Source organism: Aphelocoma coerulescens, chromosome 1A (assembly GCF_041296385.1).
Source record: "Aphelocoma coerulescens isolate FSJ_1873_10779 chromosome 1A, UR_Acoe_1.0, whole genome shotgun sequence".
In the NCBI taxonomy this organism is placed as follows: Eukaryota; Metazoa; Chordata; class Aves; order Passeriformes; family Corvidae; genus Aphelocoma; species Aphelocoma coerulescens.
Window position 1 is genome coordinate 48,173,682 of NC_091014.1, and position 285,432 is coordinate 48,459,113.

Consider the following 285,432-nt stretch of genomic DNA (forward strand, 5'->3'; position numbering starts at 1 on the left):
GGGTTTGAGAAATCCATAAAACCAGGAGCTCCAGGGATACTCAGCATGCGAAAGGCAGGCCAAGCTTATCGCAGCACAGCCAAAACCTTGCTCCCACTTCTTCATTCTTCTTGGAAGTCGCCACAACCCAATGCCTGATTTCTGGCTCAATCTAGGGTTAGGGTTAGGGTTAGGGTTATGCCTAGGGTTAGGCTTGAGAAAACCACAAAGCCAGGAGCTCCAGGGACACTCACCATGTGAAAGGCAGGCCAAGTTGAGCACGATACAGTTAAAACCTTGCTCCCTCTTCCTCTTTCTGCTTGGAACTCACCGCCACCCAATGCCCCATTTCTGGCCCAAACTTCGGTTATGTTTATGGTTACACCTAGTGTTAGGATTTGAGAAATCCACAAAGCCAGGAGCTCCAGGGATACTCAGCATGCGAAAGGCAGGCCAAGCTTATCGCAGCACAGCCAAAACCTTGCTCCCTCTTCTTCATTCTTCTTGGAATTTGATACAGCCCAATGCCCGATTTCTGGCTCAAACTAGGGTTACGGTTAGGGTTAGGGTTACGCCTAGGTTAAGGTTTGAGAAAACCACAAAGCCAGGAGCTCCAGGGACACTCACCATGTGAAAGGCAGGCCAAGTTGAGCACGATACAGTTAAAACCTTGCTCCCTCTTCTTCTTTCTGCTTGGAACTCGCCGCCGCCCAATGCCCCATTTCTGGCTCCAACTAGGGTTATGGTCGTGGTTACACCTAGTGTTAGGGTTTGAGAAATCCACAAAGCCAGGAGCTCCGGGGATACTCAGCATGTGAAAGGCAGGCCAAGCTTATCGCAGCACAAGCAAAACCTTGCTCCCTCTTCTTCTTTCTGCTTGGAACTTGCCACAACCCAATGCCTGATTTCTGGCTCAATCTAGGGTTAGGGTTAGGGTTAGGGTTACGCCTAGGGTTAGGCTTGAGAAAACCACAAAGCCAGGAGCTCCAGGGATACTCCCCATGCGAAAGGCAGGCCAAGCTTATCGCAGCACAGCCAAAACCTTGCTCCCACTTCTTCATTCTTATTGGAATTCACCACAGCCCAATGCCTGATTTCTGGCTCAAACTAGGCTTAGGGTTACGCCTAGGGTTAGGCTTGAGAAAACCACAAAGCCAGGAGCTCCAGGGACACTCCCCATGCGAAAGGCAGGCCAAGCTTATCGCAGCACAAGCAAAACCTTGCTCTCACTTCTTCATTCTTCTTGGGATTCACCACAGCCCAATGCCCGATTTCTGGCTCAAACTAGGGTTAGGGTTACGCCTAGGGTTAGGCTTGAGAAAACCACAAAGCCAGGAGCTCCAGGGACACTCACCATGTGAAAGGCAGGCCAAGTTGAGCACGATACAGTTAAAACCTTGCTCCCTCTTCCTCTTTCTGCTTGGAACTCACCGCCACCCAATGCCCCATTTCTGGCCCAAACTTCGGTTATGTTTATGGTTACACCTAGTGTTAGGATTTGAGAAATCCACAAAGCCAGGAGCTCCAGGGATACTCAGCATGCGAAAGGCAGGCCAAGCTTATCGCAGCACAGCCAAAACCTTGCTCCCTCTTCTTCATTCTTCTTGGAAGTCGCCACAACCCAATGCCTGATTTCTGGCTCAAACTAGGGTTAGGGTTAGGGTTAGGGTTACGCCTAGGTTAAGGTTTGAGAAAACCACAAAGCCAGGAGCTCCAGGGACACTCACCATGTGAAAGGCAGGCCAAGTTGAGCACGATACAGTTAAAACCTTGCTCCCTCTTCTTCTTTCTGCTTGGAACTCGCCGCCGCCCAATGCCCCATTTCTGGCTCCAACTAGGGTTATGGTCGTGGTTACACCTAGTGTTAGGGTTTGAGAAATCCACAAAGCCAGGAGCTCCGGGGATACTCAGCATGTGAAAGGCAGGCCAAGCTTATCGCAGCACAAGCAAAACCTTGCTCCCTCTTCTTCTTTCTGCTTGGAACTTGCAGCCGCCCAATGCCTGATTTCTGGCTCAATCTAGGGTTAGGGTTAGGGTTAGGGTTACGCCTAGGGTTAGGCTTGAGAAAACCACAAAGCCAGGAGCTCCAGGGACACTCACCATGCGAAAGGCAGGCCAAGTTGAGCACGATACAGTTAAAACCTTGCTCCCTCTTCTTCTTTCTGCTTGGAACTCACCGCCGCCCAATGCCCCATTTCTGGCTCAAACTAGGTTATGGTTATGGTTACACCTAGTGTTAGGATTTGAGAAATCCACAAAGCCAGGAGCTCCAGGGATACTCAGCATGCGAAAGGCAGGCCAAGCTTATCGCAGCACAGCCAAAACCTTGCTCCCACTTCTTCATTCTTCTTGGAAGTCGCCACAACCCAATGCCTGATTTCTGGCTCAATCTAGGGTTAGGGTTAGGGTTAGGGTTACGCCTAGGGTTAGGCTTGAGAAAACCACAAAGCCAGGAGCTCCAGGGACACTCACCATGCGAAAGGCAGGCCAAGTTGAGCACGATACAGTTAAAACCTTGCTCCCTCTTCTTCTTTCTGCTTGGAACTCACCGCCGCCCAATGCCCCATTTCTGGCTCAAACTAGGTTATGGTTATGGTTACACCTAGTGTTAGGGTTTGAGAAATCCACAAACCCAGGAGCTCCAGGGATACTCAGCATGCGAAAGGCAGGCCAAGCTTATCGCAGCACAGCCAAAACCTTGCTCCCACTTCTTCATTCTTCTTGGAAGTCGCCACAACCCAATGCCTGATTTCTGGCTCAATCTAGGGTTAGGGTTAGGGTTAGGGTTACGCCTAGGGTTAGGCTTGAGAAAACCACAAAGCCAGGAGCTCCAGGGATACTCCCCATGCGAAAGGCAGGCCAAGCTTATCGCAGCACAGCCAAAACCTTGCTCCCACTTCTTCATTCTTCTTGGAATTCACCACAGCCCAATGCCCGATTTCTGGCTCAAACTAGGGTTAGGGTTACGCCTAGGGTTAGGCTTGAGAAAACCACAAAGCCAGGAGCTCCAGGGACACTCACCATGCGAAAGGCAGGCCAAGTTGAGCACGATACAGTTAAAACCTTGCTCCCTCTTCCTCTTTCTGCTTGGAACTCACCGCCGCCCAATGCCCCATTTCTGGCTCAAACTAGGTTATGGTTATGGTTACACCTAGTGTTAGGATTTCAGAAAACCACAAAGCCAGGAGCTCCAGGGATACTCAGCATGCGAAAGGCAGGCCAAGCTTATCGCAGCACAGCCAAAACCTTGCTCCCACTTCTTCATTCTTCTTGGAATTTGATACAGCCCAATGCCCGATTTCTGGCTCAAACTAGGGTTAGGGTTAGGGTTAGGGTAAGGTTTGAGAAAACCACAAAGCCAGGAGCTCCAGGGACACTCACCATGCGAAAGGCAGGCCAAGTTGAGCACGATACAGTTAAAACCTTGCTCCCTCTTCCTCTTTCTGCTTGGAACTCACCGCCACCCAATGCCCCATTTCTGGCCCAAACTTCGGTTATGTTTATGGTTACAACTAGTGTTAGGATTTGAGAAATCCACAAAGCCAGGAGCTCCAGGGATACTCAGCATGCGAAAGGCAGGCCAAGCTTATCGCAGCACAGCCAAAACCTTGCTCCCTCTTCTTCATTCTTCTTGGAAGTCGCCACAACCCAATGCCTGATTTCTGGCTCAATCTAGGGTTAGGGTTAGGGTTAGGGTTACGCCTAGGGTTAGGCTTGAGAAAACCACAAAGCCAGGAGCTCCAGGGATACTCCCCATGCGAAAGGCAGGCCAAGCTTATCGCAGCACAGCCAAAACCTTGCTCCCACTTCTTCATTCTTATTGGAATTCACCACAGCCCAATGCCTGATTTCTGGCTCAAACTAGGCTTAGGGTTACGCCTAGGGTTAGGCTTGAGAAAACCACAAAGCCAGGAGCTCCAGGGACACTCCCCATGCGAAAGGCAGGCCAAGCTTATCGCAGCACAGCCAAAACCTTGCTCTCACTTCTTCATTCTTCTTGGGATTCACCACAGCCCAATGCCCGATTTCTGGCTCAAACTAGGGTTAGGGTTACGCCTAGGGTTAGGCTTGAGAAAACCACAAAGCCAGGAGCTCCAGGGACACTCACCATGTGAAAGGCAGGCCAAGTTGAGCACGATACAGTTAAAACCTTGCTCCCTCTTCCTCTTTCTGCTTGGAACTCACCGCCACCCAATGCCCCATTTCTGGCCCAAACTTCGGTTATGTTTATGGTTACACCTAGTGTTAGGATTTGAGAAATCCACAAAGCCAGGAGCTCCAGGGATACTCAGCATGCGAAAGGCAGGCCAAGCTTATCGCAGCACAGCCAAAACCTTGCTCCCTCTTCTTCATTCTTCTTGGAAGTCGCCACAACCCAATGCCTGATTTCTGGCTCAAACTAGGGTTAGGGTTAGGGTTAGGGTTACGCCTAGGTTAAGGTTTGAGAAAACCACAAAGCCAGGAGCTCCAGGGACACTCACCATGTGAAAGGCAGGCCAAGTTGAGCACGATACAGTTAAAACCTTGCTCCCTCTTCTTCTTTCTGCTTGGAACTCGCCGCCGCCCAATGCCCCATTTCTGGCTCCAACTAGGGTTATGGTCGTGGTTACACCTAGTGTTAGGGTTTGAGAAATCCACAAAGCCAGGAGCTCCGGGGATACTCAGCATGTGAAAGGCAGGCCAAGCTTATCGCAGCACAAGCAAAACCTTGCTCCCTCTTCTTCTTTCTGCTTGGAACTTGCAGCCGCCCAATGCCTGATTTCTGGCTCAATCTAGGGTTAGGGTTAGGGTTAGGGTTACGCCTAGGGTTAGGCTTGAGAAAACCACAAAGCCAGGAGCTCCAGGGACACTCACCATGCGAAAGGCAGGCCAAGTTGAGCACGATACAGTTAAAACCTTGCTCCCTCTTCCTCTTTCTGCTTGGAACTCACCGCCGCCCAATGCCCCATTTCTGGCTCAAACTAGGTTATGGTTATGGTTACACCTAGTGTTAGGATTTCAGAAATCCACAAAGCCAGGAGCTCCAGGGATACTCAGCATGCGAAAGGCAGGCCAAGCTTATCGCAGCACAGCCAAAACCTTGCTCCCACTTCTTCATTCTTCTTGGAAGTCGCCACAACCCAATGCCTGATTTCTGGCTCAATCTAGGGTTAGGGTTAGGGTTAGGGTTACGCCTAGGGTTAGGCTTGAGAAAACCACAAAGCCAGGAGCTCCAGGGACACTCACCATGCGAAAGGCAGGCCAAGTTGAGCACGATACAGTTAAAACCTTGCTCCCTCTTCTTCTTTCTGCTTGGAACTCACCGCCGCCCAATGCCCCATTTCTGGCTCAAACTAGGTTATGGTTATGGTTACACCTAGTGTTAGGGTTTGAGAAATCCACAAACCCAGGAGCTCCAGGGATACTCAGCATGCGAAAGGCAGGCCAAGCTTATCGCAGCACAGCCAAAACCTTGCTCCCACTTCTTCATTCTTCTTGGAAGTCGCCACAACCCAATGCCTGATTTCTGGCTCAATCTAGGGTTAGGGTTAGGGTTAGGGTTACGCCTAGGGTTAGGCTTGAGAAAACCACAAAGCCAGGAGCTCCAGGGATACTCCCCATGCGAAAGGCAGGCCAAGCTTATCGCAGCACAGCCAAAACCTTGCTCCCACTTCTTCATTCTTCTTGGAATTCACCACAGCCCAATGCCCGATTTCTGGCTCAAACTAGGGTTAGGGTTACGCCTAGGGTTAGGCTTGAGAAAACCACAAAGCCAGGAGCTCCAGGGACACTCACCATGCGAAAGGCAGGCCAAGTTGAGCACGATACAGTTAAAACCTTGCTCCCTCTTCCTCTTTCTGCTTGGAACTCACCGCCGCCCAATGCCCCATTTCTGGCTCAAACTAGGTTATGGTTATGGTTACACCTAGTGTTAGGATTTCAGAAATCCACAAAGCCAGGAGCTCCAGGGATACTCAGCATGCGAAAGGCAGGCCAAGCTTATCGCAGCACAGCCAAAACCTTGCTCCCACTTCTTCATTCTTCTTGGAATTTGATACAGCCCAATGCCCGATTTCTGGCTCAAACTAGGGTTAGGGTTAGGGTTAGGGTAAGGTTTGAGAAAACCACAAAGCCAGGAGCTCCAGGGACACTCACCATGCGAAAGGCAGGCCAAGTTGAGCACGATACAGTTAAAACCTTGCTCCCTCTTCCTCTTTCTGCTTGGAACTCACCGCCACCCAATGCCCCATTTCTGGCCCAAACTTCGGTTATGTTTATGGTTACAACTAGTGTTAGGATTTGAGAAATCCACAAAGCCAGGAGCTCCAGGGATACTCAGCATGCGAAAGGCAGGCCAAGCTTATCGCAGCACAGCCAAAACCTTGCTCCCTCTTCTTCATTCTTCTTGGAAGTCGCCACAACCCAATGCCTGATTTCTGGCTCAATCTAGGGTTAGGGTTAGGGTTAGGGTTACGCCTAGGGTTAGGCTTGAGAAAACCACAAAGCCAGGAGCTCCAGGGATACTCCCCATGCGAAAGGCAGGCCAAGCTTATCGCAGCACAGCCAAAACCTTGCTCCCACTTCTTCATTCTTCTTGGGATTCACCACAGCCCAATGCCCGATTTCTGGCTCAAACTAGGCTTAGGGTTACGCCTAGGGTTAGGCTTGAGAAAACCACAAAGCCAGGAGCTCCAGGGACACTCCCCATGCGAAAGGCAGGCCAAGCTTATCGCAGCACAGCCAAAACCTTGCTCTCACTTCTTCATTCTTCTTGGGATTCACCACAGCCCAATGCCCGATTTCTGGCTCAAACTAGGGTTAGGGTTACGCCTAGGGTTAGGCTTGAGAAAACCACAAAGCCAGGAGCTCCAGGGACACTCACCATGTGAAAGGCAGGCCAAGTTGAGCACGATACAGTTAAAACCTTGCTCCCTCTTCCTCTTTCTGCTTGGAACTCACCGCCACCCAATGCCCCATTTCTGGCCCAAACTTCGGTTATGTTTATGGTTACACCTAGTGTTAGGATTTGAGAAATCCACAAAGCCAGGAGCTCCAGGGATACTCAGCATGCGAAAGGCAGGCCAAGCTTATCGCAGCACAGCCAAAACCTTGCTCCCTCTTCTTCATTCTTCTTGGAAGTCGCCACAACCCAATGCCTGATTTCTGGCTCAAACTAGGGTTAGGGTTAGGGTTAGGGTTACGCCTAGGTTAAGGTTTGAGAAAACCACAAAGCCAGGAGCTCCAGGGACACTCACCATGTGAAAGGCAGGCCAAGTTGAGCACGATACAGTTAAAACCTTGCTCCCTCTTCTTCTTTCTGCTTGGAACTCGCCGCCGCCCAATGCCCCATTTCTGGCTCCAACTAGGGTTATGGTCGTGGTTACACCTAGTGTTAGGGTTTGAGAAATCCACAAAGCCAGGAGCTCCGGGGATACTCAGCATGCGAAAGGCAGGCCAAGCTTATCGCAGCACAGCCAAAACCTTGCTCCCACTTCTTCATTCTTCTTGGAAGTCGCCACAACCCAATGCCTGATTTCTGGCTCAATCTAGGGTTAGGGTTAGGGTTAGGGTTACGCCTAGGGTTAGGCTTGAGAAAACCACAAAGCCAGGAGCTCCAGGGATACTCCCCATGCGAAAGGCAGGCCAAGCTTATCGCAGCACAGCCAAAACCTTGCTCCCACTTCTTCATTCTTATTGGAATTCACCACAGCCCAATGCCCGATTTCTGGCTCAAACTAGGGTTAGGGTTACGCCTAGGGTTAGGCTTGAGAAAACCACAAAGCCAGGAGCTCCAGGGACACTCACCATGCGAAAGGCAGGCCAAGTTGAGCACGATACAGTTAAAACCTTGCTCCCTCTTCCTCTTTCTGCTTGGAACTCACCGCCGCCCAATGCCCCATTTCTGGCTCAAACTAGGTTATGGTTATGGTTACACCTAGTGTTAGGATTTGAGAAATCCACAAAGCCAGGAGCTCCAGGGATACTCCCCATGCGAAAGGCAGGCCAAGCTTATCGCAGCACAGCCAAAACCTTGCTCCCACTTCTTCATTCTTCTTGGAATTTGATACAGCCCAATGCCCGATTTCTGGCTCAAACTAGGGTTAGGGTTAGGGTTAGGGTAAGGTTTGAGAAAACCACAAAGCCAGGAGCTCCAGGGACACTCACCATGCGAAAGGCAGGCCAAGTTGAGCACGATACAGTTAAAACCTTGCTCCCTCTTCTTCTTTCTGCTTGGAACTCGCCGCCGCCCAATACCCCATTTCTGGCTCAAAATAGGGTTATGGTCGTGGTTACACCTAGTGTTAGGATTTGAGAAATCCACAAAGCCAGGAGCTCCAGGGATACTCAGCATGCGAAAGGCAGGCCAAGCTTATCGCAGCACAGCCAAAACCTTGCTCCCTCTTCTTCATTCTTCTTGGAACTTGCCACAGCCCAATGCCCGATTTCTGTCTCAATCTAGGGTTAGGGTTACGCCTAGGGTTAGGCTTGAGAAAACCACAAAGCCAGGAGCTCCAGGGACACTCACCATGCGAAAGGCAGGCCAAGTTGAGCACGATACAGTTAAAACCTTGCTCCCTCTTCTTCTTTCTGCTTGGAACTCGCCGTCGCCCAATGCCCCATTTCTGGCTCAAACTAGGTTATGGTTATGGTTACACCTAGTGTTAGGATTTGAGAAATCCACAAAGCCAGGAGCTCCAGGGATACTCAGCATGCGAAAGGCAGGCCAAGCTTATCGCAGCACAGCCAAAACCTTGCTCCCACTTCTTCATTCTTCTTGGAAGTCGCCACAACCCAATGCCTGATTTCTGGCTCAATCTAGGGTTAGGGTTAGGGTTAGGGTTACGCCTAGGGTTAGGCATGAGAAAACCACAAAGCCAGGAGCTCCAGGGATACTCCCCATGCGAAAGGCAGGCCAAGCTTATCGCAGCACAGCCAAAACCTTGCTCCCACTTCTTCATTCTTATTGGAATTCACCACAGCCCAATGCCCGATTTCTGGCTCAAACTAGGGTTAGGGTTACGCCTAGGGTTAGGCTTGAGAAAACCACAAAGCCAGGAGCTCCAGGGACACTCACCATGCGAAAGGCAGGCCAAGTTGAGCACGATACAGTTAAAACCTTGCTCCCTCTTCTTCTTTCTGCTTGGAACTCGCCGCCGCCCAATGCCCCATTTCTGGCTCAAACTAGGTTATGGTTATGGTTACACCTAGTGTTAGGGTTTGAGAAATCCATAAAACCAGGAGCTCCAGGGATACTCAGCATGCGAAAGGCAGGCCAAGCTTATCGCAGCACAGCCAAAACCTTGCTCCCACTACTTCATTCTTCTTGGAAGTCGCCACAACCCAATGCCTGATTTCTGGCTCAATCTAGGGTTAGGGTTAGGGTTAGGGTTATGCCTAGGGTTAGGCTTGAGAAAACCACAAAGCCAGGAGCTCCAGGGATACTCCCCATGCGAAAGGCAGGCCAAGCTTATCGCAGCACAGCCAAAACCTTGCTCTCACTTCTTCATTCTTCTTGGGATTCACCACAGCCCAATGCCCGATTTCTGGCTCAAACTAGGGTTAGGGTTACGCCTAGGGTTAGGCTTGAGAAAACCACAAAGCCAGGAGCTCCAGGGACACTCACCATGTGAAAGGCAGGCCAAGTTGAGCACGATACAGTTAAAACCTTGCTCCCTCTTCCTCTTTCTGCTTGGAACTCACCGCCACCCAATGCCCCATTTCTGGCTCAAACTAGGTTATGGTTATGGTTACACCTAGTGTTAGGATTTGAGAAATCCACAAAGCCAGGAGCTCCAGGGATACTCCCCATGCGAAAGGCAGGCCAAGCTTATCGCAGCACAGCCAAAACCTTGCTCCCTCTTCTTCATTCTTCTTGGAATTTGATACAGCCCAATGCCCGATTTCTGGCTCAAACTAGGGTTAGGGTTACGCCTAGGGTTAGGCTTGAGAAAACCACAAAGCCAGGAGCTCCAGGGACACTCACCATGCGAAAGGCAGGCCAAGTTGAGCACGATACAGTTAAAACCTTGCTCCCTCTTCTTCTTTCTGCTTGGAACTCACCGCCGCCCAATACCCCATTTCTGGCTCAAAATAGGGTTATGGTCGTGGTTACACCTAGTGTTAGGATTTGAGAAATCCACAAAGCCAGGAGCTCCAGGGATACTCAGCATGCGAAAGGCAGGCCAAGCTTATCGCAGCACAGCCAAAACCTTGCTCCCTCTTCTTCATTCTTCTTGGAACTTGCCACAGCCCAATGCCCGATTTCTGTCTCAATCTAGGGTTAGGGTTACGCCTAGGGTTAGGCTTGAGAAAACCACAAAGCCAGGAGCTCCAGGGACACTCACCATGCGAAAGGCAGGCCAAGTTGAGCACGATACAGTTAAAACCTTGCTCCCTATTCTTCTTTCTGCTTGGAACTCGCCGTCGCCCAATGCCCCATTTCTGGCTCAAACTAGGTTATGGTTATGGTTACACCTAGTGTTAGGATTTGAGAAATCCACAAAGCCAGGAGCTCCAGGGATACTCAGCATGCGAAAGGCAGGCCAAGCTTATCGCAGCACAGCCAAAACCTTGCTCCCACTACTTCATTCTTCTTGGAAGTCGCCACAACCCAATGCCTGATTTCTGGCTCAATCTAGGGTTAGGGTTAGGGTTAGGGTTATGCCTAGGGTTAGGCTTGAGAAAACCACAAAGCCAGGAGCTCCAGGGATACTCCCCATGCGAAAGGCAGGCCAAGCTTATCGCAGCACAGCCAAAACCTTGCTCTCACTTCTTCATTCTTCTTGGGATTCACCACAGCCCAATGCCCGATTTCTGGCTCAAACTAGGGTTAGGGTTACGCCTAGGGTTAGGCTTGAGAAAACCACAAAGCCAGGAGCTCCAGGGACACTCACCATGTGAAAGGCAGGCCAAGTTGAGCACGATACAGTTAAAACCTTGCTCCCTCTTCCTCTTTCTGCTTGGAACTCACCGCCACCCAATGCCCCATTTCTGGTCCAAACTTCGGTTATGTTTATGGTTACACCTAGTGTTAGGATTTGAGAAATCCACAAAGCCAGGAGCTCCAGGGATACTCAGCATGCGAAAGGCAGGCCAAGCTTATCGCAGCACAGCCAAAACCTTGCTCCCTCTTCTTCATTCTTCTTGGAAGTCGCCACAACCCAATGCCTGATTTCTGGCTCAAACTAGGGTTAGGGTTAGGGTTAGGGTTACGCCTAGGTTAAGGTTTGAGAAAACCACAAAGCCAGGAGCTCCAGGGACACTCACCATGTGAAAGGCAGGCCAAGTTGAGCACGATACAGTTAAAACCTTGCTCCCTCTTCTTCTTTCTGCTTGGAACTCACCGCCGCCCAATGCCCCATTTCTGGCTCCAACTAGGGTTATGGTCGTGGTTACACCTTGTGTTAGGGTTTGAGAAATCCACAAAGCCAGGAGCTCCAGGGATACCCAGCATGTGAAAGCCAGGCCAAGCTTATCGCAGCACAAGCAAAACCTTGCTCCTTCTTCTTCTTTCTGCTTGGAACTTGCCACAGCCCAATGCCCGATTTCTGGCTCAAACTAGGGTTAGGGTTAGGGTTAGGGTTACGCCTAGGGTTAGGCTTGAGAAAACCACAAAGCCAGGAGCTCCAGGGACGCTCACCATGCGAAAGGCAGGCCAAGTTGAGCACGATACAGTTAAAACCTTGCTCCCTCTTCTTCTTTCTGCTTGGAACTCGCCGCCGCCCAATGCCCCATTTCTGGCTCAAACTAGGTTATGGTTATGGTTACACCTAGTGTTAGGGTTTTAGAAATCCACAAAACCAGGAGCTCCAGGGATACTCAGAATGCGAAAGGCAGGCCAAGCTTATCGCAGCACAGCCAAAACCTTGCTCCCACTTCTTCATTCTTCTTGGAAGTCGCCACAACCCAATGCCTGATTTCTGGCTCAACCTAGGGTTAGGGTTAGGGTTAGGGTTACGCCTAGGGTTAGGCTTGAGAAAACCACAAAGCCAGGAGCTCCAGGGATACTCCCCATGCGAAAGGCAGGCCAAGCTTATCGCAGCACAGCCAAAACCTTGCTCCCACTTCTTCATTCTTATTGGAATTCACCACAGCCCAATGCCCGATTTCTGGCTCAAACTAGGGTTAGGGTTACGCCTAGGGTTAGGCTTGAGAAAACCACAAAGCCAGGAGCTCCAGGGACACTCGCCACGCGAAAGGCAGGCCAAGTGGAGCACGATACAGTTAAAACCTTGCTCCCTCTTCTTCTTTCTGCTTGGAACTCGCCGCCGCCCAATGCCCCATTTCTGGCTCCAACTAGGGTTATGGTCGTGGTTACACCTAGTGTTAGGATTTGAGAAATCCACAAAGCCAGGAGCTCCGGGGATACTCAGCATGTGAAAGGCAGGCCAAGCTTATCGCAGCACAAGCAAAACCTTGCTCCCTCTTCTTCTTTCTGCTTGGAACTTGCAGCCGCCCAATGCCTGATTTCTGGCTCAATCTAGGGTTAGGGTTAGGGTTAGGGTTACGCCTAGGGTTAGGCTTGAGAAAACCACAAAGCCAGGAGCTCCAGGGACACTCACCATGCGAAAGGCAGGCCAAGTTGAGCACGATACAGTTAAAACCTTGCTCCCTCTTCCTCTTTCTGCTTGGAACTCACCGCCGCCCAATGCCCCATTTCTGGCTCAAACTAGGTTATGGTTATGGTTACACCTAGTGTTAGGATTTCAGAAATCCACAAAGCCAGGAGCTCCAGGGATACTCAGCATGCGAAAGGCAGGCCAAGCTTATCGCAGCACAGCCAAAACCTTGCTCCCACTTCTTCATTCTTCTTGGAATTTGATACAGCCCAATGCCCGATTTCTGGCTCAAACTAGGGTTAGGGTTAGGGTTAGGGTAAGGTTTGAGAAAACCACAAAGCCAGGAGCTCCAGGGACACTCACCATGCGAAAGGCAGGCCAAGTTGAGCACGATACAGTTAAAACCTTGCTCCCTCTTCCTCTTTCTGCTTGGAACTCACCGCCACCCAATGCCCCATTTCTGGCCCAAACTTCGGTTATGTTTATGGTTACAACTAGTGTTAGGATTTGAGAAATCCACAAAGCCAGGAGCTCCAGGGATACTCAGCATGCGAAAGGCAGGCCAAGCTTATCGCAGCACAGCCAAAACCTTGCTCCCTCTTCTTCATTCTTCTTGGAAGTCGCCACAACCCAATGCCTGATTTCTGGCTCAATCTAGGGTTAGGGTTAGGGTTAGGGTTACGCCTAGGGTTAGGCTTGAGAAAACCACAAAGCCAGGAGCTCCAGGGATACTCCCCATGCGAAAGGCAGGCCAAGCTGATCGCAGCACAGCCAAAACCTTGCTCCCACTTCTTCATTCTTCTTGGGATTCACCACAGCCCAATGCCCGATTTCTGGCTCAAACTAGGCTTAGGGTTACGCCTAGGGTTAGGCTTGAGAAAACCACAAAGCCAGGAGCTCCAGGGACACTCCCCATGCGAAAGGCAGGCCAAGCTTATCGCAGCACAGCCAAAACCTTGCTCTCACTTCTTCATTCTTCTTGGGATTCACCACAGCCCAATGCCCGATTTCTGGCTCAAACTAGGGTTAGGGTTACGCCTAGGGTTAGGCTTGAGAAAACCACAAAGCCAGGAGCTCCAGGGACACTCACCATGTGAAAGGCAGGCCAAGTTGAGCACGATACAGTTAAAACCTTGCTCCCTCTTCCTCTTTCTGCTTGGAACTCACCGCCACCCAATGCCCCATTTCTGGCCCAAACTTCGGTTATGTTTATGGTTACACCTAGTGTTAGGATTTGAGAAATCCACAAAGCCAGGAGCTCCAGGGATACTCAGCATGCGAAAGGCAGGCCAAGCTTATCGCAGCACAGCCAAAACCTTGCTCCCTCTTCTTCATTCTTCTTGGAAGTCGCCACAACCCAATGCCTGATTTCTGGCTCAAACTAGGGTTAGGGTTAGGGTTAGGGTTACGCCTAGGTTAAGGTTTGAGAAAACCACAAAGCCAGGAGCTCCAGGGACACTCACCATGTGAAAGGCAGGCCAAGTTGAGCACGATACAGTTAAAACCTTGCTCCCTCTTCTTCTTTCTGCTTGGAACTCGCCGCCGCCCAATGCCCCATTTCTGGCTCCAACTAGGGTTATGGTCGTGGTTACACCTAGTGTTAGGGTTTGAGAAATCCACAAAGCCAGGAGCTCCGGGGATACTCAGCATGTGAAAGGCAGGCCAAGCTTATCGCAGCACAAGCAAAACCTTGCTCCCTCTTCTTCTTTCTGCTTGGAACTTGCAGCCGCCCAATGCCCCATTTCTGGCTCAATCTAGGGTTAGGGTTAGGGTTAGGGTTACGCCTAGGGTTAGGCTTGAGAAAACCACAAAGCCAGGAGCTCCAGGGACACTCACCATGCGAAAGGCAGGCCAAGTTGAGCACGATACAGTTAAAACCTTGCTCCCTCTTCTTCTTTCTGCTTGGAACTCACCGCCGCCCAATGCCCCATTTCTGGCTCAAACTAGGTTATGGTTATGGTTACACCTAGTGTTAGGATTTGAGAAATCCACAAAGCCAGGAGCTCCAGGGATACTCAGCATGCGAAAGGCAGGCCAAGCTTATCGCAGCACAGCCAAAACCTTGCTCCCACTTCTTCATTCTTCTTGGAAGTCGCCACAACCCAATGCCTGATTTCTGGCTCAATCTAGGGTTAGGGTTAGGGTTAGGGTTACGCCTAGGGTTAGGCTTGAGAAAACCACAAAGCCAGGAGCTCCAGGGACACTCACCATGCGAAAGGCAGGCCAAGTTGAGCACGATACAGTTAAAACCTTGCTCCCTCTTCTTCTTTCTGCTTGGAACTCACCGCCGCCCAATGCCCCATTTCTGGCTCAAACTAGGTTATGGTTATGGTTACACCTAGTGTTAGGGTTTGAGAAATCCACAAAGCCAGGAGCTCCAGGGATACTCAGCATGCGAAAGGCAGGCCAAGCTTATCGCAGCACAGCCAAAACCTTGCTCCCACTTCTTCATTCTTCTTGGAAGTCGCCACAACCCAATGCCTGATTTCTGGCTCAATCTAGGGTTAGGGTTAGGGTTAGGGTTACGCCTAGGGTTAGGCTTGAGAAAACCACAAAGCCAGGAGCTCCAGGGATACTCCCCATGCGAAAGGCAGGCCAAGCTTATCGCAGCACAGCCAAAACCTTGCTCCCACTTCTTCATTCTTCTTGGAATTCACCACAGCCCAATGCCCGATTTCTGGCTCAAACTAGGGTTAGGGTTACGCCTAGGGTTAGGCTTGAGAAAACCACAAAGCCAGGAGCTCCAGGGACACTCACCATGCGAAAGGCAGGCCAAGTTGAGCACGATACAGTTAAAACCTTGCTCCCTCTTCCTCTTTCTGCTTGGAACTCACCGCCGCCCAATGCCCCATTTCTGGCTCAAACTAGGTTATGGTTATGGTTACACCTAGTGTTAGGATTTGAGAAATCCACAAAGCCAGGAGCTCCAGGGATACTCCCCATGCGAAAGGCAGGCCAAGCTTATCGCAGCACAGCCAAAACCTTGCTCCCACTTCTTCATTCTTCTTGGAATTTGATACAGCCCAATGCCCGATTTCTGGCTCAAACTAGGGTTAGGGTTAGGGTTAGGGTAAGGTTTGAGAAAACCACAAAGCCAGGAGCTCCAGGGACACTCACCATGCGAAAGGCAGGCCAAGTTGAGCACGATACAGTTAAAACCTTGCTCCCTCTTCTTCTTTCTGCTTGGAACTCGCCGCCGCCCAATACCCCATTTCTGGCTCAAAATAGGGTTATGGTCGTGGTTACACCTAGTGTTAGGATTTGAGAAATCCACAAAGCCAGGAGCTCCAGGGATACTCAGCATGCGAAAGGCAGGCCAAGCTTATCGCAGCACAGCCAAAACCTTGCTCCCTCTTCTTCATTCTTCTTGGAACTTGCCACAGCCCAATGCCCGATTTCTGTCTCAATCTAGGGTTAGGGTTACGCCTAGGGTTAGGCTTGAGAAAACCACAAAGCCAGGAGCTCCAGGGACACTCACCATGCGAAAGGCAGGCCAAGTTGAGCACGATACAGTTAAAACCTTGCTCCCTCTTCTTCTTTCTGCTTGGAACTCGCCGTCGCCCAATGCCCCATTTCTGGCTCAAACTAGGTTATGGTTATGGTTACACCTAGTGTTAGGATTTGAGAAATCCACAAAGCCAGGAGCTCCAGGGATACTCAGCATGCGAAAGGCAGGCCAAGCTTATCGCAGCACAGCCAAAACCTTGCTCCCACTTCTTCATTCTTCTTGGAAGTCGCCACAACCCAATGCCTGATTTCTGGCTCAATCTAGGGTTAGGGTTAGGGTTAGGGTTACGCCTAGGGTTAGGCTTGAGAAAACCACAAAGCCAGGAGCTCCAGGGATACTCCCCATGCGAAAGGCAGGCCAAGCTTATCGCAGCACAGCCAAAACCTTGCTCCCACTTCTTCATTCTTATTGGAATTCACCACAGCCCAATGCCCGATTTCTGGCTCAAACTAGGGTTAGGGTTACGCCTAGGGTTAGGCTTGAGAAAACCACAAAGCCAGGAGCTCCAGGGACACTCACCATGCGAAAGGCAGGCCAAGTTGAGCACGATACAGTTAAAACCTTGCTCCCTCTTCTTCTTTCTGCTTGGAACTCGCCGCCGCCCAATGCCCCATTTCTGGCTCAAACTAGGTTATGGTTATGGTTACACCTAGTGTTAGGGTTTGAGAAATCCATAAAACCAGGAGCTCCAGGGATACTCAGCATGCGAAAGGCAGGCCAAGCTTATCGCAGCACAGCCAAAACCTTGCTCCCACTACTTCATTCTTCTTGGAAGTCGCCACAACCCAATGCCTGATTTCTGGCTCAATCTAGGGTTAGGGTTAGGGTTAGGGTTATGCCTAGGGTTAGGCTTGAGAAAACCACAAAGCCAGGAGCTCCAGGGATACTCCCCATGCGAAAGGCAGGCCAAGCTTATCGCAGCACAGCCAAAACCTTGCTCTCACTTCTTCATTCTTCTTGGGATTCACCACAGCCCAATGCCCGATTTCTGGCTCAAACTAGGGTTAGGGTTACGCCTAGGGTTAGGCTTGAGAAAACCACAAAGCCAGGAGCTCCAGGGACACTCACCATGTGAAAGGCAGGCCAAGTTGAGCACGATACAGTTAAAACCTTGCTCCCTCTTCCTCTTTCTGCTTGGAACTCACCGCCACCCAATGCCCCATTTCTGGCTCCAACTAGGTTATGGTTATGGTTACACCTAGTGTTAGGATTTGAGAAATCCACAAAGCCAGGAGCTCCAGGGATACTCCCCATGCGAAAGGCAGGCCAAGCTTATCGCAGCACAGCCAAAACCTTGCTCCCTCTTCTTCATTCTTCTTGGAATTTGATACAGCCCAATGCCCGATTTCTGGCTCAAACTAGGGTTAGTGTTACGCCTAGGGTTAGGCTTGAGAAAACCACAAAGCCAGGAGCTCCAGGGACACTCACCATGCGAAAGGCAGGCCAAGTTGAGCACGATACAGTTAAAACCTTGCTCCCTCTTCTTCTTTCTGCTTGGAACTCACCGCCGCCCAATACCCCATTTCTGGCTCAAAATAGGGTTATGGTCGTGGTTACACCTAGTGTTAGGATTTGAGAAATCCACAAAGCCAGGAGCTCCAGGGATACTCAGCATGCGAAAGGCAGGCCAAGCTTATCGCAGCACAGCCAAAACCTTGCTCCCTCTTCTTCATTCTTCTTGGAACTTGCCACAGCCCAATGCCCGATTTCTGTCTCAATCTAGGGTTAGGGTTACGCCTAGGGTTAGGCTTGAGAAAACCACAAAGCCAGGAGCTCCAGGGACACTCACCATGCGAAAGGCAGGCCAAGTTGAGCACGATACAGTTAAAACCTTGCTCCCTATTCTTCTTTCTGCTTGGAACTCGCCGTCGCCCAATGCCCCATTTCTGGCTCAAACTAGGTTATGGTTATGGTTACACCTAGTGTTAGGATTTGAGAAATCCACAAAGCCAGGAGCTCCAGGGATACTCAGCATGCGAAAGGCAGGCCAAGCTTATCGCAGCACAGCCAAAACCTTGCTCCCACTACTTCATTCTTCTTGGAAGTCGCCACAACCCAATGCCTGATTTCTGGCTCAATCTAGGGTTAGGGTTAGGGTTAGGGTTATGCCTAGGGTTAGGCTTGAGAAAACCACAAAGCCAGGAGCTCCAGGGATACTCCCCATGCGAAAGGCAGGCCAAGCTTATCGCAGCACAGCCAAAACCTTGCTCTCACTTCTTCATTCTTCTTGGGATTCACCACAGCCCAATGCCCGATTTCTGGCTCAAACTAGGGTTAGGGTTACGCCTAGGGTTAGGCTTGAGAAAACCACAAAGCCAGGAGCTCCAGGGACACTCACCATGTGAAAGGCAGGCCAAGTTGAGCACGATACAGTTAAAACCTTGCTCCCTCTTCCTCTTTCTGCTTGGAACTCACCGCCACCCAATGCCCCATTTCTGGCCCAAACTTCGGTTATGTTTATGGTTACACCTAGTGTTAGGATTTGAGAAATCCACAAAGCCAGGAGCTCCAGGGATACTCAGCATGCGAAAGGCAGGCCAAGCTTATCGCAGCACAGCCAAAACCTTGCTCCCTCTTCTTCATTCTTCTTGGAAGTCGCCACAACCCAATGCCTGATTTCTGGCTCAAACTAGGGTTAGGGTTAGGGTTAGGGTTACGCCTAGGTTAAGGTTTGAGAAAACCACAAAGCCAGGAGCTCCAGGGACACTCACCATGTGAAAGGCAGGCCAAGTTGAGCACGATACAGTTAAAACCTTGCTCCCTCTTCTTCTTTCTGCTTGGAACTCACCGCCGCCCAATGCCCCATTTCTGGCTCCAACTAGGGTTATGGTCGTGGTTACACCTTGTGTTAGGGTTTGAGAAATCCACAAAGCCAGGAGCTCCAGGGATACCCAGCATGTGAAAGGCAGGCCAAGCTTATCGCAGCACAAGCAAAACCTTGCTCCTTCTTCTTCTTTCTGCTTGGAACTTGCCACAGCCCAATGCCCGATTTCTGGCTCAAACTAGGGTTAGGGTTAGGGTTAGGGTTACGCCTAGGGTTAGGCTTGAGAAAACCACAAAGCCAGGAGCTCCAGGGACGCTCACCATGCGAAAGGCAGGCCAAGTTGAGCACGATACAGTTAAAACCTTGCTCCCTCTTCTTCTTTCTGCTTGGAACTCGCCGCCGCCCAATGCCCCATTTCTGGCTCAAACTAGGTTATGGTTATGGTTACACCTAGTGTTAGGGTTTTAGAAATCCACAAAACCAGGAGCTCCAGGGATACTCAGCATGCGAAAGGCAGGCCAAGCTTATCGCAGCACAGCCAAAACCTTGCTCCCACTTCTTCATTCTTCTTGGAAGTCGCCACAACCCAATGCCTGATTTCTGGCTCAACCTAGGGTTAGGGTTAGGGTTAGGGTTACGCCTAGGGTTAGGCTTGAGAAAACCACAAAGCCAGGAGCTCCAGGGATACTCCCCATGCGAAAGGCAGGCCAAGCTTATCGCAGCACAGCCAAAACCTTGCTCCCACTTCTTCATTCTTATTGGAATTCACCACAGCCCAATGCCCGATTTCTGGCTCAAACTAGGGTTAGGGTTACGCCTAGGGTTAGGCTTGAGAAAACCACAAAGCCAGGAGCTCCAGGGACACTCGCCACGCGAAAGGCAGGCCAAGTGGAGCACGATACAGTTAAAACCTTGCTCCCTCTTCTTCTTTCTGCTTGGAACTCGCCGCCGCCCAATGCCCCATTTCTGGCTCCAACTAGGGTTATGGTCGTGGTTACACCTAGTGTTAGGATTTGAGAAATCCACAAAGCCAGGAGCTCCGGGGATACTCAGCATGTGAAAGGCAGGCCAAGCTTATCGCAGCACAAGCAAAACCTTGCTCCCTCTTCTTCTTTCTGCTTGGAACTTGCAGCCGCCCAATGCCTGATTTCTGGCTCAATCTAGGGTTAGGGTTAGGGTTAGGGTTACGCCTAGGGTTAGGCTTGAGAAAACCACAAAGCCAGGAGCTCCAGGGACACTCACCATGCGAAAGGCAGGCCAAGTTGAGCACGATACAGTTAAAACCTTGCTCCCTCTTCTTCTTTCTGCTTGGAACTCACCGCCGCCCAATGCCCCATTTCTGGCTCAAACTAGGTTATGGTTATGGTTACACCTAGTGTTAGGATTTGAGAAATCCACAAAGCCAGGAGCTCCAGGGATACTCAGCATGCGAAAGGCAGGCCAAGCTTATCGCAGCACAGCCAAAACCTTGCTCCCACTTCTTCATTCTTCTTGGAAGTCGCCACAACCCAATGCCTGATTTCTGGCTCAATCTAGGGTTAGGGTTAGGGTTAGGGTTACGCCTAGGGTTAGGCTTGAGAAAACCACAAAGCCAGGAGCTCCAGGGACACTCACCATGCGAAAGGCAGGCCAAGTTGAGCACGATACAGTTAAAACCTTGCTCCCTCTTCTTCTTTCTGCTTGGAACTCACCGCCGCCCAATGCCCCATTTCTGGCTCAAACTAGGTTATGGTTATGGTTACACCTAGTGTTAGGGTTTGAGAAATCCACAAAGCCAGGAGCTCCAGGGATACTCAGCATGCGAAAGGCAGGCCAAGCTTATCGCAGCACAGCCAAAACCTTGCTCCCACTTCTTCATTCTTCTTGGAAGTCGCCACAACCCAATGCCTGATTTCTGGCTCAATCTAGGGTTAGGGTTAGGGTTAGGGTTACGCCTAGGGTTAGGCTTGAGAAAACCACAAAGCCAGGAGCTCCAGGGATACTCCCCATGCGAAAGGCAGGCCAAGCTTATCGCAGCACAGCCAAAACCTTGCTCCCACTTCTTCATTCTTATTGGAATTCACCACAGCCCAATGCCCGATTTCTGGCTCAAACTAGGGTTAGGGTTACGCCTAGGGTTAGGCTTGAGAAAACCACAAAGCCAGGAGCTCCAGGGACACTCACCATGCGAAAGGCAGGCCAAGTTGAGCACGATACAGTTAAAACCTTGCTCCCTCTTCTTCTTTCTGCTTGGAACTCACCGCCACCCAATGCCCCATTTCTGGCTCAAACTAGGTTATGGTTATGGTTACACCTAGTGTTAGGATTTCAGAAATCCACAAAGCCAGGAGCTCCAGGGATACTCCCCATGCGAAAGGCAGGCCAAGCTTATCGCAGCACAGCCAAAACCTTGCTCCCACTTCTTCATTCTTCTTGGAATTTGATACAGCCCAATGCCCGATTTCTGGCTCAAACTAGGGTTAGGGTTAGGGTTAGGGTAAGGTTTGAGAAAACCACAAAGCCAGGAGCTCCAGGGACACTCACCATGCGAAAGGCAGGCCAAGTTGAGCACGATACAGTTAAAACCTTGCTCCCTCTTCTTCTTTCTGCTTGGAACTCACCGCCGCCCAATACCCCATTTCTGGCTCAAAATAGGGTTATGGTCGTGGTTACACCTAGTGTTAGGGTTTGAGAAATCCACAAAGCCAGGAGCTCCAGGGATACTCAGCATGCGAAAGGCAGGCCAAGCTTATCGCAGCACAGCCAAAACCTTGCTCCCTCTTCTTCATTCTTCTTGGAACTTGCCACAGCCCAATGCCCGATTTCTGTCTCAATCTAGGGTTAGGGTTACGCCTAGGGTTAGGCTTGAGAAAACCACAAAGCCAGGAGCTCCAGGGACACTCACCATGCGAAAGGCAGGCCAAGTTGAGCACGATACAGTTAAAACCTTGCTCCCTCTTCCTCTTTCTGCTTGGAACTCACCGCCACCCAATGCCCCATTTCTGGCCCAAACTTCGGTTATGTTTATGGTTACAACTAGTGTTAGGATTTGAGAAATCCACAAAGCCAGGAGCTCCAGGGATACTCAGCATGCGAAAGGCAGGCCAAGCTTATCGCAGCACAGCCAAAACCTTGCTCCCTCTTCTTCATTCTTCTTGGAAGTCGCCACAACCCAATGCCTGATTTCTGGCTCAATCTAGGGTTAGGGTTAGGGTTAGGGTTATGCCTAGGGTTAGGCTTGAGAAAACCACAAAGCCAGGAGCTCCAGGGATACTCCCCATGCGAAAGGCAGGCCAAGCTTATCGCAGCACAGCCAAAACCTTGCTCCCACTTCTTCATTCTTATTGGAATTCACCACAGCCCAATGCCTGATTTCTGGCTCAAACTAGGCTTAGGGTTACGCCTAGGGTTAGGCTTGAGAAAACCACAAAGCCAGGAGCTCCAGGGACACTCCCCATGCGAAAGGCAGGCCAAGCTTATCGCAGCACAGCCAAAACCTTGCTCTCACTTCTTCATTCTTCTTGGGATTCACCACAGCCCAATGCCCGATTTCTGGCTCAAACTAGGGTTAGGGTTACGCCTAGGGTTAGGCTTGAGAAAACCACAAAGCCAGGAGCTCCAGGGACACTCACCATGTGAAAGGCAGGCCAAGTTGAGCACGATACAGTTAAAACCTTGCTCCCTCTTCCTCTTTCTGCTTGGAACTCACCGCCACCCAATGCCCCATTTCTGGCCCAAACTTCGGTTATGTTTATGGTTACACCTAGTGTTAGGATTTGAGAAATCCACAAAGCCAGGAGCTCCAGGGATACTCAGCATGCGAAAGGCAGGCCAAGCTTATCGCAGCACAGCCAAAACCTTGCTCCCTCTTCTTCATTCTTCTTGGAAGTCGCCACAACCCAATGCCTGATTTCTGGCTCAAACTAGGGTTAGGGTTAGGGTTAGGGTTACGCCTAGGTTAAGGTTTGAGAAAACCACAAAGCCAGGAGCTCCAGGGACACTCACCATGTGAAAGGCAGGCCAAGTTGAGCACGATACAGTTAAAACCTTGCTCCCTCTTCTTCTTTCTGCTCTGAACTCGCCGCCGCCCAATGCCCCATTTCTGGCTCCAACTAGGGTTATGGTCGTGGTTACACCTAGTGTTAGGGTTTGAGAAATCCACAAAGCCAGGAGCTCCGGGGATACTCAGCATGTGAAAGGCAGGCCAAGCTTATCGCAGCACAAGCAAAACCTTGCTCCCTCTTCTTCTTTCTGCTTGGAACTTGCAGCCGCCCAATGCCTGATTTCTGGCTCAATCTAGGGTTAGGGTTAGGGTTAGGGTTACGCCTAGGGTTAGGCTTGAGAAAACCACAAAGCCAGGAGCTCCAGGGACACTCACCATGCGAAAGGCAGGCCAAGTTGAGCACGATACAGTTAAAACCTTGCTCCCTCTTCTTCTTTCTGCTTGGAACTCACCGCCGCCCAATGCCCCATTTCTGGCTCAAACTAGGTTATGGTTATGGTTACACCTAGTGTTAGGATTTGAGAAATCCACAAAGCCAGGAGCTCCAGGGATACTCAGCATGCGAAAGGCAGGCCAAGCTTATCGCAGCACAGCCAAAACCTTGCTCCCACTTCTTCATTCTTCTTGGAAGTCGCCACAACCCAATGCCTGATTTCTGGCTCAATCTAGGGTTAGGGTTAGGGTTAGGGTTACGCCTAGGGTTAGGCTTGAGAAAACCACAAAGCCAGGAGCTCCAGGGACACTCACCATGCGAAAGGCAGGCCAAGTTGAGCACGATACAGTTAAAACCTTGCTCCCTCTTCTTCTTTCTGCTTGGAACTCACCGCCGCCCAATGCCCCATTTCTGGCTCAAACTAGGTTATGGTTATGGTTACACCTAGTGTTAGGGTTTGAGAAATCCACAAAGCCAGGAGCTCCAGGGATACTCAGCATGCGAAAGGCAGGCCAAGCTTATCGCAGCACAGCCAAAACCTTGCTCCCACTTCTTCATTCTTCTTGGAAGTCGCCACAACCCAATGCCTGATTTCTGGCTCAATCTAGGGTTAGGGTTAGGGTTAGGGTTACGCCTAGGGTTAGGCTTGAGAAAACCACAAAGCCAGGAGCTCCAGGGATACTCCCCATGCGAAAGGCAGGCCAAGCTTATCGCAGCACAGCCAAAACCTTGCTCCCACTTCTTCATTCTTCTTGGAATTCACCACAGCCCAATGCCCGATTTCTGGCTCAAACTAGGGTTAGGGTTACGCCTAGGGTTAGGCTTGAGAAAACCACAAAGCCAGGAGCTCCAGGGACACTCACCATGCGAAAGGCAGGCCAAGTTGAGCACGATACAGTTAAAACCTTGCTCCCTCTTCCTCTTTCTGCTTGGAACTCACCGCCGCCCAATGCCCCATTTCTGGCTCAAACTAGGTTATGGTTATGGTTACACCTAGTGTTAGGATTTCAGAAATCCACAAAGCCAGGAGCTCCAGGGATACTCAGCATGCGAAAGGCAGGCCAAGCTTATCGCAGCACAGCCAAAACCTTGCTCCCACTTCTTCATTCTTCTTGGAATTTGATACAGCCCAATGCCCGATTTCTGGCTCAAACTAGGGTTAGGGTTAGGGTTAGGGTAAGGTTTGAGAAAACCACAAAGCCAGGAGCTCCAGGGACACTCACCATGCGAAAGGCAGGCCAAGTTGAGCACGATACAGTTAAAACCTTGCTCCCTCTTCCTCTTTCTGCTTGGAACTCACCGCCACCCAATGCCCCATTTCTGGCCCAAACTTCGGTTATGTTTATGGTTACACCTAGTGTTAGGATTTGAGAAATCCACAAAGCCAGGAGCTCCAGGGATACTCAGCATGCGAAAGGCAGGCCAAGCTTATCGCAGCACAGCCAAAACCTTGCTCCCTCTTCTTCATTCTTCTTGGAAGTCGCCACAACCCAATGCCTGATTTCTGGCTCAATCTAGGGTTAGGGTTAGGGTTAGGGTTACGCCTAGGGTTAGGCTTGAGAAAACCACAAAGCCAGGAGCTCCAGGGATACTCCCCATGCGAAAGGCAGGCCAAGCTTATCGCAGCACAGCCAAAACCTTGCTCCCACTTCTTCATTCTTCTTGGGATTCACCACAGCCCAATGCCCGATTTCTGGCTCAAACTAGGCTTAGGGTTACGCCTAGGGTTAGGCTTGAGAAAACCACAAAGCCAGGAGCTCCAGGGACACTCCCCATGCGAAAGGCAGGCCAAGCTTATCGCAGCACAGCCAAAACCTTGCTCTCACTTCTTCATTCTTCTTGGGATTCACCACAGCCCAATGCCCGATTTCTGGCTCAAACTAGGGTTAGGGTTACGCCTAGGGTTAGGCTTGAGAAAACCACAAAGCCAGGAGCTCCAGGGACACTCACCATGTGAAAGGCAGGCCAAGTTGAGCACGATACAGTTAAAACCTTGCTCCCTCTTCCTCTTTCTGCTTGGAACTCACCGCCACCCAATGCCCCATTTCTGGCCCAAACTTCGGTTATGTTTATGGTTACACCTAGTGTTAGGATTTGAGAAATCCACAAAGCCAGGAGCTCCAGGGATACTCAGCATGCGAAAGGCAGGCCAAGCTTATCGCAGCACAGCCAAAACCTTGCTCCCTCTTCTTCATTCTTCTTGGAAGTCGCCACAACCCAATGCCTGATTTCTGGCTCAAACTAGGGTTAGGGTTAGGGTTAGGGTTACGCCTAGGTTAAGGTTTGAGAAAACCACAAAGCCAGGAGCTCCAGGGACACTCACCATGTGAAAGGCAGGCCAAGTTGAGCACGATACAGTTAAAACCTTGCTCCCTCTTCTTCTTTCTGCTTGGAACTCGCCGCCGCCCAATGCCCCATTTCTGGCTCCAACTAGGGTTATGGTCGTGGTTACACCTAGTGTTAGGGTTTGAGAAATCCACAAAGCCAGGAGCTCCGGGGATACTCAGCATGCGAAAGGCAGGCCAAGCTTATCGCAGCACAGCCAAAACCTTGCTCCCACTTCTTCATTCTTCTTGGAAGTCGCCACAACCCAATGCCTGATTTCTGGCTCAATCTAGGGTTAGGGTTAGGGTTAGGGTTACGCCTAGGGTTAGGCTTGAGAAAACCACAAAGCCAGGAGCTCCAGGGATACTCCCCATGCGAAAGGCAGGCCAAGCTTATCGCAGCACAGCCAAAACCTTGCTCCCACTTCTTCATTCTTATTGGAATTCACCACAGCCCAATGCCCGATTTCTGGCTCAAACTAGGGTTAGGGTTACGCCTAGGGTTAGGCTTGAGAAAACCACAAAGCCAGGAGCTCCAGGGACACTCACCATGCGAAAGGCAGGCCAAGTTGAGCACGATACAGTTAAAACCTTGCTCCCTCTTCCTCTTTCTGCTTGGAACTCACCGCCGCCCAATGCCCCATTTCTGGCTCAAACTAGGTTATGGTTATGGTTACACCTAGTGTTAGGATTTGAGAAATCCACAAAGCCAGGAGCTCCAGGGATACTCCCCATGCGAAAGGCAGGCCAAGCTTATCGCAGCACAGCCAAAACCTTGCTCCCACTTCTTCATTCTTCTTGGAATTTGATACAGCCCAATGCCCGATTTCTGGCTCAAACTAGGGTTAGGGTTAGGGTTAGGGTAAGGTTTGAGAAAACCACAAAGCCAGGAGCTCCAGGGACACTCACCATGCGAAAGGCAGGCCAAGTTGAGCACGATACAGTTAAAACCTTGCTCCCTCTTCTTCTTTCTGCTTGGAACTCGCCGCCGCCCAATACCCCATTTCTGGCTCAAAATAGGGTTATGGTCGTGGTTACACCTAGTGTTAGGATTTGAGAAATCCACAAAGCCAGGAGCTCCAGGGATACTCAGCATGCGAAAGGCAGGCCAAGCTTATCGCAGCACAGCCAAAACCTTGCTCCCTCTTCTTCATTCTTCTTGGAACTTGCCACAGCCCAATGCCCGATTTCTGTCTCAATCTAGGGTTAGGGTTACGCCTAGGGTTAGGCTTGAGAAAACCACAAAGCCAGGAGCTCCAGGGACACTCACCATGCGAAAGGCAGGCCAAGTTGAGCACGATACAGTTAAAACCTTGCTCCCTCTTCTTCTTTCTGCTTGGAACTCGCCGTCGCCCAATGCCCCATTTCTGGCTCAAACTAGGTTATGGTTATGGTTACACCTAGTGTTAGGATTTGAGAAATCCACAAAGCCAGGAGCTCCAGGGATACTCAGCATGCGAAAGGCAGGCCAAGCTTATCGCAGCACAGCCAAAACCTTGCTCCCACTTCTTCATTCTTCTTGGAAGTCGCCACAACCCAATGCCTGATTTCTGGCTCAATCTAGGGTTAGGGTTAGGGTTAGGGTTACGCCTAGGGTTAGGCATGAGAAAACCACAAAGCCAGGAGCTCCAGGGATACTCCCCATGCGAAAGGCAGGCCAAGCTTATCGCAGCACAGCCAAAACCTTGCTCCCACTTCTTCATTCTTCTTGGAATTCACCACAGCCCAATGCCCGATTTCTGGCTCAAACTAGGGTTAGGGTTACGCCTAGGGTTAGGCTTGAGAAAACCACAAAGCCAGGAGCTCCAGGGACACTCACCATGCGAAAGGCAGGCCAAGTTGAGCACGATACAGTTAAAACCTTGCTCCCTCTTCTTCTTTCTGCTTGGAACTCGCCGCCGCCCAATGCCCCATTTCTGGCTCAAACTAGGTTATGGTTATGGTTACACCTAGTGTTAGGGTTTGAGAAATCCATAAAACCAGGAGCTCCAGGGATACTCAGCATGCGAAAGGCAGGCCAAGCTTATCGCAGCACAGCCAAAACCTTGCTCCCACTACTTCATTCTTCTTGGAAGTCGCCACAACCCAATGCCTGATTTCTGGCTCAATCTAGGGTTAGGGTTAGGGTTAGGGTTATGCCTAGGGTTAGGCTTGAGAAAACCACAAAGCCAGGAGCTCCAGGGATACTCCCCATGCGAAAGGCAGGCCAAGCTTATCGCAGCACAGCCAAAACCTTGCTCTCACTTCTTCATTCTTCTTGGGATTCACCACAGCCCAATGCCCGATTTCTGGCTCAAACTAGGGTTAGGGTTACGCCTAGGGTTAGGCTTGAGAAAACCACAAAGCCAGGAGCTCCAGGGACACTCACCATGTGAAAGGCAGGCCAAGTTGAGCACGATACAGTTAAAACCTTGCTCCCTCTTCCTCTTTCTGCTTGGAACTCACCGCCACCCAATGCCCCATTTCTGGCCCAAACTTCGGTTATGTTTATGGTTACACCTAGTGTTAGGATTTGAGAAATCCACAAAGCCAGGAGCTCCAGGGATACTCAGCATGCGAAAGGCAGGCCAAGCTTATCGCAGCACAGCCAAAACCTTGCTCCCTCTTCTTCATTCTTCTTGGAAGTCGCCACAACCCAATGCCTGATTTCTGGCTCAAACTAGGGTTAGGGTTAGGGTTAGGGTTACGCCTAGGTTAAGGTTTGAGAAAACCACAAAGCCAGGAGCTCCAGGGACACTCACCATGTGAAAGGCAGGCCAAGTTGAGCACGATACAGTTAAAACCTTGCTCCCTCTTCTTCTTTCTGCTTGGAACTCACCGCCGCCCAATGCCCCATTTCTGGCTCCAACTAGGGTTATGGTCGTGGTTACACCTTGTGTTAGGGTTTGAGAAATCCACAAAGCCAGGAGCTCCAGGGATACCCAGCATGTGAAAGCCAGGCCAAGCTTATCGCAGCACAAGCAAAACCTTGCTCCTTCTTCTTCTTTCTGCTTGGAACTTGCCACAGCCCAATGCCCGATTTCTGGCTCAAACTAGGGTTAGGGTTAGGGTTAGGGTTACGCCTAGGGTTAGGCTTGAGAAAACCACAAAGCCAGGAGCTCCAGGGACGCTCACCATGCGAAAGGCAGGCCAAGTTGAGCACGATACAGTTAAAACCTTGCTCCCTCTTCTTCTTTCTGCTTGGAACTCGCCGCCGCCCAATGCCCCATTTCTGGCTCAAACTAGGTTATGGTTATGGTTACACCTAGTGTTAGGGTTTTAGAAATCCACAAAACCAGGAGCTCCAGGGATACTCAGAATGCGAAAGGCAGGCCAAGCTTATCGCAGCACAGCCAAAACCTTGCTCCCACTTCTTCATTCTTCTTGGAAGTCGCCACAACCCAATGCCTGATTTCTGGCTCAACCTAGGGTTAGGGTTAGGGTTAGGGTTACGCCTAGGGTTAGGCTTGAGAAAACCACAAAGCCAGGAGCTCCAGGGATACTCCCCATGCGAAAGGCAGGCCAAGCTTATCGCAGCACAGCCAAAACCTTGCTCCCACTTCTTCATTCTTATTGGAATTCACCACAGCCCAATGCCCGATTTCTGGCTCAAACTAGGGTTAGGGTTACGCCTAGGGTTAGGCTTGAGAAAACCACAAAGCCAGGAGCTCCAGGGACACTCGCCACGCGAAAGGCAGGCCAAGTGGAGCACGATACAGTTAAAACCTTGCTCCCTCTTCTTCTTTCTGCTTGGAACTCGCCGCCGCCCAATGCCCCATTTCTGGCTCCAACTAGGGTTATGGTCGTGGTTACACCTAGTGTTAGGATTTGAGAAATCCACAAAGCCAGGAGCTCCGGGGATACTCAGCATGTGAAAGGCAGGCCAAGCTTATCGCAGCACAAGCAAAACCTTGCTCCCTCTTCTTCTTTCTGCTTGGAACTTGCAGCCGCCCAATGCCTGATTTCTGGCTCAATCTAGGGTTAGGGTTAGGGTTAGGGTTACGCCTAGGGTTAGGCTTGAGAAAACCACAAAGCCAGGAGCTCCAGGGACACTCACCATGCGAAAGGCAGGCCAAGTTGAGCACGATACAGTTAAAACCTTGCTCCCTCTTCCTCTTTCTGCTTGGAACTCACCGCCGCCCAATGCCCCATTTCTGGCTCAAACTAGGTTATGGTTATGGTTACACCTAGTGTTAGGATTTCAGAAATCCACAAAGCCAGGAGCTCCAGGGATACTCAGCATGCGAAAGGCAGGCCAAGCTTATCGCAGCACAGCCAAAACCTTGCTCCCACTTCTTCATTCTTCTTGGAATTTGATACAGCCCAATGCCCGATTTCTGGCTCAAACTAGGGTTAGGGTTAGGGTTAGGGTAAGGTTTGAGAAAACCACAAAGCCAGGAGCTCCAGGGACACTCACCATGCGAAAGGCAGGCCAAGTTGAGCACGATACAGTTAGAACCTTGCTCCCTCTTCCTCTTTCTGCTTGGAACTCACCGCCACCCAATGCCCCATTTCTGGCCCAAACTTCGGTTATGTTTATGGTTACAACTAGTGTTAGGATTTGAGAAATCCACAAAGCCAGGAGCTCCAGGGATACTCAGCATGCGAAAGGCAGGCCAAGCTTATCGCAGCACAGCCAAAACCTTGCTCCCTCTTCTTCATTCTTCTTGGAAGTCGCCACAACCCAATGCCTGATTTCTGGCTCAATCTAGGGTTAGGGTTAGGGTTAGGGTTACGCCTAGGGTTAGGCTTGAGAAAACCACAAAGCCAGGAGCTCCAGGGATACTCCCCATGCGAAAGGCAGGCCAAGCTGATCGCAGCACAGCCAAAACCTTGCTCCCACTTCTTCATTCTTCTTGGGATTCACCACAGCCCAATGCCCGATTTCTGGCTCAAACTAGGCTTAGGGTTACGCCTAGGGTTAGGCTTGAGAAAACCACAAAGCCAGGAGCTCCAGGGACACTCCCCATGCGAAAGGCAGGCCAAGCTTATCGCAGCACAGCCAAAACCTTGCTCTCACTTCTTCATTCTTCTTGGGATTCACCACAGCCCAATGCCTGATTTCTGGCTCAAACTAGGCTTAGGGTTACGCCTAGGGTTAGGCTTGAGAAAACCACAAAGCCAGGAGCTCCAGGGACACTCACCATGTGAAAGGCAGGCCAAGTTGAGCACGATACAGTTAAAACCTTGCTCCCTCTTCCTCTTTCTGCTTGGAACTCACCGCCACCCAATGCCCCATTTCTGGCCCAAACTTCGGTTATGTTTATGGTTACACCTAGTGTTAGGATTTGAGAAATCCACAAAGCCAGGAGCTCCAGGGATACTCAGCATGCGAAAGGCAGGCCAAGCTTATCGCAGCACAGCCAAAACCTTGCTCCCTCTTCTTCATTCTTCTTGGAAGTCGCCACAACCCAATGCCTGATTTCTGGCTCAAACTAGGGTTAGGGTTAGGGTTAGGGTTACGCCTAGGTTAAGGTTTGAGAAAACCACAAAGCCAGGAGCTCCAGGGACACTCACCATGTGAAAGGCAGGCCAAGTTGAGCACGATACAGTTAAAACCTTGCTCCCTCTTCTTCTTTCTGCTTGGAACTCGCCGCCGCCCAATGCCCCATTTCTGGCTCCAACTAGGGTTATGGTCGTGGTTACACCTAGTGTTAGGGTTTGAGAAATCCACAAAGCCAGGAGCTCCGGGGATACTCAGCATGTGAAAGGCAGGCCAAGCTTATCGCAGCACAAGCAAAACCTTGCTCCCTCTTCTTCTTTCTGCTTGGAACTTGCAGCCGCCCAATGCCCCATTTCTGGCTCAATCTAGGGTTAGGGTTAGGGTTAGGGTTACGCCTAGGGTTAGGCTTGAGAAAACCACAAAGCCAGGAGCTCCAGGGACACTCACCATGCGAAAGGCAGGCCAAGTTGAGCACGATACAGTTAAAACCTTGCTCCCTCTTCTTCTTTCTGCTTGGAACTCACCGCCGCCCAATGCCCCATTTCTGGCTCAAACTAGGTTATGGTTATGGTTACACCTAGTGTTAGGATTTGAGAAATCCACAAAGCCAGGAGCTCCAGGGATACTCAGCATGCGAAAGGCAGGCCAAGCTTATCGCAGCACAGCCAAAACCTTGCTCCCACTTCTTCATTCTTCTTGGAAGTCGCCACAACCCAATGCCTGATTTCTGGCTCAATCTAGGGTTAGGGTTAGGGTTAGGGTTACGCCTAGGGTTAGGCTTGAGAAAACCACAAAGCCAGGAGCTCCAGGGACACTCACCATGCGAAAGGCAGGCCAAGTTGAGCACGATACAGTTAAAACCTTGCTCCCTCTTCTTCTTTCTGCTTGGAACTCACCGCCGCCCAATGCCCCATTTCTGGCTCAAACTAGGTTATGGTTATGGTTACACCTAGTGTTAGGGTTTGAGAAATCCACAAAGCCAGGAGCTCCAGGGATACTCAGCATGCGAAAGGCAGGCCAAGCTTATCGCAGCACAGCCAAAACCTTGCTCCCACTTCTTCATTCTTCTTGGAAGTCGCCACAACCCAATGCCTGATTTCTGGCTCAATCTAGGGTTAGGGTTAGGGTTAGGGTTACGCCTAGGGTTAGGCTTGAGAAAACCACAAAGCCAGGAGCTCCAGGGATACTCCCCATGCGAAAGGCAGGCCAAGCTTATCGCAGCACAGCCAAAACCTTGCTCCCACTTCTTCATTCTTCTTGGAATTCACCACAGCCCAATGCCCGATTTCTGGCTCAAACTAGGGTTAGGGTTACGCCTAGGGTTAGGCTTGAGAAAACCACAAAGCCAGGAGCTCCAGGGACACTCACCATGCGAAAGGCAGGCCAAGTTGAGCACGATACAGTTAAAACCTTGCTCCCTCTTCCTCTTTCTGCTTGGAACTCACCGCCGCCCAATGCCCCATTTCTGGCTCAAACTAGGTTATGGTTATGGTTACACCTAGTGTTAGGATTTGAGAAATCCACAAAGCCAGGAGCTCCAGGGATACTCCCCATGCGAAAGGCAGGCCAAGCTTATCGCAGCACAGCCAAAACCTTGCTCCCACTTCTTCATTCTTCTTGGAATTTGATACAGCCCAATGCCCGATTTCTGGCTCAAACTAGGGTTAGGGTTAGGGTTAGGGTAAGGTTTGAGAAAACCACAAAGCCAGGAGCTCCAGGGACACTCACCATGCGAAAGGCAGGCCAAGTTGAGCACGATACAGTTAAAACCTTGCTCCCTCTTCTTCTTTCTGCTTGGAACTCGCCGCCGCCCAATACCCCATTTCTGGCTCAAAATAGGGTTATGGTCGTGGTTACACCTAGTGTTAGGATTTGAGAAATCCACAAAGCCAGGAGCTCCAGGGATACTCAGCATGCGAAAGGCAGGCCAAGCTTATCGCAGCACAGCCAAAACCTTGCTCCCTCTTCTTCATTCTTCTTGGAACTTGCCACAGCCCAATGCCCGATTTCTGTCTCAATCTAGGGTTAGGGTTACGCCTAGGGTTAGGCTTGAGAAAACCACAAAGCCAGGAGCTCCAGGGACACTCACCATGCGAAAGGCAGGCCAAGTTGAGCACGATACAGTTAAAACCTTGCTCCCTCTTCTTCTTTCTGCTTGGAACTCGCCGTCGCCCAATGCCCCATTTCTGGCTCAAACTAGGTTATGGTTATGGTTACACCTAGTGTTAGGATTTGAGAAATCCACAAAGCCAGGAGCTCCAGGGATACTCCCCATGCGAAAGGCAGGCCAAGCTTATCGCAGCACAGCCAAAACCTTGCTCCCACTTCTTCATTCTTATTGGAATTCACCACAGCCCAATGCCCGATTTCTGGCTCAAACTAGGGTTAGGGTTACGCCTAGGGTTAGGCTTGAGAAAACCACAAAGCCAGGAGCTCCAGGGACACTCACCATGCGAAAGGCAGGCCAAGTTGAGCACGATACAGTTAAAACCTTGCTCCCTCTTCTTCTTTCTGCTTGGAACTCGCCGCCGCCCAATGCCCCATTTCTGGCTCAAACTAGGTTATGGTTATGGTTACACCTAGTGTTAGGGTTTGAGAAATCCATAAAACCAGGAGCTCCAGGGATACTCAGCATGCGAAAGGCAGGCCAAGCTTATCGCAGCACAGCCAAAACCTTGCTCCCACTACTTCATTCTTCTTGGAAGTCGCCACAACCCAATGCCTGATTTCTGGCTCAATCTAGGGTTAGGGTTAGGGTTAGGGTTATGCCTAGGGTTAGGCTTGAGAAAACCACAAAGCCAGGAGCTCCAGGGATACTCCCCATGCGAAAGGCAGGCCAAGCTTATCGCAGCACAGCCAAAACCTTGCTCTCACTTCTTCATTCTTCTTGGGATTCACCGCCGCCCAATGCCCGATTTCTGGCTCAAACTAGGGTTAGGGTTACGCCTAGGGTTAGGCTTGAGAAAACCACAAAGCCAGGAGCTCCAGGGACACTCACCATGTGAAAGGCAGGCCAAGTTGAGCACGATACAGTTAAAACCTTGCTCCCTCTTCCTCTTTCTGCTTGGAACTCACCGCCACCCAATGCCCCATTTCTGGCTCAAACTAGGTTATGGTTATGGTTACACCTAGTGTTAGGATTTGAGAAATCCACAAAGCCAGGAGCTCCAGGGATACTCCCCATGCGAAAGGCAGGCCAAGCTTATCGCAGCACAGCCAAAACCTTGCTCCCTCTTCTTCATTCTTCTTGGAATTTGATACAGCCCAATGCCCGATTTCTGGCTCAAACTAGGGTTAGGGTTACGCCTAGGGTTAGGCTTGAGAAAACCACAAAGCCAGGAGCTCCAGGGACACTCACCATGCGAAAGGCAGGCCAAGTTGAGCACGATACAGTTAAAACCTTGCTCCCTCTTCTTCTTTCTGCTTGGAACTCACCGCCGCCCAATACCCCATTTCTGGCTCAAAATAGGGTTATGGTCGTGGTTACACCTAGTGTTAGGATTTGAGAAATCCACAAAGCCAGGAGCTCCAGGGATACTCAGCATGCGAAAGGCAGGCCAAGCTTATCGCAGCACAGCCAAAACCTTGCTCCCTCTTCTTCATTCTTCTTGGAACTTGCCACAGCCCAATGCCCGATTTCTGTCTCAATCTAGGGTTAGGGTTACGCCTAGGGTTAGGCTTGAGAAAACCACAAAGCCAGGAGCTCCAGGGACACTCACCATGCGAAAGGCAGGCCAAGTTGAGCACGATACAGTTAAAACCTTGCTCCCTATTCTTCTTTCTGCTTGGAACTCGCCGTCGCCCAATGCCCCATTTCTGGCTCAAACTAGGTTATGGTTATGGTTACACCTAGTGTTAGGATTTGAGAAATCCACAAAGCCAGGAGCTCCAGGGATACTCAGCATGCGAAAGGCAGGCCAAGCTTATCGCAGCACAGCCAAAACCTTGCTCCCACTACTTCATTCTTCTTGGAAGTCGCCACAACCCAATGCCTGATTTCTGGCTCAATCTAGGGTTAGGGTTAGGGTTAGGGTTATGCCTAGGGTTAGGCTTGAGAAAACCACAAAGCCAGGAGCTCCAGGGATACTCCCCATGCGAAAGGCAGGCCAAGCTTATCGCAGCACAGCCAAAACCTTGCTCTCACTTCTTCATTCTTCTTGGGATTCACCACAGCCCAATGCCCGATTTCTGGCTCAAACTAGGGTTAGGGTTACGCCTAGGGTTAGGCTTGAGAAAACCACAAAGCCAGGAGCTCCAGGGACACTCACCATGTGAAAGGCAGGCCAAGTTGAGCACGATACAGTTAAAACCTTGCTCCCTCTTCCTCTTTCTGCTTGGAACTCACCGCCACCCAATGCCCCATTTCTGGCCCAAACTTCGGTTATGTTTATGGTTACACCTAGTGTTAGGATTTGAGAAATCCACAAAGCCAGGAGCTCCAGGGATACTCAGCATGCGAAAGGCAGGCCAAGCTTATCGCAGCACAGCCAAAACCTTGCTCCCTCTTCTTCATTCTTCTTGGAAGTCGCCACAACCCAATGCCTGATTTCTGGCTCAAACTAGGGTTAGGGTTAGGGTTAGGGTTACGCCTAGGTTAAGGTTTGAGAAAACCACAAAGCCAGGAGCTCCAGGGACACTCACCATGTGAAAGGCAGGCCAAGTTGAGCACGATACAGTTAAAACCTTGCTCCCTCTTCTTCTTTCTGCTTGGAACTCACCGCCGCCCAATGCCCCATTTCTGGCTCCAACTAGGGTTATGGTCGTGGTTACACCTTGTGTTAGGGTTTGAGAAATCCACAAAGCCAGGAGCTCCAGGGATACCCAGCATGTGAAAGGCAGGCCAAGCTTATCGCAGCACAAGCAAAACCTTGCTCCTTCTTCTTCTTTCTGCTTGGAACTTGCCACAGCCCAATGCCCGATTTCTGGCTCAAACTAGGGTTAGGGTTAGGGTTAGGGTTACGCCTAGGGTTAGGCTTGAGAAAACCACAAAGCCAGGAGCTCCAGGGACGCTCACCATGCGAAAGGCAGGCCAAGTTGAGCACGATACAGTTAAAACCTTGCTCCCTCTTCTTCTTTCTGCTTGGAACTCGCCGCCGCCCAATGCCCCATTTCTGGCTCAAACTAGGTTATGGTTATGGTTACACCTAGTGTTAGGGTTTTAGAAATCCACAAAACCAGGAGCTCCAGGGATACTCAGCATGCGAAAGGCAGGCCAAGCTTATCGCAGCACAGCCAAAACCTTGCTCCCACTTCTTCATTCTTCTTGGAAGTCGCCACAACCCAATGCCTGATTTCTGGCTCAACCTAGGGTTAGGGTTAGGGTTAGGGTTACGCCTAGGGTTAGGCTTGAGAAAACCACAAAGCCAGGAGCTCCAGGGATACTCCCCATGCGAAAGGCAGGCCAAGCTTATCGCAGCACAGCCAAAACCTTGCTCCCACTTCTTCATTCTTATTGGAATTCACCACAGCCCAATGCCCGATTTCTGGCTCAAACTAGGGTTAGGGTTACGCCTAGGGTTAGGCTTGAGAAAACCACAAAGCCAGGAGCTCCAGGGACACTCGCCACGCGAAAGGCAGGCCAAGTGGAGCACGATACAGTTAAAACCTTGCTCCCTCTTCTTCTTTCTGCTTGGAACTCGCCGCCGCCCAATGCCCCATTTCTGGCTCCAACTAGGGTTATGGTCGTGGTTACACCTAGTGTTAGGATTTGAGAAATCCACAAAGCCAGGAGCTCCGGGGATACTCAGCATGTGAAAGGCAGGCCAAGCTTATCGCAGCACAAGCAAAACCTTGCTCCCTCTTCTTCTTTCTGCTTGGAACTTGCAGCCGCCCAATGCCTGATTTCTGGCTCAATCTAGGGTTAGGGTTAGGGTTAGGGTTACGCCTAGGGTTAGGCTTGAGAAAACCACAAAGCCAGGAGCTCCAGGGACACTCACCATGCGAAAGGCAGGCCAAGTTGAGCACGATACAGTTAAAACCTTGCTCCCTCTTCTTCTTTCTGCTTGGAACTCACCGCCGCCCAATGCCCCATTTCTGGCTCAAACTAGGTTATGGTTATGGTTACACCTAGTGTTAGGATTTGAGAAATCCACAAAGCCAGGAGCTCCAGGGATACTCAGCATGCGAAAGGCAGGCCAAGCTTATCGCAGCACAGCCAAAACCTTGCTCCCACTTCTTCATTCTTCTTGGAAGTCGCCACAACCCAATGCCTGATTTCTGGCTCAATCTAGGGTTAGGGTTAGGGTTAGGGTTACGCCTAGGGTTAGGCTTGAGAAAACCACAAAGCCAGGAGCTCCAGGGACACTCACCATGCGAAAGGCAGGCCAAGTTGAGCACGATACAGTTAAAACCTTGCTCCCTCTTCTTCTTTCTGCTTGGAACTCACCGCCGCCCAATGCCCCATTTCTGGCTCAAACTAGGTTATGGTTATGGTTACACCTAGTGTTAGGGTTTGAGAAATCCACAAAGCCAGGAGCTCCAGGGATACTCAGCATGCGAAAGGCAGGCCAAGCTTATCGCAGCACAGCCAAAACCTTGCTCCCACTTCTTCATTCTTCTTGGAAGTCGCCACAACCCAATGCCTGATTTCTGGCTCAATCTAGGGTTAGGGTTAGGGTTAGGGTTACGCCTAGGGTTAGGCTTGAGAAAACCACAAAGCCAGGAGCTCCAGGGATACTCCCCATGCGAAAGGCAGGCCAAGCTTATCGCAGCACAGCCAAAACCTTGCTCCCACTTCTTCATTCTTATTGGAATTCACCACAGCCCAATGCCCGATTTCTGGCTCAAACTAGGGTTAGGGTTACGCCTAGGGTTAGGCTTGAGAAAACCACAAAGCCAGGAGCTCCAGGGACACTCACCATGCGAAAGGCAGGCCAAGTTGAGCACGATACAGTTAAAACCTTGCTCCCTCTTCTTCTTTCTGCTTGGAACTCACCGCCGCCCAATGCCCCATTTCTGGCTCAAACTAGGTTATGGTTATGGTTACACCTAGTGTTAGGATTTCAGAAATCCACAAAGCCAGGAGCTCCAGGGATACTCCCCATGCGAAAGGCAGGCCAAGCTTATCGCAGCACAGCCAAAACCTTGCTCCCACTTCTTCATTCTTCTTGGAATTTGATACAGCCCAATGCCCGATTTCTGGCTCAAACTAGGGTTAGGGTTAGGGTTAGGGTAAGGTTTGAGAAAACCACAAAGCCAGGAGCTCCAGGGACACTCACCATGCGAAAGGCAGGCCAAGTTGAGCACGATACAGTTAAAACCTTGCTCCCTCTTCTTCTTTCTGCTTGGAACTCACCGCCGCCCAATACCCCATTTCTGGCTCAAAATAGGGTTATGGTCGTGGTTACACCTAGTGTTAGGGTTTGAGAAATCCACAAAGCCAGGAGCTCCAGGGATACTCAGCATGCGAAAGGCAGGCCAAGCTTATCGCAGCACAGCCAAAACCTTGCTCCCTCTTCTTCATTCTTCTTGGAACTTGCCACAGCCCAATGCCCGATTTCTGTCTCAATCTAGGGTTAGGGTTACGCCTAGGGTTAGGCTTGAGAAAACCACAAAGCCAGGAGCTCCAGGGACACTCACCATGCGAAAGGCAGGCCAAGTTGAGCACGATACAGTTAAAACCTTGCTCCCTATTCTTCTTTCTGCTTGGAACTCGCCGTCGCCCAATGCCCCATTTCTGGCTCAAACTAGGTTATGGTTATGGTTACACCTAGTGTTAGGATTTGAGAAATCCACAAAGCCAGGAGCTCCAGGGATACTCAGCATGCGAAAGGCAGGCCAAGCTTATCGCAGCACAGCCAAAACCTTGCTCCCACTTCTTCATTCTTCTTGGAAGTCGCCACAACCCAATGCCTGATTTCTGGCTCAATCTAGGGTTAGGGTTAGGGTTAGGGTTACGCCTAGGGTTAGGCTTGAGAAAACCACAAAGCCAGGAGCTCCAGGGATACTCCCCATGCGAAAGGCAGGCCAAGCTTATCGCAGCACAGCCAAAACCTTGCTCCCACTTCTTCATTCTTATTGGAATTCACCACAGCCCAATGCCCGATTTCTGGCTCAAACTAGGGTTAGGGTTACGCCTAGGGTTAGGCTTGAGAAAACCACAAAGCCAGGAGCTCCAGGGACACTCACCATGCGAAAGGCAGGCCAAGTTGAGCACGATACAGTTAAAACCTTGCTCCCTCTTCTTCTTTCTGCTTGGAACTCGCCGCCGCCCAATGCCCCATTTCTGGCTCAAACTAGGTTATGGTTATGGTTACACCTAGTGTTAGGGTTTGAGAAATCCATAAAACCAGGAGCTCCAGGGATACTCAGCATGCGAAAGGCAGGCCAAGCTTATCGCAGCACAGCCAAAACCTTGCTCCCACTACTTCATTCTTCTTGGAAGTCGCCACAACCCAATGCCTGATTTCTGGCTCAATCTAGGGTTAGGGTTAGGGTTAGGGTTATGCCTAGGGTTAGGCTTGAGAAAACCACAAAGCCAGGAGCTCCAGGGATACTCCCCATGCGAAAGGCAGGCCAAGCTTATCGCAGCACAGCCAAAACCTTGCTCTCACTTCTTCATTCTTCTTGGGATTCACCACAGCCCAATGCCCGATTTCTGGCTCAAACTAGGGTTAGGGTTACGCCTAGGGTTAGGCTTGAGAAAACCACAAAGCCAGGAGCTCCAGGGACACTCACCATGTGAAAGGCAGGCCAAGTTGAGCACGATACAGTTAAAACCTTGCTCCCTCTTCTTCTTTCTGCTTGGAACTCGCCGCCGCCCAATGCCCCATTTCTGGCTCCAACTAGGGTTATGGTCGTGGTTACACCTAGTGTTAGGGTTTGAGAAATCCACAAAGCCAGGAGCTCCAGGGATACCCAGCATGTGAAAGGCAGGCCAAGCTTATCGCAGCACAAGCAAAACCTTGCTCCTTCTTCTTCTTTCTGCTTGGAACTTGCCACAGCCCAATGCCCGATTTCTGGCTCAAACTAGGGTTAGGGTTAGGGTTAGGGTTACGCCTAGGGTTAGGCTTGAGAAAACCACAAAGCCAGGAGCTCCAGGGACGCTCACCATGCGAAAGGCAGGCCAAGTTGAGCACGATACAGTTAAAACCTTGCTCCCTCTTCTTCTTTCTGCTTGGAACTCACCGCCGCCCAATGCCCCATTTCTGGCTCAAACTAGGTTATGGTTATGGTTACACCTAGTGTTAGGGTTTGAGAAATCCACAAAACCAGGAGCTCCAGGGATACTCAGCATGCGAAAGGCAGGCCAAGCTTATCGCAGCACAGCCAAAACCTTGCTCCCACTTCTTCATTCTTCTTGGAAGTCGCCACAACCCAATGCCTGATTTCTGGCTCAAACTAGGGTTAGGGTTAGGGTTAGGGTTACGCCTAGGGTTAGGCTTGAGAAAACCACAAAGCCAGGAGCTCCAGGGATACTCCCCATGCGAAAGGCAGGCCAAGCTTATCGCAGCACAGCCAAAACCTTGCTCCCACTTCTTCATTCTTCTTGGAATTCACCACAGCCCAATGCCCGATTTCTGGCTCAAACTAGGGTTAGGGTTACGCCTAGGGTTAGGCTTGAGAAAACCACAAAGCCAGGAGCTCCAGGGACACTCGCCACGCGAAAGGCAGGCCAAGTGGAGCACGATACAGTTAAAACCTTGCTCCCTCTTCTTCTTTCTGCTTGGAACTCGCTGCCGCCCAATGCCCCATTTCTGGCTCAAACTAGGTTATGGTTATGGTTACACCTAGTGTTAGGGTTTGAGAAATCCATAAAACCAGGAGCTCCAGGGATACTCAGCATGCGAAAGGCAGGCCAAGCTTATCGCAGCACAGCCAAAACCTTGCTCCCTCTTCTTCATTCTTCTTGGAAGTCGCCACAACCCAATGCCTGATTTCTGGCTCAAACTAGGGTTAGGGTTAGGGTTAGGGTTACGCCTAGGGTTAGGCTTGAGAAAACCACAAAGCCAGGAGCTCCAGGGACACTCACCATGCGAAAGGCAGGCCAAGTTGAGCACGATACAGTTAAAACCTTGCTCCCTCTTCTTCATTCTGCTTGGAACTCGCCGCCGCCCAATGCCCCATTTCTGGCTCAAACTAGGTTATGGTTATGGTTACACCTAGTGTTAGAGTTTGAGAAATCCACAAACCCAGGAGCTCCAGGGATACTCAGCATGCGAAAGGCAGGCCAAGCTTATCGCAGCACAGCCAAAACCTTGCTCCCACTTCTTCATTCTTCTTGGAAGTCGCCACAACCCAATGCCTGATTTCTGGCTCAATCTAGGGTTAGGGTTAGGGTTAGGGTTACGCCTAGGGTTAGGCTTGAGAAAACCACAAAGCCAGGAGCTCCAGGGATACTCCCCATGCGAAAGGCAGGCCAAGCTTATCGCAGCACAGCCAAAACCTTGCTCTCACTTCTTCATTCTTCTTGGGATTCACCACAGCCCAATGCCCGATTTCTGGCTCAAACTAGGGTTAGGGTTACGCCTAGGGTTAGGCTTGAGAAAACCACAAAGCCAGGAGCTCCAGGGACACTCACCATGTGAAAGGCAGGCCAAGTTGAGCACGATACAGTTAAAACCTTGCTCCCTCTTCCTCTTTCTGCTTGGAACTCACCGCCACCCAATGCCCCATTTCTGGCCCAAACTTCGGTTATGTTTATGGTTACACCTAGTGTTAGGATTTGAGAAATCCACAAAGCCAGGAGCTCCAGGGATACTCAGCATGCGAAAGGCAGGCCAAGCTTATCGCAGCACAGCCAAAACCTTGCTCCCTCTTCTTCATTCTTCTTGGAAGTCGCCACAACCCAATGCCTGATTTCTGGCTCAAACTAGGGTTAGGGTTAGGGTTAGGGTTACGCCTAGGTTAAGGTTTGAGAAAACCACAAAGCCAGGAGCTCCAGGGACACTCACCATGTGAAAGGCAGGCCAAGTTGAGCACGATACAGTTAAAACCTTGCTCCCTCTTCTTCTTTCTGCTTGGAACTCGCCGCCGCCCAATGCCCCATTTCTGGCTCCAACTAGGGTTATGGTCGTGGTTACACCTAGTGTTAGAGTTTGAGAAATCCACAAAGCCAGGAGCTCCGGGGATACTCCCCATGCGAAAGGCAGGCCAAGCTTATCGCAGCACAAGCAAAACCTTGCTCCCTCTTCTTCTTTCTGCTTGGAACTTGCCACAGCCCAATGCCCGATTTCTGGCTCAAACTAGGGTTAGGGTTAGGGTTAGGGTTACGCCTAGGGTTAGGCTTGAGAAAACCACAAAGCCAGGAGCTCCAGGGACACTCACCATGCGAAAGGCAGGCCAAGTTGAGCACGATACAGTTAAAACCTTGCTCCCTCTTCTTCTTTCTGCTTGGAACTCACCGCCGCCCAATGCCCCATTTCTGGCTCAAACTAGGTTATGGTTATGGTTACACCTAGTGTTAGGGTTTGAGAAATCCACAAAACCAGGAGCTCCAGGGATACTCAGAATGCGAAAGGCAGGCCAAGCTTATCGCAGCACAGCCAAAACCTTGCTCCCACTTCTTCATTCTTCTTGGAAGTCGCCACAACCCAATGCCTGATTTCTGGCTCAATCTAGGGTTAGGGTTAGGGTTAGGGTTACGCCTAGGGTTAGGCTTGAGAAAACCACAAAGCCAGGAGCTCCAGGGATACTCCCCATGCGAAAGGCAGGCCAAGCTTATCGCAGCACAGCCAAAACCTTGCTCCCACTTCTTCATTCTTATTGGAATTCACCACAGCCCAATGCCCGATTTCTGGCTCAAACTAGGGTTAGGGTTACGCCTAGGGTTAGGCTTGAGAAAACCACAAAGCCAGGAGCTCCAGGGACACTCGCCACGCGAAAGGCAGGCCAAGTGGAGCACGATACAGTTAAAACCTTGCTCCCTCTTCTTCTTTCTGCTTGGAACTCGCCGTCGCCCAATGCCCCATTTCTGGCTCCAACTAGGGTTATGGTCGTGGTTACACCTAGTGTTAGGATTTGAGAAATCCACAAAGCCAGGAGCTCCGGGGATACTCAGCATGTGAAAGGCAGGCCAAGCTTATCGCAGCACAAGCAAAACCTTGCTCCCTCTTCTTCTTTCTGCTTGGAACTTGCAGCCGCCCAATGCCCCATTTCTGGCTCAATCTAGGGTTAGGGTTAGGGTTAGGGTTACGCCTAGGGTTAGGCTTGAGAAAACCACAAAGCCAGGAGCTCCAGGGACACTCACCATGCGAAAGGCAGGCCAAGTTGAGCACGATACAGTTAAAACCTTGCTCCCTCTTCTTCTTTCTGCTTGGAACTCACCGCCGCCCAATGCCCCATTTCTGGCTCAAACTAGGTTATGGTTATGGTTACACCTAGTGTTAGGATTTGAGAAATCCACAAAGCCAGGAGCTCCAGGGATACTCAGCATGCGAAAGGCAGGCCAAGCTTATCGCAGCACAGCCAAAACCTTGCTCCCACTTCTTCATTCTTCTTGGAAGTCGCCACAACCCAATGCCTGATTTCTGGCTCAATCTAGGGTTAGGGTTAGGGTTAGGGTTACGCCTAGGGTTAGGCTTGAGAAAACCACAAAGCCAGGAGCTCCAGGGACACTCACCATGCGAAAGGCAGGCCAAGTTGAGCACGATACAGTTAAAACCTTGCTCCCTCTTCTTCTTTCTGCTTGGAACTCACCGCCGCCCAATGCCCCATTTCTGGCTCAAACTAGGTTATGGTTATGGTTACACCTAGTGTTAGGGTTTGAGAAATCCACAAAGCCAGGAGCTCCAGGGATACTCAGCATGCGAAAGGCAGGCCAAGCTTATCGCAGCACAGCCAAAACCTTGCTCCCACTTCTTCATTCTTCTTGGAAGTCGCCACAACCCAATGCCTGATTTCTGGCTCAATCTAGGGTTAGGGTTAGGGTTAGGGTTACGCCTAGGGTTAGGCTTGAGAAAACCACAAAGCCAGGAGCTCCAGGGATACTCCCCATGCGAAAGGCAGGCCAAGCTTATCGCAGCACAGCCAAAACCTTGCTCCCACTTCTTCATTCTTATTGGAATTCACCACAGCCCAATGCCCGATTTCTGGCTCAAACTAGGGTTAGGGTTACGCCTAGGGTTAGGCTTGAGAAAACCACAAAGCCAGGAGCTCCAGGGACACTCACCATGCGAAAGGCAGGCCAAGTTGAGCACGATACAGTTAAAACCTTGCTCCCTCTTCTTCTTTCTGCTTGGAACTCACCGCCGCCCAATGCCCCATTTCTGGCTCAAACTAGGTTATGGTTATGGTTACACCTAGTGTTAGGATTTCAGAAATCCACAAAGCCAGGAGCTCCAGGGATACTCCCCATGCGAAAGGCAGGCCAAGCTTATCGCAGCACAGCCAAAACCTTGCTCCCACTTCTTCATTCTTCTTGGAATTTGATACAGCCCAATGCCCGATTTCTGGCTCAAACTAGGGTTAGGGTTAGGGTTAGGGTAAGGTTTGAGAAAACCACAAAGCCAGGAGCTCCAGGGACACTCACCATGCGAAAGGCAGGCCAAGTTGAGCACGATACAGTTAAAACCTTGCTCCCTCTTCTTCTTTCTGCTTGGAACTCACCGCCGCCCAATACCCCATTTCTGGCTCAAAATAGGGTTATGGTCGTGGTTACACCTAGTGTTAGGGTTTGAGAAATCCACAAAGCCAGGAGCTCCAGGGATACTCAGCATGCGAAAGGCAGGCCAAGCTTATCGCAGCACAGCCAAAACCTTGCTCCCTCTTCTTCATTCTTCTTGGAACTTGCCACAGCCCAATGCCCGATTTCTGTCTCAATCTAGGGTTAGGGTTACGCCTAGGGTTAGGCTTGAGAAAACCACAAAGCCAGGAGCTCCAGGGACACTCACCATGCGAAAGGCAGGCCAAGTTGAGCACGATACAGTTAAAACCTTGCTCCCTCTTCTTCTTTCTGCTTGGAACTCGCCGTCGCCCAATGCCCCATTTCTGGCTCAAACTAGGTTATGGTTATGGTTACACCTAGTGTTAGGATTTGAGAAATCCACAAAGCCAGGAGCTCCAGGGATACTCAGCATGCGAAAGGCAGGCCAAGCTTATCGCAGCACAGCCAAAACCTTGCTCCCACTTCTTCATTCTTCTTGGAAGTCGCCACAACCCAATGCCTGATTTCTGGCTCAATCTAGGGTTAGGGTTAGGGTTAGGGTTATGCCTAGGGTTAGGCTTGAGAAAACCACAAAGCCAGGAGCTCCAGGGATACTCCCCATGCGAAAGGCAGGCCAAGCTTATCGCAGCACAGCCAAAACCTTGCTCCCACTTCTTCATTCTTATTGGAATTCACCACAGCCCAATGCCCGATTTCTGGCTCAAACTAGGGTTAGGGTTACGCCTAGGGTTAGGCTTGAGAAAACCACAAAGCCAGGAGCTCCAGGGACACTCACCATGCGAAAGGCAGGCCAAGTTGAGCACGATACAGTTAAAACCTTGCTCCCTCTTCTTCTTTCTGCTTGGAACTCGCCGCCGCCCAATGCCCCATTTCTGGCTCAAACTAGGTTATGGTTATGGTTACACCTAGTGTTAGGGTTTGAGAAATCCATAAAACCAGGAGCTCCAGGGATACTCAGCATGCGAAAGGCAGGCCAAGCTTATCGCAGCACAGCCAAAACCTTGCTCCCACTACTTCATTCTTCTTGGAAGTCGCCACAACCCAATGCCTGATTTCTGGCTCAATCTAGGGTTAGGGTTAGGGTTAGGGTTATGCCTAGGGTTAGGCTTGAGAAAACCACAAAGCCAGGAGCTCCAGGGATACTCCCCATGCGAAAGGCAGGCCAAGCTTATCGCAGCACAGCCAAAACCTTGCTCTCACTTCTTCATTCTTCTTGGGATTCACCACAGCCCAATGCCCGATTTCTGGCTCAAACTAGGGTTAGGGTTACGCCTAGGGTTAGGCTTGAGAAAACCACAAAGCCAGGAGCTCCAGGGACACTCACCATGTGAAAGGCAGGCCAAGTTGAGCACGATACAGTTAAAACCTTGCTCCCTCTTCCTCTTTCTGCTTGGAACTCACCGCCACCCAATGCCCCATTTCTGGCCCAAACTTCGGTTATGTTTATGGTTACACCTAGTGTTAGGATTTGAGAAATCCACAAAGCCAGGAGCTCCAGGGATACTCAGCATGCGAAAGGCAGGCCAAGCTTATCGCAGCACAGCCAAAACCTTGCTCCCTCTTCTTCATTCTTCTTGGAAGTCGCCACAACCCAATGCCTGATTTCTGGCTCAAACTAGGGTTAGGGTTAGGGTTAGGGTTACGCCTAGGTTAAGGTTTGAGAAAACCACAAAGCCAGGAGCTCCAGGGACACTCACCATGTGAAAGGCAGGCCAAGTTGAGCACGATACAGTTAAAACCTTGCTCCCTCTTCTTCTTTCTGCTTGGAACTCGCTGCCGCCCAATGCCCCATTTCTGGCTCCAACTAGGGTTATGGTCGTGGTTACACCTAGTGTTAGGGTTTGAGAAATCCACAAAGCCAGGAGCTCCAGGGATACCCAGCATGTGAAAGGCAGGCCAAGCTTATCGCAGCACAAGCAAAACCTTGCTCCTTCTTCTTCTTTCTGCTTGGAACTTGCCACAACCCAATGCCCGATTTCTGGCTCAAACTAGGGTTAGGGTTAGGGTTAGGGTTACGCCTAGGGTTAGGCTTGAGAAAACCACAAAGCCAGGAGCTCCAGGGACGCTCACCATGCGAAAGGCAGGCCAAGTTGAGCACGATACAGTTAAAACCTTGCTCCCTCTTCTTCTTTCTGCTTGGAACTCACCGCCGCCCAATGCCCCATTTCTGGCTCAAACTAGGTTATGGTTATGGTTACACCTAGTGTTAGGGTTTGAGAAATCCACAAAACCAGGAGCTCCAGGGATACTCAGAATGCGAAAGGCAGGCCAAGCTTATCGCAGCACAGCCAAAACCTTGCTCCCACTTCTTCATTCTTCTTGGAAGTCGCCACAACCCAATGCCTGATTTCTGGCTCAAACTAGGGTTAGGGTTAGGGTTAGGGTTACGCCTAGGGTTAGGCTTGAGAAAACCACAAAGCCAGGAGCTCCAGGGATACTCCCCATGCGAAAGGCAGGCCAAGCTTATCGCAGCACAGCCAAAACCTTGCTCCCACTTCTTCATTCTTCTTGGAATTCACCACAGCCCAATGCCTGATTTCTGGCTCAAACTAGGGTTAGGGTTACGCCTAGGGTTAGGCTTGAGAAAACCACAAAGCCAGGAGCTCCAGGGACACTCGCCACGCGAAAGGCAGGCCAAGTGGAGCACGATACAGTTAAAACCTTGCTCCCTCTTCTTCTTTCTGCTTGGAACTCGCCGCCGCCCAATGCCCCATTTCTGGCTCAAACTAGGTTATGGTTATGGTTACACCTAGTGTTAGGGTTTGAGAAATCCATAAAACCAGGAGCTCCAGGGATACTCAGCATGCGAAAGGCAGGCCAAGCTTATCGCAGCACAGCCAAAACCTTGCTCCCTCTTCTTCATTCTTCTTGGAAGTCGCCACAACCCAATGCCTGATTTCTGGCTCAAACTAGGGTTAGGGTTAGGGTTAGGGTTACGCCTAGGGTTAGGCTTGAGAAAACCACAAAGCCAGGAGCTCCAGGGACACTCACCATGCGAAAGGCAGGCCAAGTTGAGCACGATACAGTTAAAACCTTGCTCCCTCTTCTTCATTCTGCTTGGAACTCGCCGCCGCCCAATGCCCCATTTCTGGCTCAAACTAGGTTATGGTTATGGTTACACCTAGTGTTAGAGTTTGAGAAATCCACAAACCCAGGAGCTCCAGGGATACTCAGCATGCGAAAGGCAGGCCAAGCTTATCGCAGCACAGCCAAAACCTTGCTCCCACTTCTTCATTCTTCTTGGAAGTCGCCACAACCCAATGCCTGATTTCTGGCTCAATCTAGGGTTAGGGTTAGGGTTAGGGTTACGCCTAGGGTTAGGCTTGAGAAAACCACAAAGCCAGGAGCTCCAGGGATACTCCCCATGCGAAAGGCAGGCCAAGCTTATCGCAGCACAGCCAAAACCTTGCTCTCACTTCTTCATTCTTCTTGGGATTCACCACAGCCCAATGCCCGATTTCTGGCTCAAACTAGGGTTAGGGTTACGCCTAGGGTTAGGCTTGAGAAAACCACAAAGCCAGGAGCTCCAGGGACACTCACCATGTGAAAGGCAGGCCAAGTTGAGCACGATACAGTTAAAACCTTGCTCCCTCTTCCTCTTTCTGCTTGGAACTCACCGCCACCCAATGCCCCATTTCTGGCCCAAACTTCGGTTATGTTTATGGTTACACCTAGTGTTAGGATTTGAGAAATCCACAAAGCCAGGAGCTCCAGGGATACTCAGCATGCGAAAGGCAGGCCAAGCTTATCGCAGCACAGCCAAAACCTTGCTCCCTCTTCTTCATTCTTCTTGGAAGTCGCCACAACCCAATGCCTGATTTCTGGCTCAAACTAGGGTTAGGGTTAGGGTTAGGGTTACGCCTAGGTTAAGGTTTGAGAAAACCACAAAGCCAGGAGCTCCAGGGACACTCACCATGTGAAAGGCAGGCCAAGTTGAGCACGATACAGTTAAAACCTTGCTCCCTCTTCTTCTTTCTGCTTGGAACTCGCCGCCGCCCAATGCCCCATTTCTGGCTCCAACTAGGGTTATGGTCGTGGTTACACCTAGTGTTAGAGTTTGAGAAATCCACAAAGCCAGGAGCTCCGGGGATACTCAGCATGTGAAAGGCAGGCCAAGCTTATCGCAGCACAAGCAAAACCTTGCTCCCTCTTCTTCTTTCTGCTTGGAACTTGCCACAGCCCAATGCCCGATTTCTGGCTCAATCTAGGGTTAGGGTTAGGGTTAGGGTTACGCCTAGGGTTAGGCTTGAGAAAACCACAAAGCCAGGAGCTCCAGGGACACTCACCATGCGAAAGGCAGGCCAAGTTGAGCACGATACAGTTAAAACCTTGCTCCCTCTTCTTCTTTCTGCTTGGAACTCACCGCCGCCCAATGCCCCATTTCTGGCTCAAACTAGGTTATGGTTATGGTTACACCTAGTGTTAGGGTTTGAGAAATCCACAAAACCAGGAGCTCCAGGGATACTCAGAATGCGAAAGGCAGGCCAAGCTTATCGCAGCACAGCCAAAACCTTGCTCCCACTTCTTCATTCTTCTTGGAAGTCGCCACAACCCAATGCCTGATTTCTGGCTCAATCTAGGGTTAGGGTTAGGGTTAGGGTTACGCCTAGGGTTAGGCTTGAGAAAACCACAAAGCCAGGAGCTCCAGGGATACTCCCCATGCGAAAGGCAGGCCAAGCTTATCGCAGCACAGCCAAAACCTTGCTCCCACTTCTTCATTCTTATTGGAATTCACCACAGCCCAATGCCCGATTTCTGGCTCAAACTAGGGTTAGGGTTACGCCTAGGGTTAGGCTTGAGAAAACCACAAAGCCAGGAGCTCCAGGGACACTCACCATGCGAAAGGCAGGCCAAGTTGAGCACGATACAGTTAAAACCTTGCTCCCTCTTCTTCTTTCTGCTTGGAACTCGCCGCCGCCCAATGCCCCATTTCTGGCTCAAACTAGGGTTATGGTCGTGGTTACACCTAGTGTTAGGGTTTGAGAAATCCACAAAGCCAGGAGCTCCAGGGATACTCACCATGTGAAAGGCAGGCCAAGTTGAGCAGGATACAGTTAAAACCTTGCTCCCTCTTCTTCTTTCTGCTTGGAACTCACCGCCGCCCAATGCCCCATTTCTGGCTCAAACTAGGGTTATGGTCGTGGTTACACCGAGTGTTAGGGTTTGAGAAATCCACAAAGCCAGGAGCTCCAGGGACACTCACCATGCGAAAGGCAGGCCAAGCTTATCGCAGCACAGCCAAAACCTTGCTCCCTCTTCTTCATTCTTATTGGAATTCACCACAGCCCAATGCCCGATTTCTGGCTCAAACTAGGGTTAGGGTTAGGGTTAGGGTTACGCCTAGGGTTAGGCTTGAGAAAACCACAAAGCCAGGAGCTCCAGAGATACTCCCCATGCGAAAGGAAGGCCAAACTTATCGCAGCACAGCCAAAACCTTGCTCCCACTTCTTCATTCTTCTTGGAATTTGATACAGCCCAATGCCCGATTTCTGGCTCAATCTAGGGTTAGGATTACGCCTTGGGTGAGGCTTGAGAAACCACAAAGCCAGGAGCTCCAGGGACACTCACCATGCAAAAGGCAGGCCAAGTTGAGCACGATACAGTTAAAAGCTTGCTCCCTCTTCTTCTTTCTGCTTGGAACTTACCGCCGCCCAATGCCCCATTTCTGGCTCAAACTAGGTTATGGTTATGGTTACACCTAGTGTTAGGGTTTGAGAAATCCACAAAACCAGGAGCTCCAGGGATACTCAGCATGCGAAAGGCAGGCCAAGCTTATCGCAGCACAGCCAAAACCTTGCTCCCTCTTCTTCTTTCTGCTTGAAGCTTGCCACAGCCCAATGCCCGATTTCTGGCTCAAACTAGGGTTATGGTCGTGGTTACACCGAGTGTTAGGGTTTGAGAAATCCACAAAGCCAGGAGCTCCAGGGACACTCACCATGCGAAAGGCAGGCCAAGCTTATCGCAGCACAGCCAAAACCTTGCTCCCACTTCTTCATTCTTATTGGAATTCACCACAGCCCAATGCCCGATTTCTGGCTCAAACTAGGGTTAGGGTTAGGGTTAGGGTTACGCCTAGGGTTAGGCTTGAGAAAACCACAAAGCCAGGAGCTCCAGAGATACTCCCCATGCGAAAGGAAGGCCAAACTTATCGCAGCACAGCCAAAACCTTGCTCCCACTTCTTCATTCTTCTTGGAATTTGATACAGCCCAATGCCCGATTTCTGGCTCAATCTAGGGTTAGGGTTACGCCTAGGGTTAGGCTTGAGAAAACCACAAAGCCAGGAGCTCCAGGGACACTCACCATGCGAAAGGCAGGCCAAGTTGAGCACGATACAGTTAAAACCTTGCTCCCTCTTCTTCTTTCTGCTTGGAACTCACCGCCGCCCAATGCCCCATTTCTGGCTCAAACTAGGTTATGGTTATGGTTACACCTAGTGTTAGGGTTTGAGAAATCCACAAAGCCAGGAGCTCCAGGGATACTCAGCATGCGAAAGGCAGGCCAAGCTTATCGCAGCACAGCCAAAACCTTGCTCCCACTTCTTCATTCTTCTTGGAAGTCGCCACAACCCAATGCCTGATTTCTGGCTCAACCTAGGGTTAGGGTTAGGGTTAGGGTTACGCCTAGGGTTAGGCTTGAGAAAACCACAAAGCCAGGAGCTCCAGGGATACTCCCCATGCGAAAGGCAGGCCAAGCTTATCGCTGCACAGCCAAAACCTTGCTCTCACTTCTTCATTCTTATTGGAATTCACCACAGCCCAATGCCCGATTTCTGGCTCAAACTAGGGTTAGGGTTACGCCTAGGTTAAGGTTTGAGAAAACCACAAAGCCAGGAGCTCCAGGGACACTCACCATGCGAAAGGCAGGCCAAGTTGAGCACGATACAGTTAAAACCTTGCTCCCTCTTCTTCTTTCTGCTTGGAACTCGCTGCCGCCCAATGCCCCATTTCTGGCTCCAACTAGGGTTATGGTCGTGGTTACACCTAGTGTTAGGGTTTGAGAAATCCACAAAGCCAGGAGCTCCGGGGATACTCAGCATGTGAAAGGCAGGCCAAGCTTATCGCAGCACAAGCAAAACCTTGCTTCCTCTTCTTCTTTCTGCTTGGAACTTGCCACAGCCCAATGCCCGATTTCTGGCTCAAACTAGGGTTAGGGTTAGGGTTAGGGTTACGCCTAGGGTTAGGCTTGAGAAAACCACAAAGCCAGGAGCTCCAGGGATACTCCCCATGCGAAAGGCAGGCCAAGCTTATCGCAGCACAGCCAAAACCTTGCTCCCTCTTCTTCATTCTTCTTGGAACTTGCCACAGCCCAATGCCCGATTTCTGGCTCAAACTAGGGTTAGGGTTAGGGTTAGGGTTACGCCTAGGGTTAGGCTTGAGAAAACCACAAAGCCAGGAGCTCCAGGGACACTCACCATGCGAAAGGCAGGCCAAGTTGAGCACGATACAGTTAAAACCTTGCTCCCTCTTCCTCTTTCTGCTTGGAACTCACCGCCACCCAATGCCCCATTTCTGGCCCAAACTTCGGTTATGTTTATGGTTACAACTAGTGTTAGGATTTGAGAAATCCACAAAGCCAGGAGCTCCAGGGATACTCAGCATGCGAAAGGCAGGCCAAGCTTATCGCAGCACAGCCAAAACCTTGCTCCCTCTTCTTCATTCTTCTTGGAAGTCGCCACAACCCAATGCCTGATTTCTGGCTCAATCTAGGGTTAGGGTTAGGGTTAGGGTTACGCCTAGGGTTAGGCTTGAGAAAACCACAAAGCCAGGAGCTCCAGGGATACTCCCCATGCGAAAGGCAGGCCAAGCTTATCGCAGCACAGCCAAAACCTTGCTCCCACTTCTTCATTCTTATTGGAATTCACCACAGCCCAATGCCTGATTTCTGGCTCAAACTAGGCTTAGGGTTACGCCTAGGGTTAGGCTTGAGAAAACCACAAAGCCAGGAGCTCCAGGGACACTCCCCATGCGAAAGGCAGGCCAAGCTTATCGCAGCACAGCCAAAACCTTGCTCTCACTTCTTCATTCTTCTTGGGATTCACCACAGCCCAATGCCCGATTTCTGGCTCAAACTAGGGTTAGGGTTACGCCTAGGGTTAGGCTTGAGAAAACCACAAAGCCAGGAGCTCCAGGGACACTCGCCATGCGAAAGGCAGGCCAAGTTGAGCACGATACAGTTAAAACCTTGCTCCCTCTTCCTCTTTCTGCTTGGAACTCACCGCCACCCAATGCCCCATTTCTGGCCCAAACTTCGGTTATGTTTATGGTTACACCTAGTGTTAGGATTTGAGAAATCCACAAAGCCAGGAGCTCCAGGGATACTCAGCATGCGAAAGGCAGGCCAAGCTTATCGCAGCACAGCCAAAACCTTGCTCCCTCTTCTTCATTCTTCTTGGAAGTCGCCACAACCCAATGCCTGATTTCTGGCTCAAACTAGGGTTAGGGTTAGGGTTAGGGTTACGCCTAGGTTAAGGTTTGAGAAAACCACAAAGCCAGGAGCTCCAGGGACACTCACCATGTGAAAGGCAGGCCAAGTTGAGCACGATACAGTTAAAACCTTGCTCCCTCTTCTTCTTTCTGCTTGGAACTCGCCGCCGCCCAATGCCCCATTTCTGGCTCCAACTAGGGTTATGGTCGTGGTTACACCTAGTGTTAGGGTTTGAGAAATCCACAAAGCCAGGAGCTCCGGGGATACTCAGCATGTGAAAGGCAGGCCAAGCTTATCGCAGCACAGCCAAAACCTTGCTCCCTCTTCTTCTTTCTGCTTGGAACTTGCAGCCGCCCAATGCCCCATTTCTGGCTCAATCTAGGGTTAGGGTTAGGGTTAGGGTTACGCCTAGGGTTAGGCTTGAGAAAACCACAAAGCCAGGAGCTCCAGGGACACTCACCATGCGAAAGGCAGGCCAAGTTGAGCACGATACAGTTAAAACCTTGCTCCCTCTTCTTCTTTCTGCTTGGAACTCACCGCCGCCCAATGCCCCATTTCTGGCTCAAACTAGGTTATGGTTATGGTTACACCTAGTGTTAGGATTTGAGAAATCCACAAAGCCAGGAGCTCCAGGGATACTCAGCATGCGAAAGGCAGGCCAAGCTTATCGCAGCACAGCCAAAACCTTGCTCCCACTTCTTCATTCTTCTTGGAAGTCGCCACAACCCAATGCCTGATTTCTGGCTCAATCTAGGGTTAGGGTTAGGGTTAGGGTTACGCCTAGGGTTAGGCTTGAGAAAACCACAAAGCCAGGAGCTCCAGGGACACTCACCATGCGAAAGGCAGGCCAAGTTGAGCACGATACAGTTAAAACCTTGCTCCCTCTTCTTCTTTCTGCTTGGAACTCACCGCCGCCCAATGCCCCATTTCTGGCTCAAACTAGGTTATGGTTATGGTTACACCTAGTGTTAGGGTTTGAGAAATCCACAAACCCAGGAGCTCCAGGGATACTCAGCATGCGAAAGGCAGGCCAAGCTTATCGCAGCACAGCCAAAACCTTGCTCCCACTTCTTCATTCTTCTTGGAAGTCGCCACAACCCAATGCCTGATTTCTGGCTCAATCTAGGGTTAGGGTTAGGGTTAGGGTTACGCCTAGGGTTAGGCTTGAGAAAACCACAAAGCCAGGAGCTCCAGGGATACTCCCCATGCGAAAGGCAGGCCAAGCTTATCGCAGCACAGCCAAAACCTTGCTCCCACTTCTTCATTCTTCTTGGAATTCACCACAGCCCAATGCCCGATTTCTGGCTCAAACTAGGGTTAGGGTTACGCCTAGGGTTAGGCTTGAGAAAACCACAAAGCCAGGAGCTCCAGGGACACTCACCATGCGAAAGGCAGGCCAAGTTGAGCACGATACAGTTAAAACCTTGCTCCCTCTTCCTCTTTCTGCTTGGAACTCACCGCCGCCCAATGCCCCATTTCTGGCTCAAACTAGGTTATGGTTATGGTTACACCTAGTGTTAGGATTTCAGAAATCCACAAAGCCAGGAGCTCCAGGGATACTCAGCATGCGAAAGGCAGGCCAAGCTTATCGCAGCACAGCCAAAACCTTGCTCCCACTTCTTCATTCTTCTTGGAATTTGATACAGCCCAATGCCCGATTTCTGGCTCAAACTAGGGTTAGGGTTAGGGTTAGGGTAAGGTTTGAGAAAACCACAAAGCCAGGAGCTCCAGGGACACTCACCATGCGAAAGGCAGGCCAAGTTGAGCACGATACAGTTAAAACCTTGCTCCCTCTTCTTCTTTCTGCTTGGAACTCACCGCCGCCCAATGCCCCATTTCTGGCTCAAACTAGGTTATGGTTATGGTTACACCTAGTGTTAGAGTTTGAGAAATCCACAAAGCCAGGAGCTCCAGGGATACTCAGCATGCGAAAGGCAGGCCAAGCTTATCGCAGCACAGCCAAAACCTTGCTCCCTCTTCTTCATTCTTCTTGGAAGTCGCCACAACCCAATGCCTGATTTCTGGCTCAATCTAGGGTTAGGGTTAGGGTTAGGGTTACGCCTAGGGTTAGGCTTGAGAAAACCACAAAGCCAGGAGCTCCAGGGATACTCCCCATGCGAAAGGCAGGCCAAGCTTATCGCAGCACAGCCAAAACCTTGCTCCCACTTCTTCATTCTTATTGGAATTCACCACAGCCCAATGCCCGATTTCTGGCTCAAACTAGGGTTAGGGTTACGCCTAGGGTTAGGCTTGAGAAAACCACAAAGCCAGGAGCTCCAGGGACACCCACCATGCGAAAGGCAGGCCAAGTTGAGCACGATACAGTTAAAACCTTGCTCCCTCTTCTTCTTTCTGCTTGGAACTCGCTGCCGCCCAATGCCCCATTTCTGGCTCAAAATAGGGTTATGGTCGTGGTTACACCTAGTGTTAGGGTTTGAGAAATCCACAAAGCCAGGAGCTCCAGGGATACTCAGCATGCGAAAGGCAGGCCAAGCTTATCGCAGCACAGCCAAAACCTTGCTCCCACTTCTTCATTCTTCTTGGAATTTGATACAGCCCAATGCCCGATTTCTGGCTCAAACTAGGGTTAGGGTTAGGGTTAGGGTAAGGTTTGAGAAAACCACAAAGCCAGGAGCTCCAGGGACACTCACCATGCGAAAGGCAGGCCAAGTTGAGCACGATACAGTTAAAACCTTGCTCCCTCTTCTTCTTTCTGCTTGGAACTCACCGCCGCCCAATGCCCCATTTCTGGCTCAAACTAGGTTATGGTTATGGTTACACCTAGTGTTAGAGTTTGAGAAATCCACAAAGCCAGGAGCTCCAGGGATACTCAGCATGCGAAAGGCAGGCCAAGCTTATCGCAGCACAGCCAAAACCTTGCTCCCTCTTCTTCATTCTTCTTGGAAGTCGCCACAACCCAATGCCTGATTTCTGGCTCAATCTAGGGTTAGGGTTAGGGTTAGGGTTACGCCTAGGGTTAGGCTTGAGAAAACCACAAAGCCAGGAGCTCCAGGGATACTCCCCATGCGAAAGGCAGGCCAAGCTTATCGCAGCACAGCCAAAACCTTGCTCCCACTTCTTCATTCTTATTGGAATTCACCACAGCCCAATGCCCGATTTCTGGCTCAAACTAGGGTTAGGGTTACGCCTAGGGTTAGGCTTGAGAAAACCACAAAGCCAGGAGCTCCAGGGACACCCACCATGCGAAAGGCAGGCCAAGTTGAGCACGATACAGTTAAAACCTTGCTCCCTCTTCTTCTTTCTGCTTGGAACTCACCGCCACCCAATGCCCCATTTCTGGCTCAAACTTCGGTTATGTTTATGGTTACAACTAGTGTTAGGATTTGAGAAATCCACAAAGCCAGGAGCTCCAGGGATACTCAGCATGCGAAAGGCAGGCCAAGCTTATCGCAGCACAGCCAAAACCTTGCTCCCTCTTCTTCATTCTTCTTGGAAGTCGCCACAACCCAATGCCTGATTTCTGGCTCAATCTAGGGTTAGGGTTAGGGTTAGGGTTACGCCTAGGGTTAGGCTTGAGAAAACCACAAAGCCAGGAGCTCCAGGGATACTCCCCATGCGAAAGGCAGGCCAAGCTTATCGCAGCACAGCCAAAACCTTGCTCCCACTTCTTCATTCTTATTGGAATTCACCACAGCCCAATGCCTGATTTCTGGCTCAAACTAGGCTTAGGGTTACGCCTAGGGTTAGGCTTGAGAAAACCACAAAGCCAGGAGCTCCAGGGACACTCCCCATGCGAAAGGCAGGCCAAGCTTATCGCAGCACAGCCAAAACCTTGCTCTCACTTCTTCATTCTTCTTGGGATTCACCACAGCCCAATGCCCGATTTCTGGCTCAAACTAGGGTTAGGGTTACGCCTAGGGTTAGGCTTGAGAAAACCACAAAGCCAGGAGCTCCAGGGACACTCGCCATGCGAAAGGCAGGCCAAGTTGAGCACGATACAGTTAAAACCTTGCTCCCTCTTCCTCTTTCTGCTTGGAACTCACCGCCACCCAATGCCCCATTTCTGGCCCAAACTTCGGTTATGTTTATGGTTACACCTAGTGTTAGGATTTGAGAAATCCACAAAGCCAGGAGCTCCAGGGATACTCAGCATGCGAAAGGCAGGCCAAGCTTATCGCAGCACAGCCAAAACCTTGCTCCCTCTTCTTCATTCTTCTTGGAAGTCGCCACAACCCAATGCCTGATTTCTGGCTCAAACTAGGGTTAGGGTTAGGGTTAGGGTTACGCCTAGGTTAAGGTTTGAGAAAACCACAAAGCCAGGAGCTCCAGGGACACTCACCATGTGAAAGGCAGGCCAAGTTGAGCACGATACAGTTAAAACCTTGCTCCCTCTTCTTCTTTCTGCTTGGAACTCGCCGCCGCCCAATGCCCCATTTCTGGCTCCAACTAGGGTTATGGTCGTGGTTACACCTAGTGTTAGGGTTTGAGAAATCCACAAAGCCAGGAGCTCCGGGGATACTCAGCATGTGAAAGGCAGGCCAAGCTTATCGCAGCACAAGCAAAACCTTGCTCCCTCTTCTTCTTTCTGCTTGGAACTTGCAGCCGCCCAATGCCCCATTTCTGGCTCAATCTAGGGTTAGGGTTAGGGTTAGGGTTACGCCTAGGGTTAGGCTTGAGAAAACCACAAAGCCAGGAGCTCCAGGGACACTCACCATGCGAAAGGCAGGCCAAGTTGAGCACGATACAGTTAAAACCTTGCTCCCTCTTCTTCTTTCTGCTTGGAACTCACCGCCGCCCAATGCCCCATTTCTGGCTCAAACTAGGTTATGGTTATGGTTACACCTAGTGTTAGGGTTTGAGAAATCCACAAAGCCAGGAGCTCCAGGGATACTCAGCATGCGAAAGGCAGGCCAAGCTTATCGCAGCACAGCCAAAACCTTGCTCCCACTTCTTCATTCTTCTTGGAAGTCGCCACAACCCAATGCCTGATTTCTGGCTCAATCTAGGGTTAGGGTTAGGGTTAGGGTTACGCCTAGGGTTAGGCTTGAGAAAACCACAAAGCCAGGAGCTCCAGGGATACTCCCCATGCGAAAGGCAGGCCAAGCTTATCGCAGCACAGCCAAAACCTTGCTCCCACTTCTTCATTCTTCTTGGAATTCACCACAGCCCAATGCCCGATTTCTGGCTCAAACTAGGGTTAGGGTTACGCCTAGGGTTAGGCTTGAGAAAACCACAAAGCCAGGAGCTCCAGGGACACTCACCATGCGAAAGGCAGGCCAAGTTGAGCACGATACAGTTAAAACCTTGCTCCCTCTTCCTCTTTCTGCTTGGAACTCACCGCCGCCCAATGCCCCATTTCTGGCTCAAACTAGGTTATGGTTATGGTTACACCTAGTGTTAGGATTTCAGAAATCCACAAAGCCAGGAGCTCCAGGGATACTCAGCATGCGAAAGGCAGGCCAAGCTTATCGCAGCACAGCCAAAACCTTGCTCCCACTTCTTCATTCTTCTTGGAATTTGATACAGCCCAATGCCCGATTTCTGGCTCAAACTAGGGTTAGGGTTAGGGTTAGGGTAAGGTTTGAGAAAACCACAAAGCCAGGAGCTCCAGGGACACTCACCATGCGAAAGGCAGGCCAAGTTGAGCACGATACAGTTAAAACCTTGCTCCCTCTTCTTCTTTCTGCTTGGAACTCACCGCCGCCCAATGCCCCATTTCTGGCTCAAACTAGGTTATGGTTATGGTTACACCTAGTGTTAGAGTTTGAGAAATCCACAAAGCCAGGAGCTCCAGGGATACTCAGCATGCGAAAGGCAGGCCAAGCTTATCGCAGCACAGCCAAAACCTTGCTCCCTCTTCTTCATTCTTCTTGGAAGTCGCCACAACCCAATGCCTGATTTCTGGCTCAATCTAGGGTTAGGGTTAGGGTTAGGGTTACGCCTAGGGTTAGGCTTGAGAAAACCACAAAGCCAGGAGCTCCAGGGACACCCACCATGCGAAAGGCAGGCCAAGTTGAGCACGATACAGTTAAAACCTTGCTCCCTCTTCTTCTTTCTGCTTGGAACTCGCTGCCGCCCAATGCCCCATTTCTGGCTCAAAATAGGGTTATGGTCGTGGTTACACCTAGTGTTAGGGTTTGAGAAATCCACAAAGCCAGGAGCTCCAGGGATACTCCCCATGCGAAAGGCAGGCCAAGCTTATCGCAGCACAAGCAAAACCTTGCTCCCTCTTCTTCATTCTTCTTGGAACTTGCCACAGCCCAATGCCCGATTTCTGTCTCAATCTAGGGTTAGGGTTACGCCTAGGGTTAGGCTTGAGAAAACCACAAAGCCAGGAGCTCCAGGGACACTCACCATGCGAAAGGCAGGCCAAGTTGAGCACGATACAGTTAAAACCTTGCTCCCTCTTCTTCTTTCTGCTTGGAACTCGCCGTCGCCCAATGCCCCATTTCTGGCTCAAACTAGGTTATGGTTATGGTTACACCTAGTGTTAGGGTTTGAGAAATCCACAAAGCCAGGAGCTCCAGGGATACTCAGAATGCGAAAGGCAGGCCAAGCTTATCGCAGCACAGCCAAAACCTTGCTCCCACTTCTTCATTCTTCTTGGAAGTCGCCACAACCCAATGCCTGATTTCTGGCTCAATCTGGGGTTAGGGTTAGGGTTAGGGTTACGCCTAGGGTTAGGCTTGAGAAAACCACAAAGCCAGGAGCTCCAGGGATACTCCCCATGTGAAAGGCAGGCCAAGCTTATCGCAGCACAGCCAAAACCTTGCTCCCACTTCTTCATTCTTCTTGGAAGTCGCCACAACCCAATGCCTGATTTCTGGCTCAATCTAGGGTTAGGGTTAGGGTTAGGGTTACGCCTAGGGCTAGGCTTGAGAAAACCACAAAGCCAGGAGCTCCAGGGATACTCCCCATGCGAAAGGCAGGCCAAGTTGAGCACGATACAGTTAAAACCTTGCTCCCTCTTCTTCTTTCTGCTTGGAACTCGCTGCCGCCCAATGCCCCATTTCTGGCTCCAACTAGGGTTATGGTCGTGGTTACACCTAGTGTTAGGGTTTGAGAAATCCACAAAGCCAGGAGCTCCAGGGATACTCAGCATGTGAAAGGCAGGCCAAGCTTATCGCAGCACAAGCAAAACCTTGCTCCCTCTTCTTCTTTCTGCTTGGAACTTGCCACAGCCCAATGCCCGATTTCTGGCTCAAACTAGGGTTAGGGTTAGGGTTAGGGTTACGCCTCGGGTTAGGCTTGAGAAAACCACAAAGCCAGGAGCTCCAGGGATACTCCCCATGCGAAAGGCAGGCCAAGCTTATCGCAGCACAGCCAAAACCTTGCTCCCTCTTCTTCATTCTTCTTGGAACTTGCCACAGCCCAATGCCCGATTTCTGGCTCAAACTAGGGTTAGGGTTAGGGTTAGGGTTACGCCTAGGGTTAGGCTTGAGAAAACCACAAAGCCAGGAGCTCCAGGGACACTCACCATGCGAAAGGCAGGCCAAGTTGAGCACGATACAGTTAAAACCTTGCTCCCTCTTCCTCTTTCTGCTTGGAACTCACCGCCACCCAATGCCCCATTTCTGGCCCAAACTTCGGTTATGTTTATGGTTACAACTAGTGTTAGGATTTGAGAAATCCACAAAGCCAGGAGCTCCAGGGATACTCAGCATGCGAAAGGCAGGCCAAGCTTATCGCAGCACAGCCAAAACCTTGCTCCCTCTTCTTCATTCTTCTTGGAAGTCGCCACAACCCAATGCCTGATTTCTGGCTCAATCTAGGGTTAGGGTTAGGGTTAGGGTTACGCCTAGGGTTAGGCTTGAGAAAACCACAAAGCCAGGAGCTCCAGGGATACTCCCCATGCGAAAGGCAGGCCAAGCTTATCGCAGCACAGCCAAAACCTTGCTCCCACTTCTTCATTCTTATTGGAATTCACCACAGCCCAATGCCTGATTTCTGGCTCAAACTAGGCTTAGGGTTACGCCTAGGGTTAGGCTTGAGAAAACCACAAAGCCAGGAGCTCCAGGAACACTCCCCATGCGAAAGGCAGGCCAAGCTTATCGCAGCACAGCCAAAACCTTGCTCTCACTTCTTCATTCTTCTTGGGATTCACCACAGCCCAATGCCCGATTTCTGGCTCAAACTAGGGTTAGGGTTACGCCTAGGGTTAGGCTTGAGAAAACCACAAAGCCAGGAGCTCCAGGGACACTCGCCATGCGAAAGGCAGGCCAAGTTGAGCACGATACAGTTAAAACCTTGCTCCCTCTTCCTCTTTCTACTTGGAACTCACCGCCACCCAATGCCCCATTTCTGGCCCAAACTTCGGTTATGTTTATGGTTACACCTAGTGTTAGGATTTGAGAAATCCACAAAGCCAGGAGCTCCAGGGATACTCAGCATGCGAAAGGCAGGCCAAGCTTATCGCAGCACAGCCAAAACCTTGCTCCCTCTTCTTCATTCTTCTTGGAAGTCGCCACAACCCAATGCCTGATTTCTGGCTCAAACTAGGGTTAGGGTTAGGGTTAGGGTTACGCCTAGGTTAAGGTTTGAGAAAACCACAAAGCCAGGAGCTCCAGGGACACTCACCATGTGAAAGGCAGGCCAAGTTGAGCACGATACAGTTAAAACCTTGCTCCCTCTTCTTCTTTCTGCTTGGAACTCGCCGCCGCCCAATGCCCCATTTCTGGCTCCAACTAGGGTTATGGTCGTGGTTACACCTAGTGTTAGGGTTTGAGAAATCCACAAAGCCAGGAGCTCCGGGGATACTCAGCATGTGAAAGGCAGGCCAAGCTTATCGCAGCACAAGCAAAACCTTGCTCCCTCTTCTTCTTTCTGCTTGGAACTTGCAGCCGCCCAATGCCCCATTTCTGGCTCAATCTAGGGTTAGGGTTAGGGTTAGGGTTACGCCTAGGGTTAGGCTTGAGAAAACCACAAAGCCAGGAGCTCCAGGGACACCCACCATGCGAAAGGCAGGCCAAGTTGAGCACGATACAGTTAAAACCTTGCTCCCTCTTCTTCTTTCTGCTTGGAACTCACCGCCGCCCAATGCCCCATTTCTGGCTCAAACTAGGTTATGGTTATGGTTACACCTAGTGTTAGGATTTGAGAAATCCACAAAGCCAGGAGCTCCAGGGACACTCACCATGCGAAAGGCAGGCCAAGTTGAGCACGATACAGTTAAAACCTTGCTCCCTCTTCCTCTTTCTGCTTGGAACTCACCGCCGCCCAATGCCCCATTTCTGGCTCAAACTAGGTTATGGTTATGGTTACACCTAGTGTTAGGATTTCAGAAATCCACAAAGCCAGGAGCTCCAGGGATACTCAGCATGCGAAAGGCAGGCCAAGCTTATCGCAGCACAGCCAAAACCTTGCTCCCACTTCTTCATTCTTCTTGGAATTTGATACAGCCCAATGCCCGATTTCTGGCTCAAACTAGGGTTAGGGTTAGGGTTAGGGTAAGGTTTGAGAAAACCACAAAGCCAGGAGCTCCAGGGACACTCACCATGCGAAAGGCAGGCCAAGTTGAGCACGATACAGTTAAAACCTTGCTCCCTCTTCTTCTTTCTGCTTGGAACTCACCGCCGCCCAATGCCCCATTTCTGGCTCAAACTAGGTTATGGTTATGGTTACACCTAGTGTTAGGGTTTGAGAAATCCACAAAGCCAGGAGCTCCAGGGATACTCAGCATGCGAAAGGCAGGCCAAGCTTATCGCAGCACAGCCAAAACCTTGCTCCCTCTTCTTCATTCTTCTTGGAAGTCGCCACAACCCAATGCCTGATTTCTGGCTCAATCTAGGGTTAGGGTTAGGGTTAGGGTTACGCCTAGGGTTAGGCTTGAGAAAACCACAAAGCCAGGAGCTCCAGGGATACTCCCCATGCGAAAGGCAGGCCAAGCTTATCGCAGCACAGCCAAAACCTTGCTCCCACTTCTTCATTCTTATTGGAATTCACCACAGCCCAATGCCCGATTTCTGGCTCAAACTAGGGTTAGGGTTACGCCTAGGGTTAGGCTTGAGAAAACCACAAAGCCAGGAGCTCCAGGGACACCCACCATGCGAAAGGCAGGCCAAGTTGAGCACGATACAGTTAAAACCTTGCTCCCTCTTCTTCTTTCTGCTTGGAACTCGCTGCCGCCCAATGCCCCATTTCTGGCTCAAAATAGGGTTATGGTCGTGGTTACACCTAGTCTTAGGGTTTGAGAAATCCACAAAGCCAGGAGCTCCAGGGATACTCCCCATGCGAAAGGCAGGCCAAGCTTATCGCAGCACAAGCAAAACCTTGCTCCCTCTTCTTCATTCTTCTTGGAACTTGCCACAGCCCAATGCCCGATTTCTGTCTCAATCTAGGGTTAGGGTTACGCCTAGGGTTAGGCTTGAGAAAACCACAAAGCCAGGAGCTCCAGGGACACTCACCATGCGAAAGGCAGGCCAAGTTGAGCACGATACAGTTAAAACCTTGCTCCCTCTTCTTCTTTCTGCTTGGAACTCGCCGTCGCCCAATGCCCCATTTCTGGCTCAAACTAGGTTATGGTTATGGTTACACCTAGTGTTAGGGTTTGAGAAATCCACAAAGCCAGGAGCTCCAGGGATACTCAGAATGCGAAAGGCAGGCCAAGCTTATCGCAGCACAGCCAAAACCTTGCTCCCACTTCTTCATTCTTCTTGGAAGTCGCCACAACCCAATGCCTGATTTCTGGCTCAAACTAGGCTTAGGGTTACGCCTAGGGTTAGGCTTGAGAAAACCACAAAGCCAGGAGCTCCAGGAACACTCCCCATGCGAAAGGCAGGCCAAGCTTATCGCAGCACAGCCAAAACCTTGCTCTCACTTCTTCATTCTTCTTGGGATTCACCACAGCCCAATGCCCGATTTCTGGCTCAAACTAGGGTTAGGGTTACGCCTAGGGTTAGGCTTGAGAAAACCACAAAGCCAGGAGCTCCAGGGACACTCGCCATGCGAAAGGCAGGCCAAGTTGAGCACGATACAGTTAAAACCTTGCTCCCTCTTCCTCTTTCTGCTTGGAACTCACCGCCACCCAATGCCCCATTTCTGGCCCAAACTTCGGTTATGTTTATGGTTACACCTAGTGTTAGGATTTGAGAAATCCACAAAGCCAGGAGCTCCAGGGATACTCAGCATGCGAAAGGCAGGCCAAGCTTATCGCAGCACAGCCAAAACCTTGCTCCCTCTTCTTCATTCTTCTTGGAAGTCGCCACAACCCAATGCCTGATTTCTGGCTCAAACTAGGGTTAGGGTTAGGGTTAGGGTTACGCCTAGGTTAAGGTTTGAGAAAACCACAAAGCCAGGAGCTCCAGGGACACTCACCATGTGAAAGGCAGGCCAAGTTGAGCACGATACAGTTAAAACCTTGCTCCCTCTTCTTCTTTCTGCTTGGAACTCGCCGCCGCCCAATGCCCCATTTCTGGCTCCAACTAGGGTTATGGTCGTGGTTACACCTAGTGTTAGGGTTTGAGAAATCCACAAAGCCAGGAGCTCCGGGGATACTCAGCATGTGAAAGGCAGGCCAAGCTTATCGCAGCACAAGCAAAACCTTGCTCCCTCTTCTTCTTTCTGCTTGGAACTTGCAGCCGCCCAATGCCCCATTTCTGGCTCAATCTAGGGTTAGGGTTAGGGTTAGGGTTACGCCTAGGGTTAGGCTTGAGAAAACCACAAAGCCAGGAGCTCCAGGGACACCCACCATGCGAAAGGCAGGCCAAGTTGAGCACGATACAGTTAAAACCTTGCTCCCTCTTCTTCTTTCTGCTTGGAACTCACCGCCGCCCAATGCCCCATTTCTGGCTCAAACTAGGTTATGGTTATGGTTACACCTAGTGTTAGGATTTGAGAAATCCACAAAGCCAGGAGCTCCAGGGATACTCAGCATGCAAAGGCAGGCCAAGCTTATCGCAGCACAGCCAAAACCTTGCTCCCACTTCTTCATTCTTCTTGGAAGTCGCCACAACCCAATGCCTGATTTCTGGCTCAATCTAGGGTTAGGGTTAGGGTTAGGGTTACGCCTAGGGTTAGGCTTGAGAAAACCACAAAGCCAGGAGCTCCAGGGACACTCACCATGCGAAAGGCAGGCCAAGTTGAGCACGATACAGTTAAAACCTTGCTCCCTCTTCTTCTTTCTGCTTGGAACTCACCGCCGCCCAATGCCCCATTTCTGGCTCAAACTAGGTTATGGTTATGGTTACACCTAGTGTTAGGGTTTGAGAAATCCACAAACCCAGGAGCTCCAGGGATACTCAGCATGCGAAAGGCAGGCCAAGCTTATCGCAGCACAGCCAAAACCTTGCTCCCACTTCTTCATTCTTCTTGGAAGTCGCCACAACCCAATGCCTGATTTCTGGCTCAATCTAGGGTTAGGGTTAGGGTTAGGGTTACGCCTAGGGTTAGGCTTGAGAAAACCACAAAGCCAGGAGCTCCAGGGATACTCCCCATGCGAAAGGCAGGCCAAGCTTATCGCAGCACAGCCAAAACCTTGCTCCCACTTCTTCATTCTTCTTGGAATTCACCACAGCCCAATGCCCGATTTCTGGCTCAATCTAGGGTTAGGGTTACGCCTAGGGTTAGGCTTGAGAAAACCACAAAGCCAGGAGCTCCAGGGACACTCACCATGCGAAAGGCAGGCCAAGTTGAGCACGATACAGTTAAAACCTTGCTCCCTCTTCCTCTTTCTGCTTGGAACTCACCGCCGCCCAATGCCCCATTTCTGGCTCAAACTAGGTTATGGTTATGGTTACACCTAGTGTTAGGATTTCAGAAATCCACAAAGCCAGGAGCTCCAGGGATACTCCCCATGCGAAAGGCAGGCCAAGCTTATCGCAGCACAGCCAAAACCTTGCTCCCACTTCTTCATTCTTCTTGGAATTTGATACAGCCCAATGCCCGATTTCTGGCTCAAACTAGGGTTAGGGTTAGGGTTAGGGTAAGGTTTGAGAAAACCACAAAGCCAGGAGCTCCAGGGACACTCACCATGCGAAAGGCAGGCCAAGTTGAGCACGATACAGTTAAAACCTTGCTCCCTCTTCTTCTTTCTGCTTGGAACTCACCGCCGCCCAATGCCCCATTTCTGGCTCAAACTAGGTTATGGTTATGGTTACACCTAGTGTTAGAGTTTGAGAAATCCACAAAGCCAGGAGCTCCAGGGATACTCAGCATGCGAAAGGCAGGCCAAGCTTATCGCAGCACAGCCAAAACCTTGCTCCCTCTTCTTCATTCTTCTTGGAAGTCGCCACAACCCAATGCCTGATTTCTGGCTCAATCTAGGGTTAGGGTTAGGGTTAGGGTTACGCCTAGGGTTAGGCTTGAGAAAACCACAAAGCCAGGAGCTCCAGGGATACTCCCCATGCGAAAGGCAGGCCAAGCTTATCGCAGCACAGCCAAAACCTTGCTCCCACTTCTTCATTCTTATTGGAATTCACCACAGCCCAATGCCCGATTTCTGGCTCAAACTAGGGTTAGGGTTACGCCTAGGGTTAGGCTTGAGAAAACCACAAAGCCAGGAGCTCCAGGGACACCCACCATGCGAAAGGCAGGCCAAGTTGAGCACGATACAGTTAAAACCTTGCTCCCTCTTCTTCTTTCTGCTTGGAACTCGCTGCCGCCCAATGCCCCATTTCTGGCTCAAAATAGGGTTATGGTCGTGGTTACACCTAGTGTTAGGGTTTGAGAAATCCACAAAGCCAGGAGCTCCAGGGATACTCCCCATGCGAAAGGCAGGCCAAGCTTATCGCAGCACAAGCAAAACCTTGCTCCCTCTTCTTCATTCTTCTTGGAACTTGCCACAGCCCAATGCCCGATTTCTGTCTCAATCTAGGGTTAGGGTTACGCCTAGGGTTAGGCTTGAGAAAACCACAAAGCCAGGAGCTCCAGGGACACTCACCATGCGAAAGGCAGGCCAAGTTGAGCACGATACAGTTAAAACCTTGCTCCCTCTTCTTCTTTCTGCTTGGAACTCGCCGTCGCCCAATGCCCCATTTCTGGCTCAAACTAGGTTATGGTTATGGTTACACCTAGTGTTAGGGTTTGAGAAATCCACAAAGCCAGGAGCTCCAGGGATACTCAGAATGCGAAAGGCAGGCCAAGCTTATCGCAGCACAGCCAAAACCTTGCTCCCACTTCTTCATTCTTCTTGGAAGTCGCCACAACCCAATGCCTGATTTCTGGCTCAATCTGGGGTTAGGGTTAGGGTTAGGGTTACGCCTAGGGTTAGGCTTGAGAAAACCACAAAGCCAGGAGCTCCAGGGATACTCCCCATGCGAAAGGCAGGCCAAGCTTATCGCAGCACAGCCAAAACCTTGCTCCCACTTCTTCATTCTTATTGGAATTCACCACAGCCCAATGCCCGATTTCTGGCTCAAACTAGGGTTAGGGTTACGCCTAGGGTTAGGCTTGAGAAAACCACAAAGCCAGGAGCTCCAGGGACACCCACCATGCGAAAGGCAGGCCAAGTTGAGCACGATACAGTTAAAACCTTGCTCCCTCTTCTTCTTTCTGCTTGGAACTCGCTGCCGCCCAATGCCCCATTTCTGGCTCAAAATAGGGTTATGGTTATGGTTACACCTAGTGTTAGGGTTTGAGAAATCCACAAAGCCAGGAGCTCCAGGGATACTCAGCATGCGAAAGGCAGGCCAAGCTTATCGCAGCACAAGCAAAACCTTGCTCCCTCTTCTTCATGCTTCTTGGAACTTGCCACAGCCCAATGCCCGATTTCTGTCTCAAACTAGGGTTAGGGTTACGCCTAGGGTTAGGCTTGAGAAAACCACAAAGCCAGGAGCTCCAGGGACACTCACCATGCGAAAGGCAGGCCAAGTTGAGCACGATACAGTTAAAACCTTGCTCCCTCTTCTTCTTTCTGCTTGGAACTCGCCGCCGCCCAATGCCCCATTTCTGGCTCAAACTAGGTTATGGTTATGGTTACACCTAGTGTTAGGGTTTGAGAAATCCATAAAACCAGGAGCTCCAGGGATACTCAGCATGCGAAAGGCAGGCCAAGCTTATCGCAGCACAGCCAAAACCTTGCTCCCACTTCTTCATTCTTCTTGGAAGTCGCCACAACCCAATGCCTGATTTCTGGCTCAATCTAGGGTTATGGTTAGGGTTAGGGTTACGCCTAGGGCTAGGCTTGAGAAAACCACAAAGCCAGGAGCTCCAGGGATACTCCCCATGCGAAAGGCAGGCCAAGTTGAGCACGATACAGTTAAAACCTTGCTCCCTCTTCTTCTTTCTGCTTGGAACTCACCGCCGCCCAATGCCCCATTTCTGGCTCCAACTAGGGTTATGGTCGTGGTTACACCTAGTGTTAGGGTTTGAGAAATCCACAAAGCCAGGAGCTCCGGGGATACTCAGCATGTGAAAGGCAGGCCAAGCTTATTGCAGCACAAGCAAAACCTTGCTCCCTCTTCTTCTTTCTGCTTGGAACTTGCCACAGCCCAATGCCCGATTTCTGGCTCAAACTAGGGTTAGGGTTAGGGTTAGGGTTACGCCTAGGGTTAGGCTTGAGAAAACCACAAAGCCAGGAGCTCCAGGGATACTCCCCATGCGAAAGGCAGGCCAAGCTTATCGCAGCACAGCCAAAACCTTGCTCCCTCTTCTTCATTCTTCTTGGAACTTGCCACAGCCCAATGCCCGATTTCTGGCTCAAACTAGGGTTAGGGTTAGGGTTAGGGTTACGCCTAGGGTTAGGCTTGAGAAAACCACAAAGCCAGGAGCTCCAGGGACACTCACCATGCGAAAGGCAGGCCAAGTTGAGCACGATACAGTTAAAACCTTGCTCCCTCTTCCTCTTTCTGCTTGGAACTCACCGCCACCCAATGCCCCATTTCTGGCCCAAACTTCGGTTATGTTTATGGTTACAACTAGTGTTAGGATTTGAGAAATCCACAAAGCCAGGAGCTCCAGGGATACTCAGCATGCGAAAGGCAGGCCAAGCTTATCGCAGCACAGCCAAAACCTTGCTCCCTCTTCTTCATTCTTCTTGGAAGTCGCCACAACCCAATGCCTGATTTCTGGCTCAATCTAGGGTTAGGGTTAGGGTTAGGGTTACGCCTAGGGTTAGGCTTGAGAAAACCACAAAGCCAGGAGCTCCAGGGATACTCCCCATGCGAAAGGCAGGCCAAGCTTATCGCAGCACAGCCAAAACCTTGCTCCCACTTCTTCATTCTTATTGGAATTCACCACAGCCCAATGCCTGATTTCTGGCTCAAACTAGGCTTAGGGTTACGCCTAGGGTTAGGCTTGAGAAAACCACAAAGCCAGGAGCTCCAGGGACACTCCCCATGCGAAAGGCAGGCCAAGCTTATCGCAGCACAGCCAAAACCTTGCTCTCACTTCTTCATTCTTCTTGGGATTCACCACAGCCCAATGCCCGATTTCTGGCTCAAACTAGGGTTAGGGTTACGCCTAGGGTTAGGCTTGAGAAAACCACAAAGCCAGGAGCTCCAGGGACACTCGCCATGCGAAAGGCAGGCCAAGTTGAGCACGATACAGTTAAAACCTTGCTCCCTCTTCCTCTTTCTGCTTGGAACTCACCGCCACCCAATGCCCCATTTCTGGCCCAAACTTCGGTTATGTTTATGGTTACACCTAGTGTTAGGATTTGAGAAATCCACAAAGCCAGGAGCTCCAGGGATACTCAGCATGCGAAAGGCAGGCCAAGCTTATCGCAGCACAGCCAAAACCTTGCTCCCTCTTCTTCATTCTTCTTGGAAGTCGCCACAACCCAATGCCTGATTTCTGGCTCAAACTAGGGTTAGGGTTAGGGTTAGGGTTACGCCTAGGTTAAGGTTTGAGAAAACCACAAAGCCAGGAGCTCCAGGGACACTCACCATGTGAAAGGCAGGCCAAGTTGAGCACGATACAGTTAAAACCTTGCTCCCTCTTCTTCTTTCTGCTTGGAACTCGCCGCCGCCCAATGCCCCATTTCTGGCTCCAACTAGGGTTATGGTCGTGGTTACACCTAGTGTTAGGGTTTGAGAAATCCACAAAGCCAGGAGCTCCGGGGATACTCAGCATGTGAAAGGCAGGCCAAGCTTATCGCAGCACAAGCAAAACCTTGCTCCCTCTTCTTCTTTCTGCTTGGAACTTGCAGCCGCCCAATGCCCCATTTCTGGCTCAATCTAGGGTTAGGGTTAGGGTTAGGGTTACGCCTAGGGTTAGGCTTGAGAAAACCACAAAGCCAGGAGCTCCAGGGACACTCACCATGCGAAAGGCAGGCCAAGTTGAGCACGATACAGTTAAAACCTTGCTCCCTCTTCTTCTTTCTGCTTGGAACTCACCGCCGCCCAATGCCCCATTTCTGGCTCAAACTAGGTTATGGTTATGGTTACACCTAGTGTTAGGATTTGAGAAATCCACAAAGCCAGGAGCTCCAGGGATACTCAGCATGCGAAAGGCAGGCCAAGCTTATCGCAGCACAGCCAAAACCTTGCTCCCACTTCTTCATTCTTCTTGGAAGTCGCCACAACCCAATGCCTGATTTCTGGCTCAATCTAGGGTTAGGGTTAGGGTTAGGGTTACGCCTAGGGTTAGGCTTGAGAAAACCACAAAGCCAGGAGCTCCAGGGACACTCACCATGCGAAAGGCAGGCCAAGTTGAGCACGATACAGTTAAAACCTTGCTCCCTCTTCTTCTTTCTGCTTGGAACTCACCGCCGCCCAATGCCCCATTTCTGGCTCAAACTAGGTTATGGTTATGGTTACACCTAGTGTTAGGGTTTGAGAAATCCACAAACCCAGGAGCTCCAGGGATACTCAGCATGCGAAAGGCAGGCCAAGCTTATCGCAGCACAGCCAAAACCTTGCTCCCACTTCTTCATTCTTCTTGGAAGTCGCCACAACCCAATGCCTGATTTCTGGCTCAATCTAGGGTTAGGGTTAGGGTTAGGGTTACGCCTAGGGTTAGGCTTGAGAAAACCACAAAGCCAGGAGCTCCAGGGATACTCCCCATGCGAAAGGCAGGCCAAGCTTATCGCAGCACAGCCAAAACCTTGCTCCCACTTCTTCATTCTTCTTGGAATTCACCACAGCCCAATGCCCGATTTCTGGCTCAAACTAGGGTTAGGGTTACGCCTAGGGTTAGGCTTGAGAAAACCACAAAGCCAGGAGCTCCAGGGACACTCACCATGCGAAAGGCAGGCCAAGTTGAGCACGATACAGTTAAAACCTTGCTCCCTCTTCCTCTTTCTGCTTGGAACTCACCGCCGCCCAATGCCCCATTTCTGGCTCAAACTAGGTTATGGTTATGGTTACACCTAGTGTTAGGATTTCAGAAATCCACAAAGCCAGGAGCTCCAGGGATACTCAGCATGCGAAAGGCAGGCCAAGCTTATCGCAGCACAGCCAAAACCTTGCTCCCACTTCTTCATTCTTCTTGGAATTTGATACAGCCCAATGCCCGATTTCTGGCTCAAACTAGGGTTAGGGTTAGGGTTAGGGTAAGGTTTGAGAAAACCACAAAGCCAGGAGCTCCAGGGACACTCACCATGCGAAAGGCAGGCCAAGTTGAGCACGATACAGTTAAAACCTTGCTCCCTCTTCTTCTTTCTGCTTGGAACTCACCGCCGCCCAATGCCCCATTTCTGGCTCAAACTAGGTTATGGTTATGGTTACACCTAGTGTTAGAGTTTGAGAAATCCACAAAGCCAGGAGCTCCAGGGATACTCAGCATGCGAAAGGCAGGCCAAGCTTATCGCAGCACAGCCAAAACCTTGCTCCCTCTTCTTCATTCTTCTTGGAAGTCGCCACAACCCAATGCCTGATTTCTGGCTCAATCTAGGGTTAGGGTTAGGGTTAGGGTTACGCCTAGGGTTAGGCTTGAGAAAACCACAAAGCCAGGAGCTCCAGGGATACTCCCCATGCGAAAGGCAGGCCAAGCTTATCGCAGCACAGCCAAAACCTTGCTCCCACTTCTTCATTCTTATTGGAATTCACCACAGCCCAATGCCCGATTTCTGGCTCAAACTAGGGTTAGGGTTACGCCTAGGGTTAGGCTTGAGAAAACCACAAAGCCAGGAGCTCCAGGGACACCCACCATGCGAAAGGCAGGCCAAGTTGAGCACGATACAGTTAAAACCTTGCTCCCTCTTCTTCTTTCTGCTTGGAACTCGCTGCCGCCCAATGCCCCATTTCTGGCTCAAAATAGGGTTATGGTCGTGGTTACACCTAGTGTTAGGGTTTGAGAAATCCACAAAGCCAGGAGCTCCAGGGATACTCCCCATGCGAAAGGCAGGCCAAGCTTATCGCAGCACAAGCAAAACCTTGCTCCCTCTTCTTCATTCTTCTTGGAACTTGCCACAGCCCAATGCCCGATTTCTGTCTCAATCTAGGGTTAGGGTTACGCCTAGGGTTAGGCTTGAGAAAACCACAAAGCCAGGAGCTCCAGGGACACTCACCATGCGAAAGGCAGGCCAAGTTGAGCACGATACAGTTAAAACCTTGCTCCCTCTTCTTCTTTCTGCTTGGAACTCGCCGTCGCCCAATGCCCCATTTCTGGCTCAAACTAGGTTATGGTTATGGTTACACCTAGTGTTAGGGTTTGAGAAATCCACAAAGCCAGGAGCTCCAGGGATACTCAGAATGCGAAAGGCAGGCCAAGCTTATCGCAGCACAGCCAAAACCTTGCTCCCACTTCTTCATTCTTCTTGGAAGTCGCCACAACCCAATGCCTGATTTCTGGCTCAATCTGGGGTTAGGGTTAGGGTTAGGGTTACGCCTAGGGTTAGGCTTGAGAAAACCACAAAGCCAGGAGCTCCAGGGATACTCCCCATGCGAAAGGCAGGCCAAGCTTATCGCACCACAGCCAAAACCTTGCTCCCACTTCTTCATTCTTATTGGAATTCACCACAGCCCAATGCCCGATTTCTGGCTCAAACTAGGGTTAGGGTTACGCCTAGGGTTAGGCTTGAGAAAACCACAAAGCCAGGAGCTCCAGGGACGCCCACCATGCGAAAGGCAGGCCAAGTTGAGCACGATACAGTTAAAACCTTGCTCCCTCTTCTTCTTTCTGCTTGGAACTCGCTGCCGCCCAATGCCCCATTTCTGGCTCAAAATAGGGTTATGGTTATGGTTACACCTAGTGTTAGGGTTTGAGAAATCCACAAAGCCAGGAGCTCCAGGGATACTCAGCATGCGAAAGGCAGGCCAAGCTTATCGCAGCACAAGCAAAACCTTGCTCCCTCTTCTTCATGCTTCTTGGAACTTGCCACAGCCCAATGCCCGATTTCTGGCTCAAACTAGGGTTAGGGTTACGCCTAGGGTTAGGCTTGAGAAAACCACAAAGCCAGGAGCTCCAGGGATACTCCCCATGCGAAAGGCAGGCCAAGCTTATCGCAGCACAGCCAAAACCTTGCTCCCTCTTCTTCATTCTTCTTGGAACTTGCCACAGCCCAATGCCCGATTTCTGGCTCAAACTAGGGTTAGGGTTAGGGTTAGGGTTACGCCTAGGGTTAGGCTTGAGAAAACCACAAAGCCAGGAGCTCCAGGGACACTCACCATGCGAAAGGCAGGCCAAGTTGAGCACGATACAGTTAAAACCTTGCTCCCTCTTCCTCTTTCTGCTTGGAACTCACCGCCACCCAATGCCCCATTTCTGGCCCAAACTTCGGTTATGTTTATGGTTACAACTAGTGTTAGGATTTGAGAAATCCACAAAGCCAGGAGCTCCAGGGATACTCAGCATGCGAAAGGCAGGCCAAGCTTATCGCAGCACAGCCAAAACCTTGTTCCCTCTTCTTCATTCTTCTTGGAAGTCGCCACAACCCAATGCCTGATTTCTGGCTCAATCTAGGGTTAGGGTTAGGGTTAGGGTTACGCCTAGGGTTAGGCTTGAGAAAACCACAAAGCCAGGAGCTCCAGGGATACTCCCCATGCGAAAGGCAGGCCAAGCTTATCGCAGCACAGCCAAAACCTTGCTCCCACTTCTTCATTCTTATTGGAATTCACCACAGCCCAATGCCTGATTTCTGGCTCAAACTAGGCTTAGGGTTACGCCTAGGGTTAGGCTTGAGAAAACCACAAAGCCAGGAGCTCCAGGGACACTCCCCATGCGAAAGGCAGGCCAAGCTTATCGCAGCACAGCCAAAACCTTGCTCTCACTTCTTCATTCTTCTTGGGATTCACCACAGCCCAATGCCCGATTTCTGGCTCAAACTAGGGTTAGGGTTACGCCTAGGGTTAGGCTTGAGAAAACCACAAAGCCAGGAGCTCCAGGGACACTCGCCATGCGAAAGGCAGGCCAAGTTGAGCACGATACAGTTAAAACCTTGCTCCCTCTTCCTCTTTCTGCTTGGAACTCACCGCCACCCAATGCCCCATTTCTGGCCCAAACTTCGGTTATGTTTATGGTTACACCTAGTGTTAGGATTTGAGAAATCCACAAAGCCAGGAGCTCCAGGGATACTCAGCATGCGAAAGGCAGGCCAAGCTTATCGCAGCACAGCCAAAACCTTGCTCCCTCTTCTTCATTCTTCTTGGAAGTCGCCACAACCCAATGCCTGATTTCTGGCTCAAACTAGGGTTAGGGTTAGGGTTAGGGTTACGCCTAGGTTAAGGTTTGAGAAAACCACAAAGCCAGGAGCTCCAGGGACACTCACCATGTGAAAGGCAGGCCAAGTTGAGCACGATACAGTTAAAACCTTGCTCCCTCTTCTTCTTTCTGCTTGGAACTCGCCGCCGCCCAATGCCCCATTTCTGGCTCAAACTAGGGTTATGGTCGTGGTTACACCTAGTGTTAGGGTTTGAGAAATCCACAAAGCCAGGAGCTCCGGGGATACTCAGCATGTGAAAGGCAGGCCAAGCTTATCGCAGCACAAGCAAAACCTTGCTCCCTCTTCTTCTTTCTGCTTGGAACTTGCAGCCGCCCAATGCCCCATTTCTGGCTCAATCTAGGGTTAGGGTTAGGGTTAGGGTTACGCCTAGGGTTAGGCTTGAGAAAACCACAAAGCCAGGAGCTCCAGGGACACTCACCATGCGAAAGGCAGGCCAAGTTGAGCACGATACAGTTAAAACCTTGCTCCCTCTTCTTCTTTCTGCTTGGAACTCACCGCCGCCCAATGCCCCATTTCTGGCTCAAACTAGGTTATGGTTATGGTTACACCTAGTGTTAGGATTTGAGAAATCCACAAAGCCAGGAGCTCCAGGGATACTCAGCATGCGAAAGGCAGGCCAAGCTTATCGCAGCACAGCCAAAACCTTGCTCCCACTTCTTCATTCTTCTTGGAAGTCGCCACAACCCAATGCCTGATTTCTGGCTCAATCTAGGGTTAGGGTTAGGGTTAGGGTTACGCCTAGGGTTAGGCTTGAGAAAACCACAAAGCCAGGAGCTCCAGGGACACTCACCATGCGAAAGGCAGGCCAAGTTGAGCACGATACAGTTAAAACCTTGCTCCCTCTTCTTCTTTCTGCTTGGAACTCACCGCCGCCCAATGCCCCATTTCTGGCTCAAACTAGGTTATGGTTATGGTTACACCTAGTGTTAGAGTTTGAGAAATCCACAAAGCCAGGAGCTCCAGGGATACTCAGCATGCGAAAGGCAGGCCAAGCTTATCGCAGCACAGCCAAAACCTTGCTCCCTCTTCTTCATTCTTCTTGGAAGTCGCCACAACCCAATGCCTGATTTCTGGCTCAATCTAGGGTTAGGGTTAGGGTTAGGGTTACGCCTAGGGTTAGGCTTGAGAAAACCACAAAGCCAGGAGCTCCAGGGATACTCCCCATGCGAAAGGCAGGCCAAGCTTATCGCAGCACAGCCAAAACCTTGCTCCCACTTCTTCATTCTTATTGGAATTCACCACAGCCCAATGCCCGATTTCTGGCTCAAACTAGGGTTAGGGTTACGCCTAGGGTTAGGCTTGAGAAAACCACAAAGCCAGGAGCTCCAGGGACACCCACCATGCGAAAGGCAGGCCAAGTTGAGCACGATACAGTTAAAACCTTGCTCCCTCTTCTTCTTTCTGCTTGGAACTCGCTGCCGCCCAATGCCCCATTTCTGGCTCAAAATAGGGTTATGGTCGTGGTTACACCTAGTGTTAGGGTTTGAGAAATCCACAAAGCCAGGAGCTCCAGGGATACTCCCCATGCGAAAGGCAGGCCAAGCTTATCGCAGCACAAGCAAAACCTTGCTCCCTCTTCTTCATTCTTCTTGGAACTTGCCACAGCCCAATGCCCGATTTCTGGCTCAATCTAGGGTTAGGGTTACGCCTAGGGTTAGGCTTGAGAAAACCACAAAGCCAGGAGCTCCAGGGACACTCACCATGCGAAAGGCAGGCCAAGTTGAGCACGATACAGTTAAAACCTTGCTCCCTCTTCTTCTTTCTGCTTGGAACTCGCCGTCGCCCAATGCCCCATTTCTGGCTCAAACTAGGTTATGGTTATGGTTACACCTAGTGTTAGGGTTTGAGAAATCCACAAAGCCAGGAGCTCCAGGGATACTCAGAATGCGAAAGGCAGGCCAAGCTTATCGCAGCACAGCCAAAACCTTGCTCCCACTTCTTCATTCTTCTTGGAAGTCGCCACAACCCAATGCCTGATTTCTGGCTCAATCTGGGGTTAGGGTTAGGGTTAGGGTTACGCCTAGGGTTAGGCTTGAGAAAACCACAAAGCCAGGAGCTCCAGGGATACTCCCCATGCGAAAGGCAGGCCAAGCTTATCGCAGCACAGCCAAAACCTTGCTCCCACTTCTTCATTCTTATTGGAATTCACCACAGCCCAATGCCCGATTTCTGGCTCAAACTAGGGTTAGGGTTACGCCTAGGGTTAGGCTTGAGAAAACCACAAAGCCAGGAGCTCCAGGGACACCCACCATGCGAAAGGCAGGCCAAGTTGAGCACGATACAGTTAAAACCTTGCTCCCTCTTCTTCTTTCTGCTTGGAACTCACCGCCGCCCAATGCCCCATTTCTGGCTCAAACTAGGTTATGGTTATGGTTACACCTAGTGTTAGGGTTTGAGAAATCCATAAAACCAGGAGCTCCAGGGATACTCAGCATGCGAAAGGCAGGCCAAGCTTATCGCAGCACAGCCAAAACCTTGCTCCCACTTCTTCATTCTTCTTGGAAGTCGCCACAACCCAATGCCTGATTTCTGGCTCAATCTAGGGTTAGGGTTAGGGTTAGGGTTACGCCTAGGGCTAGGCTTGAGAAAACCACAAAGCCAGGAGCTCCAGGGATACTCCCCATGCGAAAGGCAGGCCAAGTTGAGCACGATACAGTTAAAACCTTGCTCCCTCTTCTTCTTTCTGCTTGGAACTCACCGCCGCCCAATGCCCCATTTCTGGCTCCAACTAGGGTTATGGTCGTGGTTACACCTAGTGTTAGGGTTTGAGAAATCCACAAAGCCAGGAGCTCCGGGGACACTCAGCATGTGAAAGCCAGGCCAAGCTTATCGCAGCACAAGCAAAACCTTGCTCCTTCTTCTTCTTTCTGCTTGGAACTTGCCACAGCCCAATGCCCGATTTCTGGCTCAAACTAGGGTTAGGGTTAGGGTTAGGGTTACGCCTAGGGTTAGGCTTGAGAAAACCACAAAGCCAGGAGCTCCAGGGATACTCCCCATGCGAAAGGCAGGCCAAGCTTATCGCAGCACAGCCAAAACCTTGCTCCCTCTTCTTCATTCTTCTTGGAACTTGCCACAGCCCAATGCCCGATTTCTGGCTCAAACTAGGGTTAGGGTTAGGGTTAGGGTTACGCCTAGGGTTAGGCTTGAGAAAACCACAAAGCCAGGAGCTCCAGGGACACTCACCATGCGAAAGGCAGGCCAAGTTGAGCACGATACAGTTAAAACCTTGCTCCCTCTTCCTCTTTCTGCTTGGAACTCACCGCCACCCAATGCCCCATTTCTGGCCCAAACTTCGGTTATGTTTATGGTTACAACTAGTGTTAGGATTTGAGAAATCCACAAAGCCAGGAGCTCCAGGGATACTCAGCATGCGAAAGGCAGGCCAAGCTTATCGCAGCACAGCCAAAACCTTGCTCCCTCTTCTTCATTCTTCTTGGAAGTCGCCACAACCCAATGCCTGATTTCTGGCTCAATCTAGGGTTAGGGTTAGGGTTAGGGTTACGCCTAGGGTTAGGCTTGAGAAAACCACAAAGCCAGGAGCTCCAGGGATACTCCCCATGCGAAAGGCAGGCCAAGCTTATCGCAGCACAGCCAAAACCTTGCTCCCACTTCTTCATTCTTATTGGAATTCACCACAGCCCAATGCCTGATTTCTGGCTCAAACTAGGCTTAGGGTTACGCCTAGGGTTAGGCTTGAGAAAACCACAAAGCCAGGAGCTCCAGGGACACTCCCCATGCGAAAGGCAGGCCAAGCTTATCGCAGCACAGCCAAAACCTTGCTCCCTCTTCTTCATTCTTCTTGGAACTTGCCACAGCCCAATGCCCGATTTCTGGCTCAAACTAGGGTTAGGGTTAGGGTTACGCCTAGGGTTAGGCTTGAGAAAACCACAAAGCCAGGAGCTCCAGGGACACTCACCATGCGAAAGGCAGGCCAAGTTGAGCACGATACAGTTAAAACCTTGCTCCCTCTTCCTCTTTCTGCTTGGAACTCACCGCCACCCAATGCCCCATTTCTGGCCCAAACTTCGGTTATGTTTATGGTTACAACTAGTGTTAGGATTTGAGAAATCCACAAAGCCAGGAGCTCCAGGGATACTCAGCATGCGAAAGGCAGGCCAAGCTTATCGCAGCACAGCCAAAACCTTGCTCCCTCTTCTTCATTCTTCTTGGAAGTCGCCACAACCCAATGCCTGATTTCTGGCTCAATCTAGGGTTAGGGTTAGGGTTAGGGTTACGCCTAGGGTTAGGCTTGAGAAAACCACAAAGCCAGGAGCTCCAGGGATACTCCCCATGCGAAAGGCAGGCCAAGCTTATCGCAGCACAGCCAAAACCTTGCTCCCACTTCTTCATTCTTATTGGAATTCACCACAGCCCAATGCCTGATTTCTGGCTCAAACTAGGCTTAGGGTTACGCCTAGGGTTAGGCTTGAGAAAACCACAAAGCCAGGAGCTCCAGGGACACTCCCCATGCGAAAGGCAGGCCAAGCTTATCGCAGCACAGCCAAAACCTTGCTCTCACTTCTTCATTCTTCTTGGGATTCACCACAGCCCAATGCCCGATTTCTGGCTCAAACTAGGGTTAGGGTTACGCCTAGGGTTAGGCTTGAGAAAACCACAAAGCCAGGAGCTCCAGGGACACTCGCCATGCGAAAGGCAGGCCAAGTTGAGCACGATACAGTTAAAACCTTGCTCCCTCTTCCTCTTTCTGCTTGGAACTCACCGCCACCCAATGCCCCATTTCTGGCCCAAACTTCGGTTATGTTTATGGTTACACCTAGTGTTAGGATTTGAGAAATCCACAAAGCCAGGAGCTCCAGGGATACTCAGCATGCGAAAGGCAGGCCAAGCTTATCGCAGCACAGCCAAAACCTTGCTCCCTCTTCTTCATTCTTCTTGGAAGTCGCCACAACCCAATGCCTGATTTCTGGCTCAAACTAGGGTTAGGGTTAGGGTTAGGGTTACGCCTAGGTTAAGGTTTGAGAAAACCACAAAGCCAGGAGCTCCAGGGACACTCACCATGTGAAAGGCAGGCCAAGTTGAGCACGATACAGTTAAAACCTTGCTCCCTCTTCTTCTTTCTGCTTGGAACTCGCCGCCGCCCAATGCCCCATTTCTGGCTCCAACTAGGGTTATGGTCGTGGTTACACCTAGTGTTAGGGTTTGAGAAATCCACAAAGCCAGGAGCTCCGGGGATACTCAGCATGTGAAAGGCAGGCCAAGCTTATCGCAGCACAAGCAAAACCTTGCTCCCTCTTCTTCTTTCTGCTTGGAACTTGCAGCCGCCCAATGCCCCATTTCTGGCTCAATCTAGGGTTAGGGTTAGGGTTAGGGTTACGCCTAGGGTTAGGCTTGAGAAAACCACAAAGCCAGGAGCTCCAGGGACACTCACCATGCGAAAGGCAGGCCAAGTTGAGCACGATACAGTTAAAACCTTGCTCCCTCTTCTTCTTTCTGCTTGGAACTCACCGCCGCCCAATGCCCCATTTCTGGCTCAAACTAGGTTATGGTTATGGTTACACCTAGTGTTAGGATTTGAGAAATCCACAAAGCCAGGAGCTCCAGGGATACTCAGCATGCGAAAGGCAGGCCAAGCTTATCGCAGCACAGCCAAAACCTTGCTCCCACTTCTTCATTCTTCTTGGAAGTCGCCACAACCCAATGCCTGATTTCTGGCTCAATCTAGGGTTAGGGTTAGGGTTAGGGTTACGCCTAGGGTTAGGCTTGAGAAAACCACAAAGCCAGGAGCTCCAGGGACACTCACCATGCGAAAGGCAGGCCAAGTTGAGCACGATACAGTTAAAACCTTGCTCCCTCTTCTTCTTTCTGCTTGGAACTCACCGCCGCCCAATGCCCCATTTCTGGCTCAAACTAGGTTATGGTTATGGTTACACCTAGTGTTAGGGTTTGAGAAATCCACAAAGCCAGGAGCTCCAGGGATACTCAGCATGCGAAAGGCAGGCCAAGCTTATCGCAGCACAGCCAAAACCTTGCTCCCACTTCTTCATTCTTCTTGGAAGTCGCCACAACCCAATGCCTGATTTCTGGCTCAATCTAGGGTTAGGGTTAGGGTTAGGGTTACGCCTAGGGTTAGGCTTGAGAAAACCACAAAGCCAGGAGCTCCAGGGATACTCCCCATGCGAAAGGCAGGCCAAGCTTATCGCAGCACAGCCAAAACCTTGCTCCCACTTCTTCATTCTTATTGGAATTCACCACAGCCCAATGCCTGATTTCTGGCTCAAACTAGGGTTAGGGTTACGCCTAGGGTTAGGCTTGAGAAAACCACAAAGCCAGGAGCTCCAGGGACACTCACCATGCGAAAGGCAGGCCAAGTTGAGCACGATACAGTTAAAACCTTGCTCCCTCTTCCTCTTTCTGCTTGGAACTCACCGCCGCCCAATGCCCCATTTCTGGCTCAAACTAGGTTATGGTTATGGTTACACCTAGTGTTAGGATTTCAGAAATCCACAAAGCCAGGAGCTCCAGGGATACTCAGCATGCGAAAGGCAGGCCAAGCTTATCGCAGCACAGCCAAAACCTTGCTCCCCCTTCTTCATTCTTCTTGGAATTTGATACAGCCCAATGCCCGATTTCTGGCTCAAACTAGGGTTAGGGTTAGGGTTAGGGTAAGGTTTGAGAAAACCACAAAGCCAGGAGCTCCAGGGACACTCACCATGCGAAAGGCAGGCCAAGTTGAGCACGATACAGTTAAAACCTTGCTCCCTCTTCTTCTTTCTGCTTGGAACTCACCGCCGCCCAATGCCCCATTTCTGGCTCAAACTAGGTTATGGTTATGGTTACACCTAGTGTTAGGGTTTGAGAAATCCACAAAGCCAGGAGCTCCAGGGATACTCCCCATGCGAAAGGCAGGCCAAGCTTATCGCAGCACAGCCAAAACCTTGCTCCCACTTCTTCATTCTTCTTGGAAGTCTCCACAACCCAATGCCTGATTTCTGGCTCAATCTAGGGTTAGGGTTAGGGTTAGGGTTACGCCTAGGGTTAGGCTTGAGAAAACCACAAAGCCAGGAGCTCCAGGGACACCCACCATGCGAAAGGCAGGCCAAGTTGAGCACGATACAGTTAAAACCTTGCTCCCTCTTCTTCTTTCTGCTTGGAACTCGCTGCCGCCCAATGCCCCATTTCTGGCTCAAAATAGGGTTATGGTCGTGGTTACACCTAGTGTTAGGGTTTGAGAAATCCACAAAGCCAGGAGCTCCAGGGATACTCCCCATGCGAAAGGCAGGCCAAGCTTATCGCAGCACAAGCAAAACCTTGCTCCCTCTTCTTCATTCTTCTTGGAACTTGCCACAGCCCAATGCCCGATTTCTGTCTCAATCTAGGGTTAGGGTTACGCCTAGGGTTAGGCTTGAGAAAACCACAAAGCCAGGAGCTCCAGGGACACTCACCATGCGAAAGGCAGGCCAAGTTGAGCACGATACAGTTAAAACCTTGCTCCCTCTTCTTCTTTCTGCTTGGAACTCGCCGTCGCCCAATGCCCCATTTCTGGCTCAAACTAGGTTATGGTTATGGTTACACCTAGTGTTAGGGTTTGAGAAATCCACAAAGCCAGGAGCTCCAGGGATACTCAGAATGCGAAAGGCAGGCCAAGCTTATCGCAGCACAGCCAAAACCTTGCTCCCACTTCTTCATTCTTCTTGGAAGTCGCCACAACCCAATGCCTGATTTCTGGCTCAATCTGGGGTTAGGGTTAGGGTTAGGGTTACGCCTAGGGTTAGGCTTGAGAAAACCACAAAGCCAGGAGCTCCAGGGATACTCCCCATGCGAAAGGCAGGCCAAGCTTATCGCAGCACAGCCAAAACCTTGCTCCCACTTCTTCATTCTTATTGGAATTCACCACAGCCCAATGCCCGATTTCTGGCTCAAACTAGGGTTAGGGTTACGCCTAGGGTTAGGCTTGAGAAAACCACAAAGCCAGGAGCTCCAGGGACACCCACCATGCGAAAGGCAGGCCAAGTTGAGCACGATACAGTTAAAACCTTGCTCCCTCTTCTTCTTTCTGCTTGGAACTCGCTGCCGCCCAATGCCCCATTTCTGGCTCAAAATAGGGTTATGGTTATGGTTACACCTAGTGTTAGGGTTTGAGAAATCCACAAAGCCAGGAGCTCCAGGGATACTCAGCATGCGAAAGGCAGGCCAAGCTTATCGCAGCACAAGCAAAACCTTGCTCCCTCTTCTTCATGCTTCTTGGAACTTGCCACAGCCCAATGCCCGATTTCTGTCTCAAACTAGGGTTAGGGTTACGCCTAGGGTTAGGCTTGAGAAAACCACAAAGCCAGGAGCTCCAGGGACACTCACCATGCGAAAGGCAGGCCAAGTTGAGCACGATACAGTTAAAACCTTGCTCCCTCTTCTTCTTTCTGCTTGGAACTCACCGCCGCCCAATGCCCCATTTCTGGCTCAAACTAGGTTATGGTTATGGTTACACCTAGTGTTAGGGTTTGAGAAATCCATAAAACCAGGAGCTCCAGGGATACTCAGCATGCGAAAGGCAGGCCAAGCTTATCGCAGCACAGCCAAAACCTTGCTCCCACTTCTTCATTCTTCTTGGAAGTCGCCACAACCCAATGCCTGATTTCTGGCTCAATCTAGGGTTAGGGTTAGGGTTAGGGTTACGCCTAGGGCTAGGCTTGAGAAAACCACAAAGCCAGGAGCTCCAGGGATACTCCCCATGCGAAAGGCAGGCCAAGTTGAGCACGATACAGTTAAAACCTTGCTCCCTCTTCTTCTTTCTGCTTGGAACTCACCGCCGCCCAATGCCCCATTTCTGGCTCCAACTAGGGTTATGGTCGTGGTTACACCTAGTGTTAGGGTTTGAGAAATCCACAAAGCCAGGATCTCCGGGGATACTCAGCATGTGAAAGCCAGGCCAAGCTTATCGCAGCACAAGCAAAACCTTGCTCCTTCTTCTTCTTTCTGCTTGGAACTTGCCACAGCCCAATGCCCGATTTCTGGCTCAAACTAGGGTTAGGGTTAGGGTTAGGGTTACGCCTAGGGTTAGGCTTGAGAAAACCACAAAGCCAGGAGCTCCAGGGACACTCACCATGCGAAAGGCAGGCCAAGTTGAGCACGATACAGTTAAAACCTTGCTCCCTCTTCTTCTTTCTGCTTGGAACTCACCGCCGCCCAATGCCCCATTTCTGGCTCAAACTAGGTTATGGTTATGGTTACACCTAGTGTTAGGGTTTGAGAAATCCACAAAACCAGGAGCTCCAGGGATACTCAGAATGCGAAAGGCAGGCCAAGCTTATCGCAGCACAGCCAAAACCTTGCTCCCTCTTCTTCATTCTTCTTGGAAGTCGCCACAACCCAATGCCTGATTTCTGGCTCAACCTAGGGTTAGGGTTAGGGTTAGGGTTACGCCTAGGGTTAGGCTTGAGAAAACCACAAAGCCAGGAGCTCCAGGGATACTCCCCATGCGAAAGGCAGGCCAAGCTTATCGCAGCACAGCCAAAACCTTGCTCCCTCTTCTTCTTTCTGCTTGAAGCTTGCCACAGCCCAATGCCCGATTTCTGGCTCAAACTAGGGTTATGGTCGTGGTTACACCGAGTGTTAGGGTTTGAGAAATCCACAAAGCCAGGAGCTCCAGGGACACTCACCATGCGAAAGGCAGGCCAAGCTTATCGCAGCACAGCCAAAACCTTGCTCCCACTTCTTCATTCTTATTGGAATTCACCACAGCCCAATGCCCGATTTCTGGCTCAAACTAGGGTTAGGGTTAGGGTTAGGGTTACGCCTAGGGTTAGGCTTGAGAAAACCACAAAGCCAGGAGCTCCAGGGATACTCCCCATGCGAAAGGCAGGCCAAGCTTATCGCAGCACAGCCAAAACCTTGCTCCCACTTCTTCATTCTTCTTGGAATTTGATACAGCCCAATGCCCGATTTCTGGCTCAAACTAGGGTTATGGTCGTGGTTAGACCTAGTGTTAGGGTTTGAGAAATCCACAAAGCCAGGAGCTCCAGGGATACTCACCATGTGAAAGGCAGGCCAAGTTGAGCACGATACAGTTAAAACCTTGCTCCCTCTTCTTCTTTCTGCTTGGAACTCGCCGCCGCCCAATGCCCCATTTCTGGCTCAAACTAGGGTTATGGTCGTGGTTACACCTAGTGTTAGGGTTTGAGAAATCCACAAAGCCAGGAGCTCCAGGGACACTCACCATGCGAAAGGCAGGCCAAGCTTATCGCAGCACAGCCAAAACCTTGCTCCCTCTTCTTCATTCTTATTGGAATTCACCACAGCCCAATGCCCGATTTCTGGCTCAAACTAGGGTTAGGGTTAGGGTTAGGGTTACGCCTAGGGTTAGGCTTGAGAAAACCACAAAGCCAGGAGCTCCAGGGATACTCAGCATGCGAAAGGCAGGCCAAACTTATCGCAGCACAGCCAAAACCTTGCTCCCACTTCTTCATTCTTCTTGGAATTTGATACAGCCCAATGCCCGATTTCTGGCTCAATCTAGTGTTAGGATTACGCCTTGGGTGAGGCTTGAGAAAACCACAAAGCCAGGAGCTCCAGGGACACTCACCATGCAAAAGGCAGGCCAAGTTGAGCACGATACAGTTAAAACCTTGCTCCCTCTTCCTCTTTCTGCTTGGAACTCACCGCCGCCCAATGCCCCATTTCTGGCTCAAACTAGGTTATGGTTATGGTTACACCTAGTGTTAGGATTTGAGAAATCCACAAAGCCAGGAGCTCCAGGGATACTCAGCATGCGAAAGGCAGGCCAAGCTTATCGCAGCACAGCCAAAACCTTGCTCCCACTTCTTCATTCTTCTTGGAATTTGATACAGCCCAATGCCCGATTTCTGGCTCAAACTAGGGTTAGGGTTACGCCTAGGGTTAGGCTTGAGAAAACCACAAAGCCAGGAGCTCCAGGGACACTCACCATGCGAAAGGCAGGCCAAGTTGAGCACGATACAGTTAAAACCTTGCTCCCTCTTCTTCTTTCTGCTTGGAACTCACCGCCGCCCAATGCCCCATTTCTGGCTCAAACTAGGTTATGGTTATGGTTACACCTAGTGTTAGGGTTTGAGAAATCCACAAAGCCAGGAGCTCCAGGGATACTCCCCATGCGAAAGGCAGGCCAAGCTTATCGCAGCACAGCCAAAACCTTGCTCCCACTTCTTCATTCTTCTTGGAAGTCGCCACAACCCAATGCCTGATTTCTGGCTCAATCTAGGGTTAGGGTTAGATTTAGGGTTACGCCTAGGGTTAGGCTTGAGAAATCCACAAAGCCAGGAGCTCCAGGGATACTCCCCATGCGAAAGGCAGGCCAAGCTTATCGCAGCACAGCCAAAACCTTGCTCCCACTTCTTCATTCTTATTGGAATTCACCACAGCCCAATGCCCGATTTCTGGCTCAAACTAGGGTTAGGGTTACGCCTAGGGTTAGGCTTGAGAAAACCACAAAGCCAGGAGCTCCAGGGACACTCACCATGTGAAAGGCAGGCCAAGTTGAGCACGATACAGTTAAAACCTTGCTCCCTCTTCTTCTTTCTGCTTGGAACTCGCTGCCGCCCAATGCCCCATTTCTGGCTCAAAATAGGGTTATGGTCGTGGTTACACCTAGTGTTAGGGTTTGAGAAATCCACAAAGCCAGGAGCTCCAGGGATACTCCCCATGCGAAAGGCAGGCCAAGCTTATCGCAGCACAAGCAAAACCTTGCTCCCTCTTCTTCATTCTTCTTGGAACTTGCCACAGCCCAATGCCCGATTTCTGTCTCAATCTAGGGTTAGGGTTACGCCTAGGGTTAGGCTTGAGAAAACCACAAAGCCAGGAGCTCCAGGGACACTCACCATGCGAAAGGCAGGCCAAGTTGAGCACGATACAGTTAAAACCTTGCTCCCTCTTCTTCTTTCTGCTTGGAACTCGCCGTCGCCCAATGCCCCATTTCTGGCTCAAACTAGGTTATGGTTATGGTTACACCTAGTGTTAGGGTTTGAGAAATCCACAAAGCCAGGAGCTCCAGGGATACTCAGAATGCGAAAGGCAGGCCAAGCTTATCGCAGCACAGCCAAAACCTTGCTCCCACTTCTTCATTCTTCTTGGAAGTCGCCACAACCCAATGCCTGATTTCTGGCTCAATCTGGGGTTAGGGTTAGGGTTAGGGTTACGCCTAGGGTTAGGCTTGAGAAAACCACAAAGCCAGGAGCTCCAGGGATACTCCCCATGCGAAAGGCAGGCCAAGCTTATCGCAGCACAGCCAAAACCTTGCTCCCACTTCTTCATTCTTATTGGAAATCACCACAGCCCAATGCCCGATTTCTGGCTCAAACTAGGGTTAGGGTTACGCCTAGGGTTAGGCTTGAGAAAACCACAAAGCCAGGAGCTCCAGGGACACCCACCATGCGAAAGGCAGGCCAAGTTGAGCACGATACAGTTAAAACCTTGCTCCCTCTTCTTCTTTCTGCTTGGAACTCGCTGCCGCCCAATGCCCCATTTCTGGCTCAAAATAGGGTTATGGTTATGGTTACACCTAGTGTTAGGGTTTGAGAAATCCACAAAGCCAGGAGCTCCAGGGATACTCAGCATGCGAAAGGCAGGCCAAGCTTATCGCAGCACAAGCAAAACCTTGCTCCCTCTTCTTCATGCTTCTTGGAACTTGCCACAGCCCAATGCCCGATTTCTGTCTCAAACTAGGGTTAGGGTTACGCCTAGGGTTAGGCTTGAGAAAACCACAAAGCCAGGAGCTCCAGGGACACTCACCATGCGAAAGGCAGGCCAAGTTGAGCACGATACAGTTAAAACCTTGCTCCCTCTTCTTCTTTCTGCTTGGAACTCACCGCCGCCCAATGCCCCATTTCTGGCTCAAACTAGGTTATGGTTATGGTTACACCTAGTGTTAGGGTTTGAGAAATCCATAAAACCAGGAGCTCCAGGGATACTCAGCATGCGAAAGGCAGGCCAAGCTTATCACAGCACAGCCAAAACCTTGCTCCCACTTCTTCATTCTTCTTGGAAGTCGCCACAACCCAATGCCTGATTTCTGGCTCAATCTAGGGTTAGGGTTAGGGTTAGGGTTACGCCTAGGGCTAGGCTTGAGAAAACCACGAAGCCAGGAGCTCCAGGGATACTCCCCATGCGAAAGGCAGGCCAAGTTGAGCACGATACAGTTAAAACCTTGCTCCCTCTTCTTCTTTCTGCTTGGAACTCACCGCCGCCCAATGCCCCATTTCTGGCTCCAACTAGGGTTATGGTCGTGGTTACACCTAGTGTTAGGGTTTGAGAAATCCACAAAGCCAGGAGCTCTGGGGATACTCAGCATGTGAAAGCCAGGCCAAGCTTATCGCAGCACAAGCAAAACCTTGCTCCTTCTTCTTCTTTCTGCTTGGAACTTGCCACAGCCCAATGCCCGATTTCTGGCTCAAACTAGGGTTAGGGTTAGGGTTAGGGTTACGCCTAGGGTTAGGCTTGAGAAAACCACAAAGCCAGGAGCTCCAGGGACACTCACCATGCGAAAGGCAGGCCAAGTTGAGCACGATACAGTTAAAACCTTGCTCCCTCTTCTTCTTTCTGCTTGGAACTCACCGCCGCCCAATGCCCCATTTCTGGCTCAAACTAGGTTATGGTTATGGTTACACCTAGTGTTAGGGTTTGAGAAATCCACAAAACCAGGAGCTCCAGGGATACTCAGAATGCGAAAGGCAGGCCAAGCTTATCGCAGCACAGCCAAAACCTTGCTCCCACTTCTTCATTCTTCTTGGAAGTCGCCACAACCCAATGCCTGATTTCTGGCTCAACCTAGGGTTAGGGTTAGGGTTAGGGTTACGCCTAGGGTTAGGCTTGAGAAAACCACAAAGCCAGGAGCTCCAGGGATACTCCCCATGCGAAAGGCAGGCCAAGCTTATCGCAGCACAGCCAAAACCTTGCTCCCTCTTCTTCTTTCTGCTTGAAGCTTGCCACAGCCCAATGCCCGATTTCTGGCTCAAACTAGGGTTATGGTCGTGGTTACACCGAGTGTTAGGGTTTGAGAAATCCACAAAGCCAGGAGCTCCAGGGACACTCACCATGCGAAAGGCAGGCCAAGCTTATCGCAGCACAGCCAAAACCTTGCTCCCACTTCTTCATTCTTATTGGAATTCACCACAGCCCAATGCCCGATTTCTGGCTCAAACTAGGGTTAGGGTTAGGGTTAGGGTTACGCCTAGGGTTAGGCTTGAGAAAACCACAAAGCCAGGAGCTCCAGGGATACTCCCCATGCGAAAGGCAGGCCAAGCTTATCGCAGCACAGCCAAAACCTTGCTCCCACTTCTTCATTCTTATTGGAATTCACCACAGCCCAATGCCCGATTTCTGGCTCAAACTAGGGTTATGGTCGTGGTTAGACCTAGTGTTAGGGTTTGAGAAATCCACAAAGCCAGGAGCTCCAGGGATACTCACCATGTGAAAGGCAGGCCAAGTTGAGCACGATACAGTTAAAACCTTGCTCCCTCTTCTTCTTTCTGCTTGGAACTCGCCGCCGCCCAATGCCCCATTTCTGGCTCAAACTAGGGTTATGGTCGTGGTTACACCTAGTGTTAGGGTTTGAGAAATCCACAAAGCCAGGAGCTCCAGGGACACTCACCATGCGAAAGGCAGGCCAAGCTTATCGCAGCACAGCCAAAACCTTGCTCCCTCTTCTTCATTCTTATTGGAATTCACCACAGCCCAATGCCCGATTTCTGGCTCAAACTAGGGTTAGGGTTAGGGTTAGGGTTACGCCTAGGGTTAGGCTTGAGAAAACCACAAAGCCAGGAGCTCCAGAGATACTCCCCATGCGAAAGGAAGGCCAAACTTATCGCAGCACAGCCAAAACCTTGCTCCCACTTCTTCATTCTTCTTGGAATTTGATACAGCCCAATGCCCGATTTCTGGCTCAATCTAGTGTTAGGATTACGCCTTGGGTGAGGCTTGAGAAAACCACAAAGCCAGGAGCTCCAGGGACACTCACCATGCAAAAGGCAGGCCAAGTTGAGCACGATACAGTTAAAACCTTGCTCCCTCTTCTTCTTTCTGCTTGGAACTCACCGCCGCCCAATGCCCCATTTCTGGCTCAAACTAGGTTATGGTTATGGTTACACCTAGTGTTAGGGTTTGAGAAATCCATAAAACCAGGAGCTCCAGGGATACTCAGCATGCGAAAGGCAGGCCAAGCTTATCGCAGCACAGCCAAAACCTTGCTCCCACTTCTTCATTCTTCTTGGAAGTCGCCACAACCCAATGCCTGATTTCTGGCTCAATCTAGGGTTAGGGTTAGGGTTAGGGTTATGCCTAGGGTTAGGCTTGAGAAAACCACAAAGCCAGGAGCTCCAGGGATACTCCCCATGCGAAAGGCAGGCCAAGCTTATCGCAGCACAGCCAAAACCTTGCTCTCACTTCTTCATTCTTCTTGGGATTCACCACAGCCCAATGCCCGATTTCTGGCTCAAACTAGGGTTAGGGTTACGCCTAGGGTTAGGCTTGAGAAAACCACAAAGCCAGGAGCTCCAGGGACACTCACCATGTGAAAGGCAGGCCAAGTTGAGCACGATACAGTTAAAACCTTGCTCCCTCTTCCTCTTTCTGCTTGGAACTCACCGCCACCCAATGCCCCATTTCTGGCCCAAACTTCGGTTATGTTTATGGTTACACCTAGTGTTAGGATTTGAGAAATCCACAAAGCCAGGAGCTCCAGGGATACTCAGCATGCGAAAGGCAGGCCAAGCTTATCGCAGCACAGCCAATACCTTGCTCCCTCTTCTTCATTCTTCTTGGAAGTCGCCACAACCCAATGCCTGATTTCTGGCTCAAACTAGGGTTAGGGTTAGGGTTAGGGTTACGCCTAGGTTAAGGTTTGAGAAAACCACAAAGCCAGGAGCTCCAGGGACACTCACCATGTGAAAGGCAGGCCAAGTTGAGCACGATACAGTTAAAACCTTGCTCCCTCTTCTTCTTTCTGCTTGGAACTCGCCGTCGCCCAATGCCCCATTTCTGGCTCCAACTAGGGTTATGGTCGTGGTTACACCTAGTGTTAGGGTTTGAGAAATCCACAAAGCCAGGAGCTCCGGGGATACTCAGCATGTGAAAGGCAGGCCAAGCTTATCGCAGCACAAGCAAAACCTTGCTCCCTCTTCTTCTTTCTGCTTGGAACTTGCCACAGCCCAATGCCCGATTTCTGGCTCAAACTAGGGTTAGGGTTAGGGTTAGGGTTACGCCTAGGGTTAGGCTTGAGAAAACCACAAAGCCAGGAGCTCCAGGGATACTCCCCATGCGAAAGGCAGGCCAAGCTTATCGCAGCACAGCCAAAACCTTGCTCCCACTTCTTCATTCTTATTGGAATTCACCACAGCCCAATGCCCGATTTCTGGCTCAAACTAGGGTTAGGGTTACGCCTAGGGTTAGGCTTGAGAAAACCACAAAGCCAGGAGCTCCAGGGACACCCACCATGCGAAAGGCAGGCCAAGTTGAGCACGATACAGTTAAAACCTTGCTCCCTCTTCTTCTTTCTGCTTGGAACTCGCTGCCGCCCAATGCCCCATTTCTAGCTCAAAATAGGGTTATGGTCGTGGTTACACCTAGTGTTAGGATTTGAGAAATCCACAAAGCAGGGAGCTCCAGGGATACTCCCCATGCGAAAGGCAGGCCAAGCTTATCGCAGCACAAGCAAAACCTTGCTCCCTCTTCTTCATTCTTCTTGGAACTTGCCACAGCCCAATGCCCGATTTCTGTCTCAATCTAGGGTTAGGGTTACGCCTAGGGTTAGGCTTGAGAAAACCACAAAGCCAGGAGCTCCAGGGACACTCACCATGCGAAAGGCAGGCCAAGTTGAGCACGATACAGTTAAAACCTTGCTCCCTCTTCTTCTTTCTGCTTGGAACTCGCCGTCGCCCAATGCCCCATTTCTGGCTCAAACTAGGTTATGGTTATGGTTACACCTAGTGTTAGGGTTTGAGAAATCCACAAAGCCAGGAGCTCCAGGGATACTCAGCATGCGAAAGGCAGGCCAAGCTTATCGCAGCACAGCCAAAACCTTGCTCCCACTTCTTCATTCTTCTTGGAAGTCGCCACAACCCAATGCCTGATTTCTGGCTCAATCTGGGGTTAGGGTTAGGGTTAGGGTTACGCCTAGGGTTAGGCTTGAGAAAACCACAAAGCCAGGAGCTCCAGGGATACTCCCCATGCGAAAGGCAGGCCAAGCTTATCGCAGCACAGCCAAAACCTTGCTCCCACTTCTTCATTCTTATTGGAATTCACCACAGCCCAATGCCCGATTTCTGGCTCAAACAAGGGTTAGGGTTACGCCTAGGGTTAGGCTTGAGAAAACCACAAAGCCAGGAGCTCCAGGGACACCCACCATGCGAAAGGCAGGCCAAGTTGAGCACGATACAGTTAAAACCTTGCTCCCTCTTCTTCTTTCTGCTTGGAACTCGCTGCCGCCCAATGCCCCATTTCTGGCTCAAAATAGGGTTATGGTTATGGTTACACCTAGTGTTAGGGTTTGAGAAATCCACAAAGCCAGGAGCTCCAGGGATACTCAGCATGCGAAAGGCAGGCCAAGCTTATCGCAGCACAAGCAAAACCTTGCTCCCTCTTCTTCATGCTTCTTGGAACTTGCCACAGCCCAATGCCCGATTTCTGTCTCAAACTAGGGTTAGGGTTACGCCTAGGGTTAGGCTTGAGAAAACCACAAAGCCAGGAGCTCCAGGGACACTCACCATGCGAAAGGCAGGCCAAGTTGAGCACGATACTGTTAAAACCTTGCTCCCTCTTCTTCTTTCTGCTTGGAACTCACCGCCGCCCAATGCCCCATTTCTGGCTCAAACTAGGTTATGGTTATGGTTACACCTAGTGTTAGGGTTTGAGAAATCCACAAAACCAGGAGCTCCAGGGATACTCAGAATGCGAAAGGCAGGCCAAGCTTATCGCAGCACAGCCAAAACCTTGCTCCCACTTCTTCATTCTTCTTGGAAGTCGCCACAACCCAATGCCTGATTTCTGGCTCAACCTAGGGTTAGGGTTAGGGTTAGGGTTACGCCTAGGGTTAGGCTTGAGAAAACCACAAAGCCAGGAGCTCCAGGGATACTCCCCATGCGAAAGGCAGGCCAAGCTTATCGCAGCACAGCCAAAACCTTGCTCCCTCTTCTTCTTTCTGCTTGAAGCTTGCCACAGCCCAATGCCCGATTTCTGGCTCAAACTAGGGTTATGGTCGTGGTTACACCGAGTGTTAGGGTTTGAGAAATCCACAAAGCCAGGAGCTCCAGGGACACTCACCATGCGAAAGGCAGGCCAAGCTTATCGCAGCACAGCCAAAACCTTGCTCCCACTTCTTCATTCTTATTGGAATTCACCACAGCCCAATGCCCGATTTCTGGCTCAAACTAGGGTTAGGGTTACGCCTAGGGTTAGGCTTGAGAAAACCACAAAGCCAGGAGCTCCAGGGACACTCACCATGCGAAAGGCAGGCCAAGTTGAGCACGATACAGTTAAAACCTTGCTCCCTCTTCTTCTTTCTGCTTGGAACTCGCCGCCGCCCAATGCCCCATTTCTGGCTCAAACTAGGGTTATGGTCGTGGTTAGACCTAGTGTTAGGGTTTGAGAAATCCACAAAGCCAGGAGCTCCAGGGATACTCACCATGTGAAAGGCAGGCCAAGTTGAGCACGATACAGTTAAAACCTTGCTCCCTCTTCTTCTTTCTGCTTGGAACTCGCCGCCGCCCAATGCCCCATTTCTGGCTCAAACTAGGGTTATGGTCGTGGTTACACCTAGTGTTAGGGTTTGAGAAATCCACAAAGCCAGGAGCTCCAGGGACACTCACCATGCGAAAGGCAGGCCAAGCTTATCGCAGCACAGCCAAAACCTTGCTCCCTCTTCTTCATTCTTATTGGAATTCACCACAGCCCAATGCCCGATTTCTGGCTCAAACTAGGGTTAGGGTTAGGGTTAGGGTTACGCCTAGGGTTAGGCTTGAGAAAACCACAAAGCCAGGAGCTCCAGAGATACTCCCCATGCGAAAGGAAGGCCAAACTTATCGCAGCACAGCCAAAACCTTGCTCCCACTTCTTCATTCTTCTTGGAATTTGATACAGCCCAATGCCCGATTTCTGGCTCAATCTAGTGTTAGGATTACGCCTTGGGTGAGGCTTGAGAAAACCACAAAGCCAGGAGCTCCAGGGACACTCACCATGCAAAAGGCAGGCCAAGTTGAGCACGATACAGTTAAAAGCTTGCTCCCTCTTCTTCTTTCTGCTTGGAACTCACCGCCGCCCAATGCCCCATTTCTGGCTCAAACTAGGTTATGGTTATGGTTACACCTAGTGTTAGGGTTTGAGAAATCCATAAAACCAGGAGCTCCAGGGATACTCAGCATGCGAAAGGCAGGCCAAGCTTATCGCAGCACAGCCAAAACCTTGCTCCCACTTCTTCATTCTTCTTGGAAGTTGCCACAACCCAATGCCTGATTTCTGGCTCAATCTAGGGTTAGGGTTAGGGTTAGGGTTATGCCTAGGGTTAGGCTTGAGAAAACCACAAAGCCAGGAGCTCCAGGGATACTCCCCATGCGAAAGGCAGGCCAAGCTTATCGCAGCACAGCCAAAACCTTGCTCTCACTTCTTCATTCTTCTTGGGATTCACCACAGCCCAATGCCCGATTTCTGGCTCAAACTAGGGTTAGGGTTACGCCTAGGGTTAGGCTTGAGAAAACCACAAAGCCAGGAGCTCCAGGGACACTCACCATGTGAAAGGCAGGCCAAGTTGAGCACGATACAGTTAAAACCTTGCTCCCTCTTCCTCTTTCTGCTTGGAACTCACCGCCACCCAATGCCCCATTTCTGGCCCAAACTTCGGTTATGTTTATGGTTACACCTAGTGTTAGGATTTGAGAAATCCACAAAGCCAGGAGCTCCAGGGATACTCAGCATGCGAAAGGCAGGCCAAGCTTATCGCAGCACAGCCAAAACCTTGCTCCCTCTTCTTCATTCTTCTTGGAAGTCGCCACAACCCAATGCCTGATTTCTGGCTCAAACTAGGGTTAGGGTTAGGGTTAGGGTTACGCCTAGGTTAAGGTTTGAGAAAACCACAAAGCCAGGAGCTCCAGGGACACTCACCATGTGAAAGGCAGGCCAAGTTGAGCACGATACAGTTAAAACCTTGCTCCCTCTTCTTCTTTCTGCTTGGAACTCGCCGTCGCCCAATGCCCCATTTCTGGCTCCAACTAGGGTTATGGTCGTGGTTACACCTAGTGTTAGGGTTTGAGAAATCCACAAAGCCAGGAGCTCCGGGGATACTCAGCATGTGAAAGGCAGGCCAAGCTTATCGCAGCACAAGCAAAACCTTGCTCCCTCTTCTTCTTTCTGCTTGGAATTCGCTGCCGCCCAATGCCCCATTTCTGGCTCAAACTAGGGTTAGGGTTAGGGTTAGGGTTACGCCTAGGGTTAGGCTTGAGAAAACCACAAAGCCAGGAGCTCCAGGGATACTCCCCATGCGAAAGGCAGGCCAAGCTTATCTCAGCACAGCCAAAACCTTGCTCCCTCTTCTTCATTCTTCTTGGAACTTGCCACAGCCCAATGCCCGATTTCTGGCTCAAACTAGGGTTAGGGTTAGGGTTAGGGTTACGCCTAGGGTTAGGCTTGAGAAAACCACAAAGCCAGGAGCTCCAGGGACACTCACCATGCGAAAGGCAGGCCAAGTTGAGCACGATACAGTTAAAACCTTGCTCCCTCTTCCTCTTTCTGCTTGGAACTCACCGCCACCCAATGCCCCATTTCTGGCCCAAACTTCGGTTATGTTTATGGTTACAACTAGTGTTAGGATTTGAGAAATCCACAAAGCCAGGAGCTCCAGGGATACTCAGCATGCGAAAGGCAGGCCAAGCTTATCGCAGCACAGCCAAAACCTTGCTCCCTCTTCTTCATTCTTCTTGGAAGTCGCCACAACCCAATGCCTGATTTCTGGCTCAATCTAGGGTTAGGGTTAGGGTTAGGGTTACGCCTAGGGTTAGGCTTGAGAAAACCACAAAGCCAGGAGCTCCAGGGATACTCCCCATGCGAAAGGCAGGCCAAGCTTATCGCAGCACAGCCAAAACCTTGCTCCCACTTCTTCATTCTTATTGGAATTCACCACAGCCCAATGCCTGATTTCTGGCTCAAACTAGGCTTAAGGTTACGCCTAGGGTTAGGCTTGAGAAAACCACAAAGCCAGGAGCTCCAGGGACACTCCCCATGCGAAAGGCAGGCCAAGCTTATCGCAGCACAGCCAAAACCTTGCTCTCACTTCTTCATTCTTCTTGGGATTCACCACAGCCCAATGCCCGATTTCTGGCTCAAACTAGGGTTAGGGTTACGCCTAGGGTTAGGCTTGAGAAAACCACAAAGCCAGGAGCTCCAGGGACACTCGCCATGTGAAAGGCAGGCCAAGTTGAGCACGATACAGTTAAAACCTTGCTCCCTCTTCCTCTTTCTGCTTGGAACTCACCGCCACCCAATGCCCCATTTCTGGCCCAAACTTCGGTTATGTTTATGGTTACACCTAGTGTTAGGATTTGAGAAATCCACAAAGCCAGGAGCTCCAGGGATACTCAGCATGCGAAAGGCAGGCCAAGCTTATCGCAGCACAGCCAAAACCTTGCTCCCTCTTCTTCATTCTTCTTGGAAGTCGCCACAACCCAATGCCTGATTTCTGGCTCAAACTAGGGTTACGGTTAGGGTTAGGGTTACGCCTAGGTTAAGGTTTGAGAAAACCACAAAGCCAGGAGCTCCAGGGACACTCACCATGTGAAAGGCAGGCCAAGTTGAGCACGATACAGTTAAAACCTTGCTCCCTCTTCTTCTTTCTGCTTGGAACTCGCCGCCGCCCAATGCCCCATTTCTGGCTCCAACTAGGGTTATGGTCGTGGTAACACCTAGTGTTAGGGTTTGAGAAATCCACAAAGCCAGGAGCTCCGGGGATACTCAGCATGCGAAAGGCAGGCCAAGCTTATCGCAGCACAAGCAAAACCTTGCTCCCTCTTCTTCTTTCTGCTTGGAACTTGCAGCCGCCCAATGCCCCATTTCTGGCTCAATCTAGGGTTAGGGTTAGGGTTAGGGTTACGCCTAGGGTTAGGCTTGAGAAAACCACAAAGCCAGGAGCTCCAGGGACACTCACCATGCGAAAGGCAGGTCAAGTTGAGCACGATACAGTTAAAACCTTGCTCCCTCTTCTTCTTTCTGCTTGGAACTCACCGCCGCCCAATGCCCCATTTCTGGTCAAACTAGGTTATGGTTATGGTTACACCTAGTGTTAGGATTTGAGAAATCCACAAAGCCAGGAGCTCCAGGGATACTCAGCATGCGAAAGGCAGGCCAAGCTTATCGCAGCACAGCCAAAACCTTGCTCCCACTTCTTCATTCTTCTTGGAAGTCGCCACAACCCAATGCCTGATTTCTGGCTCAATCTAGGGTTAGGGTTAGGGTTAGGGTTACGCCTAGGGTTAGGCTTGAGAAAACCACAAAGCCAGGAGCTCCAGGGATACTCCCCATGCGAAAGGCAGGCCAAGCTTATCGCAGCACAGCCAAAACCTTGCTCCCTCTTCTTCTTTCTGCTTGAAGCTTGCCACAGCCCAATGCCCGATTTCTGGCTCAAACTAGGGTTATGGTCGTGGTTACACCGAGTGTTAGGGTTTGAGAAATCCACAAAGCCAGGAGCTCCAGGGACACTCACCATGCGAAAGGCAGGCCAAGCTTATCGCAGCACAGCCAAAACCTTGCTCCCACATCTTCATTCTTATTGGAATTCACCACAGCCCAATGCCCGATTTCTGGCTCAAACTAGGGTTAGGGTTAGGGTTAGGGTTACGCCTAGGGTTAGGCTTGAGAAAACCACAAAGCCAGGAGCTCCAGGGATACTCCCCATGCGAAAGGCAGGCCAAGCTTATCGCAGCACAGCCAAAACCTTGCTCCCACTTCTTCATTCTTCTTGGAATTTGATACAGCCCAATGCCCGATTTCTGGCTCAAACTAGGGTTATGGTCGTGGTTAGACCTAGTGTTAGGGTTTGAGAAATCCACAAAGCCAGGAGCTCCAGGGACACTCACCATGCGAAAGGCAGGCCAAGCTTATCGCAGCACAGCCAAAACCTTGCTCCCTCTTCTTCATTCTTATTGGAATTCACCACAGCCCAATGCCCGATTTCTGGCTCAAACTAGGGTTAGGGTTAGGGTTAGGGTTACGCCTAGGGTTAGGCTTGAGAAAACCACAAAGCCAGGAGCTCCAGAGATACTCCCCATGCGAAAGGAAGGCCAAACTTATCGCAGCACAGCCAAAACCTTGCTCCCACTTCTTCATTCTTCTTGGAATTTGATACAGCCCAATGCCCGATTTCTGGCTCAATCTAGTGTTAGGATTACGCCTTGGGTGAGGCTTGAGAAAACCACAAAGCCAGGAGCTCCAGGGACACTCACCATGCAAAAGGCAGGCCAAGTTGAGCACGATACAGTTAAAAGCTTGCTCCCTCTTCTTCTTTCTGCTTGGAACTCACCGCCGCCCAATGCCCCATTTCTGGCTCAAACTAGGTTATGGTTATGGTTACACCTAGTGTTAGGGTTTGAGAAATCCATAAAACCAGGAGCTCCAGGGATACTCAGCATGCGAAAGGCAGGCCAAGCTTATCGCAGCACAGCCAAAACCTTGCTCCCACTTCTTCATTCTTCTTGGAAGTCGCCACAACCCAATGCCTGATTTCTGGCTCAATCCAGGGTTAGGGTTAGGGTTAGGGTTATGCCTAGGGTTAGGCTTGAGAAAACCACAAAGCCAGGAGCTCCAGGGATACTCCCCATGCGAAAGGCAGGCCAAGCTTATCGCAGCACAGCCAAAACCTTGCTCTCACTTCTTCATTCTTCTTGGGATTCACCACAGCCCAATGCCCGATTTCTGGCTCAAACTAGGGTTAGGGTTACGCCTAGGGTTAGGCTTGAGAAAACCACAAAGCCAGGAGCTCCAGGGACACTCACCATGTGAAAGGCAGGCCAAGTTGAGCACGATACAGTTAAAACCTTGCTCCCTCTTCCTCTTTCTGCTTGGAACTCACCGCCACCCAATGCCCCATTTCTGGCCCAAACTTCGGTTATGTTTATGGTTACACCTAGTGTTAGGATTTGAGAAATCCACAAAGCCAGGAGCTCCAGGGATACTCAGCATGCGAAAGGCAGGCCAAGCTTATCGCAGCACAGCCAAAACCTTGCTCCCTCTTCTTCATTCTTCTTGGAAGTCGCCACAACCCAATGCCTGATTTCTGGCTCAAACTAGGGTTAGGGTTAGGGTTAGGGTTACGCCTAGGTTAAGGTTTGAGAAAACCACAAAGCCAGGAGCTCCAGGGACACTCACCATGTGAAAGGCAGGCCAAGTTGAGCACGATACAGTTAAAACCTTGCTCCCTCTTCTTCTTTCTGCTTGGAACTCGCCGTCGCCCAATGCCCCATTTCTGGCTCCAACTAGGGTTATGGTCGTGGTTACACCTAGTGTTAGGGTTTGAGAAATCCACAAAGCCAGGAGCTCCGGGGATACTCAGCATGTGAAAGGCAGGCCAAGCTTATCGCAGCACAAGCAAAACCTTGCTCCCTCTTCTTCTTTCTGCTTGGAACTTGCCACAGCCCAATGCCCGATTTCTGGCTCAAACTAGGGTTAGGGTTAGGGTTAGGGTTACGCCTAGGGTTAGGCTTGAGAAAACCACAAAGCCAGGAGCTCCAGGGATACTCCCCATGCGAAAGGCAGGCCAAGCTTATCGCAGCACAGCCAAAACCTTGCTCCCACTTCTTCATTCTTATTGGAATTCACCACAGCCCAATGCCCGATTTCTGGCTCAAACTAGGGTTAGGGTTACGCCTAGGGTTAGGCTTGAGAAAACCACAAAGCCAGGAGCTCCAGGGACACCCACCATGCGAAAGGCAGGCCAAGTTGAGCACGATACAGTTAAAACCTTGCTCCCTCTTCTTCTTTCTGCTTGGAACTCGCTGCCGCCCAATGCCCCATTTCTAGCTCAAAATAGGGTTATGGTCGTGGTTACACCTAGTGTTAGGATTTGAGAAATCCACAAAGCAGGGAGCTCCAGGGATACTCCCCATGCGAAAGGCAGGCCAAGCTTATCGCAGCACAAGCAAAACCTTGCTCCCTCTTCTTCATTCTTCTTGGAACTTGCCACAGCCCAATGCCCGATTTCTGTCTCAATCTAGGGTTAGGGTTACGCCTAGGGTTAGGCTTGAGAAAACCACAAAGCCAGGAGCTCCAGGGACACTCACCATGCGAAAGGCAGGCCAAGTTGAGCACGATACAGTTAAAACCTTGCTCCCTCTTCTTCTTTCTGCTTGGAACTCGCCGTCGCCCAATGCCCCATTTCTGGCTCAAACTAGGTTATGGTTATGGTTACACCTAGTGTTAGGGTTTGAGAAATCCACAAAGCCAGGAGCTCCAGGGATACTCAGCATGCGAAAGGCAGGCCAAGCTTATCGCAGCACAGCCAAAACCTTGCTCCCACTTCTTCATTCTTCTTGGAAGTCGCCACAACCCAATGCCTGATTTCTGGCTCAATCTGGGGTTAGGGTTAGGGTTAGGGTTACGCCTAGGGTTAGGCTTGAGAAAACCACAAAGCCAGGAGCTCCAGGGATACTCCCCATGCGAAAGGCAGGCCAAGCTTATCGCAGCACAGCCAAAACCTTGCTCCCACTTCTTCATTCTTATTGGAATTCACCACAGCCCAATGCCCGATTTCTGGCTCAAACAAGGGTTAGGGTTACGCCTAGGGTTAGGCTTGAGAAAACCACAAAGCCAGGAGCTCCAGGGACACCCACCATGCGAAAGGCAGGCCAAGTTGAGCACGATACAGTTAAAACCTTGCTCCCTCTTCTTCTTTCTGCTTGGAACTCGCTGCCGCCCAATGCCCCATTTCTGGCTCAAAATAGGGTTATGGTTATGGTTACACCTAGTGTTAGGGTTTGAGAAATCCACAAAGCCAGGAGCTCCAGGGATACTCAGCATGCGAAAGGCAGGCCAAGCTTATCGCAGCACAAGCAAAACCTTGCTCCCTCTTCTTCATGCTTCTTGGAACTTGCCACAGCCCAATGCCCGATTTCTGTCTCAAACTAGGGTTAGGGTTACGCCTAGGGTTAGGCTTGAGAAAACCACAAAGCCAGGAGCTCCAGGGACACTCACCATGCGAAAGGCAGGCCAAGTTGAGCACGATACTGTTAAAACCTTGCTCCCTCTTCTTCTTTCTGCTTGGAACTCACCGCCGCCCAATGCCCCATTTCTGGCTCAAACTAGGTTATGGTTATGGTTACACCTAGTGTTAGGGTTTGAGAAATCCACAAAACCAGGAGCTCCAGGGATACTCAGAATGCGAAAGGCAGGCCAAGCTTATCGCAGCACAGCCAAAACCTTGCTCCCACTTCTTCATTCTTCTTGGAAGTCGCCACAACCCAATGCCTGATTTCTGGCTCAACCTAGGGTTAGGGTTAGGGTTAGGGTTACGCCTAGGGTTAGGCTTGAGAAAACCACAAAGCCAGGAGCTCCAGGGATACTCCCCATGCGAAAGGCAGGCCAAGCTTATCGCAGCACAGCCAAAACCTTGCTCCCTCTTCTTCTTTCTGCTTGAAGCTTGCCACAGCCCAATGCCCGATTTCTGGCTCAAACTAGGGTTATGGTCGTGGTTACACCGAGTGTTAGGGTTTGAGAAATCCACAAAGCCAGGAGCTCCAGGGACACTCACCATGCGAAAGGCAGGCCAAGCTTATCGCAGCACAGCCAAAACCTTGCTCCCACTTCTTCATTCTTATTGGAATTCACCACAGCCCAATGCCCGATTTCTGGCTCAAACTAGGGTTAGGGTTACGCCTAGGGTTAGGCTTGAGAAAACCACAAAGCCAGGAGCTCCAGGGACACTCACCATGCGAAAGGCAGGCCAAGTTGAGCACGATACAGTTAAAACCTTGCTCCCTCTTCTTCTTTCTGCTTGGAACTCGCCGCCGCCCAATGCCCCATTTCTGGCTCAAACTAGGGTTATGGTCGTGGTTAGACCTAGTGTTAGGGTTTGAGAAATCCACAAAGCCAGGAGCTCCAGGGATACTCACCATGTGAAAGGCAGGCCAAGTTGAGCACGATACAGTTAAAACCTTGCTCCCTCTTCTTCTTTCTGCTTGGAACTCGCCGCCGCCCAATGCCCCATTTCTGGCTCAAACTAGGGTTATGGTCGTGGTTACACCTAGTGTTAGGGTTTGAGAAATCCACAAAGCCAGGAGCTCCAGGGACACTCACCATGCGAAAGGCAGGCCAAGCTTATCGCAGCACAGCCAAAACCTTGCTCCCTCTTCTTCATTCTTATTGGAATTCACCACAGCCCAATGCCCGATTTCTGGCTCAAACTAGGGTTAGGGTTAGGGTTAGGGTTACGCCTAGGGTTAGGCTTGAGAAAACCACAAAGCCAGGAGCTCCAGAGATACTCCCCATGCGAAAGGAAGGCCAAACTTATCGCAGCACAGCCAAAACCTTGCTCCCACTTCTTCATTCTTCTTGGAATTTGATACAGCCCAATGCCCGATTTCTGGCTCAATCTAGTGTTAGGATTACGCCTTGGGTGAGGCTTGAGAAAACCACAAAGCCAGGAGCTCCAGGGACACTCACCATGCAAAAGGCAGGCCAAGTTGAGCACGATACAGTTAAAAGCTTGCTCCCTCTTCTTCTTTCTGCTTGGAACTCACCGCCGCCCAATGCCCCATTTCTGGCTCAAACTAGGTTATGGTTATGGTTACACCTAGTGTTAGGGTTTGAGAAATCCATAAAACCAGGAGCTCCAGGGATACTCAGCATGCGAAAGGCAGGCCAAGCTTATCGCAGCACAGCCAAAACCTTGCTCCCACTTCTTCATTCTTCTTGGAAGTTGCCACAACCCAATGCCTGATTTCTGGCTCAATCTAGGGTTAGGGTTAGGGTTAGGGTTATGCCTAGGGTTAGGCTTGAGAAAACCACAAAGCCAGGAGCTCCAGGGATACTCCCCATGCGAAAGGCAGGCCAAGCTTATCGCAGCACAGCCAAAACCTTGCTCTCACTTCTTCATTCTTCTTGGGATTCACCACAGCCCAATGCCCGATTTCTGGCTCAAACTAGGGTTAGGGTTACGCCTAGGGTTAGGCTTGAGAAAACCACAAAGCCAGGAGCTCCAGGGACACTCACCATGTGAAAGGCAGGCCAAGTTGAGCACGATACAGTTAAAACCTTGCTCCCTCTTCCTCTTTCTGCTTGGAACTCACCGCCACCCAATGCCCCATTTCTGGCCCAAACTTCGGTTATGTTTATGGTTACACCTAGTGTTAGGATTTGAGAAATCCACAAAGCCAGGAGCTCCAGGGATACTCAGCATGCGAAAGGCAGGCCAAGCTTATCGCAGCACAGCCAAAACCTTGCTCCCTCTTCTTCATTCTTCTTGGAAGTCGCCACAACCCAATGCCTGATTTCTGGCTCAAACTAGGGTTAGGGTTAGGGTTAGGGTTACGCCTAGGTTAAGGTTTGAGAAAACCACAAAGCCAGGAGCTCCAGGGACACTCACCATGTGAAAGGCAGGCCAAGTTGAGCACGATACAGTTAAAACCTTGCTCCCTCTTCTTCTTTCTGCTTGGAACTCGCCGTCGCCCAATGCCCCATTTCTGGCTCCAACTAGGGTTATGGTCGTGGTTACACCTAGTGTTAGGGTTTGAGAAATCCACAAAGCCAGGAGCTCCGGGGATACTCAGCATGTGAAAGGCAGGCCAAGCTTATCGCAGCACAAGCAAAACCTTGCTCCCTCTTCTTCTTTCTGCTTGGAACTCGCTGCCGCCCAATGCCCCATTTCTGGCTCAAACTAGGGTTAGGGTTAGGGTTAGGGTTACGCCTAGGGTTAGGCTTGAGAAAACCACAAAGCCAGGAGCTCCAGGGATACTCCCCATGCGAAAGGCAGGCCAAGCTTATCTCAGCACAGCCAAAACCTTGCTCCCTCTTCTTCATTCTTCTTGGAACTTGCCACAGCCCAATGCCCGATTTCTGGCTCAAACTAGGGTTAGGGTTAGGGTTAGGGTTACGCCTAGGGTTAGGCTTGAGAAAACCACAAAGCCAGGAGCTCCAGGGACACTCACCATGCGAAAGGCAGGCCAAGTTGAGCACGATACAGTTAAAACCTTGCTCCCTCTTCCTCTTTCTGCTTGGAACTCACCGCCACCCAATGCCCCATTTCTGGCCCAAACTTCGGTTATGTTTATGGTTACAACTAGTGTTAGGATTTGAGAAATCCACAAAGCCAGGAGCTCCAGGGATACTCAGCATGCGAAAGGCAGGCCAAGCTTATCGCAGCACAGCCAAAACCTTGCTCCCTCTTCTTCATTCTTCTTGGAAGTCGCCACAACCCAATGCCTGATTTCTGGCTCAATCTAGGGTTAGGGTTAGGGTTAGGGTTACGCCTAGGGTTAGGCTTGAGAAAACCACAAAGCCAGGAGCTCCAGGGATACTCCCCATGCGAAAGGCAGGCCAAGCTTATCGCAGCACAGCCAAAACCTTGCTCCCACTTCTTCATTCTTATTGGAATTCACCACAGCCCAATGCCTGATTTCTGGCTCAAACTAGGCTTAAGGTTACGCCTAGGGTTAGGCTTGAGAAAACCACAAAGCCAGGAGCTCCAGGGACACTCCCCATGCGAAAGGCAGGCCAAGCTTATCGCAGCACAGCCAAAACCTTGCTCTCACTTCTTCATTCTTCTTGGGATTCACCACAGCCCAATGCCCGATTTCTGGCTCAAACTAGGGTTAGGGTTACGCCTAGGGTTAGGCTTGAGAAAACCACAAAGCCAGGAGCTCCAGGGACACTCGCCATGTGAAAGGCAGGCCAAGTTGAGCACGATACAGTTAAAACCTTGCTCCCTCTTCCTCTTTCTGCTTGGAACTCACCGCCACCCAATGCCCCATTTCTGGCCCAAACTTCGGTTATGTTTATGGTTACACCTAGTGTTAGGATTTGAGAAATCCACAAAGCCAGGAGCTCCAGGGATACTCAGCATGCGAAAGGCAGGCCAAGCTTATCGCAGCACAGCCAAAACCTTGCTCCCTCTTCTTCATTCTTCTTGGAAGTCGCCACAACCCAATGCCTGATTTCTGGCTCAAACTAGGGTTACGGTTAGGGTTAGGGTTACGCCTAGGTTAAGGTTTGAGAAAACCACAAAGCCAGGAGCTCCAGGGACACTCACCATGTGAAAGGCAGGCCAAGTTGAGCACGATACAGTTAAAACCTTGCTCCCTCTTCTTCTTTCTGCTTGGAACTCGCCGCCGCCCAATGCCCCATTTCTGGCTCCAACTAGGGTTATGGTCGTGGTAACACCTAGTGTTAGGGTTTGAGAAATCCACAAAGCCAGGAGCTCCGGGGATACTCAGCATGCGAAAGGCAGGCCAAGCTTATCGCAGCACAAGCAAAACCTTGCTCCCTCTTCTTCTTTCTGCTTGGAACTTGCAGCCGCCCAATGCCCCATTTCTGGCTCAATCTAGGGTTAGGGTTAGGGTTAGGGTTACGCCTAGGGTTAGGCTTGAGAAAACCACAAAGCCAGGAGCTCCAGGGACACTCACCATGCGAAAGGCAGGTCAAGTTGAGCACGATACAGTTAAAACCTTGCTCCCTCTTCTTCTTTCTGCTTGGAACTCACCGCCGCCCAATGCCCCATTTCTGGTCAAACTAGGTTATGGTTATGGTTACACCTAGTGTTAGGATTTGAGAAATCCACAAAGCCAGGAGCTCCAGGGATACTCAGCATGCGAAAGGCAGGCCAAGCTTATCGCAGCACAGCCAAAACCTTGCTCCCACTTCTTCATTCTTCTTGGAAGTCGCCACAACCCAATGCCTGATTTCTGGCTCAATCTAGGGTTAGGGTTAGGGTTAGGGTTACGCCTAGGGTTAGGCTTGAGAAAACCACAAAGCCAGGAGCTCCAGGGATACTCCCCATGCGAAAGGCAGGCCAAGCTTATCGCAGCACAGCCAAAACCTTGCTCCCTCTTCTTCTTTCTGCTTGAAGCTTGCCACAGCCCAATGCCCGATTTCTGGCTCAAACTAGGGTTATGGTCGTGGTTACACCGAGTGTTAGGGTTTGAGAAATCCACAAAGCCAGGAGCTCCAGGGACACTCACCATGCGAAAGGCAGGCCAAGCTTATCGCAGCACAGCCAAAACCTTGCTCCCACTTCTTCATTCTTATTGGAATTCACCACAGCCCAATGCCCGATTTCTGGCTCAAACTAGGGTTAGGGTTAGGGTTAGGGTTACGCCTAGGGTTAGGCTTGAGAAAACCACAAAGCCAGGAGCTCCAGGGATACTCCCCATGCGAAAGGCAGGCCAAGCTTATCGCAGCACAGCCAAAACCTTGCTCCCACTTCTTCATTCTTCTTGGAATTTGATACAGCCCAATGCCCGATTTCTGGCTCAAACTAGGGTTATGGTCGTGGTTAGACCTAGTGTTAGGGTTTGAGAAATCCACAAAGCCAGGAGCTCCAGGGACACTCACCATGCGAAAGGCAGGCCAAGCTTATCGCAGCACAGCCAAAACCTTGCTCCCTCTTCTTCATTCTTATTGGAATTCACCACAGCCCAATGCCCGATTTCTGGCTCAAACTAGGGTTAGGGTTAGGGTTAGGGTTACGCCTAGGGTTAGGCTTGAGAAAACCACAAAGCCAGGAGCTCCAGAGATACTCCCCATGCGAAAGGAAGGCCAAACTTATCGCAGCACAGCCAAAACCTTGCTCCCACTTCTTCATTCTTCTTGGAATTTGATACAGCCCAATGCCCGATTTCTGGCTCAATCTAGTGTTAGGATTACGCCTTGGGTGAGGCTTGAGAAAACCACAAAGCCAGGAGCTCCAGGGACACTCACCATGCAAAAGGCAGGCCAAGTTGAGCACGATACAGTTAAAAGCTTGCTCCCTCTTCTTCTTTCTGCTTGGAACTCACCGCCGCCCAATGCCCCATTTCTGGCTCAAACTAGGTTATGGTTATGGTTACACCTAGTGTTAGGGTTTGAGAAATCCATAAAACCAGGAGCTCCAGGGATACTCAGCATGCGAAAGGCAGGCCAAGCTTATCGCAGCACAGCCAAAACCTTGCTCCCACTTCTTCATTCTTCTTGGAAGTCGCCACAACCCAATGCCTGATTTCTGGCTCAATCCAGGGTTAGGGTTAGGGTTAGGGTTATGCCTAGGGTTAGGCTTGAGAAAACCACAAAGCCAGGAGCTCCAGGGATACTCCCCATGCGAAAGGCAGGCCAAGCTTATCGCAGCACAGCCAAAACCTTGCTCTCACTTCTTCATTCTTCTTGGGATTCACCACAGCCCAATGCCCGATTTCTGGCTCAAACTAGGGTTAGGGTTACGCCTAGGGTTAGGCTTGAGAAAACCACAAAGCCAGGAGCTCCAGGGACACTCACCATGTGAAAGGCAGGCCAAGTTGAGCACGATACAGTTAAAACCTTGCTCCCTCTTCCTCTTTCTGCTTGGAACTCACCGCCACCCAATGCCCCATTTCTGGCCCAAACTTCGGTTATGTTTATGGTTACACCTAGTGTTAGGATTTGAGAAATCCACAAAGCCAGGAGCTCCAGGGATACTCAGCATGCGAAAGGCAGGCCAAGCTTATCGCAGCACAGCCAAAACCTTGCTCCCTCTTCTTCATTCTTCTTGGAAGTCGCCACAACCCAATGCCTGATTTCTGGCTCAAACTAGGGTTAGGGTTAGGGTTAGGGTTACGCCTAGGTTAAGGTTTGAGAAAACCACAAAGCCAGGAGCTCCAGGGACACTCACCATGTGAAAGGCAGGCCAAGTTGAGCACGATACAGTTAAAACCTTGCTCCCTCTTCTTCTTTCTGCTTGGAACTCGCCGTCGCCCAATGCCCCATTTCTGGCTCCAACTAGGGTTATGGTCGTGGTTACACCTAGTGTTAGGGTTTGAGAAATCCACAAAGCCAGGAGCTCCGGGGATACTCAGCATGTGAAAGGCAGGCCAAGCTTATCGCAGCACAAGCAAAACCTTGCTCCCTCTTCTTCTTTCTGCTTGGAACTTGCCACAGCCCAATGCCCGATTTCTGGCTCAAACTAGGGTTAGGGTTAGGGTTAGGGTTACGCCTAGGGTTAGGCTTGAGAAAACCACAAAGCCAGGAGCTCCAGGGATACTCCCCATGCGAAAGGCAGGCCAAGCTTATCGCAGCACAGCCAAAACCTTGCTCCCACTTCTTCATTCTTATTGGAATTCACCACAGCCCAATGCCCGATTTCTGGCTCAAACTAGGGTTAGGGTTACGCCTAGGGTTAGGCTTGAGAAAACCACAAAGCCAGGAGCTCCAGGGACACCCACCATGCGAAAGGCAGGCCAAGTTGAGCACGATACAGTTAAAACCTTGCTCCCTCTTCTTCTTTCTGCTTGGAACTCGCTGCCGCCCAATGCCCCATTTCTAGCTCAAAATAGGGTTATGGTCGTGGTTACACCTAGTGTTAGGATTTGAGAAATCCACAAAGCCAGGAGCTCCAGGGACACTCACCATGCGAAAGGCAGGCCAAGTTGAGCACGATACAGTTAAAACCTTGCTCCCTCTTCTTCTTTCTGCTTGGAACTCGCCGTCGCCCAATGCCCCATTTCTGGCTCAAACTAGGTTATGGTTATGGTTACACCTAGTGTTAGGGTTTGAGAAATCCACAAAGCCAGGAGCTCCAGGGACACTCACCATGCGAAAGGCAGGCCAAGTTGAGCACGATACAGTTAAAACCTTGCTCCCTCTTCTTCTTTCTGCTTGGAACTCGCCGTCGCCCAATGCCCCATTTCTGGCTCAAACTAGGTTATGGTTATGGTTACACCTAGTGTTAGGGTTTGAGAAATCCACAAAGCCAGGAGCTCCAGGGATACTCAGCATGCGAAAGGCAGGCCAAGCTTATCGCAGCACAGCCAAAACCTTGCTCCCACTTCTTCATTCTTCTTGGAAGTCGCCACAACCCAATGCCTGATTTCTGGCTCAATCTGGGGTTAGGGTTAGGGTTAGGGTTACGCCTAGGGTTAGGCTTGAGAAAACCACAAAGCCAGGAGCTCCAGGGATACTCCCCATGCGAAAGGCAGGCCAAGCTTATCGCAGCACAGCCAAAACCTTGCTCTCACTTCTTCATTCTTATTGGAATTCACCACAGCCCAATGCCCGATTTCTGGCTCAAACTAGGGTTAGGGTTACGCCTAGGGTTAGGCTTGAGAAAACCACAAAGCCAGGAGCTCCAGGGACACCCACCATGCGAAAGGCAGGCCAAGTTGAGCACGATACAGTTAAAACCTTGCTCCCTCTTCTTCTTTCTGCTTGGAACTCGCTGCCGCCCAATGCCCCATTTCTGGCTCAAAATAGGGTTATGGTTATGGTTACACCTAGTGTTAGGGTTTGAGAAATCCACAAAGCCAGGAGCTCCAGGGATACTCAGCATGCGAAAGGCAGGCCAAGCTTATCGCAGCACAAGCAAAACCTTGCTCCCTCTTCTTCATGCTTCTTGGAACTTGCCACAGCCCAATGCCCGATTTCTGTCTCAAACTAGGGTTAGGGTTACGCCTAGGGTTAGGCTTGAGAAAACCACAAAGCCAGGAGCTCCAGGGACACTCACCATGCGAAAGGCAGGCCAAGTTGAGCACGATACAGTTAAAACCTTGCTCCCTCTTCTTCTTTCTGCTTGGAACTCGCCGCCGCCCAATGCCCCATTTCTGGCTCAAACTAGGTTATGGTTATGGTTACACCTAGTGTTAGGGTTTGAGAAATCCATAAAACCAGGAGCTCCAGGGATACTCAGCATGCGAAAGGCAGGCCAAGCTTATCGCAGCACAGCCAAAACCTTGCTCCCACTTCTTCATTCTTCTTGGAAGTCGCCACAACCCAATGCCTGATTTCTGGCTCAATCTAGGGTTAGGGTTAGGGTTAGGGTTACGCCTAGGGCTAGGCTTGAGAAAACCACAAAGCCAGGAGCTCCAGGGATACTCCCCATGCGAAAGGCAGGCCAAGTTGAGCACGATACAGTTAAAACCTTGCTCCCTCTTCTTCTTTCTGCTTGGAACTCACCGCCGCCCAATGCCCCATTTCTGGCTCCAACTAGGGTTATGGTCGTGGTTACACCTAGTGTTAGGGTTTGAGAAATCCACAAAGCCAGGAGCTCCGGGGATACTCAGCATGTGAAAGCCAGGCCAAGCTTATCGCAGCACAAGCAAAACCTTGCTCCTTCTTCTTCTTTCTGCTTGGAACTTGCCACAGCCCAATGCCCGATTTCTGGCTCAAACTAGGGTTAGGGTTAGGGTTAGGGTTACGCCTAGGGTTAGGCTTGAGAAAACCACAAAGCCAGGAGCTCCAGGGACACTCACCATGCGAAAGGCAGGCCAAGTTGAGCACGATACAGTTAAAACCTTGCTCCCTCTTCTTCTTTCTGCTTGGAACTCACCGCCGCCCAATGCCCCATTTCTGGCTCAAACTAGGTTATGGTTATGGTTACACCTAGTGTTAGGGTTTGAGAAATCCACAAAACCAGGAGCTCCAGGGATACTCAGAATGCGAAAGGCAGGCCAAGCTTATCGCAGCACAGCCAAAACCTTGCTCCCACTTCTTCATTCTTCTTGGAAGTCGCCACAACCCAATGCCTGATTTCTGGCTCAACCTAGGGTTAGGGTTAGGGTTAGGGTTACGCCTAGGGTTAGGCTTGAGAAAACCACAAAGCCAGGAGCTCCAGGGATACTCCCCATGCGAAAGGCAGGCCAAGCTTATCGCAGCACAGCCAAAACCTTGCTCCCTCTTCTTCTTTCTGCTTGAAGCTTGCCACAGCCCAATGCCCGATTTCTGGCTCAAACTAGGGTTATGGTCGTGGTTACACCGAGTGTTAGGGTTTGAGAAATCCACAAAGCCAGGAGCTCCAGGGACACTCACCATGCGAAAGGCAGGCCAAGCTTATCGCAGCACAGCCAAAACCTTGCTCCCACTTCTTCATTCTTATTGGAATTCACCACAGCCCAATGCCCGATTTCTGGCTCAAACTAGGGTTAGGGTTACGCCTAGGGTTAGGCTTGAGAAAACCACAAAGCCAGGAGCTCCAGGGACACTCACCATGCGAAAGGCAGGCCAAGTTGAGCACGATACAGTTAAAACCTTGCTCCCTCTTCTTCTTTCTGCTTGGAACTCGCCGCCGCCCAATGCCCCATTTCTGGCTCAAACTAGGGTTATGGTCGTGGTTAGACCTAGTGTTAGGGTTTGAGAAATCCACAAAGCCAGGAGCTCCAGGGATACTCACCATGTGAAAGGCAGGCCAAGTTGAGCACGATACAGTTAAAACCTTGCTCCCTCTTCTTCTTTCTGCTTGGAACTCGCCGCCGCCCAATGCCCCATTTCTGGCTCAAACTAGGGTTATGGTCGTGGTTACACCTAGTGTTAGGGTTTGAGAAATCCACAAAGCCAGGAGCTCCAGGGACACTCACCATGCGAAAGGCAGGCCAAGCTTATCGCAGCACAGCCAAAACCTTGCTCCCTCTTCTTCATTCTTATTGGAATTCACCACAGCCCAATGCCCGATTTCTGGCTCAAACTAGGGTTAGGGTTAGGGTTAGGGTTACGCCTAGGGTTAGGCTTGAGAAAACCACAAAGCCAGGAGCTCCAGAGATACTCCCCATGCGAAAGGAAGGCCAAACTTATCGCAGCACAGCCAAAACCTTGCTCCCACTTCTTCATTCTTCTTGGAATTTGATACAGCCCAATGCCCGATTTCTGGCTCAATCTAGTGTTAGGATTACGCCTTGGGTGAGGCTTGAGAAAACCACAAAGCCAGGAGCTCCAGGGACACTCACCATGCAAAAGGCAGGCCAAGTTGAGCACGATACAGTTAAAAGCTTGCTCCCTCTTCTTCTTTCTGCTTGGAACTCGCCGTCGCCCAATGCCCCATTTCTGGCTCCAACTAGGGTTATGGTCGTGGTTACACCTAGTGTTAGGGTTTGAGAAATCCACAAAGCCAGGAGCTCCGGGGATACTCAGCATGTGAAAGGCAGGCCAAGCTTATCGCAGCACAAGCAAAACCTTGCTCCCTCTTCTTCTTTCTGCTTGGAACTTGCCACAGCCCAATGCCCGATTTCTGGCTCAAACTAGGGTTAGGGTTAGGGTTAGGGTTACGCCTAGGGTTAGGCTTGAGAAAACCACAAAGCCAGGAGCTCCAGGGATACTCCCCATGCGAAAGGCAGGCCAAGCTTATCGCAGCACAGCCAAAACCTTGCTCCCACTTCTTCATTCTTATTGGAATTCACCACAGCCCAATGCCCGATTTCTGGCTCAAACTAGGGTTAGGGTTACGCCTAGGGTTAGGCTTGAGAAAACCACAAAGCCAGGAGCTCCAGGGACACCCACCATGCGAAAGGCAGGCCAAGTTGAGCACGATACAGTTAAAACCTTGCTCCCTCTTCTTCTTTCTGCTTGGAACTCGCTGCCGCCCAATGCCCCATTTCTAGCTCAAAATAGGGTTATGGTCGTGGTTACACCTAGTGTTAGGATTTGAGAAATCCACAAAGCCAGGAGCTCCAGGGACACTCACCATGCGAAAGGCAGGCCAAGTTGAGCACGATACAGTTAAAACCTTGCTCCCTCTTCTTCTTAATGCTTGGAACTCGCCGTCGCCCAATGCCCCATTTCTGGCTCAAACTAGGTTATGGTTATGGTTACACCTAGTGTTAGGGTTTGAGAAATCCACAAAGCCAGGAGCTCCAGGGACACTCACCATGCGAAAGGCAGGCCAAGTTGAGCACGATACAGTTAAAACCTTGCTCCCTCTTCTTCTTTCTGCTTGGAACTCGCCGTCGCCCAATGCCCCATTTCTGGCTCAAACTAGGTTATGGTTATGGTTACACCTAGTGTTAGGGTTTGAGAAATCCACAAAGCCAGGAGCTCCAGGGATACTCAGCATGCGAAAGGCAGGCCAAGCTTATCGCAGCACAGCCAAAACCTTGCTCCCACTTCTTCATTCTTCTTGGAAGTCGCCACAACCCAATGCCTGATTTCTGGCTCAATCTGGGGTTAGGGTTAGGGTTAGGGTTACGCCTAGGGTTAGGCTTGAGAAAACCACAAAGCCAGGAGCTCCAGGGATACTCCCCATGCGAAAGGCAGGCCAAGCTTATCGCAGCACAGCCAAAACCTTGCTCTCACTTCTTCATTCTTATTGGAATTCACCACAGCCCAATGCCCGATTTCTGGCTCAAACTAGGGTTAGGGTTACGCCTAGGGTTAGGCTTGAGAAAACCACAAAGCCAGGAGCTCCAGGGACACCCACCATGCGAAAGGCAGGCCAAGTTGAGCACGATACAGTTAAAACCTTGCTCCCTCTTCTTCTTTCTGCTTGGAACTCGCTGCCGCCCAATGCCCCATTTCTGGCTCAAAATAGGGTTATGGTTATGGTTACACCTAGTGTTAGGGTTTGAGAAATCCACAAAGCCAGGAGCTCCAGGGATACTCAGCATGCGAAAGGCAGGCCAAGCTTATCGCAGCACAAGCAAAACCTTGCTCCCTCTTCTTCATGCTTCTTGGAACTTGCCACAGCCCAATGCCCGATTTCTGTCTCAAACTAGGGTTAGGGTTACGCCTAGGGTTAGGCTTGAGAAAACCACAAAGCCAGGAGCTCCAGGGACACTCACCATGCGAAAGGCAGGCCAAGTTGAGCACGATACAGTTAAAACCTTGCTCCCTCTTCTTCTTTCTGCTTGGAACTCGCCGCCGCCCAATGCCCCATTTCTGGCTCAAACTAGGTTATGGTTATGGTTACACCTAGTGTTAGGGTTTGAGAAATCCATAAAACCAGGAGCTCCAGGGATACTCAGCATGCGAAAGGCAGGCCAAGCTTATCGCAGCACAGCCAAAACCTTGCTCCCACTTCTTCATTCTTCTTGGAAGTCGCCACAACCCAATGCCTGATTTCTGGCTCAATCTAGGGTTAGGGTTAGGGTTAGGGTTACGCCTAGGGCTAGGCTTGAGAAAACCACAAAGCCAGGAGCTCCAGGGATACTCCCCATGCGAAAGGCAGGCCAAGTTGAGCACGATACAGTTAAAACCTTGCTCCCTCTTCTTCTTTCTGCTTGGAACTCACCGCCGCCCAATGCCCCATTTCTGGCTCCAACTAGGGTTATGGTCGTGGTTACACCTAGTGTTAGGGTTTGAGAAATCCACAAAGCCAGGAGCTCCGGGGATACTCAGCATGTGAAAGCCAGGCCAAGCTTATCGCAGCACAAGCAAAACCTTGCTCCTTCTTCTTCTTTCTGCTTGGAACTTGCCACAGCCCAATGCCCGATTTCTGGCTCAAACTAGGGTTAGGGTTAGGGTTAGGGTTACGCCTAGGGTTAGGCTTGAGAAAACCACAAAGCCAGGAGCTCCAGGGACACTCACCATGCGAAAGGCAGGCCAAGTTGAGCACGATACAGTTAAAACCTTGCTCCCTCTTCTTCTTTCTGCTTGGAACTCACCGCCGCCCAATGCCCCATTTCTGGCTCAAACTAGGTTATGGTTATGGTTACACCTAGTGTTAGGGTTTGAGAAATCCACAAAACCAGGAGCTCCAGGGATACTCAGAATGCGAAAGGCAGGCCAAGCTTATCGCAGCACAGCCAAAACCTTGCTCCCACTTCTTCATTCTTCTTGGAAGTCGCCACAACCCAATGCCTGATTTCTGGCTCAACCTAGGGTTAGGGTTAGGGTTAGGGTTACGCCTAGGGTTAGGCTTGAGAAAACCACAAAGCCAGGAGCTCCAGGGATACTCCCCATGCGAAAGGCAGGCCAAGCTTATCGCAGCACAGCCAAAACCTTGCTCCCTCTTCTTCTTTCTGCTTGAAGCTTGCCACAGCCCAATGCCCGATTTCTGGCTCAAACTAGGGTTATGGTCGTGGTTACACCGAGTGTTAGGGTTTGAGAAATCCACAAAGCCAGGAGCTCCAGGGACACTCACCATGCGAAAGGCAGGCCAAGCTTATCGCAGCACAGCCAAAACCTTGCTCCCACTTCTTCATTCTTATTGGAATTCACCACAGCCCAATGCCCGATTTCTGGCTCAAACTAGGGTTAGGGTTACGCCTAGGGTTAGGCTTGAGAAAACCACAAAGCCAGGAGCTCCAGGGACACTCACCATGCGAAAGGCAGGCCAAGTTGAGCACGATACAGTTAAAACCTTGCTCCCTCTTCTTCTTTCTGCTTGGAACTCGCCGCCGCCCAATGCCCCATTTCTGGCTCAAACTAGGGTTATGGTCGTGGTTAGACCTAGTGTTAGGGTTTGAGAAATCCACAAAGCCAGGAGCTCCAGGGATACTCACCATGTGAAAGGCAGGCCAAGTTGAGCACGATACAGTTAAAACCTTGCTCCCTCTTCTTCTTTCTGCTTGGAACTCGCCGCCGCCCAATGCCCCATTTCTGGCTCAAACTAGGGTTATGGTCGTGGTTACACCTAGTGTTAGGGTTTGAGAAATCCACAAAGCCAGGAGCTCCAGGGACACTCACCATGCGAAAGGCAGGCCAAGCTTATCGCAGCACAGCCAAAACCTTGCTCCCTCTTCTTCATTCTTATTGGAATTCACCACAGCCCAATGCCCGATTTCTGGCTCAAACTAGGGTTAGGGTTAGGGTTAGGGTTACGCCTAGGGTTAGGCTTGAGAAAACCACAAAGCCAGGAGCTCCAGAGATACTCCCCATGCGAAAGGAAGGCCAAACTTATCGCAGCACAGCCAAAACCTTGCTCCCACTTCTTCATTCTTCTTGGAATTTGATACAGCCCAATGCCCGATTTCTGGCTCAATCTAGTGTTAGGATTACGCCTTGGGTGAGGCTTGAGAAAACCACAAAGCCAGGAGCTCCAGGGACACTCACCATGCAAAAGGCAGGCCAAGTTGAGCACGATACAGTTAAAAGCTTGCTCCCTCTTCTTCTTTCTGCTTGGAACTCACCGCCGCCCAATGCCCCATTTCTGGCTCAAACTAGGTTATGGTTATGGTTACACCTAGTGTTAGGGTTTGAGAAATCCATAAAACCAGGAGCTCCAGGGATACTCAGCATGCGAAAGGCAGGCCAAGCTTATCGCAGCACAGCCAAAACCTTGCTCCCACTTCTTCATTCTTCTTGGAAGTCGCCACAACCCAATGCCTGATTTCTGGCTCAATCTGGGGTTAGGGTTAGGGTTAGGGTTACGCCTAGGGTTAGGCTTGAGAAAACCACAAAGCCAGGAGCTCCAGGGATACTCCCCATGCGAAAGGCAGGCCAAGCTTATCGCAGCACAGCCAAAACCTTGCTCTCACTTCTTCATTCTTATTGGAATTCACCACAGCCCAATGCCCGATTTCTGGCTCAAACTAGGGTTAGGGTTACGCCTAGGGTTAGGCTTGAGAAAACCACAAAGCCAGGAGCTCCAGGGACACCCACCATGCGAAAGGCAGGCCAAGTTGAGCACGATACAGTTAAAACCTTGCTCCCTCTTCTTCTTTCTGCTTGGAACTCGCTGCCGCCCAATGCCCCATTTCTGGCTCAAAATAGGGTTATGGTTATGGTTACACCTAGTGTTAGGGTTTGAGAAATCCACAAAGCCAGGAGCTCCAGGGATACTCAGCATGCGAAAGGCAGGCCAAGCTTATCGCAGCACAAGCAAAACCTTGCTCCCTCTTCTTCATGCTTCTTGGAACTTGCCACAGCCCAATGCCCGATTTCTGTCTCAAACTAGGGTTAGGGTTACGCCTAGGGTTAGGCTTGAGAAAACCACAAAGCCAGGAGCTCCAGGGACACTCACCATGCGAAAGGCAGGCCAAGTTGAGCACGATACAGTTAAAACCTTGCTCCCTCTTCTTCTTTCTGCTTGGAACTCGCCGCCGCCCAATGCCCCATTTCTGGCTCAAACTAGGTTATGGTTATGGTTACACCTAGTGTTAGGGTTTGAGAAATCCATAAAACCAGGAGCTCCAGGGATACTCAGCATGCGAAAGGCAGGCCAAGCTTATCGCAGCACAGCCAAAACCTTGCTCCCACTTCTTCATTCTTCTTGGAAGTCGCCACAACCCAATGCCTGATTTCTGGCTCAATCTAGGGTTAGGGTTAGGGTTAGGGTTACGCCTAGGGCTAGGCTTGAGAAAACCACAAAGCCAGGAGCTCCAGGGATACTCCCCATGCGAAAGGCAGGCCAAGTTGAGCACGATACAGTTAAAACCTTGCTCCCTCTTCTTCTTTCTGCTTGGAACTCACCGCCGCCCAATGCCCCATTTCTGGCTCCAACTAGGGTTATGGTCGTGGTTACACCTAGTGTTAGGGTTTGAGAAATCCACAAAGCCAGGAGCTCCGGGGATACTCAGCATGTGAAAGCCAGGCCAAGCTTATCGCAGCACAAGCAAAACCTTGCTCCTTCTTCTTCTTTCTGCTTGGAACTTGCCACAGCCCAATGCCCGATTTCTGGCTCAAACTAGGGTTAGGGTTAGGGTTAGGGTTACGCCTAGGGTTAGGCTTGAGAAAACCACAAAGCCAGGAGCTCCAGGGACACTCACCATGCGAAAGGCAGGCCAAGTTGAGCACGATACAGTTAAAACCTTGCTCCCTCTTCTTCTTTCTGCTTGGAACTCACCGCCGCCCAATGCCCCATTTCTGGCTCAAACTAGGTTATGGTTATGGTTACACCTAGTGTTAGGGTTTGAGAAATCCACAAAACCAGGAGCTCCAGGGATACTCAGAATGCGAAAGGCAGGCCAAGCTTATCGCAGCACAGCCAAAACCTTGCTCCCACTTCTTCATTCTTCTTGGAAGTCGCCACAACCCAATGCCTGATTTCTGGCTCAACCTAGGGTTAGGGTTAGGGTTAGGGTTACGCCTAGGGTTAGGCTTGAGAAAACCACAAAGCCAGGAGCTCCAGGGATACTCCCCATGCGAAAGGCAGGCCAAGCTTATCGCAGCACAGCCAAAACCTTGCTCCCTCTTCTTCTTTCTGCTTGAAGCTTGCCACAGCCCAATGCCCGATTTCTGGCTCAAACTAGGGTTATGGTCGTGGTTACACCGAGTGTTAGGGTTTGAGAAATCCACAAAGCCAGGAGCTCCAGGGACACTCACCATGCGAAAGGCAGGCCAAGCTTATCGCAGCACAGCCAAAACCTTGCTCCCACTTCTTCATTCTTATTGGAATTCACCACAGCCCAATGCCCGATTTCTGGCTCAAACTAGGGTTAGGGTTACGCCTAGGGTTAGGCTTGAGAAAACCACAAAGCCAGGAGCTCCAGGGACACTCACCATGCGAAAGGCAGGCCAAGTTGAGCACGATACAGTTAAAACCTTGCTCCCTCTTCTTCTTTCTGCTTGGAACTCGCCGCCGCCCAATGCCCCATTTCTGGCTCAAACTAGGGTTATGGTCGTGGTTAGACCTAGTGTTAGGGTTTGAGAAATCCACAAAGCCAGGAGCTCCAGGGATACTCACCATGTGAAAGGCAGGCCAAGTTGAGCACGATACAGTTAAAACCTTGCTCCCTCTTCTTCTTTCTGCTTGGAACTCGCCGCCGCCCAATGCCCCATTTCTGGCTCAAACTAGGGTTATGGTCGTGGTTACACCTAGTGTTAGGGTTTGAGAAATCCACAAAGCCAGGAGCTCCAGGGACACTCACCATGCGAAAGGCAGGCCAAGCTTATCGCAGCACAGCCAAAACCTTGCTCCCTCTTCTTCATTCTTATTGGAATTCACCACAGCCCAATGCCCGATTTCTGGCTCAAACTAGGGTTAGGGTTAGGGTTAGGGTTACGCCTAGGGTTAGGCTTGAGAAAACCACAAAGCCAGGAGCTCCAGAGATACTCCCCATGCGAAAGGAAGGCCAAACTTATCGCAGCACAGCCAAAACCTTGCTCCCACTTCTTCATTCTTCTTGGAATTTGATACAGCCCAATGCCCGATTTCTGGCTCAATCTAGTGTTAGGATTACGCCTTGGGTGAGGCTTGAGAAAACCACAAAGCCAGGAGCTCCAGGGACACTCACCATGCAAAAGGCAGGCCAAGTTGAGCACGATACAGTTAAAAGCTTGCTCCCTCTTCTTCTTTCTGCTTGGAACTCACCGCCGCCCAATGCCCCATTTCTGGCTCAAACTAGGTTATGGTTATGGTTACACCTAGTGTTAGGGTTTGAGAAATCCATAAAACCAGGAGCTCCAGGGATACTCAGCATGCGAAAGGCAGGCCAAGCTTATCGCAGCACAGCCAAAACCTTGCTCCCACTTCTTCATTCTTCTTGGAAGTCGCCACAACCCAATGCCTGATTTCTGGCTCAATCTAGGGTTAGGGTTAGGGTTAGGGTTATGCCTAGGGTTAGGCTTGAGAAAACCACAAAGCCAGGAGCTCCAGGGATACTCCCCATGCGAAAGGCAGGCCAAGCTTATCGCAGCACAGCCAAAACCTTGCTCTCACTTCTTCATTCTTCTTGGGATTCACCACAGCCCAATGCCCGATTTCTGGCTCAAACTAGGGTTAGGGTTACGCCTAGGGTTAGGCTTGAGAAAACCACAAAGCCAGGAGCTCCAGGGACACTCACCATGTGAAAGGCAGGCCAAGTTGAGCACGATACAGTTAAAACCTTGCTCCCTCTTCCTCTTTCTGCTTGGAACTCACCGCCACCCAATGCCCCATTTCTGGCCCAAACTTCGGTTATGTTTATGGTTACACCTAGTGTTAGGATTTGAGAAATCCACAAAGCCAGGAGCTCCAGGGATACTCAGCATGCGAAAGGCAGGCCAAGCTTATCGCAGCACAGCCAAAACCTTGCTCCCTCTTCTTCATTCTTCTTGGAAGTCGCCACAACCCAATGCCTGATTTCTGGCTCAAACTAGGGTTAGGGTTAGGGTTAGGGTTACGCCTAGGTTAAGGTTTGAGAAAACCACAAAGCCAGGAGCTCCAGGGACACTCACCATGTGAAAGGCAGGCCAAGTTGAGCACGATACAGTTAAAACCTTGCTCCCTCTTCTTCTTTCTGCTTGGAACTCGCCGTCGCCCAATGCCCCATTTCTGGCTCCAACTAGGGTTATGGTCGTGGTTACACCTAGTGTTAGGGTTTGAGAAATCCACAAAGCCAGGAGCTCCGGGGATACTCAGCATGTGAAAGGCAGGCCAAGCTTATCGCAGCACAAGCAAAACCTTGCTCCCTCTTCTTCTTTCTGCTTGGAACTTGCCACAGCCCAATGCCCGATTTCTGGCTCAAACTAGGGTTAGGGTTAGGGTTAGGGTTACGCCTAGGGTTAGGCTTGAGAAAACCACAAAGCCAGGAGCTCCAGGGATACTCCCCATGCGAAAGGCAGGCCAAGCTTATCGCAGCACAGCCAAAACCTTGCTCCCACTTCTTCATTCTTATTGGAATTCACCACAGCCCAATGCCCGATTTCTGGCTCAAACTAGGGTTAGGGTTACGCCTAGGGTTAGGCTTGAGAAAACCACAAAGCCAGGAGCTCCAGGGACACCCACCATGCGAAAGGCAGGCCAAGTTGAGCACGATACAGTTAAAACCTTGCTCCCTCTTCTTCTTTCTGCTTGGAACTCGCTGCCGCCCAATGCCCCATTTCTAGCTCAAAATAGGGTTATGGTCGTGGTTACACCTAGTGTTAGGATTTGAGAAATCCACAAAGCCAGGAGCTCCAGGGATACTCCCCATGCGAAAGGCAGGCCAAGCTTATCGCAGCACAAGCAAAACCTTGCTCCCTCTTCTTCATTCTTCTTGGAACTTGCCACAGCCCAATGCCCGATTTCTGTCTCAATCTAGGGTTAGGGTTACGCCTAGGGTTAGGCTTGAGAAAACCACAAAGCCAGGAGCTCCAGGGACACTCACCATGCGAAAGGCAGGCCAAGTTGAGCACGATACAGTTAAAACCTTGCTCCCTCTTCTTCTTTCTGCTTGGAACTCGCCGTCGCCCAATGCCCCATTTCTGGCTCAAACTAGGTTATGGTTATGGTTACACCTAGTGTTAGGGTTTGAGAAATCCACAAAGCCAGGAGCTCCAGGGATACTCAGCATGCGAAAGGCAGGCCAAGCTTATCGCAGCACAGCCAAAACCTTGCTCCCACTTCTTCATTCTTCTTGGAAGTCGCCACAACCCAATGCCTGATTTCTGGCTCAATCTGGGGTTAGGGTTAGGGTTAGGGTTACGCCTAGGGTTAGGCTTGAGAAAACCACAAAGCCAGGAGCTCCAGGGATACTCCCCATGCGAAAGGCAGGCCAAGCTTATCGCAGCACAGCCAAAACCTTGCTCCCACTTCTTCATTCTTATTGGAATTCACCACAGCCCAATGCCCGATTTCTGGCTCAAACAAGGGTTAGGGTTACGCCTAGGGTTAGGCTTGAGAAAACCACAAAGCCAGGAGCTCCAGGGACACCCACCATGCGAAAGGCAGGCCAAGTTGAGCACGATACAGTTAAAACCTTGCTCCCTCTTCTTCTTTCTGCTTGGAACTCGCTGCCGCCCAATGCCCCATTTCTGGCTCAAAATAGGGTTATGGTTATGGTTACACCTAGTGTTAGGGTTTGAGAAATCCACAAAGCCAGGAGCTCCAGGGATACTCAGCATGCGAAAGGCAGGCCAAGCTTATCGCAGCACAAGCAAAACCTTGCTCCCTCTTCTTCATGCTTCTTGGAACTTGCCACAGCCCAATGCCCGATTTCTGTCTCAAACTAGGGTTAGGGTTACGCCTAGGGTTAGGCTTGAGAAAACCACAAAGCCAGGAGCTCCAGGGACACTCACCATGCGAAAGGCAGGCCAAGTTGAGCACGATACAGTTAAAACCTTGCTCCCTCTTCTTCTTTCTGCTTGGAACTCACCGCCGCCCAATGCCCCATTTCTGGCTCAAACTAGGTTATGGTTATGGTTACACCTAGTGTTAGGGTTTGAGAAATCCACAAAACCAGGAGCTCCAGGGATACTCAGAATGCGAAAGGCAGGCCAAGCTTATCGCAGCACAGCCAAAACCTTGCTCCCACTTCTTCATTCTTCTTGGAAGTCGCCACAACCCAATGCCTGATTTCTGGCTCAACCTAGGGTTAGGGTTAGGGTTAGGGTTACGCCTAGGGTTAGGCTTGAGAAAACCACAAAGCCAGGAGCTCCAGGGATACTCCCCATGCGAAAGGCAGGCCAAGCTTATCGCAGCACAGCCAAAACCTTGCTCCCTCTTCTTCTTTCTGCTTGAAGCTTGCCACAGCCCAATGCCCGATTTCTGGCTCAAACTAGGGTTATGGTCGTGGTTACACCGAGTGTTAGGGTTTGAGAAATCCACAAAGCCAGGAGCTCCAGGGACACTCACCATGCGAAAGGCAGGCCAAGCTTATCGCAGCACAGCCAAAACCTTGCTCCCACTTCTTCATTCTTATTGGAATTCACCACAGCCCAATGCCCGATTTCTGGCTCAAACTAGGGTTAGGGTTACGCCTAGGGTTAGGCTTGAGAAAACCACAAAGCCAGGAGCTCCAGGGACACTCACCATGCGAAAGGCAGGCCAAGTTGAGCACGATACAGTTAAAACCTTGCTCCCTCTTCTTCTTTCTGCTTGGAACTCGCCGCCGCCCAATGCCCCATTTCTGGCTCAAACTAGGGTTATGGTCGTGGTTAGACCTAGTGTTAGGGTTTGAGAAATCCACAAAGCCAGGAGCTCCAGGGATACTCACCATGTGAAAGGCAGGCCAAGTTGAGCACGATACAGTTAAAACCTTGCTCCCTCTTCTTCTTTCTGCTTGGAACTCGCCGTCGCCCAATGCCCCATTTCTGGCTCAAACTAGGGTTATGGTCGTGGTTACACCTAGTGTTAGGGTTTGAGAAATCCACAAAGCCAGGAGCTCCAGGGACACTCACCATGCGAAAGGCAGGCCAAGCTTATCGCAGCACAGCCAAAACCTTGCTCCCTCTTCTTCATTCTTATTGGAATTCACCACAGCCCAATGCCCGATTTCTGGCTCAAACTAGGGTTAGGGTTAGGGTTAGGGTTACGCCTAGGGTTAGGCTTGAGAAAACCACAAAGCCAGGAGCTCCAGAGATACTCCCCATGCGAAAGGAAGGCCAAACTTATCGCAGCACAGCCAAAACCTTGCTCCCACTTCTTCATTCTTCTTGGAATTTGATACAGCCCAATGCCCGATTTCTGGCTCAATCTAGTGTTAGGATTACGCCTTGGGTGAGGCTTGAGAAAACCACAAAGCCAGGAGCTCCAGGGACACTCACCATGCGAAAGGCAGGCCAAGTTGAGCACGATACAGTTAAAAGCTTGCTCCCTCTTCTTCTTTCTGCTTGGAACTCACCGCCGCCCAATGCCCCATTTCTGGCTCAAACTAGGTTATGGTTATGGTTACACCTAGTGTTAGGGTTTGAGAAATCCATAAAACCAGGAGCTCCAGGGATACTCAGCATGCGAAAGGCAGGCCAAGCTTATCGCAGCACAGCCAAAACCTTGCTCCCACTTCTTCATTCTTCTTGGAAGTTGCCACAACCCAATGCCTGATTTCTGGCTCAATCTAGGGTTAGGGTTAGGGTTAGGGTTATGCCTAGGGTTAGGCTTGAGAAAACCACAAAGCCAGGAGCTCCAGGGATACTCCCCATGCGAAAGGCAGGCCAAGCTTATCGCAGCACAGCCAAAACCTTGCTCTCACTTCTTCATTCTTCTTGGGATTCACCACAGCCCAATGCCCGATTTCTGGCTCAAACTAGGGTTAGGGTTACGCCTAGGGTTAGGCTTGAGAAAACCACAAAGCCAGGAGCTCCAGGGACACTCACCATGTGAAAGGCAGGCCAAGTTGAGCACGATACAGTTAAAACCTTGCTCCCTCTTCCTCTTTCTGCTTGGAACTCACCGCCACCCAATGCCCCATTTCTGGCCCAAACTTCGGTTATGTTTATGGTTACACCTAGTGTTAGGATTTGAGAAATCCACAAAGCCAGGAGCTCCAGGGATACTCAGCATGCGAAAGGCAGGCCAAGCTTATCGCAGCACAGCCAAAACCTTGCTCCCTCTTCTTCATTCTTCTTGGAAGTCGCCACAACCCAATGCCTGATTTCTGGCTCAAACTAGGGTTAGGGTTAGGGTTAGGGTTACGCCTAGGTTAAGGTTTGAGAAAACCACAAAGCCAGGAGCTCCAGGGACACTCACCATGTGAAAGGCAGGCCAAGTTGAGCACGATACAGTTAAAACCTTGCTCCCTCTTCTTCTTTCTGCTTGGAACTCGCCGTCGCCCAATGCCCCATTTCTGGCTCCAACTAGGGTTATGGTCGTGGTTACACCTAGTGTTAGGGTTTGAGAAATCCACAAAGCCAGGAGCTCCGGGGATACTCAGCATGTGAAAGGCAGGCCAAGCTTATCGCAGCACAAGCAAAACCTTGCTCCCTCTTCTTCTTTCTGCTTGGAACTTGCCACAGCCCAATGCCCGATTTCTGGCTCAAACTAGGGTTAGGGTTAGGGTTAGGGTTACGCCTAGGGTTAGGCTTGAGAAAACCACAAAGCCAGGAGCTCCAGGGATACTCCCCATGCGAAAGGCAGGCCAAGCTTATCTCAGCACAGCCAAAACCTTGCTCCCTCTTCTTCATTCTTCTTGGAACTTGCCACAGCCCAATGCCCGATTTCTGGCTCAAACTAGGGTTAGGGTTAGGGTTAGGGTTACGCCTAGGGTTAGGCTTGAGAAAACCACAAAGCCAGGAGCTCCAGGGACACTCACCATGCGAAAGGCAGGCCAAGTTGAGCACGATACAGTTAAAACCTTGCTCCCTCTTCCTCTTTCTGCTTGGAACTCACCGCCACCCAATGCCCCATTTCTGGCCCAAACTTCGGTTATGTTTATGGTTACAACTAGTGTTAGGATTTGAGAAATCCACAAAGCCAGGAGCTCCAGGGATACTCAGCATGCGAAAGGCAGGCCAAGCTTATCGCAGCACAGCCAAAACCTTGCTCCCTCTTCTTCATTCTTCTTGGAAGTCGCCACAACCCAATGCCTGATTTCTGGCTCAATCTAGGGTTAGGGTTAGGGTTAGGGTTACGCCTAGGGTTAGGCTTGAGAAAACCACAAAGCCAGGAGCTCCAGGGATACTCCCCATGCGAAAGGCAGGCCAAGCTTATCGCAGCACAGCCAAAACCTTGCTCCCACTTCTTCATTCTTATTGGAATTCACCACAGCCCAATGCCTGATTTCTGGCTCAAACTAGGCTTAAGGTTACGCCTAGGGTTAGGCTTGAGAAAACCACAAAGCCAGGAGCTCCAGGGACACTCCCCATGCGAAAGGCAGGCCAAGCTTATCGCAGCACAGCCAAAACCTTGCTCTCACTTCTTCATTCTTCTTGGGATTCACCACAGCCCAATGCCCGATTTCTGGCTCAAACTAGGGTTAGGGTTACGCCTAGGGTTAGGCTTGAGAAAACCACAAAGCCAGGAGCTCCAGGGACACTCGCCATGTGAAAGGCAGGCCAAGTTGAGCACGATACAGTTAAAACCTTGCTCCCTCTTCCTCTTTCTGCTTGGAACTCACCGCCACCCAATGCCCCATTTCTGGCCCAAACTTCGGTTATGTTTATGGTTACACCTAGTGTTAGGATTTGAGAAATCCACAAAGCCAGGAGCTCCAGGGATACTCAGCATGCGAAAGGCAGGCCAAGCTTATCGCAGCACAGCCAAAACCTTGCTCCCTCTTCTTCATTCTTCTTGGAAGTCGCCACAACCCAATGCCTGATTTCTGGCTCAAACTAGGGTTACGGTTAGGGTTAGGGTTACGCCTAGGTTAAGGTTTGAGAAAACCACAAAGCCAGGAGCTCCAGGGACACTCACCATGTGAAAGGCAGGCCAAGTTGAGCACGATACAGTTAAAACCTTGCTCCCTCTTCTTCTTTCTGCTTGGAACTCGCCGCCGCCCAATGCCCCATTTCTGGCTCCAACTAGGGTTATGGTCGTGGTAACACCTAGTGTTAGGGTTTGAGAAATCCACAAAGCCAGGAGCTCCGGGGATACTCAGCATGCGAAAGGCAGGCCAAGCTTATCGCAGCACAAGCAAAACCTTGCTCCCTCTTCTTCTTTCTGCTTGGAACTTGCAGCCGCCCAATGCCCCATTTCTGGCTCAATCTAGGGTTAGGGTTAGGGTTAGGGTTACGCCTAGGGTTAGGCTTGAGAAAACCACAAAGCCAGGAGCTCCAGGGACACTCACCATGCGAAAGGCAGGTCAAGTTGAGCACGATACAGTTAAAACCTTGCTCCCTCTTCTTCTTTCTGCTTGGAACTCACCGCCGCCCAATGCCCCATTTCTGGTCAAACTAGGTTATGGTTATGGTTACACCTAGTGTTAGGATTTGAGAAATCCACAAAGCCAGGAGCTCCAGGGATACTCAGCATGCGAAAGGCAGGCCAAGCTTATCGCAGCACAGCCAAAACCTTGCTCCCACTTCTTCATTCTTCTTGGAAGTCGCCACAACCCAATGCCTGATTTCTGGCTCAATCTAGGGTTAGGGTTAGGGTTAGGGTTACGCCTAGGGTTAGGCTTGAGAAAACCACAAAGCCAGGAGCTCCAGGGATACTCCCCATGCGAAAGGCAGGCCAAGCTTATCGCAGCACAGCCAAAACCTTGCTCCCTCTTCTTCTTTCTGCTTGAAGCTTGCCACAGCCCAATGCCCGATTTCTGGCTCAAACTAGGGTTATGGTCGTGGTTACACCGAGTGTTAGGGTTTGAGAAATCCACAAAGCCAGGAGCTCCAGGGACACTCACCATGCGAAAGGCAGGCCAAGCTTATCGCAGCACAGCCAAAACCTTGCTCCCACTTCTTCATTCTTATTGGAATTCACCACAGCCCAATGCCCGATTTCTGGCTCAAACTAGGGTTAGGGTTAGGGTTAGGGTTACGCCTAGGGTTAGGCTTGAGAAAACCACAAAGCCAGGAGCTCCAGGGATACTCCCCATGCGAAAGGCAGGCCAAGCTTATCGCAGCACAGCCAAAACCTTGCTCCCACTTCTTCATTCTTCTTGGAATTTGATACAGCCCAATGCCCGATTTCTGGCTCAAACTAGGGTTATGGTCGTGGTTAGACCTAGTGTTAGGGTTTGAGAAATCCACAAAGCCAGGAGCTCCAGGGACACTCACCATGCGAAAGGCAGGCCAAGCTTATCGCAGCACAGCCAAAACCTTGCTCCCTCTTCTTCATTCTTATTGGAATTCACCACAGCCCAATGCCCGATTTCTGGCTCAAACTAGGGTTAGGGTTAGGGTTAGGGTTACGCCTAGGGTTAGGCTTGAGAAAACCACAAAGCCAGGAGCTCCAGAGATACTCCCCATGCGAAAGGAAGGCCAAGCTTATCGCAGCACAGCCAAAACCTTGCTCCCACTTCTTCATTCTTCTTGGAATTTGATACAGCCCAATGCCCGATTTCTGGCTCAATCTAGTGTTAGGATTACGCCTTGGGTGAGGCTTGAGAAAACCACAAAGCCAGGAGCTCCAGGGACACTCACCATGCAAAAGGCAGGCCAAGTTGAGCACGATACAGTTAAAAGCTTGCTCCCTCTTCTTCTTTCTGCTTGGAACTCACCGCCGCCCAATGCCCCATTTCTGGCTCAAACTAGGTTATGGTTATGGTTACACCTAGTGTTAGGGTTTGAGAAATCCATAAAACCAGGAGCTCCAGGGATACTCAGCATGCGAAAGGCAGGCCAAGCTTATCGCAGCACAGCCAAAACCTTGCTCCCACTTCTTCATTCTTCTTGGAAGTCGCCACAACCCAATGCCTGATTTCTGGCTCAATCCAGGGTTAGGGTTAGGGTTAGGGTTATGCCTAGGGTTAGGCTTGAGAAAACCACAAAGCCAGGAGCTCCAGGGATACTCCCCATGCGAAAGGCAGGCCAAGCTTATCGCAGCACAGCCAAAACCTTGCTCTCACTTCTTCATTCTTCTTGGGATTCACCACAGCCCAATGCCCGATTTCTGGCTCAAACTAGGGTTAGGGTTACGCCTAGGGTTAGGCTTGAGAAAACCACAAAGCCAGGAGCTCCAGGGACACTCACCATGTGAAAGGCAGGCCAAGTTGAGCACGATACAGTTAAAACCTTGCTCCCTCTTCCTCTTTCTGCTTGGAACTCACCGCCACCCAATGCCCCATTTCTGGCCCAAACTTCGGTTATGTTTATGGTTACACCTAGTGTTAGGATTTGAGAAATCCACAAAGCCAGGAGCTCCAGGGATACTCAGCATGCGAAAGGCAGGCCAAGCTTATCGCAGCACAGCCAAAACCTTGCTCCCTCTTCTTCATTCTTCTTGGAAGTCGCCACAACCCAATGCCTGATTTCTGGCTCAAACTAGGGTTAGGGTTAGGGTTAGGGTTACGCCTAGGTTAAGGTTTGAGAAAACCACAAAGCCAGGAGCTCCAGGGACACTCACCATGTGAAAGGCAGGCCAAGTTGAGCACGATACAGTTAAAACCTTGCTCCCTCTTCTTCTTTCTGCTTGGAACTCGCCGTCGCCCAATGCCCCATTTCTGGCTCCAACTAGGGTTATGGTCGTGGTTACACCTAGTGTTAGGGTTTGAGAAATCCACAAAGCCAGGAGCTCCGGGGATACTCAGCATGTGAAAGGCAGGCCAAGCTTATCGCAGCACAAGCAAAACCTTGCTCCCTCTTCTTCTTTCTGCTTGGAACTTGCCACAGCCCAATGCCCGATTTCTGGCTCAAACTAGGGTTAGGGTTAGGGTTAGGGTTACGCCTAGGGTTAGGCTTGAGAAAACCACAAAGCCAGGAGCTCCAGGGATACTCCCCATGCGAAAGGCAGGCCAAGCTTATCGCAGCACAGCCAAAACCTTGCTCCCACTTCTTCATTCTTATTGGAATTCACCACAGCCCAATGCCCGATTTCTGGCTCAAACTAGGGTTAGGGTTACGCCTAGGGTTAGGCTTGAGAAAACCACAACGCCAGGAGCTCCAGGGACACCCACCATGCGAAAGGCAGGCCAAGTTGAGCACGATACAGTTAAAACCTTGCTCCCTCTTCTTCTTTCTGCTTGGAACTCGCTGCCGCCCAATGCCCCATTTCTAGCTCAAAATAGGGTTATGGTCGTGGTTACACCTAGTGTTAGGATTTGAGAAATCCACAAAGCCAGGAGCTCCAGGGACACTCACCATGCGAAAGGCAGGCCAAGTTGAGCACGATACAGTTAAAACCTTGCTCCCTCTTCTTCTTTCTGCTTGGAACTCGCCGTCGCCCAATGCCCCATTTCTGGCTCAAACTAGGTTATGGTTATGGTTACACCTAGTGTTAGGGTTTGAGAAATCCACAAAGCCAGGAGCTCCAGGGACACTCACCATGCGAAAGGCAGGCCAAGTTGAGCACGATACAGTTAAAACCTTGCTCCCTCTTCTTCTTTCTGCTTGGAACTCGCCGTCGCCCAATGCCCCATTTCTGGCTCAAACTAGGTTATGGTCGTGGTTACACCTAGTGTTAGGGTTTGAGAAATCCACAAAGCCAGGAGCTCCAGGGATACTCAGCATGCGAAAGGCAGGCCAAGCTTATCGCAGCACAGCCAAAACCTTGCTCCCACTTCTTCATTCTTCTTGGAAGTCGCCACAACCCAATGCCTGATTTCTGGCTCAATCTGGGGTTAGGGTTAGGGTTAGGGTTACGCCTAGGGTTAGGCTTGAGAAAACCACAAAGCCAGGAGCTCCAGGGATACTCCCCATGCGAAAGGCAGGCCAAGCTTATCGCAGCACAGCCAAAACCTTGCTCTCACTTCTTCATTCTTATTGGAATTCACCACAGCCCAATGCCCGATTTCTGGCTCAAACTAGGGTTAGGGTTACGCCTAGGGTTAGGCTTGAGAAAACCACAAAGCCAGGAGCTCCAGGGACACCCACCATGCGAAAGGCAGGCCAAGTTGAGCACGATACAGTTAAAACCTTGCTCCCTCTTCTTCTTTCTGCTTGGAACTCGCTGCCGCCCAATGCCCCATTTCTGGCTCAAAATAGGGTTATGGTTATGGTTACACCTAGTGTTAGGGTTTGAGAAATCCACAAAGCCAGGAGCTCCAGGGATACTCAGCATGCGAAAGGCAGGCCAAGCTTATCGCAGCACAAGCAAAACCTTGCTCCCTCTTCTTCATGCTTCTTGGAACTTGCCACAGCCCAATGCCCGATTTCTGTCTCAAACTAGGGTTAGGGTTACGCCTAGGGTTAGGCTTGAGAAAACCACAAAGCCAGGAGCTCCAGGGACACTCACCATGCGAAAGGCAGGCCAAGTTGAGCACGATACAGTTAAAACCTTGCTCCCTCTTCTTCTTTCTGCTTGGAACTCGCCGCCGCCCAATGCCCCATTTCTGGCTCAAACTAGGTTATGGTTATGGTTACACCTAGTGTTAGGGTTTGAGAAATCCATAAAACCAGGAGCTCCAGGGATACTCAGCATGCGAAAGGCAGGCCAAGCTTATCGCAGCACAGCCAAAACCTTGCTCCCACTTCTTCATTCTTCTTGGAAGTCGCCACAACCCAATGCCTGATTTCTGGCTCAATCTAGGGTTAGGGTTAGGGTTAGGGTTACGCCTAGGGCTAGGCTTGAGAAAACCACAAAGCCAGGAGCTCCAGGGATACTCCCCATGCGAAAGGCAGGCCAAGTTGAGCACGATACAGTTAAAACCTTGCTCCCTCTTCTTCTTTCTGCTTGGAACTCACCGCCGCCCAATGCCCCATTTCTGGCTCCAACTAGGGTTATGGTCGTGGTTACACCTAGTGTTAGGGTTTGAGAAATCCACAAAGCCAGGAGCTCCGGGGATACTCAGCATGTGAAAGCCAGGCCAAGCTTATCGCAGCACAAGCAAAACCTTGCTCCTTCTTCTTCTTTCTGCTTGGAACTTGCCACAGCCCAATGCCCGATTTCTGGCTCAAACTAGGGTTAGGGTTAGGGTTAGGGTTACGCCTAGGGTTAGGCTTGAGAAAACCACAAAGCCAGGAGCTCCAGGGACACTCACCATGCGAAAGGCAGGCCAAGTTGAGCACGATACAGTTAAAACCTTGCTCCCTCTTCTTCTTTCTGCTTGGAACTCACCGCCGCCCAATGCCCCATTTCTGGCTCAAACTAGGTTATGGTTATGGTTACACCTAGTGTTAGGGTTTGAGAAATCCACAAAACCAGGAGCTCCAGGGATACTCAGAATGCGAAAGGCAGGCCAAGCTTATCGCAGCACAGCCAAAACCTTGCTCCCACTTCTTCATTCTTCTTGGAAGTCGCCACAACCCAATGCCTGATTTCTGGCTCAACCTAGGGTTAGGGTTAGGGTTAGGGTTACGCCTAAGGTTAGGCTTGAGAAAACCACAAAGCCAGGAGCTCCAGGGATACTCCCCATGCGAAAGGCAGGCCAAGCTTATCGCAGCACAGCCAAAACCTTGCTCCCTCTTCTTCTTTCTGCTTGAAGCTTGCCACAGCCCAATGCCCGATTTCTGGCTCAAACTAGGGTTATGGTCGTGGTTACACCGAGTGTTAGGGTTTGAGAAATCCACAAAGCCAGGAGCTCCAGGGACACTCACCATGCGAAAGGCAGGCCAAGCTTATCGCAGCACAGCCAAAACCTTGCTCCCACTTCTTCATTCTTATTGGAATTCACCACAGCCCAATGCCCGATTTCTGGCTCAAACTAGGGTTAGGGTTACGCCTAGGGTTAGGCTTGAGAAAACCACAAAGCCAGGAGCTCCAGGGACACTCACCATGCGAAAGGCAGGCCAAGTTGAGCACGATACAGTTAAAACCTTGCTCCCTCTTCTTCTTTCTGCTTGGAACTCGCCGCCGCCCAATGCCCCATTTCTGGCTCAAACTAGGGTTATGGTCGTGGTTAGACCTAGTGTTAGGGTTTGAGAAATCCACAAAGCCAGGAGCTCCAGGGATACTCACCATGTGAAAGGCAGGCCAAGTTGAGCACGATACAGTTAAAACCTTGCTCCCTCTTCTTCTTTCTGCTTGGAACTCGCCGCCGCCCAATGCCCCATTTCTGGCTCAAACTAGGGTTATGGTCGTGGTTACACCTAGTGTTAGGGTTTGAGAAATCCACAAAGCCAGGAGCTCCAGGGACACTCACCATGCGAAAGGCAGGCCAAGCTTATCGCAGCACAGCCAAAACCTTGCTCCCTCTTCTTCATTCTTATTGGAATTCACCACAGCCCAATGCCCGATTTCTGGCTCAAACTAGGGTTAGGGTTAGGGTTAGGGTTACGCCTAGGGTTAGGCTTGAGAAAACCACAAAGCCAGGAGCTCCAGAGATACTCCCCATGCGAAAGGAAGGCCAAACTTATCGCAGCACAGCCAAAACCTTGCTCCCACTTCTTCATTCTTCTTGGAATTTGATACAGCCCAATGCCCGATTTCTGGCTCAATCTAGTGTTAGGATTACGCCTTGGGTGAGGCTTGAGAAAACCACAAAGCCAGGAGCTCCAGGGACACTCACCATGCAAAAGGCAGGCCAAGTTGAGCACGATACAGTTAAAAGCTTGCTCCCTCTTCTTCTTTCTGCTTGGAACTCACCGCCGCCCAATGCCCCATTTCTGGCTCAAACTAGGTTATGGTTATGGTTACACCTAGTGTTAGGGTTTGAGAAATCCATAAAACCAGGAGCTCCAGGGATACTCAGCATGCGAAAGGCAGGCCAAGCTTATCGCAGCACAGCCAAAACCTTGCTCCCACTTCTTCATTCTTCTTGGAAGTCGCCACAACCCAATGCCTGATTTCTGGCTCAATCTAGGGTTAGGGTTAGGGTTAGGGTTATGCCTAGGGTTAGGCTTGAGAAAACCACAAAGCCAGGAGCTCCAGGGATACTCCCCATGCGAAAGGCAGGCCAAGCTTATCGCAGCACAGCCAAAACCTTGCTCTCACTTCTTCATTCTTCTTGGGATTCACCACAGCCCAATGCCCGATTTCTGGCTCAAACTAGGGTTAGGGTTACGCCTAGGGTTAGGCTTGAGAAAACCACAAAGCCAGGAGCTCCAGGGACACTCACCATGTGAAAGGCAGGCCAAGTTGAGCACGATACAGTTAAAACCTTGCTCCCTCTTCCTCTTTCTGCTTGGAACTCACCGCCACCCAATGCCCCATTTCTGGCCCAAACTTCGGTTATGTTTATGGTTACACCTAGTGTTAGGATTTGAGAAATCCACAAAGCCAGGAGCTCCAGGGATACTCAGCATGCGAAAGGCAGGCCAAGCTTATCGCAGCACAGCCAAAACCTTGCTCCCTCTTCTTCATTCTTCTTGGAAGTCGCCACAACCCAATGCCTGATTTCTGGCTCAAACTAGGGTTAGGGTTAGGGTTAGGGTTACGCCTAGGTTAAGGTTTGAGAAAACCACAAAGCCAGGAGCTCCAGGGACACTCACCATGTGAAAGGCAGGCCAAGTTGAGCACGATACAGTTAAAACCTTGCTCCCTCTTCTTCTTTCTGCTTGGAACTCGCCGTCGCCCAATGCCCCATTTCTGGCTCCAACTAGGGTTATGGTCGTGGTTACACCTAGTGTTAGGGTTTGAGAAATCCACAAAGCCAGGAGCTCCGGGGATACTCAGCATGTGAAAGGCAGGCCAAGCTTATCGCAGCACAAGCAAAACCTTGCTCCCTCTTCTTCTTTCTGCTTGGAACTTGCCACAGCCCAATGCCCGATTTCTGGCTCAAACTAGGGTTAGGGTTAGGGTTAGGGTTACGCCTAGGGTTAGGCTTGAGAAAACCACAAAGCCAGGAGCTCCAGGGATACTCCCCATGCGAAAGGCAGGCCAAGCTTATCGCAGCACAGCCAAAACCTTGCTCCCACTTCTTCATTCTTATTGGAATTCACCACAGCCCAATGCCCGATTTCTGGCTCAAACTAGGGTTAGGGTTACGCCTAGGGTTAGGCTTGAGAAAACCACAAAGCCAGGAGCTCCAGGGACACCCACCATGCGAAAGGCAGGCCAAGTTGAGCACGATACAGTTAAAACCTTGCTCCCTCTTCTTCTTTCTGCTTGGAACTCGCTGCCGCCCAATGCCCCATTTCTAGCTCAAAATAGGGTTATGGTCGTGGTTACACCTAGTGTTAGGATTTGAGAAATCCACAAAGCCAGGAGCTCCAGGGATACTCAGCATGCGAAAGGCAGGCCAAGCTTATCGCAGCACAAGCAAAACCTTGCTCCCTCTTCTTCATTCTTCTTGGAACTTGCCACAGCCCAATGCCCGATTTCTGTCTCAATCTAGGGTTAGGGTTACGCCTAGGGTTAGGCTTGAGAAAACCACAAAGCCAGGAGCTCCAGGGACACTCACCATGCGAAAGGCAGGCCAAGTTGAGCACGATACAGTTAAAACCTTGCTCCCTCTTCTTCTTTCTGCTTGGAACTCGCCGTCGCCCAATGCCCCATTTCTGGCTCAAACTAGGTTATGGTTATGGTTACACCTAGTGTTAGGGTTTGAGAAATCCACAAAGCCAGGAGCTCCAGGGATACTCAGCATGCGAAAGGCAGGCCAAGCTTATCGCAGCACAGCCAAAACCTTGCTCCCACTTCTTCATTCTTCTTGGAAGTCGCCACAACCCAATGCCTGATTTCTGGCTCAATCTGGGGTTAGGGTTAGGGTTAGGGTTACGCCTAGGGTTAGGCTTGAGAAAACCACAAAGCCAGGAGCTCCAGGGATACTCCCCATGCGAAAGGCAGGCCAAGCTTATCGCAGCACAGCCAAAACCTTGCTCCCACTTCTTCATTCTTATTGGAATTCACCACAGCCCAATGCCCGATTTCTGGCTCAAACTAGGGTTAGGGTTACGCCTAGGGTTAGGCTTGAGAAAACCACAAAGCCAGGAGCTCCAGGGACACCCACCATGCGAAAGGCAGGCCAAGTTGAGCACGATACAGTTAAAACCTTGCTCCCTCTTCTTCTTTCTGCTTGGAACTCGCTGCCGCCCAATGCCCCATTTCTGGCTCAAAATAGGGTTATGGTTATGGTTACACCTAGTGTTAGGGTTTGAGAAATCCACAAAGCCAGGAGCTCCAGGGATACTCAGCATGCGAAAGGCAGGCCAAGCTTATCGCAGCACAAGCAAAACCTTGCTCCCTCTTCTTCATGCTTCTTGGAACTTGCCACAGCCCAATGCCCGATTTCTGTCTCAAACTAGGGTTAGGGTTACGCCTAGGGTTAGGCTTGAGAAAACCACAAAGCCAGGAGCTCCAGGGACACTCACCATGCGAAAGGCAGGCCAAGTTGAGCACGATACAGTTAAAACCTTGCTCCCTCTTCTTCTTTCTGCTTGGAACTCGCCGCCGCCCAATGCCCCATTTCTGGCTCAAACTAGGTTATGGTTATGGTTACACCTAGTGTTAGGGTTTGAGAAATCCATAAAACCAGGAGCTCCAGGGATACTCAGCATGCGAAAGGCAGGCCAAGCTTATCGCAGCACAGCCAAAACCTTGCTCCCACTTCTTCATTCTTCTTGGAAGTCGCCACAACCCAATGCCTGATTTCTGGCTCAATCTAGGGTTAGGGTTAGGGTTAGGGTTACGCCTAGGGCTAGGCTTGAGAAAACCACAAAGCCAGGAGCTCCAGGGATACTCCCCATGCGAAAGGCAGGCCAAGTTGAGCACGATACAGTTAAAACCTTGCTCCCTCTTCTTCTTTCTGCTTGGAACTCACCGCCGCCCAATGCCCCATTTCTGGCTCCAACTAGGGTTATGGTCGTGGTTACACCTAGTGTTAGGGTTTGAGAAATCCACAAAGCCAGGAGCTCCGGGGATACTCAGCATGTGAAAGCCAGGCCAAGCTTATCGCAGCACAAGCAAAACCTTGCTCCTTCTTCTTCTTTCTGCTTGGAACTTGCCACAGCCCAATGCCCGATTTCTGGCTCAATCTAGGGTTAGGGTTAGGGTTAGGGTTACGCCTAGGGTTAGGCTTGAGAAAACCACAAAGCCAGGAGCTCCAGGGACACTCACCATGCGAAAGGCAGGCCAAGTTGAGCACGATACAGTTAAAACCTTGCTCCCTCTTCTTCTTTCTGCTTGGAACTCACCGCCGCCCAATGCCCCATTTCTGGCTCAAACTAGGTTATGGTTATGGTTACACCTAGTGTTAGGGTTTGAGAAATCCACAAAACCAGGAGCTCCAGGGATACTCAGAATGCGAAAGGCAGGCCAAGCTTATCGCAGCACAGCCAAAACCTTGCTCCCACTTCTTCATTCTTCTTGGAAGTCGCCACAACCCAATGCCTGATTTCTGGCTCAACCTAGGGTTAGGGTTAGGGTTAGGGTTACGCCTAGGGTTAGGCTTGAGAAAACCACAAAGCCAGGAGCTCCAGGGATACTCCCCATGCGAAAGGCAGGCCAAGCTTATCGCAGCACAGCCAAAACCTTGCTCCCTCTTCTTCTTTCTGCTTGAAGCTTGCCACAGCCCAATGCCCGATTTCTGGCTCAAACTAGGGTTATGGTCGTGGTTACACCGAGTGTTAGGGTTTGAGAAATCCACAAAGCCAGGAGCTCCAGGGACACTCACCATGCGAAAGGCAGGCCAAGCTTATCGCAGCACAGCCAAAACCTTGCTCCCACTTCTTCATTCTTATTGGAATTCACCACAGCCCAATGCCCGATTTCTGGCTCAAACTAGGGTTAGGGTTACGCCTAGGGTTAGGCTTGAGAAAACCACAAAGCCAGGAGCTCCAGGGACACTCACCATGCGAAAGGCAGGCCAAGTTGAGCACGATACAGTTAAAACCTTGCTCCCTCTTCTTCTTTCTGCTTGGAACTCGCCGCCGCCCAATGCCCCATTTCTGGCTCAAACTAGGGTTATGGTCGTGGTTAGACCTAGTGTTAGGGTTTGAGAAATCCACAAAGCCAGGAGCTCCAGGGATACTCACCATGTGAAAGGCAGGCCAAGTTGAGCACGATACAGTTAAAACCTTGCTCCCTCTTCTTCTTTCTGCTTGGAACTCGCCGCCGCCCAATGCCCCATTTCTGGCTCAAACTAGGGTTATGGTCGTGGTTACACCTAGTGTTAGGGTTTGAGAAATCCACAAAGCCAGGAGCTCCAGGGACACTCACCATGCGAAAGGCAGGCCAAGCTTATCGCAGCACAGCCAAAACCTTGCTCCCTCTTCTTCATTCTTATTGGAATTCACCACAGCCCAATGCCCGATTTCTGGCTCAAACTAGGGTTAGGGTTAGGGTTAGGGTTACGCCTAGGGTTAGGCTTGAGAAAACCACAAAGCCAGGAGCTCCAGAGATACTCCCCATGCGAAAGGAAGGCCAAACTTATCGCAGCACAGCCAAAACCTTGCTCCCACTTCTTCATTCTTCTTGGAATTTGATACAGCCCAATGCCCGATTTCTGGCTCAATCTAGTGTTAGGATTACGCCTTGGGTGAGGCTTGAGAAAACCACAAAGCCAGGAGCTCCAGGGACACTCACCATGCGAAAGGCAGGCCAAGTTGAGCACGATACAGTTAAAAGCTTGCTCCCTCTTCTTCTTTCTGCTTGGAACTCACCGCCGCCCAATGCCCCATTTCTGGCTCAAACTAGGTTATGGTTATGGTTACACCTAGTGTTAGGGTTTGAGAAATCCATAAAACCAGGAGCTCCAGGGATACTCAGCATGCGAAAGGCAGGCCAAGCTTATCGCAGCACAGCCAAAACCTTGCTCCCACTTCTTCATTCTTCTTGGAAGTTGCCACAACCCAATGCCTGATTTCTGGCTCAATCTAGGGTTAGGGTTAGGGTTAGGGTTATGCCTAGGGTTAGGCTTGAGAAAACCACAAAGCCAGGAGCTCCAGGGATACTCCCCATGCGAAAGGCAGGCCAAGCTTATCGCAGCACAGCCAAAACCTTGCTCTCACTTCTTCATTCTTCTTGGGATTCACCACAGCCCAATGCCCGATTTCTGGCTCAAACTAGGGTTAGGGTTACGCCTAGGGTTAGGCTTGAGAAAACCACAAAGCCAGGAGCTCCAGGGACACTCACCATGTGAAAGGCAGGCCAAGTTGAGCACGATACAGTTAAAACCTTGCTCCCTCTTCCTCTTTCTGCTTGGAACTCACCGCCACCCAATGCCCCATTTCTGGCCCAAACTTCGGTTATGTTTATGGTTACACCTAGTGTTAGGATTTGAGAAATCCACAAAGCCAGGAGCTCCAGGGATACTCAGCATGCGAAAGGCAGGCCAAGCTTATCGCAGCACAGCCAAAACCTTGCTCCCTCTTCTTCATTCTTCTTGGAAGTCGCCACAACCCAATGCCTGATTTCTGGCTCAAACTAGGGTTAGGGTTAGGGTTAGGGTTACGCCTAGGTTAAGGTTTGAGAAAACCACAAAGCCAGGAGCTCCAGGGACACTCACCATGTGAAAGGCAGGCCAAGTTGAGCACGATACAGTTAAAACCTTGCTCCCTCTTCTTCTTTCTGCTTGGAACTCGCCGTCGCCCAATGCCCCATTTCTGGCTCCAACTAGGGTTATGGTCGTGGTTACACCTAGTGTTAGGGTTTGAGAAATCCACAAAGCCAGGAGCTCCGGGGATACTCAGCATGTGAAAGGCAGGCCAAGCTTATCGCAGCACAAGCAAAATCTTGCTCCCTCTTCTTCTTTCTGCTTGGAACTTGCCACAGCCCAATGCCCGATTTCTGGCTCAAACTAGGGTTAGGGTTAGGGTTAGGGTTACGCCTAGGGTTAGGCTTGAGAAAACCACAAAGCCAGGAGCTCCAGGGATACTCCCCATGCGAAAGGCAGGCCAAGCTTATCGCAGCACAGCCAAAACCTTGCTCCCACTTCTTCATTCTTATTGGAATTCACCACAGCCCAATGCCCGATTTCTGGCTCAAACTAGGGTTAGGGTTACGCCTAGGGTTAGGCTTGAGAAAACCACAAAGCCAGGAGCTCAAGGGACACTCACCATGCGAAAGGCAGGCCAAGTTGAGCACGATACAGTTAAAACCTTGCTCCCTCTTCTTCTTTCTGCTTGGAACTCGCTGCCGCCCAATGCCCCATTTCTAGCTCAAAATAGGGTTATGGTCGTGGTTACACCTAGTGTTAGGATTTGAGAAATCCACAAAGCCAGGAGCTCCAGGGATACTCCCCATGCGAAAGGCAGGCCAAGCTTATCGCAGCACAAGCAAAACCTTGCTCCCTCTTCTTCATTCTTCTTGGAACTTGCCACAGCCCAATGCCCGATTTCTGTCTCAATCTAGGGTTAGGGTTACGCCTAGGGTTAGGCTTGAGAAAACCACAAAGCCAGGAGCTCCAGGGACACTCACCATGCGAAAGGCAGGCCAAGTTGAGCACGATACAGTTAAAACCTTGCTCCCTCTTCTTCTTTCTGCTTGGAACTCGCCGTCGCCCAATGCCCCATTTCTGGCTCAAACTAGGTTATGGTTATGGTTACACCTAGTGTTAGGGTTTGAGAAATCCACAAAGCCAGGAGCTCCAGGGATACTCAGCATGCGAAAGGCAGGCCAAGCTTATCGCAGCACAGCCAAAACCTTGCTCCCACTTCTTCATTCTTCTTGGAAGTCGCCACAACCCAATGCCTGATTTCTGGCTCAATCTAGGGTTAGGGTTAGGGTTAGGGTTACGCCTAGGGTTAGGCTTGAGAAAACCACAAAGCCAGGAGCTCCAGGGATACTCCCCATGCGAAAGGCAGGCCAAGCTTATCGCAGCACAGCCAAAACCTTGCTCCCACTTCTTCATTCTTATTGGAATTCACCACAGCCCAATGCCCGATTTCTGGCTCAAACTAGGGTTAGGGTTACGCCTAGGGTTAGGCTTGAGAAAACCACAAAGCCAGGAGCTCCAGGGACACCCACCATGCGAAAGGCAGGCCAAGTTGAGCACGATACAGTTAAAACCTTGCTCCCTCTTCTTCTTTCTGCTTGGAACTCGCTGCCGCCCAATGCCCCATTTCTGGCTCAAAATAGGGTTATGGTTATGGTTACACCTAGTGTTAGGGTTTGAGAAATCCACAAAGCCAGGAGCTCCAGGGATACTCAGCATGCGAAAGGCAGGCCAAGCTTATCGCAGCACAAGCAAAACCTTGCTCCCTCTTCTTCATGCTTCTTGGAACTTGCCACAGCCCAATGCCCGATTTCTGTCTCAAACTAGGGTTAGGGTTACGCCTAGGGTTAGGCTTGAGAAAACCACAAAGCCAGGAGCTCCAGGGACACTCACCATGCGAAAGGCAGGCCAAGTTGAGCACGATACAGTTAAAACCTTGCTCCCTCTTCTTCTTTCTGCTTGGAACTCGCCGCCGCCCAATGCCCCATTTCTGGCTCAAACTAGGTTATGGTTATGGTTACACCTAGTGTTAGGGTTTGAGAAATCCATAAAACCAGGAGCTCCAGGGATACTCAGCATGCGAAAGGCAGGCCAAGCTTATCGCAGCACAGCCAAAACCTTGCTCCCACTTCTTCATTCTTCTTGGAAGTCGCCACAACCCAATGCCTGATTTCTGGCTCAATCTAGGGTTAGGGTTAGGGTTAGGGTTACGCCTAGGGCTAGGCTTGAGAAAACCACAAAGCCAGGAGCTCCAGGGATACTCCCCATGCGAAAGGCAGGCCAAGTTGAGCACGATACAGTTAAAACCTTGCTCCCTCTTCTTCTTTCTGCTTGGAACTCACCGCCGCCCAATGCCCCATTTCTGGCTCCAACTAGGGTTATGGTCGTGGTTACACCTAGTGTTAGGGTTTGAGAAATCCACAAAGCCAGGAGCTCCGGGGATACTCAGCATGTGAAAGCCAGGCCAAGCTTATCGCAGCACAAGCAAAACCTTGCTCCTTCTTCTTCTTTCTGCTTGGAACTTGCCACAGCCCAATGCCCGATTTCTGGCTCAAACTAGGGTTAGGGTTAGGGTTAGGGTTACGCCTAGGGTTAGGCTTGAGAAAACCACAAAGCCAGGAGCTCCAGGGACACTCACCATGCGAAAGGCAGGCCAAGTTGAGCACGATACAGTTAAAACCTTGCTCCCTCTTCTTCTTTCTGCTTGGAACTCGCCGCCGCCCAATGCCCCATTTCTGGCTCAAACTAGGTTATGGTTATGGTTACACCTAGTGTTAGGGTTTGAGAAATCCATAAAACCAGGAGCTCCAGGGATACTCAGCATGCGAAAGGCAGGCCAAGCTTATCGCAGCACAGCCAAAACCTTGCTCCCACTTCTTCATTCTTCTTGGAAGTCGCCACAACCCAATGCCTGATTTCTGGCTCAATCTAGGGTTAGGGTTAGGGTTAGGGTTACGCCTAGGGCTAGGCTTGAGAAAACCACAAAGCCAGGAGCTCCAGGGATACTCCCCATGCGAAAGGCAGGCCAAGTTGAGCACGATACAGTTAAAACCTTGCTCCCTCTTCTTCTTTCTGCTTGGAACTCGCTGCCGCCCAATGCCCCATTTCTGGCTCAAAATAGGGTTATGGTTATGGTTACACCTAGTGTTAGGGTTTGAGAAATCCACAAAGCCAGGAGCTCCAGGGATACTCAGCATGCGAAAGGCAGGCCAAGCTTATCGCAGCACAAGCAAAACCTTGCTCCCTCTTCTTCATGCTTCTTGGAACATGCCACAGCCCAATGCCCGATTTCTGTCTCAAACTAGGGTTAGGGTTACGCCTAGGGTTAGGCTTGAGAAAACCACAAAGCCAGGAGCTCCAGGGACACTCACCATGCGAAAGGCAGGCCAAGTTGAGCACGATACAGTTAAAACCTTGCTCCCTCTTCTTCTTTCTGCTTGGAACTCACCGCCGCCCAATGCCCCATTTCTGGCTCCAACTAGGGTTATGGCCGTGGTTACACCTAGTGTTAGGGTTTGAGAAATCCACAAAGCCAGGAGCTCCGGGGATACTCAGCATGTGAAAGCCAGGCCAAGCTTATCGCAGCACAAGCAAAACCTTGCTCCTTCTTCTTCTTTCTGCTTGGAACTTGCCACAGCCCAATGCCCGATTTCTGGCTCAAACTAGGGTTAGGATTAGGGTTAGGGTTACGCCTAGGGTTAGGCTTGAGAAAACCACAAAGCCAGGAGCTCCAGGGACACTCACCATGCGAAAGGCAGGCCAAGTTGAGCACGATACAGTTAAAACCTTGCTCCCTCTTCTTCTTTCTGCTTGGAACTCACCGCCGCCCAATGCCCCATTTCTGGCTCAAACTAGGTTATGGTTATGGTTACACCTAGTGTTAGGGTTTGAGAAATCCACAAAACCAGGAGCTCCAGGGATACTCAGAATGCGAAAGGCAGGCCAAGCTTATCGCAGCACAGCCAAAACCTTGCTCCCACTTCTTCATTCTTCTTGGAAGTCGCCACAACCCAATGCCTGATTTCTGGCTCAACCTAGGGTTAGGGTTAGGGTTAGGGTTACGCCTAGGGTTAGGCTTGAGAAAACCACAAAGCCAGGAGCTCCAGGGATACTCCCCATGCGAAAGGCAGGCCAAGCTTATCGCAGCACAGCCAAAACCTTGCTCCCTCTTCTTCTTTCTGCTTGAAGCTTGCCACAGCCCAATGCCCGATTTCTGGCTCAAACTAGGGTTATGGTCGTGGTTACACCGAGTGTTAGGGTTTGAGAAATCCACAAAGCCAGGAGCTCCAGGGACACTCACCATGCGAAAGGCAGGCCAAGCTTATCGCAGCACAGCCAAAACCTTGCTCCCACTTCTTCATTCTTATTGGAATTCACCACAGCCCAATGCCCGATTTCTGGCTCAAACTAGGGTTAGGGTTACGCCTAGGGTTAGGCTTGAGAAAACCACAAAGCCAGGAGCTCCAGGGACACTCACCATGCGAAAGGCAGGCCAAGTTGAGCACGATACAGTTAAAACCTTGCTCCCTCTTCTTCTTTCTGCTTGGAACTCGCCGCCGCCCAATGCCCCATTTCTGGCTCAAACTAGGGTTATGGTCGTGGTTAGACCTAGTGTTAGGGTTTGAGAAATCCACAAAGCCAGGAGCTCCAGGGATACTCACCATGTGAAAGGCAGGCCAAGTTGAGCACGATACAGTTAAAACCTTGCTCCCTCTTCTTCTTTCTGCTTGGAACTCGCCGCCGCCCAATGCCCCATTTCTGGCTCAAACTAGGGTTATGGTCGTGGTTACACCTAGTGTTAGGGTTTGAGAAAACCACAAAGCCAGGAGCTCCAGAGATACTCCCCATGCGAAAGGAAGGCCAAACTTATCGCAGCACAGCCAAAACCTTGCTCCCACTTCTTCATTCTTCTTGGAATTTGATACAGCCCAATGCCCGATTTCTGGCTCAATCTAGTGTTAGGATTACGCCTTGGGTGAGGCTTGAGAAAACCACAAAGCCAGGAGCTCCAGGGACACTCACCATGCGAAAGGCAGGCCAAGTTGAGCACGATACAGTTAAAACCTTGCTCCCTCTTCTTCTTTCTGCTTGGAACTCACCGCCGCCCAATGCCCCATTTCTGGCTCAAACTAGGTTATGGTTATGGTTACACCTAGTGTTAGGGTTTGAGAAATCCATAAAACCAGGAGCTCCAGGGATACTCAGCATGCGAAAGGCAGGCCAAGCTTATCGCAGCACAGCCAAAACCTTGCTCCCACTTCTTCATTCTTCTTGGAAGTTGCCACAACCCAATGCCGGATTTCTGGCTCAATCTAGGGTTAGGGTTAGGGTTAGGGTTACGCCTAGGTTAAGGTTTGAGAAAACCACAAAGCCAGGAGCTCCAGGGACACTCACCATGTGAAAGGCAGGCCAAGTTGAGCACGATACAGTTAAAACCTTGCTCCCTCTTCTTCTTTCTGCTTGGAACTCGCCGTCGCCCAATGCCCCATTTCTGGCTCCAACTAGGGTTATGGTCGTGGTTACACCTAGTGTTAGGGTTTGAGAAATCCACAAAGCCAGGAGCTCCGGGGATACTCAGCATGTGAAAGGCAGGCCAAGCTTATCGCAGCACAAGCAAAACCTTGCTCCCTCTTCTTCTTTCTGCTTGGAACTTGCCACAGCCCAATGCCCGATTTCTGGCTCAAACTAGGGTTAGGGTTAGGGTTAGGGTTACGCCTAGGGTTAGGCTTGAGAAAACCACAAAGCCAGGAGCTCCAGGGATACTCCCCATGCGAAAGGCAGGCCAAGCTTATCGCAGCACAGCCAAAACCTTGCTCCCACTTCTTCATTCTTATTGGAATTCACCACAGCCCAATGCCCGATTTCTGGCTCAAACTAGGGTTAGGGTTACGCCTAGGGTTAGGCTTGAGAAAACCACAAAGCCAGGAGCTCCAGGGACACCCACCATGCGAAAGGCAGGCCAAGTTGAGCACGATACAGTTAAAACCTTGCTCCCTCTTCTTCTTTCTGCTTGGAACTCGCTGCCGCCCAATGCCCCATTTCTAGCTCAAAATAGGGTTATGGTCGTGGTTACACCTAGTGTTAGGATTTGAGAAATCCACAAAGCCAGGAGCTCCAGGGATACTCCCCATGCGAAAGGCAGGCCAAGCTTATCGCAGCACAAGCAAAACCTTGCTCCCTCTTCTTCATTCTTCTTGGAACTTGCCACAGCCCAATGCCCGATTTCTGTCTCAATCTAGGGTTAGGGTTACGCCTAGGGTTAGGCTTGAGAAAACCACAAAGCCAGGAGCTCCAGGGACACTCACCATGCGAAAGGCAGGCCAAGTTGAGCACGATACAGTTAAAACCTTGCTCCCTCTTCTTCTTTCTGCTTGGAACTCGCCGTCGCCCAATGCCCCATTTCTGGCTCAAACTAGGTTATGGTTATGGTTACACCTAGTGTTAGGGTTTGAGAAATCCACAAAGCCAGGAGCTCCAGGGATACTCAGCATGCGAAAGGCAGGCCAAGCTTATCGCAGCACAGCCAAAACCTTGCTCCCACTTCTTCATTCTTCTTGGAAGTCGCCACAACCCAATGCCTGATTTCTGGCTCAATCTGGGGTTAGGGTTAGGGTTAGGGTTACGCCTAGGGTTAGGCTTGAGAAAACCACAAAGCCAGGAGCTCCAGGGATACTCCCCATGCGAAAGGCAGGCCAAGCTTATCGCAGCACAGCCAAAACCTTGCTCCCACTTCTTCATTCTTATTGGAATTCACCACAGCCCAATGCCCGATTTCTGTCTCAATCTAGGGTTAGGGTTACGCCTAGGGTTAGGCTTGAGAAAACCACAAAGCCAGGAGCTCCAGGGACACCCACCATGCGAAAGGCAGGCCAAGTTGAGCACGATACAGTTAAAACCTTGCTCCCTCTTCTTCTTTCTGCTTGGAACTCGCTGCCGCCCAATGCCCCATTTCTGGCTCAAAATAGGGTTATGGTTATGGTTACACCTAGTGTTAGGGTTTGAGAAATCCACAAAGCCAGGAGCTCCAGGGATACTCAGCATGCGAAAGGCAGGCCAAGCTTATCGCAGCATAAGCAAAACCTTGCTCCCTCTTCTTCATGCTTCTTGGAACTTGCCACAGCCCAATGCCCGATTTCTGTCTCAAACTAGGGTTAGGGTTACGCCTAGGGTTAGGCTTGAGAAAACCACAAAGCCAGGAGCTCCAGGGACACTCACCATGCGAAAGGCAGGCCAAGTTGAGCACGATACAGTTAAAACCTTGCTCCCTCTTCTTCTTTCTGCTTGGAACTCGCCGCCGCCCAATGCCCCATTTCTGGCTCAAACTAGGTTATGGTTATGGTTACACCTAGTGTTAGGGTTTGAGAAATCCATAAAACCAGGAGCTCCAGGGATACTCAGCATGCGAAAGGCAGGCCAAGCTTATCGCAGCACAGCCAAAACCTTGCTCCCACTTCTTCATTCTTCTTGGAAGTCGCCACAACCCAATGCCTGATTTCTGGCTCAATCTAGGGTTAGGGTTAGGGTTAGGGTTACGCCTAGGGCTAGGCTTGAGAAAACCACAAAGCCAGGAGCTCCAGGGATACTCCCCATGCGAAAGGCAGGCCAAGTTGAGCACGATACAGTTAAAACCTTGCTCCCTCTTCTTCTTTCTGCTTGGAACTCACCGCCGCCCAATGCCCCATTTCTGGCTCCAACTAGGGTTATGGTCGTGGTTACACCTAGTGTTAGGGTTTGAGAAATCCACAAAGCCAGGAGCTCCGGGGATACTCAGCATGTGAAAGCCAGGCCAAGCTTATCGCAGCACAAGCAAAACCTTGCTCCTTCTTCTTCTTTCTGCTTGGAACTTGCCACAGCCCAATGCCCGATTTCTGGCTCAAACTAGGGTTAGGGTTAGGGTTAGGGTTACGCCTAGGGTTAGGCTTGAGAAAACCACAAAGCCAGGAGCTCCAGGGACACTCACCATGCGAAAGGCAGGCCAAGTTGAGCACGATACAGTTAAAACCTTGCTCCCTCTTCTTCTTTCTGCTTGGAACTCACCGCCGCCCAATGCCCCATTTCTGGCTCAAACTAGGTTATGGTTATGGTTACACCTAGTGTTAGGGTTTGAGAAATCCACAAAACCAGGAGCTCCAGGAATACTCAGCATGCGAAAGGCAGGCCAAGCTTATCGCAGCACAGCCAAAACCTTGCTCCCACTTCTTCATTCTTCTTGGAAGTCGCCACAACCCAATGCCTGATTTCTGGCTCAACCTAGGGTTAGGGTTAGGGTTAGGGTTACGCCTAGGGTTAGGCTTGAGAAAACCACAAAGCCAGGAGCTCCAGGGATACTCCCCATGCGAAAGGCAGGCCAAGCTTATCGCAGCACAGCCAAAACCTTGCTCCCTCTTCTTCTTTCTGCTTGAAGCTTGCCACAGCCCAATGCCCGATTTCTGGCTAAAACTAGGGTTATGGTCGTGGTTACACCGAGTGTTAGGGTTTGAGAAATCCACAAAGCCAGGAGCTCCAGGGACACTCACCATGCGAAAGGCAGGCCAAGCTTATCGCAGCACAGCCAAAACCTTGCTCCCACTTCTTCATTCTTATTGGAATTCACCACAGCCCAATGCCCGATTTCTGGCTCAAACTAGGGTTAGGGTTACGCCTAGGGTTAGGCTTGAGAAAACCACAAAGCCAGGAGCTCCAGGGACACTCACCATGCGAAAGGCAGGCCAAGTTGAGCACGATACAGTTAAAACCTTGCTCCCTCTTCTTCTTTCTGCTTGGAACTCGCCGCCGCCCAATGCCCCATTTCTGGCTCAAACTAGGGTTATGGTCGTGGTTAGACCTAGTGTTAGGGTTTGAGAAATCCACAAAGCCAGGAGCTCCAGGGATACTCACCATGTGAAAGGCAGGCCAAGTTGAGCACGATACAGTTAAAACCTTGCTCCCTCTTCTTCTTTCTGCTTGGAACTCGCCGCCGCCCAATGCCCCATTTCTGGCTCAAACTAGGGTTATGGTCGTGGTTACACCTAGTGTTAGGGTTTGAGAAATCCACAAAGCCAGGAGCTCCAGGGACACTCACCATGCGAAAGGCAGGCCAAGCTTATCGCAGCACAGCCAAAACCTTGCTCCCTCTTCTTCATTCTTATTGGAATTCACCACAGCCCAATGCCCGATTTCTGGCTCAAACTAGGGTTAGGGTTAGGGTTAGGGTTACGCCTAGGGTTAGGCTTGAGAAAACCACAAAGCCAGGAGCTCCAGAGATACTCCCCATGCGAAAGGAAGGCCAAACTTATCGCAGCACAGCCAAAACCTTGCTCCCACTTCTTCATTCTTCTTGGAATTTGATACAGCCCAATGCCCGATTTCTGGCTCAATCTTGTGTTAGGATTACGCCTTGGGTGAGGCTTGAGAAAACCACAAAGCCAGGAGCTCCAGGGACACTCACCATGCGAAAGGCAGGCCAAGTTGAGCACGATACAGTTAAAACCTTGCTCCCTCTTCCTCTTTCTGCTTGGAACTCACCGCCACCCAATGCCCCATTTCTGGCCCAAACTTCGGTTATGTTTATGGTTACAACTAGTGTTAGGATTTGAGAAATCCACAAAGCCAGGAGCTCCAGGGATACTCAGCATGCGAAAGGCAGGCCAAGCTTATCGCAGCACAGCCAAAACCTTGCTCCCTCTTCTTCATTCTTCTTGGAAGTCGCCACAACCCAATGCCTGATTTCTGGCTCAATCTAGGGTTAGGGTTAGGGTTAGGGTTACGCCTAGGGTTAGGCTTGAGAAAACCACAAAGCCAGGAGCTCCAGGGACACTCCCCATGCGAAAGGCAGGCCAAGCTTATCGCAGCACAGCCAAAACCTTGCTCTCACTTCTTCATTCTTCTTGGGATTCACCACAGCCCAATGCCCGATTTCTGGCTCAAACTAGGGTTAGGGTTACGCCTAGGGTTAGGCTTGAGAAAACCACAAAGCCAGGAGCTCCAGGGACACTCGCCATGTGAAAGGCAGGCCAAGTTGAGCACGATACAGTTAAAACCTTGCTCCCTCTTCCTCTTTCTGCTTGGAACTCACCGCCACCCAATGCCCCATTTCTGGCCCAAACTTCGGTTATGTTTATGGTTACACCTAGTGTTAGGATTTGAGAAATCCACAAAGCCAGGAGCTCCAGGGATACTCAGCATGCGAAAGGCAGGCCAAGCTTATCGCAGCACAGCCAAAACCTTGCTCCCTCTTCTTCATTCTTCTTGGAAGTCGCCACAACCCAATGCCTGATTTCTGGCTCAAACTAGGGTTAGGGTTAGGGTTAGGGTTACGCCTAGGTTAAGGTTTGAGAAAACCACAAAGCCAGGAGCTCCAGGGACACTCACCATGTGAAAGGCAGGCCAAGTTGAGCACGATACAGTTAAAACCTTGCTCCCTCTTCTTCTTTCTGCTTGGAACTCGCCGTCGCCCAATGCCCCATTTCTGGCTCCAACTAGGGTTATGGTCGTGGTTACACCTAGTGTTAGGGTTTGAGAAATCCACAAAGCCAGGAGCTCCGGGGATACTCAGCATGTGAAAGGCAGGCCAAGCTTATCGCAGCACAAGCAAAACCTTGCTCCCTCTTCTTCTTTCTGCTTGGAACTTGCCACAGCCCAATGCCCGATTTCTGGCTCAAACTAGGGTTAGGGTTAGGGTTAGGGTTACGCCTAGGGTTAGGCTTGAGAAAACCACAAAGCCAGGAGCTCCAGGGATACTCCCCATGCGAAAGGCAGGCCAAGCTTATCGCAGCACAGCCAAAACCTTGCTCCCACTTCTTCATTCTTCTTGGAATTCACCACAGCCCAATGCCCGATTTCTGGCTCAAACTAGGGTTAGGGTTACGCCTAGGGTTAGGCTTGAGAAAACCACAAAGCCAGGAGCTCCAGGGACACCCACCATGCGAAAGGCAGGCCAAGTTGAGCACGATACAGTTAAAACCTTGCTCCCTCTTCTTCTTTCTGCTTGGAACTCGCTGCCGCCCAATGCCCCATTTCTAGCTCAAAATAGGGTTATGGTAGTGGTTACACCTAGTGTTAGGATTTGAGAAATCCACAAAGCCAGGAGCTCCAGGGATACTCCCCATGCGAAAGGCAGGCCAAGCTTATCGCAGCACAAGCAAAACCTTGCTCCCTCTTCTTCATTCTTCTTGGAACTTGCCACAGCCCAATGCCCGATTTCTGTCTCAATCTAGGGTTAGGGTTACGCCTAGGGTTAGGCTTGAGAAAACCACAAAGCCAGGAGCTCCAGGGACACTCACCATGCGAAAGGCAGGCCAAGTTGAGCACGATACAGTTAAAACCTTGCTCCCTCTTCTTCTTTCTGCTTGGAACTCGCCGTCGCCCAATGCCCCATTTCTGGCTCAAACTAGGTTATGGTTATGGTTACACCTAGTGTTAGGGTTTGAGAAATCCACAAAGCCAGGAGCTCCAGGGATACTCAGCATGCGAAAGGCAGGCCAAGCTTATCGCAGCACAGCCAAAACCTTGCTCCCACTTCTTCATTCTTCTTGGAAGTCGCCACAACCCAATGCCTGATTTCTGGCTCAATCTGGGGTTAGGGTTAGGGTTAGGGTTACGCCTAGGGTTAGGCTTGAGAAAACCACAAAGCCAGGAGCTCCAGGGATACTCCCCATGCGAAAGGCAGGCCAAGCTTATCGCAGCACAGCCAAAACCTTGCTCCCACTTCTTCATTCTTATTGGAATTCACCACAGCCCAATGCCCGATTTCTGGCTCAAACTAGGGTTAGGGTTACGCCTAGGGTTAGGCTTGAGAAAACCACAAAGCCAGGAGCTCCAGGGACACCCACCATGCGAAAGGCAGGCCAAGTTGAGCACGATACAGTTAAAACCTTGCTCCCTCTTCTTCTTTCTGCTTGGAACTCGCTGCCGCCCAATGCCCCATTTCTGGCTCAAAATAGGGTTATGGTTATGGTTACACCTAGTGTTAGGGTTTGAGAAATCCACAAAGCCAGGAGCTCCAGGGATACTCAGCATGCGAAAGGCAGGCCAAGCTTATCGCAGCACAAGCAAAACCTTGCTCCCTCTTCTTCATGCTTCTTGGAACTTGCCACAGCCCAATGCCCGATTTCTGTCTCAAACTAGGGTTAGGGTTACGCCTAGGGTTAGGCTTGAGAAAACCACAAAGCCAGGAGCTCCAGGGACACTCACCATGCGAAAGGCAGGCCAAGTTGAGCACGATACAGTTAAAACCTTGCTCCCTCTTCTTCTTTCTGCTTGGAACTCGCCGCCGCCCAATGCCCCATTTCTGGCTCAAACTAGGTTATGGTTATGGTTACACCTAGTGTTAGGGTTTGAGAAATCCATAAAACCAGGAGCTCCAGGGATACTCAGCATGCGAAAGGCAGGCCAAGCTTATCGCAGCACAGCCAAAACCTTGCTCCCACTTCTTCATTCTTCTTGGAAGTCGCCACAACCCAATGCCTGATTTCTGGCTCAATCTAGGGTTAGGGTTAGGGTTAGGGTTACGCCTAGGGCTAGGCTTGAGAAAACCACAAAGCCAGGAGCTCCAGGGATACTCCCCATGCGAAAGGCAGGCCAAGTTGAGCACGATACAGTTAAAACCTTGCTCCCTCTTCTTCTTTCTGCTTGGAACTCACCGCCGCCCAATGCCCCATTTCTGGCTCCAACTAGGGTTATGGTCGTGGTTACACCTAGTGTTAGGGTTTGAGAAATCCACAAAGCCAGGAGCTCCGGGGATACTCAGCATGTGAAAGCCAGGCCAAGCTTATCGCAGCACAAGCAAAACCTTGCTCCTTCTTCTTCTTTCTGCTTGGAACTTGCCACAGCCCAATGCCCGATTTCTGGCTCAAACTAGGGTTAGGGTTAGGGTTAGGGTTACGCCTAGGGTTAGGCTTGAGAAAACCACAAAGCCAGGAGCTCCAGGGACACTCACCATGCGAAAGGCAGGCCAAGTTGAGCACGATACAGTTAAAACCTTGCTCCCTCTTCTTCTTTCTGCTTGGAACTCACCGCCGCCCAATGCCCCATTTCTGGCTCAAACTAGGTTATGGTTATGGTTACACCTAGTGTTAGGGTTTGAGAAATCCACAAAACCAGGAGCTCCAGGGATACTCAGAATGCGAAAGGCAGGCCAAGCTTATCGCAGCACAGCCAAAACCTTGCTCCCACTTCTTCATTCTTCTTGGAAGTCGCCACAACCCAATGCCTGATTTCTGGCTCAACCTAGGGTTAGGGTTAGGGTTAGGGTTACGCCTAGGGTTAGGCTTGAGAAAACCACAAAGCCAGGAGCTCCAGGGATACTCCCCATGCGAAAGGCAGGCCAAGCTTATCGCAGCACAGCCAAAACCTTGCTCCCTCTTCTTCTTTCTGCTTGAAGCTTGCCACAGCCCAATGCCCGATTTCTGGCTCAAACTAGGGTTATGGTCGTGGTTACACCGAGTGTTAGGGTTTGAGAAATCCACAAAGCCAGGAGCTCCAGGGACACTCACCATGCGAAAGGCAGGCCAAGCTTATCGCAGCACAGCCAAAACCTTGCTCCCACTTCTTCATTCTTATTGGAATTCACCACAGCCCAATGCCCGATTTCTGGCTCAAACTAGGGTTAGGGTTACGCCTAGGGTTAGGCTTGAGAAAACCACAAAGCCAGGAGCTCCAGGGACACTCACCATGCGAAAGGCAGGCCAAGTTGAGCACGATACAGTTAAAAGCTTGCTCCCTCTTCTTCTTTCTGCTTGGAACTCGCCGCCGCCCAATGCCCCATTTCTGGCTCAAACTAGGGTTATGGTCGTGGTTAGACCTAGTGTTAGGGTTTGAGAAATCCACAAAGCCAGGAGCTCCAGGGATACTCACCATGTGAAAGGCAGGCCAAGTTGAGCACGATACAGTTAAAACCTTGCTCCCTCTTCTTCTTTCTGCTTGGAACTCGCCGCCGCCCAATGCCCCATTTCTGGCTCAAACTAGGGTTATGGTCGTGGTTACACCTAGTGTTAGGGTTTGAGAAATCCACAAAGCCAGGAGCTCCAGGGACACTCACCATGCGAAAGGCAGGCCAAGCTTATCGCAGCACAGCCAAAACCTTGCTCCCTCTTCTTCATTCTTATTGGAATTCACCACAGCCCAATGCCCGATTTCTGGCTCAAACTAGGGTTAGGGTTAGGGTTAGGGTTACGCCTAGGGTTAGGCTTGAGAAAACCACAAAGCCAGGAGCTCCAGAGATACTCCCCATGCGAAAGGAAGGCCAAACTTATCGCAGCACAGCCAAAACCTTGCTCCCACTTCTTCATTCTTCTTGGAATTTGATACAGCCCAATGCCCGATTTCTGGCTCAATCTAGTGTTAGGATTACGCCTTGGGTGAGGCTTGAGAAAACCACAAAGCCAGGAGCTCCAGGGACACTCACCATGCGAAAGGCAGGCCAAGTTGAGCACGATACAGTTAAAAGCTTGCTCCCTCTTCTTCTTTCTGCTTGGAACTCACCGCCGCCCAATGCCCCATTTCTGGCTCAAACTAGGTTATGGTTATGGTTACACCTAGTGTTAGGGTTTGAGAAATCCATAAAACCAGGAGCTCCAGGGATACTCAGCATGCGAAAGGCAGGCCAAGCTTATCGCAGCACAGCCAAAACCTTGCTCCCACTTCTTCATTCTTCTTGGAAGTTGCCACAACCCAATGCCTGATTTCTGGCTCAATCTAGGGTTAGGGTTAGGGTTAGGGTTATGCCTAGGGTTAGGCTTGAGAAAACCACAAAGCCAGGAGCTCCAGGGATACTCCCCATGCGAAAGGCAGGCCAAGCTTATCGCAGCACAGCCAAAACCTTGCTCTCACTTCTTCATTCTTCTTGGGATTCACCACAGCCCAATGCCCGATTTCTGGCTCAAACTAGGGTTAGGGTTACGCCTAGGGTTAGGCTTGAGAAAACCACAAAGCCAGGAGCTCCAGGGACACTCACCATGTGAAAGGCAGGCCAAGTTGAGCACGATACAGTTAAAACCTTGCTCCCTCTTCCTCTTTCTGCTTGGAACTCACCGCCACCCAATGCCCCATTTCTGGCCCAAACTTCGGTTATGTTTATGGTTACACCTAGTGTTAGGATTTGAGAAATCCACAAAGCCAGGAGCTCCAGGGATACTCAGCATGCGAAAGGCAGGCCAAGCTTATCGCAGCACAGCCAATACCTTGCTCCCTCTTCTTCATTCTTCTTGGAAGTCGCCACAACCCAATGCCTGATTTCTGGCTCAAACTAGGGTTACGGTTAGGGTTAGGGTTACGCCTAGGTTAAGGTTTGAGAAAACCACAAAGCCAGGAGCTCCAGGGACACTCACCATGTGAAAGGCAGGCCAAGTTGAGCACGATACAGTTAAAACCTTGCTCCCTCTTCTTCTTTCTGCTTGGAACTCGCCGTCGCCCAATGCCCCATTTCTGGCTCCAACTAGGGTTATGGTCGTGGTTACACCTAGTGTTAGGGTTTGAGAAATCCACAAAGCCAGGAGCTCCGGGGATACTCAGCATGTGAAAGGCAGGCCAAGCTTATCGCAGCACAAGCAAAACCTTGCTCCCTCTTCTTCTTTCTGCTTGGAACTTGCCACAGCCCAATGCCCGATTTCTGGCTCAAACTAGGGTTAGGGTTAGGGTTAGGGTTACGCCTAGGGTTAGGCTTGAGAAAACCACAAAGCCAGGAGCTCCAGGGATACTCCCCATGCGAAAGGCAGGCCAAGCTTATCGCAGCACAGCCAAAACCTTGCTCCCACTTCTTCATTCTTATTGGAATTCACCACAGCCCAATGCCCGATTTCTGGCTCAAACTAGGGTTAGGGTTACGCCTAGGGTTAGGCTTGAGAAAACCACAAAGCCAGGAGCTCCAGGGACACCCACCATGCGAAAGGCAGGCCAAGTTGAGCACGATACAGTTAAAACCTTGCTCCCTCTTCTTCTTTCTGCTTGGAACTCGCTGCCGCCCAATGCCCCATTTCTAGCTCAAAATAGGGTTATGGTCGTGGTTACACCTAGTGTTAGGATTTGAGAAATCCACAAAGCCAGGAGCTCCAGGGATACTCCCCATGCGAAAGGCAGGCCAAGCTTATCGCAGCACAAGCAAAACCTTGCTCCCTCTTCTTCATTCTTATTGGAACTTGCCACAGCCCAATGCCCGATTTCTGTCTCAATCTAGGGTTAGGGTTACGCCTAGGGTTAGGCTTGAGAAAACCACAAAGCCAGGAGCTCCAGGGACACTCACCATGCGAAAGGCAGGCCAAGTTGAGCACGATACAGTTAAAACCTTGCTCCCTCTTCTTCTTTCTGCTTGGAACTCGCCGTCGCCCAATGCCCCATTTCTGGCTCAAACTAGGTTATGGTTATGGTTACACCTAGTGTTAGGGTTTGAGAAATCCACAAAGCCAGGAGCTCCAGGGATACTCAGCATGCGAAAGGCAGGCCAAGCTTATCGCAGCACAGCCAAAACCTTGCTCCCACTTCTTCATTCTTCTTGGAAGTCGCCACAACCCAATGCCTGATTTCTGGCTCAATCTGGGGTTAGGGTTAGGGTTAGGGTTACGCCTAGGGTTAGGCTTGAGAAAACCACAAAGCCAGGAGCTCCAGGGATACTCCCCATGCGAAAGGCAGGCCAAGCTTATCGCAGCACAGCCAAAACCTTGCTCCCACTTCTTCATTCTTATTGGAATTCACCACAGCCCAATGCCCGATTTCTGGCTCAAACTAGGGTTAGGGTTACGCCTAGGGTTAGGCTTGAGAAAACCACAAAGCCAGGAGCTCCAGGGACACCCACCATGCGAAAGGCAGGCCAAGTTGAGCACGATACAGTTAAAACCTTGCTCCCTCTTCTTCTTTCTGCTTGGAACTCGCTGCCGCCCAATGCCCCATTTCTGGCTCAAAATAGGGTTATGGTTATGGTTACACCTAGTGTTAGGGTTTGAGAAATCCACAAAGCCAGGAGCTCCAGGGATACTCAGCATGCGAAAGGCAGGCCAAGCTTATCGCAGCACAAGCAAAACCTTGCTCCCTCTTCTTCATGCTTCTTGGAACTTGCCACAGCCCAATGCCCGATTTCTGTCTCAAACTAGGGTTAGGGTTACGCCTAGGGTTAGGCTTGAGAAAACCACAAAGCCAGGAGCTCCAGGGACACTCACCATGCGAAAGGCAGGCCAAGTTGAGCACGATACAGTTAAAACCTTGCTCCCTCTTCTTCTTTCTGCTTGGAACTCGCCGCCGCCCAATGCCCCATTTCTGGCTCAAACTAGGTTATGGTTATGGTTACACCTAGTGTTAGGGTTTGAGAAATCCATAAAACCAGGAGCTCCAGGGATACTCAGCATGCGAAAGGCAGGCCAAGCTTATCGCAGCACAGCCAAAACCTTGCTCCCACTTCTTCATTCTTCTTGGAAGTCGCCACAACCCAATGCCTGATTTCTGGCTCAATCTAGGGTTAGGGTTAGGGTTAGGATTACGCCTAGGGCTAGGCTTGAGAAAACCACAAAGCCAGGAGCTCCAGGGATACTCCCCATGCGAAAGGCAGGCCAAGTTGAGCACGATACAGTTAAAACCTTGCTCCCTCTTCTTCTTTCTGCTTGGAACTCACCGCCGCCCAATGCCCCATTTCTGGCTCCAACTAGGGTTATGGTCGTGGTTACACCTAGTGTTAGGGTTTGAGAAATCCACAAAGCCAGGAGCTCCGGGGATACTCAGCATGTGAAAGGCAGGCCAAGCTTATCGCAGCACAAGCAAAACCTTGCTCCTTCTTCTTCTTTCTGCTTGGAACTTGCCACAGCCCAATGCCCGATTTCTGGCTCAAACTAGGGTTAGGGTTAGGGTTAGGGTTACGCCTAGGGTTAGGCTTGAGAAAACCACAAAGCCAGGAGCTCCAGGGACACTCACCATGCGAAAGGCAGGCCAAGTTGAGCACGATACAGTTAAAACCTTGCTCCCTCTTCTTCTTTCTGCTTGGAACTCACCGCCGCCCAATGCCCCATTTCTGGCTCAAACTAGGTTATGGTTATGGTTACACCTAGTGTTAGGGTTTGAGAAATCCACAAAACCAGGAGCTCCAGGGATACTCAGAATGCGAAAGGCAGGCCAAGCTTATCGCAGCACAGCCAAAACCTTGCTCCCACTTCTTCATTCTTCTTGGAAGTCGCCACAACCCAATGCCTGATTTCTGGCTCAACCTAGGGTTAGGGTTAGGGTTAGGGTTACGCCTAGGGTTAGGCTTGAGAAAACCACAAAGCCAGGAGCTCCAGGGATACTCCCCATGCGAAAGGCAGGCCAAGCTTATCGCAGCACAGCCAAAACCTTGCTCCCTCTTCTTCTTTCTGCTTGAAGCTTGCCACAGCCCAATGCCCGATTTCTGGCTCAAACTAGGGTTATGGTCGTGGTTACACCGAGTGTTAGGGTTTGAGAAATCCACAAAGCCAGGAGCTCCAGGGACACTCACCATGCGAAAGGCAGGCCAAGCTTATCGCAGCACAGCCAAAACCTTGCTCCCACTTCTTCATTCTTATTGGAATTCACCACAGCCCAATGCCCGATTTCTGGCTCAAACTAGGGTTAGGGTTACGCCTAGGGTTAGGCTTGAGAAAACCACAAAGCCAGGAGCTCCAGGGACACTCACCATGCGAAAGGCAGGCCAAGTTGAGCACGATACAGTTAAAACCTTGCTCCCTCTTCTTCTTTCTGCTTGGAACTCGCCGCCGCCCAATGCCCCATTTCTGGCTCAAACTAGGGTTATGGTCGTGGTTAGACCTAGTGTTAGGGTTTGAGAAATCCACAAAGCCAGGAGCTCCAGGGATACTCACCATGTGAAAGGCAGGCCAAGTTGAGCACGATACAGTTAAAACCTTGCTCCCTCTTCTTCTTTCTGCTTGGAACTCGCCGCCGCCCAATGCCCCATTTCTGGCTCAAACTAGGGTTATGGTCGTGGTTACACCTAGTGTTAGGGTTTGAGAAATCCACAAAGCCAGGAGCTCCAGGGACACTCACCATGCGAAAGGCAGGCCAAGCTTATCGCAGCACAGCCAAAACCTTGCTCCCTCTTCTTCATTCTTATTGGAATTCACCACAGCCCAATGCCCGATTTCTGGCTCAAACTAGGGTTAGGGTTAGGGTTAGGGTTACGCCTAGGGTTAGGCTTGAGAAAACCACAAAGCCAGGAGCTCCAGAGATACTCCCCATGCGAAAGGAAGGCCAAACTTATCGCAGCACAGCCAAAACCTTGCTCCCACTTCTTCATTCTTCTTGGAATTTGATACAGCCCAATGCCCGATTTCTGGCTCAATCTAGTGTTAGGATTACGCCTTGGGTGAGGCTTGAGAAAACCACAAAGCCAGGAGCTCCAGGGACACTCACCATGCGAAAGGCAGGCCAAGTTGAGCACGATACAGTTAAAAGCTTGCTCCCTCTTCTTCTTTCTGCTTGGAACTCACCGCCGCCCAATGCCCCATTTCTGGCTCAAACTAGGTTATGGTTATGGTTACACCTAGTGTTAGGGTTTGAGAAATCCATAAAACCAGGAGCTCCAGGGATACTCAGCATGCGAAAGGCAGGCCAAGCTTATCGCAGCACAGCCAAAACCTTGCTCCCACTTCTTCATTCTTCTTGGAAGTTGCCACAACCCAATGCCTGATTTCTGGCTCAATCTAGGGTTAGGGTTAGGGTTAGGGTTATGCCTAGGGTTAGGCTTGAGAAAACCACAAAGCCAGGAGCTCCAGGGATACTCCCCATGCGAAAGGCAGGCCAAGCTTATCGCAGCACAGCCAAAACCTTGCTCTCACTTCTTCATTCTTCTTGGGATTCACCACAGCCCAATGCCCGATTTCTGGCTCAAACTAGGGTTAGGGTTACGCCTAGGGTTAGGCTTGAGAAAACCACAAAGCCAGGAGCTCCAGGGACACTCACCATGTGAAAGGCAGGCCAAGTTGAGCACGATACAGTTAAAACCTTGCTCCCTCTTCCTCTTTCTGCTTGGAACTCACCGCCACCCAATGCCCCATTTCTGGCCCAAACTTCGGTTATGTTTATGGTTACACCTAGTGTTAGGATTTGAGAAATCCACAAAGCCAGAAGCTCCAGGGATACTCAGCATGCGAAAGGCAGGCCAAGCTTATCGCAGCACAGCCAATACCTTGCTCCCTCTTCTTCATTCTTCTTGGAAGTCGCCACAACCCAATGCCTGATTTCTTGCTCAAACTAGGGTTAGGGTTAGGGTTAGGGTTACGCCTAGGTTAAGGTTTGAGAAAACCACAAAGCCAGGAGCTCCAGGGACACTCACCATGTGAAAGGCAGGCCAAGTTGAGCACGATACAGTTAAAACCTTGCTCCCTCTTCTTCTTTCTGCTTGGAACTCGCCGTCGCCCAATGCCCCATTTCTGGCTCCAACTAGGGTTATGGTCGTGGTTACACCTAGTGTTAGGGTTTGAGAAATCCACAAAGCCAGGAGCTCCGGGGATACTCAGCATGTGAAAGGCAGGCCAAGCTTATCGCAGCACAAGCAAAACCTTGCTCCCTCTTCTTCTTTCTGCTTGGAACTTGCCACAGCCCAATGCCCGATTTCTGGCTCAAACTAGGGTTAGGGTTAGGGTTAGGGTTACGCCTAGGGTTAGGCTTGAGAAAACCACAAAGCCAGGAGCTCCAGGGATACTCCCCATGCGAAAGGCAGGCCAAGCTTATCTCAGCACAGCCAAAACCTTGCTCCCTCTTCTTCATTCTTCTTGGAACTTGCCACAGCCCAATGCCCGATTTCTGGCTCAAACTAGGGTTAGGGTTAGGGTTAGGGTTACGCCTAGGGTTAGGCTTGAGAAAACCACAAAGCCAGGAGCTCCAGGGACACTCGCCATGTGAAAGGCAGGCCAAGTTGAGCACGATACAGTTAAAACCTTGCTCCCTCTTCCTCTTTCTGCTTGGAACTCACCGCCACCCAATGCCCCATTTCTGGCCCAAACTTCGGTTATGTTTATGGTTACACCTAGTGTTAGGATTTGAGAAATCCACAAAGCCAGGAGCTCCAGGGATACTCAGCATGCGAAAGGCAGGCCAAGCTTATCGCAGCACAGCCAAAACCTTGCTCCCTCTTCTTCATTCTTCTTGGAAGTCGCCACAACCCAATGCCTGATTTCTGGCTCAAACTAGGGTTAGGGTTAGGGTTAGGGTTACGCCTAGGTTAAGGTTTGAGAAAACCACAAAGCCAGGAGCTCCAGGGACACTCACCATGTGAAAGGCAGGCCAAGTTGAGCACGATACAGTTAAAACCTTGCTCCCTCTTCTTCTTTCTGCTTGGAACTCGCCGCCGCCCAATGCCCCATTTCTGGCTCCAACTAGGGTTATGGTCGTGGCAACACCTAGTGTTAGGGTTTGAGAAATCCACAAAGCCAGGAGCTCCGGGGATACTCAGCATGTGAAAGGCAGGCCAAGCTTATCGCAGCACAAGCAAAACCTTGCTCCCTCTTCTTCTTTCTGCTTGGAACTTGCAGCCGCCCAATGCCCCATTTCTGGCTCAATCTAGGGTTAGGGTTAGGGTTAGGGTTACGCCTAGGGTTAGGCTTGAGAAAACCACAAAGCCAGGAGCTCCAGGGATACTCCCCATGCGAAAGGCAGGCCAAGCTTATCGCAGCACAGCCAAAACCTTGCTCCCTCTTCTTCATTCTTCTTGGAACTTGCCACAGCCCAATGCCCGATTTCTGTCTCAATCTAGGGTTAGGGTTACGCCTAGGGTTAGGCTTGAGAAAACCACAAAGCCAGGAGCTCCAGGGACACTCACCATGCGAAAGGCAGGCCAAGTTGAGCACGATACAGTTAAAACCTTGCTCCCTCTTCTTCTTTCTGCTTGGAACTCACCGCCGCCCAATGCCCCATTTCTGGCTCAAACTAGGTTATGGTTATGGTTACACCTAGTGTTAGGGTTTGAGAAATCCACAAAACCAGGAGCTCCAGGGATACTCAGAATGCGAAAGGCAGGCCAAGCTTATCGCAGCACAGCCAAAACCTTGCTCCCACTTCTTCATTCTTCTTGGAAGTCGCCACAACCCAATGCCTGATTTCTGGCTCAACCTAGGGTTAGGGTTAGGGTTAGGGTTACGCCTAGGGTTAGGCTTGAGAAAACCACAAAGCCAGGAGCTCCAGGGATACTCCCCATGCGAAAGGCAGGCCAAGCTTATCGCAGCACAGCCAAAACCTTGCTCCCTCTTCTTCTTTCTGCTTGAAGCTTGCCACAGCCCAATGCCCGATTTCTGGCTCAAACTAGGGTTATGGTCGTGGTTACACCGAGTGTTAGGGTTTGAGAAATCCACAAAGCCAGGAGCTCCAGGGACACTCACCATGCGAAAGGCAGGCCAAGCTTATCGCAGCACAGCCAAAACCTTGCTCCCACTTCTTCATTCTTATTGGAATTCACCACAGCCCAATGCCCGATTTCTGGCTCAAACTAGGGTTAGGGTTACGCCTAGGGTTAGGCTTGAGAAAACCACAAAGCCAGGAGCTCCAGGGACACTCACCATGCGAAAGGCAGGCCAAGTTGAGCACGATACAGTTAAAACCTTGCTCCCTCTTCTTCTTTCTGCTTGGAACTCGCCGCCGCCCAATGCCCCATTTCTGGCTCAAACTAGGGTTATGGTCGTGGTTAGACCTAGTGTTAGGGTTTGAGAAATCCACAAAGCCAGGAGCTCCAGGGATACTCACCATGTGAAAGGCAGGCCAAGTTGAGCACGATACAGTTAAAACCTTGCTCCCTCTTCTTCTTTCTGCTTGGAACTCGCCGCCGCCCAATGCCCCATTTCTGGCTCAAACTAGGGTTATGGTCGTGGTTACACCTAGTGTTAGGGTTTGAGAAATCCACAAAGCCAGGAGCTCCAGGGACACTCACCATGCGAAAGGCAGGCCAAGCTTATCGCAGCACAGCCAAAACCTTGCTCCCTCTTCTTCATTCTTATTGGAATTCACCACAGCCCAATGCCCGATTTCTGGCTCAAACTAGGGTTAGGGTTAGGGTTAGGGTTACGCCTAGGGTTAGGCTTGAGAAAACCACAAAGCCAGGAGCTCCAGAGATACTCCCCATGCGAAAGGAAGGCCAAACTTATCGCAGCACAGCCAAAACCTTGCTCCCACTTCTTCATTCTTCTTGGAATTTGATACAGCCCAATGCCCGATTTCTGGCTCAATCTAGTGTTAGGATTACGCCTTGGGTGAGGCTTGAGAAAACCACAAAGCCAGGAGCTCCAGGGACACTCACCATGCGAAAGGCAGGCCAAGTTGAGCACGATACAGTTAAAAGCTTGCTCCCTCTTCTTCTTTCTGCTTGGAACTCACCGCCGCCCAATGCCCCATTTCTGGCTCAAACTAGGTTATGGTTATGGTTACACCTAGTGTTAGGGTTTGAGAAATCCATAAAACCAGGAGCTCCAGGGATACTCAGCATGCGAAAGGCAGGCCAAGCTTATCGCAGCACAGCCAAAACCTTGCTCCCACTTCTTCATTCTTCTTGGAAGTTGCCACAACCCAATGCCTGATTTCTGGCTCAATCTAGGGTTAGGGTTAGGGTTAGGGTTATGCCTAGGGTTAGGCTTGAGAAAACCACAAAGCCAGGAGCTCCAGGGATACTCCCCATGCGAAAGGCAGGCCAAGCTTATCGCAGCACAGCCAAAACCTTGCTCTCACTTCTTCATTCTTCTTGGGATTCACCACAGCCCAATGCCCGATTTCTGGCTCAAACTAGGGTTAGGGTTACGCCTAGGGTTAGGCTTGAGAAAACCACAAAGCCAGGAGCTCCAGGGACACTCACCATGTGAAAGGCAGGCCAAGTTGAGCACGATACAGTTAAAACCTTGCTCCCTCTTCCTCTTTCTGCTTGGAACTCACCGCCACCCAATGCCCCATTTCTGGCCCAAACTTCGGTTATGTTTATGGTTACACCTAGTGTTAGGATTTGAGAAATCCACAAAGCCAGGAGCTCCAGGGATACTCAGCATGCGAAAGGCAGGCCAAGCTTATCGCAGCACAGCCAATACCTTGCTCCCTCTTCTTCATTCTTCTTGGAAGTCGCCACAACCCAATGCCTGATTTCTTGCTCAAACTAGGGTTAGGGTTAGGGTTAGGGTTACGCCTAGGTTAAGGTTTGAGAAAACCACAAAGCCAGGAGCTCCAGGGACACTCACCATGTGAAAGGCAGGCCAAGTTGAGCACGATACAGTTAAAACCTTGCTCCCTCTTCTTCTTTCTGCTTGGAACTCGCCGTCGCCCAATGCCCCATTTCTGGCTCCAACTAGGGTTATGGTCGTGGTTACACCTAGTGTTAGGGTTTGAGAAATCCACAAAGCCAGGAGCTCCGGGGATACTCAGCATGTGAAAGGCAGGCCAAGCTTATCGCAGCACAAGCAAAACCTTGCTCCCTCTTCTTCTTTCTGCTTGGAACTTGCCACAGCCCAATGCCCGATTTCTGGCTCAAACTAGGGTTAGGGTTAGGGTTAGGGTTACGCCTAGGGTTAGGCTTGAGAAAACCACAAAGCCAGGAGCTCCAGGGATACTCCCCATGCGAAAGGCAGGCCAAGCTTATCTCAGCACAGCCAAAACCTTGCTCCCTCTTCTTCATTCTTCTTGGAACTTGCCACAGCCCAATGCCCGATTTCTGGCTCAAACTAGGGTTAGGGTTAGGGTTAGGGTTACGCCTAGGGTTAGGCTTGAGAAAACCACAAAGCCAGGAGCTCCAGGGACACTCGCCATGTGAAAGGCAGGCCAAGTTGAGCACGATACAGTTAAAACCTTGCTCCCTCTTCCTCTTTCTGCTTGGAACTCACCGCCACCCAATGCCCCATTTCTGGCCCAAACTTCGGTTATGTTTATGGTTACACCTAGTGTTAGGATTTGAGAAATCCACAAAGCCAGGAGCTCCAGGGATACTCAGCATGCGAAAGGCAGGCCAAGCTTATCGCAGCACAGCCAAAACCTTGCTCCCTCTTCTTCATTCTTCTTGGAAGTCGCCACAACCCAATGCCTGATTTCTGGCTCAAACTAGGGTTAGGGTTAGGGTTAGGGTTACGCCTAGGTTAAGGTTTGAGAAAACCACAAAGCCAGGAGCTCCAGGGACACTCACCATGTGAAAGGCAGGCCAAGTTGAGCACGATACAGTTAAAACCTTGCTCCCTCTTCTTCTTTCTGCTTGGAACTCGCCGCCGCCCAATGCCCCATTTCTGGCTCCAACTAGGGTTATGGTCGTGGCAACACCTAGTGTTAGGGTTTGAGAAATCCACAAAGCCAGGAGCTCCGGGGATACTCAGCATGTGAAAGGCAGGCCAAGCTTATCGCAGCACAAGCAAAACCTTGCTCCCTCTTCTTCTTTCTGCTTGGAACTTGCAGCCGCCCAATGCCCCATTTCTGGCTCAATCTAGGGTTAGGGTTAGGGTTAGGGTTACGCCTAGGGTTAGGCTTGAGAAAACCACAAAGCCAGGAGCTCCAGGGATACTCCCCATGCGAAAGGCAGGCCAAGCTTATCGCAGCACAGCCAAAACCTTGCTCCCTCTTCTTCATTCTTCTTGGAACTTGCCACAGCCCAATGCCCGATTTCTGTCTCAATCTAGGGTTAGGGTTACGCCTAGGGTTAGGCTTGAGAAAACCACAAAGCCAGGAGCTCCAGGGACACTCACCATGCGAAAGGCAGGCCAAGTTGAGCACGATACAGTTAAAACCTTGCTCCCTCTTCTTCTTTCTGCTTGGAACTCACCGCCGCCAAATGCCCCATTTCTGGCTCAAACTAGGTTATGGTTATGGTTACACCTAGTGTTAGGGTTTGAGAAATCCACAAAGCCAGGAGCTCCAGGGATACTCAGCATGCGAAAGGCAGGCCAAGCTTATCGCAGCACAGCCAAAACCTTGCTCCCACTTCTTCATTCTTCTTGGAAGTCGCCACAACCCAATGCCTGATTTCTGGCTCAATCTAGGGTTAGGGTTAGGGTTAGGGTTACACCTAGGGTTAGGCTTGAGAAAACCACAAAGCCAGGAGCTCCAGGGATACTCCCCATGCGAAAGGCAGGCCAAGCTTATCGCAGCACAGCCAAAACCTTGCTCCCACTTCTTCATTCTTATTGGAATTCACCACAGCCCAATGCCCGATTTCTGGCTCAAACTAGGGTTAGGGTTACGCCTAGGGTTAGGCTTGAGAAAACCACAAAGCCAGGAGCTCCAGGGACACTCACCATGCGAAAGGCAGGCCAAGTTGAGCACGATACAGTTAAAACCTTGCTCCCTCTTCCTCTTTCTGCTTGGAACTCACCGCCGCCCAATGCCCCATTTCTAGCTCAAAATAGGGTTATGGTCGTGGTTACACCTAGTGTTAGGATTTGAGAAATCCACAAAGCCAGGAGCTCCAGGGATACTCCCCATGCGAAAGGCAGGCCAAGCTTATCGCAGCACAGCCAAAACCTTGCTCCCACTTCTTCATTCTTATTGGAATTCACCACAGCCCAATGCCCGATTTCTGGCTCAAACTAGGGTTAGGGTTACGCCTAGGGTTAGGCTTGAGAAAACCACAAAGCCAGGAGCTCCAGGGACACCCACCATGCGAAAGGCAGGCCAAGTTGAGCACGATACAGTTAAAACCTTGCTCCCTCTTCCTCTTTCTGCTTGGAACTCACCGCCGCCCAATGCCCCATTTCTGGCCCAAACTTCGGTTATGTTTATGGTTACACCTAGTGTTAGGATTTGAGAAATCCACAAAGCCAGGAGCTCCAGGGATACTCAGCATGCGAAAGGCAGGCCAAGCTTATCGCAGCACAGCCAATACCTTGCTCCCTCTTCTTCATTCTTCTTGGAAGTCGCCACAACCCAATGCCTGATTTCTGGCTCAAACTAGGGTTAGGGTTAGGGTTAGGGTTACGCCTAGGTTAAGGTTTGAGAAAACCACAAAGCCAGGAGCTCCAGGGACACTCACCATGTGAAAGGCAGGCCAAGTTGAGCACGATACAGTTAAAACCTTGCTCCCTCTTCTTCTTTCTGCTTGGAACTCGCCGTCGCCCAATGCCCCATTTCTGGCTCCAACTAGGGTTATGGTCGTGGTTACACCTAGTGTTAGGGTTTGAGAAATCCACAAAGCCAGGAGCTCCGGGGATACTCAGCATGTGAAAGGCAGGCCAAGCTTATCGCAGCACAAGCAAAACCTTGCTCCCTCTTCTTCTTTCTGCTTGGAACTTGCCACAGCCCAATGCCCGATTTCTGGCTCAAACTAGGGTTAGGGTTAGGGTTAGGGTTACGCCTAGGGTTAGGCTTGAGAAAACCACAAAGCCAGGAGCTCCAGGGACACTCACCATGCGAAAGGCAGGCCAAGCTTATCGCAGCACAGCCAAAACCTTGCTCCCTCTTCTTCATTCTTATTGGAATTCACCACAGCCCAATGCCCGATTTCTGGCTCAAACTAGGGTTAGGGTTACGCCTAGGGTTAGGCTTGAGAAAACCACAAAGCCAGGAGCTCCAGGGACACTCACCATGTGAAAGGCAGGCCAAGTTGAGCACGATACAGTTAAAACCTTGCTCCCTCTTCCTCTTTCTGCTTGGAACTCACCGCCACCCAATGCCCCATTTCTGGCCCAAACTTCGGTTATGTTTATGGTTACACCTAGTGTTAGGATTTGAGAAATCCACAAAGCCAGAAGCTCCAGGGATACTCAGCATGCGAAAGGCAGGCCAAGCTTATCGCAGCACAGCCAATACCTTGCTCCCTCTTCTTCATTCTTCTTGGAAGTCGCCACAACCCAATGCCTGATTTCTTGCTCAAACTAGGGTTAGGGTTAGGGTTAGGGTTACGCCTAGGTTAAGGTTTGAGAAAACCACAAAGCCAGGAGCTCCAGGGACACTCACCATGTGAAAGGCAGGCCAAGTTGAGCACGATACAGTTAAAACCTTGCTCCCTCTTCTTCTTTCTGCTTGGAACTCGCCGTCGCCCAATGCCCCATTTCTGGCTCCAACTAGGGTTATGGTCGTGGTTACACCTAGTGTTAGGGTTTGAGAAATCCACAAAGCCAGGAGCTCCGGGGATACTCAGCATGTGAAAGGCAGGCCAAGCTTATCGCAGCACAAGCAAAACCTTGCTCCCTCTTCTTCTTTCTGCTTGGAACTTGCCACAGCCCAATGCCCGATTTCTGGCTCAAACTAGGGTTAGGGTTAGGGTTAGGGTTACGCCTAGGGTTAGGCTTGAGAAAACCACAAAGCCAGGAGCTCCAGGGATACTCCCCATGCGAAAGGCAGGCCAAGCTTATCTCAGCACAGCCAAAACCTTGCTCCCTCTTCTTCATTCTTCTTGGAACTTGCCACAGCCCAATGCCCGATTTCTGGCTCAAACTAGGGTTAGGGTTAGGGTTAGGGTTACGCCTAGGGTTAGGCTTGAGAAAACCACAAAGCCAGGAGCTCCAGGGACACTCGCCATGTGAAAGGCAGGCCAAGTTGAGCACGATACAGTTAAAACCTTGCTCCCTCTTCCTCTTTCTGCTTGGAACTCACCGCCACCCAATGCCCCATTTCTGGCCCAAACTTCGGTTATGTTTATGGTTACACCTAGTGTTAGGATTTGAGAAATCCACAAAGCCAGGAGCTCCAGGGATACTCAGCATGCGAAAGGCAGGCCAAGCTTATCGCAGCACAGCCAAAACCTTGCTCCCTCTTCTTCATTCTTCTTGGAAGTCGCCACAACCCAATGCCTGATTTCTGGCTCAAACTAGGGTTAGGGTTAGGGTTAGGGTTACGCCTAGGTTAAGGTTTGAGAAAACCACAAAGCCAGGAGCTCCAGGGACACTCACCATGTGAAAGGCAGGCCAAGTTGAGCACGATACAGTTAAAAGCTTGCTCCCTCTTCTTCTTTCTGCTTGGAACTCGCCGCCGCCCAATGCCCCATTTCTGGCTCCAACTAGGGTTATGGTCGTGGCAACACCTAGTGTTAGGGTTTGAGAAATCCACAAAGCCAGGAGCTCCGGGGATACTCAGCATGTGAAAGGCAGGCCAAGCTTATCGCAGCACAAGCAAAACCTTGCTCCCTCTTCTTCTTTCTGCTTGGAACTTGCAGCCGCCCAATGCCCCATTTCTGGCTCAATCTAGGGTTAGGGTTAGGGTTAGGGTTACGCCTAGGGTTAGGCTTGAGAAAACCACAAAGCCAGGAGCTCCAGGGATACTCCCCATGCGAAAGGCAGGCCAAGCTTATCGCAGCACAGCCAAAACCTTGCTCCCTCTTCTTCATTCTTCTTGGAACTTGCCACAGCCCAATGCCCGATTTCTGTCTCAATCTAGGGTTAGGGTTACGCCTAGGGTTAGGCTTGAGAAAACCACAAAGCCAGGAGCTCCAGGGACACTCACCATGCGAAAGGCAGGCCAAGTTGAGCACGATACAGTTAAAACCTTGCTCCCTCTTCTTCTTTCTGCTTGGAACTCACCGCCGCCCAATGCCCCATTTCTGGCTCCAACTAGGTTATGGTTATGGTTACACCTAGTGTTAGGGTTTGAGAAATCCACAAAACCAGGAGCTCCAGGGATACTCAGAATGCGAAAGGCAGGCCAAGCTTATCGCAGCACAGCCAAAACCTTGCTCCCACTTCTTCATTCTTCTTGGAAGTCGCCACAACCCAATGCCTGATTTCTGGCTCAACCTAGGGTTAGGGTTAGGGTTAGGGTTACGCCTAGGGTTAGGCTTGAGAAAACCACAAAGCCAGGAGCTCCAGGGATACTCCCCATGCGAAAGGCAGGCCAAGCTTATCGCAGCACAGCCAAAACCTTGCTCCCTCTTCTTCTTTCTGCTTGAAGCTTGCCACAGCCCAATGCCCGATTTCTGGCTCAAACTAGGGTTATGGTCGTGGTTACACCGAGTGTTAGGGTTTGAGAAATCCACAAAGCCAGGAGCTCCAGGGACACTCACCATGCGAAAGGCAGGCCAAGCTTATCGCAGCACAGCCAAAACCTTGCTCCCACTTCTTCATTCTTATTGGAATTCACCACAGCCCAATGCCCGATTTCTGGCTCAAACTAGGGTTAGGGTTACGCCTAGGGTTAGGCTTGAGAAAACCACAAAGCCAGGAGCTCCAGGGACACTCACCATGCGAAAGGCAGGCCAAGTTGAGCACGATACAGTTAAAACCTTGCTCCCTCTTCTTCTTTCTGCTTGGAACTCGCCGCCGCCCAATGCCCCATTTCTGGCTCAAACTAGGGTTATGGTCGTGGTTAGACCTAGTGTTAGGGTTTGAGAAATCCACAAAGCCAGGAGCTCCAGGGATACTCACCATGTGAAAGGCAGGCCAAGTTGAGCACGATACAGTTAAAACCTTGCTCCCTCTTCTTCTTTCTGCTTGGAACTCGCCGCCGCCCAATGCCCCATTTCTGGCTCAAACTAGGGTTATGGTCGTGGTTACACCTAGTGTTAGGGTTTGAGAAATCCACAAAGCCAGGAGCTCCAGGGACACTCACCATGCGAAAGGCAGGCCAAGCTTATCGCAGCACAGCCAAAACCTTGCTCCCTCTTCTTCATTCTTATTGGAATTCACCACAGCCCAATGCCCGATTTCTGGCTCAAACTAGGGTTAGGGTTAGGGTTAGGGTTACGCCTAGGGTTAGGCTTGAGAAAACCACAAAGCCAGGAGCTCCAGAGATACTCCCCATGCGAAAGGAAGGCCAAACTTATCGCAGCACAGCCAAAACCTTGCTCCCACTTCTTCATTCTTCTTGGAATTTGATACAGCCCAATGCCCGATTTCTGGCTCAATCTAGTGTTAGGATTACGCCTTGGGTGAGGCTTGAGAAAACCACAAAGCCAGGAGCTCCAGGGACACTCACCATGCGAAAGGCAGGCCAAGTTGAGCACGATACAGTTAAAAGCTTGCTCCCTCTTCTTCTTTCTGCTTGGAACTCACCGCCGCCCAATGCCCCATTTCTGGCTCAAACTAGGTTATGGTTATGGTTACACCTAGTGTTAGGGTTTGAGAAATCCATAAAACCAGGAGCTCCAGGGATACTCAGCATGCGAAAGGCAGGCCAAGCTTATCGCAGCACAGCCAAAACCTTGCTCCCACTTCTTCATTCTTCTTGGAAGTTGCCACAACCCAATGCCTGATTTCTGGCTCAATCTAGGGTTAGGGTTAGGGTTAGGGTTATGCCTAGGGTTAGGCTTGAGAAAACCACAAAGCCAGGAGCTCGAGGGATACTCCCCATGCGAAAGGCAGGCCAAGCTTATCGCAGCACAGCCAAAACCTTGCTCTCACTTCTTCATTCTTCTTGGGATTCACCACAGCCCAATGCCCGATTTCTGGCTCAAACTAGGGTTAGGGTTACGCCTAGGGTTAGGCTTGAGAAAACCACAAAGCCAGGAGCTCCAGGGACACTCACCATGTGAAAGGCAGGCCAAGTTGAGCACGATACAGTTAAAACCTTGCTCCCTCTTCCTCTTTCTGCTTGGAACTCACCGCCACCCAATGCCCCATTTCTGGCCCAAACTTCGGTTATGTTTATGGTTACACCTAGTGTTAGGATTTGAGAAATCCACAAAGCCAGGAGCTCCAGGGATACTCAGCATGCGAAAGGCAGGCCAAGCTTATCGCAGCACAGCCAATACCTTGCTCCCTCTTCTTCATTCTTCTTGGAAGTCGCCACAACCCAATGCCTGATTTCTTGCTCAAACTAGGGTTAGGGTTAGGGTTAGGGTTACGCCTAGGTTAAGGTTTGAGAAAACCACAAAGCCAGGAGCTCCAGGGACACTCACCATGTGAAAGGCAGGCCAAGTTGAGCACGATACAGTTAAAACCTTGCTCCCTCTTCTTCTTTCTGCTTGGAACTCGCCGTCGCCCAATGCCCCATTTCTGGCTCCAACTAGGGTTATGGTCGTGGTTACACCTAGTGTTAGGGTTTGAGAAATCCACAAAGCCAGGAGCTCCGGGGATACTCAGCATGTGAAAGGCAGGCCAAGCTTATCGCAGCACAAGCAAAACCTTGCTCCCTCTTCTTCTTTCTGCTTGGAACTTGCCACAGCCCAATGCCCGATTTCTGGCTCAAACTAGGGTTAGGGTTAGGGTTAGGGTTACGCCTAGGGTTAGGCTTGAGAAAACCACAAAGCCAGGAGCTCCAGGGATACTCCCCATGCGAAAGGCAGGCCAAGCTTATCTCAGCACAGCCAAAACCTTGCTCCCTCTTCTTCATTCTTCTTGGAACTTGCCACAGCCCAATGCCCGATTTCTGGCTCAAACTAGGGTTAGGGTTAGGGTTAGGGTTACGCCTAGGGTTAGGCTTGAGAAAACCACAAAGCCAGGAGCTCCAGGGACACTCGCCATGTGAAAGGCAGGCCAAGTTGAGCACGATACAGTTAAAACCTTGCTCCCTCTTCCTCTTTCTGCTTGGAACTCACCGCCACCCAATGCCCCATTTCTGGCCCAAACTTCGGTTATGTTTATGGTTACACCTAGTGTTAGGATTTGAGAAATCCACAAAGCCAGGAGCTCCAGGGATACTCAGCATGCGAAAGGCAGGCCAAGCTTATCGCAGCACAGCCAAAACCTTGCTCCCTCTTCTTCATTCTTCTTGGAAGTCGCCACAACCCAATGCCTGATTTCTGGCTCAAACTAGGGTTAGGGTTAGGGTTAGGGTTACGCCTAGGTTAAGGTTTGAGAAAACCACAAAGCCAGGAGCTCCAGGGACACTCACCATGTGAAAGGCAGGCCAAGTTGAGCACGATACAGTTAAAACCTTGCTCCCTCTTCTTCTTTCTGCTTGGAACTCGCCGCCGCCCAATGCCCCATTTCTGGCTCCAACTAGGGTTATGGTCGTGGCAACACCTAGTGTTAGGGTTTGAGAAATCCACAAAGCCAGGAGCTCCGGGGATACTCAGCATGTGAAAGGCAGGCCAAGCTTATCGCAGCACAAGCAAAACCTTGCTCCCTCTTCTTCTTTCTGCTTGGAACTTGCAGCCGCCCAATGCCCCATTTCTGGCTCAATCTAGGGTTAGGGTTAGGGTTAGGGTTACGCCTAGGGTTAGGCTTGAGAAAACCACAAAGCCAGGAGCTCCAGGGATACTCCCCATGCGAAAGGCAGGCCAAGCTTATCGCAGCACAGCCAAAACCTTGCTCCCTCTTCTTCATTCTTCTTGGAACTTGCCACAGCCCAATGCCCGATTTCTGTCTCAATCTAGGGTTAGGGTTACGCCTAGGGTTAGGCTTGAGAAAACCACAAAGCCAGGAGCTCCAGGGACACTCACCATGCGAAAGGCAGGCCAAGTTGAGCACGATACAGTTAAAACCTTGCTCCCTCTTCTTCTTTCTGCTTGGAACTCACCGCCGCCAAATGCCCCATTTCTGGCTCAAACTAGGTTATGGTTATGGTTACACCTAGTGTTAGGGTTTGAGAAATCCACAAAGCCAGGAGCTCCAGGGATACTCAGCATGCGAAAGGCAGGCCAAGCTTATCGCAGCACAGCCAAAACCTTGCTCCCACTTCTTCATTCTTCTTGGAAGTCGCCACAACCCAATGCCTGATTTCTGGCTCAATCTAGGGTTAGGGTTAGGGTTAGGGTTACACCTAGGGTTAGGCTTGAGAAAACCACAAAGCCAGGAGCTCCAGGGATACTCCCCATGCGAAAGGCAGGCCAAGCTTATCGCAGCACAGCCAAAACCTTGCTCCCACTTCTTCATTCTTATTGGAATTCACCACAGCCCAATGCCCGATTTCTGGCTCAAACTAGGGTTAGGGTTACGCCTAGGGTTAGGCTTGAGAAAACCACAAAGCCAGGAGCTCCAGGGACACTCACCATGCGAAAGGCAGGCCAAGTTGAGCACGATACAGTTAAAACCTTGCTCCCTCTTCCTCTTTCTGCTTGGAACTCACCGCCGCCCAATGCCCCATTTCTAGCTCAAAATAGGGTTATGGTCGTGGTTACACCTAGTGTTAGGATTTGAGAAATCCACAAAGCCAGGAGCTCCAGGGATACTCCCCATGCGAAAGGCAGGCCAAGCTTATCGCAGCACAGCCAAAACCTTGCTCCCACTTCTTCATTCTTATTGGAATTCACCACAGCCCAATGCCCGATTTCTGGCTCAAACTAGGGTTAGGGTTACGCCTAGGGTTAGGCTTGAGAAAACCACAAAGCCAGGAGCTCCAGGGACACCCACCATGCGAAAGGCAGGCCAAGTTGAGCACGATACAGTTAAAACCTTGCTCCCTCTTCCTCTTTCTGCTTGGAACTCACCGCCGCCCAATGCCCCATTTCTGGCCCAAACTTCGGTTATGTTTATGGTTACACCTAGTGTTAGGATTTGAGAAATCCACAAAGCCAGGAGCTCCAGGGATACTCAGCATGCGAAAGGCAGGCCAAGCTTATCGCAGCACAGCCAATACCTTGCTCCCTCTTCTTCATTCTTCTTGGAAGTCGCCACAACCCAATGCCTGATTTCTGGCTCAAACTAGGGTTAGGGTTAGGGTTAGGGTTACGCCTAGGTTAAGGTTTGAGAAAACCACAAAGCCAGGAGCTCCAGGGACACTCACCATGTGAAAGGCAGGCCAAGTTGAGCACGATACAGTTAAAACCTTGCTCCCTCTTCTTCTTTCTGCTTGGAACTCGCCGTCGCCCAATGCCCCATTTCTGGCTCCAACTAGGGTTATGGTCGTGGTTACACCTAGTGTTAGGGTTTGAGAAATCCACAAAGCCAGGAGCTCCGGGGATACTCAGCATGTGAAAGGCAGGCCAAGCTTATCGCAGCACAAGCAAAACCTTGCTCCCTCTTCTTCTTTCTGCTTGGAACTTGCCACAGCCCAATGCCCGATTTCTGGCTCAAACTAGGGTTAGGGTTAGGGTTAGGGTTACGCCTAGGGTTAGGCTTGAGAAAACCACAAAGCCAGGAGCTCCAGGGATACTCCCCATGCGAAAGGCAGGCCAAGCTTATCTCAGCACAGCCAAAACCTTGCTCCCTCTTCTTCATTCTTCTTGGAACTTGCCACAGCCCAATGCCCGATTTCTGGCTCAAACTAGGGTTAGGGTTAGGGTTAGGGTTACGCCTAGGGTTAGGCTTGAGAAAACCACAAAGCCAGGAGCTCCAGGGACACTCACCATGCGAAAGGCAGGCCAAGTTGAGCACGATACAGTTAAAACCTTGCTCCCTCTTCCTCTTTCTGCTTGGAACTCACCGCCACCCAATGCCCCATTTCTGGCCCAAACTTCGGTTATGTTTATGGTTACAACTAGTGTTAGGATTTGAGAAATCCACAAAGCCAGGAGCTCCAGGGATACTCAGCATGCGAAAGGCAGGCCAAGCTTATCGCAGCACAGCCAAAACCTTGCTCCCTCTTCTTCATTCTTCTTGGAAGTCGCCACAACCCAATGCCTGATTTCTGGCTCAATCTAGGGTTAGGGTTAGGGTTAGGGTTACGCCTAGGGTTAGGCTTGAGAAAACCACAAAGCCAGGAGCTCCAGGGATACTCCCCATGCGAAAGGCAGGCCAAGCTTATCGCAGCACAGCCAAAACCTTGCTCCCACTTCTTCATTCTTATTGGAATTCACCACAGCCCAATGCCTGATTTCTGGCTCAAACTAGGCTTAGGGTTACGCCTAGGGTTAGGCTTGAGAAAACCACAAAGCCAGGAGCTCCAGGGACACTCACCATGTGAAAGGCAGGCCAAGTTGAGCACGATACAGTTAAAACCTTGCTCCCTCTTCTTCTTTCTGCTTGGAACTCGCCGCCGCCCAATGCCCCATTTCTGGCTCCAACTAGGGTTATGGTCGTGGTAACACCTAGTGTTAGGGTTTGAGAAATCCACAAAGCCAGGAGCTCCGGGGATACTCAGCATGTGAAAGGCAGGCCAAGCTTATCGCAGCACAAGCAAAACCTTGCTCCCTCTTCTTCTTTCTGCTTGGAACTCACCGCCGCCCAATGCCCCATTTCTGGCTCAAACTAGGTTATGGTTATGGTTACACCTAGTGTTAGGATTTGAGAAATCCACAAAGCCAGGAGCTCCAGGGATACTCAGCATGCGAAAGGCAGGCCAAGCTTATCGCAGCACAGCCAAAACCTTGCTCCCACTTCTTCATTCTTCTTGGAAGTCGCCACAACCCAATGCCTGATTTCTGGCTCAATCTAGGGTTAGGGTTAGGGTTAGGGTTACGCCTAGGGTTAGGCTTGAGAAAACCACAAAGCCAGGAGCTCCAGGGACACTCACCATGCGAAAGGCAGGCCAAGTTGAGCACGATACAGTTAAAACCTTGCTCCCTCTTCTTCTTTCTGCTTGGAACTCACCGCCGCCCAATGCCCCATTTCTGGCTCAAACTAGGTTATGGTTATGGTTACACCTAGTGTTAGGGTTTGAGAAATCCACAAACCCAGGAGCTCCAGGGATACTCAGCATGCGAAAGGCAGGCCAAGCTTATCGCAGCACAGCCAAAACCTTGCTCCCACTTCTTCATTCTTCTTGGAAGTCGCCACAACCCAATGCCTGATTTCTGGCTCAATCTAGGGTTAGGGTTAGGGTTAGGGTTACGCCTAGGGTTAGGCTTGAGAAAACCACAAAGCCAGGAGCTCCAGGGATACTCCCCATGCGAAAGGCAGGCCAAGCTTATCGCAGCACAGCCAAAACCTTGCTCCCACTTCTTCATTCTTCTTGGAATTCACCACAGCCCAATGCCCGATTTCTGGCTCAAACTAGGGTTAGGGTTACGCCTAGGGTTAGGCTTGAGAAAACCACAAAGCCAGGAGCTCCAGGGACACTCACCATGCGAAAGGCAGGCCAAGTTGAGCACGATACAGTTAAAACCTTGCTCCCTCTTCCTCTTTCTGCTTGGAACTCACCGCCGCCCAATGCCCCATTTCTAGCTCAAAATAGGGTTATGGTCGTGGTTACACCTAGTGTTAGGATTTGAGAAATCCACAAAGCCAGGAGCTCCAGGGATACTCCCCATGCGAAAGGCAGGCCAAGCTTATCGCAGCACAGCCAAAACCTTGCTCCCACTTCTTCATTCTTATTGGAATTCACCACAGCCCAATGCCCGATTTCTGGCTCAAACTAGGGTTAGGGTTACGCCTAGGGTTAGGCTTGAGAAAACCACAAAGCCAGGAGCTCCAGGGACACCCACCATGCGAAAGGCAGGCCAAGTTGAGCACGATACAGTTAAAACCTTGCTCCCTCTTCTTCTTTCTGCTTGGAACTCGCTGCCGCCCAATGCCCCATTTCTGGCTCAAAATAGGGTTATGGTTATGGTTACACCTAGTGTTAGGGTTTGAGAAATCCACAAAGCCAGGAGCTCCAGGGATACTCAGCATGCGAAAGGCAGGCCAAGCTTATCGCAGCACAAGCAAAACCTTGCTCCCTCTTCTTCATGCTTCTTGGAACTTGCCACAGCCCAATGCCCGATTTCTGTCTCAAACTAGGGTTAGGGTTACGCCTAGGGTTAGGCTTGAGAAAACCACAAAGCCAGGAGCTCCAGGGACACCCACCATGCGAAAGGCAGGCCAAGTTGAGCACGATACAGTTAAAACCTTGCTCCCTCTTCTTCTTTCTGCTTGGAACTCGCTGCCGCCCAATGCCCCATTTCTGGCTCAAAATAGGGTTATGGTTATGGTTACACCTAGTGTTAGGGTTTGAGAAATCCACAAAGCCAGGAGCTCCAGGGATACTCAGCATGCGAAAGGCAGGCCAAGCTTATCGCAGCACAAGCAAAACCTTGCTCCCTCTTCTTCATGCTTCTTGGAACTTGCCACAGCCCAATGCCCGATTTCTGTCTCAAACTAGGGTTAGGGTTACGCCTAGGGTTAGGCTTGAGAAAACCACAAAGCCAGGAGCTCCAGGGACACTCACCATGCGAAAGGCAGGCCAAGTTGAGCACGATACAGTTAAAACCTTGCTCCCTCTTCTTCTTTCTGCTTGGAACTCGCCGCCGCCCAATGCCCCATTTCTGGCTCAAACTAGGTTATGGTTATGGTTACACCTAGTGTTAGGGTTTGAGAAATCCATAAAACCAGGAGCTCCAGGGATACTCAGCATGCGAAAGGCAGGCCAAGCTTATCGCAGCACAGCCAAAACCTTGCTCCCACTTCTTCATTCTTCTTGGAAGTCGCCACAACCCAATGCCTGATTTCTGGCTCAATCTAGGGTTAGGGTTAGGGTTAGGGTTACGCCTAGGGCTAGGCTTGAGAAAACCACAAAGCCAGGAGCTCCAGGGATACTCCCCATGCGAAAGGCAGGCCAAGTTGAGCACGATACAGTTAAAACCTTGCTCCCTCTTCTTCTTTCTGCTTGGAACTCACCGCCGCCCAATGCCCCATTTCTGGCTCAAACTAGGTTATGGTTATGGTTACACCTAGTGTTAGGGTTTGAGAAATCCACAAAACCAGGAGCTCCAGGGATACTCAGAATGCGAAAGGCAGGCCAAGCTTATCGCAGCACAGCCAAAACCTTGCTCCCAGTTCTTCATTCTTCTTGGAAGTCGCCACAACCCAATGCCTGATTTCTGGCTCAACCTAGGGTTAGGGTTAGGGTTAGGGTTACGCCTAGGGTTAGGCTTGAGAAAACCACAAAGCCAGGAGCTCCAGGGATACTCCCCATGCGAAAGGCAGGCCAAGCTTATCGCAGCACAGCCAAAACCTTGCTCCCTCTTCTTCTTTCTGCTTGAAGCTTGCCACAGCCCAATGCCCGATTTCTGGCTCAAACTAGGGTTATGGTCGTGGTTACACCGAGTGTTAGGGTTTGAGAAATCCACAAAGCCAGGAGCTCCAGGGACACTCACCATGCGAAAGGCAGGCCAAGCTTATCGCAGCACAGCCAAAACCTTGCTCCCACTTCTTCATTCTTATTGGAATTCACCACAGCCCAATGCCCGATTTCTGGCTCAAACTAGGGTTAGGGTTACGCCTAGGGTTAGGCTTGAGAAAACCACAAAGCCAGGAGCTCCAGGGATACTCACCATGCGAAAGGCAGGCCAAGTTGAGCACGATACAGTTAAAACCTTGCTCCCTCTTCTTCTTTCTGCTTGGAACTCGCCGCCGCCCAATGCCCCATTTCTGGCTCAAACTAGGGTTATGGTCGTGGTTAGACCTAGTGTTAGGGTTTGAGAAATCCACAAAGCCAGGAGCTCCAGGGATACTCACCATGTGAAAGGCAGGCCAAGTTGAGCACGATACAGTTAAAACCTTGCTCCCTCTTCTTCTTTCTGCTTGGAACTCGCCGCCGCCCAATGCCCCATTTCTGGCTCAAACTAGGGTTATGGTCGTGGTTACACCTAGTGTTAGGGTTTGAGAAATCCACAAAGCCAGGAGCTCCAGGGACACTCACCATGCGAAAGGCAGGCCAAGCTTATCGCAGCACAGCCAAAACCTTGCTCCCTCTTCTTCATTCTTATTGGAATTCACCACAGCCCAATGCCCGATTTCTGGCTCAAACTAGGGTTAGGGTTAGGGTTAGGGTTACGCCTAGGGTTAGGCTTGAGAAAACCACAAAGCCAGGAGCTCCAGAGATACTCCCCATGCGAAAGGAAGGCCAAACTTATCGCAGCACAGCCAAAACCTTGCTCCCACTTCTTCATACTTCTTGGAATTTGATACAGCCCAATGCCCGATTTCTGGCTCAATCTAGTGTTAGGATTACGCCTTGGGTGAGGCTTGAGAAAACCACAAAGCCAGGAGCTCCAGGGACACTCACCATGCGAAAGGCAGGCCAAGTTGAGCACGATACAGTTAAAAGCTTGCTCCCTCTTCTTCTTTCTGCTTGGAACTCACCGCCGCCCAATGCCCCATTTCTGGCTCAAACTAGGTTATGGTTATGGTTACACCTAGTGTTAGGGTTTGAGAAATCCATAAAACCAGGAGCTCCAGGGATACTCAGCATGCGAAAGGCAGGCCAAGCTTATCGCAGCACAGCCAAAACCTTGCTCCCTCTTCTTCATTCTTCTTGGAAGTCGCCACAACCCAATGCCTGATTTCTGGCTCAAACTAGGGTTAGGGTTAGGGTTAGGGTTACGCCTAGGTTAAGGTTTGAGAAAACCACAAAGCCAGGAGCTCCAGGGACACTCACCATGTGAAAGGCAGGCCAAGTTGAGCACGATACAGTTAAAACCTTGCTCCCTCTTCTTCTTTCTGCTTGGAACTCGCCGCCGCCCAATGCCCCATTTCTGGCTCCAACTAGGGTTATGGTCGTGGTAACACCTAGTGTTAGGGTTTGAGAAATCCACAAAGCCAGGAGCTCCGGGGATACTCAGCATGTGAAAGGCAGGCCAAGCTTATCGCAGCACAAGCAAAACCTTGCTCCCTCTTCTTCATTCTTCTTGGAACTTGCCACAGCCCAATGCCCGATTTTTGGCTCAATCTAGGGTTAGGGTTACGCCTAGGGTTAGGCTTGAGAAAACCACAAAGCCAGGAGCTCCAGGGACACTCACCATGCGAAAGGCAGGCCAAGTTGAGCACGATACAGTTAAAACCTTGCTCCCTCTTCTTCTTTCTGCTTGGAACTCGCCGTCGCCCAATGCCCCATTTCTGGCTCAAACTAGGTTATGGTTATGGTTACACCGAGTGTTAGGGTTTGAGAAATCCACAAAGCCAGGAGCTCCAGGGATACTCAGCATGCGAAAGGCAGGCCAAGCTTATCGCAGCACAGCCAAAACCTTGCTCCCACTTCTTCATTCTTCTTGGAAGTCGCCACAACCCAATGCCTGATTTCTGGCTCAATCTAGGGTTAGGGTTAGGGTTAGGGTTACGCCTAGGGTTAGGCTTGAGAAAACCACAAAGCCAGGAGCTCCAGAGATACTCCCCATGCGAAAGGCAGGCCAAGCTTATCGCAGCACAGCCAAAACCTTGCTCCCACTTCTTCATTCTTCTTGGAATTTGATACAGCCCAATGCCCGATTTCTGGCTCAAACTAGGGTTAGGGTTACGCCTAGGGTTAGGCTTGAGAAAACCACAAAGCCAGGAGCTCCAGGGACACTCACCATGCGAAAGGCAGGCCAAGTTGAGCACGATACAGTTAAAACCTTGCTCCCTCTTCTTCTTTCTGCTTGGAACGCGCCGTCGCCCAATGCCCCATTTCTGGCTCAAACTAGGTTATGGTTATGGTTACACCTAGTGTTAGGGTTTGAGAAATCCATAAAACCAGGAGCTCCAGGGATACTCAGCATGCGAAAGGCAGGCCAAGCTTATCGCAGCACAGCCAAAACCTTGCTCCCACTTCTTCATTCTTCTTGGAAGTCGCCACAACCCAATGCCTGATTTCTGGCTCAATCTAGGGTTAGGGTTAGGGTTGGGGTTATGCCTAGGGTTAGGCTTGAGAAAACCACAAAGCCAGGAGCTCCAGGGACACTCACCATGTGAAAGGCAGGCCAAGTTGAGCACGATACAGTTAAAACCTTGCTCCCTCTTCCTCTTTCTGCTTGGAACTCACCGCCACCCAATGCCCCATTTCTGGCCCAAACTTCGGTTATGTTTATGGTTACACCTAGTGTTAGGATTTGAGAAATCCACAAAGCCAGGAGCTCCAGGGATACTCAGCATGCGAAAGGCAGGCCAAGCTTATCGCAGCGCAGCCAAAACCTTGCTCCCTCTTCTTCATTCTTCTTGGAAGTCGCCACAACCCAATGCCTGATTTCTGGCTCAAACTAGGGTTAGGGTTAGGGTTAGGGTTACGCCTAGGGTTAGGCTTGAGAAACCCACAAAGCCAGGAGCTCCAGGGATACTCACCATGCGAAAGGCAGGCCAAGCTTATCGCAGCACAGCCAAAACCTTGCTCCCACTTCTTCATTCTTATTGGAATTCACCACAGCCCAATGCCCGATTTCTGGCTCAAACTAGGGTTAGGGTTACGCCTAGGGTAAGCATTGAGAAAACCACAAAGCCAGGAGCTCCAGGGATACTCCCCATGCGAAAGGCAGGCCAAGCTTATCGCAGCACAGCCAAAACCTTGCTCCCACTTCTTCATTCTTATTGGAATTCACCACAGCCCAATGCCCGATTTCTGGCTCAAACTAGGGTTAGGGTTACGCCTAGGGTTAGGCTTGAGAAAACCACAAAGCCAGGAGCTCCAGGGATACTCCCCATGCGAAAGGCAGGCCAAGCTTATCGCAGCACAGCCAAAACCTTGCTCCCTCTTCTTCATTCTTATTGGAATTCACCACAGCCCAATGCCCGATTTCTGGCTCAAACTAGGGTTAGGGTTACGCCTAGGGTAAGGTTTGAGAAAACCACAAAGCCAGGAGCTCCAGGGATACTCCCCATGCGAAAGGCAGGCCAAGCTTATCGCAGCACAGCCAAAACCTTGCTCCCACTTCTTCATTCTTATTGGAATTCACCACAGCCCAATGCCTGATTTCTGGCTCAAACTAGGCTTAGGGTTACGCCTAGGGTAAGGCTTGAGAAAACCACAAAGCCAGGAGATCCAGGGACACTCCCATGCGAAAGGCAGGCCAAGCTTATCGCAGCACAGCCAAAACCTTGCTCCCTCTTCTTCATTCTTCTTGGAACTTGCCACAGCCCAATGCCCGATTTCTGGCTCAATCTAGGGTTAGGGTTACGCCTAGGGTAAGGTTTGAGAAAACCACAAAGCCAGGAGCTCCAGGGACACTCACCATGCGAAAGGCAGGCCAAGTTGAGCACGATACAGTTAAAACCTTGCTCCCTCTTCTTCTTTCTGCTTGGAACTCACCGCCGCCCAATGCCCCATTTCTGGCTCAAACTCGGTTATGGTTATGGTTACACCTAGTGTTAGGATTTGAGAAATCCACAAAGCCAGGAGCTCCAGGGATACTCCCCATGCGAAAGGCAGGCCAAGCTGATCGCAGCACAGCCAAAACCTTGCTCCCACTTCTTCATTCTTATTGGAATTCACCACAGCCCAATGCCCGATTTCTGGCTCAAACTAGGGTTAGGGTTACGCCTAGGGTTAGGCTTGAGAAAACCACAAAGCCAGGAGCTCCAGGGACACCCACCATGTGAAAGGCAGGCCAAGTTGAGCACGATACAGTTAAAACCTTGCTCCCTCTTCTTCTTTCTGCTTGGAACTCGCTGCCGCCCAATGCCCCATTTCTGGCTCAAAATAGGCTTATGGTCGTGGTTACACCTAGTGTTAGGCTTTGAGAAATCCACAAAGCCAGGAGCTCCAGGGATACTCCCCATGCGAAAGGCAGGCCAAGCTTATCGCAGCACAGCCAAAACCTTGCTCCCACTTCTTCATTCTTATTGGAATTCACCACAGCCCAATGCCCGATTTCTGGCTCAATCTAGGGTTAGGGTTACGCCTAGGGTTAGGCTTGAGAAAACCACAAAGCCAGGAGCTCCAGGGACACTCACCATGCGAAAGGCAGGCCAAGTTGAGCACGATACAGTTAAAACCTTGCTCCCTCTTCTTCTTTCTGCTTGGAACTTGCCGCCGCCCAATGCCCCATTTCTGGCCCTAACTTCGGTTATGTTTATGGTTACACCTAGTGTTAGGATTTGAGAAATCCACAAAGCCAGGAGCTCCAGGGATACTCCCCATGCGAAAGGCAGGCCAAGCTTATCGCAGCACAGCCAAAACCTTGCTCCCACTTCTTCATTCTTCTTGGAAGTCGCCACAACCCAATGCCTGATTTCTGGCTCAAACTAGGGTTAGGGTTAGGGTTAGGGTTATGCCTAGGGTAAGGTTTGAGAAAACCACAAAGCCAGGAGCTCCAGGGACACTCACCATGTGAAAGGCAGGCCAAGTTGAGCACGATACAGTTAAAACCTTGCTCCCTCTTCTTCTTTCTGCTTGGAACTCGCCGCCGCCCAATGCCCCATTTCTGGCTCCAACTAGGATTATGGTCGTGGTTACACCTAGTGTTAGGGTTTGAGAAATCCACAAAGCCAGGAGCTCCAGGGATACTCAGCATGCGAAAGGCAGGCCAAGCTTATCGCAGCACAGCCAAAACCTTGCTCCCACTTCTTCATTCTTCTTGGAAGTCGCCACAACCCAATGCCCCATTTCTGGCTCAATCTAGGGTTAGGGTTAGGGTTAGGGTTACGCCTAGGGTTAGGCTTGAGAAACCCACAAAGCCAGGAGCTCCAGGGATACTCCCCATGCGAAAGGCAGGCCAAGCTGATCGCAGCACAGCCAAAACCTTGCTCCCACTTCTTCATTCTTATTGGAATTCACCACAGCCCAATGCCCGATTTCTGGCTCAAACTAGGGTTAGGGTTACGCCTAGGGTTAGGCTTGAGAAAACCACAAAGCCAGGAGCTCCAGGGATACTCCCCATGCGAAAGGCAGGCCAAGCTGATCGCAGCACAGCCAAAACCTTGCTCCCACTTCTTCATTCTTATTGGAATTCACCACAGCCCAATGCCCGATTTCTGGCTCAAACTAGGGTTAGGGTTACGCCTAGGGTTAGGCTTGAGAAAACCACAAAGCCAGGAGCTCCAGGGACACCCACCATGCGAAAGGCAGGCCAAGTTGAGCACGATACAGTTAAAACCTTGCTCCCTCTTCTTCTTTCTGCTTGGAACTCGCTGCCGCCCAATGCCCCATTTCTGGCTCAAAATAGGGTTATGGTCGTGGTTACACCTAGTGTTAGGGTTTGAGAAATCCACAAAGCCAGGAGCTCCAGGGATACTCCCCATGCGAAAGGCAGGCCAAGCTTATCGCAGCACAAGCAAAACCTTGCTCCCTCTTCTTCATTCTTCTTGGAACTTGCCACAGCCCAATGCCCGATTTCTGGCTCAAACTAGGGTTAGGGTTACGCCTAGGGTTAGGCTTGAGAAAACCACAAAGCCAGGAGCTCCAGGGACACTCACCATGCGAAAGGCAGGCCAAGTTGAGCACGATACAGTTAAAACCTTGCTCCCTCTTCTTCTTTCTGCTTGGAACTCGCCGTCGCCCAATGCCCCATTTCTGGCTCAAACTAGGTTATGGTTATGGTTACACCGAGTGTTAGGGTTTGAGAAATCCACAAAGCCAGGAGCTCCAGGGATACTCAGCATGCGAAAGGCAGGCCAAGCTTATCGCAGCACAGCCAAAACCTTGCTCCCACTTCTTCATTCTTCTTGGAAGTCGCCACAACCCAATGCCTGATTTCTGGCTCAATCTAGGGTTAGGGTTAGGGTTAGGGTTACGCCTAGGGTTAGGCTTGAGAAAACCACAAAGCCAGGAGCTCCAGAGATACTCCCCATGCGAAAGGCAGGCCAAGCTTATCGCAGCACAGCCAAAACCTTGCTCCCACTTCTTCATTCTTCTTGGAATTTGATACAGCCCAATGCCCGATTTCTGGCTCAATCTAGGGTTAGGGTTACGCCTAGGGTTAGGCTTGAGAAATCCACAAAGTCAGGAGCTCCAGGGACACTCACCATGCGAAAGGCAGGCCAAGTTGAGCACGATACAGTTAAAACCTTGCTCCCTCTTCTTCTTTCTGCTTGGAACGCGCCGTCGCCCAATGCCCCATTTCTGGCTCAAACTAGGTTATGGTTATGGTTACACCTAGTGTTAGGGTTTGAGAAATCCATAAAACCAGGAGCTCCAGGGATACTCAGCATGCGAAAGGCAGGCCAAGCTTATCGCAGCACAGCCAAAACCTTGCTCCCACTTCTTCATTCTTCTTGGAAGTCGCCACAACCCAATGCCTGATTTCTGGCTCAATCTAGGGTTAGGGTTAGGGTTAGGGTTATGCCTAGGGTTAGGCTTGAGAAAACCACAAAGCCAGGAGCTCCAGGGACACTCACCATGTGAAAGGCAGGCCAAGTTGAGCACGATACAGTTAAAACCTTGCTCCCTCTTCCTCTTTCTGCTTGGAACTCACCGCCACCCAATGTCCCATTTCTGGCCCAAACTTCGGTTATGTTTATGGTTACACCTAGTGTTAGGATTTGAGAAATCCACAAAGCCAGGAGCTCCAGGGATACTCAGCATGCGAAAGGCAGGCCAAGCTTATCGCAGCACAGCCAAAACCTTGCTCCCTCTTCTTCATTCTTCTTGGAAGTCGCCACAACCCAATGCCTGATTTCTGGCTCAATCTAGGGTTAGGGTTAGGGTTAGGGTTACGCCTAGGGTTAGGCTTGAGAAACCCACAAAGCCAGGAGCTCCAGGGATACTCCCCATGCGAAAGGCAGGCCAAGCTTATCGCAGCACAGCCAAAACCTTGCTCCCACTTCTTCATTCTTATTGGAATTCACCACAGCCCAATGCCCGATTTCTGGCTCAAACTAGGGTTAGGGTTACGCCTAGGGTAAGGTTTGAGAAAACCACAAAGCCAGGAGCTCCAGGGATACTCCCCATGCGAAAGGCAGGCCAAGCTTATCGCAGCACAGCCAAAACCTTGCTCCCACTTCTTCATTCTTATTGGAATTCACCACAGCCCAATGCCCGATTTCTGGCTCAAACTAGGGTTAGGGTTACGCCTAGGGTTAGGCTTGAGAAAACCACAAAGCCAGGAGCTCCAGGGACACTCACCATGCGAAAGGCAGGCCAAGTTGAGCACGATACAGTTAAAACCTTGCTCCCTCTTCTTCTTTCTGCTTGGAACTTGCCGCCGCCCAATGCCCCATTTCTGGCCCTAACTTCGGTTATGTTTATGGTTACACCTAGTGTTAGGATTTGAGAAATCCACAAAGCCAGGAGCCCAAGGGATACTCAGCATGCAAAAGGCAGGCCAAGCTTATCGCAGCACAGCCAAAACCTTGCTCCCACTTCTTCATTCTTCTTGGAAGTCGCCACAACCCAATGCCTGATTTCTGGCTCAAACTAGGGTTAGGGTTAGGGTTAGGGTTATGCCTAGGGTAAGGTTTGAGAAAACCACAAAGCCAGGAGCTCCAGGGACACTCCCCATGCGAAAGGCAGGCCAAGCTTATCGCAGCACAGCCAAAACCTTGCTCCCTCTTCTTCATTCTTATTGGAACTTGCCACAGCCCAATGCCCGATTTCTGGCTCAAACTAGGGTTAGGGTTACGCCTAGGGTAATGTTTGAGAAAACCACAAAGCCAGGAGCTCCAGGGACACTCACCATGCGAAAGGCAGGCCAAGTTGAGCACGATACAGTTAAAACCTTGCTCCCTCTTCTTCTTTCTGCTTGGAACTCACCGTCGCCCAATGCCCCATTTCTGGCTCAAACTAGGTTATGCTTATGGTTACACCTAGTGTTAGGACTTGAGAAATCCACAAAGCCAGGAGCTCCAGGGATACTCCCCATGCGAAAGGCAGGCCAAGCTTATCGCAGCACAGCCAAAACCTTGCTCCCACTTCTTCATTCTTCTTGGAATTTGATACAGCCCAATGCCCGATTTCTGGCTCAATCTAGGGTTAGGGTTACGCCTAGGGTTAGGCTTGAGAAAACCACAAAGCCAGGAGCTCCAGGGACACTCACCATGCGAAAGGCAGGCCAAGTTGAGCACGATACAGTTAAAACCTTGCTCCCTCTTCTTCTTTCTGCTTGGAACGCGCCGTCGCCCAATGCCCCATTTCTGGCTCAAACTAGGTTATGGTTATGGTTACACCTAGTGTTAGGGTTTGAGAAATCCATAAAACCAGGAGCTCCAGGGATACTCAGCATGCGAAAGGCAGGCCAAGCTTATCGCAGCACAGCCAAAACCTTGCTCCCACTTCTTCATTCTTCTTGGAAGTCGCCACAACCCAATGCCTGATTTCTGGCTCAATCTAGGGTTAGGGTTAGGGTTAGGGTTATGCCTAGGGTTAGGCTTGAGAAAACCACAAAGCCAGGAGCTCCAGGGATACTCCCCATGCGAAAGGCAGGCCAAGCTTATCGCAGCACAGCCAAAACCTTGCTCTCACTTCTTCATTCTTCTTGGGATTCACCACAGCCCAATGCCCGATTTCTGGCTCAAACTAGGGTTAGGGTTATGCCTAGGGTTAGGCTTGAAAAAACCACAAAGCCAGGAGCTCCAGGGACACTCACCATGTGAAAGGCAGGCCAAGTTGAGCACGATACAGTTAAAACCTTGCTCCCTCTTCCTCTTTCTGCTTGGAACTCACCGCCACCCAATGTCCCATTTCTGGCCCAAACTTCGGTTATGTTTATGGTTACACCTAGTGTTAGGATTTGAGAAATCCACAAAGCCAGGAGCTCCAGGGATACTCAGCATGCGAAAGGCAGGCCAAGCTTATCGCAGCACAGCCAAAACCTTGCTCCCTCTTCTTCATTCTTCTTGGAAGTCGCCACAACCCAATGCCTGATTTCTGGCTCAATCTAGGGTTAGGGTTAGGGTTAGGGTTACGCCTAGGGTTAGGCTTGAGAAAACCACAAAGCCAGGAGCTCCAGGGATACTCCCCATGCGAAAGGCAGGCCAAGCTTATCGCTGCACAGCCAAAACCTTGCTCCCACTTCTTCATTCTTATTGGAATTCACCACAGCCCAATGCCCGATTTCTGGCTCAAACTAGGGTTAGGGTTACGCCTAGGGTAAGGTTTGAGAAAACCACAAAGCCAGGAGCTCCAGGGATACTCCCCATGCGAAAGGCAGGCCAAGCTTATCGCAGCACAGCCAAAACCTTGCTCCCACTTCTTCATTCTTATTGGAATTCACCACAGCCCAATGCCCGATTTCTGGCTCAAACTAGGGTTAGGGTTACGCCTAGGGTTAGGCTTGAGAAAACCACAAAGCCAGGAGCTCCAGGGACACTCACCATGCGAAAGGCAGGCCAAGTTGAGCACGATACAGTTAAAACCTTGCTCCCTCTTCTTCTTTCTGCTTGGAACTCACCGCCGCCCAATGCCCATTTCTGGCTCAAACTAGGTTATGGTTATGGTTACACCTAGTGTTAGGATTTGAGAAATCCACAAAGCCAGGAGCTCCAGGGATACTCAGCATGCGAAAGGCAGGCCAAGCTTATCGCAGCACAGCCAAAACCTTGCTCCCACTTCTTCATTCTTATTGGAATTCACCACAGCCCAATGCCCGATTTCTGGCTCAAACTAGGGTTAGGGTTACGCCTAGGGTAAGGTTTGAGAAAACCACAAAGCCAGGAGCTCCAGGGATACTCCCCATGCGAAAGGCAGGCCAAGCTTATCGCAGCACAGCCAAAACCTTGCTCCCACTTCTTCATTCTTATTGGAATTCACCACAGCCCAATGCCTGATTTCTGGCTCAAACTAGGCTTAGGGTTACGCCTAGGGTTAGGCTTGAGAAAACCACAAAGCCAGGAGATCCAGGGACACTCCCATGCGAAAGGCAGGCCAAGCTTATCGCAGCACAGCCAAAACCTTGCTCCCTCTTCTTCATTCTTCTTGGAACTTGCCACAGCCCAATGCCCGATTTCTGGCTCAATCTAGGGTTAGGGTTACGCCTAGGGTTAGGCTTGAGAAAACCACAAAGCCAGGAGCTCCAGGGATACTCCCCATGCGAAAGGCAGGCCAAGCTTATCGCAGCACAGCCAAAACCTTGCTCCCACTTCTTCATTCTTATTGGAATTCACCACAGCCCAATGCCCGATTTCTGGCTCAAACTAGGGTTAGGGTTACGCCTAGGGTTAGGCTTGAGAAAACCACAAAGCCAGGAGCTCCAGGGACACTCACCATGCGAAAGGCAGGCCAAGTTGAGCACGATACAGTTAAAACCTTGCTCCCTCTTCTTCTTTCTGCTTGGAACTTGCCGCCGCCCAATGCCCCATTTCTGGCCCTAACTTCGGTTATGTTTATGGTTACACCTAGTGTTAGGATTTGAGAAATCCACAAAGCCAGGAGCTCCAGGGATACTCAGCATGCGAAAGGCAGGCCAAGCTTATCGCAGCACAGCCAAAACCTTGCTCCCTCTTCTTCATTCTTCTTGGAAGTCGCCACAACCCAATGCCTGATTTCTGGCTCAAACTAGGGTTAGGGTTAGGGTTAGGGTTATGCCTAGGGTAAGGTTTGAGAAAACCACAAAGCCAGGAGCTCCAGGGACACTCACCATGTGAAAGGCAGGCCAAGTTGAGCACGATACAGTTAAAACCTTGCTCCCTCTTCTTCTTTCTGCTTGGAACTCGCCGCCGCCCAATGCCCCATTTCTGGCTCCAACTAGGATTATGGTCGTGGTTACACCTAGTGTTAGGGTTTGAGAAATCCACAAAGCCAGGAGCTCCAGGGATACTCAGCATGCGAAAGGCAGGCCAAGCTTATCGCAGCACAGCCAAAACCTTGCTCCCACTTCTTCATTCTTCTTGGAAGTCGCCACAACCCAATGCCTGATTTCTGGCTCAATCTAGGGTTAGGGTTAGGGTTAGGGTTATGCCTAGGGTTAGGCTTGAGAAACCCACAAAGCCAGGAGCTCCAGGGATACTCCCCATGCGAAAGGCAGGCCAAGCTGATCGCAGCACAGCCAAAACCTTGCTCCCACTTCTTCATTCTTATTGGAATTCACCACAGCCCAATGCCCGATTTCTGGCTCAAACTAGGGTTAGGGTTACGCCTAGGGTTAGGCTTGAGAAAACCACAAAGTCAGGAGCTCCAGGGACACCCACCATGCTAAAGGCAGGCCAAGTTGAGCACGATACAGTTAAAACCTTGCTCCCTCTTCTTCTTTCTGCTTGGAACTCGCTGCCGCCCAATGCCCCATTTCTGGCTCAAAATAGGGTTATGGTCGTGGTTACACCTAGTGTTAGGGTTTGAGAAATCCACAAAGCCAGGAGCTCCAGGGATACTCCCCATGCGAAAGGCAGGCCAAGCTTATCGCAGCACAAGCAAAACCTTGCTCCCTCTTCTTCATTCTTCTTGGAACTTGCCACAGCCCAATGCCCGATTTCTGGCTCAATCTAGGGTTAGGGTTACGCCTAGGGTTAGGCTTGAGAAAACCACAAAGCCAGGAGCTCCAGGGACACTCACCATGCGAAAGGCAGGCCAAGTTGAGCACGATACAGTTAAAACCTTGCTCCCTCTTCTTCTTTCTGCTTGGAACTCGCCGTCGCCCAATGCCCCATTTCTGGCTCAAACTAGGTTATGGTTATGGTTACACCGAGTGTTAGGGTTTGAGAAATCCACAAAGCCAGGAGCTCCAGGGATACTCAGGATGCGAAAGGCAGGCCAAGCTTATCGCAGCACAGCCAAAACCTTGCTCCCACTTCTTCATTCTTCTTGGAAGTCGCCACAACCCAATGCCTGATTTCTGGCTCAATCTAGGGTTAGGGTTAGGGTTAGGGTTACGCCTAGGGTTAGGCTTGAGAAAACCACAAAGCCAGGAGCTCCAGAGATACTCCCCATGCGAAAGGCAGGCCAAGCTTATCGCAGCACAGCCAAAACCTTGCTCCCACTTCTTCATTCTTCTTGGAATTTGATACAGCCCAATGCCCGATTTCTGGCTCAATCTAGGGTTAGGGTTACGCCTAGGGTTAGGCTTGAGAAAACCACAAAGCCAGGAGCTCCAGGGACACTCACCATGCGAAAGGCAGGCCAAGTTGAGCACGATACAGTTAAAACCTTGCTCCCTCTTCTTCTTTCTGCTTGGAACGCGCCGTCGCCCAATGCCCCATTTCTGGCTCAAACTAGGTTATGGTTATGGTTACACCTAGTGTTAGGGTTTGAGAAATCCATAAAACCAGGAGCTCCAGGGATACTCAGCATGCGAAAGGCAGGCCAAGCTTATCGCAGCACAGCCAAAACCTTGCTCCCACTTCTTCATTCTTCTTGGAAGTCGCCACAACCCAATGCCTGATTTCTGGCTCAATCTAGGGTTAGGGTTAGGGTTAGGGTTATGCCTAGGGTTAGGCTTGAGAAAACCACAAAGCCAGGAGCTCCAGGGATACTCCCCATGCGAAAGGCAGGCCAAGCTTATCGCAGCACAGCCAAAACCTTGCTCTCACTTCTTCATTCTTCTTGGGATTCACCACAGCCCAATGCCCGATTTCTGGCTCAAACTAGGGTTAGGGTTATGCCTAGGGTTAGGCTTGAAAAAACCACAAAGCCAGGAGCTCCAGGGACACCCACCATGTGAAAGGCAGGCCAAGTTGAGCACGATACAGTTAAAACCTTGCTCCCTCTTCCTCTTTCTGCTTGGAACTCACCGCCACCCAATGTCCCATTTCTGGCCCAAACTTCGGTTATGTTTATGGTTACACCTAGTGTTAGGATTTGAGAAATCCACAAAGCCAGGAGCTCCAGGGATACTCAGCATGCGAAAGGCAGGCCAAGCTTATCGCAGCACAGCCAAAACCTTGCTCCCTCTTCTTCATTCTTCTTGGAAGTCGCCACAACCCAATGCCTGATTTCTGGCTCAATCTAGGGTTAGGGTTAGGGTTAGGGTTACGCCTAGGGTTAGGCTTGAGAAAACCACAAAGCCAGGAGCTCCAGGGATACTCCCCATGCGAAAGGCAGCCCAAGCTTATCGCAGCACAGCCAAAACCTTGCTCCCACTTCTTCATTCTTATTGGAATTCACCACAGCCCAATGCCCGATTTCTGGCTCAAACTAGGGTTAGGGTTACGCCTAGGGTAAGGTTTGAGAAAACCACAAAGCCAGGAGCTCCAGGGATACTCCCCATGCGAAAGGCAGGCCAAGCTTATCGCAGCACAGCCAAAACCTTGCTCCCACTTCTTCATTCTTATTGGAATTCACCACAGCCCAATGCCTGATTTCTGGCTCAAACTAGGCTTAGGGTTACGCCTAGGGTTAGGCTTGAGAAAACCACAAAGCCAGGAGATCCAGGGACACTCCCCATGCGAAAGGCAGGCCAAGCTGATCGCAGCACAGCCAAAACCTTGCTCCCTCTTCTTCATTCTTATTGGAACTTGCCACAGCCCAATGCCCGATTTCTGGCTCAATCTAGGGTTAGGGTTACGCCTAGGGTAAGGTTTGAGAAAACCACAAAGCCAGGAGCTCCAGGGACACTCACCATGCGAAAGGCAGGCCAAGTTGAGCACGATACAGTTAAAACCTTGCTCCCTCTTCTTCTTTCTGCTTGGAACTTGCCGCCGCCCAATGCCCCATTTCTGGCTCAACCTAGGTTATGGTTATGGTTACACCTAGTGTTAGGATTTGGGAAATCCACAAAGCCAGGAGCTCCAGGGATACTCCCCATGCGAAAGGCAGGCCAAGCTTATCGCAGCACAGCCAAAACCTTGCTCCCTCTTCTTCATTCTTCTTGGAAGTCGCCACAACCCAATGCCTGATTTCTGGCTCAATCTAGGGTTAGGGTTAGGGTTAGGGTTACGCCTAGGGTTAGGCTTGAGAAACCCACAAAGCCAGGAGCTCCAGGGATACTCCCCATGCGAAAGGCAGGCCAAGCTTATCGCAGCACAGCCAAAACCTTGCTCCCACTTCTTCATTCTTATTGGAATTCACCACAGCCCAATGCCCGATTTCTGGCTCAAACTAGGGTTAGGGTTACGCCTAGGGTAAGGTTTGAGAAAACCACAAAGCCAGGAGCTCCAGGGATACTCCCCATGCGAAAGGCAGGCCAAGCTTATCGCAGCACAGCCAAAACCTTGCTCCCACTTCTTCATTCTTCTTGGAATTTGATACAGCCCAATGCCCGATTTCTGGCTCAAACTAGGGTTAGGGTTACGCCTAGGGTTAGGCTTGAGAAAACCACAAAGCCAGGAGCTCCAGGGACACTCACCATGCGAAAGGCAGGCCAAGTTGAGCACGATACAGTTAAAACCTTGCTCCCTCTTCTTCTTTCTGCTTGGAACTTGCCGCCGCCCAATGCCCCATTTCTGGCCCTAACTTCGGTTATGTTTATGGTTACACCTAGTGTTAGGATTTGAGAAATCCACAAAGCCAGGAGCTCCAGGGATACTCAGCATGCGAAAGGCAGGCCAAGCTTATCGCAGCACAGCCAAAACCTTGCTCCCACTTCTTCATTCTTCTTGGAAGTCGCCACAACCCAATGCCTGATTTCTGGCTCAATCTAGGGTTAGGGTTAGGGTTAGGGTTACGCCTAGGGTTAGGCTTGAGAAACCCACAAAGCCAGGAGCTCCAGGGATACTCACCATGCGAAAGGCAGGCCAAGCTTATCGCAGCACAAGCAAAACCTTGCTCCCTCTTCTTCATTCTTCTTGGAACTTGCCACAGCCCAATGCCCGATTTCTGTCTCAATCTAGGGTTAGGGTTACGCCTATGGTTAGGCTTGAGAAAACCACAAAGCCAGGAGCTCCAGGGACACTCACCATGCGAAAGGCAGGCCAAGTTGAGCACGATACAGTTAAAACCTTGCTCCCTCTTCTTCTTTCTGCTTGGAACTCGCTGCCGCCCAATGCCACATTTCTGGCTCAAAATAGGGTTATGGTCGTGGTTACACCTAGTGTTAGGGTTTGAGAAATCCACAAAGCCAGGAGCTCCAGGGATACTCAGCATGCGAAAGGCAGGCCAAGCTTATCGCAGCACAAGCAAAACCTTGCTCCCTCTTCTTCATTCTTCTTGGAACTTGCCACAGCCCAATGCCCGATTTCTGTCTCAATCTAGGGTTAGGGTTAGGGTTAGGGTTACGCCTAGGGTTAGGCTTGAGAAAACCACAAAGCCAGGAGCTCCAGGGATACTCCCCATGCGAAAGGCAGGCCAAGCTTATCGCAGCACAGCCAAAACCTTGCTCCCACTTCTTCATTCTTATTGGAATTCACCACAGCCCAATGCCCGATTTCTGGCTCAATCTAGGGTTAGGGTTACGCCTAGGGTTAGGCTTGAGAAAACCACAAAGCCAGGAGCTCCAGGGACACTCACCATGCGAAAGGCAGGCCAAGTTGAGCACGATACAGTTAAAACCTTGCTCCCTCTTCTTCTTTCTGCTTGGAACTTGCCGCCGCCCAATGCCCCATTTCTGGCCCTAACTTCGGTTATGTTTATGGTTACACCTAGTGTTAGGATTTGAGAAATCCACAAAGCCAGGAGCTCCAGGGATACTCCCCATGCGAAAGGCAGGCCAAGCTTATCGCAGCACAGCCAAAACCTTGCTCCCACTTCTTCATTCTTCTTGGAAGTCGCCACAACCCAATGCCTGATTTCTGGCTCAAACTAGGGTTAGGGTTAGGGTTAGGGTTATGCCTAGGGTTAGGCTTGAGAAAACCACAAAGCCAGGAGCTCCAGGGACACTCACCATGTGAAAGGCAGGCCAAGTTGAGCACGATACAGTTAAAAGCTTGCTCCCTCTTCTTCTTTCTGCTTGGAACTCGCCGCCGCCCAATGCCCCATTTCTGGCTCCAACTAGGATTATGGTCGTGGTTACACCTAGTGTTAGGGTTTGAGAAATCCACAAAGCCAGGAGCTCCAGGGATACTCCCCATGCGAAAGGCAGGCCAAGCTTATCGCAGCACAGCCAAAACCTTGCTCCCTCTTCTTCTTTCTGCTTGGAACTTGCCACAGCCCAATGCCCGATTTCTGGCTCAAACTAGGGTTAGGGTTAGGGTTACGCCTAGGGTTAGGCTTGAGAAAACCACAAAGCCAGGAGCTCCAGGGACACTCACCATGCAAAAGGCAGGCCACGTTGAGCACGATACAGCCAAAACCTTGCTCCCTCTTCTTCATTCTTCTTGGAAGTCGCCACAACCCAATGCCTGATTTCTGGCTCAATCTAGGGTTAGGGTTAGGGTTAGGGTTACGCCTAGGGTTAGGCTTGAGAAAACCACAAAGCCAGGAGCTCCAGGGATACTCCCCATGCGAAAGGCAGGCCAAGCTTATCGCAGCACAGCCAAAACCTTGCTCCCACTTCTTCATTCTTATTGGAATTCACCACAGCCCAATGCCCGATTTCTGGCTCAAACTAGGGTTAGGGTTACGCCTAGGGTTAGGCTTGAGAAAACCACAAAGCCAGGAGCTCCAGGGACACTCACCATGCGAAAGGCAGGCCAAGTTGAGCACGATACAGTTAAAACCTTGCTCCCTCTTCTTCTTTCTGCTTGGAACTTGCCGCCGCCCAATGCCCCATTTCTGGCCCTAACTTCGGTTATGTTTATGGTTACACCTAGTGTTAGGATTTGAGAAATCCACAAAGCCAGGAGCTCCAGGGATACTCCCCATGCGAAAGGCAGGCCAAGCTTATCGCAGCACAGCCAAAACCTTGCTCCCACTTCTTCATTCTTCTTGGAAGTCGCCACAACCCAATGCCTGATTTCTGGCTCAAACTAGGGTTAGGGTTAGGGTTAGGGTTATGCCTAGGGTAAGGTTTGAGAAAACCACAAAGCCAGGAGCTCCAGGGACACTCACCATGTGAAAGGCAGGCCAAGTTGAGCACGATACAGTTAAAAGCTTGCTCCCTCTTCTTCTTTCTGCTTGGAACTCGCCGCCGCCCAATGCCCCATTTCTGGCTCCAACTAGGATTATGGTCGTGGTTACACCTAGTGTTAGGGTTTGAGAAATCCACAAAGCCAGGAGCTCCAGGGATACTCAGCATGCGAAAGGCAGGCCAAGCTTATCGCAGCACAGCCAAAACCTTGCTCCCTCTTCTTCATTCTTCTTGGAAGTCGCCACAACCCAATGCCTGATTTCTGGCTCAATCTAGAGTTAGGGTTAGGATTAGGGTTACGCCTAGGGTAAGGTTTGAGAAAACCACAAAGCCAGGAGCTCCAGGGATACTCCCCATGCGAAAGGCAGGCCAAGCTTATCGCAGCACAGCCAAAACCTTGCTCCCACTTCTTCATTCTTATTGGAATTCACCACAGCCCAATGCCTGATTTCTGGCTCAAACTAGGCTTAGGGTTACGCCTAGGGTTAGGCTTGAGAAAACCACAAAGCCAGGAGCTCCAGGGACACTCCCCATGCGAAAGGCAGGCCAAGCTTATCGCAGCACAGCCAAAACCTTGCTCCCTCTTCTTCATTCTTCTTGGAAGTCGCCACAACCCAATGCCTGATTTCTGGCTCAACCTAGGGTTAGGGTTAGGGTTAGGGTTACGCCTAGGGTTAGGCTTGAGAAAACCACAAAGCCAGGAGCTCCAGGGACACTCACCATGCGAAAGGCAGGCCAAGTTGAGCACGATACAGTTAAAACCTTGCTCCCTCTTCTTCTTTCTGCTTGGAACTCACCGCCGCCCAATGCCCCATTTCTGGCTCAAACTAGGGTTATGGTTATGGTTACACCTAGTGTTAGGATTTGAGAAATCCACAAAGCCAGGAGCTCCAGGGATACTCCCCATGCGAAAGGCAGGCCAAGCTGATCGCAGCACAGCCAAAACCTTGCTCCCACTTCTTCATTCTTATTGGAATTCACCACAGCCCAATGCCCGATTTCTGGCTCAAACTAGGGTTAGGGTTACGCCTAGGGTTAGGCTTGAGAAAACCACAAAGCCAGGAGCTCCAGGGACACCCACCATGTGAAAGGCAGGCCAAGTTGAGCACGATACAGTTAAAACCTTGCTCCCTCTTCTTCTTTCTGCTTGGAACTCGCTGCCGCCCAATGCCCCATTTCTGGCTCAAAATAGGGTTATGGTCGTGGTTACACCTAGTGTTAGGCTTTGAGAAATCCACAAAGCCAGGAGCTCCAGGGATACTCCCCATGCGAAAGGCAGGCCAAGCTTATCGCAGCACAAGCAAAACCTTGCTCCCACTTCTTCATTCTTATTGGAATTCACCACAGCCCAATGCCCGATTTCTGGCTCAAACTAGGGTTAGGGTTACGCCTAGGGTTAGGCTTGAGAAAACCACAAAGCCAGGAGCTCCAGGGACACTCACCATGCGAAAGGCAGGCCAAGTTGAGCACGATACAGTTAAAACCTTGCTCCCTCTTCTTCTTTCTGCTTGGAACTTGCCGCCGCCCAATGCCCCATTTCTGGCCCTAACTTCGGTTATGTTTATGGTTACACCTAGTGTTAGGATTTGAGAAATCCACAAAGCCAGGAGCTCCAGGGATACTCAGCATGCGAAAGGCAGGCCAAGCTTATCGCAGCACAGCCAAAACCTTGCTCCCACTTCTTCATTCTTCTTGGAAGTCGCCACAACCCAATGCCTGATTTCTGGCTCAAACTAGGGTTAGGGTTAGGGTTAGGGTTATGCCTAGGGTAAGGTTTGAGAAAACCACAAAGCCAGGAGCTCCAGGGACACTCACCATGTGAAAGGCAGGCCAAGTTGAGCACGATACAGTTAAAAGCTTGCTCCCTCTTCTTCTTTCTGCTTGGAACTCGCCGCCGCCCAATGCCCCATTTCTGGCTCCAACTAGGATTATGGTCGTGGTTACACCTAGTGTTAGGGTTTGAGAAATCCACAAAGCCAGGAGCTCCAGGGATACTCAGCATGCGAAAGGCAGGCCAAGCTTATCGCAGCACAGCCAAAACCTTGCTCCCACTTCTTCATTCTTCTTGGAAGTCGCCACAACCCAATGCCCCATTTCTGGCTCAATCTAGGGTTAGGGTTAGGGTTAGGGTTACGCCTAGGGTTAGGCTTGAGAAACCCACAAAGCCAGGAGCTCCAGGGATACTCCCCATGCGAAAGGCAGGCCAAGCTGATCGCAGCACAGCCAAAACCTTGCTCCCACTTCTTCATTCTTATTGGAATTCACCACAGCCCAATGCCCGATTTCTGGCTCAAACTAGGGTTAGGGTTACGCCTAGGGTTAGGCTTGAGAAAACCACAAAGTCAGGAGCTCCAGGGACACCCACCATGCGAAAGGCAGGCCAAGTTGAGCACGATACAGTTAAAACCTTGCTCCCTCTTCTTCTTTCTGCTTGGAACTCGCCGTCGCCCAATGCCCCATTTCTGGCTCAAACTAGGTTATGGTTATGGTTACACCGAGTGTTAGGGTTTGAGAAATCCACAAAGCCAGGAGCTCCAGGGATACTCAGAATGCGAAAGGCAGGCCAAGCTTATCGCAGCACAGCCAAAACCTTGCTCCCACTTCTTCATTCTTCTTGGAAGTCGCCACAACCCAATGCCTGATTTCTGGCTCAATCTAGGGTTAGGGTTAGGGTTAGGGTTACGCCTAGGGTTAGGCTTGAGAAAACCACAAAGCCAGGAGCTCCAGGGACACTCACCATGCGAAAGGCAGGCCAAGTTGAGCACGATACAGTTAAAACCTTGCTCCCTCTTCTTCTTTCTGCTTGGAACGCGCCGTCGCCCAATGCCCCATTTCTGGCTCAAACTAGGTTATGGTTATGGTTACACCTAGTGTTAGGGTTTGAGAAATCCATAAAACCAGGAGCTCCAGGGATACTCAGCATGCGAAAGGCAGGCCAAGCTTATCGCAGCACAGCCAAAACCTTGCTCCCACTTCTTCATTCTTCTTGGAAGTCGCCACAACCCAATGCCTGATTTCTGGCTCAATCTAGGGTTAGGGTTAGGGTTAGGGTTATGCCTAGGGTTAGGCTTGAGAAAACCACAAAGCCAGGAGCTCCAGGGATACTCCCCATGCGAAAGGCAGGCCAAGCTTATCGCAGCACAGCCAAAACCTTGCTCTCACTTCTTCATTCTTCTTGGGATTCACCACAGCCCAATGCCCGATTTCTGGCTCAAACTAGGGTTAGGGTTATGCCTAGGGTTAGGCTTGAAAAAACCACAAAGCCAGGAGCTCCAGGGACACTCACCATGTGAAAGGCAGGCCAAGTTGAGCACGATACAGTTAAAACCTTGCTCCCTCTTCCTCTTTCTGCTTGGAACTCACCGCCACCCAATGTCCCATTTCTGGCCCAAACTTCGGTTATGTTTATGGTTACACCTAGTGTTAGGATTTGAGAAATCCACAAAGCCAGGAGCTCCAGGGATACTCAGCATGCGAAAGGCAGGCCAAGCTTATCGCAGCACAGCCAAAACCTTGCTCCCTCTTCTTCATTCTTCTTGGAAGTCGCCACAACCCAATGCCTGATTTCTGGCTCAATCTAGGGTTAGGGTTAGGGTTAGGGTTACGCCTAGGGTTAGGCTTGAGAAAACCACAAAGCCAGGAGCTCCAGGGATACTCCCCATGCGAAAGGCAGGCCAAGCTTATCGCAGCACAGCCAAAACCTTGCTCCCACTTCTTCATTCTTATTGGAATTCACCACAGCCCAATGCCCGATTTCTGGCTCAAACTAGGGTTAGGGTTACGCCTAGGGTAAGGTTTGAGAAAACCACAAAGCCAGGAGCTCCAGGGATACTCCCCATGCGAAAGGCAGGCCAAGCTTATCGCAGCACAGCCAAAACCTTGCTCCCACTTCTTCATTCTTATTGGAATTCACCACAGCCCAATGCCTGATTTCTGGCTCAAACTAGGCTTAGGGTTACGCCTAGGGTTAGGCTTGAGAAAACCACAAAGCCAGGAGATCCAGGGACACTCCCCATGCGAAAGGCAGGCCAAGCTGATCGCAGCACAGCCAAAACCTTGCTCCCTCTTCTTCATTCTTATTGGAACTTGCCACAGCCCAATGCCCGATTTCTGGCTCAATCTAGGGTTAGGGTTACGCCTAGGGTAAGGTTTGAGAAAACCACAAAGCCAGGAGCTCCAGGGACACTCACCATGCGAAAGGCAGGCCAAGTTGAGCACGATACAGTTAAAACCTTGCTCCCTCTTCTTCTTTCTGCTTGGAACTTGCCGCCGCCCAATGCCCCATTTCTGGCTCAAACTAGGTTATGGTTATGGTTACACCTAGTGTTAGGATTTGAGAAATCCACAAAGCCAGGAGCTCCAGGGATACTCCCCATGCGAAAGGCAGGCCAAGCTTATCGCAGCACAGCCAAAACCTTGCTCCCTCTTCTTCATTCTTCTTGGAAGTCGCCACAACCCAATGCCTGATTTCTGGCTCAATCTAGGGTTAGGGTTAGGGTTACGCCTAGGGTTAGGCTTGAGAAACCCACAAAGCCAGGAGCTCCAGGGATACTCAGCATGCGAAAGGCAGGCCAAGCTTATCGCAGCACAGCCAAAACCTTGCTCCCACTTCTTCATTCTTCTTGGAATTCACCACAGCCCAATGCCCGATTTCTGGCTCAAACTAGGGTTAGGGTTACGCCTAGGGTAAGGTTTGAGAAAACCACAAAGCCAGGAGCTCCAGGGATACTCCCCATGCGAAAGGCAGGCCAAGCTTATCGCAGCACAGCCAAAACCTTGCTCCCACTTCTTCATTCTTCTTGGAATTTGATACAGCCCAATGCCCGATTTCTGGCTCAAACTAGGGTTAGGGTTACGCCTAGGGTTAGGCTTGAGAAAACCACAAAGCCAGGAGCTCCAGGGACACTCACCATGCGAAAGGCAGGCCAAGTTGAGCACGATACAGTTAAAACCTTGCTCCCTCTTCTTCTTTCTGCTTGGAACTTGCCGCCGCCCAATGCCCCATTTCTGGCCCTAACTTCGGTTATGTTTATGGTTACACCTAGTGTTAGGATTTGAGAAATCCACAAAGCCAGGAGCTCCAGGGATACTCCCCATGCGAAAGGCAGGCCAAGCTTATCGCAGCACAGCCAAAACCTTGCTCCCTCTTCTTCATTCTTCTTGGAAGTCGCCACAACCCAATGCCTGATTTCTGGCTCAATCTAGGGTTAGGGTTAGGGTTAGGGTTACGCCTAGGGTTAGGCTTGAGAAACCCACAAAGCCAGGAGCTCCAGGGATACTCACCATGCGAAAGGCAGGCCAAGCTTATCGCAGCACAAGCAAAACCTTGCTCCCTCTTCTTCATTCTTCTTGGAACTTGCCACAGCCCAATGCCCGATTTCTGTCTCAATCTAGGGTTAGGGTTACGCCTAGGGTTAGGCTTGAGAAAACCACAAAGCCAGGAGCTCCAGGGACACTCACCATGCGAAAGGCAGGCCAAGTTGAGCACGATACAGTTAAAACCTTGCTCCCTCTTCTTCTTTCTGCTTGGAACTCGCTGCCGCCCAATGCCACATTTCTGGCTCAAAATAGGGTTATGGTCGTGGTTACACCTAGTGTTAGGGTTTGAGAAATCCACAAAGCCAGGAGCTCCAGGGATACTCAGCATGTGAAAGGCAGGCCAAGCTTATCGCAGCACAAGCAAAACCTTGCTCCCTCTTCTTCATTCTTCTTGGAACTTGCCACAGCCCAATGCCCGATTTATGTCTCAATCTAGGGTTAGGGTTAGGGTTAGGGTTACGCCTAGGGTTAGGCTTGAGAAAACCACAAAGCCAGGAGCTCCAGGGATACTCCCCATGCGAAAGGCAGGCCAAGCTTATCGCAGCACAGCCAAAACCTTGCTCCCACTTCTTCATTCTTATTGGAATTCACCACAGCCCAATGCCCGATTTCTGGCTCAAACTAGGGTTAGGGTTACGCCTAGGGTTAGGCTTGAGAAAACCACAAAACCAGGAGCTCCAGGGACACTCACCATGCGAAAGGCAGGCCAAGTTGAGCACGATACAGTTAAAACCTTGCTCCCTCTTCTTCTTTCTGCTTGGAACTTGCCGCCGCCCAATGCCCCATTTCTGGCCCTAACTTCGGTTATGTTTATGGTTACACCTAGTGTTAGGATTTGAGAAATCCACAAAACCAGGAGCTCCAGGGATACTCAGAATGCGAAAGGCAGGCCAAGCTTATCGCAGCACAGCCAAAACCTTGCTCCCACTTCTTCATTCTTCTTGGAAGTCGCCACAACCCAATGCCTGATTTCTGGCTCAAACTAGGGTTAGGGTTAGGGTTAGGGTTATGCCTAGGGTAAGGTTTGAGAAAACCACAAAGCCAGGAGCTCCAGGGACACTCACCATGTGAAAGGCAGGCCAAGTTGAGCACGATACAGTTAAAAGCTTGCTCCCTCTTCTTCTTTCTGCTTGGAACTCGCCGCCGCCCAATGCCCCATTTCTGGCTCCAACTAGGATTATGGTCGTGGTTACACCTAGTGTTAGGGTTTGAGAAATCCACAAAGCCAGGAGCTCCAGGGATACTCCCCATGCGAAAGGCAGGCCAAGCTTATCGCAGCACAGCCAAAACCTTGCTCCCTCTTCTTCTTTCTGCTTGGAACTTGCCACAGCCCAATGCCCGATTTCTGGCTCAAACTAGGGTTAGGGTTAGGGTTACGCCTAGGGTTAGGCTTGAGAAAACCACAAAGCCAGGAGCTCCAGGGACACTCACCATGCAAAAGGCAGGCCACGTTGAGCACGATACAGCCAAAACCTTGCTCCCTCTTCTTCATTCTTCTTGGAAGTCGCCACAACCCAATGCCTGATTTCTGGCTCAATCTAGGGTTAGGGTTAGGGTTAGGGTTACGCCTAGGGTTAGGCTTGAGAAAACCACAAAGCCAGGAGCTCCAGGGATACTCCCCATGCGAAAGGCAGGCCAAGCTTATCGCAGCACAGCCAAAACCTTGCTCCCACTTCTTCATTCTTCTTGGAAGTCGCCACAACCCAATGCCTGATTTCTGGCTCAAACTAGGGTTAGGGTTAGGGTTAGGGTTATGCCTAGGGTAAGGTTTGAGAAAACCACAAAGCCAGGAGCTCCAGGGACACTCACCATGTGAAAGGCAGGCCAAGTTGAGCACGATACAGTTAAAAGCTTGCTCCCTCTTCTTCTTTCTGCTTGGAACTCGCCGCCGCCCAATGCCCCATTTCTGGCTCCAACTAGGATTATGGTCGTGGTTACACCTAGTGTTAGGGTTTGAGAAATCCACAAAGCCAGGAGCTCCAGGGATACTCAGCATGCGAAAGGCAGGCCAAGCTTATCGCAGCACAGCCAAAACCTTGCTCCCTCTTCTTCATTCTTCTTGGAAGTCGCCACAACCCAATGCCTGATTTCTGGCTCAATCTAGAGTTAGGGTTAGGATTAGGGTTACGCCTAGGGTAAGGTTTGAGAAAACCACAAAGCCAGGAGCTCCAGGGATACTCCCCATGCGAAAGGCAGGCCAAGCTTATCGCAGCACAGCCAAAACCTTGCTCCCACTTCTTCATTCTTATTGGAATTCACCACAGCCCAATGCCTGATTTCTGGCTCAAACTAGGCTTAGGGTTACGCCTAGGGTTAGGCTTGAGAAAACCACAAAGCCAGGAGCTCCAGGGACACTCCCCATGCGAAAGGCAGGCCAAGCTTATCGCAGCACAGCCAAAACCTTGCTCCCTCTTCTTCATTCTTCTTGGAAGTCGCCACAACCCAATGCCTGATTTCTGGCTCAATCTAGGGTTAGGGTTAGGGTTAGGGTTACGCCTAGGGTTAGGCTTGAGAAACCCACAAAGCCAGGAGCTCCAGGGATACTCACCATGCGAAAGGCAGGCCAAGCTTATCGCAGCACAAGCAAAACCTTGCTCCCTCTTCTTCATTCTTCTTGGAACTTGCCACAGCCCAATGCCCGATTTCTGTCTCAATCTAGGGTTAGGGTTACGCCTAGGGTTAGGCTTGAGAAAACCACAAAGCCAGGAGCTCCAGGGACACTCACCATGCGAAAGGCAGGCCAAGTTGAGCACGATACAGTTAAAACCTTGCTCCCTCTTCTTCTTTCTGCTTGGAACTCGCTGCCGCCCAATGCCACATTTCTGGCTCAAAATAGGGTTATGGTCGTGGTTACACCTAGTGTTAGGGTTTGAGAAATCCACAAAGCCAGGAGCTCCAGGGATACTCAGCATGTGAAAGGCAGGCCAAGCTTATCGCAGCACAAGCAAAACCTTGCTCCCTCTTCTTCATTCTTCTTGGAACTTGCCACAGCCCAATGCCCGATTTATGTCTCAATCTAGGGTTAGGGTTAGGGTTAGGGTTACGCCTAGGGTTAGGCTTGAGAAAACCACAAAGCCAGGAGCTCCAGGGATACTCCCCATGCGAAAGGCAGGCCAAGCTTATCGCAGCACAGCCAAAACCTTGCTCCCACTTCTTCATTCTTATTGGAATTCACCACAGCCCAATGCCCGATTTCTGGCTCAAACTAGGGTTAGGGTTACGCCTAGGGTTAGGCTTGAGAAAACCACAAAACCAGGAGCTCCAGGGACACTCACCATGCGAAAGGCAGGCCAAGTTGAGCACGATACAGTTAAAACCTTGCTCCCTCTTCTTCTTTCTGCTTGGAACTTGCCGCCGCCCAATGCCCCATTTCTGGCCCTAACTTCGGTTATGTTTATGGTTACACCTAGTGTTAGGATTTGAGAAATCCACAAAACCAGGAGCTCCAGGGATACTCAGAATGCGAAAGGCAGGCCAAGCTTATCGCAGCACAGCCAAAACCTTGCTCCCACTTCTTCATTCTTCTTGGAAGTCGCCACAACCCAATGCCTGATTTCTGGCTCAAACTAGGGTTAGGGTTAGGGTTAGGGTTATGCCTAGGGTAAGGTTTGAGAAAACCACAAAGCCAGGAGCTCCAGGGACACTCACCATGTGAAAGGCAGGCCAAGTTGAGCACGATACAGTTAAAAGCTTGCTCCCTCTTCTTCTTTCTGCTTGGAACTCGCCGCCGCCCAATGCCCCATTTCTGGCTCCAACTAGGATTATGGTCGTGGTTACACCTAGTGTTAGGGTTTGAGAAATCCACAAAGCCAGGAGCTCCAGGGATACTCCCCATGCGAAAGGCAGGCCAAGCTTATCGCAGCACAGCCAAAACCTTGCTCCCTCTTCTTCTTTCTGCTTGGAACTTGCCACAGCCCAATGCCCGATTTCTGGCTCAAACTAGGGTTAGGGTTAGGGTTACGCCTAGGGTTAGGCTTGAGAAAACCACAAAGCCAGGAGCTCCAGGGACACTCACCATGCAAAAGGCAGGCCACGTTGAGCACGATACAGCCAAAACCTTGCTCCCTCTTCTTCATTCTTCTTGGAAGTCGCCACAACCCAATGCCTGATTTCTGGCTCAATCTAGGGTTAGGGTTAGGGTTAGGGTTACGCCTAGGGTTAGGCTTGAGAAAACCACAAAGCCAGGAGCTCCAGGGATACTCCCCATGCGAAAGGCAGGCCAAGCTTATCGCAGCACAGCCAAAACCTTGCTCCCACTTCTTCATTCTTCTTGGAAGTCGCCACAACCCAATGCCTGATTTCTGGCTCAAACTAGGGTTAGGGTTAGGGTTAGGGTTATGCCTAGGGTAAGGTTTGAGAAAACCACAAAGCCAGGAGCTCCAGGGACACTCACCATGTGAAAGGCAGGCCAAGTTGAGCACGATACAGTTAAAAGCTTGCTCCCTCTTCTTCTTTCTGCTTGGAACTCGCCGCCGCCCAATGCCCCATTTCTGGCTCCAACTAGGATTATGGTCGTGGTTACACCTAGTGTTAGGGTTTGAGAAATCCACAAAGCCAGGAGCTCCAGGGATACTCAGCATGCGAAAGGCAGGCCAAGCTTATCGCAGCACAGCCAAAACCTTGCTCCCTCTTCTTCATTCTTCTTGGAAGTCGCCACAACCCAATGCCTGATTTCTGGCTCAATCTAGAGTTAGGGTTAGGATTAGGGTTACGCCTAGGGTAAGGTTTGAGAAAACCACAAAGCCAGGAGCTCCAGGGATACTCCCCATGCGAAAGGCAGGCCAAGCTTATCGCAGCACAGCCAAAACCTTGCTCCCACTTCTTCATTCTTATTGGAATTCACCACAGCCCAATGCCTGATTTCTGGCTCAAACTAGGCTTAGGGTTACGCCTAGGGTTAGGCTTGAGAAAACCACAAAGCCAGGAGCTCCAGGGACACTCCCCATGCGAAAGGCAGGCCAAGCTTATCGCAGCACAGCCAAAACCTTGCTCCCTCTTCTTCATTCTTCTTGGAAGTCGCCACAACCCAATGCCTGATTTCTGGCTCAAACTAGGGTTAGGGTTAGGGTTAGGGTTACGCCTAGGGTTAGGCTTGAGAAAACCACAAAGCCAGGAGCTCCAGGGACACCCACCATGTGAAAGGCAGGCCAAGTTGAGCACGATACAGTTAAAACCTTGCTCCCTCTTCTTCTTTCTGCTTGGAACTCGCTGCCGCCCAATGCCCCATTTCTGGCTCAAAATAGGGTTATGGTCGTGGTTACACCTAGTGTTAGGCTTTGAGAAATCCACAAAGCCAGGAGCTCCAGGGATACTCCCCATGCGAAAGGCAGGCCAAGCTTATCGCAGCACAAGCAAAACCTTGCTCCCACTTCTTCATTCTTATTGGAATTCACCACAGCCCAATGCCCGATTTCTGGCTCAAACTAGGGTTAGGGTTACGCCTAGGGTTAGGCTTGAGAAAACCACAAAGCCAGGAGCTCCAGGGACACTCACCATGCGAAAGGCAGGCCAAGTTGAGCACGATACAGTTAAAACCTTGCTCCCTCTTCTTCTTTCTGCTTGGAACTTGCCGCCGCCCAATGCCCCATTTCTGGCCCTAACTTCGGTTATGTTTATGGTTACACCTAGTGTTAGGATTTGAGAAATCCACAAAGCCAGGAGCTCCAGGGATACTCAGCATGCGAAAGGCAGGCCAAGCTTATCGCAGCACAGCCAAAACCTTGCTCCCACTTCTTCATTCTTCTTGGAAGTCGCCACAACCCAATGCCTGATTTCTGGCTCAAACTAGGGTTAGGGTTAGGGTTAGGGTTATGCCTAGGGTAAGGTTTGAGAAAACCACAAAGCCAGGAGCTCCAGGGACACTCACCATGTGAAAGGCAGGCCAAGTTGAGCACGATACAGTTAAAAGCTTGCTCCCTCTTCTTCTTTCTGCTTGGAACTCGCCGCCGCCCAATGCCCCATTTCTGGCTCCAACTAGGATTATGGTCGTGGTTACACCTAGTGTTAGGGTTTGAGAAATCCACAAAGCCAGGAGCTCCAGGGATACTCAGCATGCGAAAGGCAGGCCAAGCTTATCGCAGCACAGCCAAAACCTTGCTCCCACTTCTTCATTCTTCTTGGAAGTCGCCACAACCCAATGCCTGATTTCTGGCTCAATCTAGGGTTAGGGTTAGGGTTAGGGTTACGCCTAGGGTTAGGCTTGAGAAACCCACAAAGCCAGGAGCTCCAGGGATACTCCCCATGCGAAAGGCAGGCCAAGCTGATCGCAGCACAGCCAAAACCTTGCTCCCACTTCTTCATTCTTATTGGAATTCACCACAGCCAATGCCCGATTTCTGGCTCAAACTAGGGTTAGGGTTACGCCTAGGGTTAGGCTTGAGAAAACCACAAAGTCAGGAGCTCCAGGGACACCCACCATGCGAAAGGCAGGCCAAGTTGAGCACGATACAGTTAAAACCTTGCTCCCTCTTCTTCTTTCTGCTTGGAACTCGCTGCCGCCCAATGCCCCATTTCTGGCTCAAAATAGGGTTATGGTCGTGGTTACACCTAGTGTTAGGCTTTGAGAAATCCACAAAGCCAGGAGCTCCAGGGATACTCCCCATGCGAAAGGCAGGCCAAGCTTATCGCAGCACAAGCAAAACCTTGCTCCCTCTTCTTCATTCTTCTTGGAACTTGCCACAGCCCAATGCCCGATTTCTGGCTCAATCTAGGGTTAGGGTTACGCCTAGGGTTAGGCTTGAGAAAACCACAAAGCCAGGAGCTCCAGGGACACTCACCATGCAAAAGGCAGGCCAAGTTGAGCACGATACAGTTAAAACCGTGCTCCCTCTTCTTCTTTCTGCTTGGAACTCGCCGTCGCCCAATGCCCCATTTCTGGCTCAAACTAGGTTATGGTTATGGTTACACCGAGTGTTAGGGTTTGAGAAATCCACAAAGCCAGGAGCTCCAGGGATACTCAGCATGCGAAAGGCAGGCCAAGCTTATCGCAGCACAGCCAAAACCTTGCTCCCTCTTCTTCATTCTTCTTGGAAGTCGCCACAACCCAATGCCTGATTTCTGGCTCAATCTAGGGTTAGGGTTAGGGTTAGGGTTACGCCTAGGGTTAGGCTTGAGAAACCCACAAAGCCAGGAGCTCCAGGGATACTCACCATGCGAAAGGCAGGCCAAGCTTATCGCAGCACAAGCAAAACCTTGCTCCCTCTTCTTCATTCTTCTTGGAACTTGCCACAGCCCAATGCCCGATTTCTGTCTCAATCTAGGGTTAGGGTTACGCCTAGGGTTAGGCTTGAGAAAACCACAAAGCCAGGAGCTCCAGGGACACTCACCATGCGAAAGGCAGGCCAAGTTGAGCACGATACAGTTAAAACCTTGCTCCCTCTTCTTCTTTCTGCTTGGAACTCGCTGCCGCCCAATGCCACATTTCTGGCTCAAAATAGGGTTATGGTCGTGGTTACACCTAGTGTTAGGGTTTGAGAAATCCACAAAGCCAGGAGCTCCAGGGATACTCAGCATGCGAAAGGCAGGCCAAGCTTATCGCAGCACAAGCAAAACCTTGCTCCCTCTTCTTCATTCTTCTTGGAACTTGCCACAGCCCAATGCCCGATTTCTGTCTCAATCTAGGGTTAGGGTTAGGGTTAGGGTTACGCCTAGGGTTAGGCTTGAGAAAACCACAAAGCCAGGAGCTCCAGGGATACTCCCCATGCGAAAGGCAGGCCAAGCTTATCGCAGCACAGCCAAAACCTTGCTCCCACTTCTTCATTCTTATTGGAATTCACCACAGCCCAATGCCCGATTTCTGGCTCAAACTAGGGTTAGGGTTACGCCTAGGGTTAGGCTTGAGAAAACCACAAAGCCAGGAGCTCCAGGGACACTCACCATGCGAAAGGCAGGCCAAGTTGAGCACGATACAGTTAAAACCTTGCTCCCTCTTCTTCTTTCTGCTTGGAACTTGCCGCCGCCCAATGCCCCATTTCTGGCCCTAACTTCGGTTATGTTTATGGTTACACCTAGTGTTAGGATTTGAGAAATCCACAAAGCCAGGAGCTCCAGGGATACTCAGCATGCGAAAGGCAGGCCAAGCTTATCGCAGCACAGCCAAAACCTTGCTCCCACTTCTTCATTCTTCTTGGAAGTCGCCACAACCCAATGCCTGATTTCTGGCTCAAACTAGGGTTAGGGTTAGGGTTAGGGTTATGCCTAGGGTAAGGTTTGAGAAAACCACAAAGCCAGGAGCTCCAGGGACACTCACCATGTGAAAGGCAGGCCAAGTTGAGCACGATACAGTTAAAACCTTGCTCCCTCTTCTTCTTTCTGCTTGGAACTCGCCGCCGCCCAATGCCCCATTTCTGGCTCCAACTAGGATTATGGTCGTGGTTACACCTAGTGTTAGGGTTTGAGAAATCCACAAAGCCAGGAGCTCCAGGGATACTCAGCATGCGAAAGGCAGGCCAAGCTTATCGCAGCACAGCCAAAACCTTGCTCCCACTTCTTCATTCTTCTTGGAAGTCGCCACAAACCAATGCCTGATTTCTGGCTCAATCTAGGGTTAGGGTTAGGGTTAGGGTTACGCCTAGGGTTAGGCTTGAGAAACCCACAAAGCCAGGAGCTCCAGGGATACTCCCCATGCGAAAGGCAGGCCAAGCTGATCGCAGCACAGCCAAAACCTTGCTCCCACTTCTTCATTCTTATTGGAATTCACCACAGCCCAATGCCCGATTTCTGGCTCAAACTAGGGTTAGGGTTACGCCTAGGGTTAGGCTTGAGAAAACCACAAAGTCAGGAGCTCCAGGGACACCCACCATGCGAAAGGCAGGCCAAGTTGAGCACGATACAGTTAAAACCTTGCTCCCTCTTCTTCTTTCTGCTTGGAACTCGCTGCCGCCCAATGCCCCATTTCTGGCTCAAAATAGGGTTATGGTCGTGGTTACACCTAGTGTTAGGCTTTGAGAAATCCACAAAGCCAGGAGCTCCAGGGATACTCCCCATGCGAAAGGCAGGCCAAGCTTATCGCAGCACAAGCAAAACCTTGCTCCCTCTTCTTCATTCTTCTTGGAACTTGCCACAGCCCAATGTCCGATTTCTGGCTCAATCTAGGGTTAGGGTTACGCCTAGGGTTAGGCTTGAGAAAACCACAAAGCCAGGAGCTCCAGGGACACTCACCATGCGAAAGGCAGGCCAAGTTGAGCACGATACAGTTAAAACCGTGCTCCCTCTTCTTCTTTCTGCTTGGAACTCGCCGTCGCCCAATGCCCCATTTCTGGCTCAAACTAGGTTATGGTTATGGTTACACCGAGTGTTAGGGTTTGAGAAATCCACAAAGCCAGGAGCTCCAGGGATACTCAGCATGCGAAAGGCAGGCCAAGCTTATCGCAGCACAGCCAAAACCTTGCTCCCTCTTCTTCATTCTTCTTGAAGTCGCCACAACCCAATGCCTGATTTCTGGCTCAATCTAGGGTTAGGGTTAGGGTTAGGGTTACGCCTAGGGTTAGGCTTGAGAAACCCACAAAGCCAGGAGCTCCAGGGATACTCACCATGCGAAAGGCAGGCCAAGCTTATCGCAGCACAAGCAAAACCTTGCTCCCTCTTCTTCATTCTTCTTGGAACTTGCCACAGCCCAATGCCCGATTTCTGTCTCAATCTAGGGTTAGGGTTACGCCTAGGGTTAGGCTTGAGAAAACCACAAAGCCAGGAGCTCCAGGGACACTCACCATGCGAAAGGCAGGCCAAGTTGAGCACGATACAGTTAAAACCTTGCTCCCTCTTCTTCTTTCTGCTTGGAACTCGCTGCCGCCCAATGCCACATTTCTGGCTCAAAATAGGGTTATGGTCGTGGTTACACCTAGTGTTAGGGTTTGAGAAATCCACAAAGCCAGGAGCTCCAGGGATACTCAGCATGCGAAAGGCAGGCCAAGCTTATCGCAGCACAAGCAAAACCTTGCTCCCTCTTCTTCATTCTTCTTGGAACTTGCCACAGCCCAATGCCCGATTTCTGTCTCAATCTAGGGTTAGGGTTAGGGTTAGGGTTATGCCTAGGGTAAGGTTTGAGAAAACCACAAAGCCAGGAGCTCCAGGGACACTCACCATGTGAAAGGCAGGCCAAGTTGAGCACGATACAGTTAAAACCTTGCTCCCTCTTCTTCTTTCTGCTTGGAACTCGCCGCCGCCCAATGCCCCATTTCTGGCTCCAACTAGGATTATGGTCGTGGTTACACCTAGTGTTAGGGTTTGAGAAATCCACAAAGCCAGGAGCTCCAGGGATACTCCCCATGCGAAAGGCAGGCCAAGCTTATCGCAGCACAGCCAAAACCTTGCTCCCTCTTCTTCTTTCTGCTTGGAACTTGCCACAGCCCAATGCCCGATTTCTGGCTCAAACTAGGGTTAGGGTTAGGGTTACGCCTAGGGTTAGGCTTGAGAAAACCACAAAGCCAGGAGCTCCAGGGACACTCACCATGCAAAAGGCAGGCCACGTTGAGCACGATACAGCCAAAACCTTGCTCCCTCTTCTTCATTCTTCTTGGAAGTCGCCACAACCCAATGCCTGATTTCTGGCTCAATCTAGGGTTAGGGTTAGGGTTAGGGTTACGCCTAGGGTTAGGCTTGAGAAAACCACAAAGCCAGGAGCTCCAGGGATACTCCCCATGCGAAAGGCAGGCCAAGCTTATCGCAGCACAGCCAAAACCTTGCTCCCACTTCTTCATTCTTATTGGAATTCACCACAGCCCAATGCCCGATTTCTGGCTCAAACTAGGGTTAGGGTTACGCCTAGGGTTAGGCTTGAGAAAACCACAAAGCCAGGAGCTCCAGGGACACTCACCATGCGAAAGGCAGGCCAAGTTGAGCACGATACAGTTAAAACCTTGCTCCCTCTTCTTCTTTCTGCTTGGAACTTGCCGCCGCCCAATGCCCCATTTCTGGCCCTAACTTCGGTTATGTTTATGGTTACACCTAGTGTTAGGATTTGAGAAATCCACAAAGCCAGGAGCTCCAGGGATACTCCCCATGCGAAAGGCAGGCCAAGCTTATCGCAGCACAGCCAAAACCTTGCTCCCACTTCTTCATTCTTCTTGGAAGTCGCCACAACCCAATGCCTGATTTCTGGCTCAAACTAGGGTTAGGGTTAGGGTTAGGGTTATGCCTAGGGTAAGGTTTGAGAAAACCACAAAGCCAGGAGCTCCAGGGACACTCACCATGTGAAAGGCAGGCCAAGTTGAGCACGATACAGTTAAAAGCTTGCTCCCTCTTCTTCTTTCTGCTTGGAACTCGCCGCCGCCCAATGCCCCATTTCTGGCTCAAAATAGGGTTATGGTCGTGGTTACACCTAGTGTTAGGGTTTGAGAAATCCACAAAGCCAGGAGCTCCAGGGATACTCAGCATGCGAAAGGCAGGCCAAGCTTATCGCAGCACAGCCAAAACCTTGCTCCCTCTTCTTCATTCTTCTTGGAAGTCGCCACAACCCAATGCCTGATTTCTGGCTCAATCTAGAGTTAGGGTTAGGATTAGGGTTACGCCTAGGGTAAGGCTTGAGAAAACCACAAAGCCAGGAGCTCCAGGGATACTCCCCATGCGAAAGGCAGGCCAAGCTTATCGCAGCACAGCCAAAACCTTGCTCCCACTTCTTCATTCTTATTGGAATTCACCACAGCCCAATGCCTGATTTCTGGCTCAAACTAGGCTTAGGGTTACGCCTAGGGTTAGGCTTGAGAAAACCACAAAGCCAGGAGCTCCAGGGACACTCCCCATGCAAAAGGCAGGCCAAGCTTATCGCAGCACAGCCAAAACCTTGCTCCCTCTTCTTCATTCTTCTTGGAAGTCGCCACAACCCAATGCCTGATTTCTGGCTCAAACTAGGGTTAGGGTTACGGTTAGGGTTACGCCTAGGGTTAGGCTTGAGAAAACCACAAAGCCAGGAGCTCCAGGGACACTCACCATGCGAAAGGCAGGCCAAGTTGAGCACGATACAGTTAAAACCTTGCTCCCTCTTCTTCTTTCTGCTTGGAACGCACCGCCGCCCAATGCCCCATTTCTGGCTCAAACTAGGTTATGGTTATGGTTACACCTAGTGTTAGGATTTGAGAAATCCACAAAGCCAGGAGCTCCAGGGATACTCCCCATGCGAAAGGCAGGCCAAGCTGATCGCAGCACAGCCAAAACCTTGCTCCCACTTCTTCATTCTTATTGGAATTCACCACAGCCCAATGCCCGATTTCTGGCTCAAACTAGGGTTAGGGTTACGCCTAGGGTTAGGCTTGAGAAAACCACAAAGCCAGGAGCTCCAGGGACACTCACCATGCGAAAGGCAGGCCAAGTTGAGCACGATACAGTTAAAACCTTGCTCCCTCTTCTTCTTTCTGCTTGGAACTTGCCGCCGCCCAATGCCCCATTTCTGGCCCTAACTTCGGTTATGTTTATGGTTACACCTAGTGTTAGGATTTGAGAAATCCACAAAGCCAGGAGCTCCAGGGATACTCAGCATGCGAAAGGCAGGCCAAGCTTATCGCAGCACAGCCAAAACCTTGCTCCCACTTCTTCATTCTTCTTGGAAGTCGCCACAACCCAATGCCTGATTTCTGGCTCAAACTAGGGTTAGGGTTAGGGTTAGGGTTATGCCTAGGGTTAGGCTTGAGAAAACCACAAAGCCAGGAGCTCCAGGGACACTCACCATGCGAAAGGCAGGCCAAGTTGAGCACGATACAGTTAAAACCTTGCTCCCTATTCTTCTTTCTGCTTGGAACTCGCCGTCGCCCAATGCCCCATTTCTGGCTCAAACTAGGTTATGGTTATGGTTACACCTAGTGTTAGGATTTGAGAAATCCACAAAGCCAGGAGCTCCAGGGATACTCAGCATGCGAAAGGCAGGCCAAGCTTATCGCAGCACAGCCAAAACCTTGCTCCCACTTCTTCATTCTTCTTGGAAGTCGCCACAACCCAATGCCTGATTTCTGGCTCAATCTAGGGTTAGGGTTAGGGTTAGGGTTACGCCTAGGGTTAGGCTTGAGAAAACCACAAAGCCAGGAGCTCCAGGGATACTCCCCATGCGAAAGGCAGGCCAAGCTTATCGCAGCACAGCCAAAACCTTGCTCCCACTTCTTCATTCTTATTGGAATTCACCACAGCCCAATGCCCGATTTCTGGCTCAAACTAGGGTTAGGGTTACGCCTAGGGTTAGGCTTGAGAAAACCACAAAGCCAGGAGCTCCAGGGACACTCACCATGCGAAAGGCAGGCCAAGTTGAGCACGATACAGTTAAAACCTTGCTCCCTCTTCTTCTTTCTGCTTGGAACTCGCCGCCGCCCAATGCCCCATTTCTGGCTCAAACTAGGTTATGGTTATGGTTACACCTAGTGTTAGGGTTTGAGAAATCCATAAAACCAGGAGCTCCAGGGATACTCAGCATGCGAAAGGCAGGCCAAGCTTATCGCAGCACAGCCAAAACCTTGCTCCCACTACTTCATTCTTCTTGGAAGTCGCCACAACCCAATGCCTGATTTCTGGCTCAATCTAGGGTTAGGGTTAGGGTTAGGGTTATGCCTAGGGTTAGGCTTGAGAAAACCACAAAGCCAGGAGCTCCAGGGATACTCCCCATGCGAAAGGCAGGCCAAGCTTATCGCAGCACAGCCAAAACCTTGCTCTCACTTCTTCATTCTTCTTGGGATTCACCACAGCCCAATGCCCGATTTCTGGCTCAAACTAGGGTTAGGGTTACGCCTAGGGTTAGGCTTGAGAAAACCACAAAGCCAGGAGCTCCAGGGACACTCACCATGTGAAAGGCAGGCCAAGTTGAGCACGATACAGTTAAAACCTTGCTCCCTCTTCCTCTTTCTGCTTGGAACTCACCGCCACCCAATGCCCCATTTCTGGCCCAAACTTCGGTTATGTTTATGGTTACACCTAGTGTTAGGATTTGAGAAATCCACAAAGCCAGGAGCTCCAGGGATACTCAGCATGCGAAAGGCAGGCCAAGCTTATCGCAGCACAGCCAAAACCTTGCTCCCTCTTCTTCATTCTTCTTGGAAGTCGCCACAACCCAATGCCTGATTTCTGGCTCAAACTAGGGTTAGGGTTAGGGTTAGGGTTACGCCTAGGTTAAGGTTTGAGAAAACCACAAAGCCAGGAGCTCCAGGGACACTCACCATGTGAAAGGCAGGCCAAGTTGAGCACGATACAGTTAAAACCTTGCTCCCTCTTCTTCTTTCTGCTTGGAACTCGCCGCCGCCCAATGCCCCATTTCTGGCTCCAACTAGGGTTATGGTCGTGGTTACACCTAGTGTTAGGGTTTGAGAAATCCACAAAGCCAGGAGCTCCAGGGATACCCAGCATGTGAAAGGCAGGCCAAGCTTATCGCAGCACAAGCAAAACCTTGCTCCTTCTTCTTCTTTCTGCTTGGAACTTGCCACAGCCCAATGCCCGATTTCTGGCTCAAACTAGGGTTAGGGTTAGGGTTAGGGTTACGCCTAGGGTTAGGCTTGAGAAAACCACAAAGCCAGGAGCTCCAGGGACGCTCACCATGCGAAAGGCAGGCCAAGTTGAGCACGATACAGTTAAAACCTTGCTCCCTCTTCTTCTTTCTGCTTGGAACTCACCGCCGCCCAATGCCCCATTTCTGGCTCAAACTAGGTTATGGTTATGGTTACACCTAGTGTTAGGGTTTGAGAAATCCACAAAACCAGGAGCTCCAGGGATACTCAGAATGCGAAAGGCAGGCCAAGCTTATCGCAGCACAGCCAAAACCTTGCTCCCACTTCTTCATTCTTCTTGGAAGTCGCCACAACCCAATGCCTGATTTCTGGCTCAAACTAGGGTTAGGGTTAGGGTTAGGGTTACGCCTAGGGTTAGGCTTGAGAAAACCACAAAGCCAGGAGCTCCAGGGATACTCCCCATGCGAAAGGCAGGCCAAGCTTATCGCAGCACAGCCAAAACCTTGCTCCCACTTCTTCATTCTTCTTGGAATTCACCACAGCCCAATGCCCGATTTCTGGCTCAAACTAGGGTTAGGGTTACGCCTAGGGTTAGGCTTGAGAAAACCACAAAGCCAGGAGCTCCAGGGACACTCGCCACGCGAAAGGCAGGCCAAGTGGAGCACGATACAGTTAAAACCTTGCTCCCTCTTCTTCTTTCTGCTTGGAACTCGCCGCCGCCCAATGCCCCATTTCTGGCTCAAACTAGGTTATGGTTATGGTTACACCTAGTGTTAGGGTTTGAGAAATCCATAAAACCAGGAGCTCCAGGGATACTCAGCATGCGAAAGGCAGGCCAAGCTTATCGCAGCACAGCCAAAACCTTGCTCCCTCTTCTTCATTCTTCTTGGAAGTCGCCACAACCCAATGCCTGATTTCTGGCTCAAACTAGGGTTAGGGTTAGGGTTAGGGTTACGCCTAGGGTTAGGCTTGAGAAAACCACAAAGCCAGGAGCTCCAGGGACACTCACCATGCGAAAGGCAGGCCAAGTTGAGCACGATACAGTTAAAACCTTGCTCCCTCTTCTTCATTCTGCTTGGAACTCGCCGCCGCCCAATGCCCCATTTCTGGCTCAAACTAGGTTATGGTTATGGTTACACCTAGTGTTAGAGTTTGAGAAATCCACAAACCCAGGAGCTCCAGGGATACTCAGCATGCGAAAGGCAGGCCAAGCTTATCGCAGCACAGCCAAAACCTTGCTCCCACTTCTTCATTCTTCTTGGAAGTCGCCACAACCCAATGCCTGATTTCTGGCTCAATCTAGGGTTAGGGTTAGGGTTAGGGTTACGCCTAGGGTTAGGCTTGAGAAAACCACAAAGCCAGGAGCTCCAGGGATACTCCCCATGCGAAAGGCAGGCCAAGCTTATCGCAGCACAGCCAAAACCTTGCTCTCACTTCTTCATTCTTCTTGGGATTCACCACAGCCCAATGCCCGATTTCTGGCTCAAACTAGGGTTAGGGTTACGCCTAGGGTTAGGCTTGAGAAAACCACAAAGCCAGGAGCTCCAGGGACACTCACCATGTGAAAGGCAGGCCAAGTTGAGCACGATACAGTTAAAACCTTGCTCCCTCTTCCTCTTTCTGCTTGGAACTCACCGCCACCCAATGCCCCATTTCTGGCCCAAACTTCGGTTATGTTTATGGTTACACCTAGTGTTAGGATTTGAGAAATCCACAAAGCCAGGAGCTCCAGGGATACTCAGCATGCGAAAGGCAGGCCAAGCTTATCGCAGCACAGCCAAAACCTTGCTCCCTCTTCTTCATTCTTCTTGGAAGTCGCCACAACCCAATGCCTGATTTCTGGCTCAAACTAGGGTTAGGGTTAGGGTTAGGGTTACGCCTAGGTTAAGGTTTGAGAAAACCACAAAGCCAGGAGCTCCAGGGACACTCACCATGTGAAAGGCAGGCCAAGTTGAGCACGATACAGTTAAAACCTTGCTCCCTCTTCTTCTTTCTGCTTGGAACTCGCCGCCGCCCAATGCCCCATTTCTGGCTCCAACTAGGGTTATGGTCGTGGTTACACCTAGTGTTAGAGTTTGAGAAATCCACAAAGCCAGGAGCTCCGGGGATACTCAGCATGTGAAAGGCAGGCCAAGCTTATCGCAGCACAAGCAAAACCTTGCTCCCTCTTCTTCTTTCTGCTTGGAACTTGCCACAGCCCAATGCCCGATTTCTGGCTCAAACTAGGGTTAGGGTTAGGGTTAGGGTTACGCCTAGGGTTAGGCTTGAGAAAACCACAAAGCCAGGAGCTCCAGGGACACTCACCATGCGAAAGGCAGGCCAAGTTGAGCACGATACAGTTAAAACCTTGCTCCCTCTTCTTCTTTCTGCTTGGAACTCACCGCCGCCCAATGCCCCATTTCTGGCTCAAACTAGGTTATGGTTATGGTTACACCTAGTGTTAGGGTTTGAGAAATCCACAAAACCAGGAGCTCCAGGGATACTCAGAATGCGAAAGGCAGGCCAAGCTTATCGCAGCACAGCCAAAACCTTGCTCCCACTTCTTCATTCTTCTTGGAAGTCGCCACAACCCAATGCCTGATTTCTGGCTCAATCTAGGGTTAGGGTTAGGGTTAGGGTTACGCCTAGGGTTAGGCTTGAGAAAACCACAAAGCCAGGAGCTCCAGGGATACTCCCCATGCGAAAGGCAGGCCAAGCTTATCGCAGCACAGCCAAAACCTTGCTCCCACTTCTTCATTCTTATTGGAATTCACCACAGCCCAATGCCCGATTTCTGGCTCAAACTAGGGTTAGGGTTACGCCTAGGGTTAGGCTTGAGAAAACCACAAAGCCAGGAGCTCCAGGGACACTCGCCACGCGAAAGGCAGGCCAAGTGGAGCACGATACAGTTAAAACCTTGCTCCCTCTTCTTCTTTCTGCTTGGAACTCGCCGCCGCCCAATGCCCCATTTCTGGCTCCAACTAGGGTTATGGTCGTGGTTACACCTAGTGTTAGGATTTGAGAAATCCACAAAGCCAGGAGCTCCGGGGATACTCAGCATGTGAAAGGCAGGCCAAGCTTATCGCAGCACAAGCAAAACCTTGCTCCCTCTTCTTCTTTCTGCTTGGAACTTGCAGCCGCCCAATGCCCCATTTCTGGCTCAATCTAGGGTTAGGGTTAGGGTTAGGGTTACGCCTAGGGTTAGGCTTGAGAAAACCACAAAGCCAGGAGCTCCAGGGACACTCACCATGCGAAAGGCAGGCCAAGTTGAGCACGATACAGTTAAAACCTTGCTCCCTCTTCTTCTTTCTGCTTGGAACTCACCGCCGCCCAATGCCCCATTTCTGGCTCAAACTAGGTTATGGTTATGGTTACACCTAGTGTTAGGGTTTGAGAAATCCATAAAACCAGGAGCTCCAGGGATACTCAGCATGCGAAAGGCAGGCCAAGCTTATCGCAGCACAGCCAAAACCTTGCTCCCACTACTTCATTCTTCTTGGAAGTCGCCACAACCCAATGCCTGATTTCTGGCTCAATCTAGGGTTAGGGTTAGGGTTAGGGTTATGCCTAGGGTTAGGCTTGAGAAAACCACAAAGCCAGGAGCTCCAGGGATACTCCCCATGCGAAAGGCAGGCCAAGCTTATCGCAGCACAGCCAAAACCTTGCTCTCACTTCTTCATTCTTCTTGGGATTCACCACAGCCCAATGCCCGATTTCTGGCTCAAACTAGGGTTAGGGTTACGCCTAGGGTTAGGCTTGAGAAAACCACAAAGCCAGGAGCTCCAGGGACACTCACCATGTGAAAGGCAGGCCAAGTTGAGCACGATACAGTTAAAACCTTGCTCCCTCTTCCTCTTTCTGCTTGGAACTCACCGCCACCCAATGCCCCATTTCTGGCCCAAACTTCGGTTATGTTTATGGTTACACCTAGTGTTAGGATTTGAGAAATCCACAAAGCCAGGAGCTCCAGGGATACTCAGCATGCGAAAGGCAGGCCAAGCTTATCGCAGCACAGCCAAAACCTTGCTCCCTCTTCTTCATTCTTCTTGGAAGTCGCCACAACCCAATGCCTGATTTCTGGCTCAAACTAGGGTTAGGGTTAGGGTTAGGGTTACGCCTAGGTTAAGGTTTGAGAAAACCACAAAGCCAGGAGCTCCAGGGACACTCACCATGTGAAAGGCAGGCCAAGTTGAGCACGATACAGTTAAAACCTTGCTCCCTCTTCTTCTTTCTGCTTGGAACTCGCCGCCGCCCAATGCCCCATTTCTGGCTCCAACTAGGGTTATGGTCGTGGTTACACCTAGTGTTAGGGTTTGAGAAATCCACAAAGCCAGGAGCTCCAGGGATACCCAGCATGTGAAAGGCAGGCCAAGCTTATCGCAGCACAAGCAAAACCTTGCTCCTTCTTCTTCTTTCTGCTTGGAACTTGCCACAGCCCAATGCCCGATTTCTGGCTCAAACTAGGGTTAGGGTTAGGGTTAGGGTTACGCCTAGGGTTAGGCTTGAGAAAACCACAAAGCCAGGAGCTCCAGGGACGCTCACCATGCGAAAGGCAGGCCAAGTTGAGCACGATACAGTTAAAACCTTGCTCCCTCTTCTTCTTTCTGCTTGGAACTCACCGCCGCCCAATGCCCCATTTCTGGCTCAAACTAGGTTATGGTTATGGTTACACCTAGTGTTAGGGTTTGAGAAATCCACAAAACCAGGAGCTCCAGGGATACTCAGAATGCGAAAGGCAGGCCAAGCTTATCGCAGCACAGCCAAAACCTTGCTCCCACTTCTTCATTCTTCTTGGAAGTCGCCACAACCCAATGCCTGATTTCTGGCTCAAACTAGGGTTAGGGTTAGGGTTAGGGTTACGCCTAGGGTTAGGCTTGAGAAAACCACAAAGCCAGGAGCTCCAGGGATACTCCCCATGCGAAAGGCAGGCCAAGCTTATCGCAGCACAGCCAAAACCTTGCTCCCACTTCTTCATTCTTCTTGGGATTCACCACAGCCCAATGCCCGATTTCTGGCTCAAACTAGGGTTAGGGTTACGCCTAGGGTTAGGCTTGAGAAAACCACAAAGCCAGGAGCTCCAGGGACACTCGCCACGCGAAAGGCAGGCCAAGTGGAGCACGATACAGTTAAAACCTTGCTCCCTCTTCTTCTTTCTGCTTGGAACTCGCCGCCGCCCAATGCCCCATTTCTGGCTCAAACTAGGTTATGGTTATGGTTACACCTAGTGTTAGGGTTTGAGAAATCCATAAAACCAGGAGCTCCAGGGATACTCAGCATGCGAAAGGCAGGCCAAGCTTATCGCAGCACAGCCAAAACCTTGCTCCCTCTTCTTCATTCTTCTTGGAAGTCGCCACAACCCAATGCCTGATTTCTGGCTCAAACTAGGGTTAGGGTTAGGGTTAGGGTTACGCCTAGGGTTAGGCTTGAGAAAACCACAAAGCCAGGAGCTCCAGGGACACTCACCATGCGAAAGGCAGGCCAAGTTGAGCACGATACAGTTAAAACCTTGCTCCCTCTTCTTCATTCTGCTTGGAACTCGCCGCCGCCCAATGCCCCATTTCTGGCTCAAACTAGGTTATGGTTATGGTTACACCTAGTGTTAGAGTTTGAGAAATCCACAAACCCAGGAGCTCCAGGGATACTCAGCATGCGAAAGGCAGGCCAAGCTTATCGCAGCACAGCCAAAACCTTGCTCCCACTTCTTCATTCTTCTTGGAAGTCGCCACAACCCAATGCCTGATTTCTGGCTCAATCTAGGGTTAGGGTTAGGGTTAGGGTTACGCCTAGGGTTAGGCTTGAGAAAACCACAAAGCCAGGAGCTCCAGGGATACTCCCCATGCGAAAGGCAGGCCAAGCTTATCGCAGCACAGCCAAAACCTTGCTCTCACTTCTTCATTCTTCTTGGGATTCACCACAGCCCAATGCCCGATTTCTGGCTCAAACTAGGGTTAGGGTTACGCCTAGGGTTAGGCTTGAGAAAACCACAAAGCCAGGAGCTCCAGGGACACTCACCATGTGAAAGGCAGGCCAAGTTGAGCACGATACAGTTAAAACCTTGCTCCCTCTTCCTCTTTCTGCTTGGAACTCACCGCCACCCAATGCCCCATTTCTGGCCCAAACTTCGGTTATGTTTATGGTTACACCTAGTGTTAGGATTTGAGAAATCCACAAAGCCAGGAGCTCCAGGGATACTCAGCATGCGAAAGGCAGGCCAAGCTTATCGCAGCACAGCCAAAACCTTGCTCCCTCTTCTTCATTCTTCTTGGAAGTCGCCACAACCCAATGCCTGATTTCTGGCTCAAACTAGGGTTAGGGTTAGGGTTAGGGTTACACCTAGTGTTAGGATTTGAGAAATCCACAAAGCCAGGAGCTCCAGGGATACTCAGCATGCGAAAGGCAGGCCAAGCTGATCGCAGCACAGCCAAAACCTTGCTCCCACTTCTTCATTCTTATTGGAATTCACCACAGCCCAATGCCCGATTTCTGGCTCAAACTAGGGTTAGGGTTACGCCTAGGGTTAGGCTTGAGAAAACCACAAAGCCAGGAGCTCCAGGGACACTCACCATGCGAAAGGCAGGCCAAGTTGAGCACGATACAGTTAAAACCTTGCTCCCTCTTCTTCTTTCTGCTTGGAACTTGCCGCCGCCCAATGCCCCATTTCTGGCCCTAACTTCGGTTATGTTTATGGTTACACCTAGTGTTAGGATTTGAGAAATCCACAAAGCCAGGAGCTCCAGGGATACTCAGCATGCGAAAGGCAGGCCAAGCTTATCGCAGCACAGCCAAAACCTTGCTCCCACTTCTTCATTCTTCTTGGAAGTCGCCACAACCCAATGCCTGATTTCTGGCTCAAACTAGGGTTAGGGTTAGGGTTAGGGTTATGCCTAGGGTTAGGCTTGAGAAAACCACAAAGCCAGGAGCTCCAGGGACACTCACCATGCGAAAGGCAGGCCAAGTTGAGCACGATACAGTTAAAACCTTGCTCCCTATTCTTCTTTCTGCTTGGAACTCGCCGTCGCCCAATGCCCCATTTCTGGCTCAAACTAGGTTATGGTTATGGTTACACCTAGTGTTAGGATTTGAGAAATCCACAAAGCCAGGAGCTCCAGGGATACTCAGCATGCGAAAGGCAGGCCAAGCTTATCGCAGCACAGCCAAAACCTTGCTCCCACTTCTTCATTCTTCTTGGAAGTCGCCACAACCCAATGCCTGATTTCTGGCTCAATCTAGGGTTAGGGTTAGGGTTAGGGTTACGCCTAGGGTTAGGCTTGAGAAAACCACAAAGCCAGGAGCTCCAGGGATACTCCCCATGCGAAAGGCAGGCCAAGCTTATCGCAGCACAGCCAAAACCTTGCTCCCACTTCTTCATTCTTATTGGAATTCACCACAGCCCAATGCCCGATTTCTGGCTCAAACTAGGGTTAGGGTTACGCCTAGGGTTAGGCTTGAGAAAACCACAAAGCCAGGAGCTCCAGGGACACTCACCATGCGAAAGGCAGGCCAAGTTGAGCACGATACAGTTAAAACCTTGCTCCCTCTTCTTCTTTCTGCTTGGAACTCGCCGCCGCCCAATGCCCCATTTCTGGCTCAAACTAGGTTATGGTTATGGTTACACCTAGTGTTAGGGTTTGAGAAATCCATAAAACCAGGAGCTCCAGGGATACTCAGCATGCGAAAGGCAGGCCAAGCTTATCGCAGCACAGCCAAAACCTTGCTCCCACTACTTCATTCTTCTTGGAAGTCGCCACAACCCAATGCCTGATTTCTGGCTCAATCTAGGGTTAGGGTTAGGGTTAGGGTTATGCCTAGGGTTAGGCTTGAGAAAACCACAAAGCCAGGAGCTCCAGGGATACTCCCCATGCGAAAGGCAGGCCAAGCTTATCGCAGCACAGCCAAAACCTTGCTCTCACTTCTTCATTCTTCTTGGGATTCACCACAGCCCAATGCCCGATTTCTGGCTCAAACTAGGGTTAGGGTTACGCCTAGGGTTAGGCTTGAGAAAACCACAAAGCCAGGAGCTCCAGGGACACTCACCATGTGAAAGGCAGGCCAAGTTGAGCACGATACAGTTAAAACCTTGCTCCCTCTTCCTCTTTCTGCTTGGAACTCACCGCCACCCAATGCCCCATTTCTGGCCCAAACTTCGGTTATGTTTATGGTTACACCTAGTGTTAGGATTTGAGAAATCCACAAAGCCAGGAGCTCCAGGGATACTCAGCATGCGAAAGGCAGGCCAAGCTTATCGCAGCACAGCCAAAACCTTGCTCCCTCTTCTTCATTCTTCTTGGAAGTCGCCACAACCCAATGCCTGATTTCTGGCTCAAACTAGGGTTAGGGTTAGGGTTAGGGTTACGCCTAGGTTAAGGTTTGAGAAAACCACAAAGCCAGGAGCTCCAGGGACACTCACCATGTGAAAGGCAGGCCAAGTTGAGCACGATACAGTTAAAACCTTGCTCCCTCTTCTTCTTTCTGCTTGGAACTCGCCGCCGCCCAATGCCCCATTTCTGGCTCCAACTAGGGTTATGGTCGTGGTTACACCTAGTGTTAGGGTTTGAGAAATCCACAAAGCCAGGAGCTCCAGGGATACCCAGCATGTGAAAGGCAGGCCAAGCTTATCGCAGCACAAGCAAAACCTTGCTCCTTCTTCTTCTTTCTGCTTGGAACTTGCCACAGCCCAATGCCCGATTTCTGGCTCAAACTAGGGTTAGGGTTAGGGTTAGGGTTACGCCTAGGGTTAGGCTTGAGAAAACCACAAAGCCAGGAGCTCCAGGGACGCTCACCATGCGAAAGGCAGGCCAAGTTGAGCACGATACAGTTAAAACCTTGCTCCCTCTTCTTCTTTCTGCTTGGAACTCACCGCCGCCCAATGCCCCATTTCTGGCTCAAACTAGGTTATGGTTATGGTTACACCTAGTGTTAGGGTTTGAGAAATCCACAAAACCAGGAGCTCCAGGGATACTCAGAATGCGAAAGGCAGGCCAAGCTTATCGCAGCACAGCCAAAACCTTGCTCCCACTTCTTCATTCTTCTTGGAAGTCGCCACAACCCAATGCCTGATTTCTGGCTCAAACTAGGGTTAGGGTTAGGGTTAGGGTTACGCCTAGGGTTAGGCTTGAGAAAACCACAAAGCCAGGAGCTCCAGGGATACTCCCCATGCGAAAGGCAGGCCAAGCTTATCGCAGCACAGCCAAAACCTTGCTCCCACTTCTTCATTCTTCTTGGAATTCACCACAGCCCAATGCCCGATTTCTGGCTCAAACTAGGGTTAGGGTTACGCCTAGGGTTAGGCTTGAGAAAACCACAAAGCCAGGAGCTCCAGGGACACTCGCCACGCGAAAGGCAGGCCAAGTGGAGCACGATACAGTTAAAACCTTGCTCCCTCTTCTTCTTTCTGCTTGGAACTCGCCGCCGCCCAATGCCCCATTTCTGGCTCAAACTAGGTTATGGTTATGGTTACACCTAGTGTTAGGGTTTGAGAAATCCATAAAACCAGGAGCTCCAGGGATACTCAGCATGCGAAAGGCAGGCCAAGCTTATCGCAGCACAGCCAAAACCTTGCTCCCTCTTCTTCATTCTTCTTGGAAGTCGCCACAACCCAATGCCTGATTTCTGGCTCAAACTAGGGTTAGGGTTAGGGTTAGGGTTACGCCTAGGGTTAGGCTTGAGAAAACCACAAAGCCAGGAGCTCCAGGGACACTCACCATGCGAAAGGCAGGCCAAGTTGAGCACGATACAGTTAAAACCTTGCTCCCTCTTCTTCATTCTGCTTGGAACTCGCCGCCGCCCAATGCCCCATTTCTGGCTCAAACTAGGTTATGGTTATGGTTACACCTAGTGTTAGAGTTTGAGAAATCCACAAACCCAGGAGCTCCAGGGATACTCAGCATGCGAAAGGCAGGCCAAGCTTATCGCAGCACAGCCAAAACCTTGCTCCCACTTCTTCATTCTTCTTGGAAGTCGCCACAACCCAATGCCTGATTTCTGGCTCAATCTAGGGTTAGGGTTAGGGTTAGGGTTACGCCTAGGGTTAGGCTTGAGAAAACCACAAAGCCAGGAGCTCCAGGGATACTCCCCATGCGAAAGGCAGGCCAAGCTTATCGCAGCACAGCCAAAACCTTGCTCTCACTTCTTCATTCTTCTTGGGATTCACCACAGCCCAATGCCCGATTTCTGGCTCAAACTAGGGTTAGGGTTACGCCTAGGGTTAGGCTTGAGAAAACCACAAAGCCAGGAGCTCCAGGGACACTCACCATGTGAAAGGCAGGCCAAGTTGAGCACGATACAGTTAAAACCTTGCTCCCTCTTCCTCTTTCTGCTTGGAACTCACCGCCACCCAATGCCCCATTTCTGGCCCAAACTTCGGTTATGTTTATGGTTACACCTAGTGTTAGGATTTGAGAAATCCACAAAGCCAGGAGCTCCAGGGATACTCAGCATGCGAAAGGCAGGCCAAGCTTATCGCAGCACAGCCAAAACCTTGCTCCCTCTTCTTCATTCTTCTTGGAAGTCGCCACAACCCAATGCCTGATTTCTGGCTCAAACTAGGGTTAGGGTTAGGGTTAGGGTTACGCCTAGGTTAAGGTTTGAGAAAACCACAAAGCCAGGAGCTCCAGGGACACTCACCATGTGAAAGGCAGGCCAAGTTGAGCACGATACAGTTAAAACCTTGCTCCCTCTTCTTCTTTCTGCTTGGAACTCGCCGCCGCCCAATGCCCCATTTCTGGCTCCAACTAGGGTTATGGTCGTGGTTACACCTAGTGTTAGAGTTTGAGAAATCCACAAAGCCAGGAGCTCCGGGGATACTCAGCATGTGAAAGGCAGGCCAAGCTTATCGCAGCACAAGCAAAACCTTGCTCCCTCTTCTTCTTTCTGCTTGGAACTTGCCACAGCCCAATGCCCGATTTCTGGCTCAAACTAGGGTTAGGGTTAGGGTTAGGGTTACGCCTAGGGTTAGGCTTGAGAAAACCACAAAGCCAGGAGCTCCAGGGACACTCACCATGCGAAAGGCAGGCCAAGTTGAGCACGATACAGTTAAAACCTTGCTCCCTCTTCTTCTTTCTGCTTGGAACTCACCGCCGCCCAATGCCCCATTTCTGGCTCAAACTAGGTTATGGTTATGGTTACACCTAGTGTTAGGGTTTGAGAAATCCACAAAACCAGGAGCTCCAGGGATACTCAGAATGCGAAAGGCAGGCCAAGCTTATCGCAGCACAGCCAAAACCTTGCTCCCACTTCTTCATTCTTCTTGGAAGTCGCCACAACCCAATGCCTGATTTCTGGCTCAATCTAGGGTTAGGGTTAGGGTTAGGGTTACGCCTAGGGTTAGGCTTGAGAAAACCACAAAGCCAGGAGCTCCAGGGATACTCCCCATGCGAAAGGCAGGCCAAGCTTATCGCAGCACAGCCAAAACCTTGCTCCCACTTCTTCATTCTTATTGGAATTCACCACAGCCCAATGCCCGATTTCTGGCTCAAACTAGGGTTAGGGTTACGCCTAGGGTTAGGCTTGAGAAAACCACAAAGCCAGGAGCTCCAGGGACACTCGCCACGCGAAAGGCAGGCCAAGTGGAGCACGATACAGTTAAAACCTTGCTCCCTCTTCTTCTTTCTGCTTGGAACTCGCCGCCGCCCAATGCCCCATTTCTGGCTCCAACTAGGGTTATGGTCGTGGTTACACCTAGTGTTAGGATTTGAGAAATCCACAAAGCCAGGAGCTCCGGGGATACTCAGCATGTGAAAGGCAGGCCAAGCTTATCGCAGCACAAGCAAAACCTTGCTCCCTCTTCTTCTTTCTGCTTGGAACTTGCAGCCGCCCAATGCCCCATTTCTGGCTCAATCTAGGGTTAGGGTTAGGGTTAGGGTTACGCCTAGGGTTAGGCTTGAGAAAACCACAAAGCCAGGAGCTCCAGGGACACTCACCATGCGAAAGGCAGGCCAAGTTGAGCACGATACAGTTAAAACCTTGCTCCCTCTTCTTCTTTCTGCTTGGAACTCACCGCCGCCCAATGCCCCATTTCTGGCTCAAACTAGGTTATGGTTATGGTTACACCTAGTGTTAGGGTTTGAGAAATCCATAAAACCAGGAGCTCCAGGGATACTCAGCATGCGAAAGGCAGGCCAAGCTTATCGCAGCACAGCCAAAACCTTGCTCCCACTACTTCATTCTTCTTGGAAGTCGCCACAACCCAATGCCTGATTTCTGGCTCAATCTAGGGTTAGGGTTAGGGTTAGGGTTATGCCTAGGGTTAGGCTTGAGAAAACCACAAAGCCAGGAGCTCCAGGGATACTCCCCATGCGAAAGGCAGGCCAAGCTTATCGCAGCACAGCCAAAACCTTGCTCTCACTTCTTCATTCTTCTTGGGATTCACCACAGCCCAATGCCCGATTTCTGGCTCAAACTAGGGTTAGGGTTACGCCTAGGGTTAGGCTTGAGAAAACCACAAAGCCAGGAGCTCCAGGGACACTCACCATGTGAAAGGCAGGCCAAGTTGAGCACGATACAGTTAAAACCTTGCTCCCTCTTCCTCTTTCTGCTTGGAACTCACCGCCACCCAATGCCCCATTTCTGGCCCAAACTTCGGTTATGTTTATGGTTACACCTAGTGTTAGGATTTGAGAAATCCACAAAGCCAGGAGCTCCAGGGATACTCAGCATGCGAAAGGCAGGCCAAGCTTATCGCAGCACAGCCAAAACCTTGCTCCCTCTTCTTCATTCTTCTTGGAAGTCGCCACAACCCAATGCCTGATTTCTGGCTCAAACTAGGGTTAGGGTTAGGGTTAGGGTTACGCCTAGGTTAAGGTTTGAGAAAACCACAAAGCCAGGAGCTCCAGGGACACTCACCATGTGAAAGGCAGGCCAAGTTGAGCACGATACAGTTAAAACCTTGCTCCCTCTTCTTCTTTCTGCTTGGAACTCGCCGCCGCCCAATGCCCCATTTCTGGCTCCAACTAGGGTTATGGTCGTGGTTACACCTAGTGTTAGGGTTTGAGAAATCCACAAAGCCAGGAGCTCCAGGGATACCCAGCATGTGAAAGGCAGGCCAAGCTTATCGCAGCACAAGCAAAACCTTGCTCCTTCTTCTTCTTTCTGCTTGGAACTTGCCACAGCCCAATGCCCGATTTCTGGCTCAAACTAGGGTTAGGGTTAGGGTTAGGGTTACGCCTAGGGTTAGGCTTGAGAAAACCACAAAGCCAGGAGCTCCAGGGACGCTCACCATGCGAAAGGCAGGCCAAGTTGAGCACGATACAGTTAAAACCTTGCTCCCTCTTCTTCTTTCTGCTTGGAACTCACCGCCGCCCAATGCCCCATTTCTGGCTCAAACTAGGTTATGGTTATGGTTACACCTAGTGTTAGGGTTTGAGAAATCCACAAAACCAGGAGCTCCAGGGATACTCAGAATGCGAAAGGCAGGCCAAGCTTATCGCAGCACAGCCAAAACCTTGCTCCCACTTCTTCATTCTTCTTGGAAGTCGCCACAACCCAATGCCTGATTTCTGGCTCAAACTAGGGTTAGGGTTAGGGTTAGGGTTACGCCTAGGGTTAGGCTTGAGAAAACCACAAAGCCAGGAGCTCCAGGGATACTCCCCATGCGAAAGGCAGGCCAAGCTTATCGCAGCACAGCCAAAACCTTGCTCCCACTTCTTCATTCTTCTTGGGATTCACCACAGCCCAATGCCCGATTTCTGGCTCAAACTAGGGTTAGGGTTACGCCTAGGGTTAGGCTTGAGAAAACCACAAAGCCAGGAGCTCCAGGGACACTCGCCACGCGAAAGGCAGGCCAAGTGGAGCACGATACAGTTAAAACCTTGCTCCCTCTTCTTCTTTCTGCTTGGAACTCGCCGCCGCCCAATGCCCCATTTCTGGCTCAAACTAGGTTATGGTTATGGTTACACCTAGTGTTAGGGTTTGAGAAATCCATAAAACCAGGAGCTCCAGGGATACTCAGCATGCGAAAGGCAGGCCAAGCTTATCGCAGCACAGCCAAAACCTTGCTCCCTCTTCTTCATTCTTCTTGGAAGTCGCCACAACCCAATGCCTGATTTCTGGCTCAAACTAGGGTTAGGGTTAGGGTTAGGGTTACGCCTAGGGTTAGGCTTGAGAAAACCACAAAGCCAGGAGCTCCAGGGACACTCACCATGCGAAAGGCAGGCCAAGTTGAGCACGATACAGTTAAAACCTTGCTCCCTCTTCTTCATTCTGCTTGGAACTCGCCGCCGCCCAATGCCCCATTTCTGGCTCAAACTAGGTTATGGTTATGGTTACACCTAGTGTTAGAGTTTGAGAAATCCACAAACCCAGGAGCTCCAGGGATACTCAGCATGCGAAAGGCAGGCCAAGCTTATCGCAGCACAGCCAAAACCTTGCTCCCACTTCTTCATTCTTCTTGGAAGTCGCCACAACCCAATGCCTGATTTCTGGCTCAATCTAGGGTTAGGGTTAGGGTTAGGGTTACGCCTAGGGTTAGGCTTGAGAAAACCACAAAGCCAGGAGCTCCAGGGATACTCCCCATGCGAAAGGCAGGCCAAGCTTATCGCAGCACAGCCAAAACCTTGCTCTCACTTCTTCATTCTTCTTGGGATTCACCACAGCCCAATGCCCGATTTCTGGCTCAAACTAGGGTTAGGGTTACGCCTAGGGTTAGGCTTGAGAAAACCACAAAGCCAGGAGCTCCAGGGACACTCACCATGTGAAAGGCAGGCCAAGTTGAGCACGATACAGTTAAAACCTTGCTCCCTCTTCCTCTTTCTGCTTGGAACTCACCGCCACCCAATGCCCCATTTCTGGCCCAAACTTCGGTTATGTTTATGGTTACACCTAGTGTTAGGATTTGAGAAATCCACAAAGCCAGGAGCTCCAGGGATACTCAGCATGCGAAAGGCAGGCCAAGCTTATCGCAGCACAGCCAAAACCTTGCTCCCTCTTCTTCATTCTTCTTGGAAGTCGCCACAACCCAATGCCTGATTTCTGGCTCAAACTAGGGTTAGGGTTAGGGTTAGGGTTACGCCTAGGTTAAGGTTTGAGAAAACCACAAAGCCAGGAGCTCCAGGGACACTCACCATGTGAAAGGCAGGCCAAGTTGAGCACGATACAGTTAAAACCTTGCTCCCTCTTCTTCTTTCTGCTTGGAACTCGCCGCCGCCCAATGCCCCATTTCTGGCTCCAACTAGGGTTATGGTCGTGGTTACACCTAGTGTTAGAGTTTGAGAAATCCACAAAGCCAGGAGCTCCGGGGATACTCAGCATGTGAAAGGCAGGCCAAGCTTATCGCAGCACAAGCAAAACCTTGCTCCCTCTTCTTCTTTCTGCTTGGAACTTGCCACAGCCCAATGCCCGATTTCTGGCTCAAACTAGGGTTAGGGTTAGGGTTAGGGTTACGCCTAGGGTTAGGCTTGAGAAAACCACAAAGCCAGGAGCTCCAGGGACACTCACCATGCGAAAGGCAGGCCAAGTTGAGCACGATACAGTTAAAACCTTGCTCCCTCTTCTTCTTTCTGCTTGGAACTCACCGCCGCCCAATGCCCCATTTCTGGCTCAAACTAGGTTATGGTTATGGTTACACCTAGTGTTAGGGTTTGAGAAATCCACAAAACCAGGAGCTCCAGGGATACTCAGAATGCGAAAGGCAGGCCAAGCTTATCGCAGCACAGCCAAAACCTTGCTCCCACTTCTTCATTCTTCTTGGAAGTCGCCACAACCCAATGCCTGATTTCTGGCTCAATCTAGGGTTAGGGTTAGGGTTAGGGTTACGCCTAGGGTTAGGCTTGAGAAAACCACAAAGCCAGGAGCTCCAGGGATACTCCCCATGCGAAAGGCAGGCCAAGCTTATCGCAGCACAGCCAAAACCTTGCTCCCACTTCTTCATTCTTATTGGAATTCACCACAGCCCAATGCCCGATTTCTGGCTCAAACTAGGGTTAGGGTTACGCCTAGGGTTAGGCTTGAGAAAACCACAAAGCCAGGAGCTCCAGGGACACTCGCCACGCGAAAGGCAGGCCAAGTGGAGCACGATACAGTTAAAACCTTGCTCCCTCTTCTTCTTTCTGCTTGGAACTCGCCGCCGCCCAATGCCCCATTTCTGGCTCCAACTAGGGTTATGGTCGTGGTTACACCTAGTGTTAGGATTTGAGAAATCCACAAAGCCAGGAGCTCCGGGGATACTCAGCATGTGAAAGGCAGGCCAAGCTTATCGCAGCACAAGCAAAACCTTGCTCCCTCTTCTTCTTTCTGCTTGGAACTTGCAGCCGCCCAATGCCCCATTTCTGGCTCAATCTAGGGTTAGGGTTAGGGTTAGGGTTACGCCTAGGGTTAGGCTTGAGAAAACCACAAAGCCAGGAGCTCCAGGGACACTCACCATGCGAAAGGCAGGCCAAGTTGAGCACGATACAGTTAAAACCTTGCTCCCTCTTCTTCTTTCTGCTTGGAACTCACCGCCGCCCAATGCCCCATTTCTGGCTCAAACTAGGTTATGGTTATGGTTACACCTAGTGTTAGGATTTGAGAAATCCACAAAGCCAGGAGCTCCAGGGATACTCAGCATGCGAAAGGCAGGCCAAGCTTATCGCAGCACAGCCAAAACCTTGCTCCCACTTCTTCATTCTTCTTGGAAGTCGCCACAACCCAATGCCTGATTTCTGGCTCAATCTAGGGTTAGGGTTAGGGTTAGGGTTACGCCTAGGGTTAGGCTTGAGAAAACCACAAAGCCAGGAGCTCCAGGGACACTCACCATGCGAAAGGCAGGCCAAGTTGAGCACGATACAGTTAAAACCTTGCTCCCTCTTCTTCTTTCTGCTTGGAACTCACCGCCGCCCAATGCCCCATTTCTGGCTCAAACTAGGTTATGGTTATGGTTACACCTAGTGTTAGGGTTTGAGAAATCCACAAAGCCAGGAGCTCCAGGGATACTCAGCATGCGAAAGGCAGGCCAAGCTTATCGCAGCACAGCCAAAACCTTGCTCCCACTTCTTCATTCTTCTTGGAAGTCGCCACAACCCAATGCCTGATTTCTGGCTCAATCTAGGGTTAGGGTTAGGGTTAGGGTTACGCCTAGGGTTAGGCTTGAGAAAACCACAAAGCCAGGAGCTCCAGGGATACTCCCCATGCGAAAGGCAGGCCAAGCTTATCGCAGCACAGCCAAAACCTTGCTCCCACTTCTTCATTCTTATTGGAATTCACCACAGCCCAATGCCCGATTTCTGGCTCAAACTAGGGTTAGGGTTACGCCTAGGGTTAGGCTTGAGAAAACCACAAAGCCAGGAGCTCCAGGGACACTCACCATGCGAAAGGCAGGCCAAGTTGAGCACGATACAGTTAAAACCTTGCTCCCTCTTCTTCTTTCTGCTTGGAACTCACCGCCGCCCAATACCCCATTTCTGGCTCAAAATAGGGTTATGGTCGTGGTTACACCTAGTGTTAGGGTTTGAGAAATCCACAAAGCCAGGAGCTCCAGGGATACTCAGCATGCGAAAGGCAGGCCAAGCTTATCGCAGCACAGCCAAAACCTTGCTCCCTCTTCTTCATTCTTCTTGGAACTTGCCACAGCCCAATGCCCGATTTCTGTCTCAATCTAGGGTTAGGGTTACGCCTAGGGTTAGGCTTGAGAAAACCACAAAGCCAGGAGCTCCAGGGACACTCACCATGCGAAAGGCAGGCCAAGTTGAGCACGATACAGTTAAAACCTTGCTCCCTCTTCTTCTTTCTGCTTGGAACTCGCCGTCGCCCAATGCCCCATTTCTGGCTCAAACTAGGTTATGGTTATGGTTACACCTAGTGTTAGGATTTGAGAAATCCACAAAGCCAGGAGCTCCAGGGATACTCAGCATGCGAAAGGCAGGCCAAGCTTATCGCAGCACAGCCAAAACCTTGCTCCCACTTCTTCATTCTTCTTGGAAGTCGCCACAACCCAATGCCTGATTTCTGGCTCAATCTAGGGTTAGGGTTAGGGTTAGGGTTATGCCTAGGGTTAGGCTTGAGAAAACCACAAAGCCAGGAGCTCCAGGGATACTCCCCATGCGAAAGGCAGGCCAAGCTTATCGCAGCACAGCCAAAACCTTGCTCCCACTTCTTCATTCTTATTGGAATTCACCACAGCCCAATGCCCGATTTCTGGCTCAAACTAGGGTTAGGGTTACGCCTAGGGTTAGGCTTGAGAAAACCACAAAGCCAGGAGCTCCAGGGACACTCACCATGCGAAAGGCAGGCCAAGTTGAGCACGATACAGTTAAAACCTTGCTCCCTCTTCTTCTTTCTGCTTGGAACTCGCCGCCGCCCAATGCCCCATTTCTGGCTCAAACTAGGTTATGGTTATGGTTACACCTAGTGTTAGGGTTTGAGAAATCCATAAAACCAGGAGCTCCAGGGATACTCAGCATGCGAAAGGCAGGCCAAGCTTATCGCAGCACAGCCAAAACCTTGCTCCCACTACTTCATTCTTCTTGGAAGTCGCCACAACCCAATGCCTGATTTCTGGCTCAATCTAGGGTTAGGGTTAGGGTTAGGGTTATGCCTAGGGTTAGGCTTGAGAAAACCACAAAGCCAGGAGCTCCAGGGATACTCCCCATGCGAAAGGCAGGCCAAGCTTATCGCAGCACAGCCAAAACCTTGCTCTCACTTCTTCATTCTTCTTGGGATTCACCACAGCCCAATGCCCGATTTCTGGCTCAAACTAGGGTTAGGGTTACGCCTAGGGTTAGGCTTGAGAAAACCACAAAGCCAGGAGCTCCAGGGACACTCACCATGTGAAAGGCAGGCCAAGTTGAGCACGATACAGTTAAAACCTTGCTCCCTCTTCCTCTTTCTGCTTGGAACTCACCGCCACCCAATGCCCCATTTCTGGCCCAAACTTCGGTTATGTTTATGGTTACACCTAGTGTTAGGATTTGAGAAATCCACAAAGCCAGGAGCTCCAGGGATACTCAGCATGCGAAAGGCAGGCCAAGCTTATCGCAGCACAGCCAAAACCTTGCTCCCTCTTCTTCATTCTTCTTGGAAGTCGCCACAACCCAATGCCTGATTTCTGGCTCAAACTAGGGTTAGGGTTAGGGTTAGGGTTACGCCTAGGTTAAGGTTTGAGAAAACCACAAAGCCAGGAGCTCCAGGGACACTCACCATGTGAAAGGCAGGCCAAGTTGAGCACGATACAGTTAAAACCTTGCTCCCTCTTCTTCTTTCTGCTTGGAACTCGCCGCCGCCCAATGCCCCATTTCTGGCTCCAACTAGGGTTATGGTCGTGGTTACACCTAGTGTTAGGGTTTGAGAAATCCACAAAGCCAGGAGCTCCAGGGATACCCAGCATGTGAAAGGCAGGCCAAGCTTATCGCAGCACAAGCAAAACCTTGCTCCTTCTTCTTCTTTCTGCTTGGAACTTGCCACAGCCCAATGCCCGATTTCTGGCTCAAACTAGGGTTAGGGTTAGGGTTAGGGTTACGCCTAGGGTTAGGCTTGAGAAAACCACAAAGCCAGGAGCTCCAGGGACGCTCACCATGCGAAAGGCAGGCCAAGTTGAGCACGATACAGTTAAAACCTTGCTCCCTCTTCTTCTTTCTGCTTGGAACTCACCGCCGCCCAATGCCCCATTTCTGGCTCAAACTAGGTTATGGTTATGGTTACACCTAGTGTTAGGGTTTGAGAAATCCACAAAACCAGGAGCTCCAGGGATACTCAGAATGCGAAAGGCAGGCCAAGCTTATCGCAGCACAGCCAAAACCTTGCTCCCACTTCTTCATTCTTCTTGGAAGTCGCCACAACCCAATGCCTGATTTCTGGCTCAAACTAGGGTTAGGGTTAGGGTTAGGGTTACGCCTAGGGTTAGGCTTGAGAAAACCACAAAGCCAGGAGCTCCAGGGATACTCCCCATGCGAAAGGCAGGCCAAGCTTATCGCAGCACAGCCAAAACCTTGCTCCCACTTCTTCATTCTTCTTGGAATTCACCACAGCCCAATGCCTGATTTCTGGCTCAAACTAGGGTTAGGGTTACGCCTAGGGTTAGGCTTGAGAAAACCACAAAGCCAGGAGCTCCAGGGACACTCGCCACGCGAAAGGCAGGCCAAGTGGAGCACGATACAGTTAAAACCTTGCTCCCTCTTCTTCTTTCTGCTTGGAACTCGCCGCCGCCCAATGCCCCATTTCTGGCTCAAACTAGGTTATGGTTATGGTTACACCTAGTGTTAGGGTTTGAGAAATCCATAAAACCAGGAGCTCCAGGGATACTCAGCATGCGAAAGGCAGGCCAAGCTTATCGCAGCACAGCCAAAACCTTGCTCCCTCTTCTTCATTCTTCTTGGAAGTCGCCACAACCCAATGCCTGATTTCTGGCTCAAACTAGGGTTAGGGTTAGGGTTAGGGTTACGCCTAGGGTTAGGCTTGAGAAAACCACAAAGCCAGGAGCTCCAGGGACACTCACCATGCGAAAGGCAGGCCAAGTTGAGCACGATACAGTTAAAACCTTGCTCCCTCTTCTTCATTCTGCTTGGAACTCGCCGCCGCCCAATGCCCCATTTCTGGCTCAAACTAGGTTATGGTTATGGTTACACCTAGTGTTAGAGTTTGAGAAATCCACAAACCCAGGAGCTCCAGGGATACTCAGCATGCGAAAGGCAGGCCAAGCTTATCGCAGCACAGCCAAAACCTTGCTCCCACTTCTTCATTCTTCTTGGAAGTCGCCACAACCCAATGCCTGATTTCTGGCTCAATCTAGGGTTAGGGTTAGGGTTAGGGTTACGCCTAGGGTTAGGCTTGAGAAAACCACAAAGCCAGGAGCTCCAGGGATACTCCCCATGCGAAAGGCAGGCCAAGCTTATCGCAGCACAGCCAAAACCTTGCTCTCACTTCTTCATTCTTCTTGGGATTCACCACAGCCCAATGCCCGATTTCTGGCTCAAACTAGGGTTAGGGTTACGCCTAGGGTTAGGCTTGAGAAAACCACAAAGCCAGGAGCTCCAGGGACACTCACCATGTGAAAGGCAGGCCAAGTTGAGCACGATACAGTTAAAACCTTGCTCCCTCTTCCTCTTTCTGCTTGGAACTCACCGCCACCCAATGCCCCATTTCTGGCCCAAACTTCGGTTATGTTTATGGTTACACCTAGTGTTAGGATTTGAGAAATCCACAAAGCCAGGAGCTCCAGGGATACTCAGCATGCGAAAGGCAGGCCAAGCTTATCGCAGCACAGCCAAAACCTTGCTCCCTCTTCTTCATTCTTCTTGGAAGTCGCCACAACCCAATGCCTGATTTCTGGCTCAAACTAGGGTTAGGGTTAGGGTTAGGGTTACGCCTAGGTTAAGGTTTGAGAAAACCACAAAGCCAGGAGCTCCAGGGACACTCACCATGTGAAAGGCAGGCCAAGTTGAGCACGATACAGTTAAAACCTTGCTCCCTCTTCTTCTTTCTTCTTGGAACTCGCCGCCGCCCAATGCCCCATTTCTGGCTCCAACTAGGGTTATGGTCGTGGTTACACCTAGTGTTAGAGTTTGAGAAATCCACAAAGCCAGGAGCTCCGGGGATACTCAGCATGTGAAAGGCAGGCCAAGCTTATCGCAGCACAAGCAAAACCTTGCTCCCTCTTCTTCTTTCTGCTTGGAACTTGCCACAGCCCAATGCCCGATTTCTGGCTCAATCTAGGGTTAGGGTTAGGGTTAGGGTTACGCCTAGGGTTAGGCTTGAGAAAACCACAAAGCCAGGAGCTCCAGGGACACTCACCATGCGAAAGGCAGGCCAAGTTGAGCACGATACAGTTAAAACCTTGCTCCCTCTTCTTCTTTCTGCTTGGAACTCACCGCCGCCCAATGCCCCATTTCTGGCTCAAACTAGGTTATGGTTATGGTTACACCTAGTGTTAGGGTTTGAGAAATCCACAAAACCAGGAGCTCCAGGGATACTCAGAATGCGAAAGGCAGGCCAAGCTTATCGCAACACAGCCAAAACCTTGCTCCCACTTCTTCATTCTTCTTGGAAGTCGCCACAACCCAATGCCTGATTTCTGGCTCAATCTAGGGTTAGGGTTAGGGTTAGGGTTACGCCTAGGGTTAGGCTTGAGAAAACCACAAAGCCAGGAGCTCCAGGGATACTCCCCATGCGAAAGGCAGGCCAAGCTTATCGCAGCACAGCCAAAACCTTGCTCCCACTTCTTCATTCTTATTGGAATTCACCACAGCCCAATGCCCGATTTCTGGCTCAAACTAGGGTTAGGGTTACGCCTAGGGTTAGGCTTGAGAAAACCACAAAGCCAGGAGCTCCAGGGACACTCACCATGCGAAAGGCAGGCCAAGTTGAGCACGATACAGTTAAAACCTTGCTCCCTCTTCTTCTTTCTGCTTGGAACTCGCCGCCGCCCAATGCCCCATTTCTGGCTCAAACTAGGGTTATGGTCGTGGTTACACCTAGTGTTAGGGTTTGAGAAATCCACAAAGCCAGGAGCTCCAGGGATACTCACCATGTGAAAGGCAGGCCAAGTTGAGCAGGATACAGTTAAAACCTTGCTCCCTCTTCTTCTTTCTGCTTGGAACTCACCGCCGCCCAATGCCCCATTTCTGGCTCAAACTAGGGTTATGGTCGTGGTTACACCGAGTGTTAGGGTTTGAGAAATCCACAAAGCCAGGAGCTCCAGGGACACTCACCATGCGAAAGGCAGGCCAAGCTTATCGCAGCACAGCCGAAACCTTGCTCCCTCTTCTTCATTCTTATTGGAATTCACCACAGCCCAATGCCCGATTTCTGGCTCAAACTAGGGTTAGGGTTAGGGTTAGGGTTACGCCTAGGGTTAGGCTTGAGAAAACCACAAAGCCAGGAGCTCCAGAGATACTCCCCATGCGAAAGGAAGGCCAAACTTATCGCAGCACAGCCAAAACCTTGCTCCCACTTCTTCATTCTTCTTGGAATTTGATACAGCCCAATGCCCGATTTCTGGCTCAATCTAGGGTTAGGATTACGCCTTGGGTGAGGCTTGAGAAACCACAAAGCCAGGAGCTCCAGGGACACTCACCATGCAAAAGGCAGGCCAAGTTGAGCACGATACAGTTAAAAGCTTGCTCCCTCTTCTTCTTTCTGCTTGGAACTTACCGCCGCCCAATGCCCCATTTCTGGCTCAAACTAGGTTATGGTTATGGTTACACCTAGTGTTAGGGTTTGAGAAATCCACAAAACCAGGAGCTCCAGGGATACTCAGCATGCGAAAGGCAGGCCAAGCTTATCGCAGCACAGCCAAAACCTTGCTCCCTCTTCTTCTTTCTGCTTGAAGCTTGCCACAGCCCAATGCCCGATTTCTGGCTCAAACTAGGGTTATGGTCGTGGTTACACCGAGTGTTAGGGTTTGAGAAATCCACAAAGCCAGGAGCTCCAGGGACACTCACCATGCGAAAGGCAGGCCAAGCTTATCGCAGCACAGCCAAAACCTTGCTCCCACTTCTTCATTCTTATTGGAATTCACCACAGCCCAATGCCCGATTTCTGGCTCAAACTAGGGTTAGGGTTAGGGTTAGGGTTACGCCTAGGGTTAGGCTTGAGAAAACCACAAAGCCAGGAGCTCCAGAGATACTCCCCATGCGAAAGGAAGGCCAAGCTTATCGCAGCACAGCCAAAACCTTGCTCCCACTTCTTCATTCTTCTTGGAATTTGATACAGCCCAATGCCCGATTTCTGGCTCAATCTAGGGTTAGGGTTACGCCTAGGGTTAGGCTTGAGAAAACCACAAAGCCAGGAGCTCCAGGGACACTCACCATGCGAAAGGCAGGCCAAGTTGAGCACGATACAGTTAAAACCTTGCTCCCTCTTCTTCTTTCTGCTTGGAACTCACCGCCGCCCAATGCCCCATTTCTGGCTCAAACTAGGTTATGGTTATGGTTACACCTAGTGTTAGGGTTTGAGAAATCCACAAAGCCAGGAGCTCCAGGGATACTCAGCATGCGAAAGGCAGGCCAAGCTTATCGCAGCACAGCCAAAACCTTGCTCCCACTTCTTCATTCTTCTTGGAAGTCGCCACAACCCAATGCCTGATTTCTGGCTCAACCTAGGGTTAGGGTTAGGGTTAGGGTTACGCCTAGGGTTAGGCTTGAGAAAACCACAAAGCCAGGAGCTCCAGGGATACTCCCCATGCGAAAGGCAGGCCAAGCTTATCGCTGCACAGCCAAAACCTTGCTCTCACTTCTTCATTCTTATTGGAATTCACCACAGCCCAATGCCCGATTTCTGGCTCAAACTAGGGTTAGGGTTACGCCTAGGTTAAGGTTTGAGAAAACCACAAAGCCAGGAGCTCCAGGGACACTCACCATGCGAAAGGCAGGCCAAGTTGAGCACGATACAGTTAAAACCTTGCTCCCTCTTCTTCTTTCTGCTTGGAACTCGCTGCCGCCCAATGCCCCATTTCTGGCTCCAACTAGGGTTATGGTCGTGGTTACACCTAGTGTTAGGGTTTGAGAAATCCACAAAGCCAGGAGCTCCGGGGATACTCAGCATGTGAAAGGCAGGCCAAGCTTATCGCAGCACAAGCAAAACCTTGCTTCCTCTTCTTCTTTCTGCTTGGAACTTGCCACAGCCCAATGCCCGATTTCTGGCTCAAACTAGGGTTAGGGTTAGGGTTAGGGTTACGCCTAGGGTTAGGCTTGAGAAAACCACAAAGCCAGGAGCTCCAGGGATACTCCCCATGCGAAAGGCAGGCCAAGCTTATCGCAGCACAGCCAAAACCTTGCTCCCTCTTCTTCATTCTTCTTGGAACTTGCCACAGCCCAATGCCCGATTTCTGGCTCAAACTAGGGTTAGGGTTAGGGTTAGGGTTACGCCTAGGGTTAGGCTTGAGAAAACCACAAAGCCAGGAGCTCCAGGGACACTCACCATGCGAAAGGCAGGCCAAGTTGAGCACGATACAGTTAAAACCTTGCTCCCTCTTCCTCTTTCTGCTTGGAACTCACCGCCACCCAATGCCCCATTTCTGGCCCAAACTTCGGTTATGTTTATGGTTACAACTAGTGTTAGGATTTGAGAAATCCACAAAGCCAGGAGCTCCAGGGATACTCAGCATGCGAAAGGCAGGCCAAGCTTATCGCAGCACAGCCAAAACCTTGCTCCCTCTTCTTCATTCTTCTTGGAAGTCGCCACAACCCAATGCCTGATTTCTGGCTCAATCTAGGGTTAGGGTTAGGGTTAGGGTTACGCCTAGGGTTAGGCTTGAGAAAACCACAAAGCCAGGAGCTCCAGGGATACTCCCCATGCGAAAGGCAGGCCAAGCTTATCGCAGCACAGCCAAAACCTTGCTCCCACTTCTTCATTCTTATTGGAATTCACCACAGCCCAATGCCTGATTTCTGGCTCAAACTAGGCTTAGGGTTACGCCTAGGGTTAGGCTTGAGAAAACCACAAAGCCAGGAGCTCCAGGGACACTCCCCATGCGAAAGGCAGGCCAAGCTTATCGCAGCACAGCCAAAACCTTGCTCTCACTTCTTCATTCTTCTTGGGATTCACCACAGCCCAATGCCCGATTTCTGGCTCAAACTAGGGTTAGGGTTACGCCTAGGGTTAGGCTTGAGAAAACCACAAAGCCAGGAGCTCCAGGGACACTCGCCATGCGAAAGGCAGGCCAAGTTGAGCACGATACAGTTAAAACCTTGCTCCCTCTTCCTCTTTCTGCTTGGAACTCACCGCCACCCAATGCCCCATTTCTGGCCCAAACTTCGGTTATGTTTATGGTTACACCTAGTGTTAGGATTTGAGAAATCCACAAAGCCAGGAGCTCCAGGGATACTCAGCATGCGAAAGGCAGGCCAAGCTTATCGCAGCACAGCCAAAACCTTGCTCCCTCTTCTTCATTCTTCTTGGAAGTCGCCACAACCCAATGCCTGATTTCTGGCTCAAACTAGGGTTAGGGTTAGGGTTAGGGTTACGCCTAGGTTAAGGTTTGAGAAAACCACAAAGCCAGGAGCTCCAGGGACACTCACCATGTGAAAGGCAGGCCAAGTTGAGCACGATACAGTTAAAACCTTGCTCCCTCTTCTTCTTTCTGCTTGGAACTCGCCGCCGCCCAATGCCCCATTTCTGGCTCCAACTAGGGTTATGGTCGTGGTTACACCTAGTGTTAGGGTTTGAGAAATCCACAAAGCCAGGAGCTCCGGGGATACTCAGCATGTGAAAGGCAGGCCAAGCTTATCGCAGCACAAGCAAAACCTTGCTCCCTCTTCTTCTTTCTGCTTGGAACTTGCAGCCGCCCAATGCCCCATTTCTGGCTCAATCTAGGGTTAGGGTTAGGGTTAGGGTTACGCCTAGGGTTAGGCTTGAGAAAACCACAAAGCCAGGAGCTCCAGGGACACTCACCATGCGAAAGGCAGGCCAAGTTGAGCACGATACAGTTAAAACCTTGCTCCCTCTTCTTCTTTCTGCTTGGAACTCACCGCCGCCCAATGCCCCATTTCTGGCTCAAACTAGGTTATGGTTATGGTTACACCTAGTGTTAGGATTTGAGAAATCCACAAAGCCAGGAGCTCCAGGGATACTCAGCATGCGAAAGGCAGGCCAAGCTTATCGCAGCACAGCCAAAACCTTGCTCCCACTTCTTCATTCTTCTTGGAAGTCGCCACAACCCAATGCCTGATTTCTGGCTCAATCTAGGGTTAGGGTTAGGGTTAGGGTTACGCCTAGGGTTAGGCTTGAGAAAACCACAAAGCCAGGAGCTCCAGGGACACTCACCATGCGAAAGGCAGGCCAAGTTGAGCACGATACAGTTAAAACCTTGCTCCCTCTTCTTCTTTCTGCTTGGAACTCACCGCCGCCCAATGCCCCATTTCTGGCTCAAACTAGGTTATGGTTATGGTTACACCTAGTGTTAGGGTTTGAGAAATCCACAAACCCAGGAGCTCCAGGGATACTCAGCATGCGAAAGGCAGGCCAAGCTTATCGCAGCACAGCCAAAACCTTGCTCCCACTTCTTCATTCTTCTTGGAAGTCGCCACAACCCAATGCCTGATTTCTGGCTCAATCTAGGGTTAGGGTTAGGGTTAGGGTTACGCCTAGGGTTAGGCTTGAGAAAACCACAAAGCCAGGAGCTCCAGGGATACTCCCCATGCGAAAGGCAGGCCAAGCTTATCGCAGCACAGCCAAAACCTTGCTCCCACTTCTTCATTCTTCTTGGAATTCACCACAGCCCAATGCCCGATTTCTGGCTCAAACTAGGGTTAGGGTTACGCCTAGGGTTAGGCTTGAGAAAACCACAAAGCCAGGAGCTCCAGGGACACTCACCATGCGAAAGGCAGGCCAAGTTGAGCACGATACAGTTAAAACCTTGCTCCCTCTTCCTCTTTCTGCTTGGAACTCACCGCCGCCCAATGCCCCATTTCTGGCTCAAACTAGGTTATGGTTATGGTTACACCTAGTGTTAGGATTTCAGAAATCCACAAAGCCAGGAGCTCCAGGGATACTCAGCATGCGAAAGGCAGGCCAAGCTTATCGCAGCACAGCCAAAACCTTGCTCCCACTTCTTCATTCTTCTTGGAATTTGATACAGCCCAATGCCCGATTTCTGGCTCAAACTAGGGTTAGGGTTAGGGTTAGGGTAAGGTTTGAGAAAACCACAAAGCCAGGAGCTCCAGGGACACTCACCATGCGAAAGGCAGGCCAAGTTGAGCACGATACAGTTAAAACCTTGCTCCCTCTTCTTCTTTCTGCTTGGAACTCACCGCCGCCCAATGCCCCATTTCTGGCTCAAACTAGGTTATGGTTATGGTTACACCTAGTGTTAGAGTTTGAGAAATCCACAAAGCCAGGAGCTCCAGGGATACTCAGCATGCGAAAGGCAGGCCAAGCTTATCGCAGCACAGCCAAAACCTTGCTCCCTCTTCTTCATTCTTCTTGGAAGTCGCCACAACCCAATGCCTGATTTCTGGCTCAATCTAGGGTTAGGGTTAGGGTTAGGGTTACGCCTAGGGTTAGGCTTGAGAAAACCACAAAGCCAGGAGCTCCAGGGATACTCCCCATGCGAAAGGCAGGCCAAGCTTATCGCAGCACAGCCAAAACCTTGCTCCCACTTCTTCATTCTTCTTGGAATTCACCACAGCCCAATGCCCGATTTCTGGCTCAAACTAGGGTTAGGGTTACGCCTAGGGTTAGGCTTGAGAAAACCACAAAGCCAGGAGCTCCAGGGACACCCACCATGCGAAAGGCAGGCCAAGTTGAGCACGATACAGTTAAAACCTTGCTCCCTCTTCTTCTTTCTGCTTGGAACTCGCTGCCGCCCAATGCCCCATTTCTGGCTCAAAATAGGGTTATGGTCGTGGTTACACCTAGTGTTAGGGTTTGAGAAATCCACAAAGCCAGGAGCTCCAGGGATACTCAGCATGCGAAAGGCAGGCCAAGCTTATCGCAGCACAGCCAAAACCTTGCTCCCACTTCTTCATTCTTCTTGGAATTTGATACAGCCCAATGCCCGATTTCTGGCTCAAACTAGGGTTAGGGTTAGGGTTAGGGTAAGGTTTGAGAAAACCACAAAGCCAGGAGCTCCAGGGACACTCACCATGCGAAAGGCAGGCCAAGTTGAGCACGATACAGTTAAAACCTTGCTCCCTCTTCTTCTTTCTGCTTGGAACTCACCGCCGCCCAATGCCCCATTTCTGGCTCAAACTAGGTTATGGTTATGGTTACACCTAGTGTTAGAGTTTGAGAAATCCACAAAGCCAGGAGCTCCAGGGATACTCAGCATGCGAAAGGCAGGCCAAGCTTATCGCAGCACAGCCAAAACCTTGCTCCCTCTTCTTCATTCTTCTTGGAAGTCGCCACAACCCAATGCCTGATTTCTGGCTCAATCTAGGGTTAGGGTTAGGGTTAGGGTTACGCCTAGGGTTAGGCTTGAGAAAACCACAAAGCCAGGAGCTCCAGGGATACTCCCCATGCGAAAGGCAGGCCAAGCTTATCGCAGCACAGCCAAAACCTTGCTCCCACTTCTTCATTCTTATTGGAATTCACCACAGCCCAATGCCCGATTTCTGGCTCAAACTAGGGTTAGGGTTACGCCTAGGGTTAGGCTTGAGAAAACCACAAAGCCAGGAGCTCCAGGGACACCCACCATGCGAAAGGCAGGCCAAGTTGAGCACGATACAGTTAAAACCTTGCTCCCTCTTCTTCTTTCTGCTTGGAACTCACCGCCACCCAATGCCCCATTTCTGGCTCAAACTTCGGTTATGTTTATGGTTACAACTAGTGTTAGGATTTGAGAAATCCACAAAGCCAGGAGCTCCAGGGATACTCAGCATGCGAAAGGCAGGCCAAGCTTATCGCAGCACAGCCAAAACCTTGCTCCCTCTTCTTCATTCTTCTTGGAAGTCGCCACAACCCAATGCCTGATTTCTGGCTCAATCTAGGGTTAGGGTTAGGGTTAGGGTTACGCCTAGGGTTAGGCTTGAGAAAACCACAAAGCCAGGAGCTCCAGGGATACTCCCCATGCGAAAGGCAGGCCAAGCTTATCGCAGCACAGCCAAAACCTTGCTCCCACTTCTTCATTCTTATTGGAATTCACCACAGCCCAATGCCTGATTTCTGGCTCAAACTAGGCTTAGGGTTACGCCTAGGGTTAGGCTTGAGAAAACCACAAAGCCAGGAGCTCCAGGGACACTCCCCATGCGAAAGGCAGGCCAAGCTTATCGCAGCACAGCCAAAACCTTGCTCTCACTTCTTCATTCTTCTTGGGATTCACCACAGCCCAATGCCCGATTTCTGGCTCAAACTAGGGTTAGGGTTACGCCTAGGGTTAGGCTTGAGAAAACCACAAAGCCAGGAGCTCCAGGGACACTCGCCATGCGAAAGGCAGGCCAAGTTGAGCACGATACAGTTAAAACCTTGCTCCCTCTTCCTCTTTCTGCTTGGAACTCACCGCCACCCAATGCCCCATTTCTGGCCCAAACTTCGGTTATGTTTATGGTTACACCTAGTGTTAGGATTTGAGAAATCCACAAAGCCAGGAGCTCCAGGGATACTCAGCATGCGAAAGGCAGGCCAAGCTTATCGCAGCACAGCCAAAACCTTGCTCCCTCTTCTTCATTCTTCTTGGAAGTCGCCACAACCCAATGCCTGATTTCTGGCTCAAACTAGGGTTAGGGTTAGGGTTAGGGTTACGCCTAGGTTAAGGTTTGAGAAAACCACAAAGCCAGGAGCTCCAGGGACACTCACCATGTGAAAGGCAGGCCAAGTTGAGCACGATACAGTTAAAACCTTGCTCCCTCTTCTTCTTTCTGCTTGGAACTCGCCGCCGCCCAATGCCCCATTTCTGGCTCCAACTAGGGTTATGGTCGTGGTTACACCTAGTGTTAGGGTTTGAGAAATCCACAAAGCCAGGAGCTCCGGGGATACTCAGCATGTGAAAGGCAGGCCAAGCTTATCGCAGCACAAGCAAAACCTTGCTCCCTCTTCTTCTTTCTGCTTGGAACTTGCAGCCGCCCAATGCCCCATTTCTGGCTCAATCTAGGGTTAGGGTTAGGGTTAGGGTTACGCCTAGGGTTAGGCTTGAGAAAACCACAAAGCCAGGAGCTCCAGGGACACTCACCATGCGAAAGGCAGGCCAAGTTGAGCACGATACAGTTAAAACCTTGCTCCCTCTTCTTCTTTCTGCTTGGAACTCACCGCCGCCCAATGCCCCATTTCTGGCTCAAACTAGGTTATGGTTATGGTTACACCTAGTGTTAGGATTTGAGAAATCCACAAAGCCAGGAGCTCCAGGGATACTCAGCATGCGAAAGGCAGGCCAAGCTTATCGCAGCACAGCCAAAACCTTGCTCCCACTTCTTCATTCTTCTTGGAAGTCGCCACAACCCAATGCCTGATTTCTGGCTCAATCTAGGGTTAGGGTTAGGGTTAGGGTTACGCCTAGGGTTAGGCTTGAGAAAACCACAAAGCCAGGAGCTCCAGGGACACTCACCATGCGAAAGGCAGGCCAAGTTGAGCACGATACAGTTAAAACCTTGCTCCCTCTTCTTCTTTCTGCTTGGAACTCACCGCCGCCCAATGCCCCATTTCTGGCTCAAACTAGGTTATGGTTATGGTTACACCTAGTGTTAGGGTTTGAGAAATCCACAAACCCAGGAGCTCCAGGGATACTCAGCATGCGAAAGGCAGGCCAAGCTTATCGCAGCACAGCCAAAACCTTGCTCCCACTTCTTCATTCTTCTTGGAAGTCGCCACAACCCAATGCCTGATTTCTGGCTCAATCTAGGGTTAGGGTTAGGGTTAGGGTTACGCCTAGGGTTAGGCTTGAGAAAACCACAAAGCCAGGAGCTCCAGGGATACTCCCCATGCGAAAGGCAGGCCAAGCTTATCGCAGCACAGCCAAAACCTTGCTCCCACTTCTTCATTCTTCTTGGAATTCACCACAGCCCAATGCCCGATTTCTGGCTCAAACTAGGGTTAGGGTTACGCCTAGGGTTAGGCTTGAGAAAACCACAAAGCCAGGAGCTCCAGGGACACTCACCATGCGAAAGGCAGGCCAAGTTGAGCACGATACAGTTAAAACCTTGCTCCCTCTTCCTCTTTCTGCTTGGAACTCACCGCCGCCCAATGCCCCATTTCTGGCTCAAACTAGGTTATGGTTATGGTTACACCTAGTGTTAGGATTTCAGAAATCCACAAAGCCAGGAGCTCCAGGGATACTCAGCATGCGAAAGGCAGGCCAAGCTTATCGCAGCACAGCCAAAACCTTGCTCCCACTTCTTCATTCTTCTTGGAATTTGATACAGCCCAATGCCCGATTTCTGGCTCAAACTAGGGTTAGGGTTAGGGTTAGGGTAAGGTTTGAGAAAACCACAAAGCCAGGAGCTCCAGGGACACTCACCATGCGAAAGGCAGGCCAAGTTGAGCACGATACAGTTAAAACCTTGCTCCCTCTTCTTCTTTCTGCTTGGAACTCACCGCCGCCCAATGCCCCATTTCTGGCTCAAACTAGGTTATGGTTATGGTTACACCTAGTGTTAGAGTTTGAGAAATCCACAAAGCCAGGAGCTCCAGGGATACTCAGAATGCGAAAGGCAGGCCAAGCTTATCGCAGCACAGCCAAAACCTTGCTCCCACTTCTTCATTCTTCTTGGAAGTCGCCACAACCCAATGCCTGATTTCTGGCTCAATCTGGGGTTAGGGTTAGGGTTAGGGTTACGCCTAGGGTTAGGCTTGAGAAAACCACAAAGCCAGGAGCTCCAGGGATACTCCCCATGTGAAAGGCAGGCCAAGCTTATCGCAGCACAGCCAAAACCTTGCTCCCACTTCTTCATTCTTCTTGGAAGTCGCCACAACCCAATGCCTGATTTCTGGCTCAATCTAGGGTTAGGGTTAGGGTTAGGGTTACGCCTAGGGCTAGGCTTGAGAAAACCACAAAGCCAGGAGCTCCAGGGATACTCCCCATGCGAAAGGCAGGCCAAGTTGAGCACGATACAGTTAAAACCTTGCTCCCTCTTCTTCTTTCTGCTTGGAACTCACCGCCGCCCAATGCCCCATTTCTGGCTCCAACTAGGGTTATGGTCGTGGTTACACCTAGTGTTAGGGTTTGAGAAATCCACAAAGCCAGGAGCTCCAGGGATACTCAGCATGTGAAAGGCAGGCCAAGCTTATCGCAGCACAAGCAAAACCTTGCTCCCTCTTCTTCTTTCTGCTTGGAACTTGCCACAGCCCAATGCCCGATTTCTGGCTCAAACTAGGGTTAGGGTTAGGGTTAGGGTTACGCCTCGGGTTAGGCTTGAGAAAACCACAAAGCCAGGAGCTCCAGGGATACTCCCCATGCGAAAGGCAGGCCAAGCTTATCGCAGCACAGCCAAAACCTTGCTCCCTCTTCTTCATTCTTCTTGGAACTTGCCACAGCCCAATGCCCGATTTCTGGCTCAAACTAGGGTTAGGGTTAGGGTTAGGGTTACGCCTAGGGTTAGGCTTGAGAAAACCACAAAGCCAGGAGCTCCAGGGACACTCACCATGCGAAAGGCAGGCCAAGTTGAGCACGATACAGTTAAAACCTTGCTCCCTCTTCCTCTTTCTGCTTGGAACTCACCGCCACCCAATGCCCCATTTCTGGCCCAAACTTCGGTTATGTTTATGGTTACAACTAGTGTTAGGATTTGAGAAATCCACAAAGCCAGGAGCTCCAGGGATACTCAGCATGCGAAAGGCAGGCCAAGCTTATCGCAGCACAGCCAAAACCTTGCTCCCTCTTCTTCATTCTTCTTGGAAGTCGCCACAACCCAATGCCTGATTTCTGGCTCAATCTAGGGTTAGGGTTAGGGTTAGGGTTACGCCTAGGGTTAGGCTTGAGAAAACCACAAAGCCAGGAGCTCCAGGGATACTCCCCATGCGAAAGGCAGGCCAAGCTTATCGCAGCACAGCCAAAACCTTGCTCCCACTTCTTCATTCTTATTGGAATTCACCACAGCCCAATGCCTGATTTCTGGCTCAAACTAGGCTTAGGGTTACGCCTAGGGTTAGGCTTGAGAAAACCACAAAGCCAGGAGCTCCAGGAACACTCCCCATGCGAAAGGCAGGCCAAGCTTATCGCAGCACAGCCAAAACCTTGCTCTCACTTCTTCATTCTTCTTGGGATTCACCACAGCCCAATGCCCGATTTCTGGCTCAAACTAGGGTTAGGGTTACGCCTAGGGTTAGGCTTGAGAAAACCACAAAGCCAGGAGCTCCAGGGACACTCGCCATGCGAAAGGCAGGCCAAGTTGAGCACGATACAGTTAAAACCTTGCTCCCTCTTCCTCTTTCTACTTGGAACTCACCGCCACCCAATGCCCCATTTCTGGCCCAAACTTCGGTTATGTTTATGGTTACACCTAGTGTTAGGATTTGAGAAATCCACAAAGCCAGGAGCTCCAGGGATACTCAGCATGCGAAAGGCAGGCCAAGCTTATCGCAGCACAGCCAAAACCTTGCTCCCTCTTCTTCATTCTTCTTGGAAGTCGCCACAACCCAATGCCTGATTTCTGGCTCAAACTAGGGTTAGGGTTAGGGTTAGGGTTACGCCTAGGTTAAGGTTTGAGAAAACCACAAAGCCAGGAGCTCCAGGGACACTCACCATGTGAAAGGCAGGCCAAGTTGAGCACGATACAGTTAAAACCTTGCTCCCTCTTCTTCTTTCTGCTTGGAACTCGCCGCCGCCCAATGCCCCATTTCTGGCTCCAACTAGGGTTATGGTCGTGGTTACACCTAGTGTTAGGGTTTGAGAAATCCACAAAGCCAGGAGCTCCGGGGATACTCAGCATGTGAAAGGCAGGCCAAGCTTATCGCAGCACAAGCAAAACCTTGCTCCCTCTTCTTCTTTCTGCTTGGAACTTGCAGCCGCCCAATGCCCCATTTCTGGCTCAATCTAGGGTTAGGGTTAGGGTTAGGGTTACGCCTAGGGTTAGGCTTGAGAAAACCACAAAGCCAGGAGCTCCAGGGACACCCACCATGCGAAAGGCAGGCCAAGTTGAGCACGATACAGTTAAAACCTTGCTCCCTCTTCTTCTTTCTGCTTGGAACTCACCGCCGCCCAATGCCCCATTTCTGGCTCAAACTAGGTTATGGTTATGGTTACACCTAGTGTTAGGATTTGAGAAATCCACAAAGCCAGGAGCTCCAGGGATACTCAGCATGCGAAAGGCAGGCCAAGCTTATCGCAGCACAGCCAAAACCTTGCTCCCACTTCTTCATTCTTCTTGGAAGTCGCCACAACCCAATGCCTGATTTCTGGCTCAATCTAGGGTTAGGGTTAGGGTTAGGGTTACGCCTAGGGTTAGGCTTGAGAAAACCACAAAGCCAGGAGCTCCAGGGATACTCCCCATGCGAAAGGCAGGCCAAGCTTATCGCAGCACAGCCAAAACCTTGCTCCCACTTCTTCATTCTTCTTGGAATTCACCACAGCCCAATGCCCGATTTCTGGCTCAAACTAGGGTTAGGGTTACGCCTAGGGTTAGGCTTGAGAAAACCACAAAGCCAGGAGCTCCAGGGACACTCACCATGCGAAAGGCAGGCCAAGTTGAGCACGATACAGTTAAAACCTTGCTCCCTCTTCCTCTTTCTGCTTGGAACTCACCGCCGCCCAATGCCCCATTTCTGGCTCAAACTAGGTTATGGTTATGGTTACACCTAGTGTTAGGATTTCAGAAATCCACAAAGCCAGGAGCTCCAGGGATACTCAGCATGCGAAAGGCAGGCCAAGCTTATCGCAGCACAGCCAAAACCTTGCTCCCACTTCTTCATTCTTCTTGGAATTTGATACAGCCCAATGCCCGATTTCTGGCTCAAACTAGGGTTAGGGTTAGGGTTAGGGTAAGGTTTGAGAAAACCACAAAGCCAGGAGCTCCAGGGACACTCACCATGCGAAAGGCAGGCCAAGTTGAGCACGATACAGTTAAAACCTTGCTCCCTCTTCTTCTTTCTGCTTGGAACTCACCGCCGCCCAATGCCCCATTTCTGGCTCAAACTAGGTTATGGTTATGGTTACACCTAGTGTTAGGGTTTGAGAAATCCACAAAACCAGGAGCTCCAGGGATACTCAGCATGCGAAAGGCAGGCCAAGCTTATCGCAGCACAGCCAAAACCTTGCTCCCTCTTCTTCATTCTTCTTGGAAGTCGCCACAACCCAATGCCTGATTTCTGGCTCAATCTAGGGTTAGGGTTAGGGTTAGGGTTACGCCTAGGGTTAGGCTTGAGAAAACCACAAAGCCAGGAGCTCCAGGGATACTCCCCATGCGAAAGGCAGGCCAAGCTTATCGCAGCACAGCCAAAACCTTGCTCCCACTTCTTCATTCTTATTGGAATTCACCACAGCCCAATGCCCGATTTCTGGCTCAAACTAGGGTTAGGGTTACGCCTAGGGTTAGGCTTGAGAAAACCACAAAGCCAGGAGCTCCAGGGACACCCACCATGCGAAAGGCAGGCCAAGTTGAGCACGATACAGTTAAAACCTTGCTCCCTCTTCTTCTTTCTGCTTGGAACTCGCTGCCGCCCAATGCCCCATTTCTGGCTCAAAATAGGGTTATGGTCGTGGTTACACCTAGTCTTAGGGTTTGAGAAATCCACAAAGCCAGGAGCTCCAGGGATACTCCCCATGCGAAAGGCAGGCCAAGCTTATCGCAGCACAAGCAAAACCTTGCTCCCTCTTCTTCATTCTTCTTGGAACTTGCCACAGCCCAATGCCCGATTTCTGTCTCAATCTAGGGTTAGGGTTACGCCTAGGGTTAGGCTTGAGAAAACCACAAAGCCAGGAGCTCCAGGGACACTCACCATGCGAAAGGCAGGCCAAGTTGAGCACGATACAGTTAAAACCTTGCTCCCTCTTCTTCTTTCTGCTTGGAACTCGCCGTCGCCCAATGCCCCATTTCTGGCTCAAACTAGGTTATGGTTATGGTTACACCTAGTGTTAGGGTTTGAGAAATCCACAAAGCCAGGAGCTCCAGGGATATTCAGAATGCGAAAGGCAGGCCAAGCTTATCGCAGCACAGCCAAAACCTTGCTCCCACTTCTTCATTCTTCTTGGAAGTCGCCACAGCCCAATGCCTGATTTCTGGCTCAAACTAGGCTTAGGGTTACGCCTAGGGTTAGGCTTGAGAAAACCACAAAGCCAGGAGCTCCAGGAACACTCCCCATGCGAAAGGCAGGCCAAGCTTATCGCAGCACAGCCAAAACCTTGCTCTCACTTCTTCATTCTTCTTGGGATTCACCACAGCCCAATGCCCGATTTCTGGCTCAAACTAGGGTTAGGGTTACGCCTAGGGTTAGGCTTGAGAAAACCACAAAGCCAGGAGCTCCAGGGACACTCGCCATGCGAAAGGCAGGCCAAGTTGAGCACGATACAGTTAAAACCTTGCTCCCTCTTCCTCTTTCTGCTTGGAACTCACCGCCACCCAATGCCCCATTTCTGGCCCAAACTTCGGTTATGTTTATGGTTACACCTAGTGTTAGGATTTGAGAAATCCACAAAGCCAGGAGCTCCAGGGATACTCAGCATGCGAAAGGCAGGCCAAGCTTATCGCAGCACAGCCAAAACCTTGCTCCCTCTTCTTCATTCTTCTTGGAAGTCGCCACAACCCAATGCCTGATTTCTGGCTCAAACTAGGGTTAGGGTTAGGGTTAGGGTTACGCCTAGGTTAAGGTTTGAGAAAACCACAAAGCCAGGAGCTCCAGGGACACTCACCATGTGAAAGGCAGGCCAAGTTGAGCACGATACAGTTAAAACCTTGCTCCCTCTTCTTCTTTCTGCTTGGAACTCGCCGCCGCCCAATGCCCCATTTCTGGCTCCAACTAGGGTTATGGTCGTGGTTACACCTAGTGTTAGGGTTTGAGAAATCCACAAAGCCAGGAGCTCCGGGGATACTCAGCATGTGAAAGGCAGGCCAAGCTTATCGCAGCACAAGCAAAACCTTGCTCCCTCTTCTTCTTTCTGCTTGGAACTTGCAGCCGCCCAATGCCCCATTTCTGGCTCAATCTAGGGTTAGGGTTAGGGTTAGGGTTACGCCTAGGGTTAGGCTTGAGAAAACCACAAAGCCAGGAGCTCCAGGGACACCCACCATGCGAAAGGCAGGCCAAGTTGAGCACGATACAGTTAAAACCTTGCTCCCTCTTCTTCTTTCTGCTTGGAACTCACCGCCGCCCAATGCCCCATTTCTGGCTCAAACTAGGTTATGGTTATGGTTACACCTAGTGTTAGGATTTGAGAAATCCACAAAGCCAGGAGCTCCAGGGATACTCAGCATGCGAAAGGCAGGCCAAGCTTATCGCAGCACAGCCAAAACCTTGCTCCCACTTCTTCATTCTTCTTGGAAGTCGCCACAACCCAATGCCTGATTTCTGGCTCAATCTAGGGTTAGGGTTAGGGTTAGGGTTACGCCTAGGGTTAGGCTTGAGAAAACCACAAAGCCAGGAGCTCCAGGGACACTCACCATGCGAAAGGCAGGCCAAGTTGAGCACGATACAGTTAAAACCTTGCTCCCTCTTCTTCTTTCTGCTTGGAACTCACCGCCGCCCAATGCCCCATTTCTGGCTCAAACTAGGTTATGGTTATGGTTACACCTAGTGTTAGGGTTTGAGAAATCCACAAACCCAGGAGCTCCAGGGATACTCAGCATGCGAAAGGCAGGCCAAGCTTATCGCAGCACAGCCAAAACCTTGCTCCCACTTCTTCATTCTTCTTGGAAGTCGCCACAACCCAATGCCTGATTTCTGGCTCAATCTAGGGTTAGGGTTAGGGTTAGGGTTACGCCTAGGGTTAGGCTTGAGAAAACCACAAAGCCAGGAGCTCCAGGGATACTCCCCATGCGAAAGGCAGGCCAAGCTTATCGCAGCACAGCCAAAACCTTGCTCCCACTTCTTCATTCTTCTTGGAATTCACCACAGCCCAATGCCCGATTTCTGGCTCAAACTAGGGTTAGGGTTACGCCTAGGGTTAGGCTTGAGAAAACCACAAAGCCAGGAGCTCCAGGGACACTCACCATGCGAAAGGCAGGCCAAGTTGAGCACGATACAGTTAAAACCTTGCTCCCTCTTCCTCTTTCTGCTTGGAACTCACCGCCGCCCAATGCCCCATTTCTGGCTCAAACTAGGTTATGGTTATGGTTACACCTAGTGTTAGGATTTCAGAAATCCACAAAGCCAGGAGCTCCAGGGATACTCCCCATGCGAAAGGCAGGCCAAGCTTATCGCAGCACAGCCAAAACCTTGCTCCCACTTCTTCATTCTTCTTGGAATTTGATACAGCCCAATGCCCGATTTCTGGCTCAAACTAGGGTTAGGGTTAGGGTTAGGGTAAGGTTTGAGAAAACCACAAAGCCAGGAGCTCCAGGGACACTCACCATGCGAAAGGCAGGCCAAGTTGAGCACGATACAGTTAAAACCTTGCTCCCTCTTCTTCTTTCTGCTTGGAACTCACCGCCGCCCAATGCCCCATTTCTGGCTCAAACTAGGTTATGGTTATGGTTACACCTAGTGTTAGAGTTTGAGAAATCCACAAAGCCAGGAGCTCCAGGGATACTCAGCATGCGAAAGGCAGGCCAAGCTTATCGCAGCACAGCCAAAACCTTGCTCCCTCTTCTTCATTCTTCTTGGAAGTCGCCACAACCCAATGCCTGATTTCTGGCTCAATCTAGGGTTAGGGTTAGGGTTAGGGTTACGCCTAGGGTTAGGCTTGAGAAAACCACAAAGCCAGGAGCTCCAGGGATACTCCCCATGCGAAAGGCAGGCCAAGCTTATCGCAGCACAGCCAAAACCTTGCTCCCACTTCTTCATTCTTATTGGAATTCACCACAGCCCAATGCCCGATTTCTGGCTCAAACTAGGGTTAGGGTTACGCCTAGGGTTAGGCTTGAGAAAACCACAAAGCCAGGAGCTCCAGGGACACCCACCATGCGAAAGGCAGGCCAAGTTGAGCACGATACAGTTAAAACCTTGCTCCCTCTTCTTCTTTCTGCTTGGAACTCGCTGCCGCCCAATGCCCCATTTCTGGCTCAAAATAGGGTTATGGTCGTGGTTACACCTAGTGTTAGGGTTTGAGAAATCCACAAAGCCAGGAGCTCCAGGGATACTCCCCATGCGAAAGGCAGGCCAAGCTTATCGCAGCACAAGCAAAACCTTGCTCCCTCTTCTTCATTCTTCTTGGAACTTGCCACAGCCCAATGCCCGATTTCTGTCTCAATCTAGGGTTAGGGTTACGCCTAGGGTTAGGCTTGAGAAAACCACAAAGCCAGGAGCTCCAGGGACACTCACCATGCGAAAGGCAGGCCAAGTTGAGCACGATACAGTTAAAACCTTGCTCCCTCTTCTTCTTTCTGCTTGGAACTCGCCGTCGCCCAATGCCCCATTTCTGGCTCAAACTAGGTTATGGTTATGGTTACACCTAGTGTTAGGGTTTGAGAAATCCACAAAGCCAGGAGCTCCAGGGATACTCAGAATGCGAAAGGCAGGCCAAGCTTATCGCAGCACAGCCAAAACCTTGCTCCCACTTCTTCATTCTTCTTGGAAGTCGCCACAACCCAATGCCTGATTTCTGGCTCAATCTGGGGTTAGGGTTAGGGTTAGGGTTACGCCTAGGGTTAGGCTTGAGAAAACCACAAAGCCAGGAGCTCCAGGGATACTCCCCATGCGAAAGGCAGGCCAAGCTTATCGCAGCACAGCCAAAACCTTGCTCCCACTTCTTCATTCTTATTGGAATTCACCACAGCCCAATGCCCGATTTCTGGCTCAAACTAGGGTTAGGGTTACGCCTAGGGTTAGGCTTGAGAAAACCACAAAGCCAGGAGCTCCAGGGACACCCACCATGCGAAAGGCAGGCCAAGTTGAGCACGATACAGTTAAAACCTTGCTCCCTCTTCTTCTTTCTGCTTGGAACTCGCTGCCGCCCAATGCCCCATTTCTGGCTCAAAATAGGGTTATGGTTATGGTTACACCTAGTGTTAGGGTTTGAGAAATCCACAAAGCCAGGAGCTCCAGGGATACTCAGCATGCGAAAGGCAGGCCAAGCTTATCGCAGCACAAGCAAAACCTTGCTCCCTCTTCTTCATGCTTCTTGGAACTTGCCACAGCCCAATGCCCGATTTCTGTCTCAAACTAGGGTTAGGGTTACGCCTAGGGTTAGGCTTGAGAAAACCACAAAGCCAGGAGCTCCAGGGACACTCACCATGCGAAAGGCAGGCCAAGTTGAGCACGATACAGTTAAAACCTTGCTCCCTCTTCTTCTTTCTGCTTGGAACTCGCCGCCGCCCAATGCCCCATTTCTGGCTCAAACTAGGTTATGGTTATGGTTACACCTAGTGTTAGGGTTTGAGAAATCCATAAAACCAGGAGCTCCAGGGATACTCAGCATGCGAAAGGCAGGCCAAGCTTATCGCAGCACAGCCAAAACCTTGCTCCCACTTCTTCATTCTTCTTGGAAGTCGCCACAACCCAATGCCTGATTTCTGGCTCAATCTAGGGTTATGGTTAGGGTTAGGGTTACGCCTAGGGCTAGGCTTGAGAAAACCACAAAGCCAGGAGCTCCAGGGATACTCCCCATGCGAAAGGCAGGCCAAGTTGAGCACGATACAGTTAAAACCTTGCTCCCTCTTCTTCTTTCTGCTTGGAACTCACCGCCGCCCAATGCCCCATTTCTGGCTCCAACTAGGGTTATGGTCGTGGTTACACCTAGTGTTAGGGTTTGAGAAATCCACAAAGCCAGGAGCTCCGGGGATACTCAGCATGTGAAAGGCAGGCCAAGCTTATTGCAGCACAAGCAAAACCTTGCTCCCTCTTCTTCTTTCTGCTTGGAACTTGCCACAGCCCAATGCCCGATTTCTGGCTCAAACTAGGGTTAGGGTTAGGGTTAGGGTTACGCCTAGGGTTAGGCTTGAGAAAACCACAAAGCCAGGAGCTCCAGGGATACTCCCCATGCGAAAGGCAGGCCAAGCTTATCGCAGCACAGCCAAAACCTTGCTCCCTCTTCTTCATTCTTCTTGGAACTTGCCACAGCCCAATGCCCGATTTCTGGCTCAAACTAGGGTTAGGGTTAGGGTTAGGGTTACGCCTAGGGTTAGGCTTGAGAAAACCACAAAGCCAGGAGCTCCAGGGACACTCACCATGCGAAAGGCAGGCCAAGTTGAGCACGATACAGTTAAAACCTTGCTCCCTCTTCCTCTTTCTGCTTGGAACTCACCGCCACCCAATGCCCCATTTCTGGCCCAAACTTCGGTTATGTTTATGGTTACAACTAGTGTTAGGATTTGAGAAATCCACAAAGCCAGGAGCTCCAGGGATACTCAGCATGCGAAAGGCAGGCCAAGCTTATCGCAGCACAGCCAAAACCTTGCTCCCTCTTCTTCATTCTTCTTGGAAGTCGCCACAACCCAATGCCTGATTTCTGGCTCAATCTAGGGTTAGGGTTAGGGTTAGGGTTACGCCTAGGGTTAGGCTTGAGAAAACCACAAAGCCAGGAGCTCCAGGGATACTCCCCATGCGAAAGGCAGGCCAAGCTTATCGCAGCACAGCCAAAACCTTGCTCCCACTTCTTCATTCTTATTGGAATTCACCACAGCCCAATGCCTGATTTCTGGCTCAAACTAGGCTTAGGGTTACGCCTAGGGTTAGGCTTGAGAAAACCACAAAGCCAGGAGCTCCAGGGACACTCCCCATGCGAAAGGCAGGCCAAGCTTATCGCAGCACAGCCAAAACCTTGCTCTCACTTCTTCATTCTTCTTGGGATTCACCACAGCCCAATGCCCGATTTCTGGCTCAAACTAGGGTTAGGGTTACGCCTAGGGTTAGGCTTGAGAAAACCACAAAGCCAGGAGCTCCAGGGACACTCGCCATGCGAAAGGCAGGCCAAGTTGAGCACGATACAGTTAAAACCTTGCTCCCTCTTCCTCTTTCTGCTTGGAACTCACCGCCACCCAATGCCCCATTTCTGGCCCAAACTTCGGTTATGTTTATGGTTACACCTAGTGTTAGGATTTGAGAAATCCACAAAGCCAGGAGCTCCAGGGATACTCAGCATGCGAAAGGCAGGCCAAGCTTATCGCAGCACAGCCAAAACCTTGCTCCCTCTTCTTCATTCTTCTTGGAAGTCGCCACAACCCAATGCCTGATTTCTGGCTCAAACTAGGGTTAGGGTTAGGGTTAGGGTTACGCCTAGGTTAAGGTTTGAGAAAACCACAAAGCCAGGAGCTCCAGGGACACTCACCATGTGAAAGGCAGGCCAAGTTGAGCACGATACAGTTAAAACCTTGCTCCCTCTTCTTCTTTCTGCTTGGAACTCGCCGCCGCCCAATGCCCCATTTCTGGCTCCAACTAGGGTTATGGTCGTGGTTACACCTAGTGTTAGGGTTTGAGAAATCCACAAAGCCAGGAGCTCCGGGGATACTCAGCATGTGAAAGGCAGGCCAAGCTTATCGCAGCACAAGCAAAACCTTGCTCCCTCTTCTTCTTTCTGCTTGGAACTTGCAGCCGCCCAATGCCCCATTTCTGGCTCAATCTAGGGTTAGGGTTAGGGTTAGGGTTACGCCTAGGGTTAGGCTTGAGAAAACCACAAAGCCAGGAGCTCCAGGGACACTCACCATGCGAAAGGCAGGCCAAGTTGAGCACGATACAGTTAAAACCTTGCTCCCTCTTCTTCTTTCTGCTTGGAACTCACCGCCGCCCAATGCCCCATTTCTGGCTCAAACTAGGTTATGGTTATGGTTACACCTAGTGTTAGGATTTGAGAAATCCACAAAGCCAGGAGCTCCAGGGATACTCAGCATGCGAAAGGCAGGCCAAGCTTATCGCAGCACAGCCAAAACCTTGCTCCCACTTCTTCATTCTTCTTGGAAGTCGCCACAACCCAATGCCTGATTTCTGGCTCAATCTAGGGTTAGGGTTAGGGTTAGGGTTACGCCTAGGGTTAGGCTTGAGAAAACCACAAAGCCAGGAGCTCCAGGGACACTCACCATGCGAAAGGCAGGCCAAGTTGAGCACGATACAGTTAAAACCTTGCTCCCTCTTCTTCTTTCTGCTTGGAACTCACCGCCGCCCAATGCCCCATTTCTGGCTCAAACTAGGTTATGGTTATGGTTACACCTAGTGTTAGGGTTTGAGAAATCCACAAACCCAGGAGCTCCAGGGATACTCAGCATGCGAAAGGCAGGCCAAGCTTATCGCAGCACAGCCAAAACCTTGCTCCCACTTCTTCATTCTTCTTGGAAGTCGCCACAACCCAATGCCTGATTTCTGGCTCAATCTAGGGTTAGGGTTAGGGTTAGGGTTACGCCTAGGGTTAGGCTTGAGAAAACCACAAAGCCAGGAGCTCCAGGGATACTCCCCATGCGAAAGGCAGGCCAAGCTTATCGCAGCACAGCCAAAACCTTGCTCCCACTTCTTCATTCTTCTTGGAATTCACCACAGCCCAATGCCCGATTTCTGGCTCAAACTAGGGTTAGGGTTACGCCTAGGGTTAGGCTTGAGAAAACCACAAAGCCAGGAGCTCCAGGGACACTCACCATGCGAAAGGCAGGCCAAGTTGAGCACGATACAGTTAAAACCTTGCTCCCTCTTCCTCTTTCTGCTTGGAACTCACCGCCGCCCAATGCCCCATTTCTGGCTCAAACTAGGTTATGGTTATGGTTACACCTAGTGTTAGGATTTCAGAAATCCACAAAGCCAGGAGCTCCAGGGATACTCAGCATGCGAAAGGCAGGCCAAGCTTATCGCAGCACAGCCAAAACCTTGCTCCCACTTCTTCATTCTTCTTGGAATTTGATACAGCCCAATGCCCGATTTCTGGCTCAAACTAGGGTTAGGGTTAGGGTTAGGGTAAGGTTTGAGAAAACCACAAAGCCAGGAGCTCCAGGGATACTCCCCATGCGAAAGGCAGGCCAAGCTTATCGCAGCACAGCCAAAACCTTGCTCCCTCTTCTTCATTCTTCTTGGAACTTGCCACAGCCCAATGCCCGATTTCTGGCTCAAACTAGGGTTAGGGTTAGGGTTAGGGTTACGCCTAGGGTTAGGCTTGAGAAAACCACAAAGCCAGGAGCTCCAGGGACACTCACCATGCGAAAGGCAGGCCAAGTTGAGCACGATACAGTTAAAACCTTGCTCCCTCTTCCTCTTTCTGCTTGGAACTCACCGCCACCCAATGCCCCATTTCTGGCCCAAACTTCGGTTATGTTTATGGTTACAACTAGTGTTAGGATTTGAGAAATCCACAAAGCCAGGAGCTCCAGGGATACTCAGCATGCGAAAGGCAGGCCAAGCTTATCGCAGCACAGCCAAAACCTTGTTCCCTCTTCTTCATTCTTCTTGGAAGTCGCCACAACCCAATGCCTGATTTCTGGCTCAATCTAGGGTTAGGGTTAGGGTTAGGGTTACGCCTAGGGTTAGGCTTGAGAAAACCACAAAGCCAGGAGCTCCAGGGATACTCCCCATGCGAAAGGCAGGCCAAGCTTATCGCAGCACAGCCAAAACCTTGCTCCCACTTCTTCATTCTTATTGGAATTCACCACAGCCCAATGCCTGATTTCTGGCTCAAACTAGGCTTAGGGTTACGCCTAGGGTTAGGCTTGAGAAAACCACAAAGCCAGGAGCTCCAGGGACACTCCCCATGCGAAAGGCAGGCCAAGCTTATCGCAGCACAGCCAAAACCTTGCTCTCACTTCTTCATTCTTCTTGGGATTCACCACAGCCCAATGCCCGATTTCTGGCTCAAACTAGGGTTAGGGTTACGCCTAGGGTTAGGCTTGAGAAAACCACAAAGCCAGGAGCTCCAGGGACACTCGCCATGCGAAAGGCAGGCCAAGTTGAGCACGATACAGTTAAAACCTTGCTCCCTCTTCCTCTTTCTGCTTGGAACTCACCGCCACCCAATGCCCCATTTCTGGCCCAAACTTCGGTTATGTTTATGGTTACACCTAGTGTTAGGATTTGAGAAATCCACAAAGCCAGGAGCTCCAGGGACACTCACCATGCGAAAGGCAGGCCAAGTTGAGCACGATACAGTTAAAACCTTGCTCCCTCTTCCTCTTTCTGCTTGGAACTCACCGCCACCCAATGCCCCATTTCTGGCCCAAACTTCGGTTATGTTTATGGTTACAACTAGTGTTAGGATTTGAGAAATCCACAAAGCCAGGAGCTCCAGGGATACTCAGCATGCGAAAGGCAGGCCAAGCTTATCGCAGCACAGCCAAAACCTTGCTCCCTCTTCTTCATTCTTCTTGGAAGTCGCCACAACCCAATGCCTGATTTCTGGCTCAATCTAGGGTTAGGGTTAGGGTTAGGGTTACGCCTAGGGTTAGGCTTGAGAAAACCACAAAGCCAGGAGCTCCAGGGATACTCCCCATGCGAAAGGCAGGCCAAGCTTATCGCAGCACAGCCAAAACCTTGCTCCCACTTCTTCATTCTTATTGGAATTAGCCACAGCCCAATGCCTGATTTCTGGCTCAAACTAGGCTTAGGGTTACGCCTAGGGTTAGGCTTGAGAAAACCACAAAGCCAGGAGCTCCAGGAACACTCCCCATGCGAAAGGCAGGCCAAGCTTATCGCAGCACAGCCAAAACCTTGCTCTCACTTCTTCATTCTTCTTGGGATTCACCACAGCCCAATGCCCGATTTCTGGCTCAAACTAGGGTTAGGGTTACGCCTAGGGTTAGGCTTGAGAAAACCACAAAGCCAGGAGCTCCAGGGACACTCGCCATGCGAAAGGCAGGCCAAGTTGAGCACGATACAGTTAAAACCTTGCTCCCTCTTCCTCTTTCTACTTGGAACTCACCGCCACCCAATGCCCCATTTCTGGCCCAAACTTCGGTTATGTTTATGGTTACACCTAGTGTTAGGATTTGAGAAATCCACAAAGCCAGGAGCTCCAGGGATACTCAGCATGCGAAAGGCAGGCCAAGCTTATCGCAGCACAGCCAAAACCTTGCTCCCTCTTCTTCATTCTTCTTGGAAGTCGCCACAACCCAATGCCTGATTTCTGGCTCAAACTAGGGTTAGGGTTAGGGTTAGGGTTACGCCTAGGTTAAGGTTTGAGAAAACCACAAAGCCAGGAGCTCCAGGGACACTCACCATGTGAAAGGCAGGCCAAGTTGAGCACGATACAGTTAAAACCTTGCTCCCTCTTCTTCTTTCTGCTTGGAACTCGCCGCCGCCCAATGCCCCATTTCTGGCTCCAACTAGGGTTATGGTCGTGGTTACACCTAGTGTTAGGGTTTGAGAAATCCACAAAGCCAGGAGCTCCGGGGATACTCAGCATGTGAAAGGCAGGCCAAGCTTATCGCAGCACAAGCAAAACCTTGCTCCCTCTTCTTCTTTCTGCTTGGAACTTGCAGCCGCCCAATGCCCCATTTCTGGCTCAATCTAGGGTTAGGGTTAGGGTTAGGGTTACGCCTAGGGTTAGGCTTGAGAAAACCACAAAGCCAGGAGCTCCAGGGACACCCACCATGCGAAAGGCAGGCCAAGTTGAGCACGATACAGTTAAAACCTTGCTCCCTCTTCTTCTTTCTGCTTGGAACTCACCGCCGCCCAATGCCCCATTTCTGGCTCAAACTAGGTTATGGTTATGGTTACACCTAGTGTTAGGATTTGAGAAATCCACAAAGCCAGGAGCTCCAGGGATACTCAGCATGCGAAAGGCAGGCCAAGCTTATCGCAGCACAGCCAAAACCTTGCTCCCACTTCTTCATTCTTCTTGGAAGTCGCCACAACCCAATGCCTGATTTCTGGCTCAATCTAGGGTTAGGGTTAGGGTTAGGGTTACGCCTAGGGTTAGGCTTGAGAAAACCACAAAGCCAGGAGCTCCAGGGATACTCCCCATGCGAAAGGCAGGCCAAGCTTATCGCAGCACAGCCAAAACCTTGCTCCCACTTCTTCATTCTTCTTGGAATTCACCACAGCCCAATGCCCGATTTCTGGCTCAAACTAGGGTTAGGGTTACGCCTAGGGTTAGGCTTGAGAAAACCACAAAGCCAGGAGCTCCAGGGACACTCACCATGCGAAAGGCAGGCCAAGTTGAGCACGATACAGTTAAAACCTTGCTCCCTCTTCCTCTTTCTGCTTGGAACTCACCGCCGCCCAATGCCCCATTTCTGGCTCAAACTAGGTTATGGTTATGGTTACACCTAGTGTTAGGATTTCAGAAATCCACAAAGCCAGGAGCTCCAGGGATACTCAGCATGCGAAAGGCAGGCCAAGCTTATCGCAGCACAGCCAAAACCTTGCTCCCACTTCTTCATTCTTCTTGGAATTTGATACAGCCCAATGCCCGATTTCTGGCTCAAACTAGGGTTAGGGTTAGGGTTAGGGTAAGGTTTGAGAAAACCACAAAGCCAGGAGCTCCAGGGACACTCACCATGCGAAAGGCAGGCCAAGTTGAGCACGATACAGTTAAAACCTTGCTCCCTCTTCTTCTTTCTGCTTGGAACTCACCGCCGCCCAATGCCCCATTTCTGGCTCAAACTAGGTTATGGTTATGGTTACACCTAGTGTTAGGGTTTGAGAAATCCACAAAGCCAGGAGCTCCAGGGATACTCAGCATGCGAAAGGCAGGCCAAGCTTATCGCAGCACAGCCAAAACCTTGCTCCCTCTTCTTCATTCTTCTTGGAAGTCGCCACAACCCAATGCCTGATTTCTGGCTCAATCTAGGGTTAGGGTTAGGGTTAGGGTTACGCCTAGGGTTAGGCTTGAGAAAACCACAAAGCCAGGAGCTCCAGGGATACTCCCCATGCGAAAGGCAGGCCAAGCTTATCGCAGCACAGCCAAAACCTTGCTCCCACTTCTTCATTCTTATTGGAATTCACCACAGCCCAATGCCCGATTTCTGGCTCAAACTAGGGTTAGGGTTACGCCTAGGGTTAGGCTTGAGAAAACCACAAAGCCAGGAGCTCCAGGGACACCCACCATGCGAAAGGCAGGCCAAGTTGAGCACGATACAGTTAAAACCTTGCTCCCTCTTCTTCTTTCTGCTTGGAACTCGCTGCCGCCCAATGCCCCATTTCTGGCTCAAAATAGGGTTATGGTCGTGGTTACACCTAGTCTTAGGGTTTGAGAAATCCACAAAGCCAGGAGCTCCAGGGATACTCCCCATGCGAAAGGCAGGCCAAGCTTATCGCAGCACAAGCAAAACCTTGCTCCCTCTTCTTCATTCTTCTTGGAACTTGCCACAGCCCAATGCCCGATTTCTGTCTCAATCTAGGGTTAGGGTTACGCCTAGGGTTAGGCTTGAGAAAACCACAAAGCCAGGAGCTCCAGGGACACTCACCATGCGAAAGGCAGGCCAAGTTGAGCACGATACAGTTAAAACCTTGCTCCCTCTTCTTCTTTCTGCTTGGAACTCGCCGTCGCCCAATGCCCCATTTCTGGCTCAAACTAGGTTATGGTTATGGTTACACCTAGTGTTAGGGTTTGAGAAATCCACAAAGCCAGGAGCTCCAGGGATACTCAGAATGCGAAAGGCAGGCCAAGCTTATCGCAGCACAGCCAAAACCTTGCTCCCACTTCTTCATTCTTCTTGGAAGTCGCCACAGCCCAATGCCTGATTTCTGGCTCAAACTAGGCTTAGGGTTACGCCTAGGGTTAGGCTTGAGAAAACCACAAAGCCAGGAGCTCCAGGAACACTCCCCATGCGAAAGGCAGGCCAAGCTTATCGCAGCACAGCCAAAACCTTGCTCTCACTTCTTCATTCTTCTTGGGATTCACCACAGCCCAATGCCCGATTTCTGGCTCAAACTAGGGTTAGGGTTACGCCTAGGGTTAGGCTTGAGAAAACCACAAAGCCAGGAGCTCCAGGGACACTCGCCATGCGAAAGGCAGGCCAAGTTGAGCACGATACAGTTAAAACCTTGCTCCCTCTTCCTCTTTCTGCTTGGAACTCACCGCCACCCAATGCCCCATTTCTGGCCCAAACTTCGGTTATGTTTATGGTTACACCTAGTGTTAGGATTTGAGAAATCCACAAAGCCAGGAGCTCCAGGGATACTCAGCATGCGAAAGGCAGGCCAAGCTTATCGCAGCACAGCCAAAACCTTGCTCCCTCTTCTTCATTCTTCTTGGAAGTCGCCACAACCCAATGCCTGATTTCTGGCTCAAACTAGGGTTAGGGTTAGGGTTAGGGTTACGCCTAGGTTAAGGTTTGAGAAAACCACAAAGCCAGGAGCTCCAGGGACACTCACCATGTGAAAGGCAGGCCAAGTTGAGCACGATACAGTTAAAACCTTGCTCCCTCTTCTTCTTTCTGCTTGGAACTCGCCGCCGCCCAATGCCCCATTTCTGGCTCCAACTAGGGTTATGGTCGTGGTTACACCTAGTGTTAGGGTTTGAGAAATCCACAAAGCCAGGAGCTCCGGGGATACTCAGCATGTGAAAGGCAGGCCAAGCTTATCGCAGCACAAGCAAAACCTTGCTCCCTCTTCTTCTTTCTGCTTGGAACTTGCAGCCGCCCAATGCCCCATTTCTGGCTCAATCTAGGGTTAGGGTTAGGGTTAGGGTTACGCCTAGGGTTAGGCTTGAGAAAACCACAAAGCCAGGAGCTCCAGGGACACCCACCATGCGAAAGGCAGGCCAAGTTGAGCACGATACAGTTAAAACCTTGCTCCCTCTTCTTCTTTCTGCTTGGAACTCACCGCCGCCCAATGCCCCATTTCTGGCTCAAACTAGGTTATGGTTATGGTTACACCTAGTGTTAGGATTTGAGAAATCCACAAAGCCAGGAGCTCCAGGGATACTCAGCATGCGAAAGGCAGGCCAAGCTTATCGCAGCACAGCCAAAACCTTGCTCCCACTTCTTCATTCTTCTTGGAAGTCGCCACAACCCAATGCCTGATTTCTGGCTCAATCTAGGGTTAGGGTTAGGGTTAGGGTTACGCCTAGGGTTAGGCTTGAGAAAACCACAAAGCCAGGAGCTCCAGGGACACTCACCATGCGAAAGGCAGGCCAAGTTGAGCACGATACAGTTAAAACCTTGCTCCCTCTTCTTCTTTCTGCTTGGAACTCACCGCCGCCCAATGCCCCATTTCTGGCTCAAACTAGGTTATGGTTATGGTTACACCTAGTGTTAGGGTTTGAGAAATCCACAAACCCAGGAGCTCCAGGGATACTCAGCATGCGAAAGGCAGGCCAAGCTTATCGCAGCACAGCCAAAACCTTGCTCCCACTTCTTCATTCTTCTTGGAAGTCGCCACAACCCAATGCCTGATTTCTGGCTCAATCTAGGGTTAGGGTTAGGGTTAGGGTTACGCCTAGGGTTAGGCTTGAGAAAACCACAAAGCCAGGAGCTCCAGGGATACTCCCCATGCGAAAGGCAGGCCAAGCTTATCGCAGCACAGCCAAAACCTTGCTCCCACTTCTTCATTCTTCTTGGAATTCACCACAGCCCAATGCCCGATTTCTGGCTCAAACTAGGGTTAGGGTTACGCCTAGGGTTAGGCTTGAGAAAACCACAAAGCCAGGAGCTCCAGGGACACTCACCATGCGAAAGGCAGGCCAAGTTGAGCACGATACAGTTAAAACCTTGCTCCCTCTTCCTCTTTCTGCTTGGAACTCACCGCCGCCCAATGCCCCATTTCTGGCTCAAACTAGGTTATGGTTATGGTTACACCTAGTGTTAGGATTTCAGAAATCCACAAAGCCAGGAGCTCCAGGGATACTCCCCATGCGAAAGGCAGGCCAAGCTTATCGCAGCACAGCCAAAACCTTGCTCCCACTTCTTCATTCTTCTTGGAATTTGATACAGCCCAATGCCCGATTTCTGGCTCAAACTAGGGTTAGGGTTAGGGTTAGGGTAAGGTTTGAGAAAACCACAAAGCCAGGAGCTCCAGGGACACTCACCATGCGAAAGGCAGGCCAAGTTGAGCACGATACAGTTAAAACCTTGCTCCCTCTTCTTCTTTCTGCTTGGAACTCACCGCCGCCCAATGCCCCATTTCTGGCTCAAACTAGGTTATGGTTATGGTTACACCTAGTGTTAGAGTTTGAGAAATCCACAAAGCCAGGAGCTCCAGGGATACTCAGCATGCGAAAGGCAGGCCAAGCTTATCGCAGCACAGCCAAAACCTTGCTCCCTCTTCTTCATTCTTCTTGGAAGTCGCCACAACCCAATGCCTGATTTCTGGCTCAATCTAGGGTTAGGGTTAGGGTTAGGGTTACGCCTAGGGTTAGGCTTGAGAAAACCACAAAGCCAGGAGCTCCAGGGATACTCCCCATGCGAAAGGCAGGCCAAGCTTATCGCAGCACAGCCAAAACCTTGCTCCCACTTCTTCATTCTTATTGGAATTCACCACAGCCCAATGCCCGATTTCTGGCTCAAACTAGGGTTAGGGTTACGCCTAGGGTTAGGCTTGAGAAAACCACAAAGCCAGGAGCTCCAGGGACACCCACCATGCGAAAGGCAGGCCAAGTTGAGCACGATACAGTTAAAACCTTGCTCCCTCTTCTTCTTTCTGCTTGGAACTCGCTGCCGCCCAATGCCCCATTTCTGGCTCAAAATAGGGTTATGGTCGTGGTTACACCTAGTGTTAGGGTTTGAGAAATCCACAAAGCCAGGAGCTCCAGGGATACTCCCCATGCGAAAGGCAGGCCAAGCTTATCGCAGCACAAGCAAAACCTTGCTCCCTCTTCTTCATTCTTCTTGGAACTTGCCACAGCCCAATGCCCGATTTCTGTCTCAATCTAGGGTTAGGGTTACGCCTAGGGTTAGGCTTGAGAAAACCACAAAGCCAGGAGCTCCAGGGACACTCACCATGCGAAAGGCAGGCCAAGTTGAGCACGATACAGTTAAAACCTTGCTCCCTCTTCTTCTTTCTGCTTGGAACTCGCCGTCGCCCAATGCCCCATTTCTGGCTCAAACTAGGTTATGGTTATGGTTACACCTAGTGTTAGGGTTTGAGAAATCCACAAAGCCAGGAGCTCCAGGGATACTCAGAATGCGAAAGGCAGGCCAAGCTTATCGCAGCACAGCCAAAACCTTGCTCCCACTTCTTCATTCTTCTTGGAAGTCGCCACAACCCAATGCCTGATTTCTGGCTCAATCTGGGGTTAGGGTTAGGGTTAGGGTTACGCCTAGGGTTAGGCTTGAGAAAACCACAAAGCCAGGAGCTCCAGGGATACTCCCCATGCGAAAGGCAGGCCAAGCTTATCGCAGCACAGCCAAAACCTTGCTCCCACTTCTTCATTCTTATTGGAATTCACCACAGCCCAATGCCCGATTTCTGGCTCAAACTAGGGTTAGGGTTACGCCTAGGGTTAGGCTTGAGAAAACCACAAAGCCAGGAGCTCCAGGGACACCCACCATGCGAAAGGCAGGCCAAGTTGAGCACGATACAGTTAAAACCTTGCTCCCTCTTCTTCTTTCTGCTTGGAACTCGCTGCCGCCCAATGCCCCATTTCTGGCTCAAAATAGGGTTATGGTTATGGTTACACCTAGTGTTAGGGTTTGAGAAATCCACAAAGCCAGGAGCTCCAGGGATACTCAGCATGCGAAAGGCAGGCCAAGCTTATCGCAGCACAAGCAAAACCTTGCTCCCTCTTCTTCATGCTTCTTGGAACTTGCCACAGCCCAATGCCCGATTTCTGTCTCAAACTAGGGTTAGGGTTACGCCTAGGGTTAGGCTTGAGAAAACCACAAAGCCAGGAGCTCCAGGGACACTCACCATGCGAAAGGCAGGCCAAGTTGAGCACGATACAGTTAAAACCTTGCTCCCTCTTCTTCTTTCTGCTTGGAACTCGCCGCCGCCCAATGCCCCATTTCTGGCTCAAACTAGGTTATGGTTATGGTTACACCTAGTGTTAGGGTTTGAGAAATCCATAAAACCAGGAGCTCCAGGGATACTCAGCATGCGAAAGGCAGGCCAAGCTTATCGCAGCACAGCCAAAACCTTGCTCCCACTTCTTCATTCTTCTTGGAAGTCGCCACAACCCAATGCCTGATTTCTGGCTCAATCTAGGGTTATGGTTAGGGTTAGGGTTACGCCTAGGGCTAGGCTTGAGAAAACCACAAAGCCAGGAGCTCCAGGGATACTCCCCATGCGAAAGGCAGGCCAAGTTGAGCACGATACAGTTAAAACCTTGCTCCCTCTTCTTCTTTCTGCTTGGAACTCACCGCCGCCCAATGCCCCATTTCTGGCTCCAACTAGGGTTATGGTCGTGGTTACACCTAGTGTTAGGGTTTGAGAAATCCACAAAGCAAGGAGCTCCGGGGATACTCAGCATGTGAAAGGCAGGCCAAGCTTATTGCAGCACAAGCAAAACCTTGCTCCCTCTTCTTCTTTCTGCTTGGAACTTGCCACAGCCCAATGCCCGATTTCTGGCTCAAACTAGGGTTAGGGTTAGGGTTAGGGTTACGCCTAGGGTTAGGCTTGAGAAAACCACAAAGCCAGGAGCTCCAGGGATACTCCCCATGCGAAAGGCAGGCCAAGCTTATCGCAGCACAGCCAAAACCTTGCTCCCTCTTCTTCATTCTTCTTGGAACTTGCCACAGCCCAATGCCCGATTTCTGGCTCAAACTAGGGTTAGGGTTAGGGTTAGGGTTACGCCTAGGGTTAGGCTTGAGAAAACCACAAAGCCAGGAGCTCCAGGGACACTCACCATGCGAAAGGCAGGCCAAGTTGAGCACGATACAGTTAAAACCTTGCTCCCTCTTCCTCTTTCTGCTTGGAACTCACCGCCACCCAATGCCCCATTTCTGGCCCAAACTTCGGTTATGTTTATGGTTACAACTAGTGTTAGGATTTGAGAAATCCACAAAGCCAGGAGCTCCAGGGATACTCAGCATGCGAAAGGCAGGCCAAGCTTATCGCAGCACAGCCAAAACCTTGCTCCCTCTTCTTCATTCTTCTTGGAAGTCGCCACAACCCAATGCCTGATTTCTGGCTCAATCTAGGGTTAGGGTTAGGGTTAGGGTTACGCCTAGGGTTAGGCTTGAGAAAACCACAAAGCCAGGAGCTCCAGGGATACTCCCCATGCGAAAGGCAGGCCAAGCTTATCGCAGCACAGCCAAAACCTTGCTCCCACTTCTTCATTCTTATTGGAATTCACCACAGCCCAATGCCTGATTTCTGGCTCAAACTAGGCTTAGGGTTACGCCTAGGGTTAGGCTTGAGAAAACCACAAAGCCAGGAGCTCCAGGGACACTCCCCATGCGAAAGGCAGGCCAAGCTTATCGCAGCACAGCCAAAACCTTGCTCTCACTTCTTCATTCTTCTTGGGATTCACCACAGCCCAATGCCCGATTTCTGGCTCAAACTAGGGTTAGGGTTACGCCTAGGGTTAGGCTTGAGAAAACCACAAAGCCAGGAGCTCCAGGGACACTCGCCATGCGAAAGGCAGGCCAAGTTGAGCACGATACAGTTAAAACCTTGCTCCCTCTTCCTCTTTCTGCTTGGAACTCACCGCCACCCAATGCCCCATTTCTGGCCCAAACTTCGGTTATGTTTATGGTTACACCTAGTGTTAGGATTTGAGAAATCCACAAAGCCAGGAGCTCCAGGGATACTCAGCATGCGAAAGGCAGGCCAAGCTTATCGCAGCACAGCCAAAACCTTGCTCCCTCTTCTTCATTCTTCTTGGAAGTCGCCACAACCCAATGCCTGATTTCTGGCTCAAACTAGGGTTAGGGTTAGGGTTAGGGTTACGCCTAGGTTAAGGTTTGAGAAAACCACAAAGCCAGGAGCTCCAGGGACACTCACCATGTGAAAGGCAGGCCAAGTTGAGCACGATACAGTTAAAACCTTGCTCCCTCTTCTTCTTTCTGCTTGGAACTCGCCGCCGCCCAATGCCCCATTTCTGGCTCCAACTAGGGTTATGGTCGTGGTTACACCTAGTGTTAGGGTTTGAGAAATCCACAAAGCCAGGAGCTCCAGGGATACTCAGCATGTGAAAGGCAGGCCAAGCTTATCGCAGCACAAGCAAAACCTTGCTCCCTCTTCTTCTTTCTGCTTGGAACTTGCAGCCGCCCAATGCCCCATTTCTGGCTCAATCTAGGGTTAGGGTTAGGGTTAGGGTTACGCCTAGGGTTAGGCTTGAGAAAACCACAAAGCCAGGAGCTCCAGGGACACTCACCATGCGAAAGGCAGGCCAAGTTGAGCACGATACAGTTAAAACCTTGCTCCCTCTTCTTCTTTCTGCTTGGAACTCACCGCCGCCCAATGCCCCATTTCTGGCTCAAACTAGGTTATGGTTATGGTTACACCTAGTGTTAGGATTTGAGAAATCCACAAAGCCAGGAGCTCCAGGGATACTCAGCATGCGAAAGGCAGGCCAAGCTTATCGCAGCACAGCCAAAACCTTGCTCCCACTTCTTCATTCTTCTTGGAAGTCGCCACAACCCAATGCCTGATTTCTGGCTCAATCTAGGGTTAGGGTTAGGGTTAGGGTTACGCCTAGGGTTAGGCTTGAGAAAACCACAAAGCCAGGAGCTCCAGGGACACTCACCATGCGAAAGGCAGGCCAAGTTGAGCACGATACAGTTAAAACCTTGCTCCCTCTTCTTCTTTCTGCTTGGAACTCACCGCCGCCCAATGCCCCATTTCTGGCTCAAACTAGGTTATGGTTATGGTTACACCTAGTGTTAGGGTTTGAGAAATCCACAAACCCAGGAGCTCCAGGGATACTCAGCATGCGAAAGGCAGGCCAAGCTTATCGCAGCACAGCCAAAACCTTGCTCCCACTTCTTCATTCTTCTTGGAAGTCGCCACAACCCAATGCCTGATTTCTGGCTCAATCTAGGGTTAGGGTTAGGGTTAGGGTTACGCCTAGGGTTAGGCTTGAGAAAACCACAAAGCCAGGAGCTCCAGGGATACTCCCCATGCGAAAGGCAGGCCAAGCTTATCGCAGCACAGCCAAAACCTTGCTCCCACTTCTTCATTCTTCTTGGAATTCACCACAGCCCAATGCCCGATTTCTGGCTCAAACTAGGGTTAGGGTTACGCCTAGGGTTAGGCTTGAGAAAACCACAAAGCCAGGAGCTCCAGGGACACTCACCATGCGAAAGGCAGGCCAAGTTGAGCACGATACAGTTAAAACCTTGCTCCCTCTTCCTCTTTCTGCTTGGAACTCACCGCCGCCCAATGCCCCATTTCTGGCTCAAACTAGGTTATGGTTATGGTTACACCTAGTGTTAGGATTTCAGAAATCCACAAAGCCAGGAGCTCCAGGGATACTCAGCATGCGAAAGGCAGGCCAAGCTTATCGCAGCACAGCCAAAACCTTGCTCCCACTTCTTCATTCTTCTTGGAATTTGATACAGCCCAATGCCCGATTTCTGGCTCAAACTAGGGTTAGGGTTAGGGTTAGGGTAAGGTTTGAGAAAACCACAAAGCCAGGAGCTCCAGGGACACTCACCATGCGAAAGGCAGGCCAAGTTGAGCACGATACAGTTAAAACCTTGCTCCCTCTTCTTCTTTCTGCTTGGAACTCACCGCCGCCCAATGCCCCATTTCTGGCTCAAACTAGGTTATGGTTATGGTTACACCTAGTGTTAGAGTTTGAGAAATCCACAAAGCCAGGAGCTCCAGGGATACTCAGCATGCGAAAGGCAGGCCAAGCTTATCGCAGCACAGCCAAAACCTTGCTCCCTCTTCTTCATTCTTCTTGGAAGTCGCCACAACCCAATGCCTGATTTCTGGCTCAATCTAGGGTTAGGGTTAGGGTTAGGGTTACGCCTAGGGTTAGGCTTGAGAAAACCACAAAGCCAGGAGCTCCAGGGATACTCCCCATGCGAAAGGCAGGCCAAGCTTATCGCAGCACAGCCAAAACCTTGCTCCCACTTCTTCATTCTTATTGGAATTCACCACAGCCCAATGCCCGATTTCTGGCTCAAACTAGGGTTAGGGTTACGCCTAGGGTTAGGCTTGAGAAAACCACAAAGCCAGGAGCTCCAGGGACACCCACCATGCGAAAGGCAGGCCAAGTTGAGCACGATACAGTTAAAACCTTGCTCCCTCTTCTTCTTTCTGCTTGGAACTCGCTGCCGCCCAATGCCCCATTTCTGGCTCAAAATAGGGTTATGGTCGTGGTTACACCTAGTGTTAGGGTTTGAGAAATCCACAAAGCCAGGAGCTCCAGGGATACTCCCCATGCGAAAGGCAGGCCAAGCTTATCGCAGCACAAGCAAAACCTTGCTCCCTCTTCTTCATTCTTCTTGGAACTTGCCACAGCCCAATGCCCGATTTCTGTCTCAATCTAGGGTTAGGGTTACGCCTAGGGTTAGGCTTGAGAAAACCACAAAGCCAGGAGCTCCAGGGACACTCACCATGCGAAAGGCAGGCCAAGTTGAGCACGATACAGTTAAAACCTTGCTCCCTCTTCTTCTTTCTGCTTGGAACTCGCCGTCGCCCAATGCCCCATTTCTGGCTCAAACTAGGTTATGGTTATGGTTACACCTAGTGTTAGGGTTTGAGAAATCCACAAAGCCAGGAGCTCCAGGGATACTCAGAATGCGAAAGGCAGGCCAAGCTTATCGCAGCACAGCCAAAACCTTGCTCCCACTTCTTCATTCTTCTTGGAAGTCGCCACAACCCAATGCCTGATTTCTGGCTCAATCTGGGGTTAGGGTTAGGGTTAGGGTTACGCCTAGGGTTAGGCTTGAGAAAACCACAAAGCCAGGAGCTCCAGGGATACTCCCCATGCGAAAGGCAGGCCAAGCTTATCGCACCACAGCCAAAACCTTGCTCCCACTTCTTCATTCTTATTGGAATTCACCACAGCCCAATGCCCGATTTCTGGCTCAAACTAGGGTTAGGGTTACGCCTAGGGTTAGGCTTGAGAAAACCACAAAGCCAGGAGCTCCAGGGACGCCCACCATGCGAAAGGCAGGCCAAGTTGAGCACGATACAGTTAAAACCTTGCTCCCTCTTCTTCTTTCTGCTTGGAACTCGCTGCCGCCCAATGCCCCATTTCTGGCTCAAAATAGGGTTATGGTTATGGTTACACCTAGTGTTAGGGTTTGAGAAATCCACAAAGCCAGGAGCTCCAGGGATACTCAGCATGCGAAAGGCAGGCCAAGCTTATCGCAGCACAAGCAAAACCTTGCTCCCTCTTCTTCATGCTTCTTGGAACTTGCCACAGCCCAATGCCCGATTTCTGTCTCAAACTAGGGTTAGGGTTACGCCTAGGGTTAGGCTTGAGAAAACCACAAAGCCAGGAGCTCCAGGGATACTCCCCATGCGAAAGGCAGGCCAAGCTTATCGCAGCACAGCCAAAACCTTGCTCCCTCTTCTTCATTCTTCTTGGAACTTGCCACAGCCCAATGCCCGATTTCTGGCTCAAACTAGGGTTAGGGTTAGGGTTAGGGTTACGCCTAGGGTTAGGCTTGAGAAAACCACAAAGCCAGGAGCTCCAGGGACACTCACCATGCGAAAGGCAGGCCAAGTTGAGCACGATACAGTTAAAACCTTGCTCCCTCTTCCTCTTTCTGCTTGGAACTCACCGCCACCCAATGCCCCATTTCTGGCCCAAACTTCGGTTATGTTTATGGTTACAACTAGTGTTAGGATTTGAGAAATCCACAAAGCCAGGAGCTCCAGGGATACTCAGCATGCGAAAGGCAGGCCAAGCTTATCGCAGCACAGCCAAAACCTTGTTCCCTCTTCTTCATTCTTCTTGGAAGTCGCCACAACCCAATGCCTGATTTCTGGCTCAATCTAGGGTTAGGGTTAGGGTTAGGGTTACGCCTAGGGTTAGGCTTGAGAAAACCACAAAGCCAGGAGCTCCAGGGATACTCCCCATGCGAAAGGCAGGCCAAGCTTATCGCAGCACAGCCAAAACCTTGCTCCCACTTCTTCATTCTTATTGGAATTCACCACAGCCCAATGCCTGATTTCTGGCTCAAACTAGGCTTAGGGTTACGCCTAGGGTTAGGCTTGAGAAAACCACAAAGCCAGGAGCTCCAGGGACACTCCCCATGCGAAAGGCAGGCCAAGCTTATCGCAGCACAGCCAAAACCTTGCTCTCACTTCTTCATTCTTCTTGGGATTCACCACAGCCCAATGCCCGATTTCTGGCTCAAACTAGGGTTAGGGTTACGCCTAGGGTTAGGCTTGAGAAAACCACAAAGCCAGGAGCTCCAGGGACACTCGCCATGCGAAAGGCAGGCCAAGTTGAGCACGATACAGTTAAAACCTTGCTCCCTCTTCCTCTTTCTGCTTGGAACTCACCGCCACCCAATGCCCCATTTCTGGCCCAAACTTCGGTTATGTTTATGGTTACACCTAGTGTTAGGATTTGAGAAATCCACAAAGCCAGGAGCTCCAGGGATACTCAGCATGCGAAAGGCAGGCCAAGCTTATCGCAGCACAGCCAAAACCTTGCTCCCTCTTCTGCATTCTTCTTGGAAGTCGCCACAACCCAATGCCTGATTTCTGGCTCAAACTAGGGTTAGGGTTAGGGTTAGGGTTACGCCTAGGTTAAGGTTTGAGAAAACCACAAAGCCAGGAGCTCCAGGGACACTCACCATGTGAAAGGCAGGCCAAGTTGAGCACGATACAGTTAAAACCTTGCTCCCTCTTCTTCTTTCTGCTTGGAACTCGCCGCCGCCCAATGCCCCATTTCTGGCTCCAACTAGGGTTATGGTCGTGGTTACACCTAGTGTTAGGGTTTGAGAAATCCACAAAGCCAGGAGCTCCGGGGATACTCAGCATGTGAAAGGCAGGCCAAGCTTATCGCAGCACAAGCAAAACCTTGCTCCCTCTTCTTCTTTCTGCTTGGAACTTGCAGCCGCCCAATGCCCCATTTCTGGCTCAATCTAGGGTTAGGGTTAGGGTTAGGGTTACGCCTAGGGTTAGGCTTGAGAAAACCACAAAGCCAGGAGCTCCAGGGACACTCACCATGCGAAAGGCAGGCCAAGTTGAGCACGATACAGTTAAAACCTTGCTCCCTCTTCTTCTTTCTGCTTGGAACTCACCGCCGCCCAATGCCCCATTTCTGGCTCAAACTAGGTTATGGTTATGGTTACACCTAGTGTTAGGATTTGAGAAATCCACAAAGCCAGGAGCTCCAGGGATACTCAGCATGCGAAAGGCAGGCCAAGCTTATCGCAGCACAGCCAAAACCTTGCTCCCACTTCTTCATTCTTCTTGGAAGTCGCCACAACCCAATGCCTGATTTCTGGCTCAATCTAGGGTTAGGGTTAGGGTTAGGGTTACGCCTAGGGTTAGGCTTGAGAAAACCACAAAGCCAGGAGCTCCAGGGACACTCACCATGCGAAAGGCAGGCCAAGTTGAGCACGATACAGTTAAAACCTTGCTCCCTCTTCTTCTTTCTGCTTGGAACTCACCGCCGCCCAATGCCCCATTTCTGGCTCAAACTAGGTTATGGTTATGGTTACACCTAGTGTTAGGGTTTGAGAAATCCACAAACCCAGGAGCTCCAGGGATACTCAGCATGCGAAAGGCAGGCCAAGCTTATCGCAGCACAGCCAAAACCTTGCTCCCACTTCTTCATTCTTCTTGGAAGTCGCCACAACCCAATGCCTGATTTCTGGCTCAATCTAGGGTTAGGGTTAGGGTTAGGGTTACGCCTAGGGTTAGGCTTGAGAAAACCACAAAGCCAGGAGCTCCAGGGATACTCCCCATGCGAAAGGCAGGCCAAGCTTATCGCAGCACAGCCAAAACCTTGCTCCCACTTCTTCATTCTTCTTGGAATTCACCACAGCCCAATGCCCGATTTCTGGCTCAAACTAGGGTTAGGGTTACGCCTAGGGTTAGGCTTGAGAAAACCACAAAGCCAGGAGCTCCAGGGACACTCACCATGCGAAAGGCAGGCCAAGTTGAGCACGATACAGTTAAAACCTTGCTCCCTCTTCCTCTTTCTGCTTGGAACTCACCGCCGCCCAATGCCCCATTTCTGGCTCAAACTAGGTTATGGTTATGGTTACACCTAGTGTTAGGATTTCAGAAATCCACAAAGCCAGGAGCTCCAGGGATACTCAGCATGCGAAAGGCAGGCCAAGCTTATCGCAGCACAGCCAAAACCTTGCTCCCACTTCTTCATTCTTCTTGGAATTTGATACAGCCCAATGCCCGATTTCTGGCTCAAACTAGGGTTAGGGTTAGGGTTAGGGTAAGGTTTGAGAAAACCACAAAGCCAGGAGCTCCAGGGACACTCACCATGCGAAAGGCAGGCCAAGTTGAGCACGATACAGTTAAAACCTTGCTCCCTCTTCTTCTTTCTGCTTGGAACTCACCGCCGCCCAATGCCCCATTTCTGGCTCAAACTAGGTTATGGTTATGGTTACACCTAGTGTTAGAGTTTGAGAAATCCACAAAGCCAGGAGCTCCAGGGATACTCAGCATGCGAAAGGCAGGCCAAGCTTATCGCAGCACAGCCAAAACCTTGCTCCCTCTTCTTCATTCTTCTTGGAAGTCGCCACAACCCAATGCCTGATTTCTGGCTCAATCTAGGGTTAGGGTTAGGGTTAGGGTTACGCCTAGGGTTAGGCTTGAGAAAACCACAAAGCCAGGAGCTCCAGGGATACTCCCCATGCGAAAGGCAGGCCAAGCTTATCGCAGCACAGCCAAAACCTTGCTCCCACTTCTTCATTCTTATTGGAATTCACCACAGCCCAATGCCCGATTTCTGGCTCAAACTAGGGTTAGGGTTACGCCTAGGGTTAGGCTTGAGAAAACCACAAAGCCAGGAGCTCCAGGGACACCCACCATGCGAAAGGCAGGCCAAGTTGAGCACGATACAGTTAAAACCTTGCTCCCTCTTCTTCTTTCTGCTTGGAACTCGCTGCCGCCCAATGCCCCATTTCTGGCTCAAAATAGGGTTATGGTCGTGGTTACACCTAGTGTTAGGGTTTGAGAAATCCACAAAGCCAGGAGCTCCAGGGATACTCCCCATGCGAAAGGCAGGCCAAGCTTATCGCAGCACAAGCAAAACCTTGCTCCCTCTTCTTCATTCTTCTTGGAACTTGCCACAGCCCAATGCCCGATTTCTGTCTCAATCTAGGGTTAGGGTTACGCCTAGGGTTAGGCTTGAGAAAACCACAAAGCCAGGAGCTCCAGGGACACTCACCATGCGAAAGGCAGGCCAAGTTGAGCACGATACAGTTAAAACCTTGCTCCCTCTTCTTCTTTCTGCTTGGAACTCGCCGTCGCCCAATGCCCCATTTCTGGCTCAAACTAGGTTATGGTTATGGTTACACCTAGTGTTAGGGTTTGAGAAATCCACAAAGCCAGGAGCTCCAGGGATACTCAGAATGCGAAAGGCAGGCCAAGCTTATCGCAGCACAGCCAAAACCTTGCTCCCACTTCTTCATTCTTCTTGGAAGTCGCCACAACCCAATGCCTGATTTCTGGCTCAATCTGGGGTTAGGGTTAGGGTTAGGGTTACGCCTAGGGTTAGGCTTGAGAAAACCACAAAGCCAGGAGCTCCAGGGATACTCCCCATGCGAAAGGCAGGCCAAGCTTATCGCACCACAGCCAAAACCTTGCTCCCACTTCTTCATTCTTATTGGAATTCACCACAGCCCAATGCCCGATTTCTGGCTCAAACTAGGGTTAGGGTTACGCCTAGGGTTAGGCTTGAGAAAACCACAAAGCCAGGAGCTCCAGGGACGCCCACCATGCGAAAGGCAGGCCAAGTTGAGCACGATACAGTTAAAACCTTGCTCCCTCTTCTTCTTTCTGCTTGGAACTCGCTGCCGCCCAATGCCCCATTTCTGGCTCAAAATAGGGTTATGGTTATGGTTACACCTAGTGTTAGGGTTTGAGAAATCCACAAAGCCAGGAGCTCCAGGGATACTCAGCATGCGAAAGGCAGGCCAAGCTTATCGCAGCACAAGCAAAACCTTGCTCCCTCTTCTTCATGCTTCTTGGAACTTGCCACAGCCCAATGCCCGATTTCTGTCTCAAACTAGGGTTAGGGTTACGCCTAGGGTTAGGCTTGAGAAAACCACAAAGCCAGGAGCTCCAGGGATACTCCCCATGCGAAAGGCAGGCCAAGCTTATCGCAGCACAGCCAAAACCTTGCTCCCTCTTCTTCATTCTTCTTGGAACTTGCCACAGCCCAATGCCCGATTTCTGGCTCAAACTAGGGTTAGGGTTAGGGTTAGGGTTACGCCTAGGGTTAGGCTTGAGAAAACCACAAAGCCAGGAGCTCCAGGGACACTCACCATGCGAAAGGCAGGCCAAGTTGAGCACGATACAGTTAAAACCTTGCTCCCTCTTCCTCTTTCTGCTTGGAACTCACCGCCACCCAATGCCCCATTTCTGGCCCAAACTTCGGTTATGTTTATGGTTACAACTAGTGTTAGGATTTGAGAAATCCACAAAGCCAGGAGCTCCAGGGATACTCAGCATGCGAAAGGCAGGCCAAGCTTATCGCAGCACAGCCAAAACCTTGTTCCCTCTTCTTCATTCTTCTTGGAAGTCGCCACAACCCAATGCCTGATTTCTGGCTCAATCTAGGGTTAGGGTTAGGGTTAGGGTTACGCCTAGGGTTAGGCTTGAGAAAACCACAAAGCCAGGAGCTCCAGGGATACTCCCCATGCGAAAGGCAGGCCAAGCTTATCGCAGCACAGCCAAAACCTTGCTCCCACTTCTTCATTCTTATTGGAATTCACCACAGCCCAATGCCTGATTTCTGGCTCAAACTAGGCTTAGGGTTACGCCTAGGGTTAGGCTTGAGAAAACCACAAAGCCAGGAGCTCCAGGGACACTCCCCATGCGAAAGGCAGGCCAAGCTTATCGCAGCACAGCCAAAACCTTGCTCTCACTTCTTCATTCTTCTTGGGATTCACCACAGCCCAATGCCCGATTTCTGGCTCAAACTAGGGTTAGGGTTACGCCTAGGGTTAGGCTTGAGAAAACCACAAAGCCAGGAGCTCCAGGGACACTCGCCATGCGAAAGGCAGGCCAAGTTGAGCACGATACAGTTAAAACCTTGCTCCCTCTTCCTCTTTCTGCTTGGAACTCACCGCCACCCAATGCCCCATTTCTGGCCCAAACTTCGGTTATGTTTATGGTTACACCTAGTGTTAGGATTTGAGAAATCCACAAAGCCAGGAGCTCCAGGGATACTCAGCATGCGAAAGGCAGGCCAAGCTTATCGCAGCACAGCCAAAACCTTGCTCCCTCTTCTGCATTCTTCTTGGAAGTCGCCACAACCCAATGCCTGATTTCTGGCTCAAACTAGGGTTAGGGTTAGGGTTAGGGTTACGCCTAGGTTAAGGTTTGAGAAAACCACAAAGCCAGGAGCTCCAGGGACACTCACCATGTGAAAGGCAGGCCAAGTTGAGCACGATACAGTTAAAACCTTGCTCCCTCTTCTTCTTTCTGCTTGGAACTCGCCGCCGCCCAATGCCCCATTTCTGGCTCCAACTAGGGTTATGGTCGTGGTTACACCTAGTGTTAGGGTTTGAGAAATCCACAAAGCCAGGAGCTCCGGGGATACTCAGCATGTGAAAGGCAGGCCAAGCTTATCGCAGCACAAGCAAAACCTTGCTCCCTCTTCTTCTTTCTGCTTGGAACTTGCAGCCGCCCAATGCCCCATTTCTGGCTCAATCTAGGGTTAGGGTTAGGGTTAGGGTTACGCCTAGGGTTAGGCTTGAGAAAACCACAAAGCCAGGAGCTCCAGGGACACTCACCATGCGAAAGGCAGGCCAAGTTGAGCACGATACAGTTAAAACCTTGCTCCCTCTTCTTCTTTCTGCTTGGAACTCACCGCCGCCCAATGCCCCATTTCTGGCTCAAACTAGGTTATGGTTATGGTTACACCTAGTGTTAGGATTTGAGAAATCCACAAAGCCAGGAGCTCCAGGGATACTCAGCATGCGAAAGGCAGGCCAAGCTTATCGCAGCACAGCCAAAACCTTGCTCCCACTTCTTCATTCTTCTTGGAAGTCGCCACAACCCAATGCCTGATTTCTGGCTCAATCTAGGGTTAGGGTTAGGGTTAGGGTTACGCCTAGGGTTAGGCTTGAGAAAACCACAAAGCCAGGAGCTCCAGGGACACTCACCATGCGAAAGGCAGGCCAAGTTGAGCACGATACAGTTAAAACCTTGCTCCCTCTTCTTCTTTCTGCTTGGAACTCACCGCCGCCCAATGCCCCATTTCTGGCTCAAACTAGGTTATGGTTATGGTTACACCTAGTGTTAGGGTTTGAGAAATCCACAAACCCAGGAGCTCCAGGGATACTCAGCATGCGAAAGGCAGGCCAAGCTTATCGCAGCACAGCCAAAACCTTGCTCCCACTTCTTCATTCTTCTTGGAAGTCGCCACAACCCAATGCCTGATTTCTGGCTCAATCTAGGGTTAGGGTTAGGGTTAGGGTTACGCCTAGGGTTAGGCTTGAGAAAACCACAAAGCCAGGAGCTCCAGGGATACTCCCCATGCGAAAGGCAGGCCAAGCTTATCGCAGCACAGCCAAAACCTTGCTCCCACTTCTTCATTCTTCTTGGAATTCACCACAGCCCAATGCCCGATTTCTGGCTCAAACTAGGGTTAGGGTTACGCCTAGGGTTAGGCTTGAGAAAACCACAAAGCCAGGAGCTCCAGGGACACTCACCATGCGAAAGGCAGGCCAAGTTGAGCACGATACAGTTAAAACCTTGCTCCCTCTTCCTCTTTCTGCTTGGAACTCACCGCCGCCCAATGCCCCATTTCTGGCTCAAACTAGGTTATGGTTATGGTTACACCTAGTGTTAGGATTTCAGAAATCCACAAAGCCAGGAGCTCCAGGGATACTCAGCATGCGAAAGGCAGGCCAAGCTTATCGCAGCACAGCCAAAACCTTGCTCCCACTTCTTCATTCTTCTTGGAATTTGATACAGCCCAATGCCCGATTTCTGGCTCAAACTAGGGTTAGGGTTAGGGTTAGGGTAAGGTTTGAGAAAACCACAAAGCCAGGAGCTCCAGGGACACTCACCATGCGAAAGGCAGGCCAAGTTGAGCACGATACAGTTAAAACCTTGCTCCCTCTTCTTCTTTCTGCTTGGAACTCACCGCCGCCCAATGCCCCATTTCTGGCTCAAACTAGGTTATGGTTATGGTTACACCTAGTGTTAGAGTTTGAGAAATCCACAAAGCCAGGAGCTCCAGGGATACTCAGCATGCGAAAGGCAGGCCAAGCTTATCGCAGCACAGCCAAAACCTTGCTCCCTCTTCTTCATTCTTCTTGGAAGTCGCCACAACCCAATGCCTGATTTCTGGCTCAATCTAGGGTTAGGGTTAGGGTTAGGGTTACGCCTAGGGTTAGGCTTGAGAAAACCACAAAGCCAGGAGCTCCAGGGATACTCCCCATGCGAAAGGCAGGCCAAGCTTATCGCAGCACAGCCAAAACCTTGCTCCCACTTCTTCATTCTTATTGGAATTCACCACAGCCCAATGCCCGATTTCTGGCTCAAACTAGGGTTAGGGTTACGCCTAGGGTTAGGCTTGAGAAAACCACAAAGCCAGGAGCTCCAGGGACACCCACCATGCGAAAGGCAGGCCAAGTTGAGCACGATACAGTTAAAACCTTGCTCCCTCTTCTTCTTTCTGCTTGGAACTCGCTGCCGCCCAATGCCCCATTTCTGGCTCAAAATAGGGTTATGGTCGTGGTTACACCTAGTGTTAGGGTTTGAGAAATCCACAAAGCCAGGAGCTCCAGGGATACTCCCCATGCGAAAGGCAGGCCAAGCTTATCGCAGCACAAGCAAAACCTTGCTCCCTCTTCTTCATTCTTCTTGGAACTTGCCACAGCCCAATGCCCGATTTCTGTCTCAATCTAGGGTTAGGGTTACGCCTAGGGTTAGGCTTGAGAAAACCACAAAGCCAGGAGCTCCAGGGACACTCACCATGCGAAAGGCAGGCCAAGTTGAGCACGATACAGTTAAAACCTTGCTCCCTCTTCTTCTTTCTGCTTGGAACTCGCCGTCGCCCAATGCCCCATTTCTGGCTCAAACTAGGTTATGGTTATGGTTACACCTAGTGTTAGGGTTTGAGAAATCCACAAAGCCAGGAGCTCCAGGGATACTCAGAATGCGAAAGGCAGGCCAAGCTTATCGCAGCACAGCCAAAACCTTGCTCCCACTTCTTCATTCTTCTTGGAAGTCGCCACAACCCAATGCCTGATTTCTGGCTCAATCTGGGGTTAGGGTTAGGGTTAGGGTTACGCCTAGGGTTAGGCTTGAGAAAACCACAAAGCCAGGAGCTCCAGGGATACTCCCCATGCGAAAGGCAGGCCAAGCTTATCGCACCACAGCCAAAACCTTGCTCCCACTTCTTCATTCTTATTGGAATTCACCACAGCCCAATGCCCGATTTCTGGCTCAAACTAGGGTTAGGGTTACGCCTAGGGTTAGGCTTGAGAAAACCACAAAGCCAGGAGCTCCAGGGACGCCCACCATGCGAAAGGCAGGCCAAGTTGAGCACGATACAGTTAAAACCTTGCTCCCTCTTCTTCTTTCTGCTTGGAACTCGCTGCCGCCCAATGCCCCATTTCTGGCTCAAAATAGGGTTATGGTTATGGTTACACCTAGTGTTAGGGTTTGAGAAATCCACAAAGCCAGGAGCTCCAGGGATACTCAGCATGCGAAAGGCAGGCCAAGCTTATCGCAGCACAAGCAAAACCTTGCTCCCTCTTCTTCATGCTTCTTGGAACTTGCCACAGCCCAATGCCCGATTTCTGTCTCAAACTAGGGTTAGGGTTACGCCTAGGGTTAGGCTTGAGAAAACCACAAAGCCAGGAGCTCCAGGGATACTCCCCATGCGAAAGGCAGGCCAAGCTTATCGCAGCACAGCCAAAACCTTGCTCCCTCTTCTTCATTCTTCTTGGAACTTGCCACAGCCCAATGCCCGATTTCTGGCTCAAACTAGGGTTAGGGTTAGGGTTAGGGTTACGCCTAGGGTTAGGCTTGAGAAAACCACAAAGCCAGGAGCTCCAGGGACACTCACCATGCGAAAGGCAGGCCAAGTTGAGCACGATACAGTTAAAACCTTGCTCCCTCTTCCTCTTTCTGCTTGGAACTCACCGCCACCCAATGCCCCATTTCTGGCCCAAACTTCGGTTATGTTTATGGTTACAACTAGTGTTAGGATTTGAGAAATCCACAAAGCCAGGAGCTCCAGGGATACTCAGCATGCGAAAGGCAGGCCAAGCTTATCGCAGCACAGCCAAAACCTTGTTCCCTCTTCTTCATTCTTCTTGGAAGTCGCCACAACCCAATGCCTGATTTCTGGCTCAATCTAGGGTTAGGGTTAGGGTTAGGGTTACGCCTAGGGTTAGGCTTGAGAAAACCACAAAGCCAGGAGCTCCAGGGATACTCCCCATGCGAAAGGCAGGCCAAGCTTATCGCAGCACAGCCAAAACCTTGCTCCCACTTCTTCATTCTTATTGGAATTCACCACAGCCCAATGCCTGATTTCTGGCTCAAACTAGGCTTAGGGTTACGCCTAGGGTTAGGCTTGAGAAAACCACAAAGCCAGGAGCTCCAGGGACACTCCCCATGCGAAAGGCAGGCCAAGCTTATCGCAGCACAGCCAAAACCTTGCTCTCACTTCTTCATTCTTCTTGGGATTCACCACAGCCCAATGCCCGATTTCTGGCTCAAACTAGGGTTAGGGTTACGCCTAGGGTTAGGCTTGAGAAAACCACAAAGCCAGGAGCTCCAGGGACACTCGCCATGCGAAAGGCAGGCCAAGTTGAGCACGATACAGTTAAAACCTTGCTCCCTCTTCCTCTTTCTGCTTGGAACTCACCGCCACCCAATGCCCCATTTCTGGCCCAAACTTCGGTTATGTTTATGGTTACACCTAGTGTTAGGATTTGAGAAATCCACAAAGCCAGGAGCTCCAGGGATACTCAGCATGCGAAAGGCAGGCCAAGCTTATCGCAGCACAGCCAAAACCTTGCTCCCTCTTCTGCATTCTTCTTGGAAGTCGCCACAACCCAATGCCTGATTTCTGGCTCAAACTAGGGTTAGGGTTAGGGTTAGGGTTACGCCTAGGTTAAGGTTTGAGAAAACCACAAAGCCAGGAGCTCCAGGGACACTCACCATGTGAAAGGCAGGCCAAGTTGAGCACGATACAGTTAAAACCTTGCTCCCTCTTCTTCTTTCTGCTTGGAACTCGCCGCCGCCCAATGCCCCATTTCTGGCTCAAACTAGGGTTATGGTCGTGGTTACACCTAGTGTTAGGGTTTGAGAAATCCACAAAGCCAGGAGCTCCGGGGATACTCAGCATGTGAAAGGCAGGCCAAGCTTATCGCAGCACAAGCAAAACCTTGCTCCCTCTTCTTCTTTCTGCTTGGAACTTGCAGCCGCCCAATGCCCCATTTCTGGCTCAATCTAGGGTTAGGGTTAGGGTTAGGGTTACGCCTAGGGTTAGGCTTGAGAAAACCACAAAGCCAGGAGCTCCAGGGACACTCACCATGCGAAAGGCAGGCCAAGTTGAGCACGATACAGTTAAAACCTTGCTCCCTCTTCTTCTTTCTGCTTGGAACTCACCGCCGCCCAATGCCCCATTTCTGGCTCAAACTAGGTTATGGTTATGGTTACACCTAGTGTTAGGATTTGAGAAATCCACAAAGCCAGGAGCTCCAGGGATACTCAGCATGCGAAAGGCAGGCCAAGCTTATCGCAGCACAGCCAAAACCTTGCTCCCACTTCTTCATTCTTCTTGGAAGTCGCCACAACCCAATGCCTGATTTCTGGCTCAATCTAGGGTTAGGGTTAGGGTTAGGGTTACGCCTAGGGTTAGGCTTGAGAAAACCACAAAGCCAGGAGCTCCAGGGACACTCACCATGCGAAAGGCAGGCCAAGTTGAGCACGATACAGTTAAAACCTTGCTCCCTCTTCTTCTTTCTGCTTGGAACTCACCGCCGCCCAATGCCCCATTTCTGGCTCAAACTAGGTTATGGTTATGGTTACACCTAGTGTTAGAGTTTGAGAAATCCACAAAGCCAGGAGCTCCAGGGATACTCAGCATGCGAAAGGCAGGCCAAGCTTATCGCAGCACAGCCAAAACCTTGCTCCCTCTTCTTCATTCTTCTTGGAAGTCGCCACAACCCAATGCCTGATTTCTGGCTCAATCTAGGGTTAGGGTTAGGGTTAGGGTTACGCCTAGGGTTAGGCTTGAGAAAACCACAAAGCCAGGAGCTCCAGGGATACTCCCCATGCGAAAGGCAGGCCAAGCTTATCGCAGCACAGCCAAAACCTTGCTCCCACTTCTTCATTCTTATTGGAATTCACCACAGCCCAATGCCCGATTTCTGGCTCAAACTAGGGTTAGGGTTACGCCTAGGGTTAGGCTTGAGAAAACCACAAAGCCAGGAGCTCCAGGGACACCCACCATGCGAAAGGCAGGCCAAGTTGAGCACGATACAGTTAAAACCTTGCTCCCTCTTCTTCTTTCTGCTTGGAACTCGCTGCCGCCCAATGCCCCATTTCTGGCTCAAAATAGGGTTATGGTCGTGGTTACACCTAGTGTTAGGGTTTGAGAAATCCACAAAGCCAGGAGCTCCAGGGATACTCCCCATGCGAAAGGCAGGCCAAGCTTATCGCAGCACAAGCAAAACCTTGCTCCCTCTTCTTCATTCTTCTTGGAACTTGCCACAGCCCAATGCCCGATTTCTGTCTCAATCTAGGGTTAGGGTTACGCCTAGGGTTAGGCTTGAGAAAACCACAAAGCCAGGAGCTCCAGGGACACTCACCATGCGAAAGGCAGGCCAAGTTGAGCACGATACAGTTAAAACCTTGCTCCCTCTTCTTCTTTCTGCTTGGAACTCGCCGTCGCCCAATGCCCCATTTCTGGCTCAAACTAGGTTATGGTTATGGTTACACCTAGTGTTAGGGTTTGAGAAATCCACAAAGCCAGGAGCTCCAGGGATACTCAGAATGCGAAAGGCAGGCCAAGCTTATCGCAGCACAGCCAAAACCTTGCTCCCACTTCTTCATTCTTCTTGGAAGTCGCCACAACCCAATGCCTGATTTCTGGCTCAATCTGGGGTTAGGGTTAGGGTTAGGGTTACGCCTAGGGTTAGGCTTGAGAAAACCACAAAGCCAGGAGCTCCAGGGATACTCCCCATGCGAAAGGCAGGCCAAGCTTATCGCAGCACAGCCAAAACCTTGCTCCCACTTCTTCATTCTTATTGGAATTCACCACAGCCCAATGCCCGATTTCTGGCTCAAACTAGGGTTAGGGTTACGCCTAGGGTTAGGCTTGAGAAAACCACAAAGCCAGGAGCTCCAGGGACACCCACCATGCGAAAGGCAGGCCAAGTTGAGCACGATACAGTTAAAACCTTGCTCCCTCTTCTTCTTTCTGCTTGGAACTCACCGCCGCCCAATGCCCCATTTCTGGCTCAAACTAGGTTATGGTTATGGTTACACCTAGTGTTAGGGTTTGAGAAATCCATAAAACCAGGAGCTCCAGGGATACTCAGCATGCGAAAGGCAGGCCAAGCTTATCGCAGCACAGCCAAAACCTTGCTCCCACTTCTTCATTCTTCTTGGAAGTCGCCACAACCCAATGCCTGATTTCTGGCTCAATCTAGGGTTAGGGTTAGGGTTAGGGTTACGCCTAGGGCTAGGCTTGAGAAAACCACAAAGCCAGGAGCTCCAGGGATACTCCCCATGCGAAAGGCAGGCCAAGTTGAGCACGATACAGTTAAAACCTTGCTCC